General features: G+C 47.7%; 3 protein-coding genes across 3 annotated transcripts in view; 1 reads left to right on the plus strand and 2 right to left on the minus strand.

Moving 5' to 3' along the window:
• Positions 1–12,208: 12,208 nt before the first annotated feature.
• On the plus strand, positions 12,209–201,742 carry LOC142245471 (uncharacterized). Its single transcript, XM_075318197.1, has 6 exons — positions 12,209–12,296; positions 47,456–47,560; positions 95,636–97,186; positions 126,663–126,683; positions 189,531–189,553; positions 196,847–201,742. The coding sequence occupies exons 2-6, from the start codon at positions 47,500–47,502 to the stop codon at positions 198,566–198,568; spliced, it is 3,378 nt and encodes a 1,125-aa protein (XP_075174312.1). The 5' UTR covers positions 12,209–12,296; positions 47,456–47,499; the 3' UTR covers positions 198,569–201,742.
• Positions 201,743–241,875: 40,133 nt separating this feature from the next.
• LOC142245448 (uncharacterized) overlaps positions 241,876–288,358 on the minus strand; it is a 138,772-nt gene continuing 92,289 nt past the window's right edge. Inside the window, exon 4 of the mRNA XM_075318163.1 lies at positions 241,876–244,871. Within this exon, the coding sequence (XP_075174278.1) occupies positions 243,733–244,871 (1,139 nt within the window). The 3' untranslated portion in view covers positions 241,876–243,732. The remainder of the gene's footprint in view (positions 244,872–288,358) is intronic.
• On the minus strand, positions 261,976–264,047 carry LOC142245464 (ETS translocation variant 4-like). The gene has a single exon (XM_075318189.1). It carries the CDS (start codon positions 263,890–263,892, stop codon positions 262,483–262,485), a length of 1,410 nt encoding a protein of 469 aa, XP_075174304.1. The 5' UTR covers positions 263,893–264,047; the 3' UTR covers positions 261,976–262,482.

Below are 288,358 nucleotides of genomic sequence, written 5' to 3' on the forward strand. Positions count from 1 at the left end.
AAACCAAAACAACAATATCTTATTTCTAATTAAACCCCTCTCACAAAAGCCCTCATTCACCAAATTATTAGAAACAAAAAAATGTGCTTTCCGGTTCGCTGGATGAATTGATGTTTTTATTGTGACCATTTTCGGACACATACTGTAGCATTTTTGGATCGTTTTTGTTTCTTATTTTTGGGAGGCAGAATCAACATGAAACAGCAAATTCAGGAATTGATTTTTCTGTTTATTTTACCCTGTCCACTGTTTAGTAAAAATAAGGACACAGGTTTATTCTTTGGGTTATTACTATTACAGCGACACTACATTTATATAATTTATGTTTTGCCGCTTTTACGCAATAAAAACAATTTTATAATAAAAATTACCTTATTCTCAGAGCTACAACTTTTTTCGCTGATAGAGTTGTTTGGCGGGACAAGATGATGTTTTCATCAATACCATTTTTATTTATGTTCAACTTTTTGATCTTATTTTATTCCACTTTTTTGACAGATATATAGATATCTTGATTACGCGATGTAGTATAATGATGTATAGTGCCTGCATGTAAAGTTGCCATCTAGTGGCCTGACATTGCAAGAATATAGGTAAAAGGTTCTGAAGGATGTTTTGGTAAGATAGGTTACACTTACACTTAGAAGAAACCAAAATATGGCCAAAAATTGTTAGTAATGTCTAAAGGGTACTTTACACGCTGCGATATCGGTACCGATATCGCTAGCGAGCGTACCCGTCCCCGTCGGTTGTGCATCACAGGCATATCGCTGCCCGTGGCGCACAACATCGCTAACACCCATCACACGGACTTACCTTCCCTGCGACGACGCTCTGGCCGGCGATCCGCCTCCTTTCTAAGGGCGCGGTACGTGCAGCATCACAGCAACGTCACACGGCAGCCGTCCAATAGAAGCGGAGGGGCGGAGATGAGCGGGCGTAACATCCCGCCCACCTCCTTCCTTCCTTATTGTGGGCGGCCGCAGGGACAGTAATGTTCCTCATTCCTGCGGTGTCACACAGCGATGTGTGCTGCCGCAGGTACGACAAACAACCTCGCTACTGAATAGGCAATGATATTTGGTAAGTGAACGACGTCTAACATACCAACGATTTTTGCCTCTTTTGCGATTGTTTAAGGTCGCTCATACGTGTTACACTCTGCGACGTCGCTAACGACGCCGGATGTGCGTCGCAAACACCGTGACCCCGACGATATATCATTAGCGATGTCGCAGCGTGTAAATGGCCCTTAACTCCTTAACAGCAACACCTATAAGATCAAATTGAGTTTGAAGCAAAAAAAATGTTATTTTCTTTTTTAAAAAGATTTTCCTTCATTAGGTATTTAAAATTAATCAAACAAAAATAATTACAATGAAAAAATTGGGGGATATGCATCGAAAATTCCTCTTCATCATACCATCTAGATACATAATCACCAGTTTCTGTAACCCTATTCCAGCATGCACCGCGGCACTGAAAGTTGCACAGGCGCAGTGTGCAAGTGACATACACGCCACCGCAGCTTTAGGGCACAAGCTGCGCGTGCACAAGTAGGGGTAATGTCACTGTTCTTCCCATGCACGCGCAATACCAGCCGCGCCTTGTGGCTGGTACTGCACCTGCATGGGAAGGGCGGTGACATCACCGCTACTTGCGCACGCGCTTCATTTCACCGCACTCCCGATGCTAGAGCATCAGGCCTATTTCTAGTCCTTATAATAATCACGTGTTTATACCAGAAAGACACATTTTGAAATATGCAGATAAGAGATAACGAATATCTATTAAATATTGTTAGAAGAATTGGTTCAAGATATAAATTTCTCAAAATTGATCACTGTTGTGCATCAAATGAAGTTAATCCAAATGATTGGTCCAAGAAAACACATGTAGGCTAGTGCAAATATATCATAATAAATAGAAAATTCAACATATCTATTGCACAGCCCCACCACCTAAAATATATATATATATATACATATATATATATATATATATATATATACATATATATATATATATATATATATATATATATATATATATATATATATATATATATAGTATATTAATGCACCAGCATAGAGGTGCAAAATTGCTGTATGAAAACCAAAAATTAATGAATATATTGCACAGACCCTAAAAAAGTATACAATTGTCCAAGGCATAGATTTCCCAAAATTTGTCACCAGAGGTCACTGTTGTGCAATATATATATATACACAATGCCTTGCGAAAGTATTTGACCCCCTTGAATTTTTTCAACCTTTTCCCACATTTTAGGCTTCAAACATAAAGATAAAAATGTTAATGTTATGGTGAAGAATCAACAACAAAAGGGACACAATAGGAAAGTTGAACAAAATGTATTACTTATTTTAAACTTTTTTTTAAAAAAAATAAAAAAACTGAAAAGTGGGGCGTGCAATATTGTTCGTCCCCTATAAAGGGAACTTGTCACCAGAATTTTCGCTATTAACCTAAAAGAATCCCCTTCTGCAGCTCCTGGGCTGCATTCTATAAAAGTTCACCTTGCTATTGGCCCCCCTTTCAGACCTAAATAACAACTTTATAAAATATTACCTTTTGCTATGGTAATGAGGTTTGCTGGCCACAGGGGGGGCTGTATTTCGTCTGTTATCCCCCTCCTGACGCTGTTTGCCGTCCCCCGATGTTCATTTACATAGATGAGGCCGCCGCCCACATCTTCCACAGTATGCCTGAAGTCTCGCGCATGCGCAGTGGCACTATCACGGGATTGAGCACTGTTTTCAAATTGCGAGCGCCGGTGATGTAATTGCGCAGGCACGAGATTATGGGCGGCGCTGTGAATTCATCATCAGCGTCATCCAAGTACCCGCCCATAATCTCGTGCCCGCGCTTTTACCTCTGCCGCTACCGTTAAGCGCATAACGGTAGAGGCAGAGGTAAAAGCGCGGGCACGAGATTATGGGCGAGTACTTGGATGACGCTTGTGAAGACATTCCCAGCACCGCCCATAATCTCGCGCCTGCGTAATAACATCACCGGCGCTCGCGATTTGAAAACAGCGCTCAGTCCCGCGATCGTGCCACTGCGCATGCACGAGTTTCCAAAGCACTGCGGAAGATGTGGGCGGCGGCCTCATCTATGTAAATGAACACTGGGGGATGGCGAACAGGAGGGGGGATAACGAATAAATACAGCCCGCCCCTGTGGCCAGCAAACCTCATTACCATAGATAATCCACAAAGGAGAATGAAGCGGCAGCTCAACCAGGTAGTAGGCAAACTTTTAATCTGTGTTTTACAGCAGACAACATAAATGGAGAGTTGAGGAAGGGTGCGGGGACGCCAGACGGACGACAGCCGTTTCGCGCTGTGGCTAGCGCTTTGACGAGTCCTGGCTGCATACACAAGTTCTGTAACAGCTGATCGACTGATTCCGTGAGTACGGCATAGCCAAACAGCACAGTGCAGCAGTGCCCAACATTTTCTTTTTTGTCTCCTCATTACCATAGCAAAAGGTAATATTTTATAAAGTTGTTATTTAGGTCTGAAAGGGGGGCCAGTAGCAAGATTAACCTTTCTAGAATGTATCCCAGGAGCTGCAGAAGGGGATTCTTTTAGTTTAATAGCGAAAATTCTGGGGACAGGTTCCCTTTAAGTTAATACTTTGTAGCGCCACCTTTTGCTGCGATTACAGCACAAGTCGCTTGTGGTATGCGTCTATCAGTTTTGCACATTGAGAAACTGAAATTCTCGCCCATTCTTCCTTTGTAAACAGCTGGAGCTGAGTGAAGTTGGATGGAGGCGTTTGTGAACAGCAGTTTTCTGCTCTTTCCATAGATTCTCGATTAGGTTCAGGTCTGGACTGTGACTTGGCCATTCTAACACCTGGATACGGTTATTTGTGAACCATTCCATTGTAGATTTGCTTTATGTTTGGGATCATTGTCTTGTTGGAAGACAAATCTCCGTCCCAGTCTCAGGTCTTTTGCAGACTCCAACAGGTTTTCTTCAAGAATGGTCCTCTATTTGGCTCCATCCATCTACCCATCAATTTTAACCATCTTCCCTGTCCCTGCTGAAGAAAAGCAGGCCCAAACTGTGATGCTGCCACCACCATGTTTGACAGTGGGGATGTGTGTTCAGGATGATGAGCTGTGTTGCTTTTACGCCAAATACATCGTTTGGCATTGTGCCCAAAAATTTTGATTTTGGTTTCATCTGACCGAAGCACCTTCTTCCACATGTTTGGTGTCTCCCAGGTGGTGTGTGGCAAACTTTAAACAAAACTTTTTATGGATATCTTTGAGAAATGGCTTTCTTCTTACCACTCTTCGACAAAGGCCAGATTTGTGCAGTATATCACTGATTGTTGTCCTATGGACAGACTCTTCCACCTCAGCTGTAGATCTCTGCAGTTCATCCAGAGTGCTCATGGGCCTCTTGGCTGCATCCATCTCTGATCAGTCTTCTCCTTGTTTGAGATGAAAGTTTGGATGGACGTCCGGGTCTTGGTAGATTTGCAGTGGTATGATACTCCTTCCATTTCAATATGATCGCTTGCACAGTGCTTCTTGGGATGTTTAAAGCTTTGGAAGTCTTTTTGTAACCAAATCCGGCTTTAAACTTCTCCACAACAGTATCACGGACCTGCCTGTTGTGTTCCTTGGTCTTCATGATGCTCTCTGCGCTTTAAACAGAACACTGAGACTATCACAGAGCAGGGGCATTTATACAGAGACTTGATTACACACAGGGGCTTATATTTATCATCATCAGTCATTTAGGACAACATTGGATCATTCAGAGATCCGCAATGAACTTCTGGAGTGAGTTTGCTGCACTGAAAGTAAAGGGGATGAATAATTTTGCACGCCCCAATTTTCAGCTTTTTATTTTCTAAAAAAGTTTAAAATAAGCAATAAATTTCGTTCACCTTCACAATTGTGTCCCACTTGTTGTTGAGTCTTCACCAGAACATTAACATTTTTATCTTTATGTTTGAAGCCTGAAGTGTAGGAAAAGGTTGGCCAAATACTTTCGCAAGGCACTATATATATAAATAAATATATATATATATATATATATATATATATATATATATATATATATTTATTCATTCTGGCTAGTACACTTATCATAATAAATAGAAAGTTCAACATACTGTATCTATTGCAAAGCTCATAGATAAAAAAATACACACAATATTGTATCAACCCAGATGTGTAAAACTGCTGTGTAGGAACCAAGAATTGGTAATTCGATGTATTGTACAGACCCCAAAGGTATACAAAGGAAACAGAAAATCAAGATAGTAGGACACGCAAAAAATAGATATTGCACAATCTCTGAAAGGTGAATTCAAAATGAGCCATAAAGAACTGCTGCAAACATTATATACCTGTGGTAATACAGGGTCATGTGGTTGGCCCTGCAAGATAGTTGGGCATAAAGTTCCAATAGACAGATCCTAATAACACAAGTGAATGAGATAAACTGAAAGCCCAATGAAATATTCACACAGGGATGCAGCAGAACTGCTATTGATCTTGGATAAACAAAGCAGCCAGATAGAGACAGATTGTCAGGCTGGAAGGTAAATACCGTGCAGGACGTATGAGAAGAGGAGTAAATACCCTAACGCACGTTTCGCCAGGGGCTTCTTCCACAAGCATAGTGGACGGGATTTCTTGAAATATTGAAATCCCATGCCCACTGTGCTTGTTTTTAAAAGACTAAACAAGTTGCTGTCTAATCCTGTTAATCTTATTTCTAAAAGGCACCCTCTTTGGGAGATATGTTATCTCCGAGTTTGTTTCTACGAGATAAGGTTAAAACTGAAAAATGGCTGCATACTAAAGGTTTTTTCCAATGTGGTCATCAGGTTTGCACCTGTTGCAACCATGTAGTTTCTAGCAATACTTTCTGTTCTGTGAAAACTGGTAGGGTTTATAATATTAAGAATTCTATTAATTGTAATTCTACTTTTGTCATTTATTTACTTAGCTGTGTTGACTGAAATTTACAGTATGTCGGCTGTACCTCAGAAGAGCAGGATCTGCCGTCATTTATGCAATGAGACAAAAAAACTTCAAGTGAAATGTTCTTCAGCCTCTCATCACTTTTCTATGGCACACAATGGTAACATTGATTTATGTAAAGTGACGGGGATTGAAAAAGTTGGAATGACCCTTAGGGCTGGAGATCGGAGACGGATCCTGTTGAACAGAAAATATTGGTGGATTTTTTTTGTTGCAAACTAGAATACCTGATGGTCTGAATTGTAGGTATGATTTAATCTTTCACTATGACTAATGGGGTGGACTTTTTCTAATGATTTGTAGGGATTGGCCTGTCGATATAGTGGGAGTAACAGGATGTAAGTGCATGTGCTATTTGGTATGCGATGATTAAGGACACCATTGTCTGAAACATGTTTGCCTTATTTTGAGATATCTCTGCACAATTTTTTTAACATGTCATTTTCCTAAGGTTTTACCATATTTTTCGGATTATAAGATGCACTTTTCTTCCCAAAAATTTGTGAGGAAAATGAAGGGTGTGTCTTAAAATCTGAATATAGCTTACCGAGAGGTGGAGAATTGTGGGGGGCTGTCTGTGCGGCTCTGTGTGCGGTCAGCCGGGTGCCTGTCTGTGTGGGCGGCCAGGTGCCTGTTGGTGTGTTCGGGCGGCTGCCTCTCTGTGCCGGCAATCAGCTGCCAGCTGCCTCTCTGTGCCGACGGCTGGCTGCCTCTCTGTGAGGGTGGGCGGGCGGCCTGCTGGCTGCCACTCTGTGCGAGCGGCCGGCTGGCTGTGCGGATTGTGGTGGCTGTGCTGACAGCAGAAGCTGTGGTGGCTGTGCTACGGGTGTCCCAGATGATCTGCCCGCGGTCCGGGCTTCAAATGATGGTGTCCGGAGTCTGTGCATGCTCCGTTCCGGGCACCATTTCTTTGACTGCCGACAGAGCATCTGGGATACTCTTCGCACTGGGCTGCTCCACCACACAACCACCGGAGCTTCCGCTGCCAGCACTGACCCACCACCACTGCCAGCACTGACCCGCCGCCGCTGCCACACATGACCCGCCACCGCTGCGAGCACTGACCCGCCGCCGCTGCGAGCACTGACTCGCCGCTGCTGCCAACCCTGCCTCTGCCTCCTGTGACCCTGCTCCACCTCCGCTGCTGCCCCCTCCGGTAAGACAACACCGGAGTATAAGATGGTCCCCATTTTTGTTTAAAGTTTTTTAACCTTTTTTATCTCTAAATTTGGGGTGTGTCTCATAATCCGGTGCATCTTATAATACGTACAATATGCGAATCAATATTTTTGGAATAAAATTTGTATGATTTTTACATCGTTGAATGCTGGATTCTTCCTTTCCCTCATATTTAATGGATTTACACAAGTATCTTCTGTGACGTCCTTCACTATGGAGAGTGGTGAGTTGACTTATTTGCCTTTGGCTATACTTTTTCTACCTTCACATCCATATTGTTGCAAAAGATACTGGAATTGGTTATAGAGGAATTTCTAAACTATTGAAGGTTCCAGTGAGTGCTGTTTGGCCATAATCCGGAATTGGAAAGAACATAATTTCAGCATAAACCGGCCACGACCAGCTGCTCCCTTCAAGGTTTCAAACAGAAGAGTGAAAAGAATTATCAGAAGAGTTGTCCAAGAGCCAAGCACCAGCTGTGGAGAGCTACAGAAAGACCTAGAATCAGCAGAAACAATTGTTTCAAAATAAACAATAAGTAATGTACTCCCCCCTCCATGGCCTGTATGCACACTCCTGTATGCACACTCACCAGTGCAAAACTCAATTTTTGAACAAAAAGGATGTTCAAGCGAAGTTAGAATTTCCTCAACAACATTTATACAAGCTTGTCAATTACTGGGAGAAGTAAGTCTGGTCAGATGAAAACAAAATTGAACTCTGGATACCATAATACACACCATGTTTGGAGGCCAAAAGGCAAATCAGCTGAAAAACACCAACAGTAAAGTTTGGAAGTGGGAACATCATGATGTGCAGCTTTTTTTCCGCATACAGTACTGGTAAACTTCATATTATTAAAGGAAGGATGAATGGACAAATGTACCAAGATATTCTCAATAAAAATCTGCTGCAATCTACCAAAATAATGAAGCTGGAATGAGGGAGGACAATTTCAGCAAGACAATGATCCCAAACACACAACGAAGGAAACTCTCAACTGGTTTCAGAGAAGGAAAATAAAGCTGCTAGACTGGCCGAACCGATCACCGGAGCTGAATCCAATAGAAAATGTATGGAAGGAACTAAAGCTCAGAGTTCATAGAAAGAGCCAGGACCTGCAGGATGTGAAGAGTGTTTATGTGGAAGAATGGACGAAAATCACATCTGAGCAAGGAATGCCACTAATTTCTCCATGCAGAAGGTGTCTTGAGTGACGCTTCATCACCAACAAAGGCTTTTGTACAAAGTATTAAATACAGTAAGCGTGTTCAATACTTTTTTACTGTTATTTCTCATTATTACTCATAACTTAATTTATGGACATCTATGGTTTGATTTCTTTGCTTGAGTGGATTGGATGAGTTGTTACCGACATCTGATGAGAAATTAATGTTAATAGCGCCTTAAGAAATATATTTACTTAGAAAATTGGTGACGTGTTCAATATTTATTTCACCCACTGTATGTACCACACCAGGAAGAGGATGTGGTCCATAGATGCGTGTCACTCTAACATGAATATCTCCTTTTCACACAGCCCCAGGAACAAATTTGCATATGAGGGTGCAGAAGACGCCCCCATAGCAGTGCCCCCGAAGTGTAGATAGGAGAACTCATTAAAGAGAAAGAAGTTATAAGTAAGTGTGAAATCAAGAAGCTGAATGACAAAAGCAGATGTCTCATGATGGGTGTTTCTAGATTCCAAAAATAACTTACAAGCCCATTGTCCATCTGCATGATCATTACTTATGTACAATGATTCAATATCGCATGAAACGAGGAATGCATTATTGTCAATGTGGAAAATATCCAGCTTTTGGAGAAAGTCACCCATATCACAGATGTATGACAGTAAGCAACCAATTGCTTCAGTTGAGAATAGTTATGGGTGAACTCACAGATATCCGGGATTGGCTTAACTAGCCGGACTTAAAAAAAAATCAGTTTCAGCACGGAAATGATCCTGGATAAAAGGCCTATTATCCAGGATCAATTCCATGCCGGAACCGAATTTGTATGAGCGGCAGATTGCGACTGATGCCCTTGCGTTGCATTCACTGCCCGACTGATCAGTCGTGGAACGACTGACCGTCGGGCGGCAGGAACGCAGCATGTAACATTTTTTGAGCAGTGGAATCCTTATGTTTTCACTGCGCATGCTCAGATCTTGTGTTTAATCATTCAAATGAATGTCTCTCTCTCGGCGGCCGAACGATCAGCTGATCACCCAGCGGCCGGCTTCTGTGAGCGATCAGCTGATCTCCCGGTGGTCGGCTATTGTGAACGATCAGCTGATCTCCCGGTGGTCGGCTATTGTGAACGATCAGCTGATCTCCCGGCGGTCGGCTATTGTGAACGATCAGCTGATCTCCCGGTGGTCGGCTATTGTGAATGATCAGCTGATCTCCCGGCGGTCGGCTATTGTGAACGATCAGCTGATCTCCCGGCGGTTGGCTTCTGTGAGCGATCAGCTGATCTCCCGGCGGTCGGCTATTGTGAACGATCAGCTGATCTCCCGGCGGTTGGCTATTGTGAACGATCAGCTGATCTCCCGGCGGTCGGCTATTGTGAACGATCAGCTGATCTCCCGGTGGTCGGCTATTGTGAACGATCAGCTGATCTCCCGGCGGTTGGCTATTGTGAACGATCAGCTGATCTCCCGGCGGTCGGCTATTGTGAACGATCAGCTGATCTCCCGGTGGTCGGCTATTGTGAACGATCAGCTGATCTCCCGGCGGTCGGCTATTGTGAGCGATCAGCTGATCTCCCGGCGGTCGGCTATTGTGAGCGATCAGCTGATCTCCCGGTGGTCGGCTATTGTGAGCGATCAGCTGATCTCCCGGCGGTCGGCTATTGTGAACGATCAGCTGATCTCCCGGCGGTCGGCTATTTTGAACGATCAGCTGATCGTTTTCTGTCTCTCGTTTTACAACGGAATCCACTTTATCATTCTAATGAATTCTATTCTTGTCATCCGTTGTACAACGCATCAGTCAAAAGCGTCAAGCAACGCATGTGACTGATGCAAAACAACGGAAATGTGAACCTAGCCTTAGAATAAACATTCTTTTTCTAAGTCCACATCGGCATGGAGTTGTTTATAATAGAAGCTGGGGTCTGGGGGTAAGACCCTTAAATGGGAGTGAGAGTAATGAGCAGATCTCTGCACCCATGATGATGTGTCCTCCTCTACTCATCCTGGGCCTCCTTCTTCATGCAGCAGGAGGCTCAGGATGAGCTGCGCCCGTGATGATGTGTTCTCCTCTGCTCATCCTTAGGCTCCTGCTTCATGCAACAGGAGGTTCAGGATGAGCTCCATGTTTACTCCTCTGCTCATCCTGAGCCTCCTGTTTCATGATTCTGACCTGCAGACAGCGCCTGTCATTGGTTGCAGTCAGAAGCTGTCACACAGGCTGGGGGCACGTCTGACTGCAACCAATCACAGACGCCAAGACGGCTGGTGGACGGGGAAAGCCGTGCATATGTATGAACAATGATGAGCGGCGCAGGAAGGCCAAAGGAGCAGTGTACAGCGGCGTCGGAGCCGCGGTAAGTATGAAGCGCGAGTTTCATTCTTATCTTGTTTATTGTTTCTTTATTTTTTTTAATTTCTCGAGTGCCGTATCCGAATCAAACACCCGGAATCCCGGACTAGTCATGAGTTTTCTGTCCATGTAATTATTTTGTTGTATTTACTTGCACAAGGCACTTTACTGTATATACCAATATATGGTTCTTTATGGCTACATGGTGGGGGACGTTTGACTTTCAAATAAGTTATATCGGGAGTGTCTGTATTCCATATGATGTTATAACTGATGACATATTCCTAGATTTATATGGTTAGACTATAAGGCTATGTGCGCACGTAGCGTTCTGTCCCTGCAGAAATTTCTGCAGCGATCTGAACAGCACACGTGCGCTTCAAATCGCTGCAGAAACAGTCCGTAATGAAAAAAAAAAGCCGATTTCATGCCTGCTCCCATAGACAGAGCGGGACCTGCAGGCAGATCGCACGAAAGAAGTGACATGTCACTTCTTAGAACGCGCACTTCGGACAGCAGCCGAAGCGCTGCGCTCTAATACGCCACGTGCGCACGTCTCCTGCATAATCTTCATAGATTATGCAGGGGACGCAGGATGCATGCAGTTACGCTGCGGTGCAGATCGCAGCCTAACTACATGTAAATACGCAATGTGCGCACATAGTCTAAGGCTATGTGCGCACGTTGCGTACAAGCCCTGCAGAAATTTCTGCAGCGATCTGAAGAGCACATGTGCGCTTTAGATCGCTGCAGAAATGTCCGTAGTGAGCGCCGATTCCATGCGCTCTGCCTGCAGCTCCTGCCATAGACAGAGCAGGAGCTGCCGGCAAAGCGCAGGAAAGAAGTGACATGTCACTTCTTTTTGCGCAGCGCTTCGGCAGTAGCCGAAGCGCTGCGCTCTTAAACGCCACGTGCGCACGGCCCCTGCACAGTCTCCATAGACTGTGCAGGGGATGCAGGACGCATGCAGTTACGCTGCGCTACAAAGCGCAGCGTAACTGCATGTTTTTACGCGACGTGCGCACATAGCCTAACAGTTCTATATACCTGAGCATACGTGTCCTTATTAACCTGGGTATCACTTGAAACCACTGGGTTTGACCACACTGCTCTGCTTTTTAGTGTTTTTAACATACTCCTTTGCACTTTGTGTTCTTTGTACAAATAAAATTGCATTAGAAAACTATTCCACCTGCGGTATATGATTAGTATTAATTTTCAGTACTCTGGGGTAGTTTTAGTTGTTTTTTTTCTGTGATTATATGCGACCTCATTGTAATTTATGAATTTGCATTACTATTATGTATCATTTTACTCCATTTGTGCTTGTTCTGACACCACAGGGAGAGAGCTAAATGAAGACTCAGGACAGCTGCAGTCAGCAGAGCAGCCCCTCACCCTCCTCCAACAGCTGCACATACTGTACAGCCACATGTCAGAAGAGGAGAAAGAGACAGCAGGAAAAGGAGAGAGAACAGGAAAGACGGTAAGAAGAGACAGCAGACAGAAGAGAGAGCTGACATCAGAGACAGGAGGTAAGAGAGAGTCAGGAGGTAAGAGAGAGACAGGAGGGAAGAAAGAGACAGGAGGGAAGAGAGAGAGACAGGAGGGAAGAGAGAGACAGGAGGGAAGAGAGAGACAGGAGGGAAGAGAGAGACAGGAGGGGAGAGAGAGACAGGAGGGAAGAGAGAGACAGGAGGGAAGAGAGAGACACGAGGGAAGAGAGACAGGAGGGGAGAGAGAGACAGGAGGGAAGAGAGAGACAGGAGGGAAGAGAGAGACAGGAGGCAAGAGAGAGAGACAGGAGGCAAGAGAGAGACAGGAGGGAAGAGAGAGAGACAGGAGGGAAGAGAGACAGGAGGGAAGAGAGAGACAGGAGGGAAGAGAGAGAGACTGGAGGGAAGAGAGAGACAGGAGGGAAGAGAGAGACAGGAGGGAAGAGAGAGAGACAGGAGGGAAGAGAGAGACAGGAGGGAAGAGAGAGAGACAGGAGGGAAGAGAGAGACAGGAGGGAAGAGAGAGAGACAGGAGGGAAGAGAGAGACAGGAGGGAAGAGAGAGAGACAGGAGGGAAGAGAGAGACAGGAGGGAAGAGAGAGAGACAGGAGGGAAGAGAGAGACAGGAGGGAAGAGAGAGACTGGAGGGAAGAGAGAGACAGGAGAGAAGAGAGAGACTGGAGGTAAGAGAGAGACAGGAGGGAAGAGAGAGACAGGAGGGAAGAGAGAGACAGGAGGGAAGAGAGAGAGACAGGAGGGAAGAGAGAGACAGGAGGGAAGAGAGAGAGACAGGAGGGAAGAGAGAGAGACAGGAGGGAAGAGAGGGAGACAGGAGGTAATAGAGAGAGACAGGAGGGAAGAGAGACAGGAGGGAAGAGAGAGACAGGAGGGAAGAGAGAGAGACAGGAGGGAAGAGAGAGACAGGAGGGAAGAGAGAGACAGGAGGGAAGAGAGAGAGACAGGAGGGAAGAGAGAGACAGGAGGGAAGAGAGAGACAGGAGGGAAGAGAGAGACAGGAGGGAAGAGAGAGAGACAGGAGGGAAGAGAGAGACAGGAGGGAAGAGAGAGACAGGAGGGAAGAGAGAGAGACAGGAGGTAAGAGAGAGACAGGAGGGAAGAGAGAGACAGGAGGGAAGAGAGAGACAGGAGGGAAGAGAGAGAGACAGGAGGGAAGAGAGACAGGAGGGAAGAGAGAGAGACAGGAGGGAAGAGAGAGACAGGAGGGAAGAGAGAGACAGGAGGGAAGAGAGAGAGACAGGAGGGAAGAGAGAGACAGGAGGGAAGAGAGAGACAGGAGGGAAGAGAGAGAGACAGGAGGGAAGAGAGAGACAGGAGGGAAGAGAGAGAGACAGGAGGGAAGAGAGAGACAGGAGGGAAGAGAGAGAGACAGGAGGGAAGAGAGAGACTGGAGGGAAGAGAGAGAGAGAGACAGAAGGGAAGAGAGACAGGAGGGAAGAGAGAGAGACAGGAGGGAAGAGAGAGACAGGAGGGAAGAGAGAGACTGGAGGGAAGAGAGACAGGAGGGAAGAGAGTGACAGGACACACACACACACACACACACACACACACACACACACACACACACACACACACACACTGTACTTTATATACAGAGCTCTTGTGTATAATGTAAATGGTGATCACTATATTACCTGTACACAATATACAGAATTCCTGTGTATAATGTCACCAGTGATCACTTTATTACCTGTACACTGACACTATATACAGAGCTCCAGGAGGAAGAGAGAGATACAGGAGGGAAGAGAGAGACTGGAGGGAAGAGAGAGACAGGAGGGAAGAGAGAGACAGGAGGGAAGAGAGAGAGACAGGAGGAAAGAGAGAGAGACAAGAGGCAAGAGAGAGAGACAGGAGGGAAGAGAGAGACAGGAGGGAAGAGAGAGAGACAGGAGGGAAGAGAGAGACAGGAGGGAAGAGAGAGACAGGAGGGAAGAGAGAGACAGGAGGCAAGAGAGAGACAGGAGGCAAGAGAAAGACAGGAGGCAAGAGAGAGACAGGAGGCAAGAGAGAGACAGGAGGGAAGAGAGAGACAGGAAGGAAGAGAGAGACAGGAGGGAAAAGAGAGACTGGAAAGAAGAGAGACAGGAGGGAAGAGAGAGAGAGAGACTGGAGGGAAGAGAGAGACTGGAGGGAAGAGAGAGAGAGACTGGAGGGAAGAGAGAGACTGGAGGGAAGAGAGAGACAGGAGGGAAGAGAGAGACAGGAGGGAAGAGAGAGACAGGAGGGAAGAGAGAGAGACATGAGGGAAGAGAGAGACAGGAGGGAAAAGAGAGACTGGAAAGAAGAGAGACAGGAGGGAAGAGAGAGAGAGACAGGAGGCAAGAGAGAGACAGGAGGGAAGAGAGAGAGACAGGAGGGAAGAGAGAGACAGGAGGGAAGAGAGAGACAGGAGGGAAGAGAGAGACAGGAGGGAAGAGAGAGAGACATGAGGGAAGAGAGAGACAGGAGGGAAAAGAGAGACTGGAAAGAAGAGAGACAGGAGGGAAGAGAGAGAGAGACAGGAGGCAAGAGAGAGACAGGAGGCAAGAGAGAGACAGGAGGGAAGAGAGAGACAGGAGGGAAGAGAGAGACAGGAGGTAAGAGAGAGACAGGAGGGAAGAGAGAGACAGGAGGGAAGAGAGAGACAGGAGGGAAGAGAGAGAGAGACAGGAGGGAAGAGAGAGACAGGAGGGAAGAGAGACAGGAGGGAAGAGAGAGACTGGAGGGAAGAGAGAGACAGGAGGGAAGAGAGAGAGACAGGAGGGAAGAGAGAGACAGGAGGGAAGAGAGAGAGACAGGAGGGAAGAGAGAGAGACAGGAGGGAAGAGAGGGAGACAGGAGGTAATAGAGAGAGACAGGAGGGAAGAGAGACAGGAGGGAAGAGAGAGACAGGAGGGAAGAGAGAGAGACAGGAGGGAAGAGAGAGACAGGAGGGAAGAGAGAGACAGGAGGGAAGAGAGAGAGACAGGAGGGAAGAGAGAGACAGGAGGGAAGAGAGAGACAGGAGGGAAGAGAGAGACAGGAGGGAAGAGAGAGAGACAGGAGGGAAGAGAGAGACAGGAGGGAAGAGAGAGACAGGAGGGAAGAGAGAGAGACAGGAGGTAAGAGAGAGACAGGAGGGAAGAGAGAGACAGGAGGGAAGAGAGAGACAGGAGGGAAGAGAGAGAGACAGGAGGGAAGAGAGACAGGAGGGAAGAGAGAGAGACAGGAGGGAAGAGAGAGACAGGAGGGAAGAGAGAGACAGGAGGGAAGAGAGAGAGACAGGAGGGAAGAGAGAGACAGGAGGGAAGAGAGAGACAGGAGGGAAGAGAGAGACAGGAGGGAAGAGAGAGAGACAGGAGGGAAGAGAGAGACAGGAGGGAAGAGAGAGAGACAGGAGGGAAGAGAGAGACAGGAGGGAAGAGAGAGACAGGAGGGAAGAGAGAGACTGGAGGGAAGAGAGAGAGAGAGACAGAAGGGAAGAGAGACAGGAGGGAAGAGAGAGAGACAGGAGGGAAGAGAGAGACAGGAGGGAAGAGAGAGACTGGAGGGAAGAGAGACAGGAGGGAAGAGAGTGACAGGACACACACACACACACACACACACACACACACACACACACACACACACACACACACACACTGTACTTTATATACAGAGCTCTTGTGTATAATGTAAATGGTGATCACTATATTACCTGTACACAATATACAGAATTCCTGTGTATAATGTCACCAGTGATCACTTTATTACCTGTACACTGACACTATATACAGAGCTCCAGGAGGAAGAGAGAGATACAGGAGGGAAGAGAGAGACTGGAGGGAAGAGAGAGACAGGAGGGAAGAGAGAGACAGGAGGGAAGAGAGAGAGACAGGAGGAAAGAGAGAGAGACAAGAGGCAAGAGAGAGAGACAGGAGGGAAGAGAGAGACAGGAGGGAAGAGAGAGAGACAGGAGGGAAGAGAGAGACAGGAGGGAAGAGAGAGACAGGAGGGAAGAGAGAGACAGGAGGCAAGAGAGAGACAGGAGGCAAGAGAAAGACAGGAGGCAAGAGAGAGACAGGAGGCAAGAGAGAGACAGGAGGGAAGAGAGAGACAGGAAGGAAGAGAGAGACAGGAGGGAAAAGAGAGACTGGAAAGAAGAGAGACAGGAGGGAAGAGAGAGAGAGAGACTGGAGGGAAGAGAGAGACTGGAGGGAAGAGAGAGAGAGACTGGAGGGAAGAGAGAGACTGGAGGGAAGAGAGAGACAGGAGGGAAGAGAGAGACAGGAGGGAAGAGAGAGACAGGAGGGAAGAGAGAGAGACATGAGGGAAGAGAGAGACAGGAGGGAAAAGAGAGACTGGAAAGAAGAGAGACAGGAGGGAAGAGAGAGAGAGACAGGAGGCAAGAGAGAGACAGGAGGGAAGAGAGAGAGACAGGAGGGAAGAGAGAGACAGGAGGGAAGAGAGAGACAGGAGGGAAGAGAGAGACAGGAGGGAAGAGAGAGAGACATGAGGGAAGAGAGAGACAGGAGGGAAAAGAGAGACTGGAAAGAAGAGAGACAGGAGGGAAGAGAGAGAGAGACAGGAGGCAAGAGAGAGACAGGAGGCAAGAGAGAGACAGGAGGGAAGAGAGAGACAGGAGGGAAGAGAGAGACAGGAGGTAAGAGAGAGACAGGAGGGAAGAGAGAGACAGGAGGGAAGAGAGAGACAGGAGGGAAGAGAGAGAGAGACAGGAGGGAAGAGAGAGACAGGAGGGAAGAGAGACAGGAGGGAAGAGAGAGACTGGAGGGAAGAGAGAGACAGGAGGGAAGAGAGAGACAGGAGGGAAGAGAGAGACAGGAGGGAAGATAGAGAGACAGGAGGGAAGAGAGAGGCAGGAGGAAGAGAGAGAGAGACTGGAGGGAAGAGAGAAAGAGAGAGAGACTAGAGGGAAGAGAGAGACAGGAGGGAAGAGAGACAGGAGGGAAGAGAGACAGGAGGGAAGAGAGAGACTGGAGGGAAGAGAGAGACTGGAGGGAAGAGAGACAGGAGGGAAGAGAGAGACAGGAGGGAAGAGAGAGACAGGAGGGAAGAGAGAGACAGGAGGGAAGAGAGACAGGAGGGAAGAGAGACAGGAGGGAAGAGAGAGACAGGAGGGAAGAGAGACAGGAGGGAAGAGAGAGACAGGAGGGAAGAGAGACAGGAGGGAAGAGAGACAGGAGGGAAGAGAGAGACTGGAGGGAAGAGACAGACTGGAGGGAAGAGAGAGAGACAGGAGGTAAGAGAGAGACAGGAGGGAAGATAGAGAGAGAGATACTGGAGGGAAGAGAGACAGGAGGGAAGAGAGAGAGAGAGACTGGAGGGAAGAGAGACTGGAGGGAAGAGAGACTGAAGGGAAGAGAGAGACTGGAGGGAAGAGAGAGACTGGAGCGAAGAGAGAGAGAGACAGGAGGGAAGAGAGAGACAGGAGGGAAGAGAGACTAGAGGGACGAGAGAGAGACAGGAGGGAAAAGAGAGACTAGAGGGACGAGAGAGAGACTGGAGGGAAGAGAGACTGGAGGGAAGAGAGACTGGAAGGAAGAGAGAGAGAGACAGGAGGGAAGAGAGAGAGAGACAGGAGGGAAGAGAGAGACTAGAGGGAAGAGAGAGAGAGACATGAGGGAAGAGAGAGACAGGAGGAAGAGAGAGATACAGGAGGGAAGAGAGAGACAGGAGGGAAGAGAGAGACAGGAGGGAAGAGAGAGAGACATGAGGGAAGAAAGACAGAAGGAAAGAGAGAGACAGGAGGGAAGAGAGACAGAAGGGAAGAGAGAGACAGGACACACACACACACACACACACACACACACACACACACACACACACACACACACTGTACTTTATATACAGAGCTCTTGTGTATAATTTAAATGGTGATCACTATATTACCTGTACACAATATACAGAATTCCTGTGTATAATGTCACCAGTGATCACTTTATTACCTGTACACTGACACTATATACAGAGCTCCTGTGTATAATGGCACTGATGGTAATAATTGTGTTACTAGTACTGTGGTTTTTATTCATGATCATTATTGTAGTATTATTCAGTCACTATGTGGTCTGGTCATGGGGTGTATGCATTTTACCCTTGTATGTAGTTGTATTTGGTCACTATGTCGTCGTAATATGTGGTCTGGTCATAGTATGGTGGTATTTCTCTCTTGTATGCGGTATTATTTTGTCACTATGTGGTCTGATCACAGTGTTGCAGTATTTCTCACTTGTTTGTGGTATTATTCGTTCATTATGTGGTCTGGTCATGAAGTTACAGTATTTCTCCATTATATGGGGTTGTATTAGGTCACTATGTGGTGGTAATATGTTTTCTGGTCTTGGTGTGGCAGTTTTTCTCTGTTCTATATGGTATTATTTGGTCATTATGTGGTCTGGTCATAGTGTTGCAGTATTTCTCCCTTATATTTGGTTGTATTCGGTCACTATGTGGTGGTAATATGCTTGGTCAAAGTGTGGCGGTATTTCTCCCTTGTATGTGGTTGTATTCGATCACTCTGTGGTGGTAATATGTGGTCTGGTCACAGTGTTGCGGTATTTCCCCGTTGTATTTGGTATTATTGGTCTTGGTATAGTGGATTGTGTTGTGAGGTCACTTTTTCTCTCTGATAACAATATGGGGAAGATTATTTCCAATAGAGATTAAATACTTGAAAGCTTAATCCCTTCCTGTCCTATGATTATTGCACTGTAGCAAATATGCGCTTATAGAGGTTCTCCGTTGAAAACAAGTGGGGGTGCATAACGCTATGTGGAGGAATATGGGGAGTGTATTATAGTACATGGAGGACTATGGGGTGCATTAGACGATATGGAGGACTATGTGGGATTCGTTCTGTATGGAGGACTAGGGGAGGCCCATTATACTATATGAAGGACTATGTGAGGCCCATTATACTATATGAAGGACTATGTGAGGCCCATTATACTATATGGAGGACTATGTGAGGCCCATTATACTATATGGAGGACTATTTGAGGCCCATTATTATATGAGGCCCATTATACTATATGGAGGACTATTTGAGGCCCATTACTATGTGAGGCCCATTATACTTTATAGAAGGCTTTGTGGGACCATTATAATATTTGGAGGGCTATGAGGGAGCCTTTATACTTTAGAGTTATATGAGGGCCATTATACTGTGTGAAAGCAATTACACAGTATGAGTGGGGTCTGTCATACTGTGCGGAGGGCTGTGTGGGAGCCATTATACTATTTGGAGGATAGTAAGGCCCATTAGGCTATGTGCCCACATGTGTGCGCTCTGCACCGCAGCATTAAATTCACTGCATGTCCGCTTCAGAGCGCAGCTGATAAGCTCCGTTCTGAAACTTTGGTGACTGCAGAATTCGTGCGCTATGGATGCTGCCTCTCCCTATAGACAGAATGGAGACAGCAAATAACATCACTGTGTTGTCTGTTGTGTGACATAGGACTGTAGGTGACATCTACTACGTTATCTTCACTCACAGTTATTACTGTTTTATTTGTTGTTACACAGGACTGCGAGTGACATCTGTAAAAAATAAATGTCCCTTATTTATTTTTTTCAAGTACGTGATGAGGTGCAAGAAAAGATAGACTTCAAAAATGTAAAAATAAATGTATTTTATATAGAGTAAAAAATAGAAGAGTTCATTGTATGTAGATCAGTTACAGAAAAGGAAAAAATAGTATTGTAGATTACGTGATGGTTTGTCTTAAAGGGAAGATGTCGTAAAAAAAATTAAGAAATAATAACTGAAAAAATATAAAGTATTAATGTTTTAATGTTGTGTTTAAATAAAATTATTTGTTTTTAATTGAGAAAATAATAAAAAAAATAAAGTGCGGGGGAAGGGGTCCGCGGCAGAGTGCTGGACGGGAGAGTTGCAGCAGAGTCCGGTGGGGGGGGTGTTCCGCGGCAGAGTGCAGGGGAGGGGGGTCCGTGGAAGAGTGTGGGGGAGGGGGGTCCGCGGCAGAGTCCAAGGAGGGGGTTCCGCGGCAGAGTATGGAACGGGGGGGGCCGCGGCAGAGTGTGGGGGAGGGGGGGCCGCGGCAGAGTGCGGGAGAGGGGGGTCCTTGGCAGAGTGCGGGGGAGGGGGGTCCGTGGAAGAGTGTGGGGGAGGGGGGTCCGTGGCAGAGTGCGGGGGATGGGGGTCTGCAGCAGAGTGCGCGGGGGGTTGTGGCAAAGTGCGAGGGAAGAGGGGGTTGCAGCAGAGTGTGGGGGGGACGGCAGACTGGGGAGCAGCCGATACTAACTCCATCCATCCCGGCGGGTGACAGAGGGAAAGTGCACGTGCTGTGTGCTCCACAAAGATGGTGCTGATCTCCTCCCTCTGCTGTGATCTGGACAGCCCAGGGGGTGCGTCCATTTCACAGCAGACGCCTTCTCTAATGTTACTAAATGGGGTCAGAAACCGACCACTGTCCTCTATGCACAGGGGGCTGCCATAAAGGAGGGGAGTAACTGTCATTACAAATGCCAAATCCAAGATGGATGCCCCCAGTGCTTCAGTAACACTAGAATTAAATAAGAACTAAATAAACAACAGTGAATTTAATTTTGTATTAAAAATACTTAATTTCATAATCACTATTATTAATACAAAAATAAAAAAAACGACACCTTCGCTTTAAGGTTATAATAGTCCATTTCTCTACTAAATTAGTAAAGTAGTTTCTTCATTATCCATGCTTCATCTTGGATGGGTCCGGCCTCAGTCTTTACACTGCAGTTCCAACATGTGTCCTTCTGCAGGGTCGATCCCCCTCCGAGTCAGGTCCCCCCATCTCTTGTGAAGGATATTTATGTGTTGAACTGCACCTGTCAATGTCCATTTTTAGACGTCCTGCTGTACGCATGATGTAATCCTCTAGAACTTTCCACACTTCTCTTATGTCAGCAGTTATCTATATGTCCTCTTATCTATAAGTTCTGTTATTTAGATGTACAGTGTTATGAATTGTTTAATAAATGTGAACTTTTTACAACATCTACTACATTATCTGTACTTGGAGTGGTATCACTGTGTTATCTGTGGTGTCACATTTTTTGTTTAGGTGGGAGGATCATTGGCAAAACTTATGTCTTGGAACTTTGGCCCTTAGGCTATTTGCGCACTAGAAAATGGATTTTTCTTAAGAAAAATCCGCACCCTGTGGCAGAATACCGCACCCGCGGCAAAAACCGTGGTAATAACGCACCCGCGGTATTGCCACAGTTTTGCCGCAGTATTACCGCGGTTTTGCCGCGGGTTGGTACTTGTGTTTTAATGCATTCAATGCAATAAAGCACATTGAGAAAAAGAAAAAAAGGCATTTCCTTCTGAGATATATAACAGACAGACAGACAGACAGACGGATAGATAGAAGAATAGATAGATAGAAGAATGGATGATAGATAGATAGACATATAGAAGAATAGATAGATAGAAGAATGGATGATAGATAGACATATAGAAGAATAGATAGATAGAAGAATGGATGATAGATAGATAGACATATAGAAGAATAGATAGACAATAGAAGAATAGATAGATAGATAGATAGATAGAGGACAGATCAATCAACAATCGACACGCTGCAGTTCTCCCGGGCGGTAGTGTGTTCACATTACCGGCTGTGAGAAATGACCTGTGGTTACCTCTGCAGGCTCGTTGCGAGGCTGCATTCAGTACAGTGTCAGTCGCGGCTGGATGCAAGCGTCGTGGGACCTGTGGATTACGCCGTCTCATAGACTCTGCCATGATTAAGCCTGGACTTAAATGGCAGCGATCCGCTGCCATTTAACTCCTTATATTACCCTGATTGCCACCGCATCACGGCAATCAGGAAGAGCCAGGGACACTCCGGGACTGTCATATAATGGATGCGACAGTCCCGGGGCAGCTGCGGGCTGATATTCTCGGCTGCGGGAGGGAGGGGGGCATTAACCATGGCTCTCGCCCTACCCAGCCTGAAAATACCGGGCCGCCGCTGTGTGTTTACCTCGGCTGGACGGTAAAAATACAGCGGAGCCCACGCTTTTTTTTTTTTTTATATATGTCTGTTTGATTTGTATGTGTATTCTATATGCCTGTGTGTGTGTGTGTGTGTGTTCTATGTCTGTGTCTGTGATGTGTGTGTGTTTACTCTCTGCTCCGCTTCCTCTTCCGCTCATAATGACATCACTCCCCTGCAAACCGCAGGCAGTGATGAACATTACCGCAGGTATACCGCGGCTATACCGCACAACATTTGCTACCTGCGGTATACCCGCGGTATTTCGCAATTACATTACAGTGAATGGAGTGAAATACCACAGGTACCTGCGGAAAATAAGTGGCATGCACATTTTCTCAAGAAATTTTCTCAAGAAATTCCACAGAAAAAAATTTCTTGAGAAAAAAACGCAGTGTGCGCACAGCTATTTGTTTTCCCCTTTTGCTGGGAAATGTCTGCAGAAAGATTTCTTAATAAATTTCCGCAGCAAAACTGCAGGTAAAAACGCAGTGTGCGCACAGGGCCTTAATCTTTTGTATTCTTACCAACGCTCCTGACTAGAGTTGAGCGCGGTTCGTGGTTCGTGGTTCTCCAGTTCGCGGCTCGAGTGATTTTGGGGCATGTTCTAGATCGAACTAGAACTCGAGCTTTTTGCAAAAGCTCGATAGTTCTAGAAACGTTCGAGAACGGTTCTAGCAGCCAAAAAACAGCTAAATCCTAGCTTGGTTTCTGCTGTAATAGTGTAAGTCACTCTGTGAATCAAACTATTATCACATTTCAGTGTATAGTGTGCGTGAACAGCGCCTTCAGATCACTGCTGTTTCTATAATGGCGATCGCCATTTTTTTTTTTTTTTTTCTTGTCTTCCTTCCCTAAGCGCGCGCGTCTTGTGGGGCGGGCCAGCATGTCAGCCAATCACAGACACACACACACCTAAGTGGACTTTGAGCCAGAGAAGCAACGGCATGTGTGATAGGATCTGCATGTCACATGTCCCTGCATTATAAAACCGGACATTTTCTTCACGAACGCCATTATCTGCCTTCTGCGTCTTTGGTGTCAGACATCACTGTCGCAGCTCCGTCCTCCTGAGTCCTATAGCCGATACAGCTGTATGCGCTGCATACACAGCGTTAGACAGCTTAGGGAGAGCACTTTCTAGCAGTCCTTTTAAGGGCTCAAAGCGGCAGGGTCAGAGAGCCATAGGTGACAGGTCCTGCAAACAGCAACAGCGTCTGTGTAGCCCAGGTCAGGGATTTCCTCCCTGCATTTCACCATTAGGAGGGAATAGAAAGGCAGGCTTCCATTCCTCTACCCAGAGCACCACAATCCTGCCACTGTACCCTCTTGTCCTCTGCACACTCCAACTCATTCTAAGTAAGCCATTATACTAGCAAACATTCAGTGTACCTAGTGGCATCCTATACGTGGCTATTGGACTTTGCTATAGTCCCACTAGTGCCAAGACATTTGCAGAGCGCATCTGCCTGCGTTGCACACTCCAACGAATTATAACTAAGCCATTATACTAGCAAACACTCAGTGTACCTAGTGGCATCCTATACGTGGCTATTGGACTTTGCTATAGTCCCACTAGTGCAAAGACATTAGCAGAGCGCATCTGCCTGCGTTGCACACTCCAAGTTTTTTAAACTAAGCAATTTTACTAGCAAACACTCAGTGTACCTAGTGGCATCCTATACGTGGCTATTGGACTTTGCTATAGTCCCACTAGTGCCAAGACATTTGCAGAGCGCATCTGCCTGCGTTGCACACTCCAACTAATTATAACTAAGCCATTATACTTGCACACACTAAGTGTTTTTTAGTGGCATCCTATACGTGGCTATTGGACTTTGCTATAGTCCTACTAGTGCCAAGACATTTGCAGAGCGCATCTGCCTGCGTTGCACACTCCAACTAATTATAACTAAGCCATTATACTAGCACACACTCAGTGAACCTAGTGGCATCCTATACGTGGATATTGGACTTTGCTATAGTCCCACTAGTGCCAAGACATTTGCAGCACGTCTGCCTGCGTTGCACACTCCAACTAATTATAACTAAGCCATTATACTAGCACACACTCAGTGTACCTAGTGGCATCCTATACGTGGCTATTGGACTTTGCTATAGTCCCACTAGTGCCAAGACATTTGCAGCACGTCTGCCTGCGTTGCACACTCCAACTAATTATAACTAAGCCATTATACTAGCACACACTCAGTGTACCTAGTGGCATCCTATACGTGGCTATTGGACTTTGCTATAGTCCCACTAGTGCCAAGACATTTGCAGCACGTCTGCCTGCGTTGCACACTCCAACTAATTATAACTAAGCCATTATACTAGCACACACTCAGTGTACCTAGTGGCATCCTATACGTGGCTATTGGACTTTGCTATAGTCCCACTAGTGCCAAGACATTTGCAGCACGTCTGCCTGCGTTGCACACTCCAACTAATTATAACTAAGCCATTATACTAGCACACACTCAGTGTACCTAGTGGCATCCTATACGTGGCTATTGGACTTTGCTATAGTCCCACTAGTGCCAAGACATTTGCAGCACGTCTGCCTGCGTTGCACACTCCAACTAATTATAACTAAGCCATTATACTAGCACACACTCAGTGTACCTAGTGGCATCCTATACGTGGCTATTGGACTTTGCTATAGTCCCACTAGTGCCAAGACATTTGCAGCACGTCTGCCTGCGTTGCACACTCCAACTAATTATAACTAAGCCATTATACTAGCACACACTCAGTGTACCTAGTGGCATCCTATACGTGGCTATTGGACTTTGCTATAGTCCCACTAGTGCCAAGACATTTGCAGCACGTCTGCCTGCGTTGCACACTCCAACTAATTATAACTAAGCCATTATACTAGCACACACTCAGTGTACCTAGTGGCATCCTATACGTGGCTATTGGACTTTGCTATAGTCCCACTAGTGCCAAGACATTTGCAGCACGTCTGCCTGCGTTGCACACTCCAACTAATTATAACTAAGCCATTATACTAGCACACACTCAGTGTACCTAGTGGCATCCTATACGTGGCTATTGGACTTTGCTATAGTCCCACTAGTGCCAAGACATTTGCAGCACGTCTGCCTGCGTTGCACACTCCAACTAATTATAACTAAGCCATTATACTAGCACACACTCAGTGTACCTAGTGGCATCCTATACGTGGCTATTGGACTTTGCTATAGTCCCACTAGTGCCAAGACATTTGCAGCACGTCTGCCTGCGTTGCACACTCCAACTAATTATAACTAAGCCATTATACTAGCACACACTCAGTGTACCTAGTGGCATCCTATACGTGGCTATTGGACTTTGCTATAGTCCCACTAGTGCCAAGACATTTGCAGCACGTCTGCCTGCGTTGCACACTCCAACTAATTATAACTAAGCCATTATACTAGCACACACTCAGTGTACCTAGTGGCATCCTATACGTGGCTATTGGACTTTGCTATAGTCCCACTAGTGCCAAGACATTTGCAGCACGTCTGCCTGCGTTGCACACTCCAACTAATTATAACTAAGCCATTATACTAGCACACACTCAGTGTACCTAGTGGCATCCTATACGTGGCTATTGGACTTTGCTATAGTCCCACTAGTGCCAAGACATTTGCAGCACGTCTGCCTGCGTTGCACACTCCAACTAATTATAACTAAGCCATTATACTAGCACACACTCAGTGTACCTAGTGGCATCCTATACGTGGCTATTGGACTTTGCTATAGTCCCACTAGTGCCAAGACATTTGCAGCACGTCTGCCTGCGTTGCACACTCCAACTAATTATAACTAAGCCATTATACTAGCACACACTCAGTGTACCTAGTGGCATCCTATACGTGGCTATTGGACTTTGCTATAGTCCCACTAGTGCCAAGACATTTGCAGCACGTCTGCCTGCGTTGCACACTCCAACTAATTATAACTAAGCCATTATACTAGCACACACTCAGTGTACCTAGTGGCATCCTATACGTGGCTATTGGACTTTGCTATAGTCCCACTAGTGCCAAGACATTTGCAGCACGTCTGCCTGCGTTGCACACTCCAACTAATTATAACTAAGCCATTATACTAGCACACACTCAGTGTACCTAGTGGCATCCTATACGTGGCTATTGGACTTTGCTATAGTCCCACTAGTGCCAAGACATTTGCAGCACGTCTGCCTGCGTTGCACACTCCAACTAATTATAACTAAGCCATTATACTAGCACACACTCAGTGTACCTAGTGGCATCCTATACGTGGCTATTGGACTTTGCTATAGTCCCACTAGTGCAAAGACATTTGCAGAGCACGTCTGCCTGCATTGCACACTACAACTTTTTTAAACTAAGCAATTTTACTAGCAAACACTCAGTGTACCTAGTGGCATCCTATACGTGGCTATTGGACTTTGCTATAGTCCCACTAGTGCCAAGACATTTGCAGAGCGCATCTGCCTGCGTTGCACACTCCAACTAATTATAACTAAGCCATTATACTTGCACACACTAAGTGTTTTTTAGTGGCATCCTATACGTGGCTATTGGACTTTGCTATAGTCCTACTAGTGCCAAGACATTTGCAGAGCGCATCTGCCTGCGTTGCACACTCCAACTAATTATAACTAAGCCATTATACTAGCACACACTCAGTGAACCTAGTGGCATCCTATACGTGGATATTGGACTTTGCTATAGTCCCACTAGTGCCAAGACATTTGCAGCACGTCTGCCTGCGTTGCACACTCCAACTAATTATAACTAAGCCATTATACTAGCACACACTCAGTGTACCTAGTGGCATCCTATACGTGGCTATTGGACTTTGCTATAGTCCGACTAGTGCCAAGACATTTGCAGCACGTCTGCCTGCGTTGCACACTCCAACTAATTATAACTAAGCCATTATACTAGCACACACTCAGTGTACCTAGTGGCATCCTATACGTGGCTATTGGACTTTGCTATAGTCCCACTAGTGCCAAGACATTTGCAGCACGTCTGCCTGCGTTGCACACTCCAACTAATTATAACTAAGCCATTATACTAGCACACACTCAGTGTACCTAGTGGCATCCTATACGTGGCTATTGGACTTTGCTATAGTCCCACTAGTGCCAAGACATTTGCAGCACGTCTGCCTGCGTTGCACACTCCAACTAATTATAACTAAGCCATTATACTAGCACACACTCAGTGTACCTAGTGGCATCCTATACGTGGCTATTGGACTTTGCTATAGTCCCACTAGTGCCAAGACATTTGCAGCACGTCTGCCTGCGTTGCACACTCCAACTAATTATAACTAAGCCATTATACTAGCACACACTCAGTGTACCTAGTGGCATCCTATACGTGGCTATTGGACTTTGCTATAGTCCCACTAGTGCCAAGACATTTGCAGCACGTCTGCCTGCGTTGCACACTCCAACTAATTATAACTAAGCCATTATACTAGCACACACTCAGTGTACCTAGTGGCATCCTATACGTGGCTATTGGACTTTGCTATAGTCCCACTAGTGCCAAGACATTTGCAGCACGTCTGCCTGCGTTGCACACTCCAACTAATTATAACTAAGCCATTATACTAGCACACACTCAGTGTACCTAGTGGCATCCTATACGTGGCTATTGGACTTTGCTATAGTCCCACTAGTGCCAAGACATTTGCAGCACGTCTGCCTGCGTTGCACACTCCAACTAATTATAACTAAGCCATTATACTAGCACACACTCAGTGTACCTAGTGGCATCCTATACGTGGCTATTGGACTTTGCTGTAGTCCCACTAGTGCCAAGACATTTGCAGCACGTCTGCCTGCGTTGCACACTCCAACTAATTATAACTAAGCCATTATACTAGCACACACTCAGTGTACCTAGTGGCATCCTATACGTGGCTATTGGACTTTGCTATAGTCCCACTAGTGCCAAGACATTTGCAGCACGTCTGCCTGCGTTGCACACTCCAACTAATTATAACTAAGCCATTATACTAGCACACACTCAGTGTACCTAGTGGCATCCTATACGTGGCTATTGGACTTTGCTATAGTCCCACTAGTGCCAAGACATTTGCAGCACGTCTGCCTGCGTTGCACACTCCAACTAATTATAACTAAGCCATTATACTAGCACACACTCAGTGTACCTAGTGGCATCCTATACGTGGCTATTGGACTTTGCTATAGTCCCACTAGTGCCAAGACATTTGCAGCACGTCTGCCTGCGTTGCACACTCCAACTAATTATAACTAAGCCATTATACTAGCACACACTCAGTGTACCTAGTGGCATCCTATACGTGGCTATTGGACTTTGCTATAGTCCCACTAGTGCCAAGACATTTGCAGCACGTCTGCCTGCGTTGCACACTCCAACTAATTATAACTAAGCCATTATACTAGCACACACTCAGTGTACCTAGTGGCATCCTATACGTGGCTATTGGACTTTGCTATAGTCCCACTAGTGCCAAGACATTTGCAGCACGTCTGCCTGCGTTGCACACTCCAACTAATTATAACTAAGCCATTATACTAGCACACACTCAGTGTACCTAGTGGCATCCTATACGTGGCTATTGGACTTTGCTATAGTCCCACTAGTGCCAAGACATTTGCAGCACGTCTGCCTGCGTTGCACACTCCAACTAATTATAACTAAGCCATTATACTAGCACACACTCAGTGTACCTAGTGGCATCCTATACGTGGCTATTGGACTTTGCTATAGTCCCACTAGTGCCAAGACATTTGCAGCACGTCTGCCTGCGTTGCACACTCCAACTAATTATAACTAAGCCATTATACTAGCACACACTCAGTGTACCTAGTGGCATCCTATACGTGGCTATTGGACTTTGCTATAGTCCTACTAGTGCCAAGACATTTGCAGAGCGCATCTGCCTGCGTTGCACACTCCAACTAATTATAACTAAGCCATTATACTAGCACACACTCAGTGAACCTAGTGGCATCCTATACGTGGCTATTGGACTTTGCTATAGTCCCACTAGTGCCAAGACATTTGCAGCACGTCTGCCTGCGTTGCACACTCCAACGAATTATAACTAAGTTACATTGTCAGGGATATTTATTCTTTATTATTCTGCTGTTAATAAAGCTAGACCACCACTGCAATCTTCACCACCTCTCAATTTTTACTACCACATTTTCAGTCCACAATCTTGTCGCAATCAACATGAGTGGCAAAATGACAGATGCTGGTGGAAAGGGGAAGAGGCGTGGTGGAAAAGGCAAAAAAGGTTTTGTCAGTGGGGAAGGTGCCAAAGCTCCATTATCATCTGCTGAAGATAGACCATCTACTAGCAAAAGTAAGATGTCTACTACTTATTGTGGACAATCCGATGTGCTCCCTTTTTTACGGACACGAACAAGAGGAACAAAGGTAGATGATGGGCAAAAAAGGAAAATGCTTGAATGGATCTCAAGTGGTCCAACAAGTGCCCTCTCAGCCACTTCAAGTACCGCATCCAAAAAACACCATTCCTCTGAGTTGTCATCCCAATCACACTTGATTTCTCCCAGCTCTGAAGTCTCCATCAGCCCTGCACAGTATGGTGGAACTGAGATGGCTGAGTCTGCAGAGCTGTTCAGTCACACTATAGCCTGGGAATCAGAGGTCTGCTCCCAAGCTACAGTGAGTACAGAACAGGAAATGGTCTGCAGTGATGCCCAGAACCTTTGTGACTCAGATTCAGGCCGTGAGGACCAAGTTTCTGAGCATAATGTTGACCCTTTGTCACAAACTGTAACACCTGTGGTTATAGACAATGAGGAACATACTGATGAAGATGAGACGCAGATACCCGATTGGGATGACAACTTAAATATTCGGTCAGGGCAAGAAGAGGCTCGGTCTGAGGGGGAGGGGAGTGCGAACACAACAATTGATGATGACGTTCTAGATCCCACCTACTGTCAACCCCCAGTCAGGCACTCGAGGAGGTCAACAGAGGCGGTGGAGGAGGATGCAACCGACGACGAAGTTACCTTGCGCCTTCCTGGACAGAGTCGGAGCACTGGTAGCACGTCTACAACTGCATCCTCAGCCACCACTCTGCCTATGAGCATTATTCGGGGTGGATCAACAGGTCGCATGGCCTCTAAGCCTTGCCTAGCCTGGGCCTTTTTTCACATCGAAAAAGATCGCCCAACTCATGTGATATGTAACATTTGTCATGATTCTGTTAGTAGAGGTCAAAACCTCAGCAGTTTGACAACTTCTTCCATGAATCGTCACATGAATAAATATCATAAGTCCCGGTGGGAAGCTCACCGTGCTGCAATGCCGGCTAGCGGAGCGAACCATCCACCGCCCGCCCCTTCCAGTGCATCCGCGCGCTCTTCATCTTCTAGGACTGTGGGGACAGCTGTCACACCTGTTTTTCCACGCAAAACTTCCACCACTGTAACCGCAACAGGCAGTTTGCTTGTAAGGTCGTCAGTTGGTTTGGAAGGGGAAACAAGTGAGTGTGTACAGCTCTCTCAGACATCGATAGCACCAACGTTGGATGAAGGCAACATCATGTCTCCGCCTGCACTTTCCTCACAAACCTGCATTTTTCCAGGGACACCCTACTCAACACCGTCTACACACAGCAGCCAGATCTCTGTCCCTCAGATGTGGTCAAATAAAAGGCCACTTCCTCCGACCCATGACAAAGCTAAGAGGTTGACTCTATCCCTCTGTAAGCTGTTGGCTACCGAAATGCTGCCTTTCCGCCTAGTGGACACACAGGATTTTAGAGACCTTATGTCTGTCGCTGTGCCCCAGTACCAGATGCCTAGTCGCCACTACTTCTCTAAGAAAGGTGTGCCCGCGCTACACCAGCATGTCGCACACAACATCACCGCTTCCTTGAGAAACTCTGTGTGTGAACGGGTGCATTTCACCACCGATACTTGGACCAGTAAGCATGGACAGGGACGTTACATGTCGCTGACTGGGCACTGGGTAACTATGGTGATAGATGGTGAAGGGTCTGCTGCACAAGTCTTGCCGTCCCCACGACTTGTGTGTCAATCCTCTGTCTGTCCAAGTTCCGCCACAGCTTCTGCATCCTCCACCTCATCTGGGTCCTCCACCTCCGCCCCAAGCCTGCCTGGTCAGGCCACCAGCGTTCTCACTGCGCAGAAGGAATCACGCACGCCTCATTACTATGCTGGCAGCCGAGCGCAACGGCATCAGGCGGTCTTTAGCTTGACATGTCTTGGTAATAAGAGTCACACAGCTGAGGAGTTGTGGTCAGCTCTGCGGTCCGAGTTTAATAAATGGTTGTCTCCACTCAACCTGCAGCCTGGTAAGGCCGTGTGCGACAATGCTGCAAACCTGGGTGCGGCCCTTCGCCTGGGCAAGGTGACACACGTACCTTGTATGGCTCACGTGTTGAACCTTGTCGTGCAGCAATTTTTAACACACTATCCCGGCCTAGATGGCCTTCTGAACAGGGCACGAAAACTGTCTGCTCACTTCCGGCGTTCAAGCGCCGCAGCTGAGCGACTTGCATCGCTACAGAAGTCTTTCGGCCTGCCGGTTCATCGCCTGAAATGCGATGTGGCGACACGCTGGAATTCAACTCTCCACATGTTACAGCGACTGTGGCAGCACCGCAGAGCCCTGGTGCAATACGTCATGACGTATAGCCTGGGCCAACGAGATGCAGAGGTGGGGCAGATCACCCTGATGGAGTGGTCTCAGATCAAGGACCTATGCACCCTTCTGCACAGTTTCGACATGGCGACGAATATGTTTAGCTCTGACAATGCCATTATCAGCATGACGATTCCAGTCATTTACATGCTGGAGCACACGCTAAACACTATTCGGAGTCAGGGGGTGGGACAACATGAAGGGGAGGAACTACAGGAGGATTCATATGTGCAAGGGACAACAACATCACCAAGGTCCAGACGTTCATCATCACCAACGCAGCAGGCATGGGACCATGGGGAACAGGGATCGACAAGGGCGCATAGTAGCAGGCGAAATGTTGAGCAAGGTGCAGGAGAACATGAAGAAATGGAGGACGAACTGTCCATGGACATGGAAGACTCAGCGGATGAGGGAGACCTTGGTCAAATTTCAGTTGAAAGAGGTTGGGGGGAGATGTCAGAGGAAGAAAGAACGGGTAGCACCTCTATGCCACAAACACAGCGTGGACTTGGTCCGCATGGCTGCGCAAGACACATGAGTGCCTTTTTGTTGCACTACCTCCAACATGACAGTCGTATTGTCAAAATTAGAAGTGATGATGACTACTGGATTGCCACACTATTAGATCCCCGGTACAAGTCCAAATTTTGTGACATAATTCCAGCCATAGAAAGGGACGCACGTATGCAGGAGTATCAGCAGAAGCTGTTACTCGATCTTAGCTCGGCTTTTCCACCAAACAACCGTGCAGGTGCAGGGAGGGAATCTCCCAGTTGTAACTTGACAAACATGGGACGGTCTCATCATCTTCACCAGTCTACCCGTACCAGTAGGACCGTATCTGGTGCCGGTAACAGCAATTTTATGGAATCTTTTCATAATTTTTTTAGACCCTCTTTTGCAAGGCCACCAGAGACAACAAGTCTGACACATACTCAACGGCTGGAGAGGATGATACAGGAGTATCTCCAAATGAACATCGATGCCATGACTGTGCAACTGGAGCCTTGCTCCTTTTGGGCTTCAAACATAGAAAAATGGCCAGAGCTCTCCAGTTACGCCTTGGAGATTTTGTCGTGTCCAGCTGCCAGCGTTGTCTCTGAACGTGTATTCAGTGCTGCTGGGTGTGTGCTGACAGATAAGCGCACGCGTCTGTCCAGTGACAATGTGGACAGACTGACGTTCATCAAAATGAACAAGTCATGGATCCAGAAGGAATTTACTACCCCTGTGTCATCCTGGGGAGAGTAAATGCTTGTGGATTTGGAATGTGCTTGATGCAAATCAAAACATCCTGTTTGCAACTAGGGCCCAAGTGCTGCCACTGATGGGGTGGGTGTCTGTGTGGCCCAATTTTTGGAAAAAAGGGAGACTCCGCTTGGAGTAACCCTTGCTTGATGTGTTTTTAAAAGAAGCCAAGATGAACAGAGCTGGGATCAGCAAAGACTTTGCTACCTACCCCGGTGTCATCCTGGGGACGGATAAGAATGGCGTATTTTTGAATGTGCTTGATGCAAATCAAAACATCCTGTTTGCAACTAGGGCCCAAGTGCTGCCACTGATGGGGTGGGTGTCTGTGTGGCCCAATTTTTGGAAAAAAAGGGAGACTCCGCTTGGAGTAACCCTTGCTTGATGTGTTTTTAAAAGAAGCCAAGATGAACAGAGCTGGGATCAGGAAAGACTTTGCTACCTACCCCGGTGTCATCCTGGGGACGGATAAGAATGGCGTATTTTTGAATGTGCTTGATGCAAATCAAAACATCCTGTTTGCAACTAGGGCCCAAGTGCTGCCACTGATGGGGTGGGTGTCTGTGTGGCCCAATTTTTGGAAAAAAAGGGAGACTCCGCTTGGAGTAACCCTTGCTTGATGTGTTTTTAAAAGAAGCCAAGATGAACAGAGCTGGGATCAGCAAAGACTTTGCTACCTACCCCGGTGTCATCCTGGGGACGGTTAATTATGGGGTATTTTTGAATGTGATTGATGCAAATGTAGCTGTGAAGTGTACAACTAGGGCCCAAGTGCTGCCACTGATGGGGTGGGTGTCTGTGTGGCCCAATTTTTGGAAAAAAAGGGAGACTCCGCTTGGAGTAACCCTTGCTTGATGTGTTTTTAAAAGAAGCCAAGATGAACAGAGCTGGGATCAGGAAAGACTTTGCTACCTACCCCGGTGTCATCCTGGGGACGGATAAGAATGGCGTATTTTTGAATGTGCTTGATGCAAATCAAAACATCCTGTTTGCAACTAGGGCCCAAGTGCTGCCACTGATGGGGTGGGTGTCTGTGTGGCCCAATTTTTGGAAAAAAAGGGAGACTCCGCTTGGAGTAACCCTTGCTTGATGTGTTTTTAAAAGAAGCCAAGATGAACAGAGCTGGGATCAGCAAAGACTTTGCTACCTACCCCGGTGTCATCCTGGGGACGGATAAGAATGGCGTATTTTTGAATGTGCTTGATGCAAATCAAAACATCCTGTTTGCAACTAGGGCCCAAGTGCTGCCACTGATGGGGTGGGTGTCTGTGTGGCCCAATTTTTGGAAAAAAAGGGAGACTCCGCTTGGAGTAACCCTTGCTTGATGTGTTTTTAAAAGAAGCCAAGATGAACAGAGCTGGGATCAGGAAAGACTTTGCTACCTACCCCGGTGTCATCCTGGGGACGGATAAGAATGGCGTATTTTTGAATGTGCTTGATGCAAATCAAAACATCCTGTTTGCAACTAGGGCCCAAGTGCTGCCACTGATGGGGTGGGTGTCTGTGTGGCCCAATTTTTGGAAAAAAAGGGAGACTCCGCTTGGAGTAACCCTTGCTTGATGTGTTTTTAAAAGAAGCCAAGATGAACAGAGCTGGGATCAGCAAAGACTTTGCTACCTACCCCGGTGTCATCCTGGGGACGGATAAGAATGGCGTATTTTTGAATGTGCTTGATGCAAATCAAAACATCCTGTTTGCAACTAGGGCCCAAGTGCTGCCACTGATGGAGTGGGTGTCTGTGTGGCCCAATTTTTGGAAAAAAGGGAGACTCCGCTTGGAGTAACCCTTGCTTGATGTGTTTTTAAAAGAAGCCAAGATGAACAGAGCTGGGATCAGGAAATACTTTGCTACCTACCCCGGTGTCATCCTGGGGACGGATAAGAATGGCGTATTTTTGAATGTGCTTGATGCAAATCAAAACATCCTGTTTGCAACTAGGGCCCAAGTGCTGCCACTGATGGGGTGGGTGTCTGTGTGGCCCAATTTTTGGAAAAAAGGGAGACTCCGCTTGGAGTAACCCTTGCTTGATGTGTTTTTAAAAGAAGCCAAGATGAACAGAGCTGGGATCAGCAAAGACTTTGCTACCTACCCCGGTGTCATCCTGGGGACGGATAAGAATGGCGTATTTTTGAATGTGCTTGATGCAAATCAAAACATCCTGTTTGCAACTAGGGCCCAAGTGCTGCCACTGATGGGGTGGGTGTCTGTGTGGCCCAATTTTTGGAAAAAAAGGGAGACTCCGCTTGGAGTAACCCTTGCTTGATGTGTTTTTAAAAGAAGCCAAGATGAACAGAGCTGGGATCAGCAAAGACTTTGCTACCTACCCCGGTGTCATCCTGGGGACGGATAAGAATGGCGTATTTTTGAATGTGCTTGATGCAAATCAAAACATCCTGTTTGCAACTAGGGCCCAAGTGCTGCCACTGATGGGGTGGGTGTCTGTGTGGCCCAATTTTTGGAAAAAAGGGAGACTCCGCTTGGAGTAACCCTTGCTTGATGTGTTTTTAAAAGAAGCCAAGATGAACAGAGCTGGGATCAGGAAAGACTTTGCTACCTACCCCGGTGTCATCCTGGGGACGGATAAGAATGGCGTATTTTTGAATGTGCTTGATGCAAATCAAAACATCCTGTTTGCAACTAGGGCCCAAGTGCTGCCACTGATGGGGTGGGTGTCTGTGTGGCCCAATTTTTGGAAAAAAAGGGAGACTCCGCTTGGAGTAACCCTTGCTTGATGTGTTTTTAAAAGAAGCCAAGATGAACAGAGCTGGGATCAGCAAAGACTTTGCTACCTACCCCGGTGTCATCCTGGGGACGGATAAGAATGGCGTATTTTTGAATGTGCTTGATGCAAATCAAAACATCCTGTTTGCAACTAGGGCCCAAGTGCTGCCACTGATGGGGTGGGTGTCTGTGTGGCCCAATTTTTGGAAAAAAGGGAGACTCCGCTTGGAGTAACCCTTGCTTGATGTGTTTTTAAAAGAAGCCAAGATGAACAGAGCTGGGATCAGCAAAGACTTTGCTACCTACCCCGGTGTCATCCTGGGGACGGATAAGAATGGCGTATTTTTGAATGTGCTTGATGCAAATCAAAACATCCTGTTTGCAACTAGGGCCCAAGTGCTGCCACTGATGGGGTGGGTGTCTGTGTGGCCCAATTTTTGGAAAAAAAGGGAGACTCCGCTTGGAGTAACCCTTGCTTGATGTGTTTTTAAAAGAAGCCAAGATGAACAGAGCTGGGATCAGCAAATACTTTGCTACCTACCCCGGTGTCATCCTGGGGACGGATAAGAATGGCGTATTTTTGAATGTGCTTGATGCAAATCAAAACATCCTGTTTGCAACTAGGGCCCAAGTGCTGCCACTGATGGGGTGGGTGTCTGTGTGGCCCAATTTTTGGAAAAAAAGGGAGACTCCGCTTGGAGTAACCCTTGCTTGATGTGTTTTTAAAAGAAGCCAAGATGAACAGAGCTGGGATCAGCAAAGACTTTGCTACCTACCCCGGTGTCATCCTGGGGACGGATAAGAATGGCGTATTTTTGAATGTGCTTGATGCAAATCAAAACATCCTGTTTGCAACTAGGGCCCAAGTGCTGCCACTGATGGGGTGGGTGTCTGTGTGGCCCAATTTTTGGAAAAAAGGGAGACTCCGCTTGGAGTAACCCTTGCTTGATGTGTTTTTAAAAGAAGCCAAGATGAACAGAGCTGGGATCAGGAAATACTTTGCTACCTACCCCGGTGTCATCCTGGGGACGGATAAGAATGGCGTATTTTTGAATGTGCTTGATGCAAATCAAAACATCCTGTTTGCAACTAGGGCCCAAGTGCTGCCACTGATGGGGTGGGTGTCTGTGTGGCCCAATTTTTGGAAAAAAAAGGGAGACTCCGCTTGGAGTAACCCTTGCTTGATGTGTTTTTAAAAGAAGCCAAGATGAACAGAGCTGGGATCAGCAAAGATTTTGCTACCTACCCCGGTGTCATCCTGGGGACGGATAAGAATGGCGTATTTTTGAATGTGCTTGATGCAAATCAAAACATCCTGTTTGCAACTAGGGCCCAAGTGCTGCCACTGATGGGGTGGGTGTCTGTGTGGCCCAATTTTTGGAAAAAAGGGAGACTCCGCTTGGAGTAACCCTTGCTTGATGTGTTTTTAAAAGAAGCCAAGATGAACAGAGCTGGGATCAGGAAATACTTTGCTACCTACCCCGGTGTCATCCTGGGGACGGATAAGAATGGCGTATTTTTGAATGTGCTTGATGCAAATCAAAACATCCTGTTTGCAACTAGGGCCCAAGTGCTGCCACTGATGGGGTGGGTGTCTGTGTGGCCCAATTTTTGGAAAAAAAGGGAGACTCCGCTTGGAGTAACCCTTGCTTGATGTGTTTTTAAAAGAAGCCAAGATGAACAGAGCTGGGATCAGCAAAGATTTTGCTACCTACCCCGGTGTCATCCTGGGGACGGATAAGAATGGCGTATTTTTGAATGTGCTTGATGCAAATCAAAACATCCTGTTTGCAACTAGGGCCCAAGTGCTGCCACTGATGGGGTGGGTGTCTGTGTGGCCCAATTTTTGGAAAAAAGGGAGACTCCGCTTGGAGTAACCCTTGCTTGATGTGTTTTTAAAAGAAGCCAAGATGAACAGAGCTGGGATCAGGAAATACTTTGCTACCTACCCCGGTGTCATCCTGGGGACGGATAAGAATGGCGTATTTTTGAATGTGCTTGATGCAAATCAAAACATCCTGTTTGCAACTAGGGCCCAAGTGCTGCCACTGATGGGGTGGGTGTCTGTGTGGCCCAATTTTTGGAAAAAAAGGGAGACTCCGCTTGGAGTAACCCTTGCTTGATGTGTTTTTAAAAGAAGCCAAGATGAACAGAGCTGGGATCAGGAAAGACTTTGCTACCTACCCCGGTGTCATCCTGGGGACGGATAAGAATGGCGTATTTTTGAATGTGCTTGATGCAAATCAAAACATCCTGTTTGCAACTAGGGCCCAAGTGCTGCCACTGATGGGGTGGGTGTCTGTGTGGCCCAATTTTTGGAAAAAAAGGGAGACTCCGCTTGGAGTAACCCTTGCTTGATGTGTTTTTAAAAGAAGCCAAGATGAACAGAGCTGGGATCAGCAAAGACTTTGCTACCTACCCCGGTGTCATCCTGGGGATGGATAAGAATGGCGTATTTTTGAATGTGCTTGATGCAAATCAAAACATCCTGTTTGCAACTAGGGCCCAAGTGCTGCCACTGATGGGGTGGGTGTCTGTGTGGCCCAATTTTTGGAAAAAAGGGAGACTCCGCTTGGAGTAACCCTTGCTTGATGTGTTTTTAAAAGAAGCCAAGATGAACAGAGCTGGGATCAGGAAATACTTTGCTACCTACCCCGGTGTCATCCTGGGGACGGATAAGAATGGCGTATTTTTGAATGTGCTTGATGCAAATCAAAACATCCTGTTTGCAACTAGGGCCCAAGTGCTGCCACTGATGGGGTGGGTGTCTGTGTGGCCCAATTTTTGGAAAAAAAGGGAGACTCCGCTTGGAGTAACCCTTGCTTGATGTGTTTTTAAAAGAAGCCAAGATGAACAGAGCTGGGATCAGGAAAGACTTTGCTACCTACCCCGGTGTCATCCTGGGGACGGATAAGAATGGCGTATTTTTGAATGTGCTTGATGCAAATCAAAACATCCTGTTTGCAACTAGGGCCCAAGTGCTGCCACTGATGGGGTGGGTGTCTGTGTGGCCCAATTTTTGGAAAAAAAAAGGGAGACTCCGCTTGGAGTAACCCTTGCTTGATGTGTTTTTAAAAGAAGCCAAGATGAACAGAGCTGGGATCAGCAAAGACTTTGCTACCTACCCCGGTGTCATCCTGGGGACGGATAAGAATGGCGTATTTTTGAATGTGCTTGATGCAAATCAAAACATCCTGTTTGCAACTAGGGCCCAAGTGCTGCCACTGATGGGGTGGGTGTCTGTGTGGCCCAATTTTTGGAAAAAAGGGAGACTCCGCTTGGAGTAACCCTTGCTTGATGTGTTTTTAAAAGAAGCCAAGATGAACAGAGCTGGGATCAGGAAATACTTTGCTACCTACCCCGGTGTCATCCTGGGGACGGATAAGAATGGCGTATTTTTGAATGTGCTTGATGCAAATCAAAACATCCTGTTTGCAACTAGGGCCCAAGTGCTGCCACTGATGGGGTGGGTGTCTGTGTGGCCCAATTTTTGGAAAAAAAGGGAGACTCCGCTTGGAGTAACCCTTGCTTGATGTGTTTTTAAAAGAAGCCAAGATGAACAGAGCTGGGATCAGCAAAAACTTTGCTACCTACCCCGGTGTCATCCTGGGGACGGATAAGAATGGCGTATTTTTGAATGTGCTTGATGCAAATCAAAACATCCTGTTTGCAACTAGGGCCCAAGTGCTGCCACTGATGGGGTGGGTGTCTGTGTGGCCCAATTTTTGGAAAAAAAGGGAGACTCCGCTTGGAGTAACCCTTGCTTGATGTGTTTTTAAAAGAAGCCAAGATGAACAGAGCTGGGATCAGCAAAGACTTTGCTACCTACCCCGGTGTCATCCTGGGGACGGATAAGAATGGCGTATTTTTGAATGTGCTTGATGCAAATCAAAACATCCTGTTTGCAACTAGGGCCCAAGTGCTGCCACTGATGGGGTGGGTGTCTGTGTGGCCCAATTTTTGGAAAAAAGGGAGACTCCGCTTGGAGTAACCCTTGCTTGATGTGTTTTTAAAAGAAGCCAAGATGAACAGAGCTGGGATCAGGAAATACTTTGCTACCTACCCCGGTGTCATCCTGGGGACGGATAAGAATGGCGTATTTTTGAATGTGCTTGATGCAAATCAAAACATCCTGTTTGCAACTAGGGCCCAAGTGCTGCCACTGATGGGGTGGGTGTCTGTGTGGCCCAATTTTTGGAAAAAAAGGGAGACTCCGCTTGGAGTAACCCTTGCTTGATGTGTTTTTAAAAGAAGCCAAGATGAACAGAGCTGGGATCAGCAAAGACTTTGCTACCTACCCCGGTGTCATCCTGGGGACGGATAAGAATGGCGTATTTTTGAATGTGCTTGATGCAAATCAAAACATCCTGTTTGCAACTAGGGCCCAAGTGCTGCCACTGATGGGGTGGGTGTCTGTGTGGCCCAATTTTTGGAAAAAAAGGGAGACTCCGCTTGGAGTAACCCTTGCTTGATGTGTTTTTAAAAGAAGCCAAGATGAACAGAGCTGGGATCAGGAAAGACTTTGCTACCTACCCCGGTGTCATCCTGGGGACGGATAAGAATGGCGTATTTTTGAATGTGCTTGATGCAAATGTAGCTGTGAAGTGTACAACTGGGGCACAACTGCTGCCACTGAAGGGGTGGGTGTGTGTGTGGCCCAATTTTTGGAAAAAATGGAGACTCCGCTTGGAGTCACCTTGCGGTGTTTTACATGATTTTAGAAGGGCGTGCCATGCCTATATCTGTGTGTCCTCCTCTTTTTCCTTGTCCAGCTGTTTTGTTTTCGCATGAGTATATGTCCTTGTCACTTTCCAATGTGTTTGAGTTGTTTGTCACCTTTAGGACACCTTTGAGGGTGTTTTCTAGGTGTTTTTCTGTGTTTGTGATTGCCTGCCATTGTTTCCTATGCAGTTCGAGTTCGGTTCGTCGAACGTTCGACGAACCGAACTCGAACGGGAGGTCCGTTCGGCGAACCAACCTCGAGCCGAACCGCGACCGGTTCGCTCATCTCTACTCCTGACAGCCCCTATGGTAAATGTAAGTGTTATATACGGTACTGGATCTCGGCTCTGTTATCTCTTATTGGTCTGTGAACATTTAATATGTCATGTGTGCGCAATTTTCAATTTACACAATAAAAAAACTGGACGGGAGTCGTGGGAAATGTCATTGAATTGTAATATGGTTTATTATATAGGATTCCGGTGTCCACCGTTGTTTTTCTCATTATGTCTGGGAATTAGATTTCCTTACACATCACAATCCAGAGGTGCAGTTGGAACAACAACAGAAAAAGCAAGTTAAGCATTAAAACAGGGGTGGGGAACCTCTGGCCCGCAGGCCGTATGCGGCCCGCGATGACTTTTTATGCAGCCCCTGGGCACATTCCTGGGGATCGCAGTACTCGGGTGGCAGCCGTGGTCTTGTCGGCTGCCGACCCTTTTAATTACAATGAGTGGGGCACATACAATTAGGTTCTCCATATGCTGGCCTGTGCCAGCATACTGAGAACGTACTTTGTAGAGAGAGATGCCCGGCACTCCAGTCATGGAGAAGAAGAGGAGCAGTAGGTTCACCGGCCTCCCTGCAGTACATGCGTCCCGGCGCTGTGTGAGCCATGCTGCATCCCGCCCATTCCCTTCATTAGCTGCGTGGAGCTGACAGGAGCGGCGGTGTCTTCTGCAACTCCGGTCACCTTCATGCAGCAGAGCGGGAAGCGACGCTGGACCATCCTTGATTACGCCGGACATGGAGGGCTTTTTCGGGCTTATAAAATTGGTGAACAAGGCAATTTGTTAGTGTTTTTTTTTCTAATAAAGGATTGTTCGGGTGTGTGTGTTTATTTACTGTAATTTACAGATCAATCATGGAAGGTATCTCGGGGAGACGCCTGACATGATTAATCTCGGACTTATTGGCAGCTATGGGCTGCCAATAACTCCTTATTACCCCGATTTGCCAACGCACCAGGGCAAATCGGGAAGAGACGGGTACAGTCCCAGAACTGTCGCATATAATGTATGCGGCAATTCTGGGCGGCTGCTGACTGATATTGTTAGGCTGGGGGGCTCCCTATAACGTGGGGCTCCCCATCCTGAGAATACCAGCCTTCAGCCGTATGGCTTTATCTGGCTGGTATTAAAATTGGGGGGGACCGCACGCCGTTTTTTTTAATTATTTATTTATTTATTTTACTGCACAGTATAGACACGCCCACCGGCTGCTGTGATTGGGTGCAGTGAGACAGCTGTCACTCAGCGTGGGGGCGTGTCTGACTGCAACCACTCACAGGTGTCTGTGGGTGGGGAAAGCAGGGAATACGAGATTGATTAATGAGCGGCCGGCATATTCAAAGTAATTGTTGCCGCGTATTCTCTGCACAGCTGTTCCTCGCCACGCTGGTGATCGGTGAGCGGTATGAGCCGGGGGAAGAAAAAAACCGAGCGCCAATGTAAGTATGACTGAGAACAGCAGAAAAAAAGGTAAATATACTGAATTTAATTTAAAAAAAATAATAAAATAATAAGATCGCTAGTGTAAAAACGCACACGCACGAAACGTGCTGGACACGGAGATACTCCGCGTGCGGTCCGTGCAGGCACGGACCCATAGACTAAAGCGGGTCCGTGCCTGCGTGCTGCCGGCCAAAAACGGACATGTCGTCCGGGTAGAAAAGGGCACACACGTACTTACCACACGGACACACGTTCCGTGTGATTTTACGTGTGTGTGCCATCTACCATTGAATAACATGGGTCTCCGTGTGTACGTGTCTCCGGTACGTGCAAATACGTACCGCACACGTACAAATTAAACGGATGTGTGTTGCGGGTCTAAAAGGTATCAACCACAGAGGACTCTCTGTTCTTTTAAAGGGAATCTGTCACCAGATTTGGGGCCTATAAGCTGCAGCCACCACCAGTTAGCTCTTATATACAGCATTCTAACATGCTGTATATAAAAGAGCCCAGGCCGCTGTGTAGAATGTAAAAATCACTTTATAATACTCACCTAAACGGGCGGTGCAGACTGGTCAAATGGGTGTCTCCGTTCTCCAGTACTGGCGCATCCTCTTTTGGCCATCTATGTCCTCTTTCTTCTGAAGCCGGGGTGCATGACACGTCCTACATCATCCACACTAGCCGGCATTGAGCTCCTGCGCAGGTGCACTATATTAATTTGATCTGCCTTGCTCATGACAAATCAAAGTGCACCTGCGCAGGACCTCAATGCCGACCTCTGTGCATGACATAGGACACGTCATGCACCCAGGCTTCAGAAGAAGGAGGACAAAGATGGCCGAAAGAGGAGGCGCCGCACCCAGGGAACAGAGCCACCCAATCGACAAGTCTGCACCGCACCGCCCATTTAGGTGAGTATTATAAAGTGGTTTTTATGTTCTACACAGCGGACTGGGCTCTTATATACAGCATGTTAGAATGCTGCATATAAGAGCCCAGTGGTGGTGACCGCAGCTTATAGGCCCCAAATCACTTGACAGATTCCCTTTAAAAGAACAGAGAGTCCTCTGTGGTTGATACCTTTTAATTCAGGGGTGGGGAACCTTTTTTCTGCCAGGTTCCCTTTAATCAATTTTTTTCAGAAAAATAATAAAATGCAGTTATCCTGATCTCTCCCTTGGAGGGGACATTACAGGATGGGGGATGAGCAACAAATGACCAGGTCTTAAGAATGAGTGTAAAGGGGGCTTTAGACGCTGCGATATCGGTAACGATATATCGTCGGGGTCACGTCGTTAGTGACGCACATCCGGCGCCATTACCGACATCGCAGCGTGTGACACAAATGAGCGACAATCAACAAGCACAAAAACGTGAAAAATCATTGCTCGTTGACACGTCGCTCATTTCCTTAATATCGCTGCTGCAACAGGTACGATGTTGTTTGTCATTCCTGCGGCAGCATACATCGCTATGTGTGACACCACAGGAGCAACAAACATCTCCTTACCTGCCTCCACCGGCAATGCGGAAGTAAGAAGGTGGGCGGGATGTTACGTCCCGCTCATCTCCGTCCCTCCTCTTCTATTGGCCGGCCGCTCAGTCACACTACAGTGATGTCGCTATGACGCCGAACGCACCTCCCTTTTGAAGGAGGGATTGTTTGGCGGTCACAGTGACGTCGCTGCACAGGTATGTGCGTGTGACTCTGCCGTAGCGATAATGTTCGCTACGGCAGCGATCACCACATATCGTGCAACCGACGGGGGCGGGTGCTATCGGTCGCGACATCGCTAGCAAACGCTAGCGATGTCGCAATGTGTAAAGCACCCTTTAGACTTTGGTCATTTCTTGAGCTCAGCGTATTGAAGACTTGTCCTGGTTTCTCCCTCACCCGGGCGCTGGATACTATATACAAAAGTGAGTATTAGGTTCCTGGTTTGTTTCCTTTTATTTTATGAAACTTATTTGCAATGTTTTACTGCCTGACATTTGTTATCTACTTTTGAATTCATTCAGCATTGTGTCTGTTTTCATTATATTAGACTCCATGTAATAAGTTCTGTCTTCTGTTCTTAAAGAGAACCTGTTGAGCTGACAGGCAATCCTATTAATCCGAATCCAGGTCTGGCAGTGCTAAACGTGGGTATAGAGGAGTTTTCTTGGGAATCCAGGGGTTTATTAGTTCACATTCTAGTAGCTGCCAGATATTGCATAAGTTTGCACTGGAAATCCCCAAAGACGCCTACATTAGTTGAACTATATAACCGAATTAATCTCCAATGCCAATACGAGTTCTGTCTGGCTCACTCCATCCGCGCCAAAAACAAAATACTTCAGATTTGGGACACGTGGCTAAACTCTGTATATGCATCCCCTGTCAGGGATCTGTCTCCAGGGCAAACTGTTGATAATTAAAAATGGGTCAAATAGGGTCAAAGAGAGAGTTACGCAGGGAGTTCACCCATACCACATGTCAATATTCAAGGTGTTTAAATCTCTGTTGTTGTTACTGCTCGGGCGACCCCGAAACGCCATCCAATTCCCTCCCTCCCCCCTCCCCCTCCCTGGTTGCTTCCTTGCAACCATCCATGGTTCTCCCCCTCTCCCCACCTCTCTCTCCCCTCCCCTTTCTTATCTTCCTTTCTAAGGGGTGCTTCACACACAGCGAGCTCGCTGCCGAGATCGCTGCTGAGTCACGCTTTTTGTGACACAGCAGTGACCTCATTAGCGATCTCGCTGTGTGTGACACTGAGCAGCGATCTGGCCCCTGCTGCGAGATCGCTGCTCGTTACACACAGCCCTGGTTCGTTTTCTTCAAAGCCGCTCTCCCACTGTGACACACAGATCACTGTGTGTGACAGCGAGAGAGTGACAAATGAAGCGAGCAGGGAGCAGGAGCCGGCATCTGGCAGCTGCGGTAAGCTGTAACCAAGATAAACATCGGGTAACCAAGGTGGTTACCCGATATTTACCTTAGTTACCAGCCTCTGCAGCTCTCACACTGCCTGTGCTGCTGGCTCCGGCTCTCTGCACATGTAGCTGCATTACACATCGGGTTAATTAACCCGATGTGTACTGTAGCTAGGAGAGCAAGGAGCCAGCGCTAAACAGTGTGCGCGGCTCCCTGCTCTCTGCACACATGTAGCTGCATTACACATCGGGTTAATTAACCCGATGTGTACTGTAGCTAGGAGAGCAAAGCTAAGCGGTGTGCGCTGGTAACTAATGTAAACATCGGGTAACCATACCTGATGTTTACCTTAGTTACCAGTGTCCGCAGCTTCCAGACGCCGGCTCCGTGCAAGCGCAGCGTCGCTTGCACGTCGCTGCTGGCTGGGGGCTGGTCACTGGTCGCTGGTGAGATCTGCCTGTTTGACAGCTCACCAGCGACCATGTAGCGATGCAGCAGCGATCCTGACCAGGTCAGATCGCTGGTTGGATCGCTGCTGCATCGCTAAAGTGTGAAGGTACCCTTACTCTCTGGTTCTGGTTGTTTGGATCCCTCGTTTTGAGGATTAAAGAGTAAATTGGTAGGTTGACTCTATACGTATTGGGTATTGATTAACCTAAAAAAAGTTGCAACTTGCATCAGACATGATTGGTGGTGGTGTGACAGGAAATGTGAATCATAATCAAAGGTGATACTACCACATGTTACAGCGTTGTCCTCTTTGTGTATTATTGCCAATGATACCTGAATTTCTCCTTTTTGTAATGTAACTTCCTACAATAAAAATTGATTGGAGAGAGAGAACCTGTCAGGTCCAATATGCACCCAAAACCACGAGCAGTTCTGGGTGCATATATGGATACTATACACAAAAGTGAGTATTAGGTTCCTGGTTTGTTTCCTTTTATTTTATGAAACTTATTTGCAATGTTTTACTGCCTGACATTTGTTATCTACTTTTGAATTCATTCAGCATTGTGGCTGTTTTCATTATATTAGACTCCATGTAATTAGTTCTGTCTTCTGTTCTTAAAGAGAACCTGTCAGGTCCAATATGCACCCAAAACCACGAGCAGTTCTGGGTGCATATTGCTAATCCCTGCCTAAGGCGGGCTTTGCACGCTGCGACATAGGTAACAATGTGTTACCGATGCTGCAGCGATAGTCCCGCCCCCGTCGCACGTGCAATATCTAGTGAAAGCTGCCGTAGCGATTATTATCGCTACGGCAGTTTCACATGCACATACCTGCCGTGCGATGTCCCTCTGGCCGGCGACCCGCCTCCTTCCTAAGGGGGCGGGTCGTGCGGCGTCACAGCCAATTGAAGTGGAGGAGCGGAGATGAGCAGGATGTAAACATCCCGCCCACCTCCGTCCTTCTCATTGCAGCCGGGAGGCAGGTAAGGTGATGTTCCTCACTCCTGCGGCTTTACACACAGCGATGTGTGCTGCCGCAGGAGCGAGGAACAACATCGCACCTGTCGCTGCACCGGCATTATGGAAATGTCGGAGGCTGCAGCGATGATACGATAACGACGCTTTTGCGCTCGTTCATCGTATCAAAAAGGATTTACACGTTGCGATATCGACTGCGACGCCGGATGTGCGTCACTTTCGATTTGACCCTATCGACATCGCACGTGCAATGTCGCAACGTGCAAAGCCGCCCTAACTGTCCCTGTATACATTAGCATAGATAAAGAGAGCTTTACAAAAAGTATTTCTAAAGATCTCTTATTATATGCTAATGAGGCCATGACTAGTCCCCTGGGCATTAGTACCCTTGCTAGTCGGCCCCCTTAGAATTTTAGCACGCCCTTGTTGTCGCTCTCACCTCTCTGCTGCCATCCCCTCCGATACTGGATTTCGGCTCAGTACGGATGATCCTGAGATTTCAGTCATGTGCACTGCATCAGTTTGAAGCCGGGACACGTACACCCGGCTTCATAGTGAGCAGAAGTCCAGGATCATGCGCACTGAGCAGAAATCCTGCGTCGGATGCAATGGCAGAGGAAAGGTGAGTGCGACCATCCTCTGACACTGCGCACTCATTAGCACCCCCACAAGTGCATCCATCTAGAACTTTCCACGTGAGTTTTCCTTCTGTCTGTGACTTTTACATTTATTATTTTCACAGTTTTGAAATCCAGGAAAAATCTGAAGATTAATTCTGAAGCCATAATGGAGAAAGGAGAAAGCGATGTGTGGGGAGATGAGCGGTGCAAAGAGGAGGATCCTACAGGTAATCGCCCCCACAATATAAATAAGAGCAGAGTCACATTCTCTTCATTCTACAGGGTTTTATAATCTTTACAAATACAGTAATTTACATTGTTTACATGAGGTATGCGGTGTACACTGGTACATCAAGGGTTAAAATCCCCACAGGGCTTGTTACTGGGCAGAATAGCTGGTGGGCGGAGTCTTGGTACATAACTGCGGTTACCTCAGGTGTTAGTCAGAGTACAGTTGGAGCTCAGCCAGTGCACAGGCCAGACACGAGGGGAATTTACTCCCCGCTCCAGAGGGCTGTATGGGAACGGACTGACCCGAAACTACAAGTAGGATCTCTTAGGACTTTTACACCTTTAGGCAGATGGAATGCCCTGGTCTGCACAGCGCCCTATCCTACCCAAAATGTAATCCCTTCATTCCCAAGCCGGTTTTCACCTTCATGACCCGGGCATTTTTTTTCAATTCTGACCAGTCTCACTTTAAAAGGTTGCAACTAGTGATTGGCAGGCTCGCAGATAACCGGGACTGGCGGGTTCGTGTTATCTGGTTTTTTTAAATCCGGTTCCAGTCCCCATATAAGTCAATAGGGACCAGAATCCAGTGATTAAAAATGTTGGTACAAAGGATAGCTTATAGGAGCAGGCGTGCTGTACTTACTGATGCTCTGTCGCAGCTATCCACTGCTTCGAGGCCACGCATTCACTTCTGGAGCCAATAATTTACCTTCATTGAAATGTACTGCTTTCCTCGCCCACCAGTGCCTGTGATTGGTTGCAGTCAGACGCACTCCCACTCTGAGTGTCAGCTGAGTGCTTCTAATCACAGAGGCTTTGTGGGTCTATAGCGTATAGTAAAAATTATGATATCCAGCACAGATAAAGCATACGGCTAAAGGCTGCAGCCCCCAGCCGTGCGCTCATCTTGGCTGTGTATCAAAATAAGAGGAACCGCATTCACTTTTTATTTTTAATTATTTAATAAATAATTAAAATAAAATGACGTGCGGTTCCCCCAAATTTTAATACCCAGCCATGATAAAGCCTGACAGCTGGGGGCTGGTAATCTCAGGCTGGGGAGACCACTGGTTAGTAGAACGCCCCCCAGCCTAAAAATAGCTGCCCAGGCTTGTTGCATCAATTAAACGCGACAAATCCAGTGCTTTACCGGGCTCTTCACTAAGCCCTACATTAGTGATGGGGAGTGTCTATGAGACCCCCCATCACTAATCTGTAAGTGAAAGTAAATAAACACAAACAATGAAAAAATAATTTATTTGGAATAAAATACAAAAAAAACCTACATCTGAGTCACAGCGAGTGGCCATAGAGCATGACTGTGCACTGTGAGCTCTCGGCAGAGAATTAATGAGCCACTCAATCAGCAGTGACGTAACTCAAGTTATTTGCAGTCACAGCTGGAGGTTCCCACGGTCCTCCCCCTGTAACCGCAGGTAACCTGACCTCAGGTGACCTCAGTAAAGTCAGTGACCTCACCTCAGGTGAAAACAGCATCTCCTGGCAGACAATGGTGGGTTTTTTTTGCCAAGAGATGTAGATTTGGTGATGAAATGTCCACACCATTTGCCAAGAGATGTAGATTTGGTGATGAAATGTTCACACCATAATCATGCACCCAATCTACACCTCCTGACAAAAAAACGCAGCACCACCATATCATACCGCATGCGATTTTGATGCCCGGGCGGCTGCAGGCTGCTATTTTTAGGCTGGGGGGCAGCCTAATAACCATAGGCCTCCCCAATCTAAGAATACCAGCCCCCAGCTGTCAGGCTTTATAATGGATATTAAAATTTTGGGGTGATCGTACGTCGTTTTTTAAAATTATTTATTTAAATAATTAAAAAGAAGTCGCTTGCGGTTCCTATTATTTTGATATACAGCCAAGATAAGCATACGGCTGGGGCCTGCAGCCTGTTGCCATAAACGTTATCTGTGCTGGGTATCATAATATGTGGGGACCCTACGCCAATTGTTTTATGTATTTATATTTATACCACGGTAGACCCACAGACAGCGCTTGTGATTGGTTGCAGTCAGACGATGTCACACAGGCTGGGGCCGCTTCTGACTGCAACTAATCACAGACGCCAGGCCGGCCGGTGGGTGGGGAAAGCCGTGCATATGGATGAGCAATAATGAGCGGCCCAGTAAGTGAAGGAGAGGCCACGGGAGCAGTGTACAGCCGCAACAAAGCCTCAGTAAGTATGAAGCGCTCACTTCATTCTTATTTTCTTTATTTTTCCTTTATTTTATTTTTGTAATTATTCAAGACCCGGAATCCCGGGCCCGGCACTTGGGCACCTTTGAAGCCACAATTGTCACTGCGTATCTAGTGACTAGGGACATGCTCAGGGCTAGCTTAATTTTACCATCTGAGACCATGCAAATTAAATGTGTTTTTTCCTTTGGGCTCACTAGGGGGACCATTTTATAAACTGCAACCATCAATTAATTCATCCAGGGATTGCAGTGAGCATATTGACCCTACAGGTGTGTCATAAAATTGTATACTATTGGGCTGTGAAGAAAATAATGATTACATTTTTACCACTAAATATTGTTTTAACCCCAGATTTCCAATTTTTACGAGAGGAATAAATAAAAAAAGGCCCTGTTATGTGTTACACAATTTCTTCTGAATGTGGCAATACCCCACATGTGACTGTACAGTACTTTTTGACTTCTCCATAGGGCTCAGGAGTGAAAAAGAACCATTGGATTTTTGTAGCACAGATTTTCCTAGAATAGTTTTGTCGAAATGATGATGACGGGACTCAAACGGTCCCTCGGGATCTGTCTGCTGTTCCAAATTATATTGTTGTGTGTGCACAGCGAGAAAGAATAACAATTAGTTGAATCAATTATGACTCTCTCTCTCTCACAACTGACGAGCCGACTGAAACTTTAATCTTAGACAAAGCCTTTATAGTAAGGGTGTATACAAAAGTATGGTCCAATCAAGTATCGCAGACCAAGGCTTCAAGACGTATAGAAATTAGCATAATCTCTTCTGGATTGGTCAGTCCAAGTTTTAGGAATTTCTCCTTTGTTCATCATCTTGGGTGTAGACAGGATGTGGCAGCCATCTTCAATTTACATATACTGGTATATACTGTGTTAAGGAAAATCACTAAATATACAATATACATAAATACGTGTTAGTAAGAAAACAAAAGCATGCATAAATATGTGTGTTAGTTTACATCTACTAAACTATGTACCTGAGTCTATGAAATGGCTGAATTAAGTATTTTTGGTTACTCAATTCTTATCCCCAACAGTCCCCCCTAAAAGCTTATTTCTGCCATTTCTGAATCCCAAGGGTACTGTGTTTCCTTAGGAAGAGAGGTAGAGATATCTATGCGGAAGACCTGCTTAACTGAACGTTGAGGCATGGGTGGAGAGGGGAAAGGGTTTTCTTCACCGGTTTGAGACCAAGGATTCCTAGGCAAGTCCTCACCCTTTGTAGTGGGGCTTTCCCATGTCCCAAGGTTCTCTAAGTCCTCTCTTCTTCCAATTCTAGCAGAATCGTTATATAACTGGGAGAAAGGGTCGTGTTGGTCTTTATGGGCATGTCGTCTATCATACCTAGGTCTTCTGTTTTGAGTAAAGGAAAGGTCCCTCCTAATGTGACTTCAGCTGTTTTGGAAAATATTTTCTTTAAACGCGGAATTACACAAACCAGAATGGCTAGTAATATAACTAATACTATAATTAAGGCGGTCCCTATCTGGATCAACCAGCCTTTAAAAGAACTCGTCCACCCAAAATAGTCTCCCCAGGGGTCGGTTACTCCTGAATTCTTCTTCAATTTTTCAGACAGTGTAGTGAGTTTTTTTTACAGCTAAGGTGACCTTCCTATCCACTCCAGTGTTATGTGGTATATATGTGCAACAAACATCTCCCACCATTTTACAGACGCCACCTTTCTCTGCGAGGATCATATCTAAGGCCATTCTATTTTGATAAGCCATGATGGAGGTCAAATCTAGTTGTTCTGCTAGTCCCTGTAAGGCATCACGTGTATAGTTAACGAAATGTTGCTGATTATAGTAAATATAATTGATCCAGTCTACATTTTTATTTACAGTAATTATGGGGATAATAGATTCGAATGCCGCCCTGACTTGGTCTCTAGCTTTATATTCGTCAGGGACCCCCCTGGGCACTCCAATGGCGTCAATGTAAACATGTGGGTCAAAAGAGCCTTTAGGTGTATTTCTACCGGTACGGTCATCGTCTGTACTCCGTCGATTCCTTAAGTTGACTTTGATGTGTGCTAAAAAGTCATTTTCTTTGACAGTGTGGTCAGCGGGGGCTATGTGTATAGGCATAAGTGCCTTAGCTAAAGTACATTTTCCCGTCCAATTTCCTTCTGCTCGTGATCGAATTCTCATATCCACACAAATCCAAAACACATCTGCCACAGACTGTACCTGGTTAATTAAGTGATCACGGGTGAGATTGCTGTAGGATCCACAGAATCCATCTCGAAATCTACCCATATCTCTCCCTTGACCACTCACATTATAACAGGTATAGTTGCCAGGGTATATAGTGATGCCTTTCTTTCCCAAGGGAGGGGGCCTTGGATATTATAGGGTATCTCTTTTTCCATTCTTCACATGCATTTCCCTCTGTCATATTTGTAAACAGACTAACAAGACATAATTCAGCTTCGTAATCTAAATTAAGTAGGACAGTTACTAAATGAGGTCTGTCTCCTGCACATACATAACAGTCTGACCAGTTGACTTGGTGTACTGTATATTTCATCCATTCTAACCACAGGTTGGTGTCTGTATAACCCTGTTCAACCGCATATACATCTTCCATGGTGGGATTAGCTATGGCTACCATACTATGTAAGGTCTGAATATGTGAGACCATTTGAAATACTGGTAGAACTTTTGTCATCTGTAATAACCTGAATTTTCCCAACTGTGTACAACCATTGTGTCCACCCTTTATATGTGTACCCAGAAGGTATATACCTTCATCCTGTGGTTGGGGGTGTTCTATGTTGAGAACTAAAGGGTTACACTGGTTAATCGTAGTACATGTTCTAGTGACTGGTGCACGGGAGAGTGTCATCCTGATAAGTAAAGATCTGCCCTTCTCATCCCGTTTATTTAAGGCTACACTTGGTTTGTATCCCCAATTTTCACCAGTATTCCACCCAACAGCCTTCCATGACCTACATGTGTCTCCATATTCACCTCCTGTAACACATATGTACTGTTGTCCCTGTCTCAAGTGTGCTTGACTTCCCATTTGGGGGACCCATCCTGTTTCACATTTCACAATATCATAGTAGTCAAATGTGAAAGTGACAACTTGTGTCGTACTATTGTACCAAAACGTAACCACCTCATTTGTTTTGGTAACAGTGGCCTGAGACCATACAGATTTTTTGAAAAGGATAAGTATAAGCAGGACACTCATCGACCCTTCTGCAATGCGAGGCGTGGATCCATGTTGCCCTGCCTTCGAGTTTCACGTAGGTGAGAGTCACCAGGATTATCTGGAACGGGCCTTCGTATCAGGGCTCCAGACAATTCTTCCTGACGTGTTTCTTAACCACCACTCACTCTCCTGGTTTCAATGTGTGGGTGGCTAGATCTGTCTCAGAATCTGGAAGAGAAGAGAAAACTGATGCATGTGTTTTAGTTAACTCTCGACTTAGTTCAATAACAAACTGCACCACCGAGTCGTGGTGGTCAGACAAATTTTGAGGGAAATAACATCCTAATCTGGGGACGGAACCGAAAAGTATTTCAAAGGGGGTCAGGCCATATTTTGCAACAGGGGTGTTTCTGAAATGGTACAGGACTATAGGGAGAAGTTCTGTCCAGGTGTCACGTCCCCACCAGAGTCCGCTCCTGCGACTTCTGCTCCGATCGCCAGACGACGCCATGTTCCCACCATGGATAGTGCTGGTGATGGGAGAGGAGTCGGTGCCCATGGCTCTGCGGAGCACAGGCTCTGCTCATCCACTAGGCTGGGTTTCCCTGGAGCCTGCAGTACCACTGGCTGACTGTAGGTGGCGTGTGTCTTCCAGCTGAAGTTGCCAACATTCACCTGCAGCCAATGGGAAGACACCACACCCTTCTTATTCCCCCTCCTGTCACATGAACACTGTCAGAGATAGTTATGTACTACTGGCTCATGTGCTGTTTGTATTTTGATTCCTGTGCGCTGACCTTTGCTTGTTGTTTGACTACCCTCCTGCCTGTCGTTTTTGTACCTTACTGCCAGTTCCGGATTTGACCTCTGCTTTGTCTCCTCATTATGCCTTTGCCTGCCGATTCTGTTCCTGTTTAGCATCTCCTGGTTTTTGACCCTGCCTGACGACCACGGACTACAGCCTACCACAGGTGGGGATCTCTGGAGCTCTGTGTAATTCCAAATCCCTGTATAGGGGTTAAAGGGTTGCAGAGTTCTTGGGGTCCTGCTTTGTGAGCGACTTTTCTCTAGATTCCCCTTACAGCCAGTCTGAGTATGTGGCTACACTCAGGCATTACATTATCTCTGGCCCACTAACACAAAAAAAAAAAATGGATCCTCTCCAAACTGTGATGGACCAGGTGCTGACCCTGTCTGGCTTGGTTCGAGGACTTGCACAGCAGGTGCAAGAGCTCCAGTCTGCTCAAGTTCAAGCTCCTGCAGCACCTCCCTCATCATGTCCAGAGTCCCATCAACGTCAAGGGAGCAGATCACGTTGGGGAGACCATCATGGAGAGCCTAGATCTCAGAGACAATCACTTCTAGAGCAGCAACCGCACCTGAGTGAGTGCCAGGATACTCACTCAGGTGCCCAGGTACTTCCTGCAGACCCTATAAAGTTAATGTTACCAGTCTCATTGTCTCACCAGGGAAAAGCTGTGTGGCTGCAGGCCTTTATTGATTGTGGCTCTGCCGCTAATTTCATAAACTCTGATGTAGCAAAAGAGCTGGGTTTGCCTTTGCTGAGACTGAACTCTCCCATTAAAATCTCTGCAATTGATAATACCCCTCTCACTCAGGGTGTGGTTAACCTTGTAATCCCAGAGATCTGCATGCTTGTTGGAGCTTTTCATGTTGAATCAGTGTCATTTTTTGTTTTTGAGAACCTGACAGCAGCAGTAGTATTGGGTATGCCATAGCTACGCAAACATAACCCGGTGATAGACTGGCACCAGGGTGAGATTGTGCGCTGGAGCCGTGAGTGTCAGGAGACATGTATGTCTTTATCTATGAACCTGACTAGAGCTGAACCTTTCTTCATACCTTATGCATTCAGGGATTTTGCTAACGTGTTTTCTGTTTCTGACTCTGAAAAATGATTATTATTATTATTTATTATTATAGCGCCATTTATTCCATGGCGCTTTACAAGTGAAAGAGGGTATACATACAACAATCATTAACAGTACAAGACAGACTGGAATAGGAGGAGAGAGGACCCTGCCCGCGAGGGCTCACAGTCTACAGGGAATGGGTGATGGTACAATAGGTGAGGACAGAGCTGGTTGCGCAGTGGTCTACTGGACTGAGGACTATTGTAGGTTGTAGGCTGCTTGGAAGAGGTGGGTCTTGAGGTTCCTCTTGAAGCTTTCCACGGTAGTGGAGAGTCTGATGTGCTGAGGTAGAGCATTCCAGAGTATGGGGGATGCACGGGAGAAATCTTGTACGCGATTGTGTGAAGAGGAGATAAGAGAGGAGCAGAGAAGGAGATCTTGTGAGGATCTGAGGTTGCGTGCAGGTAGGTACCGGGAGACTAGGTCACAGATGTAGGGAGGAGACAGGTTGTGCATGGCTTTGTATGTCATGGTTAATGTTTTGAACTGGAGTCGTTGGGCGATGGGAAGCCAGTGAAGGGATTGGCAGAGTGGCGAGGCTGGGGAGTAGCGAGGGGAGAGGTGGATTAAGCGGGCCGCAGAGTTTAGGATAGATTGGAGGGGTGCAAGAGTGTTGGAAGAGAGGCCAGAGAGCAGGAGGTTGCAGTAGTCGAGGCGGGAGATGATCAGGGCATGCACTAATGTACCTCCACACAGAGATTATGACTGCCCCATAGATTTGGTCCCCAATTCCCGACTCCCCAAGGGTAGGATTTATAATCTTTCTGGTCCAGAACGTCAGGCCATGAAAGATTATATAGAAGACAGTCTGCAGAGAGGGTTTATCAGACCATCCAGGTCACCAGTCGACGTTGGATTCTTTTTTGTGGAGAAAAAAAGATGGTGGCCTCAGACCTTGTATTGACTGCCGTGAACTTAATGCTATCACTGTAAAGAATCAGTACCCTCTTCCACTAATCCCCGATCTCTTTAACCAGCTCACAGGAGCCCGGTACTTCACGAAGCTGGATCTCAGGGGTGCATATAACCTAATCCGCATCAGAGAAGGAGATGAGTGGAAAACGACATTTAACACTCCAGAGGGACACTATGAGTACTTAGTAATGCCTTTTGGGTTAAGTAATGCGCAGGCTGTTTTTCAGAACTTTGTTAATGACATTTTTAGAGATATCTGTGGTCAGTATGTGGTGGTCTATCTGGATGACATCCTGATTTATTCTCCTGATGCTAAGTCACATGTCAAACATGTCCGCACTGTACTCCAGAGACTCAGGGAGAACTCCCTATTTGCTAAGTATGAAAAATGTGGTTTTTTTTGTTGATGAGGTTAATTTCCTGGGTTATATATTAGATAAAAGGGCTGTGAAAGAGAAAGCGCAATAGGGTCTTACCCAGGTGATGGGAGGGTGAAAGAAAGTGTTACACTCACCTATAATGGTTGTGCCAGTCACAACCACTATGCACGCATGTAAGAATCCAAGTCCGGCAGCAGTCCCAAAATTGGCTGATAACAGAAAGTGGACGAGGAAAACGGGTTGTAAATCCGAGCCAAGGACTCAGAGGATTCAATGGAGATTTATGCTTCTTTTATTGGCATGCACTTGTCTACGCGTTTCAGGAGTCACAGCTCCCTTCGTGAGGACAGCAAGCAAGGATCATCAAATCTGTTACAAACAGAAACTGAGCAGTATAAAAAACCTTTGTGATGACATCATCGGACCACCCACTGTTCAAAAAAACATCAAAGGCACACCCATCCCGAGTGAACCTGACAAACTGGTAACAAATGTTACAATGCAGAGCCAAGAGCAATCATATAATTACATATCAAAACATAAATAAAAATGTTCCTTAATCAATCGTGATCAAACATAAAAAACACTTTACAGAGTCATAAACCACACAAAAAAGGATCAAAAACTAATAATGATAATAAACCCAAAAAAGATTTTTTTGTTAATATCTTTTAGACCAGAATAAATATAACAAAGGTGTAAAATCGGGTTTACCGGGGGTAGGGTATATTATAACTAAAACATTTGTCTGTGCATAAAGTATTGTATTGAAAAACCTAGGGCTTAGAAGTTTAGAAGTACAGAAAGTATATATTGTAGATTTAATAAAGATCTGTCAGAAACAGGGAGGCTGAGCAATAGATTAGATGACAAGCGGCAGAAAACTCTCACTACTGTATCATCGGACAACTAAATTGAAAAGGCGAGTGACAGAAGGAGCCGTACTGCGCATGACTCCAAGAAGTTCATACAAGTTCATTTCAAGAAACCTTGCTGAAGGGGTGAAGTGAGTTCAGAGGCGTGGGAAAAAGCTTACCACGCACGCGCCGCACCGCAGCTAAAGGATATATCAGAGATATTCTCAGTGCCCTGTATAGCAATGCCTCCATATCAAGCCGGCATCGCGTGTATGAAATTCCAAACGAAAAGCTCATTTATAGGTTATACCTGAAACATGTGAAGCTCAACCATGGTTTGGAGGTGTACCAAATCATTTTATCGAGTGTAGAATGAACGCCCCCATATGGGGCACGTTTCATAGAGGGGAAACGGAAAAAAGGAAAAATAACCGGGGCCTGGGAAAGGAAATAATTTAATGTTAAAATCATCAGTTTATTAATACAGTTTTAAAACTACATATCAATATAAGACGGGAAAAGGTAAAATTAAAAAACAAGGGGGGGGGGGTTTAAGTGTATAACTCAATCAGAAGGATGAAGTGCATGTCTCATTTAAACATTATATCTTTAAAGGACAAAAATATAACCCCTGAACCAAATATTAATAAAAATATTTTAGAATTATATGAGGGAAAAATATATATACATTATATAAAAAGGAGATTAAATTTTTTATCAAAAAATGTATATATAAATATATTATATTCATCCAATTAAAAGTATAAGTTAAAAAAAAAATATATATATATGTCATAAAAAAATATTATAATAAAAATCTTATAGAAAAAATTGTATTATAAGGCAAAAAAATCACGGAATTATTGGACTAATAAAATAAATCAGTGACTTTGTTTAAGCCCAATGGTTTGAGTGTGTTGAGTTTGTATATCCAAAAAGTCTCTTTCTTATTAAGCATTTCACTCCGATTGGGAATCTGTGATGGAATTTGTTCAATCGGGGTGACTCTCAAAGAGGCTTTTTATTATGTACAATAGTGACATGTCTTGATAATCCATGCAAAAGAAAACCAATTTTGACATTATGGCGATGTGAATTTAACCTGTTGTGTAAGGGTTGTGTCGTCCTCCCTATATATTGTTTTTCACATTCGCATTCGATCAAGTATATAACAAAGTCAGATTGACATGTGAGGTGGGTTTTAATCTGAAAAACATCACCCCCTATGGAGGAACAAAATTGTATCCTATGTTGTATAGAAGCACAACAGAGACAGTTCTTTGTATGACATCTGTATGCTCCTGCAGGTTTGATGGTTGATTGTAGCTGGTGGGCATTCTTCAGTCTACTAGGGGCCACAAGATTTTTTAAATTGGAGGCCCTCCTAAAAGTGACTCCAGGTCTCTCAGGTAGGCAATCTCTTAAAAACGGATCATTGCGAAGAACTCTCCAATGACGGGCTAAAATATTCCTAATTTGTTCACCATCACTGCTAAAGGTGGTCAAAAAGTTGGCTGAAAAATCGTGTAGAGGAGCGATACGGTTGCCTGACCTATTTGTTTTTATAAGATCTAGCTGTGACAAATTCTTAGTGTCATTAAAGGCCTTTTTGAGTAGATACATAGGGTAATCTTTTTCAAGAAACCTCCCTTTTAAAATATCCACTTGTTCTTTGAAAACAGCATCATCTGAACAATTTTTCCTAATCCTCTTGTATTGGTTATGGGGGATATTCTTAAGCCATTTGTTATAGTGGCTACTGAAATAATGTATGTAGCCATTGCTATCAACTTCCTTGAAATAAGTTTTAGTGGAAATTTGACTTCCATTGTGCATTATAGTCAAATCAAGGAAGTTGATCGCATCCTTCTGTATATTAGGTGTGAGGGTAAGCCCCCAATCATTGTTCATCAAATGACTAAGAAAGCAATTGACATTGTTCCCTGTATTGTCCCATATAATGAACAGATCGTCAATGTACCTTTTGTACATGACGATATGTTTTAAGAACATGGAATTATAAATATACACAATCTCAAAAGCACCCATAAATAAATTAGCGAACGTCGGTGCGACCCTCGATCCCATCACAGTCCCGCAGTGCTGATGGTATATTTTCTCTTGAAAGGTGAAAAAATTGTTAGTAAGAATAAACTCCATACCTTTCAAAAGGAAGTTTTTTTGGTCCATCGGTAGGCGATCATCACTCATTAAAAATAATTTGAAGCATTCTAGTCCAAGAGTATGACTAATGTTAGTGTATAGGGCCGCTATATCCAAAGAAATGAAAAGAAAGGTATCATTCCATTTGACATTCTTAGTAAGGTCAATCAGTTGAGTGGAATCCCGTAAAAAACTCTTTAAGTTACATACATGACACTGCATTATATAGTCTATATATGCAGCTAAATTAGCTGTGAGTGAATCTATCCCTGAAATGATCGGTCTCCCAGGAGGATCCGACAAACTCTTGTGTATTTTAGGTAGATGGTAATAGAAAGCCATCTTGGGGTTTCTGATCTCCAAGTAGGCTTTCTCATTTTTATTCAGGATTCCTATATTGTAGGCTTCTTGTATTAGGGACTGATATCCCGTAATTGCCCTATTATATGTATCAATTTCCACTATTTTATAATGTGTGGGGTTAGACAAGTTCCTATAGGCCTCTTTGAGGTAGGTCTCTTTGTCTTGTATTACTATCCCCCCTCCTTTGTCAGCATTCCTGATGACAATATCTGGATTATTCTTAAGAGAACAAATCGCTTTTTTCTCTTGTAGACTAAGATTCGCTTTTATATGGGTTCTGGAGGAGGACAATTTTTTGAAATCCTCAAGCACTAGGTCACTAAAAGTTTTTATATGGTGACCCTTGCTTTGTAAGGGATAGAATTTTGACTTCTGTCTGAAATCAGTATGAAAAAAACCTTTTTCATTTTCCATGTTGCTGGCAGTTTTGGACTTATTAATGAGAAAGTGTCTAGTTAGAGTAAGTTACCTGATATATTTTTGAAAGTCAACAAAAACTTCAAAATCATTGGCAACGGAGGAGGGACAAAAAGAGAGGCCTTTATTCAGGACCTGGGTTTCTTCCTTGGTGAGGATATAGCTGGACAAATTAAAAATGCCAGTGTTTTTATTAGTTAGACAAGACTTTTTTTCTCTTTCTTGTTGTACTCTGAGGCCAGCTCTTCTTCCTCTCCGTAATTTTTTCTTTTCCCCGATCTGGGCGTTAGGAAGTTTGTGATAGATGCCTGTGTCACTCTTGTAGTGGGAGTTTTGGCCATGGATAAAAAAGGAACGCACATGTTGTTCTTTGCAGAGTTGTCTATAGTGATGGTATATCCTGCTTGAGTGGAGGGGACCAATTCCTGGGGTAAAAGGATAGTGGTCTCCTCAACCCTATCAAGTGTTAAAGGGAGTGGGATATAATCCTCATGGGTAGAGAGATCCATGAGATCAATGAAGTCCCTATCCAGGGGAATCCCCTCTGGAGGTATCAAATCGGTAGTATCTAGGACCTCAGTGCGATCCCTTTCTTTGCGAATTTTTTCTATCTGATGTCTGATTTGTGCCAGCTGTTCCCTGGTCTTTTCAAAATCTATAGGGAGAGGATTAAGCTGGTGTCACACATAACGACAATGACGTCGCTGCTACGTCACCATATTCTGTGACGTAGCAGCGACCTCAACAGCGACGTCGCTGTGTGTGACACATAACAACGATCAGACCCCTGCTGCAAAATCGTTGCTCGCTCCTGAGTCATTTTTTGATCGCTGCTATCCCGCTGCGCCATGCTGATAAGCTGATAATCCTTGTGTTTGACACCGCAGCAGCGACGATCGCTACGCTACGTCTGAAACCACACAACGACCGTCGACGTCGCTATGATCGCTGCTCCGTCGCTGCTTTATATAACATGTTTGACAGCTTACTAACGATCATCTATGGTCGCTGCTACGTCACAGAATATGTTGACGTAGCAGCGACGTCGTTGTCGTTATGTGTGACACCAGCTTTAGACTTCTCAGTATTGCCCGGGGCACTAGTTTCAGTACTGGGAGTGAACGTGATCTTGGTGATTGGAGGCTCACTGCCAGTTACTGAAACAGGAATAGAATTAGACCGTGTGGGTCTCGGGGCAGACGGTCCCACAGTAGTGGGGTGAGGACTGTTAGGTTTATTAGGGGTTTTTTTGTGGAATTTACTATTAAAAAAATTCCTATTAAAACTCGTCGATCTTGATCTATTGCGGGTCATAGTGGTGGTCCCACCGATCTGAGGGGCACGTTTTTTTTTCCCCAATTTTGTCTTGTCTATCCCTCTGTATCTTTCTAGATTTTCTAAAAATGGAGTCTTGCTCCAATTGGATGAGTTTGGTATTAATGTCTGAGTTCAAAAATTTGAACTCAGCATGCAAATCATAACGACTAAGTTCTTTATAGACCTCCGCAATATACTTGATCGAATGCGAATGTGAAAAACAATATATAGGGAGGACGACACAACCCTTACACAACAGGTTAAATTCACATCGCCATAATGTCAAAATTGGTTTTCTTTTGCATGGATTATCAAGACATGTCACTATTGTACATAATAAAAAAGCCTCTTTGAGAGTCACCCCGATTGAACAAATTCCATCACAGATTCCCAATCGGAGTGAAATGCTTAATAAGAAAGAGACTTTTTGGATATACAAACTCAACACACTCAAACCATTGGGCTTAAACGAAGTCACTGATTTATTTTATTAGTCCAATAATTCCGTGATTTTTTTGCCTTATAATACAATTTTTTCTATAAGATTTTTATTATAATAATTTTTTATGACATATATATATATATATATTTTAACTTATACTTTTAATTGGATGAATATAATATATTTATATATAAATTTTTTGATAAAAAATTTAATCTCCTTTTTATATAATGTATATATATTTTTCCCTCATATAATTCTAAAATATTTTTATTAATATTTGGTTCAGGGGTTATATTTTTGTCCTTTAAAGATATAATGTTTAAATGAGACATGCACTTCATCCTTCTGATTGAGTTATACACTTAAACCCCCCCCCCTTGTTTTTTAATTTTACCTTTTCCCGTCTTATATTGATATGTAGTTTTAAAACTGTATTAATAAACTGATGATTTTAACATTAAATTATTTCCTTTCCCCGGCCCCGGTTATTTTTCCTTTTTTCCGTTTCCCCTCTATGAAACGTGCCCCATATGGGGGCGTTCATTCTACACTCGATCAAATGATTTGGTACACCTCCAAACCATGGTTGAGCTTCACATGTTTCAGGTATAACCTATAAATGAGCTTTTCGTTTGGAATTTCATACACGCGATGCAGCCTTGATATGGAGGCATTGCTATACAGGGCACTGAGAATATCTCTGATATATCCTTTAGCTGCGGTGCGGCGCGTGCGTGGTAAGCTTTTTCCCACGCCTCTGAACTCACTTCACCCCTTCAGCAAGGTTTCTTGAAATGAACTTGTATGAACTTCTTGGAGTCATGCGCAGTACGGCTCCTTCTGTCACTCGCCTTTTCAATTTAGTTGTCCGATGATACAGTAGTGAGAGTTTTCTGCCGCTTGTCATCTAATCTATTGCTCAGCCTCCCTGTTTCTGACAGATCTCTATTAAATCTACAATATATACTTTCTGTACTTCTAAACTTCTAAGCCCTAGGTTTTTCAATACAATACTTTATGCACGGACAAATGTTTTAGTTATAATATACCCTACACCCGGTAAACCCGATTTTACACCTTTGTTATATTTATTCTGGTCTAAAAGATATTAACAAAAAAATCTTTTTTTGGGTTTATTATCATTATTATTTTTTGATCCTTTTTTGTGTGGTTTATGACTCTGTAAAGTGTTTTTTATGTTTGATCACGATTGATTAAGGAACATTTTTATTTATGTTTTGATATGTAATTATATGATTGCTCTTGGCTCTGCATTGTAAGATTTGTTACCAGTTTGTCAGGTTCACTCGGGATGGGTGTGCCTTTGACGTTTTTTTGAACAGTGGGTGGTCCGATGATGTCATCACAAAGGTTTTTTATACTGCTCAGTTTCTGTTTCTAACAGATTTGATGTTCCTTGCTTGCTGTCCTGACGAAGGGAGCTGTGACTCCTGAAACGCGTAGACAAGTGCATGCCAATAAAAGAAGCATAAATCTCCATTGAATCCTCTGAGTCCTTGGCGCGGATTTACAACCCGTTTTCCTCGTCCACTTACTGGGTTATATATTGTCTGCAGAAGGCTTCCGCATGGATCCCTCTAAGCTACAGCCGATTAAGGAGTGGGTGCAACCCCTGTCCCTGAAAGCCTTTCAGCGTTTCCTTGGGTTTGCAAATTATTATCGCAAATTTATTAGGGATTTTTCCAAGATTGCCAAACCCCTCACTGATTTGACTAAAAAGGGGGCTGATGTGATTAATTCGAAGCCAGAGGCGATCCATGCCTTCTCTAAATTAAAACACTGTTTTTTCTCAGATCTATTCTGGTTCAGCCTGACCTGATGCGTCCATTTATTGTAGAAGTCGATGCATCCGAAGTTGGAGTGGGGGCGGTGCTATCACAAGGTACTCCGTCTCTCACTCAACTTCGTCCTTGTGCCTTCTTTTTCCGCAAATTTTCTCCCACCGAGAGGAACTATGATATTGGTAATCGTGAGCTGTTGGCCATTAAGTGGGCCTACGAGGAATGGCGCCACTTCCTCGAGGGTGCCAAACATAAGGTCACAGTCATCACAGACCATAAGAACCTCACTTATCTGGAATCTGCTAAGAGACTCAATCCTAGGCAAGCTAGGTGGGCATTGTTCTTCTCCAGATTTGATTTCGTGGTAACGCTTTGGCCCGGTACCAAGAACACAAGAGCTGATGCACTTTCCCGTAGCTTCTGTCCCTCTCAGTCAGAAAACATCGAACCAGTCCCTATTTTAGCTAAGGGCATTGTTGTATCATTGGTATCCATAGATTTGATAGAACAAATCCGTGATGCCCAAGACCAGGCCCCTGAAACCACTCCAGACCGTAAACTGTTTGTCGCTCCCCCACTTCGTCTACAGGTACTTCAGGAGTCCCATAATTCTGTCCTTGCAGTTCACCCTGGTATAGGAAATACCCTCCGACTTGTAACTAGGAACATTTGGTGGCCAACCATAGCAAAGGACTGTAAGGAATATGTACTGGCCTGTGAAACTTGTGCTCGAGCCAAGACACCCCATACCCGTCCCGCTGGATTTCTCCAGTCCCTACCTATTCCAGAAAGTCCTTGGACCCACCTCTCCATGGACTTCATCACTGACCTTCCACCCTCAGAAGGGAAGACTTGTATCTGGGTTGTAGTGGATAGATTCAGTAAACAGTGTCATTTTGTTCAATTGTCCGGTTTACCTTATTCTGAAACCCTTAGCAGGTTGTTCATTAGGCATATTGTGCAGTTACACGGGGTTCCTGAAAATATTGTTTCTGACAGAGGAACGCAGTTCGTCTTGAAATTCTGGAGGGCTTTTTGTAAAAAGATTAATATAGAGTTATTTTTTTCTTCCGCCTACCACCCAGAGACCAATGGTCAGACTGAACGTTCTAATCAAATCTTAGAACAATATCTCCGGTGTTATGTGACTGAGCATCAGTTTGACTGGGTGGAATATCTACCACTATCTGAGTTTGCCATTAATAACCAGTATCAGGAGTCTATCCAGACTACCCATTTTTTCTGCAATTTCGGGTTGCATCGACGTTTTGGGTCCTTTTCTTCTGCTATGGTGGATACTCCTGAGGCTGAAAGCACTGTGAACAAACTAAAGGCTATCTGGACTGAGGTGAAAGAAAACTTGACAGGGTGGTCAAGCCTCAGCTGCTAATAAGAGGCATTCCAAGGCCCAAGCCTTGGAGTTGGGGATAAGGTATGGTTGTCCACCTGTCATATTAAACTCAAGGTCCCTACTGCTAAGCTGGGTCCCAGATTTATTGGACCTTACGAGATAGTCCCACAGCTTTCCGCCTGAACCTCCCTCAGTCTTTCAAAATATCGAACGTGTTCCACAAATCCCTCCACAAGTTGTATCGTGTTCCCATTCACCCAGTCAGGCCCCCTCCTCCTGTTTTGGTCAAGGGTAACCTGGAGTATGAAGTACAAAGGTTCCTTGACTCCCGTATCGTTAGAGGGGCGGTGCATCTTCTTGTACATTGGAAGGGTTATGGCCCTGAGGAGCGATTATGGGTCCCAGCAAGTGAGGTCCACACTAAAGGTCTTGTCAGGAAATTTCACCTCCAGTTCCCTGACAAGCCGGGTTTTGAGGGTCCGGTGGCCCCTCATGGAGGGGGGGGTACTGTCACGTCCCCACTAGAGTCTGCTCCTGTGACTTCTGCTGTGATCGCCAGACAACGCCATGTTCCCACCATGGATAGTGCTGGTGATGGGAGAGGAGTCGGTGCCCGTGGCTCTGCGGAGCACAGGCTCCGCTCATCCACTAGGCTGGGTTTCCCTGGAACCTGCAGTACCACTGGCTGACTGTAGGTGGTGTGTGTCTTCCAGCTGAAGTTGCCAAAATTCACCTGCAGCCAATGGGAAGACACCACACCCTTCTTATTCCCCCTCCTGTCACATGAACACTGCCAGAGATAGTTCTGTACTACTGGCTCATGTGCTGTTTGTATTTTGATTCCTGTGTGCTGACCTTTACTTGTTGTTTGACTACCCTCCTGCCTGTCGTTTTTGTACCTTATTGCCAGTTCCGGATTTGACCTCTGCTTTGTGTCCTCATTACGCCCTTGCCTGCCGATTCTGTTCCTGTTTAGCATCTCCTGGTTTTTGACCCTGCCTGATGACCACGGACTACAGCCTACCACAGGTGGGGATCTCTAGGGCTCTGTGTAATGCCAAATCCCTGTATAGGAGTTAAAGGGTTGCAGAGTTCTTGGGGTCCTGCTTTGTGAGCGGCTTTTCTCTAGACTCCCCTTACAGCCAGTCTGAGTCTGTGGCTACACTCAGGCATTACACCAGGGCAGTGCACTGTCTTGTGAGGCCTTGAGCAGTTTGGTCTTCAGAGTTGAGTTCATCCTTTCCACTTTTCCACTGCTCTGAAGATGATAAGGAGTATGCAGTCCTAGACTTGCTCCAAGCATATTCCACAGTTCTTGGTAAATGTTAGCTGTGAAAGCTGGTCCTTGATCGCTTTCGATGACTTCTGGCATTCCGAACCTGCACACGGTTTCTGTGATGAGTCGTTTAGCTGTTACTCTAGCAGTCACGTTGACTACCGGGTAGGCCTCGGGCCAACTGGAAAAGATATCAACAACTACCAAAACATACTCGTACTTCCCCACTTTAGGTAGTTGGATGTGGTCCACTTGTATCCTTTTGGAATGGCTAAAGAGGCTTCGCCAGATGTTTCTGTGGTGTCTTCTCTGTTCGTGCAGGATTACATGTTATGCAAGTCTGACAGCTTCTAGTGTATGCGGATATTGCTGAGGAAATTCCTGGTGCGTAGTAGAACTTCTGGATGAGTGCCAGAATTTGATTCTTACCTCTGTGCGTATAACCATGGGCCCATGCTACTACTGCAGGAGCCATTCTTCTTTTCTTAGACAGACTTGACCCTCGAGCTTCCAAAGTTTCCAATCCACCTTAGCTCCCATCGTCTTCCATTCTTGTCTTTCATCATATGGAGCATGGATCTGCTCCGATATGAGTTTATCATATGGAGTCCTTCCCACCTTGTTGCCTGAGTTTCCTGGTTGTGTAGTTTTCCCCGTCCTGGTTGGTACCATGAGTGGAATACCCGCCAATTCTTCCGGTTTCTCTCGTGCTGCCATCTTCGCTAGTTCATCAGCATAATGATTAATAAGTGCTTCTGGGCTGTCTAGCTGTCCGTAGAATAATCAATAGTCTGATTGGTGATAATGTCATCATCCTCTTACCATCAAATATATAGTGTGTGCAATTCACGAATGTGCCACTAGGTGGCAGCAGACACATTGCAATAAATAGATTTATTCTCCTATGTATCTGCTGGATTTAATGGCAAATGCATTAAGTACACATCGGAGTAAAGTACAGTCATGGCCAAAAGTTTTGAGAATGACACCAAAATGATATTTTCACATGATCTGTTGCCCTCTGGTTTTTAATTGTGTTTGTCTGATGTTTACATCACATACAAAAATATAATTGCAATCATATTATGAGTACCAAATGGTTATATTGACAGTTAGAATGAGTTAATGCAGCAAGTCAATATTTGCAGTGTTGACCCTTCTTCTTCAGGACCTCTGCAATTCTCCCTGGCATGCTCTCAATCAACTTCTGGACCAAATCCTGACTGATAGCTGTCCATTCTTGCATAAGCAATGCTTGCATTTTGCCAGAATTTGTTGTTTTTTGTTTGTCCACCCGTCTCTTGATGATTGCCCACAAGTTCTCAATGGGATTAAGATCTGGGGATTTTCCAGGCCATGGACCCAAAATCTCTATGTTTTGTTCCATGAGCCATTTAGTGATCACCTTTGCTTTATGGCAAGGTGCTCCATCATGCTGGAAAAGGCATTGTTGGGCGCCAAACTGCTCTTGGACAGTTGGGAGAAGTTGCTCTTGGAGGACATTCTGGTACCATTCTTTATTCATGGCTGTGTTTTTAGGCAAGACTGTGAGTGAGTCGATTCCCTTGGCTGAGAAGCAACCCCACACATGAATCGTTTCAGGATGCTTAACAGTTGGCATGAGACAAGACTGGTGGTATTGCTCACCTCTTCTTCTCCTAATAAGCTGTTTTCCAGATGTCCCAACCAATCGAAAAGGGGATTCATCTGAGAAAATGACTTTACCCCAGTCCTCAGCAGTCCACTCCCTGTACCATTTGCAGAATATCAGTTGGTCCCTAATGTTTTTTCTGGATAGAAGTGGCTTCTTTGTTGCCCTCCTTGAAACCAGGCCTTGCTCAAAGAGTCTCCGCCTCACAGTGCGTGCAGAAGCACTCACACCAGCCTGCTGCCATTGCTGAGCTAGCTCGGCACTGCTGGTAGTCCGATCCCGCAGCTGAAACAGTTTTAAGATACGGTCCTGGCATTTGCTGGTCCTTCTTGGGCGCCCTGGAGCCTTTTTTGGCAACAATTGAAGCTCTCTCCTTGAAGTTCTTGATGATGCGATAGATTGTTGACTGAGGTGCAATCTTTGTAGCTGCGATACTCTTCCCTGTTAGGCCATTTTTGTGCAGAGCAATGATGGCTGCACGTGTTTCTTTAGAGATAACCATGGTTAACTGAAGAGAAACAATGATACCAAGCACCAGCCTCCTTTTAAAGTGTCCAGTGGTGTCATTCTTACTTAATCATGACTGATTGATCGCCAGCCCTGTCCTCATCAACACCCACACCTGTGTTAATGGAATAATCACTAAAACAATGTTAGCTGCTCCTTTTAAGGCAGGAATGCAATGATGTTGAAATGTGCTTTGGGGGTTAAAGTTCATTTTCTTAGCCAATATTGACTTTGCAAGTAATTGCTGTTAAGCTGATCACTCTTTATGACATTCTGGAGTATATGCAAATTGCCATTAGAAAAACTTAAGCAGTAGACTTTGTAAAAATTAATATTTGTAGCATTCTCAAAACTTTTGGTCATGACTGTAGAAGAGCCACTTCCGGATGCTCTTGTTGCCATGGTGAGAGAATGCTAGACATTTCTTGAGTGAACTGATTAGGACTGTTTTGTGCTCCTTGTGGCATGACTGTCCATGTATATTGACCCCCTTGGAAGGTGAAGGCGAACAAATATTGACAGTCCGGATGTAGAGGTACACTGAAGAAAGCGTTGGCGAGATCAATGACGGTGAAACTGGTCGCTGAGGGTGGGATCTGTCCCAGAAGAGTATGTGGATTGGGTACCACTGGCGTCTCCAACAGAGTGGCAGCATTGACGGCCCTCAAATCTTGCACTAACCGGAACTTAGGAGCTTCTCCTTTAGACGTCTTCTTTTTAACAGGAAACAACGGCGTATTGCATGGCGAAACACAGCGAATGAGGGCCCCGTTGGCGATGAGGGCAGATATCTGCAGTTTGAGTGATTCTTCCTGGATGGATTTCAAAGGATACTGCGGCACTCGAGGTAGCTGGGCCCCAGTTTTAAGATGCACCACGACAGGGGGTACTTGCAGAAGACCAAAATCATCGGGTCCTGTTGACCATAGAGACTGTGGTATAAGGGCTATAACACTGTCAGGTATTCCATACAAGGGATCGTCTCGATATAGGAGCATTATAGGCAATGCTGAGACAATACACACGTCTTCAATTCCCTCCGGTGTATTGGGATTGTGAAAAGTTACCGTCATGCCATCGGAGTCGAAACTGATGTTGGCTCGGAAGCGGTGTAGATTAATGGGACAGGTAGGCAACACCAGGAGTCTGGTCAAAACTTCAGGTAAAGGGCCGATTGGGACCGGCACTGTGAGTTGGTTTATAGTTTGTTGTGCCATCTACACCAACACAAGTAAAAGTGTCTGAAGTAAGAGGAACTGACAATGGTAAGTCTTGTTGTCTCATAACCGTTTTGGCCGCACCTGTGTCCACCATGAATTTGATTGGGTTCTCATCTACCAGTAGAGTGACTGCAGAGCAAGGAGAAAAGGCACTTGTGGTAGAAGCCATGGCAGGTTCAAGCATGCCGAACCATCATTGTGGCCGTTGTTGGGCCTGATCTCAGTCACCTTGTTCAAGTGCTGAGTATTGTCTTCTTGGTTGCTGATTATTGACATTCCGAGGATAACACTTATTAGACGGTGTTCGACAATCACGTTGGATATGTCCATTCCTTCCGCATCGGAAACAAGGGCCTCTGAATCCTTTCTGGTCAGGGTAGTTTTGAAATTGTGGTGAAGGTTCGGCTGTAGCCTGATGGATGGCGGGAGGGTACACTTGCGTAGGAAATGGTAATACATTAGACATGACATATTGAGGGTCCTCATTGTCCTCTTCTGTCAGGACAACGATCGCCTTCTTGGAGGGCTTCATATTCTTCTGGAAGCTCTTTGCTATAATAATAGCATCTTTCATGGTGGTATTTTCAATTTCAGGGTGAGTCTTCATTATATTATTCCTAAGCTCCTCCCTCAGACCAGCGACAAAGGCTTGCGACAGTAGCTGAGCCTGAGGCTTAATTTGTTGTGAGAATCCGAGGTCTGTGAACATCTGTGTGAGTCTGGAAGCATACTTTTCAACAGACTCTGCTTGTTCTTGAATCACATCCTTAATGCTAGTAGCTTGATCAGATAAATGGTCTTGTGCCCAGGATTTCAACTGTTCGCAAAAAGTGACACCGTATTGCCAGGTTTCTTCAGAAGACAGGCGAGAATCATTCAGGGCCCCTTCCATGACTGGCCAATAGGAGTCTCCTGCTTTTACTTGGGCCAGTGACATTAAATCTTGCCATGTAGCTGCATACATCTTCTGGATTTGTACGATATGGCAGTAGAATGGCATAGGTTGGGCCTCTGGGTCTGGCAGTGTGGAGACTAAGGTGGCTGCCTGTCCAGGAGTAAACTTTATGTACATCAAGGGTTCTGGGTCGTCCTTGTCGAGTATGGCTTTCTGTGTCCGGACTGGTACTTGATCATCACTTGCATCTTCAACCATAACAGGTAGTCTCCTGGAGGTGGTAGTGGGTTTGGATGGGCAAACATATCCTTGAAGGGCATCCTGGAGGACCTTAACAGTCGCTTCCAAACCTCCGACTAGACGAATTTCTTGCAAATTCAACGTCTGGCTATGGATTAGGGGCATTATAGTTTGAACAATCTCATTTGCACAAGCTCAGATAGGAAATCCGAAAACTCCAGCTGAAATGAGCGGCAAGGCTATTGACCGTAAAGGCATCTGGGTCTGAGAGGTCTGGGAAGCGTGTTGGATGGCTGCTTCGACTGCCTCTCGGAGGATCCAGCAACTGGTGTCATGTTGATTGGAATCATAAAGTGGGCCAATTGCATGGATGACTAGATTGCAGGGCAGGTTGCCAGGGCCTGTAATAGCAATGTGTCCTGGTTGGACAGGGCCTTGTGAACGTACCAGGGCTTCTGAGTCACGTTGAATAGATTCACCCCCAGCCTTGGCTATGCGAGCAGCTAAGCCACCTTTGTGGCGCAGGTAGCCGTTGGCAGGATTAACCACGGCTCCTACAGACATGGTGGTGATGTCTCCTTTTCCAACTGAGAGGAGGAGGGTGCCATTGGCACAGGCATAATAGCACTCAAAAACAGGGTCCCACTCCTCGGATTCCGTAGAAAATGAATCCTGTGATCCTCCATCCGTATGGGGGTTATCATAAGCCACACTGTACTGTGCATAAGTTACACCCTCCTGTCCGGGTGGATCGAGATCAATAAGCTCATGTGACAGTACAGAACGGGTAGTATGTGGTGGGGGCCTATGAGGTTTCAGAACTGGAGGTGCCACTGAGGGTACTGGAAGATTGGGACAAAGTAAACCAGGTTCAGGCACTGGGCTATAATAGGTGCTGGCTGGGGTGATAACTGGACAAAGTAGTTGTGGTTTATGAGGTTTTATGCCATCAGTGGGTGTAGCAAGATGGCCGCCACAGGAAGTTCCAGGCACCTGACTTCCGGGAGTACTGCCATATTGGGACACTATGGGTGTAATGGGAGGGGCAGAAGCTACGGACGAGCCAGGGGTGTTACTTTTAATGACTGTAAACCAGTTTGCATTCCAGAATACGAAGGAGGGGTTTGATTAGTACCAGATGTAATGGCTCCTAAAGGAGAACAATAAGCCACTATTGGAGAAAGACATTTAGTGATTTCAGAAACAGCAACAGGCAAAGGGGGGTAATGAGGGGGGCTGGGGGATGTGACAGGCAGTGAATGAGGTCTTTGTCCTCCACAATTATAACAAACATCACAATAATCAGGATTTTGGCAATCACAAACAAGACATATCCACCCGCTTGGACCTACTATTGTAGGACGGCAGCAATAAGGTTTGTGAATCTGTCACTTGAACCTTTGATTTTTCACTTAAAACAAAACCATACAGCTTAACATTTCCTTGGTCCACTTCAATCTCCTGCCAGCCTTCTTTCTGCAAAACTGCAGCTATCCGAAACCAAGCTTTTGCTGTATCTAACAGATTATTGTCTTCAAGTATACCCTTACTGGAGGTCACTATAGACTTCCATACACTGGGTTGCAGCCTGCCACCTGGTGGTAGTCCAACTACTTTACACCATTTTTTAAAATCTTTTGTATATTTTTTTCCTTCACGTCTATTGACTAGGGCGATAGCGCTTTCAGCATTTTTCGGAAAAACAGATTTCTTCTTGAACAGAGTATGCATAGTGCTCTAATTGGATTGGCCAAATCCAACTGGAATTCTTTCCGACTTCGTTGTGAACACTTACCCAATCACAACAGTGGCACGAGTCTAATACACAGGGGAATACACTAATTCCAACACTTTAAGTTACCTGAACCCTTCCCCCACCTCGTTTGCGTATGGAAGTCTTCCCACACAAGCAGTGGCGCATGTTTATTACTAAAACACAGGGGGGATACGCTGGATCTAACACTCCTAAAAAGCCTTTCCCTTCTCGCACGTGTGATTTACATGAGCAGTGAATGTGTCATTTAAGACACAGGGGAATCGCTGGTTCCCATACTTCTGTTCAAAAACAAACAATTGCAAAATACCGAAAACATATAAGACAACTATTTTGTATTCCAAATTCCAAACAAAATATCGGTCTGGTAGGCTAGCTGGACTCCTTCTCTCCCCCTCGGCTGCTATAAATTCCTCCGTCACCCACACACTAGCCCCCTCCTTCTTGCGTTCAATGTAAAGACTACGGCAGTGGGTGATTGACCCCCCTTCCTCTTTGCTCTCAGCAAAAGACTTTAGCGATGTCCCTGTGTTCTGTTCTGGCCCCCTGTCTCTGCCCCTGTCTCAACAGCGGTGGGTGAATGACCCCCTTTCTTGTTGCTGCTGCCTTTGTGAACAGCTACAGACAATTAACTCTTTGGGAACTAAGTCAGAGCGAAGAATTTACAACCCCCTCCCTCCTTCTGATCCTTCTAGCAGCCGCGTAACAACCTCCAGCAGTACAAGCAGACAGATCCTTACCTACACCCAGCACCTATGGGTCTGGGTCCTTCTCTAAGTCATCGGCAGGTGATTGCCACACCGTTAGGCCTCTGGTGCACTACTACCTCTCCAGACTAGAGACTGGCCAACTTTCTCCAAAAGTTTCTCGAGCCAACAAGAAAACAGCACATACAATGTATATGATGCTTACCGTGGTCAAAATGAGGGCGATCAAATCCTCGATATCGAGCAACCCCTGGTTACTTCGAGAGCAGCCTCCTTTGTCCGAAAAGGAATCGACTTGGCACACCCTTTTGATGCCCCACGTAACAGGCGCCAGCTGTCGAAATGATGATGATGGGACTCAAACGGTCCCTCGGGATCTGTCTGCTGTTCCAAATTATATTGTCGTGTGTGCACAGCGAGAAAGAATAACAATTAGTTGAATCAATTATGACTCTCTCTCTCACGACTGACGAGCCGACTGAAACTTTAATCTTAGACAAAGCCTTTATAGTAAGGGTGTATACAAAAGTATGGTCCAATCAAGCATCACAGACTAGGTCTTCAAGACGTATAGAAATTAGCATAATCTCTTCTGGATTGGTCAGTCCAAGCTTTAGGAATTTCTCCTTTGTTCATCATCTTGGGTATAGACAGGATGTGGCAGCCATCTTCAATTTACATATACTGGTATATACTGTGTTAAGGAAAATCACTAAATATGCAATATACATATATACGTGTTAGTAAGAAAACAAAAGCATGCATAAATATGTGTGTTAGTTTACATCTACTAAACTACCGTGTTTTTCCAAAAATAAGCCCTCCCCAAAAATAAGCCCTAGCAGGGATTTTCAGCATTTTCGGAGAAAGGCTTAAAAATAAGCCCTCCCCGAAAATAAGCCCTAGTCCCGGATCAATAATGAAGTGTCCGTGCAGCTAAAAAAGATACAGATACTGCAGGACACTTCATTATAGACAGCGGCACCCGGCAATTACACGCACCCGACACTGAGCGGCAGGACCTGCAGTGATCGCACACCCGCACTCATCAGCTCTCTCACACACACACACACACAGACACACACACAATCAGATCTCACACACACACACACACACACCAGATCTCACAAACAAACATCGGATCGCACACACAGTCAGATCGCACACATAATCAGATCGCACACACAAACATCGGATCACACGCAAACATCAAATCACACACAGACACAAACATCGGATCACACACACATCGGATCGCATACACACTCACCTCATCCAGCGACACTGATCTCTTCTCGCCAGGAGAATCTTGAGAGGCAGTGCGGTACAGCGCGACGAACAGGACCTGCGGCAGGACACGTGACTTGCTTCATTCCCTGCTGCCGTAAAGTGCTGGATGTGATGTGATGTGTGTGTGTGTGTGTCTGCAATCGGCTGTGTGTGTGTGTGATCTGCTGTGTGTGTCTGCAATCGGCTGTGTGTGTGTCTGCGATCGGCTGTGTGTGTCTGCGTTCAGCTGTGTGTATCTGTGATCGGCTGTGTGTGCCTGTGATCGGATGTGTGTATCTGTGATCAGCTGTGTGTATCTGTGATCAGCTGTGTGTGCCTGCGATCTGCTGTGTGTATCTGTGATCGGCTGTGTGTGCCTGTGATCGGATGTGTGTATCTGTGATCGGCTGTGTGTATCTGTGATCGGCTGTGTGTGCCTGTGATCGGATGTGTGTATCTGTGATCGGCTGTGTGTGCTTGCGATCTGCTGCGTGTATCTGTGATCGGCTGTGTGTGCCTGCGATCAGATGTGTGTATATGTGATCGGCTGTGTGTGCCTGCGATTGGATGTGTGTATCTGTGATGGCTGTGAGTGCCAGCGATCTGCTGTGTGTGATCTGCTGTGTATAGCTGCGATCTGCTGTGTGTGTGTGCCTGCGATCAGATGTGTGTATCTGTGATCGGATGTATGTATCTGTGATCTTCTGTATGTGCCTGCGATCTGCTGTGTGTATCTGTGATCGGCTGTGTGTGCCTGCGATCTGCTGTGTGTATTTGTGATCGGCTGTGTGTGCCTGCGATCGGATGTGTGTATCTGTGATGGCTGTGTGTGCCTGCGATAGGCTGTGTGTATCTGCGATCTGCTGTGTGTGTGTGTGCCTGCGATTGGCTGTGTGTATCTGTGATTGGCTGTGTGTATCTGTGATCGGCTGTGTGTGCCTGTGATCGGCTGTGTGTATCTGTGATCGACTGTGTGTATCTGCGATCTGCTGTGTGTGTGTGCCTGCGATCGGCTGTGTGTATCTATGATCGGCTGTGTGTATCTGTGATCGGCTGTGTGTATCTGTGATCTGCTGCGTGTGTGTGCCTGCGATCGGATGTGTGTATCTGTGATCGGCTGTGTGTGCCTGCGATCTGCTGTGTGTATCTGTGATCGGCTGTGTATATCTGCGATCTGCTGTGTGTGTGTGCCTGCGATCGGATGTGTGTATCAGTGATCGGATGTGTGTATCTGTGATCTGCTGTGTGTGCCTGCGATCTGCTGTGTGTGATCTGCAGTGTATATCTGCGATCTGCTGTGTGTGTGATCTGCTGTGTGTGTGTGATCTGCTGTGTGTGTGTGTGTGTGTCAGCCTGTCAGCTAGCAGCAGGGTAGACGGCGTGCAGCACTGACTGGAGATCACAGGAGGACCTTGGAACCACGCAGACGTCCTGGTCTGGTGAGTATGAGTCTCCTGGGAAGTGGGGGGTCTGCTTTTTTGGGGGGTAAACTTACCCCCAACCATGTTTCTCCAAGAATAAGACCTCATCCAAAAATAAACCCCAGTGCTTTTTTGGGGGGCAAAAAAAATATAAGACAGTGTCTTATTTTTGGTAAAAAACACAGTATATACCTGAGTCTATGAAATGGCTGAGTCAAGTATTTTTGGTTACTCAATTCTTATCCCCAACAGTTTGCGGACTTCATTTGCAGAGCCCCTAAGTGTCAGAACATAAGAAACCCCCTCAAGTGAATAATTTTTGGATATTACACCTCTCTGGGACGATTTAGTCTCTGGAAAAACAACCATGTTTATCAAACACAGTGAATGTTGCAGAATTGAAAATTTCAAATAAGTCCTTGTAGTGCCCCATACATTGTAGTGCCCGTACATTGTGCCCAGCTTGTGCTTCTGGAGGCTTTATTTATTTTTTTACGCCGTTCACCCAGCGGTATAAGTGATTAGGCGGCTTTATTCCTCCAGTCAATACAATTACAGCGATATCAGGTTTATATTGTTTTTTTTTTTCAGGTTTGGCTGCTATCACGAAAAAATGCTTTTTTTTACAAAATAATTTTGAAGGCTGTAGATTTTTACATTTTTTGCAGACAGAGTCATGTGAGGGCTTGTTTTTGCAGGATGAGTTGGAGTATTTATTTGTACCATTCTGGGACACATAATAAATTTTGGTAATTTTCTGTGCCACTTTTTTGTGAGGCAGAATTAAGAAGAAACAGAAATTTAGGAATTATTCAGGTCAATGTGATTACAACAATATGACATTGTGAGGAACAGCTGGGGAGGGTGGTGGGGGTGTGACACAGACATACCACTGCTGTCGCCAACATGTGATGAACCACACCTCCCTCCCCGCACTGACATCTCTAATATGTCTGGGTCACGCGATACCGTCTCATCACTTCTGCCAACATGCGACATTCCGCACCCCCTGGGGATACGTAGGTTAGCTTGGCAAAGTTTTCCACAGACACCCCCTATCCACACCGGCACAGGGAGGCACTGGGAGGGAGAGAGAGTGAGCTATGCAATCTCCGGTTTGGCACCATGCTTGCTCACAATCCTGACAGGCTGGGAGACCCTTTCCACTAGCCCCAGTAAAACAGAGCCTCGCCAGCTCGGTAGAACTGCCACCAGTTGCTCATTAAATATAACCCTGATCCGCTAAAAGGATTATATCGGACCTTAAGCCTGCCCCCTGGGAGGGTGAGAGCTGATCAATCTTAATATGCAGTAGTAGGGTGTGCTCCAAATGTCCTAAATAGGGTGCAGGTGTAATATATAATTTAATAATCCGTGGGTGTATTGATTATTCAACCTTTTGGGCATACTGTTAGCCATAGGCATATCTAATTGTTAGCACCCCTGCTACTTGTGGCTTTAATATGGGTCACTTGGTTCTTGTTATTAATACAGTCAGGGCCAGAAATATTTGGACAGTGACACAAGTTTTGTTATTTTAGCTGTTTACAAAAACATGTTCAGAAATACAATTATATATATAATATGGGCTGAAAGTGCACACTCCCAGCTGCAATATGAGGGTTTTCACATCCAAATCGGAGAAAGGGTTTAGGAATCATAGCTCTGTAATGCATAGCCTCCTCTTTTTCAAGGGACCAAAAGTAATTGGACAAGGGACTCTAAGGGCTGCAATTAACTCTGAAGGCATCTCCCTCGTTAACCTGTAATCAATGAAGTAGTTAAAAGGTCTGGGGTTGATTACAGGTGTGTGGTTTTGCATTTGGAAGCTGTTGCTGTGACCAGACAACATGCGGTCTAAGGAACTCTCAATTGAGGTGAAGCAGAACATCCTGAGGCTGAAAAAAAAGAAAAAATCCATCAGAGAGATAGCAGACATGCTTGGAGTAGCAAAATCAACAGTCGGGTACATTCTGAGAAAAAAGGAATTGACTGGTGAGCTTGGGAACTCAAAAAGGCCTGGGCGTCCACGGATGACAACAGTGGTGGATGATCGCCGCATACTTTCTTTGGTGAAGAAGAACCCGTTCACAACATCAACTGAAGTCCAGAACACTCTCAGTGAAGTAGGTGTATCTGTCTCTAAGTCAACAGTAAAGAGAAGACTCCATGAAAGTAAATACAAAGGGTTCACATCTAGAGGATGCAAACCATTCATCAATTCCATAAATAGACAGGCCAGAATTAAATTTGCTGAAAAACACCTCATGAAGCCAGCTCAGTTCTGGAAAAGTATTCTATGGACAGATGAGACAAAGATCAACCTGTACCAGAATGATGGGAAGAAAAAAGTTTGCAGAAGAAAGGGAACAGCACATGATCCAAGGCACACCACATCCTCTGTAAAACATGGTGGAGGCAACGTGATGGCATGGGCATGCATGGCTTTCAATGGCACTGGGTCACTTATGTTTATTGATGACATAACAGCAGACAAGAGTAGCCGGATGAATTTTGAAGTGTACCGGGATATACTTTCAGCCCAGATTCAGCCAAATGCCGCAAAGTTGATCGGACGGCGCTTCATAGTACAGATGGACAATGACCCCAAGCATACAGCCAAAGCTACCCAGGAGTTCATGAGTGCAAAAAAGTGGAACATTCTGCAATGGCCAAGTCAATCACCAGATCTTAACCCAATTGAGCATGCATTTCACTTGCTCAAATCCAGACTTAAGACGAAAAGACCCACAAACAAGCAAGACCTGAAGGCTGCGACTGTAAAGGCCTGGCAAAGCATTAAGAAGGAGGAAACCCAGCGTTTGGTGATGTCCATGGGTTCCAGACTTAAGGCAGTGATTGCCTCCAAAGGATTCGCAACAAAATATTGAAAATAAAAATATTTTGTTTGGGTTTGGTTTATTTGTCCAATTACTTTTGACCTCCTAAAATGTGGAGTGTTTATAAAGAAATATGTACAATTCCTACAATTTCTATCAGATATTTTTGTTCAAACCTTCAAATTAAACGTTACAATCTGCACTTGAATTCTGTTGTAGAGGTTTCATTTCAAATCCAATGTGGTGGCATGCAGAGCCCAACTCGCGAAAATTGTGTCACTGTCCAAATATTTCTGGACCTAACTGTATATTACTATTATTAATAGGAAATATGTTATTAATATTACCTATTTGATATACTGAACTAGGTAAAGCTTGAAAAACAAATATTGCATCATAGTCACAGCCAGGAGTTTGACCCAATACCATGACATCTCGTATACAACTTTATGGCTCCTGCACTCTGCGCTGTGCATATACAGTGCTGGCCAAAAGTATTGGCACCCCTGCAATTCTGTCAGATAATACTCAGTTTCTTCTTGAAAATGATTGCAATCACAAATTCTTTGGTATTATTATCTTCATTTATTTTGCTTGCAATTAAAAAACACAAAAGAGAATGAAACAAAAATCAAATAATTGATCATTTCACACAAAACTCCAAAAATGGGCCAGACAAAAGTATTAGCACCCTTAACCTAATACTTGGTTGCACAACCTTTAGCCAAAATATCTGCGAACAACCGCTTCCGGTAACCATCAATGAGTTTCTTACAATGCTCTGCAGGAATTTTAGACCATTCTTCTTTGGCAAACTGCTCCAGGTCCCTGAGATTTGAAGGGTGCCTTCTCCAAACTGCCATTTTGAGATCTCTCCACAGGTATTCTATGGGAGTCAGGTCTGGACTCATTGCTGGCCACTTTAGTAGTCTCCAGTGCTTTCTCTCAAACCATTTTCTAGTGCTTTTTGAATCGTGTTTTGGGTCATTGTCCTGCTGGAAGACCCATGACCTCTGAGGGAGACCCAGCTTTCTCACACTGGGCCCTACATTATGCTGCAAAATTTGTTGGTAGTCTTCAGACTTCATAATGCCATGCACACGGTCAAGCAGTCCAGTGCCAGAGGCAGCAAAGCAACCCCAAAACATCAGGGAACCTCCGCCATGTTTGACTGTAGGGACCGTGTTCTTTTCTTTGAATGCCTCTTTTTTTTCCTGTAAACTCTATGTTGATAGCTTTTCTCATAAAGCTCTACTTTTGTCTCATCTGACCAGAGAACATTCTTCCAAAACATTTTAGGCTTTCTCAGGTAGGTTTTGGCAAACTCCAGCCTGGCTTTTTTATGTCTCGGGGTAAGAAGTGGGGTCTTCCTGGGTATCCTACCATATAGTCCCTTTTCATTCAGATGCCGACGGATAGTACGGGTTGACACTGTTGTACCCCCGGACTGCAGGACAGCTTGAACTTGTTTGGATGTTAGTCGAGGTTCTTTATCCACCATCCGCACAATCTTGCGTTGAAATCTCTCGTCAATTTTTCTTTTCCTTCCACTTCTAGGGAAGTTAGCCACTGTGCCATGGGCTTTAAACTTCTTGATGACACTGCGCACCGTAGACACAGGAACTTTCAGGTCTTTGGAGATGGACTTGTAGCCTTGAGATTGTTCATGCTTCCTCACAATTTGGATTCTCAAGTCCTCAGACAGTTCTTTGGTCTTCTTTCTTTTTTCCATGCTCAATGTGGTACACACAAGGACACAGGACAGAGGCTGTGTCAACTTTAATCCATGTCAGTTATTGCCAACATCTGTTAGGTGCCACAGGTAAGTTACAGGTGCTGTTAATTACACAAATTAGAGAAGCATCACATGATTTTTCAAACAGTGCCAATACTTTTGTCCACCCCCTTTTTTATGTTTGGTGTGGAATTATATTCAATTTGGATTTATGACAAATATTTTTATTTTTTTTCATTGAAGACAAATTAAATGAAGATAATAATACCAAAGAATGTGTGATTGCAATCATTTTCAAGAAAAAACTGAGTATTATCTGACAGAATTGCAGTGGTGACAATACTTTTGGCCAGCACTGTAGCTGTCAGGGAGTGTGTGAGACAAAAACCACATAATAGCACTGACTCCTGAGCATTTACATAGGTATGAGTGTGACGCCCTGGAGAATCCAGGTAGTCACAAATAGGCCCCTGCATAACATCTTCCCACACTTAAGAAACATTCAGCCAACCATTAAACCCTAGTCACTCCCTTAGGGATAGATAGACACACCAGTGGGCGTGGCCAGGCGGTTGGTGCACACCCATCCAAAGGTTTAGACAGCCCAGGGCGGGAAAGTAGACAGTAAAGTGTTGAAGTTCAAGTTGAGAGGAGCTGGGGCTAGGTGTAGTCCCAGCAGGAGTGAGAGTTCAAGTTGAACGGTACCAGGGTTGGAGCCCTGGTGCCACTGGCTAGGAGGCAGACGGTGGTCTCTGTCAGCAGGAGACGGGAAGATGGCTCGGTGGAACCGAGCTGGACCGGGCCAATGTTGTAGCCCGCTGGTACCAACACGGGGAACCGACCCGGAAACCGTAGCACATAGGGGGGTACTCGGACCCTGAAGCCAGAAACCAGAATCGACTGGAGCTGGTTAATTAACTGATTGAGGCCAGGACTAGAGGTTCTGTCCCACCCAAAGTCCTTCATAGAAGACAACAGCCCACCGATTCAGGAGAAGAGGTCACCGCCAGGGCCCATGGATCCTACGGGCCAGCGTCTGCAGGTATGGCTCCTTAGGCCACATCCAGCCGGGAGCGGACTCCTACGTTTTATACTGGGAAGTCTTTTCTAAGTAAACAGTGCAGGAAAATGATAGAGACCACCAGCCAGGTGGGGGACCCTGAATACAGCCGGCCGTGGCACCGGCCACCATCACCTTGGTTTACCAGAGACTTGTGTCTTTGTTTCCAACAGTGAGTACACCAACACCCCCTGCGGTCGTCATTTCCCCCTGCATTGGAGCCACCGGGTCCCGGGGCCACCACCCCTGCCCACGGAGGGGTTAACAGCTTGCTGCATAACATCTCCCCCGGGTGCCCTGCAACAGCAGCGGTGGTGTCCCACCTCACCACACACCGTGGGTGGTGTCACAAACTCAATACGTCCTCACCTCCTTTTCATTCGGCGTGTCCGCGAGACCCCTGGGTCCGGAGACCCTCGAGCCAAAACCCCTATAGGTCCGGACCCGAGCAGCACCAGCTGTTGGTACGGGGCGGCACACCCCGAAAACTTGGCATCACGAACAGGATTCTTACCCATCCACTTACCTTGTGGAAGTGCGCCTTGTACTGGACAGTCAGCGATGATCCGTGGCAAATTTTTCAAAAGTCACCATTTTGGTCGCCATTTTGGCACGAAAAACTTCAGCCCAGCGTCTTCTTCCTCACGAAAAGAGCGTGAAAGACGAAGCCCCGCCCCCTGGGAACACGGCCGCAAAGCAAGGCCGGAAGTGGCAAAACGAAACTAACCAGCCCGAAAAGGGAGTGCCAGTAAAAGAACAAGGGGGGGGGGGGGAGCAGGTGAAGAATCTGCAGCATGTGACCGAGCTGATAAGGGGCAAGGATTCCAGGACCCTGCCACCCTTCTTGTTCCTGGACACCATCAGAACAACATGGCCGACTCGTCTGGCAAGCCTGGAGTGCAGGAGCCCGTGCCCGGGATAGCGGCCTGGATAGAAGCCCGGACGGAACGCATGTGTCGCCGGATCCAGGCGCAGGCGCACTTTCTTTTGGAGCGATGGATGGCCGAGATGGCGGAGCTAGCCGCAGCCGTGCGGGCTCGTGAAGTGGAGGCAGCCTTTTAGGAGCGGGCATGCGACCCACACCCCTATGTCCCTCAGGGACTGGCCGACCAGGCTGAGGGGCCCGGCCCGCCCCTGCCCACCATGCTGCCTCCCTTGCCACCCGCACCTGCCGGTCACCCCGCTCGGTCCGCTGCCACCAGCACCGGCAGCGGTGATCGTCCCACCGGCCCGCGAGGACCAGCCCGAAGAAGCCGCCCGCATCCAGCCAGTCACCGCCCCTGCACCTGTACTGGCCCCACGCCAAACCAGCGCCCGCAAAGTGGCCCGTCCAGCCGAAGACCCAACAGCGATCCCAATCCCGAAAAAAGCCACCCCCAAGACGACAACGGCCCCGGCAGTCAGCCCGGCCACGGCGGAGGCAGACCGGAAGCCAGTCCCACAGGTCACGCTGACCACTCCCAGGTACCCGGCCTCGGCTGAGGCACGGCGGGGATGTAGCTGCCAAGCGACAGAGCAGGCCACATCACAGCGGGGTCCCCCATTGCAGAAGGTGTCGGTCGTGGCCAGCACGGAGGGACTCTGGCTGGGCCCATCCCCCGCACAAGTTGACTCGGAGCAGCCAATACAAGCTCCGTACTGAGAGCGGCAGCGGCGGCAGCTGGGAAAGGAAATCGCCGCCAGGGAGAAGCGGAAGGCAGAAGTCTTGTCCCGGACCTATAACGAAAAGGACAACCTGCGCAACGCAACCTTACGGGTGCGGGGACAGGTTTATCAGGGCTAGGTCCATCATTTTAACCCCCAAAAGGGATGAGTGTTTATCTATGAGCCGGGCATGGAGGTGGAAATATTTGTCTCCCGGAGGATGTCTACCCGCACCTGCCCATCGGCCATCCCGACCGAGACCTGGAGCCCGCGGAGTTGGTGGTTTACACCCGGCACTGTGGGGAGAGAGGGTGGTTTGCTCTGGATGTGAAGAGGTGGGCCGGAAGCGGCGCCCAGCACCACGTCCACCCCTCTCCAACCCTGATGAAGAAGACGAGTATTAGGTAGCGGTTCCAGCTACCCACAGTTCAATTTCCCCCGTTGGGACAGTGTGCTTTGATGTTTGCATTTGAAAGTTAAAACAAAAGACAATGGCTGAGAACTTGCAGGCCAACCCATAAACTATTGGGCCTTGTAAATAATCCTGGACCCACCTTCTACACCTTTACGGCAATCTCCAGAAAGGCTGATTGGAGGATGGGCCTGCGGTCGAGTAGGCCGATGCCCAGTCACTAGTGGGACCGGTGATTATCATCCGGGGCAGGGGTCCCCTGGACGTGGGATCCCTGTAAAAGGACTGCCGGGTAAGGAACTTTTTACCCGGCCCGTTTGGGCAACACCCGGATATAACCTGGACTTGGGCAAGGGGTGCCAACCTGTGTTTTAGTGGTGGCATCAGGGTTAGGTTTGTTTGGGTGGTAAAGGCGAGAAGGACCCGGTCCCGTCCCGGTTATGTTATGCAACGTTTAAGTAACCTGCCTCCCATAAGGAAAGAAACCAAAATATTCTTGCAATGTAAATATGGTATTATTGTTGTAAAATGTTTTACTTCCTTTTATCTTTCTGCAGTAAAAATAAACCGGTGGTGGTCGGACAGCCTGCGGACGGTCTGTATTCAACCAAGGGGGAGTGTGACGCCCTGGAGAATCCAGATAGTCACAAATAGGCCCCTGCATAACATCTTCCCACACTTGGGAAACATTCAGCCAACCATTAAACCCTAGTCACTCCCTTAGGGACAGGTAAACACACCAGTGGGCGTGGCCAGATGGTTGGTGCACACCCACACAGGAGTTTAGACAGCCCAGGGTGGGAAAGTAGACAGTAAAGTGTTGAAGTTCAAGTTGAGAGGAGCTGAGGCTAGGTGTATTCCCAGCAGGAGTGAGAGTTCAAGTTGAACGGTACCAGGGTTGGAGCCCTGGTGCCACTGGCTAGGAGGGAGACGGTGGTCTCCGTCTGCAGGAGACGGGAAGACGGCTCGGTGGAACCGAGCTGGACCGGGACAATGTTGTAGCCCGCCGGTCCCAACACGGGGAACCGACCTGGAAACCGTAGCACAAAGGGGGGTACTCCGACCCTGAAGCCAGAAACCAGAATCGACTGGAGCTGGTTAATTAACCGATTGAGGCCAGGACTAGAGGTTCTGTCCCACCCAAAGTCCCTCATAGAAGACAACAACCCACCGATTTGGGATAAGAGGTAACCGCCAGGGACCATGGATCCCACGGGCCAGCGTCTGCGGGCATGGCTCCTTAGGTCACATCCAGCTGGGAGCGGACTCCTACATTTTATACTGGGAAGTCTTTTCTAAGTAAACAGTGCAGGAAAAGGATAGAGACCACCAGCCAGGTGGGGGACCCTGAATACAGCCGGCCGTGGCACCGGCCACCATCACCTTGGTTTACCAGAGACTTGTGTCTTTGTTTCCAACAGTGAGTACACCAACACCCCCTGCGGTCAAGATTTCCCCCTGCATTGGAGCCACCGTGTCCCGGGGCCGCCACCACTGCACACGGAGGGGTTAACAGCTTGCTGCACAACATCTCCCCCGGGTGCCCCACAACAGCAGCGGTGGTGTCCCACCTTACCACACACCGTGGGTGGCGTCACAAATACAATACGTACATATACAGTTAGGTCCAGAAATATTTGGACAGTGACACAAGTTTTGTTATTTTAGCTGTTTACAAAAACATGTTCAGAAATACAATTATATATATAATATGGGCTGAAAGTGCACACTCCCAGCTGCAATATGAGAGTTTTCACATCCAAATCGGAGAAAGGGTTTAGGAATCATAGCTCTGTAATGCATAGCCTCCTCTTTTTCAAGGGACCAAAAGTAATTGGACAAGGGACTCTAAGGGCTGCAATTAACTCTGAAGGCGTCTCCCTCATTAACCTGTAATCAATGAAGTAGTTAAAAGGTCTGGGGTTGATTACAGGTGTGTGGTTTTGCATTTGGAAGCTGTTGCTGTGACCAGACAACATGCGGTCTAAGGAACTCTCAATTGAGGTGAAGCAGAACATCCTGAGGCTGAAAAAAAAGAAAAAATCCATCAGAGAGATAGCAGACATGCTTGGAGTAGCAAAATCAACAGTCGGGTACATTCTGAGAAAAAAGGAATTGACTGGTGAGCTTGGGAACTCAAAAAGGCCTGGGCGTCCACGGATGACAACAGTGGTGGATGATCGCCGCATACTTTCTTTGGTGAAGAAGAACCCGTTCACAACATCAACTGAAGTCCAGAACACTCTCAGTGAAGTAGGTGTATCTGTCTCTAAGTCAACAGTAAAGAGAAGACTCCATGAAAGTAAATACAAAGGTTTCACATCTAGATGCAAACCATTCATCAATTCCAAAAATAGACAGGCCAGAGTTAAATTTGCTGAAAAACCCCTCATGAAGCCAGCTCAGTTCTGGAAAAGTATTCTATGGACAGATGAGACAAAGATCAACCTGTACCAGAATGATGGGAAGAAAAAAGTTTGCAGAAGAAAGGGAACGGCACATGATCCAAGGCACACCACATCCTCTGTAAAACATGGTGGAGGCAACGTGAAGGCATGGCCATGCATGGCTTTCAATGGCACTGGGTCACTTGTGTTTATTGATGACATAACAGCAGACAAGAGTAGCCGGATGAATTCTGAAGTGTACCGGGATATACTTTCAACCCAGATTCAGCCAAATGCCGCAAAGTTGATCGGACGGCGCTTCATAGTACAGATGGAGAATAACCCCAAGCATACAGCCAAAGCTACCCAGGAGTTCATGAGTGCAAAAAAGTGGAACATTCTGCAATGGCCAAGTCAATCACCAGATCTTAACCCAATTGAGCATGCATTTCACTTGCTCAAATCCAGACTTAAGACGGAAAGACCCACAAACGAGCAAGACCTGAAGGCTGCGGCTGTAAAGGCCTGGCAAAGCATTAAGAAGGAGGAAACCCAGCGTTTGGTGATGTCCATGGGTTCCAGACTTAAGGCAGTGATTGCCTCCAAAGGATTCGCAACAAAATATTGAAAATAAAAATATTTTGTTTGGGTTTGGTTTATTTGTCCAATTACTTTTGACCTCCTAAAATGTGGAGTGTTTGTAAAGAAATGTGACAATTCCTACAATTTCTATCAGATATTTTTGTTCAAACCTTCAAATTAAACGTTACAATCTGCACTTGAATTCTGTTGTAGAGGTTTCATTTCAAATCCAATGTGGTGGCATGCAGAGCCCAACTCGCGAAAATTGTGTCACTGTCCAAATATTTCTGGACCTAACTGTACGTCCTCACCCCCTTTTCATTCAGCGTGTTCGCGAGACCCCCAGGTCCGGAGACCCTCGAGGCACCACTCCTGAAGGTCCGGACTCGAGCAGCGCTGGCTGCTGGCACGAGGCGGCACATGAGTACAATGTGAGCGTGTCCAGCACTGTCAGGTACAAAAACTCTATTCCTGCAGATATAGTGGTAATCTGAAGATAACATTTAACTTACGCTAGTCTCTTTTACTGGACGAGCTGCTAAAGGGAGAAAATTAAGTTATATTTTCCCTGTAGCTACTCACTTCTTGTCATAGCGGCGGTGCAGTTAGCTGTAACAGTCATTGAGGCAGTGCAGGGAGCTGTAACAGTCATTGAAGCAGTGTAGGGAGCTGTAACAGTCACTGCTCAGAGAGAGATGACTGCTACAACCTTCTACTTTTCCTAAAGATTGAAAGCGAGCGACATAGGAAGAATATAACTGATTTATTTTAATGCTCGCTGGTGGGAACGTGGAGTGAACCCACTGTGCCACAGCACACAGGAAACCTAGAGGGGCTTGACTATGGTTTCTCACCATGTTTTCACCAGACCCTCTAAAGCTGAGGGTGTTGCACTGCAGTTGGTAACCAGGTCCCACTCGGGAAGAATGGTATTGTGGTAGCTGGCATCATTGGTGTAGACACGGATAGTCACTGATATGGTACGAGCAGCCAGATGGCTGATGCGGCAGGCATGGCCGATAAGATACGATGCAGCGTCTGATATAGCAGACATGGCTGATGGGGTACGATGCAGTAGCGCCCTATATAGCAGACTTTGCCGACATGGTACGATGCAGAAGTAGAAATGTCAGGTACTGAGAACTAGCAACGTATAAACCTCACTGCCCAGTCACCTCCCTTAAGGCGCCCTAAGAGCACTCACAGGAGGCCTGTATGGCATGCGCAGAGCTCAGGTCACGGTGGCAGGGACTGGGGATGTAGCATCCACTGCTGAGCGACCAGGAAGGTGAGAGCGTCGGCATCCCTGACAAAGGAGGGTGACAGGACAGTGCGGGGACGCTGGTAAGGGCATAACATTGATGATATAGGAACTTGATCCGGGCTTGTTAGTAGAGATAAGCGATGTTCGAGGTTCGCCAATTTCATGTTCGAGTGATTTTGGGGGGTGTTCAAGATCGAACTCGAGCTTTTTGCTAAAAGCTCGACAGTTCGAGTTAGGCTCGAGAGCGGTTTGCTCTGCAAAAGTGTGGCATTTACAGCTACAGTGTGCAGGGAGCCATCGCTGGCAGCCTGCGGTAAGCTGGTAACCAATGTAAATATCGGGTATCCAAGCAAAGAGCTTTGCTTAGCAACCCGATATTTACCCTGGTTACGTGAGCAGGGAGCCGACACTTCCCCGCTCGGCTCTGCCCCCTCCTGCACTCGCCATCAACACACACACTCACACTGACCTGTCCCCAGCCATGCAGTCCCCGGCACTGAAGTCCTCAGCGCCACATGGCCCCACTCGGCTCCACCCACCTCGCACCAGAACACATGGCCCCGCTCAGCTCCACCCACTTCACACCCGCACACAGGGCCCCGCTCTGCTCCACCCACCTCGCACCCGCACACATTGTCCCGCTCAGCTCCACCCACCTCGCACCCGCACTCATGGCCCCGCTCAGCTCCACCCACCTCGCACCTGCACACATGGCCCCGCTAGGCTCCACCCACCTCGCACCTGCACACATGGCCCCGCTCAGCTCCACCCACCTCGCACCTGCACACATTACCCCGCTAGCCTCCACCCACCTCGCACCCGCACACATGGCCCCCTCAGCTCCACCCACCTCGCACCCGCACACATGGCCCCGCTCAGCTCCACCCACCTCGCACCTGCACACATGGCCCCGCTCAGCTCCACCCACCTCGCACCCGCACACATTACCCCGCTAGGCTCCACCCACCTCACACCCGCACACATGGCCCCGCTCAGCTCTACCCACCTCGCTCCCACACACATTACTCCGCTAGGCTCCACCCACCTCGCACCCGCACACATGGCCCCGCTCAGCTCCACCCACCTCGCACCTGCACACATTACCCCGCTAGGCTCCACCCACCTCGCACCCGCACACTTTGCTCCGCTCAGCTCCACCCACCTTGCACCCGCACACATGGCCCCGCTCAGCTCCACCCACCTCGCACCCGCACATATGGCCCTGCTCAGCTCCACCCACCTCGCACCCGCACACATTACCCCGCTTAGCTCCACCCACCTCGCACTCCGCACACATTACCACGCTTAGCTCCACCCACCTCGTACTCCGCACACATTACCCTGCTTGGCTCCACCCACCTCGCACTCCGCACACATTACCTCGCTTAGCTCCACCCACCTCGCACTCCACACAAATTACCTCGCTTAGCGCCACCCACCTCGCACTCCGCACACATGGCCCCGCTTGGCTCCACCCACCTCGTACTCCGCACACATTACCCCGCTTAGCTCCACCCACCTCGCACTCCGCACACATTTCCCACTTGGCTCCACCCACCTCGCACTCCGCATACATTATCCCGCTCGGCTTACCTGCGGTGATGAAGTCCTGCCCTCCCGACCTCAGCGCTGTCACTGTTCTCCATGGCCGCCGCTTCATGTTTCCTCTAGCTGCGGAGCCGAGACTGTGACTAGTGGTGACGTCACAGGCTCCCGCGATACTTGGCTGTGAAGTCGGCGGTCATTGACGTCAGTGACAGCTCTGCTGTCAGCAGTGCAGGAGATCGTCACCGCAGGTAATGTACCTTGCTGACAGCAGCACTTGTCATGCCCTGCAGTGACCTGGGCTGACCTATTGATGTTAGCTCAGGTCACTTCATTGCTCTCCCAGCCAATGGGGAACATTCTGTTCTTCATTGACTGGGACAGTGACTATGGTATGGATCGTCATGGGAACGCCTTATTGGATTACAGCAGACCTGGATTTGTTTTTCTTTCTAATAAATTGGTGAAAGAGGGAATGTTTTGGGGAGTGTTTTTTCAAATAAAAATGTGTTTGTCGTCTATTTTTTTTTATAACTGACTTGGTTGGTGATGTCGGGTATCTGATAGACGCCTGACCTCATGAACCCCAGGGCTTGATGCCAGGTGACATTACACATCTGGTATTAACCCCATATATTACCCCGTTTGCCACTGCACCAGATGCGCCACTTCTGGGGTGGCTGCGGCCTGCTATTTTTAGGCTGGGGAGAGTCCTATAACCATAGACCTCCCTAGTCTGAGAATATCAGACCCCAGCTGTCTGCTTTACCTTGGCTGGTGATCCAATTTTGGGGGGACCCCATGTGTTTTTTTTTCAATTATTTATTTAATTTAAAATAACAGCGTGGGGTGCCCTCAGTTTTGGATTACCAGCCAAGGTGAAGCTGCCAGCTGTGGTCTGCAGGCTGCAGCCGTCTGCTTTACCCTAGCTGGCTATCAAAAATAGGGGGAACCCCACGTCATTTTTTCTTTAAATTTTTTTTTTTTTTGATAAATACAAGGCCACATAAAAGGAACCAAAGGGTGCAAAATTACAAAATGCAGGAGAGTGAGACATTATGTGTCTTTCTGCCATTATAATGACAGAAAAGACTGATAGGAAGAGTACAAGCACAAGAAAATCACCAGAGCGCTCTACGCTGTGAAAGACAGTAGAAAATGGCACTGCAGTGAACATGTGACCGCCTCATGTAGGTTGAAGCTATGGATGCTGGGTAAATTTATGTATTTTCCCTCCTTCAGTTTTTTTGCAGTATGCAAAAAAAATGGAAGGCACACGGATGACAATCGGATGACATACGGACCATATACGGAACGGAAACGGATGCCACACGGATGCACCCGTGAAAAAAACGGACCGTTTTTTGCGGACCGCAAAAACAAATCGGTCGTGTGAATGTAGCCTTATTCTAATCTGCCGTTTATAAATAGCAGGCAGAAATAAATGAATAGCGCCCCCCAGCGTCAGAAAATCTGAGGGGTTTCAGGGGTAGCTGAGACCCTGGAGATCATGATTCAGGCCGGTTTTTCCGATCCCCGCTCATGTGATCACCGGTATACACCGTATACCAATGATCACGTTACAGTAAATGACAGCGCCGGTAAAAAATTATTTATCTCCCATCTGGCATGAACAAACATGTCAGATTGGAGATAAATCTCCTCCCCAGTCCACTCCGGTCCCCCGGTGTCGCCAAAGTGCCCCCCCCCCGGAAATCCAAGATGGACGTGCGCACAGCAGCACTCCGGCTGCATTCACCCTACTCCTCTGATTTCTGTCGCATGTGCCATGACAAATGCGACAGAAAACTCCTCCCCAGGCCCTGCCAGTTCACCCCCTATAACTCCACCGGTGTTCCCCGGTGTCCCACGGTACCTCTGTAGCGTTGATCCCCCGCGGCCCCCTCCTTCACAATAGACGCTGCCGCATGCACAGAGCGGCTGTCAGCTCAGCTTCCTGTGTTCAGACACAGTGAGTGGTGGTAACCATGCATCTGTAAGCTACTGCAATGCCTTGCTCATGAGGTAAGGAACATAGTTGATCAAGAGAGCTATACTACATTTCCAAATGGAGGTATTTGATTTTATAGTTGCCCTGCTGAACGACTACCAAACATGAGACTCCGTTATACGCCACAAGAAAACATGTCTAAATAGCGAGCTCTGTTGTTTAGTATTCATTCAGCTGGATAACTGGACTTAAAGGGGTATTCCATCTCCAAGATCCTATCCCCAATATAAAGTAAGTGGAATAGCAATATTATCAGCAAATACCAATATTTGGAAATGTAGAATAGTTCTCCTGATTAGGCTTGCCCTTACCTCATGAGCAGGGCATTTCAGCTTTGATAGCAACAGTTACGACATGGACCCGGGGAGAGTGGGTGCAGATTCATTGCACGCACACTCCTCACATGGAGGGTCTGCACTCCTAAAAAATGGGGGATACGTTCCCTGAGCGTGTCCCCCCATATTCTAGACGGTCCAGAGTCATTGTGGGACCCCCTTATTTTTTTTCCTTACAATAAATTGGTGAAAGAGGGAATGTTTTGGGGAGTGTTTTTTCAAATAAAATTTTTTTTGTCTATTTTTTTGTTAGTACTGACAGTTTGTGTTGTCGGGTATCTGATAGACGCCATGACATCACCAACTGCTGGGCTTGATGTCAGGTGACCTTACAGCTAGTATCAACCCCATTTATTACCCCGTTTGCCACTGCACCAGGGCACGGGATGAGCTGTGGTGAAGCACCAGGATTGGCGCATCTAGTGGATGCGCCACTTCTGGGGCGCCTGCGGCCTGCTATTTTTAGGCTGTGAAGGGCCAATAACTATGGACCTTCCCACCCTGAGAATACCAGACCACAGATGTCCGCTTTACCTTGGCTGGTGATCCAATTTGGGGGAGACCCTACTTTATTTTTGTAATTATTAATATTTATATAATAATTATAAAAAAAGAGCCTGGGGTGACCTCCACATTAGATCCCCAACCACGGTAAAGCTGCCGACTGTGGTTTTCAGGCTACAGCCTTCTGCTTTACCCTAGCTGGCTATAAAAAATGGGGGGACCCAACGTCATTTTTTTTTACCTATTTTTTTAAATAAAAAAAATGAATGGGCTTCCCTGTATTTTGATTGCCAGCCAAGGTAACGCCAGGCAGATGGGGGTGGCAACCCATAGCTGTCTGCTTTATCTGCGCTGAGAATCAAAAATACCGCGGAGTGGTACGTCATTTTTTTTAAAGATTTATTTTTACAGCACTGTCATGTCAGGCAATCAAAATACAGGGAAGCCCTTTTTGGTTTTAGTTATTTAAATAAAGAATTAAAAAAAATATATATGGGCTCCCACTGCATTTTTTGCATTGCTAGCTAAGGGTAATCCAAGCAGCTACTGGCTGCTAACCCCCACTGCTTGGTGTTACCTTCACTGGTAATGGAAAATCCAGGGAAGCATTTTTTATTTTTTTTGCCAAAAAACTACAAAAAAAATGACGTGAGCTTCGCCATATTTTTGTATGCTAGCCAGGTACAGCAGGCAGGTACGGGCTGCCCCCAACCCCCAGTTGCCTATTTGTACCTGGCTGGGAACTAAAAATATAGGGAAGCCCTTTTTTTAAATATTTCATGAATTTCATGAAATAATTAAAAAAAAAAACCGACGTAGGCTTCGGCCCATTTTTGTGTCCAGCCGGGTACAACTAGGCAGCTGGGGATTGGATCCACAGCACAGGTTAGCCCGAGCTTTCTGGGCCCCTCTGCTGCGAATTGCAGTCCGCAGCCGCCCCAGAAAATGGCGCTCTCATAGAAGCGCCATCATCTGGCGCTGTATCCAACTCTTCCAGCTGCCCTGATGCCGGTGGCTCGCTGGTTAATAATGATTTCAGTTGATAATATACAGCTAGCCCTAACCTCATTATTACCCAGCGAACCACCCGTCACCAGGGCAGCTGGAAGAGTTGGATACAGCGCCAGAGGATGTCGCTTCTATGAAAGCGCCATTTTCTGGGGCAGCTGCGCACTGCAATTCGCAGAAGAGGGGCCCAGAAAGCTCAGGCCAACCTTTGCTGCGGATTCCAATCCCCAGCTGCCTAGTTGTACCTGGCTGGACACAAAAATATGGCAAAGTCCACGTCATTTGTTTTTTAATTATTTCATGAAATTCATGAATAATAAAAAAAGGGCTTCCCTATATTTTTGGTTCCCAGCTGGGTACAAATAGGCAGCTGGGGGTTGGGGGAAGCCCGTAGCTGCCTGCTGTACCTGGCTAGCATACAAAAATATGGCGAAGCCCACATAATGTTTTTGGGGGGCAAAAAACTCCTGCATACAGTCCTGGATGGAGTATGCTGAGCCTTGTAGTTCTGCAGCTGCTGTCTGTCTGTATGGAGGAGAGCAGACAGCAGCTGCAGAACGACAAGGCTCAGCATGCTCCATTCACTAGTGTATGCAGGAGAGCAGACAGCAGCTGCAGGCTCAGTATATTCGATCCAGGACTGTATGGAGGAGTTTTTTGCCCACCAAAAAAATGACGTGGGCTTCGCCATATTTTTGTATGCTAGCTGGGTACAGCAGGCACCTACGGGCTGCCCCCAACCCCCAGCTGCCTATTTGTACCCGGCTGGGAACCAAAAATATAGGGAAGCCCGTTTTTTTTAATTATTTAACTTATTTCATGAAATAATTAAAAAACAAATGACGTGGGCTTCGCCCCATTTTTGTGTCCAGCCAGGTACAACTAGGCAGCTGGGGATTGGAATCCGCAACACAGGTTAGTCCGAGGTTTCTGGGCACCTCTGCTGCGAATTGCAATCCGCAGTCACCCCAGAAAATGGCGGTTTCATAGAAGCGCCATCATCTGGCGCTGTATCCAACTCTTCCAACAGCCCTGGAGCCGGGTGGCTTGCTGGGTAATCATGAGTTAATACTAGCTTTGTTTTACTAGCTAGTATTAAGTCAGAGATTCTTAATGTCAGGCAAGTTTGACCCAGCCATTAAGAATCTCTAATAAAGGGTTAAAAAAAGACACCACACAGAGAAAAAATACTTTAATAGAAATAAATACACAGACACACTTAGAGACTCCATGTTTATTAATCCCTCTTATCCCTCCACTATCCATGGTCTTCTGTCTTCTTTCTCCTTCAGCCCATGCAGCTTTGCTCCATCAGCAGCACAGCATGGGAGAAAGACGCTGCTGCTCCCCGTGCAGTCTTCACTCCGTGAGTGATCAGTGCTGCTGGCTGTTAGCGGTAACGTTACCGCTGACAGACGGGTTACCATAGCAACAGTGCTCCGATCACGTTGATTCCCGGTGCCGCTGTTAGCGGTGACGTCACTGCTAACAGGCGCGTTGTTATGGCAACGGTGATCTCCGTTATTGACCGGCTGTGTCAGCCGGTCACTAACAGAATGGGGAAGCAGAACGGGGAGTCGACCGTGTGCCAGAGCATGTCGCCGGTACACGGCGATACACAAACGTGCACCGTGTACCGGAGGGATGCAATGACAGGACCTAGCATGACGTCAAAGCCATGTGACCAGTCTGTAGCCAATGAGATAATAGACACGTGACTGGTCACATGGCTATTTTGTTGTCACGATAGGTCCTGTCATCACTGCTCGTTACCGGGAGGATGCAGCAATTCCCGATGGAAAAGCTGCGGGAGACAGCGTGCAGGACGGATCGCGGGGAGAGGTAAGTGTTATTGCAATGTTTATTAACTGTATGTGTACATTTATAATGTGTTTTTATGTGTTTGTGATTGCCTCCCATTGTTTTCAATGGGGTTTGAGAGGTTCGTCGAACGGTTCTCCGAACCGAACTCGAACGCGGCCTCCGTTCGACGAACCAACTCGAACTCGAGCCTCTAGAGGTTCGCTCATCTCTACTTGTTAGCTTTCATTTTGATATAGCAATGATGGTTTGTTTTCATTCTCTCATGCATTTTTATTATTGCAGAACATTTTCTATTTAAAGATCAAATGCGCTGCCTCAATGATAATTTTTTTGCTAGCATAAAATATGCGATCAGTCACAAATGTTTTATTCTATGATGTTTGTACTGGGTAATGATCGTGAATGAACATTGGTAAAATTGATTTTTTGTGCTATCATCACATCATATAAAACAGTTATTCATAGAACATTGCTACATACCTTACAATTTGTATGGAGATTTTTACTTTTACTTTTTCTTACATTTTGAATCTTCATATTTAGATTAATATAATTTTTAAGTTTATTTTGTTAAAAAATAAATCAGTTTTCTTCTTGGCAGATGACTGTACCAGCAGCTCTGAAGGACAACCGATAGCTCCAGATTTTAAAGCAGAAGATTGTAGCATCACACAAGATACATATGAAGATCATGGCAACATCACAGATGTACACTCATCACAGACTGTTAAACACAATAAAAGTCACAGAAGAAGTGTGGAAAATCAAAGCACGCCCACTAAGAAAAAAACATTTTCTTGCTCAGAATATAGGAAATGCTTTGCTCAGAAATCAAATTTTGTTGTAGAGGAGAGATCCCATACTGAAAAGAATACATTTTCATGTTTAGAATGTGGGAAATGTTTTGCTTATAAATCACTACTTGTTAGACATGAGAGATCCCACACTGGAGAGAAACCATTTTCATGTTCAGAATGTGAGAAAGGTTTTACTAGAAAATCTAATCTTGTTTTACATGAGAGAATTCACACAGGAGAGAAGACATTTTCATGTTCAGAATGCGGGAAATGTTTTACTACAAAATCTTATCTTGTTTTACATGAGAAATTTCACACAGGAGAGAAGACATTTTCATGCTCAGAATGTGGGAAACGTTTTACTATGAAATGTGATCTTATTAGACATGAGAGAATTCACACAGGAGAGAAACCATTTTCATGTTCAAAATGTGGGAAACCATTTACTATGAAATGTCATCTTATTAGACATGAGCGAATTCACACAGGAGAGAAACCATTTTCATGTTCAGAATGTGGGAAATGTTTTACTACAAAATCTTATCTTGTTTTACATGAGAGAATTCACACAGGAGAGAAGACATTTTCATGCTCAGAATGTGGGAAACGTTTTACCATGAAATGTGATCTTATTATACATGAGAGAATTCACACAGGAGAGAAACCATTTTCATGTTCAGAATGTGGGAAATGTTTTACTACAAAATCTTATCTTGTTTTACATGAGAGAATTCACACTGGAGAGAAACCATTTTCATGTTCAGAATGTGGGAAATGTTTTATTAAAAAATCTTATCTTGTTTTACATGAGAGAATTCACACAGGAGAGAAGACATTTTCATGCTCAGAATGTGGGAAACGTTTTACTATGAAATGGGATCTTATTAGACATGAGAGAATTCACACAGGAGAGAAACCATTTTCATGTTCAGAATGTGGGAAATGTTTTATTCACAAATCTAATCTTCTTTCACATGAGAGACTTCACACTGGAGAGAAGCCATTTTCATGTTCAGAATGTGGGAAATGTTTTACTACAAAATCTTATCTTGTTTTACATGAGAGAATTCACACAGGAGAGAAACCATTTTCATGTTCAGAATGTGGGAAATGTTTTATTAACAAATCTAATCTTCTTTCACATGAGAGACTTCACACTGGAGAGAAGCCATTTTCATGTTCAGAATGTGGGAAATGTTTTACTACAAAATCTTATCTTGTTTTACATGAGAGATTGCACACTGGAGAGAAACCATTTTCATGTTCAGAATGTGGGAAATGTTTTACTAAAAAATCTTATCTTGTTTTACATGAGAGAATTCACACAGGAGAGAAACCATTTTCATGTTCAGATTGTGGGAAATGTTTTATTAACAAATCTAATCTTCTTTCACATGAGAGACTTCACACTGGAGAGAAGCCATTTTCATGTTCAGAATGTGGGAAACCATTTACTATGAAATGTAATCTTATTAGACATGAGCGAATTCACACAGGAGAGAAACCATTTTCATGTTCAGAATGTGGGAAATGTTTTACTACAAAATCTGATCTTGTTTTACATGAGAGAATTCACACAGGAGAGAAACCATTTTCATGTTCAGAATGTGGGAAATGTTTTATTAACAAATCTAATCTTCTTTCACATGAGAGAATTCACACTGGAGAGAAACCATTTTCATGTTCACTATGTGGAAAATGTTTTACATATAAAACAATGCTAGTTACACATGAGCTTATTCACACAGAAAATATGCCATTTTCATGCTCAGAATGAAATAAAAAAAAAATAAAAAGGACATTCAGAAGTTAGTCAGTTCAAAGGTGGGCAACTAGACTACTACAAGGAATGGAAGGCCTCCCATATGATGAGAGGTTGAAAAAGTTAGAATTGTGTAGCTTAGAAAAAAACGTCTCACAGGAGATCTCATTTATATGTGTAAATACATGCGTGGTCAATATAAAGGACTGAAACATAACTTATTCCTTAGAAAGACAAGACTAAGGACCAGGCGGCATACACTGCGAGTAGAAGAAAAGTTATTCCGGCAGCTAAATAGGAAAGGGTTCTTTACAGTTAGAGCTGTCAGACTCTGGATTGCCCTACCACAAGAGTTAGTAATAGTAGATACTATAACGGCTTTTAAAAAAGGGCTGGATTATTTCCTCAGTACAAATAACATTGTTGGTTATAAATGACAGGGACAAAATGTAGAACTGGTGGAGGAAGGTTGAACTAGATGGACCTAGGTCTTTTTTCAAACTATGTAATATGGGAAATGTTTTACGGCGAAATCATTTCTTGTTAGACATCAGAGAAATCACACAGGGGAGAAACCATTTTTATGTTCTGAGTGTGGGAAATGTTTTAATACGAACACTCATTTACTGTACATGAGAAAATTCACACAGGAGAGAAGCCATTTTCTTGCTCAGAATGTGGGAAATTGTTTGTTAAGAAATTTGATATTGTTAATCATGAGATACTTCACACAGCAGAGAAGCCATTTTCATGTTTAAAATGTGGGAAAGGGTTTATTAGGAAATCATAGCTTGTTAGACCTCAGAGAACTCACACTGGGAAGAAGCCACTTTAACCCCTTAATGACCAAGCAAAATTCTTCAAATCTGAATTGTCACTTTTTTTGTGGTAGTAACAATGGAATTTTTCAACATATCCCAGTCAACTGAGAATGGTTTTGTTACGGTTCAGGGTTCCCCTGGGCCTCAAGTCAATACGGCCCCATCTTTGTCTCCTGCATTGGGGTCGGCCATCTCCGCAGCGCCACCTGTCCGTCGCTTGAGGCGTCTCGCTGAGAGGTGTCAGGTAGCTAGGGTCGTACATCATTCTGAGCCTAAGTGCCCAGTTCGACTTACCGCGCATGCACGGATTTTCGCAGCCTCTACAGGCACTAGGTGCGTCATTCCTGCTACTGCGCTTGCGTGTGACGTCATCAATGACGTGGCGGCCGCTGATTGGCGGTCATGGACATCACTGGTGATGTGGCGGCCACTGATTTGCCATCAGTGACGTCAGCAGTGACGTGGCAGAGGCCATTGCACCAAACCGTTCTATAGTCTGCAGTGCCTGTGGCAGACTAGTGTGGGTGTTTATGTGCCTGGTGTACTGTGCCCAGTTAACGCTAGTGTCAGGGCTTAGGCGCAGAGGTTCTGCTGCATCTGTCTGGGTGGGTGACAAGCAGTAAGCTGTCGGTACCTAGGGGCATGGCAGATAGATCGGTGCAGTGCCAGCAGTAGGCTGGTGCGGTTAGTGGGCCGCCTAGGTAGACACAGCTTAGGGCTGGTAGTGCACCTGGCGGCAACCGGGTTCAGCAAGGCGGTTGCTCCGCAGTGGGAACCGGTTGCTCAGTCAGGTTAGCTGTGCTATAACAGGGCACATCTCGTGTGCTGTGGTGTGAAGCAACACCACCGATTCCTTTTATATATCGCTCCCTGTGCTGTAACAGGGCATATCACGTGTGCGGTGGTGTGAAGCTAATGCCATCGGTTCCTCATATATATATATATATATATATATATATATGTATATATATATATATATATATCTGTAGTTGTTGCGTCCGTTTTATGTTTGTAATAAATTTAAATCAATATGTTTTGCTTTTATCCATAGAAATTTGACAAAAAAAATTTGAAATATTCAAACTTTGGTTATACTCGTAAACCAAGGAGCTATACTGTACAAAAAAAAAAAATTAGCAACATTTACCTTATGTTAACTATGTCAGCATAATGCTTTACTTTATCACAAAGGTTAACATTTTAGCACAAAGTTTTCATTATTTTAGGGCAATTTACAAAACTTATTCTTTTAGGGACCCGTTCAGTTTTGAAGTGACTTTGAGGGGCCTTTATATTGGAAATTCTCCTGAAGGGATATCATTTTAAAAATAGCACCCCACTAAAGTATACCAAACCAGTTAAAGGATGTTTGTTAACCCTTTAGATACTTCATAAGAAATAATGTAAAATTGAAAGGAATGGAAAATTGTGGGACTATCGTTCTGTGTGTATTTAGGGAGGCTGCGACCCTCTATACATATCACATAGGTAACTTTTTTTGTGGATAACAATAACTTGTCCTCCACGCAAAAACCTGATCCATCACTACGTCTTTTGTTAGCCAAGGGTGACTATCTACCCTGCGCCTTTCTCAGGTTCTCTCCGATCTCAGACCAGATAATCTTTAACCCTTTCACACCAGAGCCTGTTTTTGCCTTCACGAGCCTGCCATTTTTTTTTCCAATTCTAGCAATAACTTTGGAACACTTCAATGGATCCCAGTGATTCTGAGACTGTTTTTAGTAACATAGATATAATACTTCATGTTAATGGTCAATTTTCTGTTGATAGTATTTGTAATATTATGAAAAAAAAATAGAAATTGCAATTTTTGGACTTTGAATTTTAATGACCTTAAAGCAGATAGATATATCACACAAAAACATTAATAAATAACATTTACCACATGTCTACTTTACATCGGCACCAATTTTGAAACATATATTTTTTTAATATACAGTGCCTTGCGAAAGTATTCGGCCCCCTTGAATTTTTCAACCTTTTTCCACATTTCAGGCTTCAAACATAAAGATAAAAAAAAATTACATTTTATGGGGAAGAATCAACAACAAGTGGGCACAATTGCGAAGTTGAAAGAAATTTATTGCTTAATTTAAACTCTTGTAAAAAATAAAAAACTGAAAATTGGGGCGTGCAATATTATTCATCCCCTTTAAGTTAATACTTTGTAGCGCCCCCTTTTGCTGTGATTACAGCACAAGTCGCTTGGGGTATGTCTCTATCAGTTTTGCACATTGAGAGACTGAAATTCTTGCCCATTCTTCCTTTGTAAACAGCTGGAGCTTGGCCATTCTAACACCTGGATACGTTTATTTGTGAACCATTCCATTGTAGATTTTGCTTTATGTTTTGGATCATTGTCTTGTTGGAAGACAAATCTCCGTCCCAGTCTCAGGTTTTTTGCAGACTCCGAAAGGTTTTCTTCAAGAATGGTTCTGTATTTGGCTCCATCCATCTTCCCATCAATTTTAACCATCTTCCCTGACCATGCTGAAGAAAAACAGGCCCAAACCATGATGCTGCCACCACCATGTTTGACAGTGGGGATGGTGTGTTCAGGGTGATGAGCTGTGTTGCTTTTACACCAAACATATCGTTTGGCATTGTGCCCAAAAAGTTTGATTTTGGTTTCATCTGACCAGAGCACCTTCTTCCACATGTTTGGTATGTCTCCCAAGTGGTTTGGGGCAAACTTTAAACAACACGTTTTATGGATATCTTTGAGAAATGGCTTACTTCTTGCCACTCTTCCATAAAGACCAGATTTGTGCAGTGTACGACTGATTGTTGTCCTATGGACAGACTCTCCCACCTCAGCTGTAGATCTCTGCAGTTCATCCAGAGTGATCATGGGCTCCTTGGCTGCATCTCTGATCAGTCTCCTTGTTTGAGATGAAGGTTTTGAGGGACGGCCGGGTCTTGGTAGATTTGCAGTGGTATGATACTCCTTCCATTTCAATATGATCATTTGCACAGTGTTCCTTGGGATGTTTAAAGTTTTGGAAATCTTTTTGTAACCAAATCCGGCTTTAAACTTCTCCACAACAGTATCACGGACCGGCCTGTTGTGTTCCTTGGTCTTCATGATGCGACCTGCGCTTTAAACAGAACACTGAGACTATCACAGAGCAGGTGCATTTATACAGAGACTTGATTACACACAGGTGGCTTATATTTATCATCATCAATCATTTAGTACAACATTGTGTCCCACTTGTTGATTCTTCACCATAAAATTTTAATTTTTTATCTTTATGTTTGAAGCCTGAAATGTGGGAAAAGGTTGAAAAATTCAAGGGGACCGAATACTTTCGTAAGGCAGTGTATGTTTCAAAAGGGGTTAATAAAAGTTTATCAGCAATTTGTCTTTTTCCAACAAAATGTACAGAACCAATTTTGTTAGGGACCACATCACATTTGAAGAGACTTTGAGGGGCCAGAAAATACCCCAAAGTCATGTAATTTTAAAAACTGCACCCTTCAAAGTGCTCAAAAGCACATCCAAGAAGTTTATTAACCCATTAGGTGCTTCACAGGAACTACGGCAATGTGGAAATAAAAAAAAAGAAAATTTTACTTTTTGCCAAAAAATATTGCTTTAGCCCCAAACTTTCATTTTCACAAGAATAACAGAAGAAAATGCACCATGAAATGTGTTGTCCTATTACTCCTGAGTATGTCTATACCCCATATGTGGTGAAAAAATACCGTTTGTGCTCGGAAGGGAAGGAGCGCTATTTGACTTTTGAAACGCAAATTTGCCTGGAAAGGATAGCGGACACCATGTTGCATTTGCAGAGCCCCTGATGTACCTAAAGAATGGAAACTCCACACAAGTGACCCCATTTCAGAAACTACACCCCTCAAGGAATTTATATAAATGTATAGTGAGCACTTTAAACCCATATGTGATTCTCAGAATTTTATAATATTGATCCATGAAAATAAAAAAATCCCACAGAAGTACCTTTAGCTCCAAATTTTTCATTTCTACAAGGGTAGCTGGTGAGAATGAAACATACATTTTGTTGTGCAATTTTTCTTGATTACGTCACTACCTCATATATTTTTGCAAACTACTTTTGAGGCACAAAGCTCCTAAGGGAAGGGGCACTATATTGAGGTTCAGATTTTGTTGGAATGGTTTGGAGGTGTCATGTCACATTGGCAGAGCCCCTGAGGTGACAGAACAGTAGGACCCCCAGAAGTGACCTGATTTTACAAACTACACCTCTCAATGAATTAATCTAGGGGTGCAGTGATCATATTGACCAATGTGTCAGAGAATTTTATACAATTGGGCGTTGAAGAAAAAATAATTACATTTTTACTACAAACATTTTGTTTTAGCCTTATATTTTACATGGTGAAAAGTGGCACCAAAACTTGTCACGCAATTTCTGCTAAACATGGCAATACTCCATATGTGGCAGTACAGTACTGCTTAACCACATGGTGTGACTCAGGAGGAAAGGTATTTGACTTTTGGAGCACAGAATTTTCTAAAATAGCTTTCAGATTCCACATACAGAGACCCTAAAGGGTGTTTTACACACTGCGACATCGCTAGCGATCTCATTAGCGATGTAACACGCCAGATCGCACATGCGATCTCGTTTTAAAGCATGACCTATGTGCGATCTCGGCAGATCGCATGTGCGATCTGGTGTGTTACATCGCTAACGAGATCGCTAGCGATGTCGCAGTGTGCAAAGCACCCTTAGGTGCTAGAGGAGCACAATCTGTCCTCAAGGGACCCCATTTTAGAAACTACACCCCTCTAGGAAATTATATACAGGTGTAACGATTTTGACTCCATGGCTGTTTTCCAGAAATAAACACACAGTGGAAGTTACTGAGTGAAAATTGTAAATCTGCCATTGTACTGCCCGTACATTGTAATACCAATACATTGTTGTGCTCAGAGTTGAATCTTTAATTGGAAACATTTTAATTAACATTTTGGATCACATTTATCCTGTGCTCTACGCTGAGCATTTACATCAAGGTTTCCATCTAAATCTCCAAAAGATGTTGATCAGATGACACCCCGATGGATCCATTCACTATAATGAGACAGCAGCATTTCTCTAGACTCCGTCTGGCCTCTATTCAGTGGTATCCTTTTTCAAAGTGCATCGCTGAAAACATGGACCCCGTCGGATCATAGGCAGACACAGTCCAAAATGACTCTCTTTGTCTCGTTATAGGGAATCTTCTGTCAGGTTTTGTCTGAATAATGTATTCAGAGATTTACACGCAAACCTCGGTGTAAGAGCTCAGCTCAGAGAGCAGGATAGATATAAGCCGAGTATTACTGAGATCTTTGGGAGGAAGACTTAATAAATCAACAGCAGGTCAAGGATCACTTTTATTTTTTTTACACCATTCATTGTAGAGTATAAGTGATTAGACAGTTCTATTCTTTGTGTCAGTGCGATTGCAGCGATACCAGATTTATATAGTTTTTTTTTTAATGTTTGGCAACTATCAAACACTAAAATACTTTTTATCGCTGTGCTAACATGCTATTCAATGCAGTATCACTACTAGCGGTGATGCGTGTACCTGTGTCCGCTGTCACCGCTGATGAATGCCCGTCACTTCCGCTCATGCGCAGTATGAAGCCGGGTGTATGCGTACTGGCTTCAGAGAAGTCTAATGCGCATTACTGAAATTGCTGGTGACTTCCCATCATGTGCACTGTCCAGCGTCTCGAGCAATTAGAGCGGACACAGGTACGGACATCACTGCTGGTGATGCTAGGCAGTGGGCATTGAATAGCATGTTAGCATGCCCCTGTGGGTGTGCTAACATGCTAAGATGACGGAATGAGCACAGGAACTAAAGCCCTTGCAACTAGTCCCTGCGCTCATTAGCATATTAGAGAGGATCTATAGAAATGCTTTTTCTAAAGATCCATTTATCTATGCTACTAGATATTATTATTATTATTATTATTATTTATTTATAGAGCACCATTAATTCCATGGTGCTGTACATGAGAAGGGGGTTACATACAAAATACATATACAAGTTACAGTAGACAGACTAGTACAGAGGGAAGAGGGCCCTACCCTTGGGGGCTTACATTCTATAGGATTATGGGGAGGAGACAGTAGGTGGGGTGTAGATTGGGCGGCAGCTCCGCACGGTGGTCGGGCGGCAGCTCCGCACGGTGGTCGGGCGGCAGTGAGTTCATTGTAGATTGTAGGCATTTCTGAACAGGTTGGTTTTCAGGTTCCGTTTGAAGTTTGCAAGGGTAGGGGATAGTCTGACGTGTTGATACAGGGACGGTTAGGCAGGGATTAGCAATATGCACCCAGAACTGCTCATGATTCTGGGTGCATATTGCACCTGACAGGTTCCCTTTAAATATATATGTGTGATAAAAAATGTTACATAGGAAAGTAATGTAAGGTATAGGAATGCATAAGATGTAGTATAATGTATAGATGTAGCAGTGTTGGTTAAGCTTTGTCCGGCTGAATAGGTACAATTGTAACTATTCCGTTTTAAAATTGCAATAACTTTTTTTTTTAGAAAAGCCGTAGAGGGCTGAAATTTCGTGACATCTCTGCAGTTTTGGTCCAGAATAAATTGGCCAAATTTCAATAATATATCTCCCCCCCCTTCCGAGATAAGGGGTCGAGATATTTTTGCATCCATTATGCAGCCTGACGAAGGTTAAGCAATATAGTATAATGATGTATAGTGTCTGCAAGTAAAGTTGCCATCTAGTGGCCGGACATTATAAGAATATAGGTAAAAGGTTATGTAGGATGTTTTGGCAAGCTAAGTTGCCCGGTAACTGACTTCAGGGCAAGAAATGGTTAAGCTGTGGGATTAGCCACAGGGATAGGAGCCAGTCCCTAGGGAAAGGACAGACTCCATTTTAGAATTAAGATAGGGAACGACCAGTGAGTAGGACAGACTTACAGTCTGTCGAGTCATGTCTTGGTCGCATTCTGCAGGTGACTTTTGAAGGCTGCAACGTTCAGATCAAACAAGAGTAGCGTAAGAGAATGAACAGGAACAAGGAGGGTGGTTGTAACCCAGAACAAAGATCAGCCATTAAACCTGAGACTGCTAAAGAAGCTGAATACGACCCTTGTGGGTAGGAACTAGAGTCAGACACTTAGGGGTACTTTACAACATTGCATCCGAAATATCGTCGGGGTCTCGTCGTTAGTGACGCACATCCGACGCCGGTAGCGACATCGCAACGTGTAAATCCTTGGTGCGCCGATAAACGATGGCAAATGCGTCGAAAATCGGTGATCTGTGTAGTGTTGGTCATTTTTATAATGTCGGTGCGTCCGCAGGTACAATGTTGTTTGTCGTTCCTGCAGCTCCACACATCACTGTGTGTGAAGCTGAAGGACCGACAAACATCTCCTTACCTGCGCCCGCCGTGCACCGGCAATGCGGAAGGAGAAGGTGGGCGGGATGTTTACATCCTGCTCATCTCCGCCTCTCCGCTTCTATTGGCCGGCCACTTAGTGACGTCGCGGTGACGCCGAATGCACCGCCCCCTTGAAGGAGGGATTCTTCGGCAGTCACAGTGACGTCGCCGACCAGGTATGTGCGTGTGAAGCTGCCGTAGCGAAAATGTTCGCTACGGCAGCTCGCACTACATATCGCATGTGCGACGGGGGCGGGGGCTATCGCGCTCGGCATCACTAGCAATTGCTAGCGATGTCGCAACGTGTAAAGTACCCCTTAGTAGCAGGTCCCAAGTAGCTTACAGACGAGAGGTAACAAGCCGGAACGGTGTTGAACGTGAAATGAGTATGTAGTCCTGTGTGGTAGACCCGAGAGAGTTATTACTTCCTGTCACTGGGAGGACATGGAATGGACAAGAATGACTTTCACGTCCCATTCGGTTATGCTAACCAAGTGGTAGCAGAAGGTCTGGGAACAACCAAGAGAGTAACAAGTGAGGTGAATTTTGAGGAAGTATGTTTAATGGTGCTTTGTGCTAAATGAACATTCGATAAGAAATTTATCCGCTACATCTTGTGTATAATTCTCCTCCAGAAACTGTTAAGTAAAAGACTGTTGTTTAATACGAACTATCAGCCTCCATCTTCGTTGACTCCATGATCTGGTCCTCGCCTGCCCCTAACAGCGGAATCATGTGGAATCCTGCAAGGTATGAACAGCAATCCCCTATCCACACACCCAGCCAGGAACATGTTTTCTGTAGAGGGTCCAGGCACTTACAGGAAGGAATCCCTTGCCCGCAGCTATCACCTCGCGCCCCTTTCTACGGTCATGACACCAACTGAAATCTATCAGTAATTAGAAAACAATCCTGCCACTTACAGAAAAAAATATTATCAGCTGGTTCAACAAATGATCTATAAAAAGATGTCATTACCAAGGTGCCACACAAGAAACATCTTATGTGTAAAACCAGTAAAGCTGGGGTCACACATAGCGACAGCGACAACGACATCGCTGTTACGTCACCATTTTCTGTGACGTAACAGCGACCTTGTAAGTCGCTGTTATGATCGCTGCTTAGCTGTCAAACACAGCGACGCAGCAGCGATCATAACGTCGCTACATGTGCAGAGAGCCAGGGAGCCGCGCACACTGCTTAGCGCTGGCTCCTTGCTCTCCTAGCTACAGTACACATCGGGTTAATTAACCCGATGTGTACTGCAGCTACATGTCACAGTGCAGAGAGCAGTTAGCCGCGCACACTGCTTAGCGCTGGCTCCTTGCTCTCCTAGCTACAGTACACATAGGGTTAATTACCCGATGCGTACTGCAGCTACATGTGCACAGTGCAGGAGCTGGCACTAGCAGCAAGAGCGGCGGAGGCTGGTAACGAAGGTAAATATCGGGTAACCAGGGAAAGGTCTTCCCTTGGTTACCCGATGTTTACAGTGGTTAGAGCTTTCCGCAGCTGCCAGACGCCGGCTCCTGCTCCCTGCTCGCTTCATTTCGTCGCTCTCTCGCTGTCACACACAGCGATGTGCGCTTCACAGCGGGAGAGCGACGACGAAAAAATGAAGCAGGACATTCAGCAACGAGCAACGACCTCACAGCAGGGGCCAGCTCGTTGCTGGATGTCACACACAGCGACAGCGACGGGACATCGCTGCAACGTCACAGAAAATGGTGACGTAGCAGCGACGTCGTTGTCGTCATAGCTGTGTGTGACACCACCTTAAGTTTTATCAAGGTCTCCACATTTTTACAAAACACATTTTTCTAAACTACTGAAGGTCCTAGTGAGCACTGTTGGGGCCATAATCCAGAAATGGAAAGAACACAATTTCACCATAAACCAGCCACAACCAGCTGCTCCCCACAAGGTGTCAAACAGAAGAGTGAAAATAATTATCAGAAGAGTTGTCAAGAGCCAAAGACCACCTGTGGAGAGCTTCAGAAAGATCTGGACTCAGCATGTACTATTGTTTCAAAGAAAACAATAAGTAATACACTCACCTTCCATGACCTGTATGCACGGTCACTACGCGAGACTCCATTGTTGAACAAAAAGGATGATCAAGCGCGTAGAAAATTTGCTCAACAACATTTAGACAAGCCTATGAAATCCTGGGAGAATACAGTCTAGTCAGATGAGAACAAAATTGATCTCTTTGGATGCCATAATACACGCCATGTTTGGAGGCCAAAAGGCAAATCAGCCCCAAAACACCAGACCAACGGAGAAGTTTGGAGGTGGGAATATATTGGTATGGAGCTGTTTTACAGGATACAGTACTAGTAAACTTCATGTTATTGAAGGAAAGATAAATGGACAAATGTACCAAGGCATTCTTGATAATAATCTGCTGCCATCTACCAGGATGATGAAGATAATTCGAGGATGCACATTTCAGGAAGACAATGATCCCCAACACACAGCCAAGGAACTATCAATTGGTTTCAGCAAAAGAAAATAAAGCTGTTAGAATGATCACAGGAGCTGAATCCAATAGAAAATTTATGGATGAACTACACCATGTTCCAAATTATTATGCAAATGATAATTTTTCTCTGATTTTCCTAAATGGTCGGTGCAAATGACAGTCAGTCTAATAAAACACAAATGTTTTTTCTTTTTTTTGAGTTCTCCAAACACATATTGTGTGTAATTTGTTCACACCCTGGTGATAAACTTTAGGGCAGTCGGTTAATTAACTTGAGGTGGGGTGATGCTTTGTATGATGAAGTGTATAAAATGTTTGATCAGTTCATATATGTCATGCTATGAATAAGAGCTCAGATGGAGCTTGAAACGCGTAAGACGCAATGATTTTAAAATATGGAATTTTTTATATACACTAATAAATGATTTACGTTTTTATCAAGACTCTGAAAATTTTGGAACTGAAATATTGAGCTTCCAGGTGCTGGACCAAACCCCTTTCTCTGCTGTTCAAGCCTCCGGGAACTGACTCGCTGACTGTCCGTGCACTGGTTATCCAAATCGGCCTTAGTTGCCTAAGAGGTGAGCTGAACCTACATATATAAATTTTCCATAGTCCTGCACTCGCCTGGCATGGTACAGAAAAGGGGGCTACAAAGTATGGTGAGGTCGGTGCTGTGGTGGCTCAGGCACTTCTCGTCTGTCAGGCCGCTGCTTCTGGTCCGTGGAACATGCTGCAGATATGTCTCCATAGGGAATAAGCATGTGACACCTTGGAGCCCAGGGGTCACAGGTCATTACACACACCACACACACCCTCCCCACACTAGGAAGGTAACACCCGTCAATCAAGACCTGATTGCCTCCCTCAGTGTTAGACAGGCACACCAGGTGGACGGAGTCAGGCGGAAAGACACGCCCACTGAGGAGTCTGCTGGCCTGAGGCAGGAGAACAGCAGTTAGTTAGTTGAGCCGAGGAGTAGGAAGTGGTAGTTGAGGAGTAGAGGAGTGTGACACAGCGCTGTGCGGGGCCTAGGTTGGAGCCTAGGACCCCCATACAGTCAGGCAGGCAGACGGCAGGGGCCACCTGCAGAAGACCGGGAACACGACCGGTGGAACCGTAGGGACCGGGACTGGGTTGGAGGCCGCCGGACCCGAACCGGGGAGCCAACAGTTTACCGGAGCACCAGGAAGGGTACTCAGACCCAGACTAGGCCGTAGGCCACCGTATAGTCAAATTAACTGATTGAGGTCTGGACCTCCCGGGGTCCTTTCCCACCCAGAGTCCCGATTGACAGCAACAGCCCGGCCTGACCGGATACCAGCCAGCACCAGAGGCCATAGATCCGAGGGCCAGCGCCTTTGGGCAAAGGAGCTCCCACGACATACCCGCCGGGGAGCGGACCACCCATACTCAAGCACCGTGGTCCACACAAGTTGAGGTGCAGGAGAAAGGGGGACCCTGTCACACCGTCCAGTGCTGCAGCCGGCTGTGGGCCGCTCGTCTTACATCTCGTTTGGTTTACCAGAGACTCTGAGTGACTTAATTGTGAGTACGACATCATCTCACCGCACTGCAGCACTGCACCCCGCACCGCAGCTCCCCGCTACCAGGCCCCGGGACACACCGCCCCTACCCTCGGAGGGGTTAACAACCAAGCTGCGCCCTGCCATCTCTCCCAGGAGCCCCTCCATCTTTACCGAAGCGATGGTGTCCCACATCACCACAACCCGTGGGTGGCGTCACGAAAACCACCCCAACACAAACATACCCGCATCCCCCGCGTGCAGCGCCAGCCCCCCCTTTCAGAGCGACGTGACCCCCGGGTCCGTCAGAGGCTCGAGTTATCGCCAGCAGTACGAGCACGGATCTGAGCGGCTCGGCGGTCGCAGCTGAGGACGCGGGGCGGTACAAGCACACACTCACTTACTCATAGCTTCTATAAAACACTTGAACTTTACTGAACAGAGTTTCGTCAGACCTACTTTCGTCTCCAAAAGAGAGGCACAATAACTTCACAGGCATTGTTACGCTACTTGACACGACTCTTCTCAACATGGCTGCACACAGAGTTCCACCAGCTTTGAGAGTTCCTTTACTTCACTACTCTTTTTAGGCTATCTTACACTGGGTTTCATCAGGAATATCCCAATCCCATAGTGACGGTGGCTGTCCGAATACTAAGGCCCTTTACAACACCACACTTCCCACTTTAGCCTGCTTGCCCCGGGGACGCTGTTCCATTCTGCTCTCTCTACTTCCAGGGTCCTAACTGTGAGTTTAATTTCCACTTTCCAAGTTTTGCGCCCGCCCCCCTGCTGGATTTGAGGAAACTGCAAGCCCCTTGGGGCTGGAGAAATACTTTGCCCTTGGCCTGGGACTTGCCCCTGCAGCTCTCATAGACTTGGATTCTTTTGCCCCTGTGGACTAAGTCCTATCCTGTTTATGGACGTCTTCTCCCGGACTTAGTCCTGTCCTGTTTATGGACTTTTCCCACCATGGTCTCTGTCCTGAGCAGCCCCTGAGAGACTGAACCCTATCCTATGGAAACGGGACTGTGTTTTTAAGTGTGTGCCTCCAGAACTTTGTGGATGAGTTGCTGTTAAAAGGATGTGTCCCCTCCTTTGCAGTTAGTGGGAGACTAGGACAAAACCACTTTGTGGTTCATCAGGGTCCCAACCTTAAGGACTGTGCCCTTGGACTCAAGGAGGGCCCTACTATTGGCCACAGGCTTGATATTTTAAGTATGGACTCTTGCTTGCTTCCGGCATGAAAGAAGGCGGTTGTCGGGGTGCCGGAGAAGCCAAGAAAATGTTTTGATAGTGTTTGTTTGAGAATCTCTGCATGCTTTTATGTCTTTCAGGTGTCCGCTTGGTCAGGGATGACCAAGGTCAAAGAGGGGAGGGATGTAAGAGGGTGAGTACTCCCCTGAAGACATCGGGTGTCGCATTGCACATGTATATTTATTGTATAGTATTGTTGTGAGAATTTATGTGGGATGTGCCACAGTCCTGCCAGTTGCCACAAGGTGGCATAGGTCTCCCTGTCGGGCAGGGGCAGGACTGGGTAAATTAGTGTTAGAAGCCTGGCCCATGGGATAGAGGTTGGAAGGGCTCCTGTAGAGTTAGTTAGTGTAAGAGATGGAGTAAAGCAAGAAGCAGCTGAGTGGTGTAGTAGTAGAGAGAAACAGGCAGAAGCATGGGGCAGGAGGACATCAGAAGAGGGTGACCTGAAGCAGATTTAACAGCGTGGTACCTTGGAACGAACAGCGACTACCTAACACTTCAAGACAAAACAATCACTGATCTCGGGGAGACCAGCCATAGAAAACACTTCCGGCAGCCAACGAGGGCGCTCAATGCAGGGAAATCCTAGGTGCATTGTCCCCTGGGAAATATGCAAATCAAAAATGTCCGTGGAGCCTCTGTTAGGAGTCTCGACACAGAAACTAGCCAGATATTCCTCCGAGAAATACCTAGCCAAGGAGTGGCTTTTTTTAGGAGACCACCATAACCACCACATTAAGTGGCCCTTTTAGTCAATATCCAACTGACAAGTTTAAAGACATGACAAGGGAAATACCAAGGCCAGGTATCCATTCACAGACAGCTGTTTCGGGGTATTGCCCCTCATCAGTGTGGAGTAGGATTCTGGCTAGGTGGGAGCAATGCCTAGTAGACCTACAAGACAAAACAATCCCTGATCTCGGAGAGACCAGCCAGAGAAAACACTGCCGGCAGCCAACGAGGGCGCTCAATCCAGTGGAATCCTAGGTGCATTGCCCCCTGGGAAATATGCAAATCAAAAAATGTCCGTGGAGCCTCTGTTAGGAGTTTCGACACAGAATCTAGCCAGATATCCCTCCGGGAAATACCTAGCCAAGGAGTGGCTCTTTTTAGGAGACCACCATAACCACCACATTACGTGGTCCTTTTAGTCAATATCCAACTCTTTGACAAGTTTAAAGATATGACAAGGGAAATACCAAGGCCAGGTATCCATCCACAGACAGCTGTTTTGGGGTATTGCCCCTCATCAGTGTGGAGTAGCATTCTGCTGCCGGCAGTGTTTTCTCTGGCTGGTGTCCCCGAGATCAGTGATTGTTTTGTCTTGTTGGTCTACTAGGCATTGCTCCCACCTGGCCAGAATCCTACTCCACACTGATGAGGGGCAATACCCCGAAACAGCTGTCTATGAATGGATACCTGGCCTTGGTATTTCCGATGTCATATCTTTAAACTTGTCAAAGAGTTGGATATTGTCTAAAAGGGCCACTTAATGTGATGGTTATGGTGGTCTCCTAAAAAGAGCCACTCCTTGGCTAGGTATTTCCCGGAGGGATATCTGGCTAGTTTCTGTGTCGAGACTCCTAACAGAGGCTCCACGGACATTTTTTGATTTACCTAACACTTCAGCAGACAGGGTATAAATTCAATGGGTGTAAATTAGCGAGGGTCTCTGGAATGAACACACCGGCTTACAACTTTTACCAGTACTAAATGTCACAAATTCAAGCGCAACCCATGAATGCTTCAACTGCTTGGATACCCAGGTCACTGTTTGTTCCACATGTAATCCTTAGGTAAATTTGTTTCTGCAGTTTGTGATACACATTGGAAGGATCTCTGGAGTTAACATTCTGACCACGGCATATAGCCTGTATATACATAATAAGGATAGTAGTGACTGGGGAGTAATTGTAAACATCTTTCTCCTTTGAGCTTCTACCCTATTCCTTCCAGTAAATACTGTGTTGTGACATTTCTTCCTAGACCTCAGTCTGTGACTCTCATTCAAACCTCTGGTCATTACATGAGTAAAGACTAAAGGGTGCTTTACACGCTGCGACATTGCTAATGATATATCGTCGGGGTCACGTCGTTAGTGACGCACATCCGGCGCCGGTAGCAACATCGCAGCGTGTGAAATCTTTCAAAAACGGTGATCGCTGACATTTCGCTCCTTTTCATAATGTCGTTGTTGGTGCATGCCGCTGGTTGTTCGTCGTTCCTGCGGCGTCACACATCGGTATGTGTGACACCACAGGAACGACGAACATCTCCTTACCTGAGTCCACCGGCAATGAGGAAGGAAGCAGGTGGGCAGCATGTTCCGGCTGCTCATCTCCGCCCCTCCTCTGTTATTGGGCGGCCGCTTAGTGATGCCGCTGTGACGCCGCAAGAACCTCCCCCTTAAAAAGGAGGCAGTTCGCCGGTCACAGCGACGTCGCTAAGCAGGTAAGTACGTGTGAAGGGTGTTAGGCGGGCTTTGCACACTACGACATCGCAGGTGCGATGTCGGTGGGGTCAAATTGAAAGTGACGCACATCTGGCATCGCATGCGACATCGTAGTGTGTAAAGCCTAGATGATACGATTAACGAGCGCAAAATCGTCGTAATCGTATCATCGGTGCAGCGTCGGCGTAATCCATAATTACGCTGACGCGACGGTCCGATGTTGTTCCTCGCTGTGTGTGAAGTCGCAGGAGCGAGGAACATCTCCTACCGGCGTCACCGCGGCTTCCGTAGGATATGCGGAAGGAAGGAGGTGGGCGGGATGTTTACATCCTGCTCATCTCCGCCCCTCCGCCGCTATTGGCCGCCTGCAGTGTGACGTCGCTATGACGCCGCACGACCCGCCCCCTTAGGAAGCAGGCGGGTCGCCGGCCAGAGCGACGGTCGCAGGGCAGGTGAGTGCATGTGAAGCTGGCGTAGTGATAATGTTCGCTACGCCAGCTATCACACGATATCGTACCTGCAACGGGGGCGGGGACTATCGCGTGCGACATCACAGCAACGGCTTGCGATGTCGCAACGTGCAAATGACTCGCCCACCCCAGGGCTAGGGGACACCCGGTGCCGGGCCGGACTAGTCCGGTGGTAGTCAGTGGTGGCTGGGCCCGGCTCCGTGGCCCTGGTGGGTGTCAGTTGAATATGTGGCTGATGAGTTGAAGTTAATGTTCGTGACGCCACCTGTGGTATGCGGCTATTAAGCCGCCGCTGCTATGGGAGAACTCCGGGGTGATGTTATGGCAGCTATGATGTTACTGCTCCCCACAGGTGGAGCGATGCCCCGGGATACAGTTGGTGCCCGTGAAAGTCTATGGTGTTGTGTGGCTAACACGGTGCAGGGCCGACAGGCGAGGAAAGAACCAGGCACAAACAACAGTCTCTTTACCTTCTCCTCTTTTACTCTGGGAACAGTCCAGTCCTGGGAGACCGTTACAGGTGGTGATGGGGATCCGGTCGGCCTGGAAGTACTTGGGATGATCTTTCTGGCCAGCTGAGTATGAGGCCTACTCCTGTACTTTGCTTTGTGATGATAGGACCCTGCTTCTCTGAATCCAGCAATGGCCCTCTTTGCTGCTGGGACCGATGGCACGTCCCTTCTTTCTGTAGGTGGCTGCGCAGACCCTCTCTCTGGTGCTTCTCCGCTGGAGTCCACACCGGGCCCTGAGGCTGCAGCTGTACCTTGGATGTTTCTGGGCCAGGGGCTTGCAGCTCTCCTGCCCTTCGGACTCGGCTACCAGGGGCGGATTTTATACCCTGGCAACCACAGACTCCGATGTCTGAGTCTCTCTGCTGCCTCTCAGCTATTCCTGCTTCTCTGGGCCAAGCTGCTCCAGCTCTAGGCCCCAGATGCACAGGACAGCTCACTCTGCGTCTGTTCACTTCCACTACTCCCTACAGACTGGCTGCACTTCCTCCCTCTGGTCAGGTAGAGGAAGGCTCCCTGGAATTCCAGGTTCAGAGCTCCCCCTGCTGGCCGGAGGGAGAACTGTGTTGGGTGTTAAACCTGCTGGCCAATGGATCTCCCAATTACCTCCAGGCTCAGCATTAACCCTTTGGGAGGGCAATGCTGCTGTGGCGACCAGGTCCTAGGGCGCCACACTCCCCCTTAGTTAAATTCAGTACTCCCGGACTGTGGAAACAAAACATAACATGTCATACATTTCATCCCAATATGGGAGGCACATTATTTTTAACGTTACAACTTCAGACAGTACTATAAGAGTCCAGTGTGGCTCCCTGCCGGGTGTCCATTACACTGCTCCATGGGGGACCCGCCGCGATCAAACCCCCAACGTAGGCTCTGGGCGTGCGTCAGAGCATTGATGACCCCACTCTATGCACGCCGGACGGGTTTTTCTTCAGGGGTGTTGAGCACACTGGTGCTAACTATAAACAATTTAGGTGTTGGCCACCCATAGTCCAGTGGCCCAATTGTCCATTTTCGCAATCACAAAAAAAAACATTTTGTACACGACATTACAGACTTTTCACATAACTATTTACATTCTAATAAATACTCTTTCTTTATATAGTTGATTCCCTATACCTTAGAGGGGGTTGTCCCCGAGTGCTGCGTTGAGACCTGCGTAGCTCTGGTGTTTGTCCCTGACTACTTAGTGTGTCTCCTATCTCAGCACTACCGGTAGGCCTAACCCCAATAGGTATGCATGATGATTGCCTATGTGGTCTAGGAGTCGCCAAGGGTATGACAGGTTCACCACTGACAGGGGGTTGATCCTCCTGTTCCACTGCTGGCGTGTCACCGCGTGTCGGGGCGGACGGTTCTTTGGGTGGATCCGGAACCTGTTCTGTTTCTGGCTCGACCGACTGTGGGAACGTCAGGACCGGTACCACTACGGCACCATTTATGCGGGTCCAAGTCTTGGGGAATTTGCCGAGGATCGTTTGTATCATCTCTTCCCCTTCTTCTCGAACTTCCTCCACTTCCCTTTGAACTTTGCACCGCTCAGGGCACGTCTTCAGGCGGTCTCTGGATATTGCTTGACAAGTCTTGCCTTCGTCCTTGCTTATGAGGCACACCTTACTGTTGTCAAAGTTGGAGGGGATAATGGTGTAGGGCTCGTTCTCCCACTGATCATCCAATTTATGCGTCCTCCGCTTCTTCTTGAGGACTTGTTCTCCAGGTGCTAAGGGAGTTGCTGGGGCCGTTTGATTGTACTGCTGCTCTTGTCTTGTTCTGGCTTGAGACAGGCTCCTCTCTACGCATTCCTGGACCTTACGGTACTGCTGCTGCCGTTCTGTATCCCAATCCTCTATTTCTTGAACCGCCTCAGGCGACACAGTCCCCATCTCAAAGTCTACAGGCAACCTGCCAGGTCTGGCTCGCATCAGGTAAGCGGGGCTGCAGTTGGTCGAATTTACTGGGATATGGTTGTACAGGTCGACCAGATCTGGCAGCTTCTCTGGCCATTGGTTCCTTTCTTCCAGAGGTAGAGTCTTCAGCATATCAATAACCACATGGTTCATTTTCTCGCACAGTCCATTGGTTTGGGGGTGGTACGGTGTTGTTCTGATTTTCTTACAACCGTACATGTTACAAAACTCTTGGAACACCTCCGCCTCGAACGCAGGGCCTTGATCGGTCAGTACCCTTTCCGGATAACCGTGAGGCCGGCAAAAGGATGCCTGGAACGCTTTAGCTGCTGTTCTGGCTGTCTGGTCCTTCACAGGCACTACTACCAGGAAACGAGAGTAATGGTCCACAATTGTGAGGGCGTACACATAGCCTGACCGGCTTGGTGTTAACTTCACGTGGTCCAGGGCCACCAACTCCAGGGGCTGCTTCGTAACAATTGGCTGTAGGGGAGACCTTTGGCTGGCATCATCCTTCCGCCTCAGGTTACACGGGCCACAGTCTCGGCACCACTTCTCGATCACCTTTCTCATGTGCACCCAATAGAACCGATCACGGAGTAGGGCCTCCAACTTCTTCCACCCAAAGTGGCCTGCGTTATCATGATAAGCTGCTAGGACCATTGGAGCATCCCTCTGCGGAACCACGATCTGCCAGACAAGTTCATTTGTTCGCCAGTTGACGTGTCTCTTGCAGAGCTTGCCTTGGTAGGTGAACAGTCGTCCCCTCTCTTTCCACAACTGCTGGGCTTCTTCTGGAGCATCTGGACCAAGATGAGTCTCAGCTTGTGCTAGCTTTTCTTTGACCAATCGCACCGCCGGGTCACCGTTCTGTGTCTCTTCCCAATTATGGTGGAGTAATGGGTTAACCGGGACCTCGTGTTGGCTCGAGCGCTTCACTCCCACAGCATGCTCACACTGGGAAACGCCCTGATGATGGAAAGCCGGTAACTCTATCTCTTCGAGTTCATCCAGGTCTTCTCCAGATTCGGGTAAGTGAGGCATTCTGGACAGCGCATCAGCATTGTTATTCTTCTTGCCAGCCCGGTACTTGATGGTAAAGTCAAAGTTAGACAGCCGGGCCATCCATCGCTGTTCCAACGCCCCTAACTTGGCTGTTGCCAGGTGTGTCAACGGATTGTTGTCCGTGAAGATGGTGAACTTGGCCGACGCCAGATAGTGTTTGAAGCGTTCAGTCACTGCCCAAACAATAGCGAGGAACTCCAGCTTGAAGGAACTGTAATTTTCTGGATTCCTTTCTGTGGGCCGAAGCTTCCTACTGGCGTACGCTATCACCTTCTCCCTGCCTCCCTGCACCTGGGACAAAACGGCTCCCAGGCCCACGTTGCTGGCGTCTGTATACAGTACAAACGGCTGGCTGTAGTCAGGGTAGGCCAGAATTTCTTCTCCCGTGAGAGCCCCTTTCAGCTGGACAAAGGAGGTTTCTAGTTGGCTGCTCCATTCAAATGGAGGGCTCTGCTTCTTAGCCTGCTTTGGCTGGCCCACCAGGAGATCTTGAAGGGGCGCTGCTATCTTGGTGAAACCATCAATGAACCTTCGGTAGTAGCCCACCAGCCCAAGGAACTGCCGCACCTCCTTTACCGTGGTGGGTCTTGGCCAGTCCTTGATTACGGTGACTTTCTCCGGATCAGGTGCCACACCTTCTGCGCTGACCACATGACCCAGGTACTGTACCTTTGGCTTCAAGAGGTGACATTTGGACGGCTTGATCTTCAGGCCATATTTTGACAAAGACTCGAACACTTCTGCTAAGTGCTTCAGGTGGTCTTCATAAGTCTTGGAGTAGACTATGACGTCATCCAGGTACAACAGCACGGTTTCGAAGTTGTGGTGGCCCAAGCAGCACTCCATCAACCGTTGGAATGTCCCTGGGGCGTTGCAGAGCCCGAATGGCATGCAGTTGAACTCGCAGAGGCCCATCGGCGTCGTGAATGCAGTCTTCTCCTTGTCCGCCTCTGCCACGGGAACCTGCCAATACCCACTGGTGAGATCCAAGGTGGAGAAATAGTTAGCTGACTTTAAGGCTGTTAGTGACTCCTCTATTCTGGGTAGGGGATAAGCATCTTTATGTGTAATGCGGTTAATTTGCCTGTAATCTACACACATTCTCATTGTACCATCCTTTTTCTTTACGAGCACTAGTGGAGCTGCCCAGGGGCTACAACTATCTCTGATAACCCCAGCCTCCTTCATTTCCCGTAACATTTCTTTGGCACGCTGATACTGTGCGGGGGGTACAGGGCGGTATCTCTCTTTAACGGGAGGATGATCACCCGTGGGGATTTGATGTTTAACCCCTTTCACCTGCCCAAAATCTAGGGGGTGTTTGCTGAAGACCCGCTCGTACTCCTGTACCACCCGGTAAACCCCATTCTTTTGGTGTGAGGGGGTGGAGTCGGTGCCCACATGTAAGTTTTGGCACCAGTCTTCCAGCTGCCCCTTGGAGCCCTTGTCTTCCGCCTGGTCGGACGGGATCAAGGGTTCCACTGCTTTGATGGTGTTGTTGCTGACAGTGTACAGTTTTGCTACAGTGGCGTACCGGGGCAATTTGGCTTCCTCCTCCCCACAATTCAGGACACGGATGGGCACTCTCCCCTTGCGGACGTCTGCTACCCCTCTGGCTATCAGGACTCCAGGCCTACTGTCTGAATACACCGGTTCTACCAAGGCATGGTAATCCTGACCCTTGAGGCCTATTGCTGCCCGACACCATATCAACATTTCACTTCTTGGGGGTATTGCAATGGGTAGGGGGTCACTTACCCTCACACTGCCAATTTCTCCTCCGGCCAGCTCCACCTGCTGCCTCCTCATCAGGGCTCTGATCTCCCTCTGTAGGGCACGCTGCTGCCCGGAGCTGGCAGTTTCAGACGCCTGCTGCAACAAAATTATCACTTCGGCAATACAATTTTCTATCACATTTGTACCAATGGTTACCAGCGGGTCAGATTCTTTGCGATCAATATCTACAATTATCATCCCCTGACATGGCAATTCCACCCGCCCCACTTTAATGGTTACTTCTTTATACCCAATTTGAGGTAAGGGCTGACCATTACTGGCCACAATTGTTAAATCATCATCTGGGCCATGGTCAATGTCTGAATCAGCCCAATATCTTTTGTACAGTTTATAGGGGATGGTCGTTACCTGGGACCCAGTATCCAGGAGGGCATTCAAAGGGATCCCATCCAGCACAATAGGAAGGACCGGTCGTCCTCCCACATACTTGCTGCGGCTGGGGGTTGAGCCGGGCTTCCTTACACCTGGGGGTCGGCTCCTGGCCCCAGGCTCGGCCCATTTAAAGGACAGTATCGTGCAATGTGGCCCACCTGGCTGCAGCGGCGGCAGATCGGTTGTCCCGTTGAATCATACCGGTCTGTGTCTCTGCCTCGGGTCGGCGGAACCCTCCTCTGTCGCATCCATGGGACGTCATCTGGGCTGGAGGCCAACTCGATTTTTGCAGGCGATGGGGTCACTTGTAGGGACTGCACGATCTTGGCAAGGGCAGCTACAGTCTTGGTCAGCTCCTGGAACTGCTGTCTGAGCTCTGCAGTGGGATCCTTATCCAGGGACTGCGCCTCAGCCCCTGCAGTGGCTCGTGTTGCAGGCACCACCCCGGGGTACGTGATAGCAAGAGGCCGGAGGGGCACTGGGTCATTCGGTGTAGATTCTCTCAGTACCCGGATGGCCTGGTCCTTAAACTTTGCAAAGTCCAGAGCAGGGTTCTGCAGGACCATGATACGCAGCTGGGTCCTGTGGGCATCTGACAGGAGCCCCTCTATGAACTGCTCAGTTAGGAGTTTGTGTTCTTCACGTACACTCTCTGGGTCCACTTGTTTAACCGCTTTCAGGGCCTCCTGCAGGTTTAAGGCATAGTCCCTTATGCTGTCTGTGGGCCGCTGCTTGCACCCAAAGAATCTCATCTTTATCTCTGCTGCGGTGCGGGTGTCAAAAGTACTCTTTAGCTTGGCCAGTATCTGGGTTACTGTCCCTTTATCTGTATCAGGCCAGGACTTCACTTCACGCTGGGCTGCGCCGGCTAGCTGTCCCATTAATATGCCCACCTTCTGGCTCTCAGTCAGCGGATACACCCGGAATAAGCTGTGCAGGCTTTCTCTGAAGTCGCTCAAGGTATGGGACTCCCCGGAATACTGCGGCAGCCATTCTGCGCCCGGTATGTACGGCATGGTGATCGGCATTACCGGCGCTACAGCGGGGGATGGGGCGACGGCGACAGGGATCGCTTCGGCGGGCGCTGCGGCGTCTCGGGCTATGGCAGCCACCTGCCCTCCCTCTGCGTCGGACATCTTCCTCCCCCTTAGTGAACCTTACCAGGCTCCGTTCACTTTTCAAATTTCCTTCCGGGTCGCGCGGGGTTAACAGCGCTCTGCTCTGATGGCGCGCTCCCTTCGCGCTCTTTGTCAGGCACGCCCCCCTTCTTCCTGCGCTCAGTGAGGATAATGGCGGCGGCAGTTTTCAAACAGTGAAACACGCAGTAATACAGTCTTTAAAGCGCAATTATTCAGGCGCACAGTACCCGGTGGAACCGGGCACGAAATCCTGTTCGTGACGCCAAATGTTGACTCGCCCACCCCAGGGCTAGGGGACACCCGGTGCCGGGCCGGACTAGTCCGGTGGTAGTCAGTGGTGGCTGGGCCCGGCTCCGTGGCCCTGGTGGGTGTCAGTTGAATATGTGGCTGATGAGTTGAAGTTAATGTTCGTGACGCCACCTGTGGTATGCGGCTATTAAGCCGCCGCTGCTATGGGAGAACTCCGGGGTGATGTTATGGCAGCTATGATGTTACTGCTCCCCACAGGTGGAGCGATGCCCCGGGATACAGTTGGTGCCCGTGAAAGTCTATGGTGTTGTGTGGCTAACACGGTGCAGGGCCGACAGGCGAGGAAAGAACCAGGCACAAACAACAGTCTCTTTACCTTCTCCTCTTTTACTCTGGGAACAGTCCAGTCCTGGGAGACCGTTACAGGTGGTGATGGGGATCCGGTCGGCCTGGAAGTACTTGGGATGATCTTTCTGGCCAGCTGAGTATGAGGCCTACTCCTGTACTTTGCTTTGTGATGATAGGACCCTGCTTCTCTGAATCCAGCAATGGCCCTCTTTGCTGCTGGGACCGATGGCACGTCCCTTCTTTCTGTAGGTGGCTGCGCAGACCCTCTCTCTGGTGCTTCTCCGCTGGAGTCCACACCGGGCCCTGAGGCTGCAGCTGTACCTTGGATGTTTCTGGGCCAGGGGCTTGCAGCTCTCCTGCCCTTCGGACTCGGCTACCAGGGGCGGATTTTATACCCTGGCAACCACAGACTCCGATGTCTGAGTCTCTCTGCTGCCTCTCAGCTATTCCTGCTTCTCTGGGCCAAGCTGCTCCAGCTCTAGGCCCCAGATGCACAGGACAGCTCACTCTGCGTCTGTTCACTTCCACTACTCCCTACAGACTGGCTGCACTTCCTCCCTCTGGTCAGGTAGAGGAAGGCTCCCTGGAATTCCAGGTTCAGAGCTCCCCCTGCTGGCCGGAGGGAGAACTGTGTTGGGTGTTAAACCTGCTGGCCAATGGATCTCCCAATTACCTCCAGGCTCAGCATTAACCCTTTGGGAGGGCAATGCTGCTGTGGCGACCAGGTCCTAGGGCGCCACACAAAGCCACCCTAAGCGATGTTGTGCGCCACGGGCAGCAATTTGCCCGTGACGCACAACCGACGGGGGCGGGTGTGCTCACTGGCAATATCGATAGCGATATCGCAGCGTGTAAAGTACCCTTTAGGGCAGGGGTGGGCAATTAATTTTCTCATGGGGCCGCATGAGAAATTGGGATGGTTTTAGAGGGCCAGACTAATATAATTAATTCAGTTTTACCCAATACTGTATATAGTATATATACTATCCCTTCAGAAACAAACTGTAAGTTAAAGAATACAAAGATTCAATGAAAATATGGAGGACCTAATTACATCATTATTTAATGATGAGATGATGAACTTTAATGAACTTGTGATTGTTCACTTTAGAAAATTGTCAACTTTAGGCCAGTTTCAGACGTCCGTGTTTCAGGTACGTGTGACATCAGTTTTTAACATGGATGCCACACGTGCCTATGTTGTTATTTGCTGTTACTCACATGTCCGTGTTTTCACACGGACCGTGTGACCCCCTCGTGGCCCCGCATGCACACACGCAGACATGTCTTTTTTTTCACCGGTAGCACGGATGTCACACGGATCGCACACTGATATGATCCGTGTGACATCAGTGTGACAAGTACCAGAGAAAACACGGGGCTATTTAATAAAAAGATTTTCTATATTTACCTCTCTCCAGCGATGTTGTCTCCGGCTCTGCTGCCTCCCGCTCCTGACCCCCGCTCATTATACTCACTGAATATTCACTGCCCTGTGGAGCTGGAAACGGGGACCGCATCGCTGGGTGAGTATACAGCAGAGTGTGTGTTCAGTGTATACATGCATATGCGCTATACGTGTACAGTATATGTGCTCGGTGTATCCATGTGTGTCTGCTTTGTGTGTATACATATGTGTATATATGTGCTCGGTGTGTGTGTGTAGTGAGAACCTGTAAGCCGGAGCATCGCGGGGACAGCATTGGGGACTCATCACAGTTCCCAATTAACTCTGATGAACCCGTGAAGCTGTAGCGCGGGCAGAGGTGTATCTAGGCTTTCCAGCACCCGGGGCAAGAATTCAGTTTGGCGCCCCCCCCACCAAGCAATTTGGGTGGTCGTCATGTGACCAGTCACTCATATGTGATTTGCATACACAGTCATGTGGTAACGAGCTTCTCTTAATAATTCTCTCAATGTTCAATGAGAAACGTATGAAGAAAAGCTAATTGTCACATGCAAGTATGAAAATCACATATGAGTGGAGTGGCCATGTGGTGACCAGCGAGCAGAGCTGAATTGTGACAGTGGGTATATTACACGCTGTTAGAACTGAGGATACTACACTTCTTAATTTTGTAATTAAAGGGATTGTCCAGATTAGAGATGAAAGTCTGCAGTGAATCTATTCGTGACTTCAGGCTTCTGAATTCTGCTCTGCACACTTTTAGGATTCTCCGGTGCCAGTGACGAGAATGAACGATCATGTGAGCACAAGTATGAGATTTGTACACTTCTGGCCACATTCTGGGTTAATGTGTCCAGCCTCAGTCAATTCATTTTCATTGAGCATGTCTGTTCAGCACGTGACCACATCTTTGTAAATCGCATACTTGCAGCTTCGTAAGCTCCCACTGTTACTGCCGGCATCAGAGAATCCTGACAGCGTGCAGTGTGCACACTGTGAAAATTCAGAAGTCTGCAGTCACATAGATTGACAAAAGGAGTGACTGCAGGCTCATCGCAAACTTGGACAACCCCTTTAATGCTCCGAACAACATAAATAAAAACATAGTAACCCTTAACTTGTCAGACGGCACAAGACTTTATTAAAGAGATTGTCCACTACTTTATCACTGAAGGCCTTTCCTTAGGATAGATCCCCAATGTCTGATTGTTCAGGATCTGGCACCTGGCACCCCCGCCAATCGCCTGTTCTAGGTGCCGTGCCGGTGGTGGCAGGTGGCCGGAAGTGCTCAGTTCTGGATCTGCTCCGTCTTCTGATAGTGGCAGCAGTCTCCTATTAAAATCAATGAGGTGCAGTACCCAGCCGCGGACACCATCAGAGGACGAAGCAGATCCAGAAATAAGCATTTCCGGCCACCTGCACCAAGAGCAGCTGATCAGTGGGGGTCCTATTGCGCTCTCATAAGAAGCAATGCACAAGTGGGACCCAGGCTTAATGATGACACACAGTCTGTATCACAAATCAATTTTTACATTCAGGTACCTTATAGATGATGTTGCCTCTAGTCATTTCTTTCTATTCTTCATCTTATCCTGACGCAATGATGACTTTTCACATTCACATCTCGTCTCTGCAGATTTCCATCTTCTCCGGTCTTCTGTAACACATCCCGACACGATGCCCCTAAAATAGCAGAATAATTATAATACTTCTTTTTAATCTGCCCTACACTGTGCCCCAGAATAAATAATGTCCCCTCACTGTGTTCTCTCCACAAAATATGACCCACACTGTCCCTCTTATCTTACATGCCCCACACACTCCCTCTCCTTTCCATACTACTCTTCACACTGTGCTCTCATTGTATCACCCTATACTGCCCAGTCTTTATACTGTGCCCTCTCATCCCACCCCCTCCTGGCTATGGCCTCACACTGTCCTCCAATTCTGCCCCCTCTCCATACCACGTGCCTCCACTACCCAGTCTATATTCTGTGCCCCTCACATTTTTCTCATCCCTAATGCAGGCGTTACACGAGGTGATCTATTGTGCGATAGATCGTCGGGGTCACGGTTTTCGTGACGCACATCTGGCTTCGTTGACGACGTCGTTTAGTGTGACACCTCCGAGCGACGCAGAATAGGTCACAAATCATGAGTCGTATACACATCGCTTAGTTTTAAAAAATTGTTTATTTTTCATGGCGCCGGTTGTTCATTGTACACCCTGGGAACGATGAACAGATCTTACCTGCGTCCCGCGGCACCCGCCGGCTATGCGGAAGGAGGTGGGCGGGATGTTTACATCCCATTCATCTCCGCTCCTCAGCTTCTATTGGCCGGCCGCTGTGTGAGATTGCGGTGACGCCGAACGTCCCTCCCCCTTCAGGAAGTGGATGTTCGCCGACCACAGCGAGGTCGCTCAGCGGGTAATTACGTGTGACGGGGGTTTAACGACTTTGTGCGCCACGGGCAACTAATTGCCTGTAACGCACAAACGACGGGGGCGGGTACGATCGCTTGTGCAATCGCACGATAGATCGTACCGTATAAAGCCCGCATTACTGTCTTCCTCACTACCTCCTGCGTGTCCATATACTTTTCCACCTAACTCCCCATCCTGCCCACTTGCTCCTCATACCATGTCACTCTTTATTCTGTGTCCTCAAAATTTCTTTCCCATTTGCTCCACATACCATGTCTGCATATGTCACCCCTTCCTCTCCACATGCATCCCCCCGCATCCTCCCTTTCCCCATACATCCCCCCACATCCTCCCTCTCCCCATACATCCCTCCGCATCCTCCCTCTCCCCATACATCCCCCCGCATCCTCCCTCTCCCCATACATCACCCCGCATCCTCCCTCTCCCCATACATCACCCCTCATCATTTCTCTCACCATACATCACCCCTCATCATTTCTCTCACCATACATCACCCCTCATCATTTCTCTCCCCATACATCACCCCTCATCATTTCTCTCCCCATACATCACCCCTCCTCATTTCTCTCCCCATACATCATCCCTCATCATTTCTCTCCCCATACATCACCCCTCATCATTTTTCTCCCCATACATCACCCCTCATCATTTCTCTCCCCATACATCAACCCTCCTCATTTCTCTCCCCATACATCATCCCTCATCATTTCTCTCCCCATACATCGCCCCTCATCATTTCTCTCCCCATACATCACCCCTCATCATTTCTCTCCCCATACATCACCCCTCATCATTTCTCTCCCCATAATCATCCCTCATTATTTCTCTCCCCATACTGTGCCCAAAGATGCTTCCCCCTCCCCAACCTCTCTTCCCACCATACTGTCAAAAGATTGTTCCCCCTCACCCCTACTGTGTCTATAGCTACTGCTCCCTTCCCATCCTCTCTCCTCCATACTGTCTTTAGATACTGCCCCCTCCCCAACCTCTATCCCATCATAATATGTCTACTGATAGTTCCCTCTCCCCACCCTCTGTCCCCCCGTTCCACGTGCATAGATACCTCTCCCCTCACCCCATAATGTTCTTCCGTCCGTGTCTTCAGCTTCACACTGGAGCACTTATCAGTGCTCTCTGCTGCCTCTGCGCTGCAGCCCTGACTTCCGGGTCAGCAGTGTAATCAGCTGACCTGATCACATGACAGCCGTCACTCTGACCCGGAAGTCAGCGCCGGCGTCACCACTCCAATTGTCCTCGCGTCTGACAGATACAAGGACAATTGAGCAGTGGGAGCCGCGCGCTGCAGCTTCTATGAGAGCGGCAGCTCCCACTGCAGAACGGCAAACGCAGCCTCCGTGGAGACTTTCACAGCGCTGCATCAGGCAGCCCGACAGCGCCCCCCTCACAGTTGCGCCCTTGGTAGATGCCCCGCCAGCCCCCCCGGATATAGTATTGTAGTATTGTGTAACGGGGTGCCAGGGGCGCCTCTGGGCTTGTAGTCGTGGTCCCTTCTGTCAGGCTTACCCCTGGCTCCGCCGTCACTATCGGGATGGGAGATGTCTTGGTGGGGCAGAGTGTGGTGGTGCAGATGTCATCCGACGTATAAACACTCTCCAGGCATGGTTCGATGCAAATAAAAGACATTCTTTATTTCACAACTCTTTCCAAAAACCGGCAGTTACAGAGACTTCACGTTCTTTTCTTAGCTGGGGAAAGCCTGCCCTGACGTCTCCTCCAGTGGGGATGTGCCCGGCTACTCTACTTCACCTGGCTCCCACTTATGGCTACCCACAGCCCGGACCCACACCGGGACTGCTTCGCACTATGAGGTTCCGCCCGCTCCTTTTCTCTCCGGCTTCCCTGTTCTTCCAGCTCCCTTCTTTCTTTCTTTCTGCCCACTCAGCTCCACACTCTGCCCCTGGCTGTTTCTTCTCTCCCGTCCCGGACACAACTGCCTTCAGCACACACTTCCTTTCCCCCTAAGCTGCCGGCTCCTCCTCCCTCCTGTACAGTTTCTATGGGGACAGCATTAACCACTTCAGAGAAAACCTGTGCTTCCTTGTAAGGGGTCTGCCCACCCCTTACATACCTCCCCTCTTTAAGCCTAAGCCTCCCGGCAAGGCACAAATCTAAAATCACATTTTAAAACTAAACAAAGTCATTTTAATGAAACTGCGAACATGTTCACCTGAGGGCACCCGCAAGGGCACACCAGTCCAGCGCCCGGAGTTCCTCCTGGAAGCTCCCGGTCTTAGTCGTGCCCGGAGGCCGTCGGCAGGCACTCCCGGTCTTAGTGGAGTTTCTGCCCGGAGGCTTTTGCAGCACTCCCGGTCTTCGACGTTAGCTGGCAGGAACACAACTCGGCAAAAATCTTCTTAACGACGCGGAGGGAGCCCCTGGCTCAGTCCAGCATCAGGCTCTCTTCCGGGCTCAGCAACTTGAACGGTTACAAACAACACACCTTCTTCCGGCTCAAAACAACGCCGGTGTTGAACAAAAACAGGCCCGCCATCTTCCGGTCTTGAAAAGTCACTCCGGATGATATGCACGTTGCCATTCGGCTCGTTGAGCCTGCACGTACTCCGACAGGGACTGTCCGGGCAACTGGCGCAGCCTCCGGAAGGGCTCGTAGTTGGCGGGTTGCTCCAACGTCTCGGGTGGGAGAGTTCAGCTAGCACCGGTCTTTGCTGCGACCGCCGCCGGTATTGGCATTCCTCCCACTCGATTTCCTGTTGCCACTGTGCGGCCTCTTGTGTAGTGGGCCGCTCCGGTCCTCCTGGCACAGCCGGTAGGTTAAGGGTGGATCCTTCCGCAGCCGCAGTCTGCTTCAGGCGTCCTCTGCCCAGGCTAGTCGCTACTAGTGCGGCTACCGCAGCTTGCTGTCTTCCTGGAGTCTCCATCTTGCTCGGAGTCAGCGTTTCTGGTAATGGCGTCGGGGTCAGTGGAGGTGCTGGAGGAAGTGGAGGCGGGCTTACTTTTCCCGCTCTTGGGTATACTCCACCCCCAGTCTCACACATCAGGTCGACCCCTACGCGGCGGTTCTTCTTTTTCTCTGGAACACCGCCCACTTCACATATCTTCCTTCGTGCCCTGGGACCGGCACCTCCCCTCTTTGGGCGGAGTACTCCGAACTTCTTTTTCGGCACAAGCCAGCCCCAGGCTCTTCTTTTGGCGCCAATTCTGCGCGCGCTTTCTGTGTCTTCACAGACAACGGCCATCTTGCCGCCATCTTGTGCCCGGTCCAACGCCTTAGCCACTTCTTCCTCTTCCCACCATGGGATCGGGACTCTTTTCCAATAATCTGGATCCAGTGTCCTCGGCATCACTTGATCTCCTTCTTCTTGGAGCGGGACCCCTTGCATATGATCCGGATCCTGCCGACTACGCCACATGTAACGGGGTGCCAGGGGCGCCTCTGGGCTTGTAGTCGTGGTCCCTTCTGTCAGGCTTACCCCTGGCTCCGCCGTCACTATCGGGACGGGAGATGTCTTGGTGGGGCAGAGTGTGGTGGTGCAGATGTCGTCCGACGTATAAACACTCTCCAGGCATGGTTCGATGCAAATAAAAGACATTCTTTATTTCACAACTCTTTCCAAAAACCGGCAGTTACAGATGACTTCACGTTCTTTTCCTAGCTGGGGAAAGCCTGCCCTGACGTCTCCTCCAGTGGGGATGTGCCCGGCTACTCTACTTCACCTGGCTCCCACTTATGGCTACCCACAGCCCGGACCCACACCGGGACTGCTTCGCACTATGAGGTTCCGCCCGCTCCTTTTCTCTCCGGCTTCCCTGTTCTTCCAGCTCCCTTCTTTCTTTCTTTCTGCCCACTCAGCTCCACACTCTGCCCCTGGCTGTTTCTTCTCTCCCGTCCCGGACACAACTGCCTTCAGCACACACTTCCTTTCCCCCTAAGCTGCCGGCTCCTCCTCCCTCCTGTACAGTTTCTATGGGGACAGCATTAACCACTTCAGAGAAAACCTGTGCTTCCTTGTAAGGGGTCTGCCCACCCCTTACAATTGTATTACACAGAGATCCTAAACTACATGGATTCTATTCCACGTCTTTTTTTTTTCCAGCTGGAGGGAGATATTCCACCCAGTCAGACAGCATTGCTAACTCTCAAGTTACAGAAGCCTGGAGGGGACATGACATTTTTTGTAGTGTGAATTTTCTTCATATTGTAATTCCTATGGAGAGATTATTATGGGGTTCTCCATATAAAGGACGCTCTGATGTACTTCTCCTAATCCAGCACCAGATGTCCTCATTGTCCTTCTTTTTAATGGATGAAAATTTTACATTGGCAATTTCGATGTAAAATTGAATATATCCAGCGTCAGCACCCAGCACACCTGGGCAAGGGCCGGGGCCCTGGACCGCCGAGGGAGTCCACTCGCAGACGCAGGGTGGTGTACCGCCAATGGCGGCAGGCCACGCGGCCGCTTCGGAGCCGATGAGTCAGAGAGGAGAGACCCAATGCCAGCGCTGCACCGGCCTCCCTCACCTCCCGCTGGCCCTCACTCCCCCGCTGAGGATCGCACTTTGAATTGTATCGGCATCGCAGATGCCGATACAATTGAAAGCAATGATGATAGAGGGAGCAGCGCGCTCTCTCTCATAATTCTCCTGCAGCGTCTGTCTACGCTCTGCCTCTGACAGCTCAGTATAGAGGAGCGCGATGACGTCATTGGTGTGCGCGCCTGTGTCCTGAGCTGTCAGATCGGCAGAACAGTGGATACGCTGAGGAGACCGGAGCAGATGGGGAACGGGGAGAAGTGAGTATGTATTGATCACGGTGGCCAGACGACTATGGGGCTGCATAATGCTGCTACATGGGGCTGCATAATGCTGCTACATAGAGCTGCACAGTGCTGCTAAATTGGGGCTGCTTAGTGCTGCTACATAGGGGGCTGCATAGTGCTGCTACATGGGGCTGCTTAGTGCTGCTACATGGGGGGCTGCACAGTGCTGCTAAATTGGGGCTGCTTAGTGCTGCTACATAGGGGGCTGCATAGTGCTGCTACATGGGGCTGCTTAGTGCTGCTACATGGGGGGCTGCATAATACTGCTACGTGGAGCTGCATAATGCTGCTGCATAGTGCTGCTACATGGGGCTGCACAGTGCTGTTAAATTGGGGCTGCTTAGTGCTGCTACATGGGGGGCTGCATAGTGCTGCTACATGGGGGCTGCATGGTGCTGCTATATGGGGGCTGCATGGTGCTACTACATGGGGACTGCATGGTGCTGCTGCATGGTGCTGCTGCATGGGGCTGCTACATGGGGCTGGTGCATGGTGCTGCTACATGGGGGCTGCTATATTGGTGCTGCTGCATGGGGGCTGCTACATGGGGGTGGCATTATATTATGTGGAGCAATCTGGGGTACATTATATTATATGGATGACTATTTGGTGCATTATATGATATGGATGAATATTTGGTGGATTATATTATATGGATGAATATTTGGTGCATTATTCTATATGAAGGGCTATGGGGGCTGCATAACACTATGGAGGAATATGCGGATACATTATATGGAGTAATATGAGGCTGCATTAAATTATGTGGAGCAATATGGATGCATTATGTTATATGGAGGAATGTGGGGGCTGCATACTTCTATACCCCCCAGAGGTGTATCTCCCCTCCACCCCAGTGCTGTAGACCCCCCAGAGCTCTATTTCCCTTCCACCCGAGTGCTGTATACCCCCCGAGCTGTATGTCCCCCTCCATCCCAGTGCTGTATACCCCCCCCGAGCTGTATGTCCCCCTCCACCCCAGTGCTGTATACCCCCCCGAGCTGTATGTCCCCCTCCACCCCAGTGCTGTATACGCCTCAGAGCTGTATTCCCCCTTTGGAACTGTATGCCTCCCTCTTCAGTAATGTGTATGTACCCTGCCTCTCCTGTGATGTATATACAACAGTGTCTGTGTACGGCCATGTCTGTTAGTGACGGTCACCAATCGGTGCAGCACAGCCACATGTGTGGCACCCCAGGGTTGCCACAGTAACAACACAAAGGGTTAACTCCCCACACACAACACCAAGACCTCCTGGCCAGAAGGGGGAGACCAAGCTGCTTCCCTGTACATTCTGCTGGGGGGGAGGAAATGGTCAGAAGTAGTTTCAGTTTGGAAGTTCAGTGCAGAGCACTGAGGAGAAAGGATCTCTGCAGGTTGGAAGCTGGCTTTAGCTCACCTCAGGATCCACTGACCAATTCCAGGCCTAGCTGAGGGTCTGAGGAAAGGAGAAAGCGTACACAGAGGAACATTCCTGGGAGACAGAGCATTGCTGAGTTCATCCCAGTGGAGCACACAGAACGGATGCTGGATCCGAGACTGCAGGTTACATACTGCACAGTTACCACCAGAGAAGTGAAGATTCCAGATCTTTCACCTGTACCACAGACACAAGCAACAAACGCAGAGTTCAGGAACATACTAGGAAGGACTCGAGTTGCCTGTCAGGTCGGTACCTAGGAGCAGAACAGAGCAGAGCCAGCTGCATAGTTCATACCGCAGCAGGGCCACAGACACACAGTGCAGGCAAGGAAGCCAAAACGGCCCGGCTGGGCGGGAGAAACCCTGAACCCCTCACAGACTCCGTGGACAGTACTTTGCTGAATACCATCACCAGTAAAAGACAAAGAAACTGCAAAACCGTGAGTCTGCCTGTTTATTGTGCTCGTGTCCTTCACTCCCCCCATAGACTAACACACTGCCCCGGGGAAAAGGCTCTACCCGTGGGGAGCCGTCCCATCTCAAGCTGCCTTCCATCACCCCGGAGGTTCTGCAGCAGCGGTGGTCATCTCTGATCACATTCCACGGGTGGCGTCACGAACATAACCCCCCCTTTTTATTGTGGAACCAGGGAGCACGGACCGGGTCACGACACCGTGATCCCCTTTCCAGAAGCGACCCCTTGGCCCGGTTCTGGGTATCCCCTTAACCCCTGGCGACACAACTTTGGCGTCACGAACAGGATACGGACTGGACCCGGCTGCAACCCGGGTGACGTGTGCCTGTAAAGACTTATTGCATCGCATAAAAGACTTGCACTGTGAATTGTTGCAACAAAGAACGGACTTTAAACTTTGCAAAGATACCTGGAAAAATCCAAAAATATCATTGGTAAAATTTTCCAGGCGCCATCTTCAATCACGCCATTACCTGCTATGCGCGGGAAAACATCGCGCCTAAACTAAGACTCCGCCCACCGCTTGCAGAGGAGGTGCGCTCGGTGCTGCGACCTGAACAAAAACGCAGAAAAGTGTCCCAGGCTTGCTGTCAAGAAGACTGGTGAAATTAACTAAGGGGGCGCAAAGATGTCGCAGCAGGGAGACGCTGTTGTACCCGGCGGTGCAGCGGCACCTATCATGCCGTTCCTGATGCCGTACACCCCGGGTGCAGTGTGGCTACCGCAGTACTCAGGTGAGCCCAACACACTTAATGACTTTATCGGAAAGCTAAAAATCTACTACAGCATGTACCCCCTGACAGAAGCTCAGCGTGTTGGTATGCTTATGGGACAGTTAACCGGCAATGCCCAGCGGGAGGCTACATCCTGGCCGGACGATGCAAAGGACACTGTAGAGCATATAATAGCTGGACTAAAAGCAGCTTTTGAATCCACTGCTGGCAGCCGGGCTAAAATGAGGTTCTTTGGATGCAAGCAAAAACCTAGAGAGAGCGCAAGAGACTTTGCCTTAAACTTACAGGAGGCGCTCAGAGCACTTAAATTAGCAGAACCTGCCTTAGCCCCTGGAGCAGATAAGCTGCTGATAGACCAATTCCTGGATGGACTCTCATCCCCTTCCCACAGGGGACAACTGAGCATGATGGTGATCCAGGATCCAGGACTAACATTTGCCCAGCTAAAGGATAGAGCCATCCGCCTCCAGCAGGTGGAGGAGCCGCAGGATATAGACTCTGTTCAACACCTTACAGTGGCACCCCAGCAGCCAGTAGTGCCGGTGACATCGGCCATGTCAGCGGCTGCTGCTAACCACCTGGAGCCGATCACTAATGAGGCTCTACATCAAAGGCTTGATGCCCTGACAGACACTGTTGCTTCCATGGCTAGAATCGTCCAGGAGCTGCGTGGATCCAAGTCTGCACCCAAGATTGAGCTGGCGACCAGCAAGGAGGATGTCCCATGGATGAGGCCTAGGAGATACCAAGCGACGAGAGGACGACCCAGCGACCGCTACCAGCCGGATGGACAGCCCATTTGCCGCCGTTGCAATGAGCCAGGTCACTTTGCCCGTGAATGTGCTTTAAATGGGGATCCCCTGGGGAGGCGGGCCGCTCCTCAGGAATGAACTCTCAAGGTCCTTCACCCTGGCACGACAAGTATGTGGGGGGACGTCCAGTCATCCCCATCGTGCTGGATGGCATTCCGCTCAACGCCTTGCTGGACACTGGTTCCCAAATATCATCAATTCCGCATGTCCTTTATAAGAGGTACTGGGCTGATTCAGACGTTAGCAGTGGTCCATCTAATGTTGCATTGAATATATGGGCTAGCAATGGTGAATTAGTACCACAGGTTGGTTTCAGAGAAATGACCATTAAGATTGGGAGAGTAGAATTGCAGAATCAGGGTATTGTCATTGTTGATGTTGACCGGCGAGAACGTGAACCAACTATGCTGCTAGGAATGAATGTAATTGAAAAGTGTTTTGCAGAGGTAATTACTGTCTTGCAGCAGATCGTCGAGACTGCCAAACCTGGGCAACAGAGACTCCTGCAGAAGGAAATTAAAGCCTTGATGCTGAAGCAGCAGGTAGAAATGTCAGGAGGTGAAATTGGCAGTGCAAGGGTAAGTGACCCAATACCTATTGTAATTCCTCCCAAAACAGAAATGCTGGTCTGGTGTAGAGCCGCAATAGGCATCAGAGGGCGAGACTATCAGGCCCTGGTAGAACCCGTGTACTCAGACAGTAGGCCCACTGTACTGACGGCCAGAGGAATAGTTGAGGTACACAGGGGAAGAGTGCCAATACGCCTTCTAAATTGTGGGGAAGATGAGGTCACCTTACCAAAGTATGCTACCATGGCTAAGCTATATACGGTTGATAACAACGCCATCACCACCGTTGAGCCCTTGAAGCCGTCAAATCAGGCGGAGGACAATGGCTCAGAGGGAAAGCTGGAGGATTGGTGCCAAAAGCTACATGTAGGTACCGATTCTACACCCTCCCATCAAAAGCATGGAGTATACAGGGTAGTGAAAGAATATGAACAAATATTCAGCAAACACCCATTAGACTTTGGGCAGATCAAAGGGGTAGAGCACACTATACCCACAGGTAACCATCCACCAATAAAGGAGAGGTATAGACCAGTACCACCGGCTCACTACCAATGCGCCAAAGACATGCTCAAAGAAATGAAAGAAGCAGGGGTAATAAGAGACAGTTGTAGCCCCTGGGCAGCCCCACTAGTGCTAGTTAGAAAAAAAGATGGGACCATGAGGATGTGTGTAGACTACAGACGGATCAACCGCATTACACACAAGGATGCATACCCATTACCTAGGATAGAAGAGTCATTGGCTGCATTAAAATCCGCTACTTACTTTTCCACCCTAGATCTGACTAGTGGGTATTGGCAAGTTCCTGTGGCAGAGGCTGACAAGGAGAAGACAGCGTTCACCACGCCGATGGGCCTCTGTGAGTTCAATTGTATGCCGTTTGGACTCTGCAACGCGCCTGGTACCTTCCAGCGACTGATGGAGTGCTGCCTAGGACATAAGAACTTTGAAACTGTCCTCCTGTACCTGGATGACGTCATAGTCTACTCCAAGACCTATGAACAGCATCTACAAGACCTGGCAGAAGTGTTTGAAGCCTTATCCGGATACGGCATGAAAATCAAGCCATCCAAGTGTCACCTTCTAAAGCCAAGGGTACAGTACCTGGGACATGTCGTGAGCTCAGAAGGGGTAGCACCAGATCCTGAAAAAGTTACCGTGATCAGAGATTGGCCGAGACCCACCAGCGTGAAAGAGGTGAGGCAATTCCTGGGACTGGTGGGCTACTATAGAAGATTTATAAAAGGGTTCACGAAGCTAGCAGCTCCCCTTCAAGACATCCTGGTAGGACAGTCAAAGAAGTCTGCAGCCCGAAATCCTCCTTTCCAGTGGAGTGATGAGAGAGAAGAGTCCTTTAAGAAGTTGAAGTGGGCACTGACAGGAGAAGAGATCCTGGCATATCCAGATTACCATCAACCCTTCATTTTGTACACGGATGCCAGTAACGTAGGACTAGGAGCAGTATTGTCACAAAAGCAGGAAGGCAAAGAGAAAGTTATTGCCTTTGCAAGCAGGAAGCTCCGGCCTACAGAAAGAAACCCTGAGAATTACAGCTCCTTCAAGTTAGAACTACTGGCAGTAGTTTGGGCTGTAACAGAGCGTTTCAAACACTACCTGGCAGCTGCAGAATTTACCATCTTTACTGACAACAATCCGTTGACCCACCTGGACTCTGCAAAACTAGGTGCGCTGGAACAGCGATGGATAGCCCGACTGTCAAACTACAACTTTGTCATCAAGTACAGGGCAGGCCACAAGAATGGGAATGCAGATGCCTTATCCCGGATGCCACACTCGGGGAACGTGGAAGAGGAACCGGAGGGACTGGAAGAAATTGAGCTGCTGGCCTTTCACCGTCCTAAGGTGGGACAGTATCAACCGAGTGTCTACCAAAAACAACAGCAGGCAACTCTCAACCCATTAGCACACCATGGATGGGCTGACACACAAGACAGTGATCCAGCTGTGAAGCTAGTGAAAGAACTGCTTATACAACAAGGTGCTTACCCTAATCAGAATGCCCCAGCTGAGACGCAACATCTCTGGAAGGAGAGAGGTAAATTGTTCCTGTACCAAGGGAAGCTCTGTAGAAGGCACACCAATCCAAAAACACATGAGTTGGTCTGGCAGATCATCGTGCCCAAGAGAGACGTCAAGATGGTTCTGGAAGCTTACCACGATGGTGCTGGTCATTTTGGTTGGAAAAAGTTGGAAGTGCTCTTAAGAGAAAGATTCTACTGGGTTGGCATGAGAAAATCAATTGAAGATTGGTGTAGAAAATGCGGACCATGCAACCTCAGAAGAAAGGATCAACAGAACCAGAGAGCTCCACTCCAGTCCATAGTAACCAAGCAACCACTCGAGCTAATCGCATTAGACCACGTCAAGTTGTCACCAAGCCGGTCCGGCTATGTCTATGCCTTAACCATCGTAGACCATTACTCACGCTTCTTAGTGGTGGTACCCGTGAAAGACCTTACAGCTAGAACAGCAGCTAAAGCATTCCAGACGTACTTTTGCAGACCCCATGGTTACCCAGAACAAGTCCTTGCAGATCAAGGTCCAGCTTTCGAATCACAGATCTTCCAAGAATTCTGCAACATGTATGGCTGTAAAAAGATCCGCACAACAGCATACCATCCCCAAACAAATGGCTTATGTGAGAAGATGAACCATATTGTGATTGACCTGTTGAAGACCTTACCAGAGTCAGAAAGAAATCAATGGCCAGAGAAATTGCCAGACTTGGTGGACTTGTACAATCATGTCCCGGTGAGTTCTACAAACTGCACCCCCGCTTACCTCATGCGTGCAAGGCCCGGTAAACTGCCAATTGATTTAGATATGGGAATTCTGAAGCCAGATGCGGACGTTCAAGAATCCAATTGGGATACCCTACGTCGGCAACAGTATCGCCAGGTACAAGAGTGTGTAGAGAAAAGTCTCCAACAAGCTAGGGGAAGACAGGAGAGAACCTTCAACCAGCATGCTCTAGCAACCCCATTGCAACCTGGTGACCAAGTTCTCAAGAGGAAACGGCGCACAAACAAATTGGATAATCAGTGGGAAACCACCCCATATACAGTCTTACCATCCAGTATGGATAATCCCAAAGTGTGTCTCATCAGTAAGGATGAAGGAAGGACATCAGCTGTCGTGTCAAGAGATCAACTCAAACCGTGTCCTGAAACCCTGAAGACACCAGAAGTCCCCTTACCCATACAGGTACAACCTGTCAAGAAGGAAGAAGATGTATTCCATACAGTCTTAGGAGATTTCCCAAAAACATGGCCAAATTACTATGGAGCAGTAGTAGTCCCAATGATCGCCTTCCCTCAAGTGGTGGAACCACAATCAGAACCCATACCACAAGAAGTCTCAAGACAAGAAGAACTGGAAGTTGAAACCGTAGAGGAAGAACAGATTCCTGGTCCCAGTGAGCTTGCCAGTCCTACAGTCAGTCCACCATCCTCACAAGTACCAGAAACACCAAATAGGTACACTTCCACTCACACCATTATGCTAAGTACACCCAGTACACCAGCAGTACGCAGGTAACAGCGTAGTACTCAGGGTCAGATACCAGCAAGATATAAAGACTAATGTGGAATTGCATATAAAATGTACATATGTTATAATGTTTATATGAAAAACCGTAACAGTTTAGTGTACAGAAAAGGTGAGAGAAAAGTGGTGTAAGGTGGCAGCCCGGAGAGTTACAACTTGATCACATGTTGGTGGCCCGAGGGCCGTGAGGCCTACTGCACTTATGACCAGGGTAGAGACACCTTTAAGAAGTGTTTGTTGATTGGAATGTTTATTTAATTGCAACGTTAAGACCAAAAGCCCAGTACCTACAGAGACTATACTGTATGAACACTTATATATTTTTGAACATTTTGGACTCTTTTTGAACTTTAAGGTTTTTGTATTTTTTCCTTTTGAGACTCTGTATATATATATAATTGTTGTGATAACTTGTTTGTTTGTTTCACAGTCCCGGAGTACTGTTCTTCACTAAGGGGGAATGTGGCACCCCAGGGTTGCCACAGTAACAACACAAAGGGTTAACTCCCCACACACAACACCAAGACCTCCTGGCCAGAAGGGGGAGACCAAGCTGCTTCCCTGTACATTCTGCTGGGGGGGGAGGAAATGGTCAGAAGTAGTTTCAGTTTGGAAGTTCAGTGCAGAGCACTGAGGAGAAAGGATCTCTGCAGGTTGGAAGCTGGCTTTAGCTCACCTCAGGATCCACTGACCAATTCCAGGCCTAGCTGAGGGTCTGAGGAAAGGAGAAAGCGTACACAGAGGAACATTCCTGGGAGACAGAGCATTGCTGAGTTCATCCCAGTGGAGCACACAGAACGGATGCTGGATCCGAGACTGCAGGTTACATACTGCACAGTTACCACCAGAGAAGTGAAGATTCCAGATCTTTCACCTGTACCACAGACACAAGCAACAAACGCAGAGTTCAGGAACATACTAGGAAGGACTCGAGTTGCCTGTCAGGTCGGTACCTAGGAGCAGAACAGAGCAGAGCCAGCTGCATAGTTCATACCGCAGCAGGGCCACAGACACACAGTGCAGGCAAGGAAGCCAAAACGGCCCGGCTGGGCGGGAGAAACCCTGAACCCCTCACAGACTCCGTGGACAGTACTTTGCTGAATACCATCACCAGTAAAAGACAAAGAAACTGCAAAACCGTGAGTCTGCCTGTTTATTGTGCTCGTGTCCTTCACTCCCCCCATAGACTAACACACTGCCCCGGGGAAAAGGCTCTACCCGTGGGGAGCCGTCCCATCTCAAGCTGCCTTCCATCACCCCGGAGGTTCTGCAGCAGCGGTGGTCATCTCTGATCACATTCCACGGGTGGCGTCACGAACATAACCCCCCCTTTTTATTGTGGAACCAGGGAGCACGGACCGGGTCACGACACCGTGATCCCCTTTCCAGAAGCGACCCCTTGGCCCGGTTCTGGGTATCCCCTTAACCCCTGGCGACACACATGCCCTGGAGTAGCTGGATGGGGGACAAGCGGGGGAGGCGAGTGAGGCTGCTGCCGGCTTCTCCATAATAATATCTATAATGCGCCTGTGTGTATGATGTGTGTCTGTGTGTTAGTGTATATGGCTGTGTAGAGATTTGTCTGTTTATTTGTGTTTTTCTGGATTTCTCTTTAAATATGTATATATGCCTGTATGTGCATGTATCTGTATGTGTTTGTCTGTGTGTGGATGGGGCCCACTGAGACTCTTTTGCCCGGGGCCCACAAATACCTGGAGTCGGCCCTGACAACGGCGTCGGACTCTGTTCACATTGCAAATATTTCAAAAGACTGACCTGCACATCCTACAAGTGTGTATAGGTGCCAGCTGAAAAAACCTAGCAAATACAAAATGGATACAGCCGCACACTAAATGCCATCAATGTATAAGGGAACTCTGGTACTGCATTACTGCTATATGAAAAAATGAGATTTTTAGTTTATGAATTGGCCAATGCATGTAAGCCCGGAAACCAAACGGCAAGGTAAATCTCAATATTCCGGGTCCCTAACTAAAATGCCACTATCTAGGTTAAAAACATCCTTGTCTGGGCAGCTAGACTAAAAATCTAACTTGAAATGCCACTATCTGGACTAACCTCCATGTCTGGGCAGCTAGGACTCCTGGTATAAGGATTGTGAACACAGCCTGGTTTATAGGGCAGAGTGCTCAGTCAGAAAAAAACTCACTGCAAATATTTCAAAAGACTGACCTGCACATCCTACAAGTGTGTATAGGTGCCAGCTGAAAAAACCTAGCAAATACAAAATGGATACAGCCGCACACTAAATGCCATCAATGTATAAGGGAACTCTGGTACTGCATTACTGCTATATGAAAAAATGAGATTTTTAGTTTATGAATTGGCCAACATACATTGATGGCATTTAGTGTGCGGCTGTATCCATTTTGTATTTGCTAGGTTTTTTCAGCTGGCACCTATACACACTTGTAGGATGTGCAGGTCAGTCTTTTGAAATATTTGCAGTGAGTTTTTTTCTGACTGAGCACTCCGCCCTATAAACCAGGCTGTGTTCACAATCGAGTCCTAGCTGCCCAGACATGGAGGTTAGTCCAGATAGTGGCATTTCAAGTTAGATTTTTAGTCTAGCTGCCCAGACAAGGATGTTTTTAACCTAGATAGTGGCATTTTAGTTAGGGACCCGGAATATTGAGATTTACCTTGCCGTTTGGTTTCCGGGCTTACATGCATTGGCCAATTCATAAATTAAAAATCTCGTTTTTTCATATAGCAGTAATGCAGTACCAGAGTTCCCTTATACATTGATGGCATTTAGTGTGCGGCTGTGACGCCCTGGGCAAGCCAGGGGTCACAGGTCATGACACCACCACACCCTACACCCCGGATAGGTACACCTAAGCTAGACCAGAAACCCTTGTTGCCTTCCTCCAGGGGCTGATGTCCACACCAGGAGGTGGGCCAGGCGGTTGGCTCCGCCCACCGAGGAGTTCACAGCCCCTGGAGGCGGGAAAACCAGGCAGTTTAGTGAGAGCTGAAGTTGAAGTTAGAGTGGAGTGGTAGAGGAGCAAGTGAGAGCAGTTGAAGTGAAGGAGAAAGTGGCAGTTTGAAAGCCTGAAGTTGGTCCGGGTGTGTGCCCCGGACTGAGACAGCAAGGTTAGCAGACGGCGGTGACCGTCTGCAGGAGAGGCTGATCGGAGGTTGCCGAAAGGACCGTGGACGGGTGGTTGCCCGGCGGTACCAGACCAGTATACGAAGAGAAGCCAGCACCATTGGCAGGGGCCTTTCGGATCCCTGTAAGGCTAGGAGTCACCGTGAAATTGCCAAATCCGTCAGTGAAGGGGACCTCCGGGTCTCCCAGCAGCTAAGTCCCGATTGAAGGCAACAGTCCAACCGTAGGAGAGAGACACCGCCACCGCCAAGGCACCAGTTTCTCAGGGCCAGCGCCTGCGGGCAAAGAGGGGCTCCTCCGGCCCATATCCAAGCCGGGGAGCGGGTTACCGGTGGGAACCCATCGCTACCAACATTACACTAGGTGCAGGGACAGAGACCGTCACCGTCAACTACCGGGGAAAAGCAACAGCAGCCGTCCGTGGGAACCGTCTTTCCAGCCGTGTGTTTTACCGAGAACTGTGTCAACGTCTCAGGCTGAGTGAGTACCACCGTGCTGTGCAGCACAGCGCTGCCCCCGCGACCCTGCACCTCACCAGGCCCCGCACCTGGCCTGCCATCCATCCATACCCCATCACCGGGCCCCGGGACAACCAACCCCCTACCCACGGAGGGGAGAAATAACAACAAAGCTGCTCCCTGTCACCACTCCCGGGATCCCCATACAGAGCAGCGGTGGTGTCCACACAATCACCACAACCGTGGGTGGCGTCACGGACAATAAATCCCCAAAACCAATCCCCTTTTCACTCACGGGCGAGGAGCGCCGCTCGAGTCCCCGGGATCCGGCCCATCGCTCGAGCCACCGAGCAGCAGAGGCCGCAGCAGCAGCGGCAGCCGGACCCGAGCAGTGGGAGAGCGCGGCGTCCCCTCCTCCGCCCGCGACAACTTGGCGTCACGAACAGGATCTTACCGCTCTGCCGTTGGGTAGAGGTGCGCCTTGTTACCGCCGGAGGTGTCCGGCCGAAAAATTTCGTAAGTCGCCATCTTTGGCGCGAAAAGTTCCCGCTCGAGCGTCTTCTCGAGTAGCGGAGGCGCGAAGGCCAAAACCCCGCCCTGATAGAGGAGGGGCCGGAAAGGGGCTAAGGGGGACGCGGATGGAGGAATGGCGGCGTCCTCGAATTGGAGCGCGGGAACACCCGCTACCGGGACATCCAAGCTCTGGGGAAAAAGTGGAGAAGTAGCCTTTGAAGACTGCGGCCCGGGTGAGCTCCCCGCCGGGACCGCTGAGTGGCTGGAGCGGGAATTGGGTCGGTTCTGCTTGAAGGTGAGGGCGCACAGCCTGCAGCAGTTGATGGATTGGAAGGCGGAGATGCGCAGAATGGTTGCCGTAGTGGGGGCCCGTGAGCAAGAGGCCGCTGCGGCCGTGCCGCGTCGCGATCAGTCCACCCAAACCCCAGAACCAGCCCTGATTGAGTTGGAGACGGACATCAGCGCCGCGGCCGGGGGTCCAGAGAGAATGCCGTTGATGGAAGAAGAGGCCCCAAGTATGCTGCCTCCGCCGCCGTTCCTAACGGCTGTCAGTGGTTCGGGGTTGAACTGCCGATGGAGGGAGAACCCCATGTACCGTTCGGTCCCTGAGTGGGCCGACCCCCTGCGGTGGTAGCCGCCTCAAGGTCAGCGGAGGCCCGCTGCAGTTGTCCCCGTTGGGACCACCTGTGTGTGTTTAAAGTGTGCAAGTTTGAAAATGATCAACCGAAGTCTCATCTGATTGTCTGCAACCGTGATTTGGAACCGGCCGTTGCCGGCATTGTTGTCCCCGTGGGGACCATCCACAGTTTTTGCATAGAAACTTCTATGAACAGGCCCGAGAACTTGCAGGGCAACCACAAACGTTAGTGGGTTGTAAATAAAAATGTTTTGTTGCAGCTAACCGTTACCGCCTCCGGAGAGGCAGGTTGGAGGGAGGGCCCGCAGTGGAGCAGGCTGGGGCCCAGCCACCACCGGAACCGGTGGCTACCCTCTGGAGGGGAAGGACAGATCCCGCTCGGGTGACTTGGTTCAGGACTGGGGTCAAGGGGTGCTGCCTGTTTCTTAGGGGCAGCATCAGGCCAGGTTACTTGGGTGGGAGAGAGCGGCAGCCGCAACCGTTACCGTAACGTTTAAAAAAAGTGCCTCCCGTTGTGGGATGATGTTCTTCTACTTGTATATGTTACCGTTTTTTATCTTTTTCAGAAAAATAAAACCGGTGTTGGACGGGCAGCCCGCGGACGGGCTGCATTTTGCTAAGGGGGAATGTGATGCCCTGGGCAAGCCAGGGGTCACAGGTGATGACACCACCACACCCTACACCCCGGATAGGTACACCTAAGCTAGACCAGAAACCCTTGTTGCCTTCCTCCAGGGGCTGATGTCCACACCAGGGGGTGGGCCAGGCGGTTGGCTTCGCCCACCGAGGAGTTCACAGCCCTGGAGGCGGGAAAACCAGGCAGTTTAGTGAGAGCTGAAGTTGAAGTTAGAGTGGAGTGGTAGAGGAGCAAGTGAGAGGAGTTGAAGTGAAGGAGAAAGTGGCAGTTTGAAAGCCTGAAGTTGGTCCGGGTGTGTGCCCCGGACTGAGACAGCAAGGTTAGCAGACGGCGGTGACCGTCTGCAGGAGAGGCTGATCGGAGGTTGCCGAAAGGACAGTGGATGGGTGGTGGCCCGGCGGTACCGGACCGGTATACGAAGAGAAGCCAGCACCATTGGCAGGGGCCTTTCGGATCCCGGCAAGGCTAGGAGTCGCCGTGAAATTGCCAAATCCGTCAGTGAAGGGGACCTCCGGGTCTCCCAGCAGCTAAGTCCCGATTGAAAGCAACAGTCCAACCGTAGGAGAGAGACACCGCCACCGCCAAGGCACCAGTTTCTCAGGGCCAGCGCCTGCGGGCAAAGAGGGGCTCCTCCGGCCCATATCCAAGCCGGGGAGCGGGTTACCGGTGGGAACCCATCGCTACCAACATTACACTAGGTGCAGGGACAGAGACCGTCACCGTCAACTACCGGGCAAAAGCAACAGCAGCCGTCCGTGGGAACTGTCTTTCCAGGCGTGTGTTTTACCGAGAACTGTGTCAACGTCTCAGGCTGAGTGAGTACCACCGTGCTGTGCAGCACAGCGCTGCCCCCGCGACCCTGCACCTCACCAGGCCCCGCACCTGGCCTGCCATCCATCCCTACCCCATCACCGGGCCCCGGGACAACCAACCCCCTACCCACGGAGGGGAGAAATAACAACAAAGCTGCTCCCTGTCACCGCTCCCGGGATTCCCATACAGAGCAGCGGTGGTGTCCACACAATCACCACAACCGTGGGTGGCGTCACGGACAATAAATCCCCAAAACCAATCCCCTTTTCACTCACGGGCGAGGAGCGCCGCTCGAGTCCCCGGGATCCGGCCCATCGCTCGAGCCACCGAGCAGCAGAGGCCGCAGCAGCAGCGGCAGCCGGACCCGAGCAGTGGGAGAGTGCGGCGTCCCCTCCTCCGCCCGCGACACGGCTGTATCCATTTTGTATCTGTTCACATTGCAGTCTGTCAGGCAACCTAGTGTCTCTTAAGTGCTCAGCTCGGCTGGGCATTGGCTGAGTTATTTCACTGCTGCCAGCTGTGTAGGAGTTAATCCTTTTTGGAGCAGTGTGCTACTTTCCTGAGAGCCAGGTTGCTGATTACCTTCCACAGCTGGGGAGTGTAGTAGCAGACCACTGAAGATAGCTTCTGCTTAGCTGTTACGATATCCTGCCATCTGTGGCGAACTTGTATGAAAATTCCTTGGTGTGACTTTTTCCCTGCCCTTTAATAATAATAATAATAATAATAATAATAATAATAATAATCTTTATTTCTTTGGTTTATCCTCTCTGGTGTCTTTTTGTCTTCCCTCTGTGGATCTTTGCAGTATGTGTGAGTTTCAGCTTTACCCCCATATCTTTGTATTGTGGAAGGTTTACTATGTGTCCTGCCCAGCCATGTGTTGGGGGTGCGGGGGTATTAGGTCATGACCCGGCAGGAGACAGGACCAGGTTGGGGGCCCGGACCTCCCTACCATTAAGGGTACTTCTAGGATGAGGGTGAGCGCAGGGGTACCAGTCTTAGGGCCAGCATAGGTTCCAGGTGTCCCCTAGTCACAAGTGACAATTTCATTGAGACCCATGGAAAAAAATGTTTGGAGACTATATATCCAATATAATTCCCTTTTTTAAAAATATGAAATATACAGTGTTTTTTTTCTTGTAAGACCACGTGAACATGTGGCGCCCCTGCGGCTTTAGGCGCCACAAAGTACTGCGCCTCAACCGAGGTGTACTATTCATCCTGGGTAAGTAGGAGGTCATTCACAGTGTGCATCACAATTCATCTAACATACAACTTAGTTGCCACCACCACTGGGGCTGGGTTACGGTCGGTGCTGGGGTGGCCATCATGAGGTATGAGACCTCCTGCCCACTAGTTTAGCAACCCGGGAGGTGGGGCAACCTTCAGGGGAAGTGAGGAGCAACCTTTGACATAGTCAGTCAAGTCTGGACCACGGTCCAAGCAAGACGAACCAATAGGAGAGCTAAGGCAACAAGGGACCCGCGGTCTGGAACTGAAGGCTCGACCTGGCTTCTTGACCAGAAGGGGGATCCCAGGGTTCATGGAGAGTGCAGACGGCACCTGCGACCCGTTCCAAGTCCCAGGAGCTGGGGTGGAGAGAACACCAACAGAAAGGGCACACAGAAGGAACACTGGCTGTGACCTCCAAACTAACCGGGATCGGCTGGAGCCCATGACAGTGGATCTCCTTACTCCAAAGGCGGTGATAGCTCAGTCAGTAAAGACCTTTGACTGCAGCCTCTGTGTCGTCCCATCTCTACCCGCGCCATCGCCCCCGTGCTCCGGCGCCATCGGCCACTACGTTTCCCATCCTCCTCCCTGGGGCCTAGCTCTACCTGTGGAGAGCTGCAACATCCAAGCTGCGTCGCCATCTGCCCCAGAAGAGAGACTTCCCGCAGCGGTGGCTAATAACTGGCCGCATACCACAGGTGGCGTCATGAATAACTACTCCAATCATTCCCATCCCCACCTTTATTGACACTGCCAGGGTCACGAAACTGGGCCTTAAGAAATCAATTTGAGTATGTGCGCACTGGGAAATGGAATTTTCTCAAGAAAATTCTGCAGGCACTGAATGATTACCGCACCCGCGGTAAAAATCCGCAAAAAAAACGGCACCAAAATCCGCATGCAGTTTTTTGCGTTTTGGTGCGGTTTTGGTGCGGCTTTGGTGCGGATTTGTGCGGATTTTCCGCAGGATGATCCATGCGGTTTGTACTGATGAAATCAATAAAGCTATGTTAAACAAAAAAAAAGATTTATGTTGTCACTTCCTTTGTCACCGATTCTCCATTTTCTAACCTCAGAGTGGATATTCTCCTATTTTGTGATGTCAGGCAATTCAATGACAATGATATTTTTTGTTTTTTTAAACATACAAAAAAAATTTTTTTTTGGCATGTGCTATATTAAATTTTTTTTTTTTTTTTTATTTTTAGGCAGAAAGAATAAAAAAAATGTGGACACATCCCATACTAATGACACGTGACGAAAAAGGTCATTTTGGACTTCTATATAGAGATTTAAGAAGGTAAGTGAACCATGTAATGTATGTAAATAACGTTTTATTGTTTTTATGTCTTAATTTTTATATAACTATCTATCTCTCACTCGCTCTATCCATCTATCTCAATATCTATCTCTCTATCTATCCATTTATCTATATCTCTATCTATCCCTCTATCTATCTATCCCTTATCTATCTATTTCTCTATCTCTCTATCTATCCCTCTATCTATCTATCCATCTATCTATATCTCTATCTATCCCTCTATCTATCTATCCCTTATCTATCTATTTCTCTATCCCTCTATCTATCCCTCTATCTATCTATCCATCTATCTATATCTCTATCTATCCCTCTATCTATCTATCCATCTATCTATATCTCTATCTATCCCTCTATCTATCTATCTATCTATCTATCTATCTATCTATCTATCTATCTATCTATCCCTCTATCTATCTATCTATCTATCTATCTATCCATCTATCTATCTATCTATCTATCCCTCTATCTATCTATCCATCTATCTATATCTCTATCTATCCCTCTATCTATTTATCCCTCTATCTATCTATCTATCTATCCCTCTATCTATCTACCGTATATGCCGGCGTATAAGACGACTGGGCGTATAAGACGACCCCTAACTTCTGCCCTAAAAATATAGAATTTGGGATATACTCACTGTATAAGACTACCCCGCTCCCAAATGAAAAAAAGTCTGCTTTGATTGCAACATGTTAATTTTAATTCAAATGAATATGACATGCAGGTACTGTATATAGCAGCAAAACTGTCACTTATAAACATAAGGTTGTTTCAAACATGTACGGTAAAGCTAAAACTTTGCAAAACAAACAAGAGAGCAAGTGCCTGGTGATCATAACTGTAAGCTGCGATATTGTAACAGGTCTTGCTGGCATGACAGTTTCCCTTTAAAAGCCTTCAAAATCCTCCTGTTCGTCATCTGATATCATAAGTACCGTACATCAATGACATCTTGTGATACATATTCAGTATGCTTCAGTATGCTAAGAGCAGGGGGCCGCACTGTGTGAGGAGGTGTTTTTTTTACTGTCCAGTATAACCAATAGGATTAGTGCAGGGGCGGGGGAGTCACCGGGCCGAGAAAGGGGGCGGGGTCGGCAGCAGCACTTACGGTACTGTAGCAATATGCACACTTACACCAGCATGTAAGCTCTTCATTAATGTCCCTGCATGGATGCGAGGGGAATCTGGCGTTACTGCACTAATCCTATTGGTTATACTGGACAGTGAAAAAAAAAACACCTCCTCACACAGTGCGGCCCCCTGCTATATATCCGCTATATATCCGCTGTATATGCTGTATGATATATATGATATATATGTATATCCGGCGTATAAGACGACCCCCCACTGTAGCCATTATTTTAAGGGGGTAAAAAGGCGTCTTATACGCCAGTATATACGGTATCTATCTATCCCTCTATCTATCTATCTATCTCTCTATCTATCTCTCTATCTATCTATATCTCTATCTATCCCTTATCTATCTATTTCTCTATCTCTCTATCTATCTATCTATATCTCTATCCCTCTATCTATCCATTATCTATCTATTTCTCTATCTATGTATCTCTCTATGTATCTATTATCTATCTATCTCTCTATCTATCCCTCTATCTATCAATCTTTTTTTTATCTCTCCTTCTATCTATCCATCTATCTATGTAACCCTCTATCTATCTATCTATCTATCTATCTATCTATCCTTCTATGTAACCATATATCTATCTATATGTATCTATATAGCAATTTACCTCTCCATCTATATCTATCTATCATTTTATCTTTCTAGCTGTATGAGCTATCTGTGTCTATCTGTATATGTATCCTTTATCTTTCTTTACACCTTTTTTTTTGTTAAATGATAGAAATTGCTTTAATTTTTTTTAACCTTTGTTTTTCAGTTATCCAAGAAAATGTACCTCTTTCTGTCGGCTATCGATTCCGGCCTTTGACCGACTACTATCCTTGGTCCAGTCCGAAATACAATATGCCAACACAAGATTGAGGAAATCGGTGTCTGCTGAGGAGCGGCTGCTCATCACCTTGCGGTAAGTAATTTTCAAAATAGTTTCACTTTTTTTTTTTTTTTTTAAATCTAACATGATGTGAACATTCCATTTTGAAATGAATACAATGTTTGTTATATTTCTGTGTGTGTTTCTAATTTTTAATATTTTTATGTTTCAGATTTTTGGCCACAGGAGAGAGCTACACATCCCTGCACCTTCAATTTCGGGTTGGTAAATCAACCATCTCCGAAATTGTGAGGTGCACATGTGGCGTGATCTGGCAGAAATTGCAGCCCATTGTGATGCCTTCCCCTACCGAGGAGACTTGGCTTCAGGTTGCAGCAGGCTTTCAAACTGTGGCCAACTTCCCCAACTGTATAGGTGCGGTCGATGGCAACCATGTAAGAGTGCAGAAGCCACCGCGATCAGGATCACTCTTCTTTAATTATAAGAAGTATTTTTCGGTGGTCCTCATGGCGGTGGCTGATGCACATTACAAATTTATTGCCATCGATGTCGGTGCTTATGGCAGTACGGGGGATTCTTGGGTGTTGCGAACATCACAGATTGGACTGCAAATTCTTCAGGATTGCGGAACGCTCCCAGCCCCACAACCTTTGCCGGGCTCCACAGATCCAGTCCCCTTTGTGATGGTATCGGATGAGGCATTTCCTTTATTGCCAAACCTGCTGCGCCCATACCCACAAAGGGGACTGGATACCCGGCGGAGGATTTTTAATTATAGGCTGAGTCGTGCACGCAGATATGTGGAGTGCACCTTCGGAATCCTGACTAGTCAGTGGAGGATTCTACACACAACCATCCAGTTAAACACCAAAACCGTTGACACTGTGATAAAGGCCTGTTGTGTTCTCCACAACTATGTTAGAGAGTACAGCTCTCAGCAAGGTGAGGAAACACAACAGGCCGAATTACATCCAGTGAGCAACATGGTTTTTGGACGTCCATCAAACTCGGGTGTGTTGGTGCGAGAATCCTTCACTGACTACTTCATGAGTCCAGAAGGTGCCGTGCACTGGCAATACTCCTGTGTTGGTGATGTGCAGCCGGATCAGCAGAGACCCATGGGACAAGATTGACGACGAATGTGCTGCCCCCGTGCCAGCAGCCAGCGATGCTCGGATCTGGATGGATGGATGTCACGGTACACCTCAGATCACCGGCTGCCGTCTTCCCGTCTCTCAGCCAAAGAACACCATCTGCCACCTAGCCAATGAACCAGGGCTACAACCCCGGCGTCTCTGCCCTTTGCACTTGAGCTTCTCCTCCTCTACACGTAAAGTAAAGGTCAAGTACTATTCTTCCCTCACTGGGCTGTTTACACCCCTAGGTGGCCGTTCTCCATCCACATGGTCCCGTACACTGTTGTGTTTGTCCTACCCTTGGTGGATTGACTGGTTTATGGTCAGCTCTTTGTAACTGTGTGTGGGTTGCTGTTGTGCATGTCCCTTACTGTGTGACAACCTGTCAAAGCCATGGCATCGCACAAAGATTATAATGTAATTGAAATTTTTTAATGTTTTTGTCTTTTTTACAATGTATGGTTTTGTCCTTTGGATACAAAATTTATGCTCTTTTGTTCAAATTAAAATAGTAGTCAAATAAAATGCTTCCCTTGTATTTTTGCAAAAGAAATAAATTTTATTACATGCTTTACAAAAGTAAAAACAAAAAAGTGGCCTACCAGCAACTCAAATAACCCAACAACCCACCCTACACATAACAAACGGTGGTTGTAAATGTAAGTATTTTTAAGAGAATTCTATTAGAAATCTGTAAAGTCGTGTTTTTACTATTTGACCCTTTTTTATTTTTTTTAAACCAAACATAAAACACATATGACAGTGCTGTACAAAAGTTTTGGCACCCCTGCAATCCTGTCACAGAATAATCAGTTTATTCATGAAAATGATTATAATCACAAAGTAGTTAAGATTATTATCTTAAATTCAATCTTCAATTTTCGAGAAGAAATTGAGTATTCTCTGACAGAATTGCAGGGTGTCAATACTTTAGGCCACACTGTATCCATAAGCAAATTTAAATTGGCAACTATAACAATGTAATTAACATAAATTTAAAAACAAAAAAAAAATAAGTACAGTCACTGCAGCAGCTGTGATATGCCCACAAGGCCACAGGAATACATGAAGGACAGACCTTTTTATGAAATTACGACATAGACCCTGGAGTCATAAGCATGTACAAATTAAAATTTGTAAAGAACGGACCCTATTTGTATGGTGATTTATTGTCGGACAGTGAGGCAGGGATTTGAAAAATGCACACAGGACTGCTGAACCAGTCATGAATACAAATTTGACATCCCTGCAACACTCAGGGCCCTGTCACACACACAGATAAATCTGCGGCAGATCTGTGGTTGCAGTGATATTGTGGACAATCAGTGGCAGGTTTGTGGCTGTGTACAAATGTAACAATATGCCCATGATTTCACTGTAACCACAGATCTGCCAAAGATGTATCTCTGTGTGTGACGGGGCCTTCACACTTGCGAGAGACTTGCCCAAGTCTCGTCTCACATCACCAGGCACGGCAACACACTCTCCTGACAGGAACAGATCGGCTGTATGTATTTCTATGCAGCTGAGACACTCGTGTCCGGAGAGTGTGTGGCCATGCCGGGTGATGTGCTGACAGACTGGCGCAATTCTCTCGCCATTGTGACTCTTTGGGCGGCTTTGCACGTTGCGACATTGCACGTGCGATGTCGGTGGGGTCAAATCGAAAGTGACGCACATCCGGCGTCGCAGTCGATATCGCAACGTGCAAATCCTTTTTGATACGATGAACGAGCGCAAAAGCGTCGTTATCGTATCATCGCTGCAGCCTCCGACATTTCCATAATGCCGGTGCAGCGACAGGTACGATGTTGTTCCTCGCTCCTGCGGCAGCGCACATCGCTGTGTATGAAGCCGCAGGAGCGAGGAACTTCACCTTACCTGCCGCCGGCTGCAATGAGAAGGACGGAGGTGGGCGGGATGTTTACATCCTGCTCATCTCCGCCCCTCCACTTCAATTGGCCGCCTGCCGTGTGACGTCGCTGTGACGCCACACGACCCGCCCCCCTAAGGAGGCAGGTCGCCGGCCAGAGGGACGTCACACGGCAGGTATGTGCATGTAAAGCTGCCGTAGCGATAATAATCGCTACGGCAGCTTTCACTAGATATTGCACGTGCGACGGGGGCGGGACTATCGCTGCAGCATCGGTAACACATTGTTACCGATGTCGCAGCGTGCAAAGCCCGCCTTTGTCCTATTTGTACAAATTAGGATAAAAAATTTCGAAGAAAAAAAAAATTTGTACATACTTATGGATAGAGTGTCTATGGCTTTTTCCAAAAAAAAGTGCGGCCTTCATGTTATCATGTGGGATACATATCTGAGGTACATACATAAATATCACAACCTATATAATTCTTGGGTAAAATACCCAGAATTATAGTTGTCAGATTGGTTGGTCATTGAAGCCCTCTGTTGATTTAGAACATTATTTTGGCTTACTTCAGCTGATTGATGTTGGGATTGAAAACTTGGTGTTGTTACACCAACATAACCTTGGGTTTGTTGACCTGGGGGAAAATTGTTTTGTTGGGAATGTTGCTGGATCGTTGTTTGGTCAGTAGTGGTTTGGTTAGCAAATGCATTACAAATGACATTTACAATTTTGGCTAGACTGGGATGGGGGGGGGGGGGGGCTTCAAAACCATCAAACAGACCTTTCTTTATTTGCCACTGCAGTAGATGGCATGCTGGTACATAGATTGGAAGCTGTGGCCGAACAATCGGTGTCCGGCCGTTCTTCAGAGGCTGATGGTTCCGGTGCAGTGGAAGGTAACTCTGAGCTGATGTTGCCAGCAGCTGCGGATCCGATGTCCTCCAAATCGTCGGTTGCCAAAGGTTGCATGTCACAGTCGGATTCTGGTTCCATGGTCACATTTGGCGCTTCAGGCATGATGTTACCTTCAGTGCTAAGATTTCAAAGAGACAAATATTGTATCAGATTTATGGGAAAACAAATTGATTTTACAAAAAATTACAAAGACAAATACTTACGGTCGTAATCTTCGCCCAGTGTTAAGGAACTGTAGTTCATCCTCAAATAATAATTTTTGGAGGGCGCTGCTGATCTACTTAGGTTCGCCTTTGCCTGGTCTTTTTGAAAACGATCTTTGATGGACCGCCAACGATTCCTAACGTCTTTATCTGTACAGACAAAAAAAATTACTCAATTATGTGAATAATAAAAAACAAAAAAAAAAACAAAAAAACATTTATCTCATTACCAATTTGAAACTGTAGATTTTTATCAGCCTCATCGTAGAGGGGAAAGAGCTCTCTACAAATTTGGGTCCACCAGTCATGTCTTTTGTATTTATTATGGTATTCTGCACACGCTGTATCCCACAATCCTGGTCTACATTCCACCTACAATTAATTTAACAAAAAAGGGCATTGAAAACATATAAAATACACTCAAACACATGTGAGACAGTGTAAAATGGATAGATAGATCGGTAATTAATGGCCAACTTAATAAATTGTTGGACAATGTAGATGAAGGGAGATAGATAAGGGATGGATACATAGAAGGATAGATAGATAAAAGATAGATGGATGAATAGATAGATAGAGGATAGATAGATGGATGGATAGATAGATACCGTGTTTCCTCGAAAGTAAGACAGTGTCTTACATTCTTTTTACCCCCAAAAGTGCCACTATGTCTTACTTTCGGGGTATGTCTTATATTGGAAAAAATCCCACAGCAATCGCAGCAAGTCTCCATGCAATGTACCGTATGGGGACTTGCCGCGATTGCGCCCTAAGTGTACCGCAAGTTAAGGAAACGTAACCACCAGTGGCTGCACATGAGGGCACTGAGGCTGCGTGATTTTGTATGTTGTCCATGGTCCTGATGGACCACGGACAACATTACTGCAACATTTCAACATTTCTCGGTAGCCGAGCGTTCAGCTGAGCGCCCGACCGCCGGCATGTGTCAGCTCTCAGCTGAGCGCTCAGCCGCCGGCATGTCAGGGTGTTCAGCTGAGCGCCCGACCACCGGCATGTGTCAGCTCTCAGCTGAGCGCTCAGCCGCCGGCATGTCAGGGTGTTCAGCTGAGCGCCAGACCGCCGGCATGTGACAGCTCTCAGCTGAGCGCTAAGCCGCCGGCATGTCAGGGCGTTCAGCTGAGCGCTCGGCCGCTGTAACTGTACTGTAAAGAAGAAAAAAAATAAATAAACAAATTTTTACTACGTCTTACTTTCGGGGTATGTCTTACATTAGCCGACCCCCCAAAACCCCCACTACGTCTTACTATCGGGGGTGTCTTACTATCGGGGAAGCACGGTAGAAGGATAGATAGAGGGATAGAGGGATAGAGGGATAGAGGGATAGAGGGATAGAGGGATAGAGGGATAGAGGGATAGAGGGATAGAGGGATAGAGGGATAGAGGGATAGAGGGATAGAGGGATAGAGGGATAGAGGGATAGAGGGATAGAGGGATAGAGGGATAGAGGGATAGAGGGATAGAGGGATAGAGGGATAGAGGGATAGAGGGATAGAGGGATAGAGGGATAGAGGGATAATAGATAGATAGATAGATAATAGATAGATAGATAGAAGGATATATAGATAATAGATAGATAGATAGAAGGATAGATAGATAAAAGATAGATAGATAGATAGATAAAAGAGATAGATAGAAGGATAGATAGATGATAGATAGATAGATGATAGATAGAGGGATAGATAGATAGATAGATAGATAGAGGGATAGATAGATAGATAAAAGATAGATAGATGGATAGATAGATGGATAGATAGAAGGATAGATAGATAAAAGATAGAGCGATAGATAGATAGAGGGATAGATAGATAGATAGATAGATAAAAGATAGATAGATGATAGATAGATAGATAGATAGATAGACAGATAGATAGATAAAAGATAGATAGAAGGATAGATAGATAGATAGAGAGATCCCGCCCACCATTCCTAGGAGTAAGCAGCATTGAAGATGAGCTCCTGAGTTTTTCATCATTTATACCTTGTAATGAGCAAACAGTAAGACAAAACCTTGAAATATTGGACTCTGTGGAACAGGAAAGCGAGCTGGACTAAAGATTTTTATGAAAAAAGAGGAAATAGAGGATTTAAAGGACATAAGAAAAAACCTGTTGAAGGACAGATCACATACAACAGGAGGACTCCAAACTGACATCTGACACCCAGAGATCTGCACATCCAAAAGGTAGGACCATCCTCCATCCATACCACAACCTACAGACAGAGCTGTAATTACATCTCTGATAAATAAGGATTATTATAAAAATGGAAAATATAAATGTAGAACAAGTAACTGGGCAGAGAGCAGAGCTGGAGACACGGGAAACCAGGGGGTCACACACTCTGGAAATCACATACTCTGAAGGGCAGAAAAGCATTAATGCGCAAAAAGCCATAAAACATGCAAAGATTAGAGAAGATCCAGAGACCCTCTTTTCTGATTTTACCTCTAAAGAGGAAGATAAAAGGAAAACCAATTATTTATTTTTCACAGACCAGCCCTTAGCCTGGCACACCGCTCTGTGCAATCAATATAAGTATATATCCAAGAACGGCATTAATAAGGGCCGGCAGATCAGAATTAGAAACCAAAAAGAAGACGAGACCAACTCACTGACCATAAACGTGTACAATAACGGCATAATCATGGTACAAGGGGCTGAGGAAAACTTACAGAAATTTGAAGACAGCTTTTCTCAAATTAAACTCCAGGCACAAAACTGCAAAGAACAACAAACCCCAGCAGCCACCATCCCCTCTACAGAGACCTCCAGAGACAGAACTGCAGCCCCCAACACTTCACACCCCTCACCCGAGACCCTCAGAGACTGTTTATCTCAACTAGAAAGAGACTTTGTACAATTTAAAGAAGAACTTCAAAGAAACCTTGGTGACAGAAATGCAAATGACCAAGTAATGAATGAGATAAGCAAACTGAGATGTGAATACAGGGTGGCCATGCAGGAAATAAGAAGCAAAATGAGTGAACTGCAGCAAGAAAATGCCCTACTAAGACAGGAGATAACAGAGCTGAAGACTCCTGGATGCCTGAAACAGGAGGACGCCATAGAAACACAGAGGAGTGAAGACAACATGGCCTCCACTGGCCAGGAGGGAGCTACGGTAACTAACACCAGTACAGACACCATGGCCTCCACTGGCAAGGAGGGAGCTATGGTAACTAACACCAGTACAGACACCATGGCCTCCACTGGCAAGGAGGGAGCTATGGTAACTAACACCAGTACAGACACCATGGCCTCCACTGGCCAGGAGGGAGCTATGGTAACTAACACCAGTACAGACACCATGGCCTCCACTGGCCAGGAGGGAGCTATGGTAACTAACACCAGTACAGACACCATGGCCTCCACTGGCCAGGAGGGAGCTATGGTAACTAACACCAGTACAGACACCATGGCCTTCACTGGCCAGGAGGGAGCTATGGTAACTAACACCAGTACAGACACCATGGCCTCCACTGGCAAGGGGGGAGCTATGGTAACTAACACCAGTACAGACACAATGGCCTCCACTGGCCAGGACACTGAGATACCAAATAACTCCAACAATATGAATGCTCCTGAAAATAACATAAGTGAACCACAAACCAGAAAAACAGAAAAGAGAAGAGAACCAGCCACCAGCAAAATCTCCAGCACAGACCCCCAGCTTCACCCACGTACCCCACCCGTGACCTCACAACGTTTTGATACCATCCTAATAATGGACTCAAATGGGAAATACCTGAAAACATGGCGACTATTTCCAGGAAAAAGGGTCAAAAAAATCCACTGTGCAACTATTGAGCAGGTGACAGCAGTCATCAATAACCCACGGTTCACAAGCCCAAATCATATTTTTATACACACAGGAACAAACAATCTGCCAGCCCAACACCAGCAGATCGCAGGACAACTGACCCAACTAGCAAAGACGGCAAAACTAAAATTCCCGGACAGCAAAATAATTCTATCATCTCTGCTCCCAAGAAATGATGTATCCAGCCAAACTACCCAGAGCATCAACACGGACCTGACCACAAGAATCAAGGCTGTGCCCGACGTGATCCTGGCACAACACCCCTCCATAAAACACCAACACCTCTATGACGACAAGCACCTAAACAAACAAGGGGTCAGCCTACTGGCCAAAGAGCTGAAGGACATTATACTAAACAGAGACCCCATGCCTGGACTCAACAACAACCAAAATCCCATGGAAAGACCCCCAACAATAAAAAGACAGGAAACCCCAATTTCATCACAGGAGGCCAGAAACAAAGCCCTTCACCCAACATCGGGCCATCAGAGGAGGAGACCACCATGGAGGGGACCATCAGCCCCACACAGAGACATGCAGGGCAGAGATATGGAAGAGATTAGAACCCTGCTCAGCACATTGTGCAGGAAACTAACACACCTATAAACCAGTCGTAAATCCAGAGTGTCTTACACAGCCGCACTCATTACAAGGTATATACACATGAGGTATATAGAAAAAAAAAAAAAAAAAAAAATGACCTCATTCACAATCAGCAGCTGGAACATCCAAGGCCTGAGCACCTCGGCCTTTGGATGTAAAACAAATGACCCCGACTTTATTGACAGACTGAAGAATATAGACATTCAGATCCTCCTGGAAACATGGACCAGAGCTGAAAACGAATCTCTGGTGCCAATCGGATACAGGGAAATCTCTGTCCCTGCCCTTAAAAATAAAAACACCAAACAGGGCCGCTGCTCAGGAGGAATATTGATCTGGAATAAAGAAGAGCTCCACCAGTACATCACACCAGTGAAGAGAGGAGGCAGCCACATATGGATCAGAATCAGCAGCTCCATCCTCACCTCTCAGTCCGATGCCTACCTCTGCACCACCTATATACCACCACCAGAGTCCCCCTACTTCAACCCAGACAGCTTTGAGATCTTACAAGAAGAAGCCACCCATTATCAGGTCCTGGGCTAAGTTCTTATCTTTGGAGACCTCAATGCAAGAACAGGGAGAGAAAAAGACTTTCTGACCACAGATGGAAACATCTACATATTTGGGGCAGAGAACGACAGTCACGACTCAGAACACTCAGAGAGAAACAGCTATGACAGTACAGTCAACAAAAGTGGCAAAAAGCTCCTGAACTTATGTAAAAGTTTAGGTCTTCATATTCTTAATGGACGTACAAAGGGAGACTCACTGGGAAGATATACACTAAACTCCCATGTAGGAAGGAGTGTAGTAGACTACGCCATTACAGATATGGACCCGGCAAATATTAGCGCCTTCATAGTCACCCCACAAACGCACCTGTCAGACCACAGCCAACTTCTCCTGTACATAAAATCTACAGCGAAACCATCCACACAAAAGCCACAGCAGAGCAGCCTCTACAACCGACCTCCATCCTATAAATGGTCCAAGACGTCAGAAATCAAATATAAAGAGGCTCCCAACAGACCGGAATTACAGGAGATGCTCCACAACTTCTACAGCTACAAGTACAAGTCAAACCCAGAAGGAGTGAATCAAGCTGCAAAAGACCTCAACAAAATATTCCACACCATGGCCAAATTGTCCGACCTCAAACAAGTCAACTACAAGAGGCCAAAAGAAAAGCAAATCAATGGTTGGTTTGACAAAGAGTGTAAAGCCGTTCGAAAGACCCTGAGAACAGCCTCAAACAATAAACACAGAGACCCCAACAACCCAGACCTGAGGGAAGCCTATGACACCATACAAAGGCAGTACAAAACCATCCTCAGGAGGAAGAAGCAGAGCTACATCTCTACCAAACTTAGCCAACTCCAAGACAACTCCTTCTGGGAAATATGGAGCCACATGGACAAAAAGAGCAAGAAAAAGAATGACACCCATATCCAAAATGGCAACATCTGGCTCCAGTACTTCAGAGACCTCTACAAAGACATCCCAAAAGAAGGACTAAGCCAAGAGCAGGAAAACATAACATCAAAACTAAAGGCAATGGAAGAGAAAATCAAAAACTTCCAAAACCCACTGGACACACCAATTACATTACAGGAAGTTGCAGAGAAAATCACTTCCATAAAGTGTAAAAAATCTAGTGGTCTGGATGGAATCCCCCCAGAGATGTTGAAGTACAGCCCACCAGAAATTCAAGCTGCAATGGTTAAACTGTTCAACATTGTGCTGAGTGGTGGTTACTTCCCTCGTACCTGGAACCAAGGACTCATTACACCGATCCACAAGAGTGGGGACAGGTATGACCCTGCCAACTACAGAGGCATATGTGTCAGCAGTAACTTGGGAAAACTGTTCAACAGCATCCTAAACAAAAGGATCATCAGTTTCCTTACCGAGCACAATGTCCTGAGCAAAAGCCAAGCAGGGTTCGTGCCAAACCACCGCACCACGGACCACATCTACACCCTGCACAGTCTCATTCAGAGCCACGTCCACAATACAAAGCATGGGAAGATATACGCCTGCTTTGTAGACTTTAAAAAGGCCTTTGACTCAGTGTGGCACCCGGGCTTGTTCTTGAAACTGCTGGAAAGCGGAATAGGAGGAAAGACCTACGATGTCATCAACAGCTCCTACACCGAGAACCTCTGCAGCGTGAGTGTGAACGGTAGAAGAACGGCTTATTTCCAGCAGAGCCGAGGAGTCAGACAGGGCTGCAGCCTAAGTCCAACGCTCTTCAATATTTACATCAATGAGCTGGCTGCTGCTCTGGAATCTTCACCTGCTCCAGGTCTCACACTCCATGACACCCAGGTGAAATTCTTGCTCTATGCAGATGACCTACTGCTGGTGTCACCAACCGAGAAAGGTCTCCAAGACAACCTACAGATCTTGGAGAAATTCAGCTCCACATGGGCACTACCGATCAATCTAAAGAAAACCAACATCATGGTGTTCCAGAAGAGAAAAAGAAGATTTGACCAGCATCCTTCATTTGTCGTAAACGGCTGCACTCTGACAGGAACAGACAAATACACCTACTTGGGCCTGGAAATTCACCAGTCAGGGAGCTTCAAACAAGCCATAGAGACCCTGAAAAACAAGGCCTGCAAAACCTTTTATGCCATCCGAAGGAAATTGTATCATCTGAAGCCACCAGTGAGGGTCTGGCTAAAAATCTTCGATTCCATCATTGCCCCAATCCTCCTGTACGGCAGCGAAGTCTGGGGCCCTCACACTTACCCAGATTGGTCAAGGTGGGATTCCAGCCCAACAGAAATATTCCACCTGGAATTCTGTAAGCACCTTCTCCAGGTCCATCGAAGCACCTCCAACAGCGCCTGTCGGGCCGAGCTGGGCAGATTCCCTCTACAACTAGCAGCTCTGAAGAGGTCACTATCATTTCAGGCTCACCTACAGAGTAGCAATCCAAGCTCCCATCACCACAAAGCTCTGATATATATACGTGGGCCAGATGAACCAGGACCCCTGGCACAGCTCTCCCAAACCCAACTGGACAAAATAACCAATCACAGCAGCCTGACAAGAACCAGAATCAGGAAGATGGTAGACGAGGGCCAGGAGAGGTATGTCAGTGACTGGAGGACCGACATCAACACTGTTACGAGGGGGACCCGGGGAAGCGTGCCAAGATGGTAAATGGACAGCTTCCGCCGGTCAAGGTCCACTGTGCGGTGTAGGGAACCGCTGCTATGGTGGGTGAAGAGTGAGCGGGTCGCTGCTAGCGGTCGTCCGGAATGTCACAGACGACCTGCGTACACCTGTTCGCCCTAACCCGTGAGGGTTGTATGACACGGGGCTCACAACACGATGTACCTGTTGCACGGGGACGCACAGAGGTGCCTACGCACGTGTGTTCAGCGGGAGTCACCGGAGTATGGCACGAGGGTAGCACAGAGGTGCCCGCGCACGTGTGCTTCAGAGATCAGGTGAGTCCAACAGAGATTCAAGGAGCTCACCTGGGACAGGAACACAGCCTGTTAAACGTAGTACTGCCGGAGCAGCAAGGCAGGGGCGAGACCTGCACAAAACAATGACGTCTGTCCAGTGGCGTGGCAGCACGCTGCCAGACATCCAAACATAGAAGGACGGTCACACGCCGCCATGATGGCAGGAGGGGTTTTTAAGGAGGTATAGCTCCAGCCAAGGGCGGGCGCGAGACGGGTGTGACCCAATCACGATATGTGACGTCCTGGCCCGGCCAGTCAGGATTCAGCACATCACCAGCCTCGTTATCGGGCCGTGTGATACCAGTGAGCGAATCAGAAGACGTCACGTGGAGCACATGCTCAACTTCCTGCCTCTGAGTCATAAAGGCGGGATCTTCGGTTCCACAATGTGCAGAGATAAAGGAAGTCTTGCTGCTTCCCTGAGTATCTATTCTCTGCACACTGTGCAACCACTCCGACCCTCTGCGATGCTGAGCAGCAGGGTACGTGGCAGGGAAGGGATGGGAGACCACTCCATTCCCTACAAGGAGTAAACCACTAGGTGTCACCCTTCTGCTGCATCTATGAGGAGGAAACTCCTGCAGTCTCCCAGACCTTTGGCGTTGCTGAGCAGGAGGGCTCGCGGCAGGCAAGGAATGGGGGACCACCTCATTCCTTGCAAGAGGAGAGCCACGAGATGTAACACAACACCTCACAGAAACTGACCACGTACCAGAGACTACAGAGAGACTACAGACTGGCCCCATATCTGGAGAAACTCCCGGACCCCAGAGACCGCAGGACCCTGAGCCGATATAGACTCAGTGCCCACAGTCTAGCCATCGAATCCGGCTGACACAAGCAGAGCTACAAGCCCAGGGAGGACAGACTGTGCCAACACTGTGACCTGGAGGATGAAACCCACTTCCTGCTACACTGCACCAAGTACTCAGCAGTGAGGGACACTCACTTCAGGAGACTCTCCCATCTCTTCCCGGATTTCAGCTCCATGAAGGAGGAAGAGAAAATATATATCCTGCTGGGGGAAGAAGAGAGCGCAGTGGAGATAGCAGCGCGGTATGTGAGCGAATGTCATAGACTTCGAGAAAGAGAACTATAATAAGTCATGGACTTCCATAGCCCCCCATCCCAGATATGGCCCCCCAATCCCCACCCTGGATATGCCCCAACCACCGTTACTACAGTCCCCACCCTGGATATGCCCCATCATAAGCCATGGACTTCCATAGCCCCCATCCTAGAAGTGCCCCCACAGTCCCCACCTTGGATGTGCCCCATCCATCCTTCCTACAGTCCCCACCCACCATCCCCACAGCCCCAGTCCCTAATGTACACTTGCTTTGGCAAAACTAATTTGTATTTGGTCCTGCCAATAAAGCTTATTTGATTTGATTTGATTTGATAAAAGATGGATAGATAGATAGATAGATAGATAGATAGAAGGATAGATAGATAGAAGGATAGATAGATAGAAGGATAGATAGATTAAAGATAGATAGATAGATAGATAGATAGATAGATAGAAGGATTGATAGATAAAAGATAGATAGAAGGATAGATAGATAATAGATAGATAAAAGATAGATAGATAAAAGATAGATAGATAGATAAAAGATAGATAGATAGAAGGATAGATAGATAAAAGATGGATAGATGGATAGATAGATAGAAGGATAGATAGATAAAAGATAGAGCGATAGATAGAAGGATAGATAGATAAAAGATAGATAGAAGAATAGATAGATAAAAGATAGAGGGATAGATAGACGGATGGATTGATAGATAAAAGATAGATAGATAGAAGGATAGATAGATAAAAGATAGATGGATGGATAGATAGATAAAAGGATTGATAGATAAAAGATAGAGGGATAGATAGATAAAAGATAGATAGAGGGATAGATAGATAGATAGATAGATAGATAGAAGGATAGATAGATAGATAGAGGGATAGATAGAGGGATTGATAGATAAAAGATAGATAGATAGATGGATATATAGATAGAAGGATAGATAGATAAAAGATAGATAGATAGATAGATAGATAGGATGGATTGATAGATAAATAGAATACATGGATAGATAGGTAAATAGATTTATTTATTTCTGAGGTTTATGTGTCCCCCCCTCTCAGCAGTGGCCTTGCATGACCTGGGAAAGGAGGTCACACAGGGTCACTGCTAGCCATTGACAGCACGTTTTTGGTTTGCAGTTTGTGCTGCTTTCAAGTACACTGAATTTCTTGCGACCGTGGGAAATGACCTGGAATAACCCCTGCAGTATCGTTCATGTATAACGAGGCTGCAGAGGTTTCCACGTCTCACACAGCGCTGGATGTCGTGTGGATTACTTGGTGCAAGGATATTTTTGGACGTTATAATAAAGTGGTCACAGAGGGGTTTTTGGGGAGTTTTATTGCAAATAAATGATTTTCTCGTGTGTTTATTTACTTTCACTTTCAGATTAGTGATGGCGTGTCATGGACGCTGCCATTACTAATCTTGGAGTTAGTGGCAGCGAAGTGCTGCCAATAACTCCATAGATTACCCTTTTTGCCACTGCATCACGGCAAAAGGAAGGGCCAGTGACACGCCGGGACTGTCGCATCCAATGCATGCGACAATCTCGGAGCAGCAGCGGGCTGATATTCACGGCTGCGAGAGGGGGGGGGGGGCGTAACCATGGCCCTCGCCCTCTGCAGCATGAGAATACCGGCCCGCCGCTGTGTGTTCATCTCGGCCGGACGTTAAAATATGGCGGAGCACACGCTATTTTTTTTCTATATGTCCGTTGTGAAATGCATGTGTCTATATCAGTGTGATGTGTGATGTGTGTGTGTGTGTTCTGATGCACTGTACATACCAGTTCTATGAGTTGTTTGACATTAATCGCCATTCTTGTGTACCACGACATTGTACTGGATGTATACACTCAACACAAAATGGATGCACTTCCTCTTCCTCTTGCTGGGACATCACTTCCTTTGAAACCGCAGGTAACTAGGTCCCGAAACCGCGAAATACCGCAGGGAATAACACAGGGAAACGCAGTGAACCGCACAGAATTTGCTACCTGCGTTATTCCCTGCGGGATTTCACGATTACATTGAAGTCAATGGAGTGAAATCCCGCAGCTACCTGCGGAAAAGAAGTGACATGCAATTGTTTTTGCTGTGGGAATCCCACAGCAAAACATGCAGCTGTCAAATTCCGCCCAGTGCGCACAGGATTTTTTTTCCCATAGGATTTGCTGGTGATTCACTGCAGAGATGTTATGAACATTTTCTGCAGCGAAACATGCAGCAAAACCGCAAAAAATCCGCGGCAAAATCCGGTAAGTGCGCACATAGCCTTAAGTCACCGTCACACATCGAGTCCTCGCCACATCTTTGTATCGCAGCTTCTCAAACAGGATCAGCGCACACCGTGACATAAGGACACTATGACCTATTGCACTCCGGTGCAGAATCCTCCCACGCCTCATCAAAGTCTCTGTGTAGTCTGAAAGATCTGAGGACTTCAGCGTGAGCAGCGGTGATTTCAGAAAAATGGCCACCGTTTTGCTAAATCCATGTGGAAGTGAATTACAAAAACATCCGGATTTTGGGGAATGCAGATTTTTGTAAAAATATAGATTTAAATTCCTTCTAAATTTATAAGCTGTTTTTTTTTCACCAAAATATTATGCTACTCATCCTCCATCTGAATAAGATCACATAACATAAATGTGCGCACTGGGAATAAAGGGGTATTCCCATCTCCAAGATCCGCTCCCAATACGTAATAATATAGCAAATACCTCCAATTAGAAATATAGTATAGTTCTCCTGATTAGCCGTGTCTCTTACCTCATGTGCAGGACATTGCAGCTTAGGCATCCATGGTTACGACCACTCTTAGGGTGCGATCAGTGTTTGCAGCGTTTTGGACGCAGTATGCTTCAGCTGCGTCCAAAACACTGTGGTGTACAGCATAAGCATAGTGGGCAGCAAACACCGACCTGCGGAACATTTTTCCAGGCCGCAGCATGTTAATTGTTTGCTGCAGAATCGCATGCGTCCTCTGTAGGGAGAACACAAGCGAGAGACCGCAGCGCACTGAACCCTGATCGTGGGTACGAGCAGCTGCGTTCCCCTGCGGAGGAGACTTGCGGCCCTGCAGATCTGGACCCCGCTGCATCCAGGACCATAGATACCTAAGCTGCAATGCCCTGCACATGAGGTAAGAGATATATCTAATCAGAAGAACTATACTGGATATACTATTGGAGGTATTTGCTATATTATTACATATTGCGAGAGCATCTTGAAGATGGGAATACCCCTTTCAGTAGTGTCCATGTAAACTCCACATATAGAGTCCCCCATAACAATGCGGCAGACATATTTACCTTCATAAATTTGCAGGGGCAGCAGAGCACTTGCACCTCTCACATTTTTACCTGTGCAGATTACACATGAGCAATTCTGCGGCGAATTTTTTTTCTATTATGAAACTATATCCACAGAATATAGAAAAAAAAAGCGAAAATGCAGATCTAAACAAAAGACAAGGCAAAAAGGAAAATGGAGCTGTTGCCAGTGGCAACCAATCAGAATCCAGCTTACATATTACTAGAGTCAGTTATAAAATGAAAGAAGTGAGCTGATTGGTTACTACATGGAATAGCTTCACTTTTATTCAGCACCACGCCCTTTTTATGCTACTTCTGCTTACACGTACCACATCAATATAAAGAAAACTGACTGTAGATAAAGTTGGTACAGACTTATCGCACATCCATTGCCAGTAGTAAATATGGCGGCGTACGGCGTACCGGCTTGACCGAAAATAGTACAGAAAATGTACGCTTTTTATGTTACGCCCGCCCCACTCGTATCTTCGTTTATTCATTGGTGCACCCGGCTGTCAGTCTAATTGTGCAGACTCCCGATTGGCTGCACCCTTGTGCCCGCACACACTCAGTGCTACTGATTAGCTTCCTGCTGGCGCTGTGGCTCGAGGTGAGTGCGGGTCCGGTGTAACCGGCGGCGGCCCCGGGTGTGTCGTTGGTGCACAGCATGATGGGAGTTGTGGTCCACAGCCTCAGTGTAGTCGTTACCGCAGCGGGGACGGGAGCGCGGCTGTCTCTGGCCTCTTCTATGGCTGCGGCTCTGTTTGCAGGACTTTTATGTGTATCTGGGGCTGTAATAACTTTTTATCATGCGGTTTTTCCCCATTCACGGCCATTCCGGAATGCATTAACCCTTTCTCTCCGGAAATTTTGTTTTACTGCTTTTTAGTTGTTATTTTCCAAGAGCCAGAATCCCCCTCCCCCATTTCCCTTCCCCCTTCCTTATCTCTGCATTGGGGGCGCGTGTGGTTTTTTTGCAGGACAGGTTGTAGTTGATTGACGTCTTTCTTTTATTTCACCATCTAATTTGCTGTATAATTGTAAAAAAAATCCAAATAGGAGGAAATTACAAAAAAATAAAATTAAAAAATCCTTTTGTTTTTCAGTGTTCAGTAAGGCTAGTTTCACACTTGCGTTGGACGTGATCCGTTGCATTGTGTTGTGTGACGGATGCAACGGATCGTACAAAACAACGGAATCCGTTTTTTTTTTTTGTTTTTTCTTTATAGTTTTACCGGCGGCAGACTATTGTGAACGATCAGCTGATGGCTCACAGTAGCCGGCCGCCGGGTGATCAGCTGATGGCTCACAGTAGCCGGCCGCCGGGTGATCAGCTGATCGCTCACAGTAGCCGGGTGATCAGCTGATCGCTCACAGTAGCCGGGTGATCAGCTGATCGCTCACAGTAGCCGGGTGATCAGCTGATCGCTCACAGTAGCCGGGTGATCAGCTGATCGCTCACAGTAGCCGGGTGATCAGCTGATCGCTCACAGTAGCCGTCCGCCGGGTGATCAGCTGACGGCTCACAGTAGCCGGCCGCCGGGTGATCAGCTGATGGCTCACAGTAGCCGGCCGCCGGGTGATCAGCTGATGGCTCACAGTAGCCGGCCGCCGGGTGATCAGCTGATGGCTCACAGTAGCCGGCCGCCGGGTGATCAGCTGATCGCTCACAGTAGTCGGCCGCCGGGTGATTAGCTGATCGCTCACAGTAGCCTGGTGATCAGCTGATCGCTCACAGTAGCCGGCCGCCTGCTGATCAGCTGATCGTTCGGCCGCCGAGAATGTGTGCGGGGCGGGTGGAGCCGAGCGGGGCCATGGCGCTGGGGACGTCGGTGCCGGTGTCTGCATCGCTGGGGACATGTGTGTGTGTGTGTTTATGTGTGTGTGTGTACATGCGGAGTGCGGGAGGGGGCAGAGCCGAGCGGGGAAGTCTGGCTCCCTGCACACGTAGCCAGGGTAAATATCGAGTAACTAAAAGCAAAGCACTTTGCCTGTTTACCCGATATTTATCTTGGTTATCAACGTACACCACTTAGCGCTGGCTCCTTGCACACGTAACCAGGGTAAATATCGGGTAACCAAGCAAACCGCTTTGCTTATTTACTCGATGTGTACTCTGGCTACGTGTGCAGGGATCCGGCACTGACAGCGAGAGAGCGGCGGACGCTAGTAACCAAGGTAAATATCGGGTAACCAAGCAAAGTCCTTCGCTTGGTTACCCAATATTTACCTTGGTAACAGCTTACCGCAGGCTGCCAGACGCCGGCTCCCTGCACATTCGGATCGTTGCTCTCTCGCTGTCAAACACAGGGATGTGTGCTTCACAGCAGGAGAGCAACGTCCAAAAAATGAACCAGCACTGTGTGTAACGAGCAGTGATCTCATTCACAGCAGGGGCCAGATCGCTGCTTAGGGGTGCTTCACACACAGCGAGCTCGCTGCCGAGATCGCTGCTGAGTCACGCTTTTTGTGACGCAGCAGTGACCTCATTAGCGATCTCGCTGTGTGTGACACTGAGCAGCGATCTGGCCCCTGCTGCGAGATCGCTGCTCATTACACACAGCCCTGGTTCGTTTTCTTCAAAGGCGCTCTCCCACTGTGACACACAGATCGCTGTGTGTGACAGCGAGAGAGCGACAAATGAAGGGAGCAGGAGCCGGCGTCTGACAGCTGAGGTAAGCTTGTAACCAAGATAAACATCGGGTAACCAAGGTGGTTACCCGATATTTACCTTAGTTACCAGCCTCCGCAGCTCTCACGCTGCCTGTGCTGCCGGCTCCGGCTCTCTGCACATGTAGCTGCTGTACACATCGGGTTAATTAACCCGATGTGTACTGTAGCTAGGAGAGCAAGGAGCCAGCGCTAAGCAGTGTGCGCGGCTCCCTGCTCTCTGCACATGTAGCTGCATTACACATCGGGTTAATTAACCCGATGTGTACTGTAGCTAGGAGAGCAAGGAGCCAGCGCTCAGTGTGCGCGGCTCCCTGCTCCCTGCACACACAGCTAAGCGGTGTGCGCTGGTAACTAATGTAAACATCGGGTAACCATACCCGATGTTTACCTTAGTTACCAGTCTCCGCAGCTTCCAGACGGCGGCTCCGTGCAAGCGCAGCGTCGCTTGCACGTCGCTGCTGGCTGGGGGCTGTTCACTGGTCGCTGGTGAGATCTGCCTGTTTGACAGCTCACCAGCGACCATGTAGCGATGCAGCAGCGATCCTGACCAGGTCAGATCGCTGGTCGGATCGCTGCTGCATCGCTAAGTGTGAAGGTACCCTTAGTGTCACACAGCGAGATCGCTAATGAGGTCACCGGTGCGTCACAAAAACCATGACTCAGCAGCGATCTCGCTATGTGAGAAGTACCCCTAACTTGGTTTAAGAGCACACTCCCGAAACCAATTAAGCTCGTAATCCAAGATTCCACTGTATTATGAATTGTTTAATAAATGTGAACTTTTTACAACATCTACTACATTATCTGTACTTGGAGTGGTATCACTGTGTTATCTGTGGTGTCACATTTTTGTTTGGGTGGGAGGATCATTGGCAAAACGTATGTGTTGGAGCTTTGGCCCTTTAATCTTTTGTATTCTTACCAACGCCCCTCACAGCCCCTATGGTAAATGTAAGTGTTATATACGGTACGGGATCTCGGCTCTGTTATCTCTTATTGGTCTGTGAACATTTAATATGTCATGTGTGCATCATGTTCAATTTACACAATAAAAAAACTGGACGGGAGTCATGGGAAGTGTCATCGCATTGTAATATGCTTTACTATATAGGATTGCGGTGTCCACCGTTGTTTTTCTCAATGTGTCTGGGAATTAGATTTCCTTACACATCACAATCCAGAGGTGCAGGGAGAACATCAACAGAAAAGCGAAAGCTTGCTATTATTACCATCTTTTCAGTCAGCCATTAAAAGGTATCAACCGCAGAGGACTGTCTGTTCTTTTAAAGGGAACCTGTCACCAGATTTGGGGCCTATAAGCTGCGGCCACCACCAGTGGGCTCTTATATACAGTGTTCTAACATACGGTATATAAGAGCCCAGGCCGCGGTGTAGAATGTAAAAATCACTTTATAATACTCACCTAAACGGTCGGTACGGTGCAGACTGGTCGGATGGGTGTCTCCGTTCTCCAGTACTGGCGCCGCCTCTTTCGGCCATCTTTGCCTCCTTCTTCTGAAGCCGGGCTGGATGACGCGTCCTACATCATCGACACTAGCCGGCATTTAGGTCCTGCACAGGCGCAGTACAATACTTTGATCTGCCTTGCTCATGGCAAATCAAAGTGCAACTGCGTAGGACCTCAATGCCGGCCTGTGTGCATGACATAGGACACGTCATGCACCCAGGCTTCAGAAGAAGGAGGACAAAGATGGCCAAAAGAGGAGGCGCCGCACCCAGGGAACAGAGCCACCCAATCGACAAGTCTGCACCCCACCGCCCATTTAGGTGAGTATTATAAAGTGGTTTTTATGTTCTACACAGCGGCCTGGGCTCTTATATACAGTATGTTAGAATGCTGTATATTAGAGCCCACTGGTGGTGGCTGCAGCTTATAGTCACCAAATCTGTTGACAAGTTCCCTTTAAATATTTTTTTTCAGAAAAAGCATAAAATGCAGTTATCCTGATCCCTCCCCTGGAGGCGACATTACAGGATGGGGGATGAGCAACAAATGACCAGGTCTTAAAGGGAACCAAACATCAGGATTTTCGTGTATAAGCTGCAGCCAGTGCAGTACTGGCACTATCAGGCACAGGCTGTACATACCATTAGTGGGCAGCTCGGGTGTTTAGGCTGTGAAATTCAACTTTACAAAGTTTGAAAATTCATGCACTTTTTGATTGACGTGCGCACCTCTGCTGCTAATGTCTGGGCGGGTTATGCACATGATTTCCCCCCCCCCCTGCCGCCTGTTCCTCCCTCTCACTGGCCGTATGTAAATTTGTAATCTTCAGTTACACGGCGTCGGAGTTAGCGCCTGCGCATAGTGCTCATCTCCAGCGCCATGTTTCTGAAGCCCACAGTATTATGGTGCATGAGAGGGCCGTGCATGAGAGGACGGCGCATGCGCTCTCGCTTCTTCAGATCTGTTGTGACCGCGGGAGCGCGCACAGTCACAACAGGACTGGAGAACAGCTGATCTTACCATTTAGGTGCAGCAGACGATATCGTAGGAGACGTCTGCTGCAGCTAATCAGGGTAAGATCAGCTGTTCTCCAGTCCTGTTGTGACTGCGCGCGCTCTCGCGGTCACAACAGATCTGAAGAAGTGAGCGCGCATGCGCCGTCCTCTCATGCACCATAATACTGTGGGCTTCAGAAACACGGCAACAGAGATAAGCGCTATACGCAGGCGCTAACTCCGACGCCGTGTAACTGAAGATTAGAAATTTACATACGGCCAGTGAGAAGGAGGAACAGGCGGCGGGGGGGAATCATGTGCATTACCCGCCCGGACATTAGGAGAGAGGTGCACATGTCAATCAAAAAGTGCATGAATTTTCAAACTTTGTAAAGTTGAATTTCACTGCCTAACACCCGAGCTGCCCACTAATGGTATGTACACACTGTGCATGATAGTGCCAGTACTGCACTGGCTGCACCTTATATACGAAAATGCTGATGTTTGGTTCCCTTTAAGAATGAGTGTAATGCCTGTTTTACACTAGACGACCGATCGTGCGATTTCACGATCGATCGTACCCGCCCCCGTCGTTTGTGCGTCACAGGCAAATCGCTGCCCGTGTCACACAAAGTCGGGAAACCCCCGTCACACGCACTTACCTGCCGGGCGACGACGCTGTGGGCGGCGAACATCCACTTCCTGAAGTGGGAGGGACGTTCGGCGTCACAGCGACGTCACACAGCAGTCGGCCAATAGAAGCGAAGGGGCGGAGATGAGCGGGACCTAAACATCCCGCCCACCTCCTTCCTTACACATAGCTTGCGGAAGCCGCGTGACGCAGGTAAGCTGTGTTCATCGTTCCCGGGGTGTCACACGGAGCGATGTGTGCTGCCCCAGGTACGATGAACAACCGTCGCCATTTTAATTAAACAATTTTTTAAAACTGAGCAACGAGTACACGACTAACGATTTGTGAGCGATACTGCGTCGCTCAGAGGTGTTGCACGAGACGACGTCGTGAACGATGCCGGATGTGCGTCACGAAAACCGTGACCCCGATGATTCATCGCACGATCCGTCATCTCGTGTAAATCAGGCATAAGACTGGTAATTTCTTGGACTCAGCGTATTGAAGACTTGTCCTGGTTTCTCCCTCACCCGGGCGCTGGATACTATACACAAAAGTAAGTATTAGGTTCCTGGTTTGTTTCCTTTTATTTTATGAAACTTATTTGCAATGTTTTACTGACTGACATTTGTCATCTACTTTTTGAATTCATTCAGCATTGTGGCTGTTTCATTATATTAGACTCCATGTAATAAGTTCTGTCTTCTGTTCTTAAAGAGAACCTGTCAGGTCCAATATGCACCCAAAACCACGAGCAGTTCTGGGTGCATACTGCTAATCTGTGCCGCACCAGCAGCAGTCGGACTGCTCAGATCCGGGGGTTGGTGCTGCGTGGCTCGAGGGTCTCTGGACCCGGGAGCTCGGGGCCACTTCAAATTTAAAAAGAGGGTGTATTTACAGGGGGTAAGAGTTTGTGAAGCTACCCGTGGTGTGCGGTAAGGGAGTACCGCCGCTGCCGATGGGGGTACCCAGGGCGGATGGAGCTGGGCAGCCGGATAGTGTTTCCCTCCACAGGTAGGGAAGGCCCCGGGGCTCAGGAGGCACGGGCCAGTGCAGGGACGTGGGCAGGCCAGGACGCAGGGGTTTGCAGTGTACTCACTCCGATTGTGCAGGGGTTACCGCGGCCGATGAACACTTGCTGACACCAGGGTAAACCAAGTCTGTGGGTGCCGCTGCCCTCTGGGGAGAGCTCGTCCGGTTATCCATCCCCTCTGGTACTACTGAATGGTCAGGGGCCTCTGCTTCCATGCACAAGTGTTGTTGGTGTCTTTTGGGTGACCCGTCGGCCTGAAGCTGTCAGGGTCCCACTCCCTTTAATTATATAGTGGAGCTGTGCTCTCGATGGCTGACACTTGGGATTTCAGTGGGCTGCATGGGGTAGAAAGCCCTATCCCCCTCGTTGTGTTGATGCCTTCAGTCTCTGAGCTCTTGGGAAAAATACATAAAGAGACTGTTCTCCACAGGTTAATTATCAGGTTGCTTGAAGCTACTCCCTGATCTAGGGTCCTGTACCCCACCGTGCTCGGTCCTGGACCGGTTACTGGACTTTCTGGTGCCGACCATCCTCCAAGACTAAGGCACCCTGTCTCAATACCCTGCGACTGGGTCTTCGACTCCTGTGGCCCCCAGATCACCATCTGTGACCCAACCAAGATCACTCAGGGAGCTCCAACTCCCTCCCTAAGGCTATGTGCGCACTGGGAAATGAAATTTCCTTGCGTAAATTCCGCATGCTCTCAAAGATTACCGCACCCGCGGTAAAAAAACGCGGGAAACCGCACCCGAAAACCGCATGCGGTTTGCCACGGTTTGCTGCGGTTTTACCGCGGTATTATTCGCGGTATTGCCGCGGTTTTGCCGCGTGCGGGTTGGGATGTGCTTTATTGCATTCAATGCAATAAAGCACATTGAAGAAAAAAAAAATACATTTAATTCTGATAGTAGATAGACAGAAGAATAGATAGAGGACAGATCGCTGCATTTCCCACGGTCGGCAGTGAGTTCACATTACCGGCCGTGGGAAATGACCGGTAATTACCTCTGCTGTCTGCTGCTTTCATTCAGCGCTGTGTCTGTGACAGTCGCGGCTGGATGGAAGCAGCGCAGGACGTCGGACCTGTGGATTACGCCGGAGCTTTGGTGCGGGAGGGGTTAATAAAATGGTGAACGAGGCTTGGTTGTTTTATTTAAAATAAAGGATTTTTCTGTGTGTGTGTTTTATTCACTTTACTTACGGGTTGATCATGTCAGCTGTCACATAGACGCTGCCATGATCAAGCCTGGGGTTAATGGCGGTGGTCCCCCACCACCATTAACCCCTTGTATTACCTTGCCACCACTGCTACACGGTGGCAAGAAGAGCCGAGGACACGCCGGTTCTGCCGCATAATGCATGCGACAGTGCCGGGGCAGCTGCGGCTGATATTCTCGGCTGCGGGAGGGGGAGTGAGGCGGGGGACATTATCTCTGCCCCTCTCCCTCCCCAGCCTGAGAATACCGGGCCGCCGCTGTGTGCTTACCTCGGCTGGAAGGTAAATATGCAGCGGAGCACACGTTCTTTGTTTTCTATATTTCCGTTTTCTTTCTATGTGTCTGTGTCTATGTGTGTTCTATGTCTGTGTGTGTGTGATGTGTTTGTGTTTACTCTCTGCACGGCTTCCTCTTCCTGTAATGACATCACTTCCCTGCAAAACCGCAGACAAGCGATGTACATTACCGGAGGTAAACCGCGAAATACCGCAGGGAATAACGCAGGAAAACGCAGTGAACCGCACAGAATTTGCTGCCTGCGTTATTCCCTGCAGGATTTCATGATTAACATTGGAGTCAATGGAGTGAAATCCCGCAGCGATGTGCGGAAAAGAAGTGACATGCACTTGTTTTTGCTGCGGGATTCCCGCAGCAAAACATGCAGCTGTCAAATTCCGCCTAGTGCGCACAGGATTTTTTTTCTCCATAGGATTTGCTGGTGATTCACTGCAGAGATGTTATGAACATTTTCTGCAGCGAAACATGCAGCAAATCCGCGGAAAATCCGCGGCAAAATCCGGTAAGTGCGCACATAGCCTAACACTTCTCTGACTTTGTCCCTCCCACCAGTCTGCCTGACTCCTAGGTGGGCGGCCCTATTTCAGCTAGACAGCCCACTGGTGTGTCTGACATGGTGTGGTGTGAGGTGTAGTTAGGATTTTGAATGCTGGTGGAGGCAGTACCATAGGTTGGGAACCCAGAACCATGGAGGGTGGGTTCTGCACCAGAAAGAGAGGGTGCAGTTCCACTCTGATAGTCAGGGGCGTCACAAATCCCTGCCTAACTGTCCCTGTATACAGTAGCATAGATAAAGAGATCTTTAGAAAAAGTATTTCTAAAGTTCTTTTATAATATGCTAATGAGGCTAACGACTAGTCCCCTGGGCGTTAGTTGCCTTGCTAGTTGGCACCCTTAGTATTTTAGCACGCCACTGTGGTCACGTTCACCTCTCTGCTGCCGTCGCCTCCGATACTGGATTTCAGCCCAGTACGCATGATCCCGAACGTTCAGTCATGTCCACTACACCAGTTTGAAGCTGGGACGCGTACATCCGGCTTCATAGTGCGCATGAGCGGAAGTCCAGGATCATGCGCACTGAGCAGAAATCCAGTGCCGGAGGTGATGGCAGCGGAAAGGTGAATGCGACCATCCTCTGATGCTGCGCACTCATTAGCATGCAGACAGGGCGTCCATCTAGAACTTTCCATGTGAGTTTTCCTTCTGTCTGACTTATACATTATTATTTTAACAGTTTTGAAATCCATGAAAAATTTGAAGATTCATCCTGAAGCCATAATGGAGAAAGGAGAAAGCGATGTGTGGGGAGATGAGCGGTGCAAAGGGGAGGATCCTACAGGTAATCGCCCCACAATATAAATAAGAGCAGAGTCACATTCTCCTCATTCTCCGGAGCAGATGTAGCGCTGCAGAGATGGGGATTACTACAGGGTTTTATAATATTAAAGGGTACTTTACACGCTGCGATCTCGCTAGTGAGCGTACTCGCCCCCGTCTGTTGTGCGACACGGGACAATCACTGCCCGTGGCGCACAACCTCATTAGTCCCCTTGACACGGACTTACCTGCCCTGCGACGTCGCTCTGGCCGGTGATCCGCCTCCTTTCTAAGGGGGCTGTTCGTGCGGCGTCACAGCGACATCACACGGCAGGCGTCCAATAGAAGCGGAGGCGCGGAGATGAGCGGGACGTAACATCCCACCCACCTCCTTCCTTCCCCATAGCCGGTGGAGGCAGGTAAGGAGATGCTACACACACCACATAAACCCCCACCTCAGTAAGGTACCACCAGTCAACCAAAAGACCTGATTGCCTCCCTCAGAGTCAGACAGGCACACCAGGTGGGCAGAGTCAGGCAGAAAGACACGCCCCCTGAGTTGTCTGCTGGCCTGAGGCAGGAAAACACAAGGAGATTGAGTTTAGAGTTTGGAGAGTGAGGAGCTCAGTTCTGCTTGGGGCCTGGGTTGGAGCCTAGGACCCCAGATCAGTCAGGCAGGCAGACGGTAGTGGCCGCCTGCAGGAGACCGGGAATACGACCAGCGGAACCGTAAGGGACCGGGGCAGGGTAGTGGCCCGCCGGAACCGAACCGGGGAGCTAACTGGATACCAGAGCACCAGGCAGGGTTCTCAGACCCCGAACTAGGCTATAAGCCACCACCATAGTCAAATTAACTGATTGCGGTCTGGACCTCAGGGGTTCATTCCCACCTAAGTCCCGATTGAAGGCAACAGCCCAACCCGTCCGGATAGAAGCCACCGCCAGAGCCAGAAATCCAAGGGCCAGCGTCTGCGGGCAAACGGGCTCCTACGACACATACATGCCGGGGAGCGGGCTACCAGTGCCCAGGCACAGTAGCCAAAATCACACACAGGTGCAGGAGAAAGGCGGACATTACCAACCTATCTGGAGGAACTGCAGCCGGCTGCGGGCCCCGTTCGTCACCCCTCAGGCACTGCGCCGCCACACTGCGCCCTGCACCCCCGGCCCCTCGCTAATTGGGCCCCGGGACCAACATCCCCTACCCACGGAGGGGTCAACACCTAGCTGCGCCCCTACACCGCTCCCGGGAGTACCCGTATCTTCACCGCAGCGGTGGTGTCCACCATCACCACAACCCGTGGGTAGCGTAACGAACTTTCCAAAACAACCACCCTACCACCCCTGCGTGCACCGCCAATACACCCTTCCAGAGCGACGTGATCCCCGGGTCCGGAGGCGCTCGATCCACCGACACGCGAGCCCGGACCTGAACGGCTCGGCGGTCGCAACTGAGGCCGCGGGGCGGTACACTCGTCGCTCCTGCGGTGTCACACACAGCGATGTGTGGTGCCGCAGCAGCGACGAACAACATCGTACCTGTGGCAGCAGCGATATTTAGGAAATGAGCGACGTGTCAATGAGCAACGATTTTTCACGTTTTTGTGCTCGTTGATCGTCGCTCATTGGTGCCACACGCTGCGATGTCGGTAACGGCGATGGATGTGCGTCACTAACACGTGATCCTGACGATATATCGTTACCGATATTGCAGCGTGTAAAGTACCCTTAACAGTAGTTTACATTGTTTACATGAGGTATGCGGTGTACTCTAGTGCATCAAGGGTTAAACTCCCCACAGGGCTTGTTACTGGGCAGAATAGCTGGTGGGCGGAGTCTTACTACATAACTGCCGTTACCTCAGGTGTTAGTCAGAGTACAGTTGGAGCTCAGCCAGTGCACAGGCCAGACACATGAGGGGACTTTACTCCCCGCTCCAGAGGGCTGTAAGGGAACGGACTGACCCGAAACTACGAGTAGGATCTCTTAGGACTTTTACATCTTTAGGTAGATGGAATTCCCTGGTCTGCACAGCGCCCTAATCTACCTAAAACTCAACCCCTTCACTCCCGAGCCAATTTTCACCTCCATGACCCGGGCAATTTTTTTCAATTCTGACCAGTGTCAGTTTAAAAAGTTACAACTAGTGATTGGCAGGCTCGCAGATAACCGGGACTGACGGGTTAGTTTTATCTGGTTTTTAAAATCCGGTTCCAGTCCCCATATAGGTCAATAGGGACCAGAATCCAGTGATTTAAAATGTTGATACAAGGGATAGCTTATAGGAGCAGGCGTGCTGTGCTTGGTGATGCTCTGTCATGGCTATCCACTGCTTCCAGGCCACGCATTCACTTCTGGAGCCGATAATTTACCTTCATTGAATATGCACTGCTTTCCCAGCCCACCAGCACCTGTGATTGGTTGCAGTCAGACACACTCCCATTCTGAGTGTCAGCTGAGTGCTTCTAATCACAGATGCTATGTGGGTCTATAGCGTACAGTAAAAATTATGATACCCAGCACAGATAAAGCATACGGCTACAGGCTGCAGTCCCTAGCCGTGCGCTCATCTTCACTGTGTATCAAAATAAGAGGAACCGCATGCACTTTTTTTTAATTATTAAATAATTAAAATAAAATGATGTGTGGTTCCCCCAAAGTTTAATACCCAGCCAAGATAAAGCCTGACAGCTGGGGGCTGGTAATCTCAGGCTGGGGAGACCCATGGTTAGTAGAATGCCCCCCAACCTAACAATAGGAGACTGCAGCTGCCCAGGATTGTTGCATCTATTAGACACGACAAGCCCAGCGCTTTACTTAGCTCTTCCCAATTGCCCTGGTTCAGTGGCAACCGGGGTAATATCGGTTAATAACAGCCCACAGCTACCACTAAGCCCTAGATTAGTAGTGGAATGCGTCTATGAGACCCCCCCCAATTACTGATATGTAAGTGAAAGTAAATAAACACAAACCGAAAAAATCCTTTATTTGAAATCAAATACAAGAAAAACACCCCCTTTCACCACTTTATTAACCCCCCAAAACACCCCTGCAGGTCCAACATAATCCATACGAGGTCCAATGATGATTCAGCTCTGTTACATCTGAGTCACAGCGAGCGGCCATAGGGCATGACTGTCCACTGTGAGCTTCCGGAAGAGAAAGAATGAGCCGCAGCAATCAGCGATGATGTCAATCAGGTTACTTGCGGTCACAGCTGAACATTCCCACAGGTAACCTGACCTCAGAGGACCTTAGGTGACATAATCAAACTCGGTGAATTCACCGCATTTTTTTGCCAAGTGATGCAGATTGGGTGCTGAAATTTTGACCCCATATTCATGCACCTATTCTACACCTCCTGGCAAAAAAAATCGCATTACTACCGCATCAGACCGCATGCGGTGTTGATGCGGTTTTTTTTTTTGTTTTTCTTTGCCAGGAGGCATAGATTGGATGCATGAATATGGTGTGAAAATTTCATCACCAAATTTGCCTCTTTTGGCCCTAAAATACAAAAAAAGGGTTTTCTGTCAGGAGGTGCAAATTTGGTGCTGAAATCAGGTGTAGACATTTTAGCCCCAAATTTGTACCTCCTGGCAGAAAACTGCACCAAAAATGTAAATTTGGTGATGAAATTTTCACACCATATTCAAGTACTTAATCTACAGCTCCTGGCAAAAAATGCATCAAAATCGCATGCGGTATGATACGGTAGTGATGCGGTTTTTTTTTTTGTCAGGAGGTATAGATTGGGTGCATGAATATGGTGTGAACATTTCATCACCAAATCTACATCTTTTGGCAAAAAAACTCGCCATTTTCTGCCAAGAGATGCTGTTCTCACCTGAGGTGAGGTCACTGACTTTACTGAGGTCACCTGAGTTCAGGTTACCTGTGGTTACAGGTGGAGGACCTTACAGGTGGAGGACCGTGGGAACCTCCAGCTGTGACTGAAAATAACCTGAGTGATGTCACTGCTGATCGAGTGGCTCATTCCGTCTCTGCCGGGAGCTCACAGTGGACAGTCATGCTCTATGGCCGCTCGCTGTGACTCAGATGTAGGTGTTTGTATTTTATTCCAAATAAATTATTTTTTCATTGTGTTTATTTACTTTCACTTACAGATTAGTGATGGGGGGTCTCATAGACACTCCCCATCACTAATCTAGGGCTTAGTGAAGAGTCAGGTAAAGCTCTGGGCTTATCGCATCTAATGGATGAGACAATCCCGGGCGGTTGCAGGCTGCTATTTTTAGGCTGTGGGCGGCCTAATACCCATAAAAAAACAAAAAATAACTCCGGCACACTGTATATTTCTTTTAATGTATAAATGGACACCAGATAGTCAATTCTTGATTCTTTTCTTTTATTGAAGTGAAAAAAGTGCTGTACAAGACAGAAAGTCTGCCGGGTGATAACGTTTCGGCCTTGAGGCCTTCCTCTGGTCAGACAGACTGGATGGTGTGTTATATATATATACAACAAAACAAAAGCACATCAATCAATATGAGAATACATACAATTATGACATATCAGAGTAGTACAGTACTACTATTATCAACAAATAATGAGGAGGATACAGCAGAGAATCGTCAAATCACAACATCAAGAGTATATAAGATGTACTCAATTGAAGAGGGAGAAAGTCCCGTGCATTCCAGACATACATGAGACATATAGTGGCACGTGGGTATCAGGCTATAATATGTGCTAGTGAAATGCAGGAAATAAGGAGGCTCACCTACCATGAAGCAATATGAAGCAATAGGAAATGAGAAATATATATATATATATATATATATATATATATATATATATATATAATGTATATATATACAGTACAGACCAAAGGTTTGGACACACCTTCTCATTCAAAGAGTTTTCTTTATTTTCATGACTCTAAAAATTGTAGATTCACATTGAAGGCATCAAAACCATGAATTAAAACATGTGGAATGAAATACTTAACAAGAAAGTGTGGAACAACTGAAAATATGTCTTATATTGTAGGTTCTTCACAGTAGCCACCTTTTGCTTTGATTACTACTTTGCACACTCTTGGCATTCTCTTGATGAGCTTCAAGAGGTAGTCACCGGAAATGGTTTTCCAACAGTCTTAAAGGAGTTCCCAGAGATGCTTAGCACTTATTGGCCCTTTTGCCTTCACTCTGCGGTCCAGCTCACCCCAAACCATCTCAATTGGGTTTAGGTCTGGTGACTGTGGAGACCAGGTCATCTGGCGTAGCACCCCATCACTCTCCTTCTTAGTCAAATAGCCCTTACACAGCCTGGAGGTGTGTTTGGTGTCATTGTCCTGTTGAAAAATAAATGACGGTCCAACTAAACGCAAACCGGATGGAGTAGCACACCGCTGCAAGATGCTGTGGTAGCCATGCTGGTTCTGTATGCCTTCAATTTTGAATAAATCGCCAACAGTGTCATCAGCAAAGCACCCCCACACCATCACACCTCCTCCTCCATGCTTCACGGTGGGAACCTGGCATGTAGAGTCCATCCGTTCACCTTTTCTACAAAGACATGGTGGTTGGATCCAAAGATCTCAAATTTGGACTCATCAGACCAAAGCACAGATTTCCACTGGTCTAATGTCCATTCCTTGTGTTCTTTAGCCCAAACAAGTCTCTTCTGCTTGTTGCCTGTCCTTAGCAGTGGTTTCCTAACAGCTATTTTACCATGAAGGCCGGCTGCACAAAGTCTCCTCTTAATAGTTGTTCTAGAGATGAGGTGTGTCCAAACTTTTGGTCTATACTGTGTGTGTGTATATATATATATATATATATATATTCTACCTAATGTAAGAAAGAAGGTAATTAGGTTATGGTAGCTCATATTGAGTATAAGATAGAAAGAGGTAGTGTCACAAAAACGTACAGAAGGAGTAGGAGTAGTCATGGAATCGAAATATGTTCTAAATGTGGGGTACAGCTCCTGTTCATATGTGGTAGAAACGTCATATGATTCTCTATGGCTTGTAATTAGAGGATAATATAGGAAGGAATGTCCTACAAATGAGGGAAACAGTGATATGCTACATAATGATATATAGTAAATACCTACTAGTAAGGGAAAATTGAAATGATATCCACCCTCTGAGCGAGTTGCTGGTCTCCGTATGGTGTTTAGGAGAACAGCTCTCAAAAAAGCCAATAGTCTTCCATGTACAGAAAAAGACATACGTGATGTTATCAAATGGTTCGGATTTATGGGACATAAAATGTGAGCTGTTTTTCAAATATCACATAAGATCATCATCGCGCTAGGATTGTATATGTGATATTTGAATAACAGCTCACATTCTATGTCCCATAAATCCGAACCATTTGATAACATCACGTATGTCTTTTTCTGTATATGGAAAACCTAATTCTCAACAGAAAATTAACTGTAATGAGGCAGAGAAAGTCACTTTGACCTCCCGTCTGGCCTGTGATATGGCGGTGTCCATCTTTTTACGCCTCTTAAGACGTGTACAAAAGTCTGGTAATTAACACTTTGTTAACCACTTAAAAGATGGACACCGCTTAACAAAACGTTCTGTACCCCAAATTGCCACCAAATAGCATTCAAGTCAGCATCTGTTAACGTAAATGAAAGGGGCTTCTACATTACTGGTAGCACAAAGGCTCTGGAAAAATATTATGGATCCCCCCCCTCATAAAAGAAATCCAACAAAATCTGCTCTTCCAAATCCAAATGCTCCCTCTCCCTTCTGAGCTCCACTATGTGCCTAAACCACAGTGACCGTCCACATGTTTGGCATTGTTGTAGTGAGGAGTGCCCGCTTAATTTACAGGGTGCGCGCCTCCAGAAGAACAAGCTGGGTACAATGTACGGGCACTACAATGTACTGGGCACTACAAGGACTTATTTGAAATTTTTAATTCTGCAACATTCACTGTGTTTGACAAACATGGTTGTTTTTTTAAGAGACTAAATCGTCCCAGAGAGGTGTCATATCCAAAAACTATTCACTTGAGGGGATTTCTTATGTTCTGACACTTAGGGGCTCTGCAAATGAAGTCCGCAAACTATTCTAGGAAAATCTGTGCTTCAAAAATCCAATGGTTCTCCTTCCCTCATAAACCCTATGGTGCAGCCAAAAAGTACTGTACAGTCACATGTGGGGTATTGCCACATTCAGGAGAAATTGTGTAACACATAACGGGGCCTTTTTATTTATTCCTCTCGTGAAAATTGGAAATCTGGAGTTAAAACAATATTTTAGTGGTAAAAATGTAATCATTATGTTCTTCACAGCCCAATAGTATACAATTTTGTGACACACCTGTAGGGTCAATATGCTCACTGCAATCCCTGGATGAATTAATTGAGGGGTGCAGTTTATAAAATAGGGTCCCCCTAGTGAGCCCAAAGGAAAAAACACATTTAATTTGCATGGTCCCAGATAGTAAAATTAAGCTAGCCCTGAGCATGTACCTAGTCACAAGATAAGCAGTGACAATTGTGACACATATGTGGCTTCAAAGGTGCCCAAGTGCCGGGCCCGGGATTCCGGGTGTTGATCCAGATCTGGCACTTGAGAAATTTAACAAAAAAAAATAAACGACAAATAAAGAAAATAAAAATGAAGCGAGGGCTTCATACTTACCGAGGCTTTGTTGCGGCTGTTCACTGCTCCCGCGGCCTCTCGTTCACTTACTGGGCCGCTCATTATTGCTCATCCATATGCACGGCTTTCCCCACCCACCGACCGGCCTGGCGTCTGTGATTAGTTGCAATCAGAAGCGGCCCCAGCCTGTGTGACATCGTCTGACTGCAACCAATCCCAAGCGCTGTCTGTGGGTCTACCATGATATACATAAATAAAACAATTGGCGTAGGGTCCCCCCATATTATGATACCCAGCACAGATAACGTCCATGGCAACAGGCTGCAGCCCCCAGCCGTATGCTTTTCTTGGCTGTATATCAAAATAAGAGGAACCGCAAGCGCCTTCTTTTTAATTATTTAACTAAATAATTTAAAAAACGACGTACGGTCCCCCCTCAATTTTGATATCCAGCCATGATAAAGCCTGACAGTTGGGGGCTGGTATTCTTTGATTGAGGAGGCCTATGGTTATTAGGCCACAAAAGAATAGAAGACCCAGCATCACCTAGCACAGGTGCTCAGGAGAAAATGGGAGTACAAAACAAAAAATAAATCCGGCACACTGTATATTTTCCTTAATGTACACGTAATACTTGATGTAAGCACTCAGTGTTGAGCACAGGATAAATGTGAACCGTGCGCAGTACTGCGATCTTTGGGAGGCAGAGTGAACAAATCAACAGCAGTTGAAGAATGGCTTTATTTTTTTACGCCGTTAACCCTGCGGTATAAGTGATTAGGCGGCTTTATTCCTCCAGTCAGCACAATTACAGTGATATCAGGTTTATATTTTTTTTTTTCAGGTTTGGCTACTATCACGAAAAAATGTTGTTTTTTTACAAAATTTTGAAGGCTGTAAATTTTTAAATTTTTTTGCAGAGTTATGTGAGGGCTTGTTTTTGCAGGATGAGTTGGAGTTTCCTTTCTCGCCTTTTCATTGGGGGACACAGACAGTGGGTATTAGGGTATTATGATGTCTCCAGGGAGGCGTGACACTAGATTTGAAAAAGTGTTAGCTCCTCCCCCCACAGCATATACCCTAGCTAGGCAGGAAACTAGCTCAGTTTTTTTCCTAGTGTCAGCAGGGAGGCTGACATGTCTGGTCTGAGCCCTACCAGGGTGCCTTAGGCCAGCTTATTTTTATTTTTATCTTTTATTTTCTATTTTTGATCATGAGGCAATACCAGGGTGCCTTGCCACCCTCGTTCTCCCCCCTTACGGGTAGAGGAAACCTGGCGTGCACAAGCCGTCAGTCTTCCCTCGCGCCCAAGTGGTCAGGTTTGCGTACCCCTCCAGGCTCCCTGGAAGCACCTCACACCAAGGTAGCTCCAGAGGGCTAAGCAGAGCCGAGGACCTGCTTCAGCCTTGAGCCGAAGATGCGTCCCTGAGATCCCCGGACCGACGCGTCTTCAGACGGAGCCAGGAGCAGGTAGGGAGACGACGAGTCCTCTGTCCCCTGCATCCAAACCGCCGCCTGAAAAGGCGCCGGTGGGGCGATGCAGGCCGTGATCCCGAGGAGCCTCATTAATTTGGCCCCCGGCGTCGGCCTGCATTCTTGCAATGCCCCCTCTCACTGCTCTGGAAGCCGCTCCCCCAGTCAGCAGCGGCTCTCCTGATTGGCCGTCACGTTTAGTCCCAGCGCTGGGACCAATCAGCCTCCGGGGGCTGTCTCTCCCCTCCATTCTGCCAGGAACGCTGGACGCCATCTTCCACGTGGGGAGCAGACACGGGTGAGATCGCCTCCTTGGCTCTGCACTTCTACAGCACTATATACCGCTCTGCTCAGCGGTATATTGCTGTCTCTCTAGCGGTGTGTGCCTGCTGGATGGCGGTGTATATCAGCTGTTAGCAGTATATACTGGCTCTGCCTGCAGGTATATGCCGACTGTTTGACAGTATATGCCATTTTGCTATCGGTATATACCAGCTGTGCATAGCAGTCACTTATAATACTGCTAGTGGCTCCTCCTTCATAGTAACAGCGGCATAACCCTATCCGTATAGGGCTGTAGGACTCTGTTGCTGACATGCGTAACCGCAAGGGTGATAAACCTTCCCAGGCGTCCTCTACGGACCTGTATTATGCTTGTACCACCTGTGGACGCTCGTTTTCTAATGGCCGAAGCTATCCACTATGCCGGGGCTGCGATGCCCCTTCTACCGTGTCACAACAGACCCCGTTGCCGGACCAGGAGGCCGTGCAGTCTTTGGATTCTGCTCCGGCCACCGGCCAGGCAGCATCCCCATCTGATGACGTAATTCCTGCATGGGCTCTTCTAATGTCTAAAAGGATAGAGGACCTTGCCGCTCAGATATCCCAGCCTTCCACAGGCTCCCACAGCCTTCCCCCGGCTCAGCTCCCTCAGAGGAGCCCGCCTGCTTCGTCTGGTCCCTCTTCTCCAGAACTTAAAAAGGCTGTTTCCAAAAGGCGCCATTGCGACCTCTACGCCTCATCCGACTCGGACGACGGTCAGTCTGACCGAGGTTCCATGACTTTTAGTAGTCACGATTCTCTTTAGTAGTCACGATTCTCAAGACTTTGACTCTGATTCAGATGTCCTTTCTGAGTCTAGGCATATAGAAGACACACTAATTTCAGCTGTCAATCACTCTCTGTCGATTTCTGATCAGCCTCCGGACCCGACTTCTTAGTCGGCAATCAAGCGGGCCAAGAAGCCTCCTAAGTCCTTTGGCCAGGATTCGGTTTTTCGTCAAATCATATCTAAACGGTGGGATCACCCTGATAGAAGGTTTAATAAAAAACCCTTCACTTCATTCGCTTATCCCTTTCCATCTGAAATGGTTAAGACCTGGTCAGTACCCCCCGTTGTGGATCCGCCAGTATCCAGACTGGCTAAACACACGGTCATGTCTGTTTCAGACAACGCATCTCTCAAGGACTCGTCCGACTGCGCAGTTGATGCTGCGGTCAAATCTATTTTCCTGGCTTCGGGCTCCTCTCTTCGCCCCCTGTTTGCCTTGACATGGGTCGCAAGAGCTATGGGTGTGTGGAGTAAGAACCTGCGCAGGTTGCTTCGCTCTTGTAATATTCCTCCGGAGGCTTTTGAGATCCTTGATTTGTTCTCTCTAGCCTCTAATTATTTGCTTCACGGCTCCCTAGATGCAGCTAGTTTGTCAGCCCTAACGGCAGCCAATGCTGTATTTGCCCGCAGAGTCCTTTTGGCTAAAGATATGGAACGCGGACAGTGCCTCCAAGAAATCCCTGTCCACACTCCCCTTCCATGGCCTTCGCCTCTTTGGAGAATGCTTGGACAAACTCATATCTGAGACGACGGGTGGTATAAGTACCCTTCTACCACAAAAAAGCGGCCTGTATCCATGAATTTTAAAAAAAATCTTCTTGGCGCAGGCAGTCATTTCGGCTCGCTCCCCAAAAGCCGTCAGCCCAAGGATCATCCCAACGCTCAGATCGAGGATCCGGTCCCTCAAGGGGCTCTTCCTGGCGTTCCCACTCCAAGCAACCTAAACCCAAAGGACCTCGCCCTGTACAGGCCCCCTCAGCATGAAGCCAGGAATCCCTCAGATCCGACTCCTGTTGGAGGGCGGCTTCTGCTTTTTCGGGATATCTGGCTAGACCTCACTCACGATGCTTGGGTTCGAGAAATCGTCACCTCAGGTTACAAGGTCGATTTCCATTCCCTGCCGGCCAACAGATTTCTGCGTTCTCGTCTTCCAAAGTCCAAAACGCAAAGCCATGCCTTATTTCAGGCCATAGCCTCTTTACAGAAGGCAAACGTTATCATTCCAGTGCCCCTGGAACAGCGCGGCAAAGGTTTCTATTCAACCCTTTTTGTCGTTCCCAAAAAAGATGTCTCTGTCCGCCCTATCTTGGACCTCAAAAGACTGAACAGATCCGTACGGATTCGGACCTTCTGAATGGAATCATTGAGAGCAGTGCTAGCTGCCATGGAACCGGGAGAATTCCTAGCTTCCATAGACGTTCAAGATGCTTATTTACACATTCCAATATGTGTATCTCATCAACGGTTCCTTTGTTTTGCCGTAGGACACCGTCATTTCCAATTCAGGGCCCTCCCCTTTGGACTGGCCACTGCGCCTCGGGTCTTCACAAAGGTCATGGCGGCCGTCATGTCCATTTTACATCCCAGAGGTGTCCTGGTCGTTCCCTATTTGGACGACCTACTTGTCAAAGGGAGCTCTCTTCAAGTTTGCTCAGAAAGCGTGCAGATTTGCCTAGACACGCTGTCAAGGCTAGGGTGGCTTATCAACTTCAACAAGTCATCCCTCATTCCTCATCAGTGCATCACCTTTTTAGGTATGCTGATAGACACGGCTCAGTCCCGGGTTTTTCTTCCAGACGACAAGAGGTCTTCCCTGATCCGGGCCGCCCAATCTCTCCGCTCCCTTCGGAAAGGGATGAGAGTGTTAGGCAAGATGGTGGCAGTCATGGAAGCTGTGTCTTTTGCCCAATTCCTCCTGCGCCCTCTACAACTGGATCTCCTATCCTCCTGGGACAAGAATCCAGCTTCTCTAGACCGCTCAGTCCGCCTATCTCGGACTGTGCACAGCTCCCTCGTCTGGTGGACTCAAGTCTCATCCCTATCTCAAGGGAAGTCCTTCCGTCTTGTCCACTGGCAAGTAGTCACGACAGATGCCAGCCTGATAGGCTGGGGGGCAGTGTTTCTCCACCACACTGTTCATGGACGCTGGTCTCCTTCCGAGCGCTCCCTGCACATCAACGTTCTAGAGATCAGAGCCATATTTTTGGCCCTTCAGAACTTTCAGCCCTTACTATTGGGCCTCCCTGTTCAGATCCAGTCAGACAATGCCACGGCTGTGGCTTACATCAACCGTCAGGGAGGAACTCGCAGCAGGGCAGCGATGAAAGAAGTATCCAGGATTCTTCTTTGGGCAGAGATGCACATTCCCATTATTTCAGCTGTCCATATTCCGGGGGTAGACAACTGGGCCGCAGACTTTCTCAGCAGGCAAGGTCTAGCGGCAGGGGAATGGTCTCTCCACGACGAAGTGTTCCATCAGATCACTCTTCGTTGGGGACTCCCAGATGTGGACCTCATGGCTTCTCGGATGAACGCCAAAATACATCCCTTCATGTCCCGGTCAAGAGACCCGCTAGCGCTCGGCTCCGACGCTCTAGTCTTTCCGTGGTTGCAGTTTCGCCTAGCCTACATCTTCCCTCCGTTTCCTCTCATTCCGAGAGTAATCAAGAAAATCAAAGCGGAGGGAATGCCGGTGATCCTCGTAGCCCCGGACTGGCCCAGGAGAGCCTGGTACCTAGAGCTTCTCCAACTTCTCAGCGACACTCCCTGGCGTCTCCCCTGTCGCAAGGTCCAATATTCCACTAGAATACAGCACAGCTGCATTTGACGGCGTGGCACTTGAATCGTTGATTCTAGCCAAGTCGGGTCTTTCTTCTAAGGTAGTTCATACCATGCTTAATGCTCGGAAGCCCTCCTCCGCCAGTATCTATCACAGGACCTGGAAGACCTATATTTCCTGGTGTGACCGTCATAATCGGTCGCCCCTTGCTTTTTCAATCCCTAATGTTCTTGCCTTTCTGCAAGACGGTCTGGACTCGGGACTGGCTCTCAGTACCCTTAAGGGACAAGTTTCTGCCTTGTCTATATTTTTCCAGAAGGAGCTGGCTTCTCGTCCTCAGGTCCGTACCTTTCTTCAAGGAGTAGCGCATTTGGTTCCTCCTTATCGCCACCCCTTAGATCCCTGGGATCTGAATCTGGTTCTCGGAGCTCTTCAGCTTCCTCCCTTCGAACCTCTGAGAGAAATCTCTCTTCAACAACTGTCTTGGAAGGTTGCCTTTTTAGTCGCCATTACCTCTATCAGGCGAGTGTCCGAACTGGCGGCCCTTTCCTGTCGCTCACCTTACCTGATATTCCATCACGATAAGGTGGTCCTTCGGCCTTCCCCCACCTTTCTTCCGAAGGTTGTATCTTCTTTCCACTTAAACGAGGACATTGTGTTGCCGTCATTCTGCCCGGCTCCGGTCCACTCCTTTGAAAAAGCCCTTCACACTCTAGATCTCGTCAGGGCTCTGCGGATCTACATTTCCAGAACAGCGCCGTTGCGCAAGTCCGATGCTCACTTCTTCCTCTCAGAAGGACACAAAAGGGGCAACCAGGCTTCTAAATCCACACAGACATACCACTTCTGTCGCCAACATGTGATGAACCACACCTCTCACCCCGCACTGACATCTCTAATATGTCTGGGTCACACGATACGGTCTCGTCACTTCTGTCAACACGTGACATTCCGCAATCCCTGGGGATACGTAGGTTAGCTTGGCAAAGTTTTCCACAGACACCCCTATCCACACAGGCATTGGGAGGGAGAGAGGGTGAGCCACGCAATCTCCGGCGTAGCACCATGCTTGCTCACAACCGTGACAGGCTGGGAGACCCTTTTCACTAGCCCCAGTAAAACAGAGCCCTGCCAGCTCGGTAGAACTGCCACCAGTTCCTCATTAAATATAACCCTGATCCGTTAAAAGGATTATATCGGGCCTGAAGCCTGCCCCCTGGGAGGGTGAGAGTTGATCAATCTTAATATGCAGTAGTAGGGTGTGCTACAAATGTTCTAAATAGGGTGCAGGTACAATATATAATTTAATAATCCGTTTGTTTATTCATTATTCAACCTTTTAGGCATACTATTAGCCATAGGCATATCGAATTGTTAGCACCCCTGCTACATGTGGTTTTAATATGGGTCACTTGGTTCTTGTTATTAATATATTACTATTATTAATAGGTAATATGTTATTACTATTACCTATTTGATATACAGAACCAGGTAAAGCTTGAAAAACAAACATTGCATCATAGTCACAGCCAGGAGTTTAACCCAATACCATGACGTCTCGTATACCACTATATGGCTCCTCCACTCTGCGCTGTGCATATAGCTGTCAGGGAGTGTGTGAGACAAAAGCCACATAATAGCACTGACTCCTGAGCATATCCATAGACATGAGCACAATGTGAGCGTGTCCAGCACTGTCAGGTACAAAAACTCTATTTCCTGCAGATATAGTGGTAATCTGAAGATAACATATAACTTACATTAGTCTGTTTTACTGGAAGAGCTGCTAAAGGGAGAAAATGAAGTTATTTTTTCCCTGTAGCTACTCACTTCTAGTCATAGCGGCAGTGTAGGGAGCTGTAACAGTCATTGAGGCAGTGTAGGGAGCTGTAACAGTCACTGCTCAGAGAATGATGACTGCTACAACCTTCTACTTTTCCTAAAGATTGAAAGCGAGCGACATAGGAAGAATATAACTGATTGATTGTAATGCTCGCTGGTGGGAACGTGGAGTGGACCCACTGGGCCACAGCAAACAGGAAACCTAGAGGGGCTTGACTATGGTTTCTCACCATGTTTTCACCAGAGCCTCTAAAGGTGAGGGTGTTGCATTGCAGGTGGTAACCAGGTCCCACTCGGGAAGAATGGTATTGTGTTAGCTGGCATCATTGGTGTAGACACGGATAGTCACTGATATGGTACGAGCAGCCGGGATGGCTTATGCGGCAGGCATGGCCGATAAGATACGATGCAGCAGCGTGTGATATAGCAGACATGGCTGATGGGTACGATGCAGTAGCGCCCGATATAGCAGACTTTGCCGACATGGTACGATGTAGAAGTAGAAATGTTAGGTACTGAGAACTGGCAACGTATAAACCTCACTGCCCAGTCACCTCCCTTAAGGCGCCCTAAGAGCACTCACAGGAGGCCTGTGTGGCGTGTGCAGAGCCAAGGTCACGACGGTAGGGACCGCGGATGGAGCATCCACTGCTGAGCGACCGGGAAGGTGAGAGCGTCGGCATCCCTGACAAAGGAGGGGGACAGGACAGTGCGGGGACGTTGGTAAGCGCATTACATTAATGATATAGGAAGTTGATCGGGGCTTGTTAGCTTTCATTTTGATATAGCAATGATGGTTTGTTTTCATTCTCTCATACATTTTTATTATTGCAGAACAATTTCTGTTTAAAGATCAAATGCGCTGCCGCAATGATAATTTTTATGTTAGCATAAAATATGCGTTCAGTGAGAAATGATTTATTCTTTGATGTTTGTACTGGGTAATGATTGGGAATGAAGATTAGTAAAATTGATTCTTTGTGCTATCATCACATCATATAAACCAGTTATTCATAGAACATTGCTACATACCTTGCAATTTGTATGGAGATTTTTACTTTTACTTTTTCTTATATTTTGAATCTTCATATTTAGATTAATATAATTTCTCTATCGTTTCATTGGGGGACACAGGACCATGGGTTATGCTGCTGTCACTAGGAGGCTGACACTAAGTAAACATAAAAAAGTTAGCTCCTCCCTAGCAGCATACACCCCGAGCCGGAGGCGGGCTCAGATCAGTTTTTAGCTTAGTGTCGTAGGAGGCTGATGTGGGCCGTCTCGGCCCCCCTCAGCCATGTATTTTTTTGCGCTTTTTTCTTTTATTTCGGCGCCGCTCATCACTCTCATACCTGTCGTCTTCTTCTCTGCAGGTATTCGCTTCACTCATTCTCCGCAGCCCCGTGGGTACCGCTCCCCAGGGTCGCAGGGGCTTGAGACTTCGGGGCCCTCTCCCCCGCCCGTCCCCGTGGTACCACTCCCGGGGGTGCGCGTGTGGGCAGGTTGTTTTGTGGGCACCCCTGATTCGCCCTGAGGTATCACCCCAAAGGGCGTACAGGGGAGTACAGCAGGGATGGATCCTCCGCAGCGTGTGTGATAGGGGGCTGTCTACCTCCATCATGATGTCCACTACCCTGCCTTCAGCACGCTCTCCCCCGGAGCCTTCCTGGACGAGCAGCGCTGTTCACAGGCAGGGCAGGGAGCCCTGCCTGCACCGCATCCATCGCTGAGCCGGCGCCACCGATTGCAGGTAGGATCCGACTTCCCTGCTCTTTCCCCCGGCCCTCTCCATAAATTTAGTCCCCGGCTTCGGCCTAGTTGCTCCTGCGTCCTAGCCACGCCCCCCTGCAGCGCTATTGGCCGCCGGTCGTCTCCCTCTGTACCTTCCACTGCTCTGCCTCCTGGCTGATGGTGGGGGCTGTGAATCCTCCTGGGTTTTTTCGCGCCGGAATCCTGCTCCTCCCCCAGCCTCCTCCAGCGTCCCCTCTCCATTTTAGCCTGCCTCTGGTCTCCTGAGGCTGCAGCACGCCGGCGTTCTGAGTTTTCTGGCCAGCTCATTCCTGGACTCCACTTCTGGACTGGTGGGCAGCACGCAGGACCTGGGTAAGCTCTGCTCCTAAGGAGTAGCCCTCACTAGGTAGCATTCTCTGAGTTTAGGGACGAGTTAACCCTCTCCTGTCTCCTTCCTAGCAGCCACCAGGGAGAGTACCTGTTTGCACCATGCCTAAGGCTAAGCCCACCCAATCCAAGCAGGCCCCCTTTGCACTATTTTTTGCATGCTCCTCCTGCAGCTCCAAATTTTCCCAGGGTCAGGACGCCCCACTATGCTCCGTCTGTTCTACAGACGCGCAGCCTCCGCAGAACTCCGCGGCCGACGTTTCTGATACCGCAGACGCCACAGCGCCATATGCTGCAGGGCCCTGCGTTCCGCCCCCCCCCCCGACTGGCTAGCGTCCCTGTCCCAGTCCGTAGATTCCCTCTCTGAGGCTTCTCGGACCATCGCGCAAGCTCTACGCCTGCTGCCGACGCTCGCCCAGATTCCCGCAGACCCGGCGCAATTGCCTCCGGAGCAGGTGAGCCCCGTTGCAGGGTCCTCCTCTGCTGCTCAGAAACGGACCCGCCAGGTCTCGTCCTCAGACTCTTCCCAGGTTTCACCTTCATCCCCAGGTCCAGACCGTCAGTCCTCCAGGGAGGCTTCTGACTGCTCCGAGGAGGATTCCGATGCGGTACCCCTGCAGGACTCAGAGCAGGCGGCCGATATCCGGCACATGGTAAATAGCCTGATAGAAGCAGTAAACCAGACCTTGAAGGTACAGGTGGACCCAGTCTCCTCCCAGAGCACCCAGATCTCCTTTAAGCGGGTGAAGCGGGCCCAGAACACATTCAGCGGACATCCAGAATTCGCTGAGTTACTGCGCAGCCACAGGCAACAGCCGGACAGGGTATTTACCAGCGGTAAGTCCATCGATTTGCATTATCCCTTTCCTGAGGGTCTTAGAAAGGATTGGGCAGGTTCCCCTGTGGTCGACCCCCCAATCTCCCGCCTGTCTTCTCACACAGTCCTTCCACTCACTAACGGTACGTCTCTCAAAGACCCTACGGACCGTACTATTGACAGGTTGGCCCGTTCCGCCTTCGAGGCAGCGGGCTCATCCCTCTCTCCGGCCTTCGCCTCGGTTTGGGTTGCGAAGGCCCTGATGTCCTGGGCGGACACGCTACGCTGCGGTCTCCGCGCCATTCCTGCCAATCCGGACCTGGTTCCCATCGCCTCGCAGATTTCCCGCGCGGGTGAGTACTTGCTCAATGCAGCCCTGGCGTCTGCAAGTTGCGCGACCCAGGCCGCCAGCAACAATGTGGCCATCCGTCGAGCCCTTTGGCTCCGGTCCTGGAACGCGGATGCGGCATCTAAGAAGTCACTAACTTCCCTGCCCTTCCTAGGGGAGCGTCTCTTTGGAGATAGGCTGGACCAGCTGATCTCCGATGCAACGGGAGGAAAGAGTACATCTCTCCCCCAATTGCGTCCCAAGCGCTTCCAGAATCGGCGCTCCACCGCTCGTTTCCGGCCCTTTCGCAGCTTCAGCTCCAATCCCTGGCCGCGGAAAAGCCGCTCTCCTCCGAGAGACAGGAAGACCCCGTCATTCAAGACCAATCCCGCCTGGCGTTCACGCCCCCGCCAGTCCACGAGATCCTCTTCCGGTTACCGCCGTCGTTCATCCAAGTGACTCGCGGTCGGCGCGCAACAGCGCCAGACTTGTGGGAGGGCGTCTGTCTCGTTTTCAGCATGTGTGGATCCCCCTGACCGCCGATGCCTGGGTCAGAGAGATCATCACATCAGGCTACAAAATAGAATTCGAGGCAAAGCCACCGAGACGTTTTTTCCTATCTCGCCCTCCCGAGTCTACCGCGCGGGCTCGCGCGTTCTTTCACTCCATAGACTCCCTCCTCCGAACCGGAGTCGTGGTACCAGTCCCTCCCGCAGAGCGTTTCAAGGGGTTCTATTCCAACCTTTTCGTGGTCCCCAAAAAGGACGGCTCTGTCCGTCCCGTCCTCGACCTAAAGCTTCTGAACAGGTCGGTGAGACCTCGGCCGTTTCGAATGGAGTCACTCCGGTCCGTCATCGCGTCCATGGAGGTAGGCGAATTCCTGGCATCGCTGGATATTCAAGACGCCTATCTTCACGTCCCGATAGCCACCTCTCACCAACAGTTCCTCCGCTTTGCGATAGCGGAAGATCACTTCCAGTTCACGGCTCTTCCCTTCGGCCTCGCATCCGCACCCAGGGTCTTTACGAAGATCATGGCTGCTGCCATGTCCGTCCTGCATGCCAGGGGTGTCATGGTCATCCCGTACTTGGACGATATGTTGATAAAGGGCTCTTCCTTCGAGGACTGTCGTCTTGGGGTTCAGGTCACGATCGACACCCTTTCACGGTTAGGGTGGCTGATAAATCGGAAGAAGTCCTCTCTGATCCCGGCCCGTCGGATCACCTTTTTAGGCATGGTATTCGATACCATCCAAGGGCGAGTTTTCCTCACACAGGAGAAGATCTCCTCCCTACAACGAGGACTCCGCGCTCTCCGGCGTCAGCGCCAAGTGTCCATCAGGTTCGGCATGCGAGTCCTCGGTCGTATGGTGGCGGCGATGGAAGCGGTACCCTTTGCACAGTTCCATCTCCGACCCCTCCAGCTGGCCTTGCTGAAGAAGTGGGACAGATCTCCCTTTTCTCTGGACCGCAGGTTTCATCTTTCGCCGGAGACCCGCCACTCCCTCCGTTGGTGGCTCAATCAGCGCAACCTCGAATCAGGGAGGTCTTTCCTCCCGCTCCACTGGAAGATAGTGACCACCGACGCCAGTCTTCAGGGCTGGGGAGCAGTGTTTCGACATCACACAGCGCAGGGCCGTTGGTCACCGAGAGAGAGTTGCCTCCAGATCAACATTTTGGAGATAAGAGCCATCCGGCTAGCCTTGCAGCAGTTTCGGCACCTCGTACAGGGTTGCCCGGTCAGGATCCAGTCGGACAATGCGACGGCGGTGGCGTACATCAACCACCAAGGCGGCACAAGAAGTGCCGGGGCGATGCGAGAAGTCAAGAAGATCTTGCACTGGGCCGAATGTCATCACTCCCTGATCTCAGCGGTACACATCCCAGGCGTGGACAATTGGGCGGCGGACTTCCTCAGCAGGGAAGGCCTCGCCTCCGGAGAATGGTCCCTCAACCGGGAAGTCTTCAACCAGATCTGCGACAGATGGGGAGTTCCGGACGTGGACCTAATGGCCTCCCGGTTCAACCGTCAGGTTCCGCAATTTGTAGCACGGTGCCGCGACCGCTTGGCTTTAGGAGTCGACGCCCTCACCCTGTCATGGAGCCAGTTCAGTCTCCCGTACATCTTCCCTCCGCTCCCTCTAATTCCGAGGGTCCTCAAGAAGATCAAGGCGGAAGGGATACCGGTCATCCTAGTGGCTCCGGACTGGCCCAGACGAGCATGGTTCGCGGAACTAACTCAGCTCCTCGCAGACGCTCCGTGGCGCCTTCCAGACCGTCCAGATCTCCTGCAGCAGGGGCCTCTCTTCCATCAGAACTCACAGGTCCTAAATTTGACGGCCTGGCCATTGAATCCTGGGTTCTAGCTAAGGCTGGTTTTTCCTCAAGAGTGATTCAGACAATGATTAGGGCCAGGAAGCCATCTTCATCAAAGATTTACCACCGCACGTGGAAGGTTTTCTTCAGGTGGTGTGAAGAGCAGAATATTTCTTCTCCTCTCGCCTTCTCCCTTCCTTCCCTATTGGCATTCTTGCAGTCAGGCCTAGATGCGGGTCTCTCGCTCGCAACACTAAAGGGCCAGATATCGGCGTTATCAATCCTGTTTCAGAAGCCACTGGCCGCTCGTTCACAGGTTAAGACCTTCATCCAGGGAGTTGCCCACCTGGCACCGCCGTACCGGCGGCCTCTAGAACCGTGGGACCTTAATCTAGTCCTAGGGTCACTTCAGGGCTCCCCATTCGAGCCCTTGCGAGAATCTTCCCTTTCTCACCTGTCATGGAAGGTGGTGTTTCTTGTTGCCATCACTTCTATTCGCAGGACGTCAGAGCTGGCAGCTCTCTCTTGTCGTTCCCCCTTTTTGATTTTTCACCAGGACAAAGCGGTGCTCCGGCCAGATCCCGCTTTTCTCCCAAAGGTGGTCTCCCCGTTCCATCTTAACGAGGAAATCGTCCTTCCGTCCTTCTGTCCTGGCCCCTCTCACAGCTTGGAGAGGTCCTTGCACACCCTGGACCTAGTGCGTGCACTTAGAATTTATGTCTCCAGAACCGCGCCGTTCCGTAAGTCAGATGGTCTGTTTGTTCTCCCTTCTGGTCCCAAGAAGGGTGAATCGGCATCCAAGGCCACAATTGCCAGATGGATCCGTTCCGCCATATCAGAGGCCTATCGGATTCGGGACAAGTCTCCGCCGCGGGGGGTAAAGGCGCACTCTACCCGCGCAGTGGGAGCCTCTTGGGCGATTAGGCATCAGGCGTCGGCCGACCAGGTCTGCAAGGCCGCCACCTGGTCTAGCCTGCACACCTTTACTAGGTTCTACCAGGTTCACACCCAAGCATCGGCAGATGCTATTTTTGGGAGAAAGGTCTTGCAGGCAGCAGTTGCACACCTGTAATAGGGTGGCAGCATTCAATTATAGTGCAAGCCCGCCGAGGGAGGTTGTTGTTTTTCTTCCTCTGCGGGTTTTTCGGTATTCCCACCCAGGGACTGCTTTTGGACGTCCCATGGTCCTGTGTCCCCCAATGAAACGATAGAGAAAGTAGGATTTTTGTGTACTCACCGTAAAATCTCTTTCTCTGAGTCTTCATTGGGGGACACAGCACCCACCCTGCTTGGTTTTTTGGTTGATTCAATTGCATTTGCCGGCTATTTTGTCAGTGGTCTTATGTTCATAGACTTCTTGTTTGCACGGCTGCATTGTTTTAGTTACAACTTGTGTTTATGTATGGTGATTCTGGTACTCCTCCTACTGCTTGTGCACCAACTGATCTGAGCCCGCCTCCGGCTCGGGGTGTATGCTGCTAGGGAGGAGCTAACTTTTTTATGTTTACTTAGTGTCAGCCTCCTAGTGACAGCAGCATAACCCATGGTCCTGTGTCCCCCAATGAAGACTCAGAGAAAGAGATTTTACGGTGAGTACACAAAAATCCTACTTTTTAAGTTTATTTTGTTAAAAAATAAATCAGTTTTCTTCTTGGCAGATGACTGTACCAGCAGCCCTGAAGGACAACCGATAGCTCCAGATTTTAAAGCAGAAGATTGTAGCATCACACAAGATACAAATGAAGATCATGGCAACATCACAGATGTACACTTATCACAGACTGTTAAACAAAATAAGAGTCACAGAAGAAGTGTGAAAAATAAAAGCACGCCCACTAAGAAAAAAACATTTTCTTGCTCAGAATATAGGAAATGCTTTGCTCAGAAATCAAATTTTGTTGTAAACGAGAGATTCCACACTGAAAGGAATCCATTTTCATGTTCAGAATGTGGGAAATGTTTTACTTATAAATCACTACTTGTTAAACATGAGAGATCCCACACTGGAGAGAAACCATTTTCATGTTCAGAATGTGGGAAATGTTTTACTACAAAGTCTTATCTTGTTTCACATGAAAGAATTCACACAGGAGAGAAGACATTTTCATGTTCAGAATGTGAGAAAAGTTTTACTATGAAGTGTTATCTTGTTATACATGAGAGAATTCACACAGGAGAGAAGCCATTTTCATGTTCAGAATGTGGGAAATGTTTTATTAACAAAGCTAATCTTCTTTCCCATGAGAGAATTCACACAGGGGAGAAGACATTTTCATGTTCAGAATGTGAGAAAAGTTTTACTATGAAAAGTAATCTTGTTATACATGAGAGAATTCACACAGGAGAGAAACCATTTTCATGTTCAGAATGTGGGAAATGTTTTACTACAAAATTTTATCTTGTTTCCCATGAGAGAATTCACACAGGGGAGAAGCCATTTTCTTGCTCAGAATGTGGGAAATGTTTTAAACAGAAATCTCATCTTCTCACACATGAGAAAATTCACATAGGGGAGAAGCTATTTTCATGTTCAGAATGTGGGAAATGTTTTACTACAAAATCTTATCTTGTTTTACATGAAAGAAGTCACACAGGAGAGAAGACATTTTCATGTTCAGAATGTGAGAAAAGTTTTACTATGAAAAGTAATCTTGTTATACATGAGAGAATTCACACAGGAGAGAAGACATTTTCATGTTCAGAATGTGAGAAAAGTTTTACTATGAAAAGTAATCTTGTTACACATGAGAAAATTCACACAGGAGAGAAACCATTTTCATGTTCAGAATGTGGGAAATGTTTTCCTTATAAATCACTACTTGTTATACATGAGACATCCCACACTGGAGAGAAACCATTTTCATGTTCAGAATGTGGGAAATGTTTTACTTATAAATCACTACTTGTTAAACATGAGAGATCCCACACTGGAGAGAAACCATTTTCATGTTCAGAATGTGGGAAATGTTTTACTACAAAATCTTATCTTGTTTTACATGAAAGAAGTCACACAGGAGAGAAGACATTTTCATGTTCAGAATGTGAGAAAAGTTTTACTATGAAAAGTAATCTTGTTATACATGAGAGAATTCACACAGGAGAGAAACCATTTTCATGTTCAGAATGTGGGAAATGTTTTATTAACAAAGCTAATCTTCTTTCACATGAGAGAATTCACACAGGAGAGAAGCCATTTTCATGTTCAGAATGTGGGAAATGTTTTATTAACAAAGCTAATCTTCTTTCCCATGAGAGAATTCACACAGGGGAGAAGCCATTTTCTTGCTCAGAATGTGGGAAATGTTTTAAACAGAAATCTCATCTTCTCACACATGAGAAAATTCACATAGGGGAGAAGCTATTTTCATGTTCAGAATGTGGGAAATGTTTTACTACAAAATCTTATCTTGTTTTACATGAAAGAAGTCACACAGGAGAGAAGACATTTTCATGTTCAGAATGTGAGAAACGTTTTACTATGAAAAGTAATCTTGTTATACATGAGAGAATTCACACAGGAGAGAAGCCATTTTCATGTTCAGAATGTGGGAAATTTTTTACTAGTAAATCTGAACTTGGTATACATGAAAGAATTCACACAGGAGAGAAGCCATTTTCATGTTCACTATGTGGAAAATGTTTTACATATAAAAGAATGCTAGTTAAACATGAGCTTATTCACACAGAAAAGAAGCCATTTTCATGCTCCGAATGAAATAAAAAATAAATAGGACATTCAGAAGTTCGTCAGTTCAAAGACGGGCAACTAGACTTCTACAAGGAATGGAAGGCCTCCCATATGATGAGAGGTTGAAAAAGTTAGATATGTTTAGCTTAGAAAAAAACGTATCAGAGGAGATCTCATTTATGTGTGTAAATACATGTGTGGTCAATATAAAGGACTGACACATAACTTATTACTTCCAAAGACAATACTAATGACCAGGGGGCATACACTGCAAGTGGAAGAAAAGTGTTTCCGGCAGCTAAATAGGAAAGGGTTCTTTACAGTTAGAGCAGTCAGACTGTGGAATGCCCTACCACAAGAGGTAATAATGGTAGATAATATAAAGGCTTTTAAAAAAAAGGCTGGATAATGTCCTCAGTACACATGACATTGTTTGTTATAAATGACTTAGGGACAAAATGTAGAACTGGTGGAGGAAGGTTAAACTAGATGGACTTAGGTCTTTTTTCAATTTATGTAATATGGGAAATGTTTTACGGCGAAATCATCTCTTGTTAGACATCAGAGAAATTACACAGGGGAGAAGCAATTTTCATGTTCTGAATGTGAAATGTTTTAATACGAACACTCAACTTACTGTACATGAGAATATTCACACAGGAGATTAGCCATTTTCTTGCTCAGAATGTGGGAAATTATTTGTTAGGAAATTTTATATTGTTAATCATGAGATACTTCACAGAGCAGAGAAGCCATTTTCATGTTTAAAATGTGGGAAAGGTTTTATTAGGAAATCACAGCTTGTTAGACATCAGAGAACTCACACTGGGAAGAAGCCAATTTAATCCCAAGTGACCAAGCAAAATTTTTCAAATCTGAAGTGTTACTTTTTTTGTGGTAGTAACAATGGAATTTTTCAACATATCCCAGTCAACTGAGAATGGTTTTGTTACGGTTCAGGGTTCCCCTGGGCCTCGAGCTGATACGGCCCCGTCTTTGTCTCCTGCATTGGGGTCGGCCATCTCCGCAGCGCAACCTGTCCGTCGCTTGAGGCATCTGGCTGAGAGGCGTCAGGTAGCTAGGACCATACGTCATTCTGAGCCTAAGTGCCCGGTTAGCCCTACCGCGCATGCGTGAGTTCCCGCAACTTCTCCAGGCACTAGGTGCGGCATTCCCGCTACCGCGCTTGCGCGTGACGTCATCAATGACAAGGTGGCTGCTGATTGGTGGTCATGGGCGTCTCTGGTGATGTGGCGGCCACTGATTGGCCATCAGTGACGTGGCGGTCGCTGATTGGTCCCCATGATGTCAGCAGTGACGTGGCGGCCATTGTATGGCTGCAACCGGTGCCATTGCTACATGGCATTTGGCTTGGGGCAGGGCTTAGGCCATAAAAGACGTTAGGCCATGCCCATTGGCGTGCGAGCGTCATTTGCATTGTGTGTGTGGCTCAGTCAGCAGGCTGAGTTGTGAGAGGCCATTGCACCAAACTATTCTATAGTCTGCAGTGCCTGTGGTAAACTAGTGTGGGTGTTTTTGTGCCTGGTGTACCGTGCACAGTTAACGCTAGTGTCAGCGCTTAGGCGCAGAGGTCCCGCTGCATCTGTCTGTGTGGGTGACCAGCAGTAAGCTGTCGGTACCTAGGGGCACGGCAGATAGGTTGGGGCAGTGCCAGCAGTAGGCTGGTGCTGTTAGTGAGCTGCCTAGGTAGAAACAGCGTAGGGCTGGTAGTGCACCGGCGGCAACCGGGTTCAGCAAGGCGGTTGCTCCGCAGTGGGAACCGGTTGCTCAGTCAGGATAGCTGTGCTGTAACAGGGCACATCTCGTGTGCTGTGGTGTGAAGCAACACCACTGATTCCTTTTATATATACAGTAGCTGCCTGTGCTGTAACAGAGCATATCTCGTGTGCAGTGGTGTGAAGCTAATACCACCGGTTCCTCATATATATATCTCTGTAGTTGTTGTGTCTGTATACCTGTCTCCTAGTGGCTTTGTCATCTGCCCAGAGGATCTCGGGTGGCGATTGGGCTGTCATTAGTTTCGCCCCTATCGTCCCCAACCGTAACAGGTTTTTTGTACTTTATGTTTGTAATAAATTTAAATTAATATGTTTTGCTTTTATTTAAAAAATTTGACAAAAAAACTTTGAAATATTCAAACTTTGGGTATACCCGTCCCGTACACCAAGGAGCTATACTGTACAACAAAAATTAAGTAACATTTCCCTTATGTCAACTATGTCAGCATAATGCTTTACTTTATCACAAAGGTTAACATTTTAGCAGAAAGTTTTCATTATTTTAGGATAATTTACAAAACTTATTCTTTTAGGGACCTGTTCAGTTTTGAAGTGACTTTGAGGGGCCTTTATATTGGAAATTCTCCTGAAGGGATATCATTTTAAAAATAGCACCCCACAAAAGTATACAAAACTGGTTAAATAATGTTTGTTATACCTTTAGATGCTTCATAAGAAATAATGTAGAATGGAATGAAAAATTGTAGCACTATCATACTGTGTGTATTTAGGGAGGCCACGACCCTCTATACATATCACATAGGTCCAAGGTCGGTCTGGCCCACCCGGGTAGCGGAGGATACCCCGGTAGGCCCCGGGCCCTCAGTGTCCCCCTCCCCCCACGTGTGTTATATAGTGCGAGGCGTCTGTACAGGGCCGTGGGGCCGCCTGTTTCTCAGGGCTGGCCTTTATTGGTGGGCAGACTGGGCAGCTCATCCAGGGCCCCCACGCTCTTAGGGGCCCCCAGCCTTTCAATCATAAACTTCAGTGATCGTACCAGTTCTGTACGATCACTGAAGCTTCTGCAGTTGCAGGACCTTTAGTGACATCACGTGTGTCATGTGACTCACCAAAGGTCCTAGCGGTGCACTGCAGGAGTCCCCAGGCCTGCACCGATGAGGTGTGCAGGACTTGGAGACCGCGCCGGTATTCAAATGTATGCGCGTCTTTCAGGCGTGCATACATTTGTACAGTGCGGCCGGTGACAGGAGGCAGAGCAGCGCTGCTCAGCCACTCACCGCGATGGGACGTCATCACCGGGGCTACAGAGGAGGAGGACGCCACAGGACTGAGGCAGAGGAGTGCGCCTCAATCCTGCACCGACATCATCACTAGGGCCACAGCTGCAAGGAGGAAGAGGAGGACGCGCAGGCACAGGTAAGCGTTCCAAATAAAAAAAACCAAAGATGTACAATAATTTTACATGAGGGGCTGTGGTGGGGGAGGGGCAGTGTTATTTTACAAGGGGCATTAAGAAGCGGTGGGGGACTTTATGGAGCATATGATGGGTAAGTGCCGGACATTATAGGGCAGTGGGAGACATTATAGGACAGTGGGGGACATTTTAGGGCAGTGGGGGACATTATAGGTCAGTGAGTGACATTATAAGGCAGTGGGGGACATACTAAGGAATTGGGGGACATTATAGGGCAGTGGGGGACATTATAAGGCAGTGGGGGACATACTAAGGCAGTGGGGGACATTATAGGGCAGTTGGGAACATTATAAGGTAGTGGTGGACATTATAGGTCAGTGGGGGACATACTAAGGCAGTGGGGGACATACTAAGGCAGTGGGGGACATTATAGGGCAGTGGGGGACACTATAGGGCAGTGGGGGATACTATAGTGCAGTGGGGGACATTATAGGGCAGTGGGTGACTTTATAAGGCAGTAGGGGACATAAGAGAACAGTGGGGGACATTATGAGGCATTAAGGATTGTGGAAGTCAGCATAGTATAATGAGGAGTGGGGGGATGGGGGAATTTATACAGGGATTTAGTATGGGGGAGATATTATAGAAAGGGCAAATTTTTGGGGGACATTATGGAAAGGGGCACATTGTGGGGCTATTTTGGAGAGGAGCAGTGTGTGGGGGGATATTTTGTGCAGGAAGCAATTAACAACCCCTTCTCATTCCACTTGTTTCCCCAGACATTATTAAATAAAAGGGGCCAGGATGAGGGACATACATTATTGGTTTATGGTGGCACGTGGGGCATAATTACTGTAGGGGCAAATTAGGGGACATTGTTACTTATAAAATATAAGTTAATTTTGAGGATACTGTCTAAGGCCTCTGCCACATTCACGTGAAAATCACGCACGTGCCGAGAGACACGTATTTCCCCTGCGTGTTGCGTGCAGGTAAGTACGTGTCTCTGGTACGTGCGGGACACGTGTGTTCTACGTGTGCTATCCGCGATAGCACACGTAGAACCGGTAATTAACATACTCACCTGGTCCTTCCTGATGTCCGCGGTGCTGTCCATGGTGCTGATCCTCAGTCTCCAGCCCTCCTGTCTTCCCGCTGCTGCTGTGCAGGCAGTGAAGTGAATATTCAATGAGAATAATGAGTGGCGGTCAGCAGCAAGAGGCAGCAGCAGCAGAGACAGGAGGGCTGGAGAAGGTGAGTTTATTTATTTATTTTTTTTTTCACTGACACGTGTGTTTTCGCCGGCGCGTGTGGCACGGGACCGCATCCACACTACACCCGTGTGGTACGGGTGCGGGCCGTGTGACACCCGTGCTGCGGGAGAAAACACTGACATGTCAGCGCTTTGAAAAACGCACACACGTACAAACGCACACGGACACACGTTCCGTGTGGTTTTACGTGTGTGTGCATGCTACAATAGGGTAGCATTGGTTAACGTGTCTCCGTGCCGCTGGTACGTCTAAAAAATGACAAACACGTGCCGGCGGCACAGATGTGTGTCACAGGCCTAAAATGGGGGAACAAGAGTCTGACATAGTGTAGAAATTGGGGAAATAGTGAGGAATGTGCTCTGGGAGTGATCGGCTATAGGTGACTGCTATTTTCAGTAGTGTCGCGTCATGGCAGGAAGAAGTTATGGCGGTCAGCGCCGGATGAAGATGAATAACTGCAACTAGAGACGTCACTGGTAAGTCAGTGTATTCCATGTACACACACATACTATACACAGGAGCTCTGTATACAGTGTATAATGTCACTGGTGATCACTGTATTACCTGTTCACTATATACAGAGCTCCTGTGTATAATGGCACTGATGGTAATATTAGTGTTCTAGTTTTCATGATCATTATTGTAGTATTATATGTCCTTGTGTGGTAGTAATATGTTCTCTAGTCATGTTGTGCTGATATTTGTCTCATGTGTGGTGTTATTTGGTCATTATGTGGTGTGGTTATAGTGTCACGGTATTTCTCCCTTGTATGTGGTTGTATTTGGTCACTATGGGGTCTGATTATGATCCGGCTGTATTACTCTCTTGTATGTAGTATTATATGGTCATTATGTGGTCTGGTCATAGTGTTGCTGTATTTCTCCCTTGTATGTGTTAATATTCGGTTACTATGTGGTCTAATTATGGTATGGTGGTATTACTCTCTTGTATGTGGTTGCATTTGATCTCTATGTGTTGGCAGTATGTTATCTGGTCATAGTGTCGCGGTATTTCTCCCTTATATGTGGTAATATTCGGTCACTTTGTGGTCTGGTCACGGTGTGGCGGTATTTCTAACTTATATGTGGTTGTGTTTGGTCACTATGTGGTGGTAATATGTGGTCTGGTCATGGTGTGGTGGTATTTCTCCCTTGTATGTTGCTGTATTTGGTCACTGGTGGTAATATGTTGTCTTGTCACAGTGTGGCAGTATTTGGTCACTGTTTGGTGGTAATATGTGATCTGGTCACGGTGTGGCGGTATTTCTGTCTTGTATGTGGTATTATTGGTTTTAGTATAGTGGATTGTGCTGTGTATGGAGGTCACATTTTCTCTCTATATCGGGGAAATTATTTTCAATAGAAATTAAATACTTGAATGTTTAAGCCCTCTCTGTCCTGTGATTATTACACTGTAGCAAATACAGAGGTTCTCCGGTCAAAACAAGTAATCACCTTTTCTAAGACCACGTGCACACACTGAGTATTCAATGAGTTTTTTACCTCAGTATTTGTAGCCAAAACCAGAAGCCATAAAATCAGAGGAAAAGTATCATAGAAACACGGGCACCACTTCTGTATTTTCACCCACTCCTGATTTTGGCTACAAATACTGATGTAAGATACTGACCAAATACTGAACGTGTGAACGAGGCCTAAGGATGAGTGATAACTTATTCATCAGTGGGGTGTGATTACTGGGATCTGCACTGATCGGCAAAATGTGCAGCTTTTATCTCCATTACACTGGAGCTCATGTCTGACTCGACCCCTGATCCATTCATTCCCTCAGCGGCTGCGAGCGTTGCGCTTGCTTTTATCTGATCGCGCCAAAGAGGATGAATGTTGCTGCGGTCACACACCCCACCTGCCGCTGCAAAAAGTTCCCCAATCTTCCGATCGGTGCGGTTTCCACTGATCAGGTTCCACCAATCAATAAGTTATCACCAACCTACCCTGTGGATCAGTGATAACTTGTTTTCACCAAAGACCCCATTACTGCAAACTACTGTAATTGTACATCCCAGTAATGGTGCACAATATAGACGTTCAGGAGCCGCCTGTGTATAGAGACAAAGCAACACAATAACGGGGATAACACTAATGGGTGTTTATATTTAGCTGTAGGGTGGGCCCCTAGAGTCAATTCCCCTGGTGGGCCCCAAACAGCCCAGTCCGACCCTGCATAGGTAACCTTTTTTTGTGGATAACCATACCTTGTCCTCTACCCTAAATCCTGATCCATCAATACGTCTTTTGTTAGCCAAGGGTGACTGTCTACCCTGCGCCTTTTTCAGGTTCTCTCTGATCTCAGACCAGATACTCTTTAACCCTTTCGCACCAGAGCCTGTTTTTTCCTTCATGACCCTGCCATTTTTTTTCCCAATTCTGACCACTGTCACTTTATGTGGTCATAACTTTGGAACGCTTCAATGGATGGAAAGCTTGCTATTATTACCATCTTTTCAGTTAGCCATTAAAAGGTATCAACCACTGAGGACTTCAGTTCTTTTAAACAATTTTTTTTATCAATGGATCCCAGTGATTCTGAGACTGTTTTTAGTAACATAGATATAATATTTCGTGTTAGTGGTCAATTTTCTGTTGATAGTATTTGTATTGTTAGGAAAAAAAAATATAAAAAAATGCAATTTTTGAACTTTGAATTTTTATGACCTTAAAGCAGATAGATATATCACACAAAATCATTAATAAATAACATTTACCACATGTCTACTTTACATCGGCACCAATTTTGAAACATATTTTTTAATATACAGTGCCTTGCGAAAGTATTCGGCCCCCTTGAATTTTTCAACCTTTTCCCACATTTCAGGCTTCAAACATAAAGATAAAAATGTAAATTTTATGGTGAAGAATCAACAACAAGTGGGACACAATTGTGAAGTTGAACGAAATGTATTGCTTATTTTAAACTTTTGTAAAAAATAAAAAAACTGAAAATTGGGGTGTGCAATATTATTCATCCCCTTTAAATTAATACTTTGTAGTGCCACCTTTTTCTGCGATTACAGCTGCAGTCGCTTGAGGTATGTGTCTATCAGTTTTGCACATCAAGAGACTGAAATTCTTGCCCATTCTTCCTTTGTAAACAGCTGGAGCTGAGTGAGGTTGGATGGAGAGCGTTTGTGAACAACAGTTTTAAGCTCTTTCCACAGATTCTCGATTGGATTAAGGTCTGGACTGTGACTTGGTCATTCTAAAGTGGGCTTTACATGCTGCGACATCGCTAGCGATGTCGCGAGCGATAGCACCCGCTCACATCGGTGGTGCATCACGGGGTGATTGCTGCCATAGCGAACAATATCGCTACGGCAGCGTCACATGCAATTACCTCTTCACCGACGTCGTGGCCGCTGAACAATCTCTCCTTTAAGGGGGAGGTTCGTTCGGCATCACAGCGGCGTCACTAAGCGGCCGCCCAATAGAAGCGGAGGGGCAGAGATGACCGGGCGGAACATTCTTCCTTCCACATATCGGGCAGACGCAGGTATGGTGATGTTGCTCGTTCCTGCGGTGTCACACGTAGCGATGTGTGCTGCTGCAGGAACGACAAACAACCTGCGACCTACAACAGCAACGATAATTGGGATTAAAATGACGCGTCAATGATTAGGTGAGTAATTTTGTTCGATAACGGTCGTTTGTGCGTTTCACACGCAACGACGTCACTAACGATGCCGGATGTGCGTCATCAATTCCGTGAACCCAACGACATCTCGTTAGCGATGTCGTTGCATGTAAAGCCCGCTTAACACCTGGATATGTTTATTTGTGAACCATTCCATTGTAGATTTTACTTTATGCTTTGGATCATTGTCATTGTTGGAAGACAAATCTCCGTCCCAGTCTCAGGTCTTTTGCAGAGACTCTGACAAGTTTTCTTGAAGTATGGTCCTGCATTTGGCTCCATCTATCTTCCCATCAATTTTAACCATCTTCCCTGTCCATGCTGAAGAAAAGCAGGCCCAAACCATAATGCTGCCACCACCATGTTTGACAGTGGGGATGGTGTGTTCAGAGTGATGAGCTGTGTTGCTTTTACACCAAACATATCGTTTGGCATTGTGCCCAAAAAGTTCGATTTTGATTTCATCTGACCAGAGCACCTTCTTCCACATGTTTGGTGTCTCCCAGGTGGCTTGTATCAAACTTTAAATTACACTTTTTATGGATATTTTTGAGAAATGGCTTTCTTCTTGCCACTTTTCCATAAAGGCCAGATTTGTGCAGTGTATGACTGATTGCTGTCCTATGGACAGACTCTCCCACCTCAGCTGTAGATCTCTGCAGTTTATCCAGAGTGATCATGGGCCTCTTGGCTGCATCTCTGATCAGTCTTCTCCTTGTCTGAGATGAGAGTTTGGATGGACGGCCGGGTCTTGGTAGATTTGCAGTGGTATGATACTCCTTCCATTTCAATATGATCGCTTGCACCGTGCTCCTTGGGATGTTTAAAGTTTTGGAAATCTTTTTGTAACGAAATCCGGCTTTAAACTTCTCCACAACAGTATCACGGACCTGTCTGTTGTGTTCCTTGTTCTTCATGATGCTCTCTGTGCTTTACACAGAACACAGAACACTGAGACTATCACAGAGCAGGTGCATTTATACAGAGACTTGATTACACACAGGGGATTATATTTATCATCATCATCAGTCATTTAGGACAACATTGGATCATTCAGAGATTCTCAATGAACTTCTGGAGTGAGTTTGCTGCACTGAAAGTAAAGGGGATGAATAATATTGTACGCCCCGATTTTCAGTTATTTATTTTTTACAAAAGTTTAAAATAAGCAATACATTTCGTTCAGCTTCACAATTGTGTCCCACTTGTTGATTCTTCACCATAAAATTTTAAATTTTTATCTTTATGTTTGAACCTGAAATGTGGGAAAAGGTTGAAAAGTTAAAGGGGGCCGAATACTTTTGCAAGACGCTGTATGTTTCAAATGGGTTAATAAAAGTTATCAGCAATTTGTCTTTTTCCAACGCAATGTATAGAACCAATTTTGTTAGGGACCACATCACATTTGAAGAGACTTTGAGGGGCCAGAAAATACCCAAACGTCATGACATTTTAACAACTGCACCCTTCAAAGTGCTCAAAAGCACAGCCAAGAAGTTTATTAACCCAATAGGTGCTTCACAGCAATGTTGAAATAAAAAAAGTGAAAATTTTACTTTTTTGCCAAAAAATATTGCTTTAGCCCCAAATCTTTCATTTTCACAAGAATAACAGAAGAAAATGCACTATGACATTTGTTGTCCTATTACTCCTGAGTATGTCTATATCCCATATGTGGTGAAAAAATACTGTTTGTGCTCGGGAGGGAAGGAGCGCTATTTGACCTTTTGGAATGCAAATTTGCCTGGATTAGATTGCGGACACCATGTTGCATTTTCAGAGCCCCAGATGTACCTAAAGAATGGAAACTCCGCACAAGTGACCCCATTTCGGAAACTACACCTCTCAAGGAATTTATATAAATGTATAGTGAGCACTTTAAACCCATAGGTGCTTCTCAGAATTTTATAATATTGATCCATGAAAATAAAAACAAAATTCCCATATAAGAACTACCTTTAGCTCCAAATTTTTCATTTCCACAATAGTAGCTGGTGAGAATGAAACATACATTTTGCTGTGCAATTTTTCTTGATTACGTCAATACCTCATATGTTTTTGCAAACTACTTTTGAGGAACAAAGCTCATAAGGGAAGGAGCACTATTATGAAGTTCAGATTTTGTTGGAATGGTTTGGAGGTGTCATGTCACATTGGCAGAGCCCCTGAGGTGACAAAACAACAGGACCCCCAGAAGTGACCTGATTTTACAAACTTCACCTCTCAATGAATTCATCCAGGGGTGCAGTGATCATATTGACAGATGTGTCAAAGAATTGTATACAATTGGGCGTTGAAGAAAAAAATAATTACATTTTTACTACAGACATTTTGTTTTAGCCTTATATTTTACATGGTGAAAAGTGGCACCAAAATTTGTCACGCAATTTCTGCTAAACATGGCAATACCCCACATGTTGAAGTACAGTACTGCTTAACCACATGGTGTAACTCGGGAGCAGGGCGGTATTTACCATTAGGCACCCGTGGTCCCGTGCCTAGGGCGGCAGGATGCAGGGGGCGGGACCTTCTAGCAGTATAAAAAAAAAATAATTTTTTTTTTCTTTACACATTCATTAAATCCGCTGTATTTTCGGAGGGGGGAGGGGGGGAGAGGCGCACCTTTATTTTTTTGTATCCACGTCAATTAAGACGCGAATGCAGACAAACTGCAGCGGCCGGGCACAGAGAGCTGATTGACCCCGGAACTGCCGGCGCCTGCACTTCCGGGGTCACAGGCGCGCCAATCAGCTCCTTCCTGAGGCTGATGCTGGGGAGGCTGATGCTGGGGGAGGCTGGGAGGAGGGACGCTGATGCTGGGGGAGGCTGATGCTGGGGGAGGCTGGGAGGAAAGAGGCTGATGCTGAGGGAGGCTGATGCTGGGGGAGGCTGGGAGGAGAGAAGCTGATGCTGAGGGAGGCTGATGCTGGGGGAGGCTGGGAGGAGAGAGGCTGATGCTGGGGGAGGCTGGTGCTGGGGGAGGATGATGCTGGGGGAGGCTGGGAGGAGGGAGGCTGATGCTGGGGGAGGCTGGGAGGAGGGAGGCTGATGCTGAGGGAGGCTGGGAGGGGGGAGGCTGGGAGGAGAGAGGCTGATGCTGGGGGAGGCTGGGAGGAGGGAGGCTGATGCTGAGGGAGGCTGATGCTGGGAGAGGCTGATGCTTCGGGAGGCTCGGAGGAGAGAGGCTGATGCTGAGGGAGGCTGATGCTGGGGGAGACTGGGAGGAGAGAGGCTGATGCTGGGGGAGGCTAGGAGGGGGGAGGCTGATGCTGGCAGAAGCTGATACTGGGGGAGGCTGGGAGGAGGGAGGCTTATGCTGAGGGAGGCTGATGCTGGGGGAGGCTGGGAGGAGGGAGGCTGATGCTGAGGGAGGCTGATGCTGGGGAGGCTGGGAGGGGGGAGGCTGGGAGGAGGGAGGCTGATGCTGAGGGAGGCTGATGCTGGGGGAGGCTGGGAGGAGAGAGGCTGATGCTGAGGGAGGGGGAGGCTGGGAGGAGAGAGGGGGAGGCTGGGAGGAGAGAGGCTGATACTGGGGGAGGCTGATGCTGGGAGAGTTTGGGAGGAGAGAGGCTGATGCTGGGGGAGGCTGGGAGGAGAGAGGCTGGTGCTGGGGGAGGCTGATGCTGGGGGAGGCTGGGAGGAGGGAGGCTGATGCTGGGGGAGGCTGGGAGGAGGGAGGCTGATGCTGAGGGAGGCTGGGAGGGGGAAGGCTGGGAGGAGAGAGGCTGATGCTGAGAGAGGCTGATGCTGGGGGAGGCTGGGAGGAAAGAGGCTGATGCTGAGGGAGGCTGATGCTGGGAGAGGCTGATGCTGCAGGAGGCTCGGAGGAGAGAGGCTGATGCTGAGGGAGGCTGATGCTGGGGGAGGCTGGGAGGAGAGAGGCTGATGCTGGGGGAGGCTGGGAGGAGGGAGGCTGATGCTGAGGGAGGCTGATGCTGGGGGAAGCTGGGAGGAGAGAGGCTGATGCTGGGGGAAGCTGGGAGGAAAGAGGCTGATGTTGAGGAAGGCTGATGCTGGGAGAGGCTGATGCTGCGGGAGGCTCAGAGGAGAGAGGCTGATGCTGAGGGAGGCTGATGCTGGGGGAGGCTGGGAGGAGAGAGGCTGATGCTGGGGGAGGCTAGGAGGGGGGAGGCTTTTGCTGGGGGAGGCTGGGAGGGGGGAGGCTGATGCTGGGGGAGGCTTGGAGGAGGGAGGCTGATGCTGGGGGAGGCTGGGAGGAAAGAGGCTGATGCTGAGGGAGGCTGGGAGGGGGGAGGCTGGGAGGAGAGAGGCTGATGCTGGGGGAGGCTGGGAGGAGGGAGGCTGATGCTGAGGGAGGCTGATGCTGGGAGAGGCTGATGCTTCGGGAGGCTCGGAGGAGAGAGGCTGATGCTGAGGGAGGCTGATGCTGGGGGAGACTGGGAGGAGAGAGGCTGATGCTGGGGGAGGCTAGGAGGGGGGAGGCTGATGCTGGCGGAGGCTGATACTGGGGGAGGCTGGGAGGAGGGAGACTGATGCTGAGGGAGGCTGATGCTGGGGGAGGCTGGGAGGAGGGAGGCTGATGCTGGGGGAGGCTGGGAGGGGGGAGGCTGGGAGGAGGGAGGCTGATGCTGAGGGAGGCTGATGCTGGGAGAGGCTGATGCTGCGGGAGGCTCAGAGGAGAGAGGCTGATGCTGAGGGAGGCTGATGCTGGGGGAGGCTGGGAGGAGAGAGGCTGATGCTGGGGGAGGCTAGGAGGGGGGAGGCTTTTGCTGGGGGAGGCTGGGAGGGGGGAAGCTGATGCTGGGGGAGGCTTGGAGGAGGGAGGCTGATGCTGTGGGAGGCTGATGCTGGGGGAGGCTGGGAGGAGAGAGGCTGATGCTGGGGGAGGTTGATGCTGGGGGGAGGCTGGGGGGAGAGAGGTTGATGCTGGGGGAGAGGCTGCTGGTGAAGGCGGGGGAGAGCGACTGCTGCTGGGGGAATGGGAGAGAGGGGCCAATCCTAGAGACAGAGGACAAGGGTTGAGGGATAGTGCAATGACAAAATCGATGGCGGGGGAGTGTAAGGACTCAGAATGAGAGGGGGGCAGCATTGGGAGCTCATTATGGAAAAGGGGCAGCATGTGTGGGCTCAGTATGGAGTGGAGCAATGTAGGGGAGTCAATATCAAGAGTGGGGTAGTGTGTGTGTATGTGTGTGTGTGTGTGTGTGTGGGAGGGGTGTCTCAGCATAAGCGTTAGTGTGGTGGTCTTAGGATGAGTGGGGCAGCATGGAGGTGTCATTATGAAAAAGAGGAAGGCAGCATTAGGAGCTCATGGAGAGGGGCAGCATGCATGGGACATTGTGAGGAGGGAACAGCATGCATGGGAAACTGTGAGGAGGGAACAGCATGCATGGGACACTGTGAGGAGGGGGCAGCATGCATGGGACATTGTGAGGAGGGGGCAGCATGCATGAGACATTGTGAGGACGGGGAAGCATGCATGGGACATTGTGAGGAGGGGGAAGCATGCATGGGACATTGTGAGGAGGGGGCAGCATGCATGGGACATTGTGAGGAGGGGGCAGCACGCATGGGACATTGTGAGGAGGGGGCAGCATGCATGGGACATTGTGAGGAGGGGGCAGCATGCATGGGAAACTGTGAGGAGGGAGCAGCATGCATGGGACATTGGGAGGAGGGGCAACATGCATGGGACATTGTGAGGGGGACAGGATGCATGGGACATTGTGAGGAGGGAGCAGCATGCATGGGACACTGTGAGGAGGGGGCAGCATGCATGGGACATTGTGAGGAGGGGGCAGCATGCATGGGACATTGTGAGGAGGGAGCAGCATGCATGGGACACTGTGAGGAGGGGGCAGCATGCATAGGACATTGTGAGGAGGGGGCAGCATGCATGGGACATTGTGAGGAGGGGGCAGCATGCATGGGACATTGTGAGGAGGGAACAGCATGCATGGGAAACTGTGAGGAGGGAGCAGCATGCATGGGACATTGTGAGGAGGGGGCAGCATGCATGGGACATTGTGAGGACGGGGAAGCATGCATGGGACATTGTGAAGAGGGAGCGGCATGCATGGGACATTGTGAGGAGGGAGCAGCATGCATGGGACATTGTGATGAGGGAGCAGCATGCATGGGACACTGTGAGGAGGGGGCAGCATGCATGGGACATTGTGAGGAGGGGGCAGCATGCATGGGACATTGTGAGGAGGGGGCAGCATGCATGGGACATTGTGAGGAGGGAACAGCATGCATGGGAAACTGTGAGGAGGGAGCAGCATGCATGGGACATTGTGAGGAGGGGGCAGCATGCATGGGACATTGTGAGGACGGGGAAGCATGCATGGGACATTGTGAGGAGGGGGAAGCATGCATGGGAAACTGTGAGTAGGGAGCAGCATGCATGGGACATTGTGAGGAGGGGGCAGCATGCATGGGACATTGTGAGGACGGGGAAGCATGCATGGGACATTGTGAGGAGGGGGAAGCATGCATGGGACATTGTGAGGAGGGGCAGCATGCATGGGACATTGTGAGGAGGGGGAAGCACGCATGGGACATTGTGAGGAGGGGGCAGCACACATGGGACATTGTGAGGAGGGGGCAGCATGCATGGGAAACTGTGAGGAGGGAGCAGTATGCATGGGACATTGGGAGGAGGGGAAACATGCATGGGACATTGTGAGGGGGGACAGCATGCATGGGACATTGTGAGGAGGGAGCAGCATGCATGGGACATTGTGAGGAGGGGGCAGCATGCATGGGACATTGTGAGGAGGGGGCAGCATGCATGGGACATTGTGAGGAGGAGGCAGCATGCATGGGACATTGTGAGGAGGAAGCAGCATGCATGGGACATTGTGAGGAGGGGGCAGCATGCATGGGACATTGTGAGGAGGGGGCAGCATGCATGGGACATTGTGAGGAGGGGGCAGCATGCATGGGACATTGTGAGGAGGGGGCAGCATGCATGGGACATTGTGAGGAGGAAGCAGCATGCATGGGACATTGAGAGGAGGGGGCAGCATGCATGGGACATTGTGAGGAGGGGGCAGCATGCATGGGACATTGTGAGGAGGGGGCAGCATGCATGGGACACTGTGAGGAGGGGGCAGCATGCATGGGACATTGTGAGGAGGGAGCAGCATGCATGGGACACTGTGAGGAGGGGGCAGCATGCATGGTACATTGGGAGGAGGGGGCAGAATGCATGGGACATTGTGAGGAGGGGGCAGCATGCATGAGACATTGTGAGGAGGGGGCAGCATGCATGGGACACTGTGAGGAGGGGGCAGCATGCATGGGACATTGTGAGGAGGGGGCAGCATGCATGGTACACTGTGAGGAAGGGGCAGCATGCATGGGACATTGGGAGGAGGGGGCAGCATGCATGGGACATTGTGAGGAGGGGGCAGCATGCATGGGACATTGTGAGGAAGGGGCAGCATGCATGGGACATTGGGAGGAGGGGGAAGCATGCATGGGACATTGTGAGGAGGGGGCAGCATGCATGGGACATTGTGAGGAGGGGGCAGCATGCATGGGACATTGGGAGGAGGAGGCAGCATGCATGGGACATTGTGAGGAGGGGGCAGCATGCATGGGACATTGGGAGGAAGGGGCAGCATGCATGGGACATTGTGAGGAAGGGGCAGCATGCATGGGACATTGTGAGTAGGGGGCAGCATGATGTGAGGTCAATGTGCAGATCATATTTCATAATTGAGGAAGGTGTGGTGGGTATATTTTATAAGGGAAGGCAGTGTGTAGTTTATTAGGGGCAGTGTGACAGTCACAGTATATAAGTGGGGATGGTGGGAATATTTTATACTCATGCTATGTTTTGATGTGCCTGTGGTGATCCCCATTGGGGGGGTTAGTGCCCTTTGTTTCTCATTGATACTTTTTCAAGTGTTTTACAGAGTAGATCTGCCTTAAACAGATGTCGTGTGCGAAAACTCAGTGTTACGTTGTCACTAAGGGGCGCGACCACTTAAAGTGCCTAGGGCAGCACGAAGGCAAAATACAGCCCTGCTCGGGAGGAAAGGTATTTGACTCTTGGAACACAGATTTTTCTAGGATTGCTTTCAGATTCCACATACAGAGACGCTAAGTGCTAGAAGAGCAAATTCTCCCCTCAAGGGACCCCATTTTGGAAACTACACTCCTCTAGAAAATTATATACAGCGGTAACAATTTTGACTCCATGGCTGTTTTCTAGAAACAAAACACACAGTGGAAGTTACTGAGTGAAAATTGCAAATCTGCCATTGTAGTGCCCGTACATTGTAATGCCAATACATTGTTGTCCCCAGAGTTGAAGCTTTTATTGGGAACATTTTACATAACATTTTGGATCACATTTATCCTGTGCTCTATGCTGAGCATTTACAACAAGGTTTCCATCTAAATCTCCAAAAGACGTTGATCAGATGACACCCCGATGGATCCATTCACTATAATGAGACAGCAGCATTTCTCTAGACTCCGTCTGGCCTCTATTCAACGGTATCCTTTTTCAAAGTGCACAAAACTGGTAGACTGCACCTTTATGCATCACTAAAAAGATGGACCCCGTCGGATCATAGGCAGACACAGTCCAAAATGACTCTCTCTGTCTCATTATAGGGAATCTTCTGTCAGGGGTTTTGTCTGAATCATGTTTTTCAGAGATTTACACGCAAACCTTGGTGTAAGTGTAACGCCCCTGTTGCTTTGTCGTTACATGGTATTGTATAGTATTAGAAAAGGAAGCCAGCAAAGAAGCCTGTGGACAGGACTGATGGCTGAGTGTGAACAGTCACCACTTGCCAAAATCAGACAGATAGAACGACCAAGATAGGGTGCACGGCTTGGTGGAGGCTAACCAACTGCCAAAAAAATTAGAAAAGAAGCCAGCACAATTCCTAAACTGTACTTATTAATAAATGGAGATTTTTGGCAAAAAATTGCAATCTTTTGAGCTACCCCGCCACGTCATGGCAATTCTCATGGGGCAGTCCTACTCTGAAATATTTAATTTTATTTAAAGGGTGCAATGCGGCCTCACACATTTAAAAGCAGAACTATTTATCTATTAGAAACAGCACTTATTTTAAATGTGTGAGGCCGCATAGCACCCATTAAATAAAATAAAATATTTCAGAGTAGGATTGCCCCATGAGATTTGCCGTGACGTGGCGAGGTAGCTCAAAAGATTGCAATTTTTTGCCAAAAATCTCCATTTATTAATAAGTACAGTTTAGAAATTGTGCTGGCTTCCTTTTCTAATTGTATTGTATAATATCCCTTTCCCGGGCAGGAGGAGGTAAGTCCACACACACGCATCACACCGCCAGGAAGGAGTTAATAGATTTTCAGCACTTAGTTTGTGTTTGCATGACTCATCCTGTCTCCTAAATGAGCAGGAAGCAGGTGGCTTCACACAGACAGGTCACCATGACGACGTACTGGCTTCCTGGTAGGCTGGGGGCCTGAGCTGGGAGTGAGCTGCAGGGGAGACAGGAAGTCTAATTTAGAACCGTCTGGGATGTGAAAGAGCACAGACCTCTGCAGGGACAGCTCCTGCAGAGGGGAACCAGCCAGACCAGGGCTATTAACACCTGGAGGAAGGGACTGGGGACAGATACTGGGGATCGTGGAGCATGTACCTGGTGGTGCCTGAGAGAACCCTGATTCTATCAGGGGGCGCTACTGTACCGCCCCCCGTGCTCGGCGGTAGCCAAGCCGCTCGGATCTGGACCTTCTGTGGGTGGCTCGAGGGTCTCCGGACCAGGGGGTCTCGCGGTCACTTCAACTAAAAGGGGGTTTGTGGTTTGGGGACGTAATGATACGGCCGGAGCCGTGTTAAGTTTGTGACGCCACCCACGGGATGTGGTGAAGGTGGACACCACCGCTGCAGTTACGAGGCACCCAGGGAGATGGTATGCAGCAAGTTATTAACTCCTCTGTGGGCAGGGATGGTGGCCCCAGGACCCGTTGGGGGGTGTTTGGCGGTGCAGGGAAATGGGCGGACGGAGGGCACTGATGGACTCACTATTAGTAAACACGCAAGTCTCTGGTAAACCAAAGTGATGGTGATCGGTGCCCGCAGACGGCTGCAGTCTGGTCCCCCACCCGGCTGGTGGTCTCTGTCTTTCTCCCGCACCTGAGTTGTGTGTTGGACTACGTGCACTTGGAACTTCAGGAGTCCGCTCCCCGGCTGGATGTGGCCGAAGGAGCCCTTTGCCCGCAGACGCTGGCCCATGGGATCTCTGAGCCGTGGCGGTGACTACTTATCCCCCTCATTGGGCTGTTGTCTTCAGTCGGGACTTTGAGTGGGACAGGACCTCTAGTCCTGGCTTCAATCAGTTAATTAGCTAGCCCTCAGTAGCTTCTGGACCTAGCTTCAGGGTCTGAGTACCCCTCTTTGTGCTCCGGTTTCCGATTCGGTTCCCCAGGTCAGTACCGGCGGGCCACTACCCTGTCCCGGTCCACCACGGTTCCACCGAGCCGTCTTCCCGGCTCCTGCAGACAGAGGCCTCCGTATGCCTCCTAGCCAGAGGTACCAGGGCTCCTACCCTAGCACCTGTTAGTTTGCCTCAGGCCCAGACACAGGCCTGACCTCACTCACAGACTGTCAAAACTGAACTCTCTTCTTTTCTGACTGAACTGACTTTTCCTGCCCCAGGCTCTCTGAGCTCCTCGGTGGGTGTCTACCAACCGCTTGGGTCTGCCCCCTGGTGTGTCCATCAAGCCCTGGGGGTGGTGACTAGCGTTTAATGTGGTTGGCTGGTGTTACCTAGTGAGGGACTGGTGTTATGCGGGGCCCTATTTGTGACTACCTGGCTGGCCAGGGCATCACACTCCCCCTTGGTTAACCACAGACCGTCCGTGGGCTGTCCGAGCACCACTGGTTTATTTTTCCTTTAAAACTGTAAAATAAAAAAAGGGTAAAACATTTACAATTATAATAATTTTGTACAATTAAGCATACTTATGAATTTCTTCCCTTGCGGGAGGCTGGTTACTTTAACGTTGCATAATAAAAAAAAATTTTATTAACCGGGAACGGAACGGGACGGGACCGGCTCCTTTTCATTTTGCCCACCCAAGTAAACCTATACCTTGATGCTGCCTCTAAAAACAGGTCAGCACCCCTTTTCCCCAGTCCAGGAAACGGGTTCGGGTCCGGGTTTTGCTCACACGGGCCGGATAATAAGTTCCTTACCCGGCAGTCTCTCTGAGGCCCAACGTCCAGGGGACCCCTGACCCGGACGGTCGTCACTGGTCTCCTTAGTGACAGGACCTCGGCCTACAATTTCCCGCAGGCCCATCCTCCAACCAGCCTCTCCGGAGACTGCAGGACAATGAAAAGGGTGGTCCATTTAAAACACTTTAACTCCGCTGCCGACGCAGCCTCCTCCAGCAACTTTCCCTCAGTCCACCACAGGGCAGCACGGGTCCCCAATGCCACCTTCACTCACGGGTGACACTGTCCATAAAGACCCCATCTTCCACTGCCTGCAGTGCGGGTACGGTAAACCGGGCTCTGTAAACAAAAACTGTCCTCGCTCCAACTTAACTCTCTTGCCGTCCTCCACCGGGGGCTCCGACTCCTGATGGCGCCCTCTGAGGCTCCGACCGCAGTGGCGTTCAACAAGTAGGGCAAGGTCCTCCTTTCCTTCCACCCGTGTGCTGGATGGCGTCTCCCGGGGAACGTGGAGACGCTCAACAAAGGTCGGGAGTGTATTTTAATAGGAGCGGGTCCTTATCTTTAAAACTTTTCAAACATGAAACAGTTAACTTTTTGGGGTAGACTTACGGGTTCCGCTACCACTGCAGCGGGTCGTGCGACTCCGTCAGCCGTCTGGACACCGGGCTTCCCATCCACGTGCAATACATCCTGGGACTCTGGACCTCCAACGGGAACAGTGGTGGGATCGTGGACGGCACCGCCTCATCCAGGAGCTGTGTTACACTGGGCACACTGGTTGCATGCATAGCGGGTCCCGACTCCCAGCTGGCTAGGGATGACGAAGGGGTCTGCGTCACTTTATCTTGGCATGACACGGCTCGGGCGGCCCGCTGTTCACGGGCCCCTACCACGGCAACCATCCTCCGGACCTCTGCGCGCCAGTCGAGCACCTGCTGCAGCGTTTGGGCTCTTACCCGAACACAGAATCTTTGCAGCTCTTGCTCCCACCAGGCAGCGGTCCCTGCAGGCAGGCGGACAGAGCTCCTCTCCTCTGCATCAAAAGCCACTCCGGCTCTGCCGCTTCTGAGCCCCGCCACTCCTGTGGCGGGTGCCACACCACCAACCTCATCCGGCGCGGACATCTTCCCGCTTTTCCCCTTGGTCTTTTAGTGGCACTCCTCTCTCCGGCCGGTAAGTTTCATTTTGCGACTTCCGGCTTTTCTTTACTGCCGCGTTCCCAGGGGGCGGGGCTCGGCAAGATGGCGGATCACGAAAATTTCACAAAGGATCACCGCTGACTTCGATTCAAGGTGCACTTCCACAAGGTAAGTGGATGGGTAAGTATCCTGTTCGTGACGCCAGAAATTGAGTTGTACCGCCCCGTGCTCGGCGGCAGCCAAGCTGCTCGGATCCGGACCTTCTGTGGGTGGCTTGAGGGTCTCAGGACCCGGGGGTCTCGCGGTCACTTCAACTAAAAGGGGGACGTAGTGGTACGGCCGGAGCCGTGTTAAGTTCGTGACGCCACCCACGGGATGTGGTAAAGGTGGACACCACCGCTGCAGTTATGGGGCACCTGGGGGAGATGGTATGCAGCAAGTTGTTAACCCCTCCGTGGGCAGGGATGGCGGCCCCGGGACCTGCTGGGGAGTGTTTGGCGGTGCAGGGAGATGGGCGGCCTGAGGGCACTGATGTACTCACTATTAGTAAACATGCAAGTCTCTGGTAAACCAAGGTGATGGTGATCGGTGCCCGCAGACGGCTGCAGTCTGGTCCCCCACCCGGCTGGCGGTCTCTGTCTTTCTACCGCATCTGAGTTGTGTGTTGGACTACGTGCACTTGGAACTTCAGGAGTCCACTCCCCGGCTGGCCACTACCCTGTCCCAGTCCACCACGGTTCCACCGAGCCGTCTTCCCGGCTCCTGCAGACAGAGGCCTCCGTATGCCTCCTAGCTAGAGGTACCAGGGCTCCTACCCTGGCACCTGTCAGTTTGCCTCAGGCCCAGACACAGGCCTGACCTCACTCACAGACTGTCAAAACTCAACTCTCTTTTTTTCTGACTGAACTGACTTTTCCCACCCCAGGCTCTCTGAACTCCTCGGTGGGCATCTACCAACCGCCTGGTTCTGCCCCCTGGTGTGTCCATCAAGCCCTGGGGTTGGTGACTAGGGTTTAATGTGGTTGGCTGGTGTTACCTAGTGAGGGACTGGTGTTATGCGGGGCCCTATTTGTGACTACCTGGCTGGCCAGGGCGTCACACTACTGGAGTAAGAGAGAGAGACAGAAAGGCGGCGAGTCCCTCAGAAGCTCCATGCCATGGGGACAGTAATCAAACGCACACGAAAGAGAGACCCTCAGATTACCTTACCGGATCCTGCCTCCGACCTGCCCGAGACCGACCGGAGGTTACAACGGCGAGTACCAGCACCCGTGTGCGATGTTGGAACAGACCGGTGAATATAAAGGAACTGGAACCTACAGTTAGTGACTCTTGTGAGTAAATGCCGCCGCCCTGTGCCCTGATGCTCCTGAGGACTGCCGCCCCCTGTTCTCACTAACCTCCGTGGATCCACCCGTGGAGAGCGATTCCATCTTAGCTGCCCGTAACACCTGCCCCGGAGAGAGACTGTGCAGCGGTGGCTAATCACTTGGCCGCATACCACGGGTGGCACTGCTTGCAACCCCCGTTCCCATCCCATAACGTTCCTGGGGGAAAGAAGAGTTGCAGGGGGAGGGGGTCCACGGCAGAGGAGGCCGAGACCCCAGTCATCGCTGCAACCGGTGACGTGCTCCCCAGGAACCCGGTCACCCTCCTTCCATAACCCCCTTGTCACACCGAACTGTCGAAACTTTCTTTTATTGAAACCCGCCGGGGTCACGGAAGCCGGGTCGGGCCACTCACAGCTTGACCCCGACCACCACCGGCCCGGTGACTGTGCGAGCCCTGCAAGCCCCGGCGTGGGCGTTTCATAAGCGCTCAGCTCAGAGAGCAGGATAGATGTAAGCCGAGTATTACTGAGATCTTTGGGAGGAAGACTTCATAATTCAACAGCAGGTCAAGAATCGCTTTTATTTTTTTTACACCATTCAATGTAGAGTATAAGTAGATTAGACAGTTCTATTCTTTGTGTCAGTGCGATTGCAGCGATACCAGATTTATATAGTTTTTTTAATGTTTGGCATTTATCAAACACTAAAATACTTTTTATCGCTGTGCTAACATGCTATTCAATGCAGCATCACTAGCGGTGATGCACGTACCTGTGTCCGCTGTCACCGCTGATGAATGCCCGTCACTTCCGCTCATGCGCAGTATGAAGCCGGGTGTATGCGTACTGGCTTCAGAGAAGTCTAATGCGCATTACGAAAATTGCCGGGGACTTCTCATCATGTGCACTGTCCAGCGTCTCAAGCAATTAGAGCGGACACAGGTACGCACATCACTGCTGGTGACGCTAGGCAGTGGGCATTGAATAGCATGTTAGCATGCCCCTGTGGGTGTGCTAACATGCTAAGATGGCGAAATGAGCACAGGAACTAAAGCCCTTGCAACTAGTCCCTGTGCTCATTAGCATATTAGAGAGGATCTATAGAAATGCTTATTCTAAAGATCCATTTATCTATGCTACTAGATACAGGGACGGTTAGGCAGGGATAAGCAATATGCGCCCAGAACTGCTCGTGGTTCTGGGTGCATATTGCACCTGACAGGTTCCCTTTAAATATATATGTGTGATGGTGGGCAGTGTAGTGCATAATGAAACTGCCCCAGACTGTGCAGCAAGGTGTTAACCCCAATGCTGTTTTTGTCCAGCCCCCTCTCCCGTCCAGGCCCTGCTCTTCCTGTGTTTGGGAGGGGACTCCGTCCTGGCCCCTCCCGAATTCCCAATCCCACCTATAGGGTGTAATTTCTACCTATATATTGGGGTCTGGGCCGGTGTCCGGCCTCTTCCCCTGGTATCCCAGGATCCGGAGCAGCTCTGCCTGGTGGAAGCAGGAGAAACCCGATGGACCTTCACATCCTTGAGACGCTGCAGGCCCATGCGCGGCATGAAGGTTAGGGATGACTGGCTCATTTATTTGCAGAGCTCAGCTCTCCTCAGTTACAGCTAGGGGCTATGTTGCAGACAGCTGCAGCACCTGCCGGGGAAGTGTTTCTTCTCCTAGGTGCTTCCCTCGGGCCCCTGCCCCACGTGCATCCCTGTTTTTCCTGCCCCTGCCTTTAGCACGGCATGCAGGCTTTAATAAACACCTCACAACTGTTGCTCCCTCAGCCCCCTCCCTGTTGTTTTCACAGCACAGTTTGCTCCACGCCCCCTTCTTCCCCCCTGCAGCTCAGCACGTCTAGTGCATTAGCATCACAGCAGTATTACTTTAACCCCTCATATACTGCCATGGACAATGACACCACTTCCTCTTCTGCAGGTTTTGGGCAGTGTGTCTGCTCACCAGCCTGTATCCCTGGCTCAGAGCCTCCAAATAGTGAACACCCCCCCCACCCCACCCCTAAATCCCCTCCTGTGCTGCATACCTGTGATGGTCTGCCACGTTCTCAATTAACCCTTGATGCCCAAGCTGTCCCCTTCTTCACATCCACAGCTACTTTCACAATGTCTAAATCCTTGCAGACCACAGGGGTCCTGCTTATGTCCTACCAGTGATCGGTCCCGCTTCCCCTCTGCGTTGGGCTATGTGCCCACGTGGCGTGTTTTCATGCAGTTACGCTGCGTTCTGCACCGCAGCGTGGCTGCATGTGTCCTGCGCCCCAGCACAATCTATGAAGATTGTGCATAATTCATGCCCACATGGCGTATTGGAGCGCAGCGCTTCGGCTACTGCCGGGGCGCTGCGTTCTAAGAAGTGATATGTCGCTTCTTTGGTGTGCTCTGCATGCAGCCCCTGCTCTGTCTATGGGGGGGGCTGCGTGCGGAGCGCATGAAATCGGCTTTTCAGTACGGACTGTTTCTGCGGCGGTTTGGGGCGCACGTGTGCTGTTCAGATCGCTGCGGAAATTTCTGTAGGGATGGAACGCAGCGTGGGCACATGGCCTTGCATCGGTCGGATCTGCACGATCAGCGTCGCTCGCCGGATCGGTGCAGGAGGCGCTTGAGGCATTCTTCACGTAACTTCTCCCATACACACAGAAGCCGGCGTTCACACTCATCTGGTAGAAGTCGCCTTTTGAATTCCTTTTGAGGGCTCAAGCGTCTCGAGGGTGACTGATGAGTGTGCACGAACATCTATGGTGCAGCCTACGAGGACACAGAGGAATTGGTCTGCTACTGAACAGCCCGGGGATGTGAGGTATGCCCCTTCCCACGTCAGCGGTGGTGTATCTACGGCGAATTCCACAGAGATGGCATCCACATCAACATCCGGTGTGTTCACGGAGGCTTGGGGGATTAAGGCATTACAGCTCCTTAAGGTGGCATTCTCCATCTTCATTGTTTGAGAGATCGGGCGCTTCGAGGATGCCTGGCGGTCTTGTGCTGTCACGTCAGCGGTGGTGTTTTGATGGATACTCCCCCTGTGATAGCATCATGTCGACTAAGTCACGTTTATATTTGTCCCAGTACTTATGATAAGAAACCCAGGGTCACGAGAACGATTAGTAATTGGCTGCAGGTTTTTCAGTCCTGGGTCAGAAATATCCCGACCGTGGTCCTGAAATGTTCATTTATCAATACCTAATTTATAGTTCCTATAAACTCACGGTGGTTATGGGTGTAGTTGGTATTATGAGGATTTTCAGCGTCGGCTTGCCCCTACACCCTGGCATTGGTTTGAGTGTCCAAGCCATGGATTTCTGGCTTAGGTTAATGACCGTACAGAAGCCAGTATACCACTTTTCAATCCACGGCCACTGTGCCGGGAGCTTCACAAGGTCCAGCCATGGTGGCCGTGCGCCGCCCAGGAGCGTGTTGGTTGTTTAATGATTGACACTTCCGGTTCTTTGGGTTATGCAATCCTAGCACGAGTGTTCTGCTTGCTGCGGAGCCATTTGGCTGTTAGATGCACTCACTCTCCTTCCAAGGTCCTCGGTAAAATGGTACAAATGTCTCAGACGACCCCGGTAAAGGTATCAGAGATGCCCCTTGTGGCTTGACAAATATCCCAATAAGGATGTGGCTGGTCATATCAGTTTTGTATTTTTCTTTCACTTTATTTATTCCATTTAATTTTCCTAATTGCTCCCTTATTGTCGCTAAAAGGAACAGAACCGGGTAGATTTCAATTGATACACCACCTACTGTATTTCACCCACACGGTGGGTCTGTTAATCATGGTATCCCTCCTGAGTAAGCTTTGATTTCTGTGTCTTTTTACAGTGTAATTTCTCTTATACGGGAGTTCGGACGCAGTGCACTTTTGCTTAATCTGATATCGAATCTGTGTTTTGTCCGTTACCTGTTCATCCGTACTGTTCCATAGTTTGGGTTGTTGCATGTAGGGCAATTTTTATTACAATTCTTTACTTCCCATGGGATGCTTTATGTCATTCCATTATTTTTAACTCTTCAGTTCATTTCTTCAATGGGTGCGGTGGTGTGAGACGGTCTAAAAATTTGTCACTCACTACTTGATGATTTTCTTTAATTGCTCTAGTGACTTCGATGAATGCAAACAATTTTTGACATTTTTTCAGTTGATATTGAGTTTGTTGTCCCTTTGCCCCCAAACAAACGTAGGGCACGAAAGATTCAGACCCTGTTTCAATTGAGTGAGTTTTGTTTTTGTACGGTGCAGTCTTAAAGGGATTTTCTACATACCATGAAAATACATTCACTTTGTCTAATTGGTAATTCTGTTGGACAATTTTGTTGCTTATGTGATGTTATATTACTGAACCGCAGCATTAGAGAGGTCAGAATTACAGCCCGAGCTAATTAGAATTACAGGCATAGTATAGTTATAAGTATTTGTGTATTTACAGGAAAGTTACATTGCGCCAAATGTAGTTCACCGCCTCTCATTGTCCACTAGGGGCGCTTCACCCTGATCACAGGATTCATAAGTCCACCAGAGGGGCGCTTCACCCTGACCACAGGATTACGTATTACTTCTGACTTACTGATTTGGTCTCAATTCCTTTTCACCTTTAATGAGTGCATGTTCAACATGTGTTCTGTGGTGTCTAACCAGGTTTTATTTTTGCTCACCAATGCGTCTTTTTTCTGATGGTTTAGCGCTGTTTATTGGCAATCAGTGGTGCCGGGGCACCTGGCCCTCACCTTGTTAACTTTTTGTTTTACTGCTAATTTTTCCCTTTCAGAATCGTTCCCTATTGTCATTGCTGTGGAGTTATGGCACACGTCACTAGCCAACTGTAATATTTTGTTTGCTGTTACTCTGCATACAATACACATTTGGATCTGAGCATGGGCTATGGTTTCTCAGAGTAATGCTCCATATTGATTGTCTCGTTTCTGTTTGCAGGATTTTTCAGCTGGTACCCAATGCCAGCCCGGTGGGTTGCCATTGCCACACCGCTGCGAGATCTTGTCGGGACCAACTCCTGACAGAGATTAGGACTTCAGATCCCCCTTCAAAGTGGCAACTTTATGGATAGGCGTGAAACAGTGGTTAGGTATAGGTATGCTGGTAGCTGGTCCCTCGGTTCTGATAACTTTACCTGTTCGGAGGTTACCCTCTAATATTTGATGCACCTTTATAACTTTGGTTCTTCCGCCTCTGTAGCCCAGAAGCATTTATTTGTATTTTGTTCCATTTTTTGATGGGATGTTCTACGTTATTAAATCTTCTTATTTTCAAATCCCTTTAATGGCTGGTTTAAGTCCCACCAATCCATAGATAAGAGGCATCCCAATTTTTTACCTGATGCTTCTTCAGTTAATCGACTATGCAGGCTGTTTGTTCAATCCCAAGGGAGATATCCCTGTTGTCCACAACCTTTAACTTGGCCTTTCTGGGCCCTCAGAGTCAGCGAACTCGCCACACCGTCCAAGAATAGTTTTGTTGCCTTCAATTGTGTGCCATACTACTTATTGACCCTTCATGCGTATCCGCGTTCAGGAGCCCAAACTGACCAAGTGGCCAGAGATTCTGGGATTAGACTGTTCCTTCCCCTGGCCCTACCTGCCCTTTGCGTTTGATGGAATTTTTGTTTGTCGGTCTACTGGTACCTCACTGTTAGTTTATTAGGATGGTTCCCCCCTTACTAGGTACCAGTTTACCGCTCCTTTTTCGGTGCTGCCTCGCCGCTTGCCGTTTTTTCACCCCCTGATCACTTTGGGCCTCATTCCTTTTCATTGTGGCAGCCACTAAGGCTGCCAGGGCGGGCTTTATCAGACTCTGATATACAGTGCATATTGGTAAATTGCGCTCTGCTTTTTTGTCAGATATGCATCGCACGATTTATTGCAGGAAGTAACCAATTTTATAGCACATTTACTTTAATTTCTTTAAAGGTTCGGCATTGCTATTAAAAAAAAAAAAAAAAATTTTGGGATTGTTGGCAATTTCTACGTGTTTTGGGCTGTTCAGAAAGCTGGTAACAGTCGCAATCTTGGATTCTACTCTGTCGAACTGCTTAGTGGTTGGGTTCGAGGCCTGAGATGGCTCAGGTCTTGTTGGAGGTGGTTGCCATCAGCAGGCAGTTGTCTGCTCCGCGGATTTTAGTTGGAAGGTGACAACCGAAGGTTAATGCTTCAAGATGGTGTGCTCTTGGCAGATATCGGTCTGGACATATTTTTATCTATGATCCAGGACGGCCTGGAGCAAGCCTTTTTTCCAAATGGTGGGGGTCGGAGTTCAGTTTGAGACTGGTCTCCTCCTTGGCATGTGTCAACAGCATTCTGGTGAGAGAGCGGAAGTCCTTGGTCCTGTGGTAGAGTGTCCCTTCTCACCTGGAGTCAAGTTATGTTTTACAAGTTCTAAAGAGTTTGGAAAAAGTTTATAAAATATGTTTTACAAGTTTTATTGAGTTTGGAAAAGTTTGTAAAATAATAATATATCAGTAAAGCTGTGACCGATATCTGCCAACAAAATGGTGTCTGTCTTTATTTCATTAGGACGGGCCTTTATTTGGATGCAATGGTTCTTTGTTTTTGTCTGTGCAGTCTGGTGGGCAGTGCAGTGCATAATGAAACTGCCCCAGACTGTGCAGCAAGGGGTTAACCCCAATGCTGTGTTTGTCCAGCCCCCTCTCCCGTCCAGGCCCTGCTCTTCCTGTGTTTGGGAGGGGACACCGTCCTGGCCCCTCCCGATTTCCCAATCCCACCTATAGGGTGTAATTTCTACCTATATATTGGGGTCTGGGCCGGTGTCCGGCCTCTTCCCCTGGTATCCCAGGATCTGGAGCAGCTCTCCCTCCCTCCCTCCCTCCCTATTGTTAATGCTTGTTTTTTTACTTGTTTTTCTTTTTTGGTAACAGTTTCTAAATGTTTGTACAGTGAAGTCACAGCAGCATGTGTCAACAGCATTCTGGTGAGAGAGTGGAAGTCCTTGGTCCTGTGGTAGAGTGTCCCTTCTCACCTGGAGTCAAGTTATGTTTTACAAGTTCTAAAGAGTTTGGAAAAAGTTTATAAAATATGTTTTACAAGTTTTATTGAGTTTGGAAAAGTTTGTAAAATAATAATATATCAGTAAAGCTGTGACCGATATCTCCCAACAAAATGGTGTCTGTCTTTATTTCATTAGGACGGGCCTTTATTTGGATGCAATGGTTCTTTGTTTTTGTCTGTGCAGTCTTCCTCCCAAAGATCTCAGTAATACTCGGCTTACATCTATCCTGCTCTCTGAGCAGAGCACTTATGAAACGCCCACGCCGGGGCTTGCAGGGCTCGCACAATCACCGGGCCGGTGGTGGTCGGGGTCAAGCTGTGAGTGGCCCGACCCGGCTTCCGTGACCCCGGCGGGTTTCAATAAAAGAAGGTTTCGACAGTTCGGTGTGACAAGGGGGTTATGGAAGGAGGGTGACGGAGTTCCTGGGGAGCACGTCACCGGTTGCAGCGATGACTGGGGTCTCGGCTTCCTCTGCCGTGGACCCCATCCCCCTGCAACTCTTCTTTCCCCCAGGAACGCTATGGGATGGGAACGGGGGTTGCAAGCAGTGCCACCCGTGGTATGCGGCCAAGTGATTAGCCGCCGCTGCACAGTCTCTCTCCGGGGCAGGTGTTACGGGCAGCTAAGATGGAATCGCTCTCCACGGGTGGATCCCCGGAGGTTTGTGAGAACAGGGGGCGGCAGTCTTCAGGAGCACCAGGGCACAGGGCGGCGGCATTTACTCACAAGAGTCACTAACTGTAGGTTCCAGTTCCTTTATATTCACCGGTCTGTTCCAACATCGCACACGGGTGCTGGTCCTCGCCGTTGTAACCTCCGGTCTGTCTCGGGCAGGTCGGAGGCAGGATCCGGTAAGGTAATCTGAGGGTCTCTCTTTCGTGTGCGTTTGACTACTGTCCCCATGGCATGGAGCTTCTTAGGGACTCGCCGCCTTTCTGTCTCTCTCTCTTACTCCAGTAGTGTGACGCCCAGGCCAGCCAGTTAGTCACAAATAGGGCCCCGCATAACACCAGTCCCTCACTAGGTAACACCAGCCAACCACATTAAACCCTAGTCACCAACCCCAGGGCTTGATGGACACACCAGGGGGCAGAACCAGGCGGTTGGTAGATGCCCACCGAGGAGTTCAGAGAGCCTGGGGAGGGAAAAGTCAGTTCAGTCAGAAAAAAAGAGAGTTGAGTTTTGACAGTCTGTGAGTGAGGTCAGGCCTGTGTCTGGGCCTGAGGCAAACTGACAGGTGCCAGGGTAGGAGCCCTGGTACCTCTAGCTAGGAGGCATACGGAGGCCTCTGTCTGCAGGAGCCGGGAAGACGGCTCGGTGGAACCGTGGTGGACTGGGACAGGGTAGTGGCCAGCCGGGGAGCGGACTCCTGAAGTTCCAAGCGCAGGTAGTCCAACACACAACTCAGATGCGGTAGAAAGACAGAGACCACCAGCCGGGTGGGGGACCAGACTGCAGCCGTCTGCGGGCACCGATCACCATCACCTTGGTTTACCAGAGACTTGCATGTTTACTAATAGTGAGTACATCAGTGCCCTCCGGCCGCCCATCTCCCTGCACCGCCAAACACTCCCCAGCAGGTCCCGGGGCCACCATCCCTGCCCACGGAGTGGTTAACAACTTGCTGCATACCATCTCCCCCAGGTGCCCCGTAACTGCAGCGGTGGTGTCCACCTTCACCATATCCCGTGGGTGGTGTCACGAACTTAACACGGCTCCGGCCGTACCACTACGTCCCCCTTTTAGTTGAAGTGACCGCGAGACCCCCGGGTCCGGAGACCCTCAAGCCACCCACAGAAGGTCTGGATCCGAGCGGCTCGGCTGCCGCCGAGCACGGGGCGGTACAACTCAATTTCTGGCGTCACGAACAGGATACTTACCCATCCACTTACCTTGTGGAAGTGCACTTTGAATCGAAGTCAGCGGTGATCCGTTGTGAAATTTTCTAGATCCGCCATCTTACCGAGCCCCGCCCCCTGGGAACGCGGCAGTAAAGAAAAGCCGGAAGTCGCAAAATGAAACTTACCGGCTGGAGAGAGGAGTGCCACTAAAAGACCAAGGGGAAAAGCGGGAAGATGTCCGCGCCGGATGAGGTTGGCGGTGCGGCACCCGCCACAGGAGTGACGGGGCTCAGAAGCGGCAGAGCTGGAGTGGCTTTTGATGCAGAGGAGAGGAGCTCTGTCCGCCTGCCTGCAGGGACCGCTGCCTGGTGGGAGCAAGAGCTGCAAAGATTCTGCGTTCGGGTAAGAGCCCAAACGTTGCAGCAGGTGCTTGACTGGTGGACGGAGGTCCGGAGGATGGTTGCCGTGGTAGGGGCCCGTGAACAGCGGGCCACCCGAGCCGTGTCATGCCAAGATAAAGTGACGCAGACCCCTTCGTCATCCCTAGCCAGCTGGGAGTCGGGACCCGCTATGCATGCAACCAGTGTGCCCAGTGTAACACAGCTCCTGGATGAGGCGGTGCCGTCCACGATCCCACCACCGTTCACGTTGGAGGTCCAGAGTCCCGGGATGTATTGCACATGGATGGGAAGCCCGGTGTCCAGACGGCTGACGGAGTCGCACGGCCAGCTGCAGTGGTAGCGGAACCCGTAAGTCTACCCCAAAAAGTTAACTGTTTCATGTTTGAAAAGTTTTAAAGATAAGGACCCGCTCCTATTAAAATAGACTCCTGACCTTTGTTGAGCGTCTCCACGTTCCCCGGGAGATGCCATCCAGCACACGGATGGAAGGAAAGGAGGACCTTGCCCTACTTGTTGAACGCCACTGCGGTCGGAGCCTCAGAGGGCGCCATCAGGAGTCGGAGCCCCCGGTGGAAGACGGCAAGAGAGTTAAGTTGGAGCGAGGACACTTTTTGTTTACAGAGCCCGGTTTACTGTACCCGCACTGCAGGCAGTGGAAGACGGGGTCTTTATGGACAGTGTCACCCGTGAGTGAAGGTGGCATTGGGGACCCGTGCTGCCCTGTGGTGGACTGAGGGAAAGTTGCTGAAGGAGGCTGCGTCGGCAGCGGAGTTAAAGTGTTTTAAATGGACCACCCTTTTCATTGTCCTGCAGTCTCCGGAGAGGCTGGTTGGAGGATGGGCCTGCGGGAAATTGTAGGCCGAGGTCCTGTCACTAAGGAGACCGGTGACGACCGTCCGGGTCAGGAGTCCCCTGGACGTGGGGCCTCTGAGAGAGACTGCCGGGTAAGGAACTTATTATCCGGCCCGTGTGAGCAAAACCCGGACCCGAACCCGTTTCCTGGACTGGGGAAAAGGGGTGCTGACCTGTTTTTAGAGGCAGCATCAAGGTATAGGTTTACTTGGGTGGGCAAAATGAAAAGGAGCCGGTTCCTGCCCCGTTCCATTCCCGGTTAATAAAAATGTTTTTTATTATGCAACGTTAAAGTAACCAGCCTCCCGCAAGGGAAGAAATTCATAAGTATGCTTAATTGTACAAAATTAGTATAATTGTAAATGTTTTACCCTTTTTCTATTTTACAGTTTTAAAGGAAAAATAAACCGGTGGTGCTCGGACAGCCCGCGGACGGTCTGTGGTTAACCAAGGGGGAGTGTGATGCCCTGGCCAGCCAGGTAGTCACAAATAGGGCCCCGCATAACACCAGTCACTCACTAGGTAACACCAGCCAACCACATTAAACGCTAGTCCCCACCCCCAGGGCTTGATGGACACACCAGGGGGCAGACCCAAGCGGTTGGTAGACACCCACCGAGGAGCTCAGAGAGCCTGGGGCAGGAAAAGTCAGTTCAGTCAGAAAAGAAGAGAGTTCAGTTTTGACAGTCTGTGAGTGAGGTCAGGCCTGTGTCTGGGCCTGAGGCAAACTAACAGGTGCTAGGGTAGGAGCCCTGGTACCTCTGGCTAGGAGGCATACGGAGGCCTCTGTCTGCAGGAGCCGGGAAGACCACCGGTACTGACCTGGGGAACCGAATCGGAAACCGGAGCACAAAGGGGGGTACTCAGACCCTGAAGCTAGGTCCAGAAGCTACTGGGGGCTAGCTAATTAACTGATTGAAGCCAGGACTAGAGGTCTTGTCCCACTCAAAGTCCCGACTGAAGACAACAGCCCAATGAGGGGGATAAGTAGTCACCGCCACGGCTCAGAGATCCCACGGGCCAGCGTCTGCGGGGAAAGGACTCCTTCGGCCACATCCAGCCGGGGAGCGGACTCCTGAAGTTCCAAGTGCAGGTAGTCCAACACACAACTCAGGTGCGGGAGAAAGACAGAGACCACCAGCCGGGTGGGGGACCAGACTGCAGCCGTCTGCGGGCACCGATCACCATCACTTTGGTTTACCAGAGACTTGCGTGTTTACTAATAGTGAGTCCATCAGTGCCCTCCGTCCGCCCATTTCCCTGCACCGCCAAACACCCCCTAGCGGGTCCCGGGGCCACCATCCCTGCCCACGGAGGGGTTAACAACTTGCTGCATACCATCTCCCTGGGTGCCCCGTAACTGCAGTGGTGGTGTCCACCTTCACCACATCCCGTGGGTTTCGTCACAAACTTAACACGGCTCCGGCCGTATCATTATGTCCCCAAACCCCCTTTTAGTTGAAGTGACCGCGAGACCCCCTGGTCCGGAGACCCTCGAGCCACCCACAGAAGGTTCAGATCCGAGCGGCTCAGCTACCGCAGAGAACAGGGGGCGGTACAGTAGCGCCCCCTGATAGAATCAGGGTTCTCTCAGGCACCCCAGGTACATGCTCCACGATCCCCAGTATCTGTCCCCAGTCCCTTCCTCCAGGTGTTACTAGCCCTGGTCTGGCTGGTTCCCCTCTGCAGGAGCTGTCCCTCCAGAGGTCTGTGCTCTTTCACATCCCAGACGGTTCTAAATTAGACTTCCTGTCTCCCCTCCAGCTCACTCCCAGCTCAGGCCCCCAGCCTACCAGGAAGCCAGTACGTCGTCATGGTGACCTGTCTGTGTGAAGCCACCTGCTTCCTGCTCATTTAGGAGACAGGATGAGTAATGCAAACACACACTAAGTGCTGAAAATCTATTAACTCCTTCCTGGCGGTGTGATGCGTGTGTGTGGACTTACCTCCTCCTGCCCGGGAAAGGGATATTATACAATACAATTAGAAAAGGAAGCCAGCACAATTTCTAAACTGTACTTATTAATAAATGGAGATTTTTGGCAAAAAATTGAAATCTTTTGCGCTACCCCGCCACGTCATGGCAAATCTCATGGGGCAATCCTACTCTGAAATATTTTATTTTATTTAATGGGTGCTATGCGGCCTCACACATTTAAAATAAGTGCTGTTTCTAATAGATAAATAGTTCTGCTTTTAAATGTGTGAGGCCGCATGGCACCCTTTAAATAAAATTAAATATTTCAGAGTAGGACTGCCCCATGAGAATTGCCATGACGTGGCGGGGTAGCTCAAAAGATTGCAATTTTTTGCCAAAAATCTCCATTTATTAATAAGTACAGTTTAGGAATTGTGCTGGCTTCCTTTTCTAAGTTTTTTGATAACAGAGAGTGATAGAAGAAGGGTCTTAATTCCGCGCCAAGGACTCAATGGATCCAGGAAGAGATTAATGCTTCTTTAATAACATGCACAAGTCTACACGTTTCTGGAGACACAGCTCCCTTCATCAGATGTTCTCTTGCCAATGTCCTGATGAAGGGAGCTGTGTCTCCAGAAACGCGTAGACTTGTGCATGTTATTAAAGAAGCATTAATCTCTTCCTGGATCCATTGAGTCCTTGGCGCGGAATTAAGACCCTTCTTCTATCACTCTCTGTTATCAGCCAACTTTGGGACTGCTGCCTGGACCTGGATCTTATATATGCCTGTATAGTGGTTGTGACTGGCACAACCATTATAGGTGAGTGTGTTTTTATTACATATCTTCCTCCCTTTTTGGGGTAAGACCCTATTGCGCTTTTCTTTCCACAGTTTCTCATCTATTTTCTAAGTTTTTGGCAGTTGGTTAGCCTCCACCAAGCCGTGCACCCTATCTTGGTCGTTCTATCTGTCTGATTTTGGCAAGTGGTGACTGTTCACACTCAGCCATCAGTCCTGTCCACAGGCTTCTTTGCTGGCTTCCTTTTCTAATACTATACAATACCATGTAACGACCAAGCAACAGGGGCGTTACACTTACACCAAGGTTTGCGTGTAAATCTCTGAAAAACATGATTCAGACAAAACCCCTGACAGAAGATTCCCTATAATGAGACAGAGAGAGTCATTTTGGACTGTGTCTGCCTATGATCCGACGGGGTCCATCTTTTTAGTGATGCATAAAGGTGCAGTCTACCAGTTTTGTGCACTTTGAAAAAGGATACCGTTGAATAGAGGTCAGACGGAGTCTAGAGAAATGCTGCTGTCTCATTATAGTGAATGGATCCATCGGGGTGTCAACTGATCAACGTCTTTTGGAGATTTAGATGGAAACCTTGTTGTAAATGCTCAGCATAGAGCACAGGATAAATGTGATCCAAAATGTTATGTAAAATGTTCCCAATAAAAGCTTCAACTCTGGGCACAACAATGTATTGGCATTACAATGTACGGGCACTACAATGGCAGATTTGCAATTTTCACTCAGTAACTTCCACTGTGTGTTTGTTTCTAGAAAACAGCCATGGAGTCAAAATTATTACCGCTGTATATAATTTTCTAGAGGAGTGTAGTTTCCAAAATGGGGTCCCTTGAGGGGAGAATTTGCTCTTCTAGCACTTAGCGTCTCTGTATGTGGAATCTGAAAGCTATTCTACAAAAATCTGTGTTCCAAGAGTCAAATACCTTTCCTCCCGAGTCACACCATATGGTTAAGCAGTACAGTACTGCCACATGTGGGCTATTGCCATGTTTAGCAGAAATTGCGTGACAAATTTTGGTGCCACTTTTCACCATGTAAAATATAAGGCTAAAACAAAATGTTTGTAGTAAAAATGTAATTATTTTTTTCTTCAATGCCCAATTGTATAAAATTCTCTGACACATCTGTCAATATGATCACTGCACCCCTAGATGAATTCATTGAGAGGTGAAGTTTGTAAAATCAGGTCACTTCTGGGGGTCCTGTTGCTTTGTCACCTCAGGGGCTCTGCCAATGGGACATGACACCTCCAAACCATTCCAACAAAATCTGAACCTCATAATAGTGCTCCTTCCCTTATGAGCTTTGTTCCTCAAAAGTAGTTTGCAAAAACATATGAGGTATTGACGTAATCAAGAAAAATTGCACAACAAAATGTATGTTTCATTCTCACCAGCTACTATTGTGGAAATTAAAAATTTGGAGCTAAAGGTACTTCTTTTATGGGAATTTTTTTATTTTCATGGATCAATATTATAAAATTCTGAGAAGCACCTATGGGTTTAAAGTGCTCACTATACCTATATATAAATTCCTTGAGGGGTGTAGTTTCCGAAATGGGGTCACTTGTGCGGAGTTTCCATTCTTTAGGTACATCTGGGGCTCTGCAAATGCAACATGGTGTCCGCAATCTATTCCAGGCAAATTTGCGTTCCAAAGGTCAAATAGCGCTCCTTCCCTTCCGAGAACAAACAGTATTTTTTCACCACATATGGGGTATAGACATACTCAGGAGTAATAGGACAACACATTTCATGGTGCATTTTCTTCTGTTATTATTGTGAAAATCAAAAATTTGGGACTAAAGCAATATTTTTTGGCAAAAAAGTAAAATGTTCACTTTTTTTATTTCAACACTGCTGTGAAGCACCTATTGGGTTAATAAACTTTTTGGCTGTGCTTTTGAGCACTTTGAAGGGTGCAGTTGTTAAAATGTCATGACGTTTGGGTATTTTCTGGCATCTCAAAGTCTCTTCAAATGTGATGTGGTCCCTAACAAAATTGGTTCTGTACATTGCGTTGGAAAAAGACTGATAAACATTTATTAATCCATTTGAAACATACAGTGCCTTGCGAAAGTATTCGGCCCCCTTTAACTTTTCAACCTTTTCCCACATTTCAGGCTTCAAACATAAAGATAAAAAAATAAAATTTTATGGTGAAGAATCAACAAGTGGGACACAATTGTGAAGCTGAATGAAATGTATTGCTTACTTTAAACTTTTGTAAAAAATAACTGAAAATTGGGGCGTGCGATATTATTCATCCCCTTTACTTTCAGTGCAGCAAACTCACTCCAGAAGTTCATTGAGGATCTCTGAATGATCCAATGTTGTCCTAAATGACTGATGATGATAAATATAAGCCCCTGTGTGTAATCAAGTCTCCGTATAAATGCACCTGCTCTGTGATAATCTCAGTGTTCTGTTTAAAGCACAGACAGCATCATGAAGACCAAGGAACACAACAGGCAGGTCTGTGATACTGTTGTGGAGAAGTTTAAAGCCGGATTTGGTTACAAAAAGATTTCCAAAACTTTAAACATCCCAAGGAGCACGGTGCAAGCGATCATATTGAAATGCAAGGAGTATCATACCATTGCAAATCTACCAAAACCCGTTCGTCCATCCAAACTTTCATCTCACACAAGGAGAAGACTGATCAGAGATGCAGCCAAGGGGCGCATGATCACTCTGGATGAACTGCAGAGATCTACAGCTGAGGTGGGAGAGTCTGTCCATAGGACAGCAATCAGTCATACACTGCACAAATCTGGCCTTTATGGAAAAGTGGTAAGAAGAAAGCCATTTCTCAACGATTTCTATAAAAAGTGTCATTTAAAGTTTGATACAAGCCACCTGGAGACACCAAACATGTGGAAGAAGGTGCTCTGGTCAGATGAAAACAAAATCGAACTTTTTGGGCACAATGCCAAACGATATGTTTGGTGTAAATGCAACACAGCTCATCACTCTGAACACATCAGCCCCACTGTCAAACAAGACCTGAGACTGGGACGGAGATTTGTCTTCCAACAATGACAATGATCCCAAACATAAAGCAAAATCTACAATGGAATGGTTCACAAATAAACATATCCATGTGTTAGAATGGCCAAGTCACAGTCCAGACCTGAATCCAATTGAGAATCTGTGTAAAGAGCTGAAAACTGCTGTTCACAAACGCCTCCATCCAACCTCACTCAGCTCCAGCTGTTTGCAAAGGAAGAATGGGCAAGAATTTCAGTCTTTCGATGTGCAAAACTGATAAGACACATACCCCAAGAGACTGCAGCTGCAATTGCAGCAAAATGTGGCGCTACAAAGTATTAACTTAAAGGGGATGAATAATATTGCACGGCCCAATTTTCAGTTTTTTATTTTTTACAAAAGTTTAAAATAAGCAATACATTTTGTTTAACTTCACAATTGTGTCCCACTTGTTGTTGATTCTTCACCATAAAATTGACATTTTTTAACTTTATGTTTGAAGCCTGAAATATGGGAAAAGGTTGAAAAATTCAAGGGGGCCAAATACCTTCGCAAGGCACTGTGTATTAAAAAATAATGTTTCAAAATTGGTGCCGATGTAAAGTAGACATGTGGTGAATGTTATTTATTAATGATTTTGTGTGATATATCTATCTGCTTTATATTCATAAAAATTCAAAGTTCAAAAATTGCATTTTTTAAATTTTTTTTTCATAATAATACAAATATTATCAACAGAAAATCGACCACTAACATGAAGTATTATATCTATGTTACTAAAAACAGTCTCAGAATCACTGGGATCCATTGATAAAAAATTGTTTAAAAGAACTGAAGTCCTCAGTGGTTGATACCTTTTAATGGCTAACTGAAAAGATGGTAATAATAGCAAGCTTTCCATCCATTGAAGCGTTCAAAAGTTATGACCACATAAAGTGACAGTGGTTAGAATTGGAAAAAAAAATGGCAGGGTCATGAAGACAAAAACAGGCTCTGGTGCGAAAGGGTTAAAGAGTATCGGGTCTGAGATCAGAGAGAACCTGAGAAAGGCGCAGGGTAGACAGTCACCTTTGGCTAACAAAAGACGTATTGATGGATCAGGATTTAGGGTAGAGGACAAGGTATGGTTATCCACAAAAAAGGTTACCTATGCAGGGTCGGACTGGGCTGTTTGGGGCCCACCAGGGGAATTGACTCTAGGGGCCCACCCTACAGCTAAATATAAACACCCATTAGCGTTATCCCCGTTATTGTGTTGCTTTGTCTCTATACACAGGCGGCTCCTGCACATCTATATTGTGCACCATTACTGGGATGTACAATTACAGTAGTTTGCAGTAATGGGGTCTTTGGTGAAAACAAGTTATCACTGATCCACAGGGTAGGTTGGTGATAACTTATTGATTGGTGGAACCTGATCAGTGGAAACCGCACCGATCGGAAGATTGGGGAACTTTTTGCAGTGGCAGGTGGGGTGTGTGACTGCAGCAACATTCATCCTCTTTGGGGCGGTCAAATAAAAGCAAGCGCAACGCTCGCAGCCGCTGAGGGAATGAATGGATCAGGGGTCGAGTCAGACATGAGCTCCAGTGTAATGGAGATAAAAGCTGCACATTTTGCCGATCAGTGCAGGTCCCAGCAGTCACTCCCCACTGATGAATAAGTTATCACTCATCCTTAGGCCTCGTTCACACGTTCAGTATTTGGTCAGTATCTTACATCAGTATTTGTAGCCAAAATCAGGAGTGGGTGAAAATACAGAAGTGGTGCCCATGTTTCTATGATACTTTTCCTCTGATTTTATGGCTCCTGGTATTGGCTACAAATACTGAGGTAAAAAACTTATTGAATACTCAGTGTGTGCACGTGGTCTTAGAAAAGGTGATTACTTGTTTTGACCGGAGAACCTCTGTATTTGCTATAGTGTAATAATCACAGGACAGAGAGGGCTTAAACATTCAAGTATTTAATTTCTATTGGAAATAATTTCCCCCATATAGAGAGAAAAAGTGACCTCCATACACAGCACAATCCACTATACTAAAACCAATAATACCACATACAAGGGAGAAATACCACCACACCGTGACCAGACCACATATTACCACCAAACAGTGACCAAATACTGCCACACTGTGACCGGACAACATATTACCACCAGTGACCAAATATAGCCACATAAAAGGGAGAAATACCACCACACCGTGAACAGACCACATATTACCACCACATAGTGACCAAACACAACCACATACAAGGGAGAAATACCGCCACACCGTGACCAGACTACAAAGTGACCGAATATTACCACATATAAGGGAGAAATACCACGACACTATGACCAGATAACATACTGCCAACACATAGAGATCAAATGCAACCACATACAAGAGAGTAATACCACCATACCATAATTAGACCACATAGTAACCGAATATTAACACATACAAGGGAGAAATACCGCAACACTATGACCAGACCACATAATGACCATATAATACTACATACAAGAGAGTAATACCGCCGGATCATAATCAGACCCCATAGTGACCAAATACAACCCCATACAAGGGAGAAATACCATGACACTATAACCACACCACATAATGACCAAATAATACCACACACGAGACAAATATCAGCACAACATGACTAGAGAACATATTACTACCACACAAGGACATATACTACAATAATGGTCATGAAAACTAGAACACTAATATTACCATCAGTGCCATTATACACAGGAGCTCTGTATGGTGACATTATACACTGTATACAGAGCTCCTGTGTATAGTATGTGTGTGTCCATGGAATACACTGACTTACCAGTGACGTCTCTAGTTGAAGTTATTCATCTTCACTTTTCTTCTTCATCCGGCACTGACTGCTATCACTTCTTAGTGCCATGACGCAACGCTACTGAAAATAACAGTCACCTATAGCCGATCACTCCCAGAGCACATTCCTCACTATTTCCCCAATTTCTACACTATGTCAGACTCTTGTTCCCCCATTGGAGAGAATATCCTCAAAATTAACTTATATTTCATCAGTAACAATGTCCCCTAATTTGCCCCTACAGTAGTTATGCCCCACGTGCCACCATAAACTAATAATCTATGTCCCTCATCCTGGCCCCTTTTATTTAATAATGTCTGGGGAAACAAGTGGAATGAGAAGGGGTTGTTAATTGCTTCCTGCACAAAATATCCCCCCACACACTGCTCCTCTCCAAAATAGCCACACAATGTGCCCCTTTCCATAATGTCCCCCAAAAATTGGCCCTTTCTATAATATCTCCCCCATACTAAATCCATGTATAAATCCCCCCCCACTCCTCATTATACTATGCTGACTTCCACAATCCTCGATGCCTCATAATGTCCCCCACTGTTCTATTATGTCCCCTACTGCCTTATAATGTCACCCACTGCCCTATAATGTCCCCCACTGCCCTATAATGTCCCCCACTGCCTTAGTATGTCCCCCACTGCCTTAGTATGTCCCCCACTGCCTTATAATGTTCCCCACTGCCCTATAATGCCCCCTACTTCCCTATAATGTCCCACACTGCCCTATAATGTCCCCCACTGCCTTAGTATGTTCCCCACTGCCCTATAATGTCCCCTACTGCCCTAAAATGTCGCCCACTGCCCTATAATATCCCCCACTGCCTTATAATGTCCCCCACTGCCTTATAATGTCCCCCACTTACCCATCATATGCTCCTTAAAGTCCCCCACCGCTTCTTAATGCCCCTTGTAAAATAACACTGCCCCTCCCCCACCGCAGCCCCTCATGTAAAATTATTGTACATCTTTGGTTCCTTTGGAGCGCTTACCTGTGCCTGCACGTCCTCCTCTTCCTCCTTGCAGCTGTGGCCCTAGTGATGATGTCGGTGCAGGATTGAGGCGCACTCCTCTGCCTCAGTCCTGTGGCGTCCTCCTCTTCTGTAGCCCCGGTGATGACGTCCCATCGCGGTGACTGGCTGAGCAGCGCTGCTCTGCCTCCTGTCACTGGCCGCACTGTAGAAATGTATGCGCGCCTAAAAGACGCGCATACATTTGAATACCGACGTGGTCTCCAAGTCCTGCACACCTCATCGGTGCAGGCCTGGAGACTCCCGCAGTGCACCGCTAGGACCTTTGGTGAGTCACATGACACACGTGATGTCACTAAAGGTCCTGCAACTGCGGAAACTTCAGTGATCGTAGAGAACTTGTACGATCACTGAAAATTATGATTGAAAGGCTAGGGACATCAGAGCGTGGGGGCCCTGGATGAGCTGCCAAGTCTGCCCACCAATAAAGGCCGGCCCTGAGAAACAGGCGGCCCCGCACAGATGCCCCGCACTATATAACGCACGTGGGGGGAGGGGGGGCACTGAGGACCCAGGGCCTACCGGGGGATTCTCCGCTACCCCGGTGGGCCAGACCGACCTTGTGATATGTGATATGTATAGAGGGTCGTGGCCTCCTTATATACACACAGTATGATAGTCCCACAATTTTCCATTTTAATTATTTCTTATGAAGCATCTAAAGGGTTAACAAACATCCTTTAGCCAGTTTTGTATACTTTTGTGGGGTGCTATTTTTAAAATTATATCCCTTCAGGAGAATTTCCAATATTAAGGCCCCTCAAAGTGACTTCAAAACTGAACGGGTCCCTAAAAGAATAAGTTTTGTAAATTGTCCTAAAATAATGTTTGTTTAAAAGAACTGAGAGTTCTTGATTTTCTTGAGTAGTTGATACCTTTTAATGGCTAACTGAAAAGATGGTAATAATAGCAAGCTTTCAAGACTACTCATGGTTATACCATGCCTGATGAAGAGACCTGAGTAGTCTCGAAAGCTTGCTATTATTACCATCTTTTCAGTTAGCCATTAAAAAGGTATCAACTACTGAGGACTCTCAGTTCTTGTAAACAAACTTTTTTTATCTCTGCTGGCTAACACGGTACAAAGATATATTTTACCTGTACCTAAAATAAAGAAAACTTTCTGCTAAAATGTTAACCTTTGTGATAAAGTAAAGCATTATGCTGACATAGTTGACATAAGGGAAATGTTACTTAATTTTTGTTGTACAATATATCTCCTTGGTTTACGGGTATAACCAAAGTTTGAATATTTCAAAGGTTTTTTTTGTCAAATTTCTAGGAATAAAAGCAAAACATATTGATTTAAATTTATTACAAACATAAAATACAAAAAACCTGTTACGGTTGGGGAAGATAGGGGCGAAACTAATGACAGCCCAATCGCCACCCAAGATCCTCCGGGCAGATGACAAAGCCACTAGGAGACAGGTGGATGGACACAACTTCAGAGATATACGAGTATATATGAGGAACCGGTGGTATTAGCTTCACACCACTGCACACGAGATATGCCCTGTTACAGCACAGGCAGCTACTGTATATATAAAAGGAATCAGTGGTGTTGCTGCACAGCACACAAGATGTGCCCTGTTACTGCACAGCTATCCTGACTGAGCAACTGGTTCCCACTGCGGAGCAACCGCCTTGCTGAACCCGGTTGCCTCCGATGCACTACCAGCCCTACGCGGTTTCTACCTAGGCAGCTCACTAACAGCACCAGCCTACTGCTGGCACTGCACCGACCTATCTGCCATGCCCCTAGGTACCGACAGCTTACTGCTGGTCACCCACACAGACAGATGCAGCGGGACCTCTGCGCCTAAGCCCTGACACTAGCATTAACTGGGCACAGTACACCAGGCACAAAAACACCCACACTAGTTTGCCACAGGCACTGCAGACTATAGAACGGTTTGGTGCAATGGTCTCTCACAACTCAGCCTGCTGACTGAGCCACACACACAATGCAAATGACGCTTGCGCGCCAATGGGCATGGCCTAAGGTCTTTTATGGCCTAAACCCTGCCCCAAGCCAAATGCCATGTGGCAATGGCGCCGGTTGCAGCCATACAATGGCCGCCACGTCACTGCTGACATCATGGGGACCAATCAGCGACCACCACTGATGGCCAATCAGTGGCCGCCACATCACCAGTGACGCCTGTGACCGCTAATCAGCGGCCACCATGTCATTGATGATGTCACACGCAAGCGCGGTAGCGAGAATGCCGCACCAAGTGCCTGGAGAGGTTGCGGGAACCCACGCATGTGCGGTAGGGCGAACTGGGCACTTAGACTCAGAATGATGTACGATCCTAGCTACCTGACGCCTCTCAGCCAGACGCCTCAAGCGACGGACAGGTGGTGCTGCGGAGACGGCCGATCCCAATGCAGGAGACAAAGACGGGACCGTATCGGCTCGAGGCCCAGGGGAACCCCGAACCATAACAAAACCATTCTCAGTTGACTGAGATATGTTGAAAAATTCCATTGTTACTACAACAAAAAAATTTTAAAATGTGCAATTTTTATTAATATTCATTAAAATGTACCCACAAACAGACACACAAACATAAATGAGAATGGATCACGTTATCCTTGTAAATAACCAAGGAGTTTTATATACACTTACTTTAGGAAAGGGAAGGGAAACTAATATAACCCTATAAGGGTAGTGTATCCCTACCTAACAACGGAGGGTATGACACCATAAGTTACCAGGTGTTTGTGGGTACATTTTAATGAATATTAATAAAAATTGCACATTTTAAAATAGGGTTGAGATTACATGTTAGTCCCTTTTTGAGCACTCTACCCATAAATTTAACTCTGTTAGTTCTACCACAAAAAAAAGTAACAATTCAGATTTGAACAATTTTGCTTGGTCACTTAGGGTTAAACTGGCTTCTTCCCAGTGTGAGTTCTCTGATGTCTAACAAGCTGTGATTTCCTAATAAATCCTTTCCCACATTTTAAACATGAAAATGGCTTCTCTGCTGTGTGAAGTATCTCATGATTAACAATATCAAATTTCCTAACAAACAATTTCCCACATTCTGAGCAAGAAAATGGCTTCTCTCCTGTGTGAATTTTCTCATGTACAGTAAGTTGAGTGTTCGTATTAAAACATTTCACACATTCAGAACCTGAAAATGGCTTCTCCCCTGTGTGATTTCTCTGATGTCTAACAAGAGATGATTTCGCTGTAAAACATTTCCCATATTACATAGTTTGAAAAAAGACCTAAGTCCATCTAGTTCAACCTTCCTCCACCAGTTCTACATTTTGTCCCCAAGTCAATTATAACCAACAATGTTATGTGTACTGAGGAAATCATTCAGCCCTTTTTTAAAAGCCGTTATAGTATCTACCATTACTACCTCTTGTGGTAGGGCATTCCACAGTCTGACTGCTCTAACTGTAAAGAACCCTTTCCTATTTAGCTGCCGGAATCACTTTTCTTCCACTCGCAGTGTATGCCCCCTGGTCATTAGTATTGTCTTTGGTAGTAATAAGTTATGTCAGTCCTTTATATTGACCACACATGCATTTACACATATAAATGAGATATCCTCTGAGACGTTTTTTCTAAGCTAAACATATCTAACTTTTTCAACCTCTCATCATATGGGAAGCCTTCCATTCCTTGTAGTAGTCTAGTTGCCCGCCTTTGAACTGACTCAATCTTCTGAATTTCCTTTTTATTTATTTTTTTTATTTCATTCGGAGCATGAAAATGGCTTCTTTTCTGTGTGAATAAGCTCATGTTTAACTAGCATTCTTTTATATGTAAAACATTTTCCACATAGTGAACATGAAAATGGCTTCTCTCCTGTGTGAATTCTTTCATGTATAACAAGTTCAGATTTACTAGTAAAACATTTCCCACATTCTGAACATGAAAATGGCTTCTCTCCTGTGTGAATTTTCTGATGTGCAGCAAGATTTGGTTTATGTGTAAAACATTTCCCACATTCTGAACATGAAAATGGCTTCTCCCCTGTGTGAATTCTCTCATGTGTAAGAAGAGAAGATCTTTCTGTAAAACATTTCCCACATTCTGAACATGAAAATAGCTTCTCCCCTATGTGAATTTTCTCATGCGTGAGAAGATAAGATTTATGTTTAAAATATTTCCCACATTCTGAGCAAGAAAATGGCTTCTCTCCTGTGTGAATTCTCTCATGGGAAAGAAGATTAGCTTTGTTAATAAAACATTTCCCACATTCTAAACATGAAAATGGCTTCTCTCCAGTGTGAATTCTCTCATGTGAAAGAAGATTAGCTTTGTTAGCAAAACATTTCCCACATTCAGAACATGAGAATGGTTTCTCTCCTGTGTGCATTCTCTCATGTTTAACAAGATAACACTTCATAGTAAAACTTTTCTCACATTCTGAACATGAAAATATCTTCTCTCCTGTGTGAATTCTTTCATGTAAAACAAGATAAGACTTTGTAGTAAAACATTTCCCACATTCTGAACATGAAAATGGTTTCTCTCCTGTGTGAATTCTCTCATGTATAACAAGATTACTTTTCATAGTAAAACTTTTCTCACATTCTGAACATGAAAATGTCATCTCTCCTGTGTGAATTCTTTCATGTAAAACAAGATAAGATTTTGTAGTAAAACATTTCCCACATTCTGAACATGAAAATGGTTTCTCTCCAGTGTGGGATCTCTCATGTTTAACAAGTAGTGATTTATAAGTAAAACATTTCCCACATTCTGAACATGAAAATGGTTTCTCTCCAGTGTGGGATCTCTCATGTATAACAAGTAGTGATTTATAAGTAAAACATTTCCCACATTCTGAACATGAAAATGGTTTCTCTCCTGTGTGAATTGTCTCATGTGTAACAAGATTACTTTTCATAGTAAAACTTTTCTCACATTCTGAACATGAAAATGTCTTCTCTCCTGTGTGACTTCTTTCATGGACAACAAGATAAGATTTTGTAGTAAAACATTTCCCACATTCTGAACATGAAAATGGTTTCTCTCCTGTGTGAATTCTCTCATGTATAACAAGATTACTTTTCTTAGTAAAACTTTTCTCACATTCTGAACATGAAAATGTCTTCTCTCCTGTGTGACTTCTTTCATGTAAAACAAGATAAGATTTTGTAGTAAAACATTTCCCACATTCTGAACATGAAAATGGTTTCTCTCCAGTGTGGGATCTCTCATGTTTAACAAGATTACTTTTCATAGTAAAACTTTTCTCACATTCTGAACATGAAAATGTCTTCTCTCCTGTGTGACTTCTTTCATGTACAACAAGATAAGATTTTGTAGTAAAACATTTCCCACATTCTGAACATGAGAATGGTTTCTCTCCTGTGTGAATTCTCTCATGTTTAACAAGATTACTTTTCATAGTAAAACTTTTCTCACATTCTGAACATGAAAATGTCTTCTCTCCTGTGTGACTTCTTTCATGTAAAACAAGATAAGATTTTGTAGTAAAACATTTCCCACATTCTGAACATGAAAATGGTTTCTCTCCAGTGTGGGATCTCTCATGTATAACAAGTAGTGATTTATAAGCAAAACATTTCCCACATTCTGAACATGAAAATGGATTCCTTTCAGTGTGGAATCTCTCGTTTACAACCAAATTTGATTTCTGAGCAAAGCATTTCCTATATTCTGAGCAAGAAAATGTTTTTTTCTTAGTGGGCGTGCTTTTATTTTCCACACTTCTTCTGTGATTTTTATTGTGTTTAACAGTCTGTAATGAGAGTACATCTGTGGTGTTGCCATGATCTTCATATGTATCTTGTGTGATGCTACAATCTTCTGCTTTAAAATCTGGAGCTATCGGTTGTCCTTCAGGGCTGCTGGTACAGTCATCTGCCAAGAAGAAAACTGATTTATTTTTTAACAAAATAAACTTAAAAATTATATTAATCTAAATATGAAAATTCAAAATATAAGAAAAAGTAAAAGTAAAAATCTCCATACAAATTGCAAGGTATGTAGCAGTGTTCTATGAATAACTGTTTTATATGATGTGATGATAGCACAAAGAATCAATTTTACTAATCTTCATTCCCAATCATTACCCAGTACAAACATCAAAGAATAAATCATTTGTCACTGAATGCATATTTTATGCTAACATAAAAATTATCATTGCGGCAGCGCATTTGATCTTTAAACAGAAAATGTTCTGCAATAATAAAAATGTATGAATGAAAACAAACCATCATTACTATATCAAAATGAAAGCTAACAAGCCCCGATCAACTTCCTATATCATTAATGTAATGCCCTTACCAACGTCCCCGCACTGTCCTGTCCCCCTCCTTTGTCAGGGATGCCGACGCTCTCACCTTCCCGGTCGCTCAGCAGTGGATGCTCCATCTGCGGTCCCTACCGTCGTGACCTGGGCTCTGCACACGCCACACAGGCCTCCTGTGAGTGCTCTTAGGGCGCCTTAAGGGAGGTGACTGGGCAGTGAGGTTTATACGTTGCCAGTTCTCAGTACCTAACATTTCTACTTCTACATCGTACCATGTCGGCAAAGTAGAAAAAGAGGTTTCCAGCGCCAGGAATAGATTAAAAATCCTTTTTTATTGAAAATAAGGTAATAAAAATCCAGCAGGTACTGTAATACATGTCAGAAGGATGGCAGAACATGTCGGCAAAGTCTGCTATATCGGGCGCTACTGCATCGTACCCATCAGCCATGTCTGCTATATCAGACGCTACTGCATTGTATCTTATCGGCCGTGCCTGCCGCATCAGCCATCCCGGCTGCTCGTACCATATCAGTGACTATCCGTGTCTACACCAATGATGCCAGCTAACACAATACCATTCTTCCCGAGTGGGACCTGGTTACCACCTGCAATGCAACACCCTCACCTTTAGAGGCTCTGGTGAAAACATGGTGAGAAACCATAGTCAAGCCCCTCTAGGTTTCCTGTTTGCTGTGGCCCTGTGGGTCCACTCCACGTTCCCACCAGCGAGCATTACAATCAATCAGTTATATTCTTCCTATGTCGCTCGCTTTCAATCTTTAGGAAAAGTAGAAGGTTGTAACAGTCATCATTCTCTGAGCAGTGACTGTTTCAGCTCCCTACACTGCCTCAATGACTGTTACAGCTCCCTACACTGCCGCATGACTAGAAGTGAGTAGCTACAGGGAAAAAATAACTTCATTTTCTCCCTTTAGCAGCTCTTCCAGTAAAACAGACTAACGCAAGTTATATGTTATCTTCAGATTACCACTATATCTGCAGGAAATAGAGTTTTTGTACCTGACAGTGCTGGACACGCTCACATTGTGCTCATGTCTATGGATATGCTCAGGAGTCAGTGCTATTATGTGGCTTTTGTCTCACACACTCCCTGACAGCTATATGCACAGCGCAGAGTGGAGGAGCCATATAGTGGTATATGAGACGTCATGGTATTGGGTCAAACTCCTGGCTGTGACTATGATGCAATGTTTGTTTTTCAAGCTTTACCTGGTTCTGTATATCAAATAGGTAATATTAATAACATATTACCTATTAATAATAGTAATATATTAATAACAAGAACCAAGTGACCCATATTAAAACCACAAGTAGCAGGGGTGCTAACAATTCGATATGCCTATGGCTAATAGTATGCCTAAAAGGTTGAATAATGAATAAACAAACGGATTATTAAATTATATATTGTACCTGCACCCTATTTAGAACATTTGTAGCACACCCTACTACTGCATATTAAGATTGATCAACTCTCACCCTCCCAGGGGGCAGGCTTCAGGCCCGATATAATCCTTTTAACGGATCAGGGTTATATTTAATGAGGAACTGGTGGCAGTTGTACCGAGCTGGCAGGGCTCTGTTTTACTGGGGCTAGTGAAAAGGGTCTCCCAGCCTGTCAGGGCTGTGAGCAAGCATGGTGCTACGCCGTAGATTGCGTGGCTCACCCTCTCTCCCTCCCAATGCCTGTGTGGATAGGGGTGTCTGTGGAAAACTTTGCCAAGCTAACCTACGTATCCCCAGGGATTGCGGAATGTCACGTGTTGACAGAAGTGACGAGACCGTATCGTGTGACCCAGACATATTAGAGATGTCAGTGCGGGGTGGGAGGTGTGGTTCATCACATGTTGGTGACAGAAGTGGTATGTCTGTGTGGATTTAGAAGCCTGGTTGCCCTTTTTGTGTCCTCCTGAGAGGAAGAAGAGAGCATCGGACTTGCGCAACGGCGCTCTTCTCGAAATGTAGATCCGCAGAGCCCTGACAAGATCTAGAGTGTGAAGGGCTTTTTCAAAGGAGTGGACCAGAGCCGGGCAGAATGACGGCAACACAATGTCCTCGTTTAAGTGGAAAGAAGATACAACCTTCGGAAGAAAGGCGGGGGAAGGCTGAAGGACCACCTTATCATGATGGAATATCAGGTAAGGTGAGCGACAGGAAAGGGCCGCCAGTTCGGACACTCGCCTGATAGAGGTAATGGCGACTAAAAAGGCAACCTTCCAAGACAGTCGTTGAAGAGAGATTTCTCTCAGAGGTTCGAAGGGAGGAAGCTGAAGAGCTCCAAGAACCAGATTCAGATCCCAGGGATCTAAGGGATGGCGATAAGGAGGAACCAAATGCGGTACTCCTTGAAGAAAGGTACGGACCTGAGGACGATAAGCCAGCTCCTTCTGGAAAAATATAGACAAGGCAGAAACTTGTCCCTTAAGGGTACTGAGAGCCAGTCCCGAGTCCAGACCGTCTTGCAGAAAGGCAAGAACATTAGGGATTGAAAAAGCAAGGGGCGACCGATTATGACGGTCACACCAGGAAAGATAGGTCTTCCAGATCTTGTGATAGATACTGGCGGAGGAGGGCTTCTGAGCATTAAGCATGGTATGAACTACCTTAGAAAAAAGACCCGACTTGGCTAGAATCAACGATTCAAGCGCTACGCCGTCAAATGCAGCTGTGCTGTATTCTGGTGGAATATTGGACCTTGCGACAGAAGATTCGGGCGGTCGGGGAGACGCCAGGGAGTGTCGCTGAGAAGTTGGAAAAGCTCTGGGTACCAGGCTCTCCTGGGCCAGTCCGGGGCTACGAGGATTACCGGGATTCCCTCCGCTTTGATTTTCTTGATTACTCTCGGAATGAGAGGAAACGGAGGGAAGATGTAGGCTAGGCAAAACTGCGACCACGGAAAAACTAGCGCGTCGGAGCCGAGCGCTAGCGAGTCTCTTGACCGGGACATGAAGGGATGTATTTTGGCGTTCATCCGAGAAGCCATGAGGTCCACATCTGGGAGTCCCCAACGACGAGTGATCTGATGGAACACTTCGTCGTGGAGAGACCATTCCCCTGCCGCTAGACCTTGCCTGCTGAGAAAGTCTGCGGCCCAGTTGTCTACCCCCGGAATATGGACAGCTGAAATAATGGGAATGTGCATCTCTGCTCAAAGAAGAATCCTGGATACTTCTTTCATCGTTGCCCTACTGCGAGTTCCTCCCTAACGGTTGATGTAAGCCACAGCCGTGGCATGTCTGACTGGATCCGAACAGGGAGGCCCAATAGTAAGGGCTGAAAGTTCTGAAGGGCCAAAAATATGGCTCTGATCTCTAGAACGTTGATGTGCAGGGAGCACTTGGAAGGAGACCAGCGTCCGTGAACAGTGTGGTGGAGAAACACTGCCCCCCAGCCTATCAGGCTGGCATCTGTCGTGACTACTTGCCAGTGGACAAGACGGAAGGACTTCCCTTGAGATAGGGATGAGACTTGAGTCCACCAGATGAGGGAGCTGCGCACAGTCCGAGATAGGCATACTGATCGGTCTAGAGAAGCTGGATTCTTGTCCCAGGAGGATAGAAGATCCAGTTGTAGAGGGCGCAGGTGGAATTGGGCAAATGACACAACTTCCATGACTGCCACCATCTTGCCTAACACTCTCATCCCTTTCCGAAGGGATGTGTAACGGCTGGAGCGGAGAGATTGGGTGGCCCGGATCAGGGAAGACCTCTTGTCTTCTGGAAGAAAAACCCGGGACTGAGCCGTGTCTATCAGCATACCTAAAAAGGTGATGTGCTGATGAGGAATGAGGGATGACTTGTTGAAGTTGATAAGCCACCCTAGCCTTGACAGCGTGTCTAGGCAAATCTGCACGCTTTCTGAGCAAACTTGAAGAGAGCTCCCTTTGACAAGTAGGTCGTCCAAATAGGGAACGACCAGGACGCCTCTGGGATGTAAAATGGACATGACGGCCGCCATGACCTTTGTGAAGATCCGAGGCGCAGTGGCCAGTCCAAAGGGGAGGGCCCTGAATTGGAAATGACGGTGTCCTACGGCAAAACGAAGGAACCGTTGATGAGATACACATATAGGAATGTGTAAATAAGCATCTTGAACGTCTATGGAAGCTAGGAATTCTCCTGGTTCCCTGGCAGCTAGCACTGCTCTCAATGATTCCATTCGGAAGGTCCGAATCCGTACGGATCTGTTCAGTCTTTTGTGGTCCAAGATAGGGCGGACAGAGCCATCTTTTTTGGGAACGACAAAAAGGTTTGAATAGAAACCTTTGCCGCGCTGTTCCAGGGGCACTGGAATGATAACGTTTGCCTTCTGTAAAGAGGCTATGGCCTGAAATAAAGCCTGGCTTTGCATTGGTATTGGCTGCCGTTAGGGCTGACAAACTAGCTGCATCTAGGGAGCCGTGAAGCAAATAATTAGAGGCTAGAGAGAACAAATCAAGGATCTCAAAAGCCTCCGGAGGAATATTACAAGAGCGAAGCAACCTGCGCAGGTTTTTACTCCACACACCCATAGCTGTCGCGACCCATGTCAAGGCAAACAGGGGGCGAAGAGAGGAGCCCGAAGCCTGGAAAATAGATTTGACCGCAGCATCAACTGCGCGGTCGGACGAGTCCTTGAGAGATGCGTTGTCTGAAACAGACATGACCGTGTGTTTAGCCAGTCTGGATACTGGCGGATCCACAACGGGGGGTACTGATCAGGTCTTAACCATTTCAGATGGAAAGGGATAAGCGAATGAAGTGAAGGGTTTTTTATTAAACCTTCTATCAGGGTGATCCCACCGTTTAGATATGATCTGACGAAAAACCAAATCCTGGCCAAAGGACTTAGGAGGCTTCTTGGCCCGCTTGATTGCCGACTGAGAAGTTGGGTCCGGAGGCTGATCAGAAATCGACAGAGTGATTGATAGCTGAAATTAGTGTGTCTTCTATATGCCTAGACTCAGAAAGGACATCTGAATCAGAGCCAAAGTCTTGAGAATCGTGACTACTAAAGAGAATCGTGACTACTAAAAGTTACGGAACCTCGGTCAGACTGACCGTCATCTGAGTCGGATGAGGCGTAGAGGTCGCAATGGCGCCTTTTGGAAACAGCCTTTTTACGTTCTGGAGAAGAGGGACCAGGCAAAGCAGGCGGGCTCCTCTGAGGGAGCTGAGCCGGGGGAAGGCTGTGGGAGCCTGTGGAAGGCTGGGATATCTGAGCGGCAAGGTCCTCTATCCTTTTAGACATTAGAAGAGCCCATGCAGGAATTACGTCATCAGACGGGGGTTCTGCCTGGCCGGAGCAGAATCCAAAGACTGCACGGCCTCCTGGTCTGGCAACGGGGTCTGTTGTGACACGGTAGAAGGGGCATCGCAGCCCCGGCATAGTGGATAGCTTCGGCCATTAGAAAACGAGCGTCCACAGGTGGTACAATTAGCAAGAAAAGAGGAAAAAGAGGCGATCAAACAGTCCATTAATGTGCAATATTTATTTTATTATCAGGTGCAGGTAAAAAACACCATAAAAACATAAAAACAAAATTCAAACTGGGCAAATCCACCTATAATTATTACTGAACAATCATCGGCTTTCCAAAATATTGTAACATATAAAGTATGACAAAGACCAGTTGTCCAAATAGTATTATGCAGCCTCCAACCTTTATAACAGATACCTAATGATATACTTTAATCAAATATACTATGCCATGATATTAATACATCCTGCAATATTGTATGAGTATAAAATCGTATCTGTACATAAGTTGTATCATAGTAGGCTGCAGACGTTGCTGAAATCAGCAGCACAGTCAGCAGACATAGGAGAACCGCACATTTGTTAGAATTAGGTACAGCGCTAAAATAGAGATACTGCTGCCGGACATATCCAGGGAATCAAAACAGGTGGTTGCATCAATCCAACATCCACTATAGTCATAACGGTTTGCAATTACCAGCATAACCCACTATTTAATATTTTGACATTATAAAAATCAAGGATTGAATACAACCACCTTATAAATCCAGTGTGTTATATTAGGACATAAGGAAACCCAATAATATATACATCTCTGCAATATAATTGACACAGCACCACGGGCTAAATTTTCCAGTTATAGCTGCATAGAATTGTGGGTTAAAAGTTGTAGTTTTCCTCCAGCTGTCATTGATCACTCTGCTAGTAGGGAAACTATTTTGTTCCTACTTAATATACAATATGAAGAAGGTGCCGATATTGTTAGAGAATCAGTGTTAACCCACAATTATAGCAGATGTTTAAGATTACTAAAATGTAAATTTATCTCCTGGATATGTATAAAGGGTTTAAATCAGGTGGCTACACCAACCCGACAATTGTATTTAACCCCACAGGAGGGTTAGCTAGGGACATGCATCTATTATTATGTGCAGAGATTATGTGATTCAAGGGGTAATGAGAGTCCTATAAATCTGATGTTATCATGTTGTAAATCAGGTTTCTAATTGTATGGAGTGACGCAATTATCCAGTCCAGTAAAGGGGCATTGTTTAGCAGTCACAGCAGAGGAATTAAGCTGACCCGTAAAACATTGCAGGTCCCTGCATATATCCAGCAACAACACTATCGCAGCCCAGCACTCCACGGCATCATTAAGCAGTCACAGCAGAGAAAGAATCACGCTGACTCAAACATTGCAGATAACAATCTGGTCAGGCTAACAGTGATCGCATTAACATTATAGAGAAATCAATGATATTATTACCTGATATATTAAAGATATAATAGTGGATAATACCCAGCAAAAAACAAGACGCCCTACACGTGTTTCGGCAACACACCTTCGTCCAGGGGCTGTGACTGCTTAATGATGCCGTGGAGTGCTGGGCTGCGATAGTGTTGTTGCTGGATATATGCAGGGACCTGCAATGTTTTACGGGTCAGCTTAATTCCTCTGCTGTGACTGCTAAACAATGCCCCTTTACTGGACTGGATAATTGCGTCACTCCATACAATTAGAAACCTGATTTACAACATGATAACATCAGATTTATAGGACTCTCATTAACCCTTGAATCACATAATCTCTGCACATAATAATAGATGCATGTCCCTAGCTAAAGCTGGTGTCACACTAAGCGACAGCGACAACGACGTCGCTGTTACGTCACCATTTTCGGTGACGTAACAGCGACCTTGTAAGTCGCTGTTATGATCGCTGCTTAGCTGTCAAACACAGCAGAAGCAGCGATCATAACGTCGCTACATGTGCAGAGAGCAGGGAGCCGCGCTTAGCGCTGGCTCCTTGCTCTCCTAGGTACAGTACACATCGGGTTAATTAACCCGATGTGTGCTGCAGCTACATGTCACAGTGCAGAGAGCAAGGAGCCGCGCGCACTGCTTAGCGCTGGCTCCTTGCTCTCCTTGCTACAGTATACATCGGGTTAATTACCCGATGCATACTGCAGCCACATGTCACAGTGCAGGAGCCGGCACTGGCAGCAAGAGCGGAGGCTGGTAACCAGCGTAAACATCGGGTAACCAGGGAAAGGTCTTCCCTTGGTTACCCGATGTTTACGCTGGTTACAGCTTACCGCAGCTGCCAGTGCCGGCTCCTGATCGCTTCATTTCGTCGCTCTCTCGCTGTCACACACAGCGATGTGTGTGTCACAGCGGGAGAGTGACGACCAAAAAATGAAGCTGGACATTCAGCAACGACCGGCGACCTCACAGCAGGGGCCAGGTCGTTGCTGGATGTCACACACAGCGACAGCGACGGGACGTCGCTGCAACGTCACAGAAAATGGTGACGTAGCAGCGACGTCGTTGTCGTCGTCGTTATGTGTGACACCAGCTTAACCCTCCTGTGGGGTTAAATACAATTGTCGGGTTGGTGTAGCCACCTGATTTAAACCCTTTATACATATCCAGGAGATAAATTTACATTTTAGTAATCTTAAACATCTGCTATAATTGTGGGTTAACACTGATTCTCTAACAATATCGGCACCTTCTTCATATTGTATATTAAGTAGGAACAAAATAGTTTCCCTACTAGCAGAGTGATCAATGACAGCTGGAGGAAAACTACAACTTTTAACCCACAATTCTATGCAGCTATAACTGGAAAATTTAGCCCGTGGTGCTGTGTCAATTATATTGCAGAGATGTATATATTATTGGGTTTCCTTATGTCCTAATATAACACACTGGATTTATAAGGTGGTTGTATTCAATCCTTGATTTTTATAATGTCAAAATATTAAATAGTGGGTTATGCTGGTAATTGCAAACCGTTATGACTATAGTGGATGTTGGATTGATGCAACCACCTGTTTTGATTCCCTGGATATGTCCGGCAGCAGTATCTCTATTTTAGCGCTGTACCTAATTCTAACAAATGTGCGGTTCTCCTATGTCTGCTGACTGTGCTGCTGATTTCAGCAACGTCTGCAGCCTACTATGATACAACTTATGTACAGATACGATTTTATACTCATACAATATTGCAGGATGTATTAATATCATGGCATAGTATATTTGATTAAAGTATATCATTAGGTATCTGTTATAAAGGTTGGAGGCTGCATAATACTATTTGGACAACTGGTCTTTGTCATACTTTATATGTTACAATATTTTGGAAAGCCGATGATTGTTCAGTAATAATTATAGGTGGATTTGCCCAGTTTGAATTTTGTTTTTATGTTTTTATGGTGTTTTTTACCTGCACCTGATAATAAAATAAATATTGCACATTAATGGACTGTTTGATCGCCTCTTTTTCCTCTTTTCTTGCTAATTGTTAATTGCGATTGTCCTGATAGTCCTGATAATCCATATATTTAAAATAACTCATGAATATGTAAAATTATGATAAAAATTGGATCTATGTGGATATTCGGTATGGTCTTAATGTTTGTACAGGTGGTACAAGCATAGTACAGGTCCGTAGAGGACGCCAGAGAAGGTTTATCACCCTTGCGGTTACGCATGTCAGCAACAGATTCCTACAGCCCTATAGGGATAGGGTTATGCCGCTGTTACTATGAGTGAGGAGCCACTAGCAGTATTATAAGTGACTGCTATGCACAGCTGGTATATACCGATAGCAAAATGGCATATACTGTCAAACAGTCGGCATACACCTGCAGACAGAGCCAGTATATACTGCTAACAGCTGACATACACCGCCAGCCAGCAGGCACACACCGCTAGAGAGACAGCAATATACCGTTGAGCAGAGCGGTATATAGTGCTGTAGAAGTGCAGAGCCAAGGAGGCGATCTCACCCGTGTCTGCTCCCCACGTGGAAGATGGCGTCCAGCGTTTCTGGCAGAATGGAGGGGAGAGACGGCCCCCGGAGGCTGATTGGTCCCAGCGCTGGGACTAAACGTGACGGCCAATCAGGAAAGCCGCTGCTGACTGGGGGAGCGGCTTCCAGAGCAGTGAGAGGGAGCTAAATTAATGAGGCTCCCCGGGATCACGGCCTGCATCGCCCCACCGGCGCCTTTTCAGGCGGCGGTTTGGATGCAGGGGACAGAGGACTCGTCGTCTCCCTACCTGCTCCTGGCTCCGTCTGAAGACGCGTCGGTCCGGGGATGCGGGGATCTCAGGGATGCATCTTCGGCTCAAGGCTGAAGCAGGTCCTCGGCTCTGCTTAGCCCTCTGGAGCTACCTTGGTGTGAGGTGCTTCCAGGGAGCCTGGAGGGGTATGCAGACCTGACCACTTGGGCGAGAGGGAAGACTGACGGCTTGTGCACGCCAGGTGTCCTCTACCCGTAAGCGGGGAGAACGAGGGTGGCAAGGCACCCTGGTATTGCCTCATGATCAAAAATAGAAAATAAAAGATAAAAATAAAAAATAAAAATAAGCTGGCCTAAGGCACCCTGGTAGGGCTCAGACCAGACATGTCAGCCTCCCTGCTGACACTAGAAAAAAACTGAGCTAGTTTCCTGCCTAGCTAGGGTATATGCTGTGGGGGGAGGAGCTAACACTTTTTCAAATCTAGTGTCACGCCTCCCTGGAGACATCATAATACCCACTGTCTGTGTCCCCCAATGAAAAGGCGAGAACGGAAACTCCAACTCATCCTGCAAAAACAAGCCCTCACATAACTCTGCAAAAAAATTTAAAAATTTACAGCCTTCAAAATTTTGTAAAAAAACAACAACATTTTTTCATGATAGTAGCCAAACCTGAAAAAACAACAACAATATAAACCTGATATCACTGTAATTGTACTGACTGGAGGAATAAAGCCGCCTAATCACTTATACCGCAGGGTTAACGGCGTAAAAAAATAAAGCCATTCTTCAACTGCTGTTGATTTGTTCACTCTGCCTCCCAAAGATCGCAGTACTGCGCACGGTTCACATTTATCCTGTGCTCTAAACTGAGTGCTTACATCAAGTATTACGTGTACATTAAGGAAAATATACAGTGTGCCGGAGTTATTTTTTGTTTTGTACTCCCATTTTCTCCTGAGCACCTGTGCTAGGTGATGCTGGGTCTTCTATTCTTTTGTGGCCTAATAACCATAGGCTTCCTCAATCTAAAAATACCAGCCCCCAACTGTCAGGCTTTATCATGGCTGGATATCAAAATTGAGGGGGGACCGTACGTCGTTTTTTAAAATTATTTAGTTAATTAAAAAGAAGGCGCTTGCGGTTCCTCTTATTTTGATATACAGCCAAGAAAAGCACACACGTCTAGGGGCTGCAGCCTGTTGCCATGGACGTTATCTGTGCTGGGTATCATAATATGGGGGGAACCTACGCCAATTATTTTATTTATGTATATCACGGTAGACCGAAAGACAGCGCTTGTAATTGGTTGCAGTCAGACGATGTCACACAGGCTGGGGCTGCTTCTGATTGCAACTAATCACAGACGCCAGGCCGGCCGGTGGGGAAAGCCGTGCATATGGATGAGCAATAATGAGCGGCCCAGTAAGTGAAGGAGAGGCCGCGGGAGCATTGAACAGCCGCAACGAAGCCTCGGTAAGTATGAAGCCCTCGCTTCATTTTTATTTTCTTTATTTGTCGTTTATTTTTTTTTGTTAAATTTCTCAAGTGCCAGATCTGGATCAACACCCGGAATCCCGGGCCCGGCACTTGGGCACCTTTGAAGCCACATATGTGTCACAATTGTCACTGCGTATCTTGTGACTAGGTACATGCTCAGGGCTAGGTTAATTTTACTATCTGGGACCATGCAAATTAAATGTGTTTTTTCCTTTGGGCACACTAGGGGGACCCTATTTTATAAACTACACCCCTCAATTAATTCATCCAGGGATTGCAGTGAGCATATTGACCCTACAGGTGTGTCACAAAATTGTATACTATTGGGCTGTGAAGAACATAATGATTACATTTTTACCACTAAAATATTGTTTTAACTCCAGATTTCCAATTTTCACGAAAGGAATAAATAAAAAGGCCCAGTTATGTGTTACACAATTTCTCCTGAATGTGGCAATACCCCACATGTGACTGTACAGTACTTTTTGAGCGAAGGAGAACCATTGGATTTTTGGAGCACAGATTTTCTTAGAATAGTTTGCGGACTTCATTTGCAGAGCCCCTAAGTGTCAGAACATAAGAAACCCCCTCAAGTGAATAGTTTTTGGATATTACACCTCTCTGGGATGATTTAGTCTCTTAAAAAAACAACCATGTTTGTCAAACACAGTGAATGTTGCAGAATTAAAAATTTCAAATAAGTCCTTGTAGTGCCCAGTACATTTTAGTGCCCGTACATTGTACCCAGCTTGTGCTTCTGGAGGCGCGCACCCTGTAAATTAAGTGGGCACTCCTCACTACAACAATGCCAAACATGTGGACGGTCACTGTGGTTTAGGCACATAGTGGAGCTCAGAAGGGAGAGGGAGCATTTAGATTTGGAAGAGCAGATTTTGTTGGATTTCTTTTATGAGGGGGGGATCCATAATATTTTTCCAGAGCCTTTGTGCTACCAGTAATGTAGAAGCCCCTTTCATTTACATTAACAGATGCTGACTTTAATGCTATTTGGTGGCAATTTGGGGTACAGAACGTTTTGTTAAGCGGTGTCCATCTTTTAAGTGGTTAACAAAGTGATAATTACCAGACTTTTGTACACGTCTTAAGAGGCGTAAAAAGATGGACACCGCCATATCACAGGCCAGACGGGAGGTCAAAGTGACTTTCTCTGCCTCATTACAGTGAATTTTCTGTTGAGAATTAGGTTTTCCATATACAGAAAAAGACATACGTGATGTTATCAAATGGTTCGGATTTATGGCACATAGAATGTGAGCTGTTATTCAAATATCACATATAGATCAATATATCCGAACCATTTGATAACATCACGTATGTCTTTTTCTGTATATAGAAGACTATTGGCTTTTTTGAGAGCTGTTCTCCTAAACACCATACAGAGACCAGCAACTCGCTCAGAGGGTGGATATCATTTGAATTTTCCCTTACTAGTACAAGTAAAATATATCTTTGTACCGTGTTAGCCAGTAGAGATAAAAAATTGTTTAAAAGAACAGAGAGTCCTCAGTGGTTGATACCTTTTAATGGCTAACTGAAAAGATGGTAATAATTGCAAGCTTTCGAGACTACTCAGGTCTCTTCATCAGGCATGGTATAACACAAATTTGTGTTATACCATGCCTGATGAAGAGACCTGAGTAGTCTCGAAAGCTTGCAATTATTACCATCTTTTCAGTTAGCCCTTACTAGTAGGTATTTACTATATATCATTATGTAGCATATCACTGTTTCCCTCATTTGTAGGACATTCCTTCTTATATTATCCTCTAATTACAAGCCATAGAGAATCAAATGACGTTTCTACCACACATGAACAGGAGCCCACATTTAGAACATATTTCGATTCCATGACTACTCCTACTCCTTCTGTACGTTTTTGTGACACTACCTCTTTCTATCTTACACTCAATATGAGCTACCATATCCTAATTACCTTCTTTCTCACATTAGGTAGAAATATATATATATATATATATATATATATATATATATATATATATATATATATATATATATATATATACATACAGTACAGACCAAAAGTTTGGACACACCTTCTCATCTCTAGAACAACTATTAGGCTGGGGCCACACGGGGATTACTGCGATCCCCTTGCATGAGACTCGGCTCGTGCTGGCAGTACAGCAGAGCCGAGTCTCATGCTTGTGTCCTTGCAACTGAGGTCCGTTCGTGCGAGCAGACCTCAGCTGCGGGGGGCGGGCCGGCACTCAGGAGGGGAGGGAGGGATTTCTCTCCCTCTCTCCTGCGTAGTCAGCTATAGCCATTCTCGCATTGCACTGGCAGTACACCGGTGTACCGCGAGTGCAGTGCGATTTTTCTCTCGCCCCATTCACTTGAATGGGTGCGAGAGAAAGAGTCTCGGATTACAATCGCAGCATGCTGCGATTGTTTTCTCAGTCCGATTAGGGCTGAGAAAATAATCGCCCATGTGTGCTGACACACAGGCTAGAATTGGTCCGAGTGGAATGCTATGTTTTATCGCACTCCACTCGCACCGATTTTCTCGCCGTGTGGCTTAGCCCTTAAGAGGAGCCTTTGTGCAGCAGGCCTTCATGGTAAAATAGCTGCTTGGAAACCACTAATAAGGACAGGCAACAAGCAGAAGAGACTTGTTTGGGCTAAAGAACACAAGGAATGGACATTAGACCAGTGGAAATCTATGCTTTGGTCAGATGAGTCCAAATTTGAGATCTTTGGATCCAACCACCGTGTCTTCGTAGAAAAGGTGAACGGATGGACTCTACATGCCAGGTTCCCACCGTGAAGCATGGAGGAGGAGGGGTGATGGTGTGGGGGTGCTTTGCTGATGACACTGTTGGCGATTTATTCAAAATTAAAGGCATACAGAACCAGCATGGCTACCACAGCATCTTGCAGCGGTGTGCTATTCCATCCGGTTTGCGTTTAGTTGGACCATCATTTATTTTTCAACAGGACAATGACCCCAAACACACCTCCAGGTTGTGTAAGGGCTATCTGACTAAGAAGGAGAGTGATGGGGTGCTACGCCAGATGACCTGGTCTCCACAGTCACCAGACCTAAACCCAATTGAGATGGTTTGGGGTGAGCTGGACCACACAGTGAAGGGAAAAGGGCCAACAAGTGCTGAGCATCTCTGGGAACTCCTTCAAGACTGTTGGAAAACCATTTCCGGTGACTACCTCTTGAAGCTCATCAAGAGAATGCCAAGAGTGTGCAAAGCAGTAATCAAAGCAAAAGGTGGCTACTTTGAAGAACCTAGAATATAAGACATATTTTCAGTTGTTTCACACTTTAAGTATTTCATTCCACATGTTTTAATTCATAGTTTTGATGCCTGCAATGTGAATCTACAATTTTTAGAGTCATGAAAATAAAGAAAACTCTTTGAATGAGAAGGTGTGTCCAAACGTTTGGTCTGTACTGTATATATATATATATATATATATATATATATATATATATATTTCTCATTTCCTATTGCTTCATATTGCTTCATGGTGATTCCTGCTCATTTTAGGTGAGCCTCCTTATTTCCTGCATTTCACTAGCACATATTATAGCCTGATACCCACGTGCCACTATATTGTCTCATGTATGTCTGGAATGCACGGGACTTTCTCCCTCTTCAATTGAGTACATCTTATATACTCTTGATGTTGTGATTTGACGATTCTCTGCTGTATCCTCCTCATTATTTGTTGATACATTTCGTACTGTACTACTCTGATATGTCATAATTGTATGTATTCTCATATTGATTGATGTGCATTTGTTTTGTTGTATATATATATAACACTCCATCCAGTCTGTCTGACCAGAGGAAGGCCTCAAGGCCGAAACGTTGTCACCCGGCGGACTTTCTGTCTTGTACAGCACTTTTGTACTTTTTTCACTTCAATAAAAGAAAAGAATCAAGAATTGACTATCTGGTGTCCATTTATACATTAAAAGAAATATGCAGTGTGCCGGAGTTATTTTTTGTTTTTTTATGGGTATTAGGCCGCCCCCAGCCTAAAAATAGCAGCCTGCAACCGCTCGGGATTGTCTCATCCATTAGATGCGATAAGCCTAGAGCTTTACCCGGCTCTTCACTAAGCCCTAGATTAGTGATGGGGAGTGTCTATGAGACCCACCATCACTAATCTGTAAGTGAAAGTAAATAAACACAAACAATGAAAAAATAATTTATTTGGAATAAAATACAAACACCTACATCTGAGTCACAGCGAGCGGCCATAGAGCATGACAGTCCACTGTGAGCTCCCGGCAGAGACGGAATGAGCCACTCGATCAGCAGTGACATCACTCAGGTTATTTGCAGTCACAGCTGGAGGTTCCCACGATCCTCCACCTGTAAGGTCCTCCACCTATAACCACAGGTAACCTGAACTCAGGTGACCTCAGTAAAGTCAGTGACCTCACCTCAGGTGAGAACAGCATCTCTTGGCAGAAAATGGCGTTTTTTTTGCCAAAAGATGTAGATTTGGTGATGAAATGTTCACACCATATTCATGCACCCAATCTACACCTCCTGACAAAAAAAACAAAACGCATCACTACCGTATCATACCGCATGCGATTTTGATGCATTTTTTGCCAGGAGCCGTAGATTAAGTGCTTGAATATGGTGTGAAAATTTCATCACCAAATTTACATTTTTTTTTTTTTTTTTTTTTTTTCTTCAAACAGTTTAATTTCAAAAGGCAGAAAACAAAAGCATTGGTAGATCCCTGGATTATTGCACTGGTTTGATGCGGTCTTTGCTGAAATCCACTCAACAAAATCCTTTCCAAGGAAAAATAACCCCCCCCCAAAAAACTAAATGCCACTTTAACAAAAAAATAAAAAAAAGACTGAAGGAAAGGATTTTGTCTTCAATGCTCGATGCTGGAGAACATGCATTTCCTGAAATCAATCATTAACAAGCTTAGCCGTATTAAGAGAAATCTAAAACTTGGTGCTCAAATACACCACAGCCAAGGAGTGTATCTTGAAAGGCCATGTTACAAACGCCCAAATATAACCTGGGTTTTAATAACTAACAGCGGTATCTTCAGCACCTACCCGCTAGAGTCCATGTTGCTTAAAAACACCAGGTTCTGGCAATAAAAACAAACAAAAAAGCATCTACATTCATATGATTCCTAACAAAATGTATCCATATGTACAAGATTACACGGCAGCCACGTCTAGTAATTGTAGCTGCCTTTATAGTTTTGGGAAGGGACCGTTCCCACGTCTTGAAGGTACATGCCGCCTTCATCCAGGTGTGACAAAGGGACAGTGTCTTCTTCGCTGATTTGTCGGTCAAACTCGGATTTCAAGGCAGGACGTTGATTGTCAGGAAAAGCCAAGGAAAATAGAGCTTCAGGTTCACACACAAACTTGTAGACGTAACGCTCACCAGCCACTTTTTGCATAATTCCCTTCTCATAATAATAACGCAGAGACCGACTGAGCTTGTCATAGTTCATGGCGGGCCGGTTTTTCTGCATGCCCCAAAGTCTGGCAACCTCTTCTGGTTCTATCAACTTGAACTCCATGCCCCGACCTGTCCAAGCGATGAAGTGAGAGTTCGAGGGATCATCTAGCAGAGCCACAAGGAACTGCCATAGCTGCAAGGATCCTCGTCTTTGATATGGAGGTCCATCTCTATAGGTTCCAACTTCTTGTTTGATATCTCCTGCTTCAAATTTTTCTGGCACAACACAAGCATCATCAGTAAAACTTCTCATGGGCTTTTCATAACCATAACCATCCAAGTTTGGGTAGCCTTCCACATTCCTGTACATGGACTGACAGCCAGGAACATCTGAATCATATGCATAGTCTGTTTGCTCCTGCTTGATTATCACATTGGATTGGTACCGGTGAGGCCTGCTGGTTCCAATATTGCTTGCCTGGTCATACATGGGATCATGGTACTCCTGTTTGAAGCTTTGCTGTGGATACTGAAGGCATGGCTCAGACATCTGGCGTTGGTAGTTAGCTGAAGACTCCCTATTCATGTTCTGTGTGGATGGAAAGGAGTGGCACATCTCGGGCAGCTGCTGTTGGTACCGGGATCCATGTTCCATGAGATATCCTCCAGACTGAACAGACTGTGATGAGCTCTGTGGATTGACATATCCTCGGTCCTGTCTGGAAAAGTGAGGGATTGGGGACACTTGAGGACCCTGATTTGGGGACTTGATGTTGACTTGTCTTGATGTTTGGTCATAGGCACTGGCATAAAGGCACTGTTCCCCATTACGATACTGAAACTGTTTTTGGCTGCATGAAAGACTGGGGTCTGAACAAGAGCTTGGCTGTTCCTTTTTGATTTTCACCGGAGGGCTGTGAAAAGCAAGATTCTCCGACTGCAGGTCCTGTAAGAACTGTTCATCACTGTCTGGTACTTGAGCTTCTGTTAACCAGGTTTCTTGGAATTGGCTTAAATCCTGGAAGAGATCTTCAGATTCTTGGGGCGGGAGGTCTGCATCCATGAATTTTTTCCGGCTGGCCATACAGTATCGGTCTACGTCTCCATGCCCTTGAGGGTTATTTGTCAGGGTATAAGGCACTTGCTGATCCAGGTAACCTCTCATCCTATGGTCCATTTGTTAACTGTGTGTTGTCATGGAGGATCAGCAGTCTCAAGGCTCTAGGAGCTGCAGGAAGGTCTCAGTGGCCGGGGTTGGCTTTGCAGGAGAGGATCGGCAGAGCGGGGAGGGAATGGAGCCCTGCAGCCCCAGATTTAAAGTGCTGATTTGAAAGGACTTGTTTTTCTCCCCAAATTTACATTTTTGGTGCAGTTTTCTGCCAGGAGGTACAAATTTGGGGCTAAAATGTCTACACCTGATTTCAGCACCAAACTTGCACTTAAAACCCTTTTTTTGCATTTTAGGGCCAAAAGAGGCAAATTTGGTGATGAAATTTTCACACCATATTCATGCATCCAATCTATGCCTCCTGGCAAAGAAAAACAAAAAAAAACCCGCATCAACACTGCATGCGGTCTGATGCGGTAGTAATGCGATTTTTTTTGCCAGGAGGTGTAGAATAGGTGCATGAATATGGGGTCAAAATTTCAGCACCCAATCTGCATCACTTGGCAAAAAAATGCGGTGAATTCACCGAGTTTGATTATGTCACCTAAGGTCCTCTGAGGTCAGGTTACCTGTGGGAATGTTCAGCTGTGACCGTAAGTAACCTGATTGACATCATCGCTGATTGCCGCGGCTCATTCTTTCTCTGCTGGGAGCTCACAGTGGACAGTCATGCCCTATGGCCGCTCGCTGTGACTCAGATGTAACAGAGCTGAATCATCATTGGACCTCGTATGGATTATGTTGGACCTGCAGGGGGTGTTTTGGGGGGGTTAATAAAGTGGTGAAAGGGGGTGTTTTTCTTGTATTTGATTTCAAATAAAGGATTTTTTCGGTGTTTGTGTTTATTTACTTTTACTTACAGATCAGTAATTGGGGGGGGTCTCATAGACGCATTCCACTACTAATCTAGGGCTTAGTGGTATCTGTGGGCTGTTATTAACCGATATTACCCCGGTTGCCACTGAACCAGGGCAATTGGGAAGAGCCAAGTAAAGCGCTGGGCTTGTCGCATCTAATAGATGCAACAATCCTGGGCAGCTGCAGTCTCCTATTGTTAGGTTGGGGGGCATTCTACTAACCACGGGTCTCCCCAGCCTGAGATTACCAGCCCCCAGCTGTCAGGCTTTATCTTGGCTGGGTATTAAACTTTGGGGGAACCACACATCATCTTATTTTAATTATTTAATAATTAAAAAAAAAGTGCATGCGGTTCCTCTTATTTTGATACACAGTGAAGATGAGCGCACGGGGGCTGCAGCCTGTAGCCGTATGCTTTATCTCTGCTGGGTATCATAATTTTTACTGTACGCTATAGACCCACATAGCATCTGTGATTAGAAGCAGTCAGCTGACACTCAGAGTGGGAGTGCGTCTGACTGCAACCAATCACAGGCGCTGGTGGGCTGGGAAAGCAGTGCATATTCAATGAAGGTAAATTATTGGCTCCAGAAGTGAATGTGTGGCCTGGAAGCAGTGGATAGCCACGACAGAGCATCACCAAGTACAGCACACCTGCTCCTATAAGCTATCCCTTGTACCAACATTTTAAATCACTGGATTCTGGTCCCTATTGACCTATATGGGGACTGGAACCGGATTTTAAAAACCAGATATAACGAACCCGCCAGTCCCGGTTATCTGCGAGTCTGCCAATCACTAGTTGTAACTTTTTAAAGTGACACTGCTCAGAATTGAAAAAAAATTGCCCGGGTCATGGAGGTGAAAACCGGCTCGGGAGTGAAGGGGGTTGAGTTTTAGGTAGATTAGGGCGCTGTGCAGACCAGGGAATTCCATCTGCCTAAAGGTGTAAAAGTCCTAAAAGATCCTACTCGTAGTTTCGGGTCAGTCCGTTCCCATACAGCCCTCTGGAGCGGGGAGTAAATTACCCTCATGTGTCTGGCCTGTGCACTGGCTGCGCTCCAACTGTACTCTGACTAAGGGTACTTTCACACTTGCGTTGTTTTCCTTCCGTTACAATCCGCCCTTTTGGAAAACAGCGGAATCCGTTAACGGATTCCGCTGTTTCCCATAGACTTGTATGGTTGACGGATTGTACCAAAAGGACCTGCGTTGCTTCCGCTGGGCGACGCTCCGTTGCTTCCGCCCAGCGGGAGGAACGAAGCATGTAACGTTGTTTTGAGCAGCGGAATCCTCTGGATTTCACTGCGCATGTTTTTTTTTTTTGTTTTTTTTTAAAATCACACTAAAACTTTATTTTGGCTCACTGTGGCCGAACGTTCAGCTGAGCGCCCGGCCGTCGGCAAGTGACAGCGCTCAGCTGAGCGACCAGCCGCCGGCATGCCCGGGCGCCGGCAAGTGACAGCGCTCAGCTGAGCGCCCGCCCGCTGGCATGCCCGGGCCCCGGCAAGTGACAGCGCTCAGCTGATCACCCGGCGGTCGGCTGCAGGGAGCGATCAGCTGATCACCCGGCGGCCGGCAAGTGACAGCGCACAGCTGAGCGCTCGCCCACTGGCATGCCCGGGCGCCGGCAAGTGACAGCGCTCAGCTGATCACCCGGCGGCCGGCTGCGATCAGCTGATCACCCGGCAAGTGACAGCGCTCACCTGATCACCCGGCGGCCGGCTGCAGGGAGCGATCAGCTGATCACCCGGCGGCCGGCAAGTGACAGCGCTCAGCTGATCACCCGGCGGCCGGCTGCAGGGAGCGATCAGCTGATCGTTCACAATAGTCTGCCGCTGGTAAAACTGTAAAAAAAAAAAATCAAAACGGATTCCGTTGTTTTGCAGCATCCGTTGCATCCGTCACACAACGCAATGCAACGGATACCATTCAACGCAAGTGTGAAAGTAGCCTAACACCTGAGGTAACAGCAGTTATGTACTAAGACTCCGCCCACCAGCTATTCTGCCCAGTAACAAGCCATGTGGGGAGTTTAACCCTTGATGCACTAGAGTACACCGCATACCTAATGTAAACAATGTAAACTACTGTTAAGGGTACTTTACACGCTGCGATATCGGTAACGATATATCGTCGGGGTCACGTGTTAGTGACGCACATCCATCGCAGTTACCGACATCGCAGCGTGTGACACTAATGAGCGACGATCAACGAGCACAAAAACATGAAAAATCGTTGCTCATTGACACGTCGCTCATTTCCTTAATATTGCTGCTGCCACAGGTACGATGTTGTTCGTCGCTCCTGCGGCACCACACATCGCTGTGTGTGACACCGCAGGAGCGACGAGTGTACCGCCCCGCGGCCTCGGTTGCGACCGCCGAGCCGCTCGGGTCCGGGCTCGCGTGTCGGTGGCACGAGTGCCTCCGGACCCGGGGATCACGTCGCTCTGGAAGGGTGTATTGGCGGTGCACGCAGGGGTGGTAGGGTGGTTGTTTTGGAAAGTTCGTTACGCCACCAACGGGTTGTGGTGATGGTGGACACCACCGCTGCGGTGAAGGTACGGGGACTCCCGGGAGCGGTGTAGGGGCGCAGCTAGGTGTTGACCCCTCCGTGGGTAGGGGATGTTGGTCTCGGGCCCGATTAGCGAGGGGCCGGGGGTGCAGGGCGCAGTGTGGCGGCGCAGTGCCTGAGGGGTGACGAACGGGGCCCGCAGCCGGCTGCAGTTCCTCCAGATAGGTTGGTAATGTCTGCCTTTCTCCTGCACCTGTGTGTGATTTTGGCTACTTTGCTTGGGCACTGGTAGCCCGCTCCCCGGCGTGTATGTGTCGTAGGAGCCCGTTTGCCCGCAGACGCTGGCCCTTGGATTTCTGGCCTCTGGCGGTGGCTTCTATCCGGACGGGTTGGGCTGTTGCCTTCAATCGGGACTTAGGTGGGAATGAACCCCTGTGGTCCAGACCGCAATCAGTTCATTTGACTATGGTGGTGGCTTATAGCCTAGTTCGGGGTCTGAGAACCCTGCCTGGTGCTCCGGTATCCAGTTAGCTCCCCGGTTTGGTTCCGGCGGGCCACTACCCTGCCCCGGTCCCTTACGGTTCCGCTGGTCGTATTCCCGGTCTTCTTCAGGCAGCCACTACCGTCTGCCTGCCTGACTGATCTAGGGTCCTAGGCTCCAACCCAGGCCCCAAGCAGAACTGAGCTCCTCACTCTCCAAACTCTAAACTCAATCTCCTTGTGTTTTCCTGCCTCAGGCCAGCAGACTCCTCAGGGGGCGTGTCTTTCCGCCTGACTCCGCCCACCTGGTGTGCCTGTCTGACTCTGAGGGAGGCAATCAGGTCTTTTGGTTGACTGGTGGTACCTTACTGAGGTGGGGGTTTATGTGGTGTGTGTAGTGACCTGTGACCCCTGGGGTGTTCAGGGCGTCACACGAGCATCTCCTTACCTGCCTCCACCGGCTATGGGGAAGGAAGGAGGTAGGTGGGATGTTACGTGCCGCTCATCTCCGCCCCTCCGCTTCTATTGGACGCCTGCCGTGTGACGCCGCACGAACAGCCCCCTTAGAAAGGAGGCGGATCACCGGCCAGAGCGACGTCGCAGGGCAGGTAAGTCCGAGTCACGGGGACTAATGAGGTTGTGCGCCACGGGCAGCGATTTGCCCGTGTCGCACAACAGACGGGGGCGAGTACGCTCGCTAGCGAGATCGCAGCGTGTAAAGTACCCTTTAATATTATAAAACCCTGTAGTAATCCCCGTCTCTGCGGCGCTACATCTGCTCCGGAGAATGAGGAGAGTGTGGCTCTGCTCTTATTTATATTGTGGGGCGATTACCTGTAGGATCCTCCTCTTTGCACCGCTCATCTCCCCACACATCGCTTTCTCCTTTCTCCATTATGGCTTCAGGATGAATCTTCTTCAGATTTTTCATGGATTTCAAAACTGTTAAAATAATAAAATGTAAAAGTCACAGACAGAATGAAAACTCACATGGAAAGTTCTAGATGGACGCCCTGTCTGCATGCTAATGGTGCGCAGTGTCAGAGGATGGTCCCACTCACCTTTCCGCTGCCATCGCCTCCGACACTGGATTTCTGCTCAGTGCGCATGATCCTGGACTTCCGGTCATACGCACTATGAAGCCGGATGTACATGTCCCAGCTTCAAACTGGTGTAGTGGACATGACTGAACGTTCGGGATCATGCGTACTGAGCCGAAATCCAGTATCGGAGGCGACGGCAGCAGAGAGGTGAACGTGACCACAGGGGCGTGCTAAAATGCTAAGGGTGCCAACTAGCAAGGGAACTAACGCCCAGGGGACTAGTCGTTAGCCTCATTAGCATATTATAAAAGATCTTTAGAAATACTTTTTCTAAAGATCTCTTTATCTATGCTACTGTATACAGAGACAGTTAGGCAGGGATTTGTGACGCCCCTGACTATCATAGTGTCACATGGCACTGCACCCTCTCTTTCTGGTGCAGAACCCACCCTCCATGGTTCTGGGTTCCCAACCTATGGTACTGCCTCCACCAGCATTCAAAATCCTAACCACACCTCACACCACACCCTGTCAGACACACCAGTGGGCTGTCTAGCTGGAATAGGGCCGCCCACCTAGGAGTCAGGCAGACTGGTGGGAGGGACAAAGTCAGAGAAGTGTTGGCGAGGGAGTTGGAGCTCCCTGAGTGATCTTGGTTGGGTCACAGATGGTGATCTGGTGGCCACAGGAGTCGAAGACCCGGTCGCAGGGTATTGAGACAGGGTGCCTTAGTCTTGGAGGATGGTCGGCACCAGAAAGTCCAGTAACCGGTCCAGGACCGAGCACGGTGGGGTACAGGACCCTAGATCAGGGAGTAGCTTCAAGCAACCTGATAATTAACCTGTGGAGAACAGTCTCTTTATGGATTTTTCCCAAGAGCTCAGAGATTGAAGGCATCAACACAACGAGGGGGATAGGGCTTTCTACCCCATGCAGCCCACTGATATCGCAAGTGTCAGCCATCGAGAGCACAGCTCCACTATATAATTATAGGGAGTGGGACCCTGACAGCTTCAGGCCGACGGGTCACCCAAAAGACACCAACAACACTTGTGCATGGAAGCAGAGGCCCCTGACCATTCGGCAGTACCAGAGGGGATGGATAACCGGACGAGCTCTCCCCAGAGGGCAGCGGCACCCAGAGACTTGGTTTACCCTGGTGTCAGCAAGTGTTCATCGGCCGCGGAAACCCCTGCACAATTGGAGTGAGTACACTGCAAACCCCCTGCATCCTGGCCTGCCCACGTCCATGCACTGGCCCGTACACCGTGCCTCCTGAGCCCCGGTGCCTTCCCTACCTGTGGAGGGAAACACTATCCGGCTGCCCAGCTCCATCCGCCCTGGGTACCCCCCATCGGAAGCGGCGGTACTCCCTTCCTACACACCACGGGTAGCGTCACAAACTCTTACCCCCTGTAAATACACCCTCTTTTTAAATTTGAAGTGGCCCCGAGCTCCCGGGTCCAGAGACCCTCGAGCCACGCAGCACCAACCCCCGGATCTGAGCAGTCCGACTGCTGCTGGGGCGGCACAGATTAGCAGTATGCACCCAGAACTGCTCGTGGTTTTGGGTGCATATTGGACCTGACAGGTTCTCTTGAAGAACAGAAGACAGAACTTATTACATGGAGTCTAATATAATGAAAACAGCCACAATGCTGAATGAATTCAAAAAGTACATAACAAATGTCAGTCAGTAAAACATTGCAAATAAGTTTCATAAAATAAAAGGAAACAAACCAGGAACCTAATACTTACTTTTGTGTATAGTATCCAGCGCCCGGGTGAGGGAGAAACCAGGACAAGTCTTCAATACGCTGAGTCCAAGAAATTACCAGTCTTATGCCTGATTTACACGAGATGACGGATCGTGCACATCCGGCATCGTTCACGACGTCATCTCGTGTAACACCTCTGAGCGACGCAGTATCGCTCACAAATCGTTAGTCGTGTATTCGTTGCTCAGTTTTAAAAAATTGTTTAATTAAAATGTTGACGGTTGTTCATCGTACCGGGGCAGCACACATCGCTCCGTGTGACACCCCGGGAACGATGAACACAGCTTACCTGCGTCCCGCCAGCAATGCGGAAGGAAGGAGGTGGGCGAGATGTTTACGTCCCGCTCATCTCCGCCCCTTCGCTTCTTTTCGCCGGCCGCTGTGTGACGTCGAACGTCCCTCCCCCTTCAGGAAGTGGATGTTCGCCGCCCACAGCGACGTCGCCCGGCAGGTAACTGCGTGTGACGGGGGTTTCACGACTTTGTGCGACACGGGCAGCGATTTGCCCATGACGCACAAACGACGGGGGCGGGTACGATCGATCGTGAAATCGCACAATCGGTTGTCTCGTGTAAAGCAGGCATTACACTCATTCTTAAAGGGAACCAAACATCAGGATTTTCGTATATAGGGTGCAGCCAGTGCAGTACTGGCATTATCAGGCACATTGTGTACATACCATTAGTGGGCAGCTCGGGTGTTTAGGCTGTGAAATTCAACTTTACAAAGTTTGAAAATTCATGCACTTTTTGATTGACGTGTGCACCTCGCTGCTAATGTCCGGGCGGGTTGTGCACGTGTATCCCCCCCCCCCCCGCCGCCTGTTCCTCCCTCTCACTGGCCATATGTAAATTTCTAATCTTCAGTTACACGGCGTCGGAGTTAGCGCCTGCGCATAGCGCTTATCTCCGTTGCCGTGTTTCTGAAGCCCACAGTATTATGGTGCATGAGAGGACGGCGCATGCTCGCTCACTTCTTCAGATCTGTTGTGACCGCGAGAGCGCGCGCGGTCACAACAGGACTGGAGAACAGCTGATCTTACCCTGATTAGCTGCAGCAGACGTCTCCTACGATATCGTCTGCTGCACCTAAATGGTAAGATCAGCTGTTCTCCAGTCCTGTTGTGACTGTGCGCGCTCCCGCGGTCACAACAGATCTGAAGAAGCGAGAGCGCATGCGCCGTCCTCTCATGCACGTAGAAAAAAGATTCCGGTCTTTGTGAGCGCTAGTAATAGATCTTTGGTCTTTGATCTTTTAAGAAATTTGGCTTTATTATTAATAACATAAAGCTCTTGTATTAACACAACGCGTTTCAGCAAGATACACTTGCCATCCTCAGGCCTGAGGATGGCAAGTGTATCAAAGACCAAAGATCAAAGACCAAAGATCTATTACTAGCGCTCACAAAGACCGGAATCTTTTTTCTACATGCCTACTCCCATAAGGGAATCCGGGTAGAGCTGCTGTGAGTAATAGAATCCATCAGATCATTTGAACTAACAGCGGGAGGACACAGGTCCGCACAGAGCTCCAGGATTCAAAAAGTCGGTGAATCTGAAGCCAGCAGCGGCAACAAACCTGGATCCACCCAGCAAAACAACGGATAACGCCAGCTGAGACAGTCCCTCATCCCCCAGAGGAATTATACATCTAACACCGGGGTTGTGCGAGGGCGCACAACCTAACCAGGTGAGCAATTCTATAATATATATATACAGAAATCACTCCACGGGTGCTTCTCATATGCGCTATATTTTTATCTCTACAGTGGTCCTCCCATGCACCATAATACTGTGGGCTTCAGAAACATGGCGCTGGAGAGGAGCGCTATGCGCAGGCGCTAACTCCGACGCCGTGTAACTGAAGATTACAAATTTACATACGGCCAGTGAGAGGGAGGAACAGGCGGCAGGGGGGGCGGGAAATCATGTGCATAACCCGCCCAGACATTAGCAGCAGAGGTGCGCACGTCAATCAAAAAGTGCATGAATTTTCAAACTTTGTAAAGTTGAATTTCACAGCCTAAACACCCGAGCTGCCCACTAATGGTATGTACACAATGTGCCTGATAATGCCAGTACTGCACTGGCTGCACCGTATACACGAAAATCCTGATGTGTGGTTCCCTTTAAGACCTGGTCATTTGTTGCTCATCCCCCATCCTGTAATGTCGCCTCCAGGGGAGGGATCAGGATAACTGCATTTTATGCTTTTTCTGAAAAAAAAATATTTAAAGGGAACTTGTCACCAGATTTGGGGCCTATAAGCTGCAGCCACCACCACTGGGCTCTTATATACAGCATTCTAACATACTGTATATAAGAGCCCAGGCCGCTGTGTAGAACATAAAAAGCACTTTATAATACTTACCTAAGGGGCGGTGCGGTGCAGACTTGTCGATTGAATGGCTCTGTTCCCTGGGTGCGGCGCCTCCTCTTTTGGCCATCTTTGTCCTCCTTCTTCTGAAGCCTGGGTGCATGACGTGTCCTATGTCATGCACACAGGCCGGCATTGAGGTCCTGCGCAGTCGCACTTTGATTTGCCATGAGCAGGGCAGATCAAAGTATTGTACTGCGCCTGTGCAGGACCTAAATGCCGGCTAGTGCCGATGATGTAAGACGCGTCATCCACCCCGGCTTCAGAAGAAGGAGGCAAAGATGGCCGAAAGAGGCGGCGACAGTACTGGAGAACGGAGACACCCATTTGACCAGTCTGCACCGTACCGACCGTTTAGGTGAGTATTATAAAGTGATTTTTACATTCTACACAGCGGCCTGGGCTCTTATATACAGCATGTTAGAACACTGTATATAAGAGCCCACTGGTGGTGGCCGCAGCTTATAGGCCCCAAATCTGGTGACAGGTTCCCTTTAAAAGAACAGACAGTCCTCTGTGGCTGATACCTTTTAATGGCTAACTGAAAAGATGGTAATAATAGCAAGCTTTCGCTTTTCTGTTGATGTTCTTCCTGCACCTCTGGATTGTGATGTGTAATTGCAAGAAAATCTAATTCCCAGACACAATGAGAAAAACAACGGTGGACACCGCAATCCTATATAGTAAACCATATTACAATGCGATGACACTTCCCATGACTCCCGTCCAGTTTTTTTATTGTGTAAATTGAACATGATGCACACATGACATATTAAATGTTCACAGACCAATAAGAGATAACAGAGCCGAGATCCCGTACCGTATTTACCACTTACATTTACCATAGGGGCTGTGAGGGGCGTTGGTAAGAATACAAAAGATTAAGGGCCAAAAGCTCCAACACATAAGTTTTGCCAATGATCCTCCCACCCAAACAAAAATGTGACACCACAGATAACACAGTGATACCACTCCAAGTACAGATAATGTAGTAGATGTTGTAAAAAGTTCACATTTATTAAACAATTCATAATATAGTGGAATCTTGGATTACGAGCTTAATTGGTTTCGGGAGTGTGCTCTTAAACCAAGTTAGGGGTACTTCTCACATAGCGAGATCGCTGCTGAGTCACGGTTTTTGTGACGCAGCAGTGACCTCATCAGCGATCTCGCTGTGTGTGACACTGAGCAGTGATCTGGCCCCTGCTGTGAGATCGCTGCTCGTTACACACAGTGCTGGTTCATTTTTTGGACGTTGCTCTCCCGCTGTGAAGCACACATTGCTGTGTTTGACAGCGAGAGAGCAACGGTCTGAATGTGCAGGGAGCCAACGTCTGGCAGCCTGCGGTAAGCTGTTACCAAGGTAAATATTGGGTAACCAAGAGAAGGACTTTGCTTGGTTACCCGATATTTACCTTGGTTACTAGCGTTCGCCGCTCTCACGCTGTCAGTGCCGGCTCCCTGCACACATAGCCAGAGTACACATCAGGTAAATAAGCAAAGCGGTTTGCTTGGTTACCCGATATTTACACTGGTTACGTGTGCAAGGAGCCAGCGCTAAGCGGTGTATGCTGGTAACCAAGGTAAATATCGGGTAACCAGGCAAAGTGCTTTGCTTTTAGTTACCCGATATTTACCCTGGCTACGTGTGCAGGGAGCCTGACTCTTCCCGGCTCGGCTCCACCCCCTCCTGCACTCCGCATGTACACACACGCGCGCACACACCTGTCCCCAGCGATGCAGACACCGATACTGACGTCCTCAGCGCCATGTCCCCGCTTGGCTCCACCCACCCCGCCCCCCGCACACATTCTCGGCGGCCGAACGATCAGCTGATCACCCAACGGCCGGCTACTGTGAGCAATCAGCTGATCACCCAACGGCCGGCTACTGTGAGCAATCAGCTGATCGTTTACAATAGTCTGCTGCCGGTAAAAGTGTAACAAAAAAACCAAAACGGATTCCGTTGTTTTGTACGATCTGTTGCATCCGTCACACAACACAATGCAACGGATCCCGTCCAACGCAAGTGTGAAACTAGCCTTACTGAACAAAAAAGGATTTTTTTATTTTATTTTTTGTAATTTCCTCCTATTTGGATTTTCCCCCCCAATTATACAGCAAATTAGATGGTGAAATAAAAGAAAGACGTCAAAGCTACAACTTCTTGTCCTGCAAAGAAAAAAAAAAACACGCGCCCCCAATGCAGAGATAAGGAGGGGGAAGGGAAATGGGGGAGGGGGATTCTGGCTCTTGAAAAATAACAACTAAAAAGCAGAAAAACAAAATTTCCGCAGAGAGAAAGGGTTAATGCATTCCGCAGGGCCGTGAATGGGGCAAAACCGCATGAAAAAAGTTATTAAAGCCCCAGATACACAGAAAAGTCCTGCAAACAGAGCCGCAGCCATAGAAGAGGCCAGAGACAGCCGCCCTCCCGTCCCGCTGCGGTAACGACTACACTGAGACTGTGGACCACAACTCCCATCATGCTGTGCAGCAACGAGGCCCCCGGGGCCGCCGCCGGTTACACCGGACCCGCACTCACCTCGAGCTCAGCACCAGCAGGAAGCTAAAGAGTAGCACTGACTGTGTGCGGGCACAAGGGTGCAGCCAATCGGGAGTCTGCACAATTAGACTGACAGCCTGGTGCACCAATGAATAAACGAAGATACGAGTGGGGCGGGCGTAACATAAAAAGCGAACATTTTCTGTACTATTTTGGTCAAGCCGGTACGCCGTACGCCGCCATATTTACTACTGGCAATGGATGTGCGATGAGTCTGTATCAACTTTATCTGCAGGGTTTTTTTATATTGAAGTGTGGTCGTGTAAGCAGAAGTAGCATAAAAAGAGCGTGGTGCTGAATAAAAGTGAAGCTATTCCATGTAGTAACCAATCAGCTGACTTCTTTCATTTTATAACTGACTCTAGTAATATGTAAGCTGGATTCTGATTGGTTGCCACGGGCAACAGCTCCATTTTACTTTATGCCTTGTCTTTTATTTAGATCTGCATTTTCGCTTTTTTTTTTTTCTTGATTTACACTGCTGACCTGGAAGTCAGGGCCGCAGCGCAGAGGCAGCAGAGAGCGCTGATAAGTGCTCCAGTGTGGAGCTGAAGACACGGATGGAGGAACATTATGGGGTGAGGGGGGAGGTATCTATGCACATGGAATGGGGGGGGGGGGGAGGGACAGAGGATGGAGAGAGGGAACTATCAATAGACATATTATGAGGGGATAGAGGTTGGGGAGGGGGCAGTATCTAAAGACAGTATGGAGGAGAGAGGATGGGAAGGGAGCAGTGGCTATAGACACAGTAGGGGTGAGGGGGAACGATCTTTTGACAGTATGGTGGGAAGAGAGGTTGGGGAGGGGGAAACAACTTTGGGCACAGTATGGGGAGAGAAATGATGAGGGATTATGTATGGGGAGAGAAACGATGATGGGTGATGTATGGGGAGAGAAACGAGGAGGGGTGATGTATGGGGAGAGAAACGAGGAGGGGTGATGTATGGGGAGAGAAACGATGATGGGTGATGTATGGGGAGAGATGATGAGGGGTGATGTATTTGGAGAGAGATGAGGAGGGGTGATGTATTTGGAGAGAGATGAGGAGGGGTGATGTATGGGGAGAGAGATGAGGAGGGGTGATGTATGGGGAGAGAAATGAGGAGGGGTGATGTATGGGGAGAGAAATGAGGAGGGGTGATGTATGGGGAGAGGGAGGAGGGGGGATGTATGGGGAGAGGGAAGAGGAGGGGGGATGTATGGGGAGAGGGAAGAGGAGGGGGGATGTATGGGGAGAGGGAGGAGGAGGGGGGATGTATGGGAAGAGGGAGGATGGAGGGGGGATGTATGGGGAGAGGGAGGAGGAGGGGGGAGGTATGGGGAGAGGGAGGATGGAGGGGGAGGTATGGGGAGAGGGAGGATGGAGGGGGGAGGTATGGGGAGAGGGAGGATGGAGGGGGGAGGTATGGGGAGAGGGAGGATGGAGGGGGGATGTATGGGGAGAGGGAGGATGGAGGGGGGATGTATGGGGAGAGGGAGGATGCGGGGGGGATGTATGGGGAGAGGAAGGATGCGGGGGGATGTATGGGGAGAGGGAGGATGCGGGGGGATGTATGGGGAGAGGGAGGATGCGGGGGGGATGTATGGGGAGAGGAAGGATGCGGGGGGATGTATGGGGAGAGGGAGGATGCGGGGGGGATGTATGGGGAGAGGAAGGATGCGGGGGGATGTATGGGGAGAGGGAGGAGGAGGGGGGATGTATGGGGAGAGGGAGGAGGAGGGGGGATGTATGGGGAGAGGGAGGAGGAGGGGGGATGTATGGGGAGAGGGAGGAGGAGGAGGGGGGATGTATGGGGAGAGGGAGGAGGAGGGGGGATGTATGGGAGGAGGGAGGATGGAGGGGGGATGTATGGGGAGAGGGAGGATGGAGGGGGGATGTATGGGGAGAGGGAGGATGCAGGGGGGGATGTATGGGGAGTCGGAGGATGCAGGGGGGGATGTATGGGGAGAGGGAGGATGGAGGGGGGATGTATGGGGAGAGGGAGGATGCGGGGGGGATGTATGGGGAGAGGAAGGATGCGGGGGGATGTATGGGGAGAGGGAGGATGCGGGGGGATGTATGGGGAGAGGGAGGATGCGGGGGGATGTATGGGGAGAGGGAGGGGTGACGTATACAGACATGGTATGGGGAGCAAATGGGAAAGAAATTTTAAGGACACAGAATAAAGAGTGACATGGTATGAGGAGCAAGTGGGCAGGATGGGGAGTGAGGGGGAAAAGTATATGGACACGCAGGAGGTAGTGAGGAAGACAGTAATGCGGGCTTTACACGGTACACTCTATCGTGCGATTGCACGAGCGATCGTACCCGCCCCCGTCGTTTGTGCGTCACGGGCAATTAGTTGCCCGTGGCGCACAAAGTCGTTAAACCCCCATCACACGTACTTACCTGCTGAGCGACCTCGCTGTGGTCGGCGAACATCCACTTCCTGAAAGGGGAGGGACGTTCGGCGTCACCGCAATCTCACACAGCGGCCGGCCAATAGAAGCGGAGGGGCAGAGATGAACGGGACGTAAACGGCCCACCCACCTCCTTCCACATAGCCGGCGGGTGTCGTGGGACGCAGGTAAGATCTGTTCATCGTTCCCGGGGTGTCACACGGAGCGATGTGTGCTACCCCGGATACGATGAACAACCGGCGCCATGAAAAATAAACAATTTTTTAAAACTAAGCGATGTGTACACGACTCATGATGTGACCGATTCTGCGTCGCTCGGAGGTGTCACACTAAACGACGTCGCCAACGAAGCCGGATGTGCGTCACGAAAACCGTGACCCCGACAATCTATCGCACAATAGATCGTCTCGTGTAACGCCTGCATTAGGGATGAGAAAAATGTGAGGGGGCACAGAATATAGACTGGGTAGTGGAGGGACGTGGTATGGAGAGGGGGCAGAATTGGAGGACAGTGTGAGGCCATAGCGAGGAGGGGGTGGAATGAGCGGGCACAGTATAAAGACTGGGCAGTATAGGGTGACACAGTGAGAGCCCGGTGTGAAGAGTAGTATGGAAAGGAGAGGCAGTGTGGGGGGCATGTACCATAAGAGGGACAGTGTGGGTCATATTTTGTGCAGAGAACACAGTGAGGGGCCATTATTTATTCTGGGGCACAGTGTAGGGCAGATATTTTTAAATAGAAGTATTATAATTATTCTGCTATTTTAGGGGCATCGTGTCGGGATATATTACAGAAGACCGGAGAAGATGGAAATCTGCAGAGACGAGATGTGAATGTGAAAAGTCATCATGGCGTCAGGACAAGGTGAAGAATAGAAAGAAATGACTCAGAGACAACATCATCTATAAGGTACCTGAATGTAAATATTTATTTGTGATACAGACTGTGTGTCATCATTAGGCCTGGGTCCCACTTGTGCATTGCTTCTTATGAGAGCGCAATAGGACCCCCACTGATCAGCTGCTCTTGGTGCAGGTGGCCGGAAATGCTTATTTCTGGATCTGCTCCGTCCTCTGATGGTGTCCGCGGCCGGGTACTGCACATCCATCTCATTGATTTTAATCGGAACCTGTGCTGCCACTATCAGAAGACGGAGCAGATCCAGAACTGAGCACTTCCGGACACCTGCCACCACCGCTACGGCACCTAGAACAGGCGATTGGCGGGGGTGCCAGGTGCCAGATCCTGAACAATCAGACATTGGGGATCTATCCTAAGGAAAGGCCTTCAGTGATAAAGTAGTGGACAATCTCTTTAATAAAGTCTTGTGCTGTCTGACAAGTTAAGGGTTACTATGTTTTTATTTATGTTGTTAGGAGCATTAAAGGGGTTGTCCAAGTTTGTGATGAGTCTGCAGTCACTCCTTTTGTCAATCTATGTGACTGCAGACTTCTGAATTCTTACAGTGTGCACACTGCACGCTGTCAGGATTCTCTGATGCCGGCGGTGACAAGTGGAGGTTACGAAGCTGCAAGTATCCGATTTACATAGATGTGGTCACGTGCTGAACAGACATGCTCAATGAAAATGAATTGACTGAGGCTGGACACATTAAACCAGAATGTGCCCAGAAGCATACAAATCTCATACTTGTGCTCACATGATCGTTCATTCTCATCACTGGCACCGGAGAATCCTAAAAGTGTGCAGAGCAGAATTCAGAAGCGTGAAGTCACGAATAGATTCACTGCAGACTTTCATCTCTAATCTGGACAATCCCTTTAATTACAAAATTAAGAAGTGTAGTATCCTCAGTTCTAACAGTGTGTAATATACCCACTGTCACAATTCAGCTCTGCTCGCTGGTCAACACATCGCCACTCCACTCATATGTGATTTTCATACTTGCATGTGACAATTAGCTTTTCTTCATGCGTTTCTCATTGAACATTGAGAGAATTATTAAGAGAAGCTCGTTACCACATGACTGTGTATGCAAATCACATATGAGTGACTGGTCACATGATGACCGCCCAAATTGCTTGGTGGGGGTTGCGCCAAACTGAATTCTTGCCCCGGGTACTGGAAAGCCTAGATACACCTCTGCACGCGCTACAGCTTCACGGGTTCATCAGAGTTAATTGGGAACTGTGATGAGTCCCCAATGCTGTCCCCGCGATGCTCCGGCTTACAGGTTCTCACTACACACACACGCCGAGCACATATATACACATATGTATACACACAAAGCAGACACACATGGACACACCGAGCACATATACTGTACACGTATAGCGCACATGCATGTATACACTGAACACACACTCTGCTGTATACTCACCCAGCGATGCGGTCCCCGCTTCCAGCTCCACAGGGCAGTGAATATTCAGTGAGTATAATGAGCGGGGTCAGGAGCGGGAGGCAGCAGAGCCGGAGACAACATCGCTGGAGAGAGGTAAATATAGAAAATCTTTTTATTAAATAGCCCCGTGTTTTCTCTGGTACTTGTCACACTGATGTCACACGGATCATATCAGTGTGCGATCCGTGTGACACCGTGCTACCGGTGAAAAAAAAGACATGTCTGCGTGTGTGCATGCGGGGCCACGAGGGGGTCACACGGTCCGTGTGAAAACACGGACATGTGAGTAACAGCAAATAACAACATAGGCACGTGTGGCATCCATGTTAAAAACTGATGTCACACGTACCTGAAACACGGACGTCTGAAAACTGGCCTAAAGTTGACAATTTTCTAAAGTGAACAATCACAAGTTCATTAAAGTTCATCATCTCATCATTAAATAATGATGTAATTAGGTCCTCCATATTTTCATTGAATCTTTGTATCGTTTAACTTACAGTTTGTTTCTGAAGGGATAGTATATATACTATATACAGTATTGGGTAAAACTGAATTAATTATATTAGTCCGGCCCTCTAAAACCATCCCAATTTCTCATGCGGCCCCATGAGAAAATTAATTGCCCACCCCTGCTCTAAAGGGTACTTTACACGCTGCGATATCGCTATCGATATCGCCAGTGAGCACACCCGCCCCCGTCGGTTGTGCGTCACGGGCAAATTGCTGCCCGTGGCGCACAACATCGCTAAGGGTGGCTTTGCACGTTGCGACATCGCAAGCCGATGCTGTGATGTCGCACGCGATAGTCCCCACCCCCGTTGCAGGTACGATATCGTGTGATAGCTGGCGTAGCGAACATTATCGCTACGCCAGCTTCACATGCACTCACCTGCCCTGCGACCGTCGCTCTGGCCGGCGACCCGCCTCCTTCCTAAGGGGGCGGGTCGTGCGGCGTCATAGCGACGTCACACCGCAGGCAGCCAATAGCGGCGGAGGGGCGGAGATGAGCAGGATGTAAACATCCCGCCCACCTCCTTCCTTCTGCATATCCTACGGAAGCCGCGGTGACGCCGGTAGGAGATGTTCCTCGCTCCTGCGACTTCACACACAGCGAGGAACAACATCGGACCGTCGCGTCAGCATAATTATGGATTACGCCGACGCTGCACCGATGATACGATTACGACGATTTTGCGCTCGTTAATCGTATCATCTAGGCTTTACACACTAAGATGTCGCATGCGATGCCGGATGTGCGTCACTTTCAATTTGACCCCACCGACATCGCACCTGCGATGTCGTAGTGTGCAAAGCCCACCTAACACCCTTCACACGTACTTACCTGCCTAGCGACGTCGCTGTGACCGGCGAACTGCCTCCTTTTTAAGGGGGAGGTTCTTGCGGCGTCACAGCGGCATCACTAAGCAGCCGCCCAATAACAGAGGAGGGGCGGAGATGAGCAGCCGGAACATGGTGCCCACCTGCTTCCTTCCTCATTGCCGGTGGACGCAGGTAAGGAGATGTTCGTCGTTCCTGCGGTGTCACACATACCGATGTGTGACGCCGCAGGAACGACGAACAACCAGCGGCATGCACCAACAACGACATTATGAAAAGGAGCGAAATGTCAGCGATCACAGTTTTTGAACGATTTCACACGCTGCGATGTTGCTACCGGCGCCGGATGTGCGTCACTAACGACGTGACCCCGACGATATATCATTAGCAATGTCGCAGCGTGTAAAGCACCCTTTAGTCTTTACTCATGTAATGACCAGAGGTTTGAATGAGAGTCACAGACTGAGGTCCAGGAAGAAATGTCACAACACAGTATTTACTGGAAGGAATAGGGTAGAAGCTCAAAGGAGAAAGATGTTTACAATTACTCCCCAGTCACTACTATCCTTATTATGTATATACAGGCTATATGCCGTGGTCAGAATGTTAACTCCAGAGATCCTTCCAATGTGTATCACAAACTGCAGAAACAAATTTACCTAAGGATTACATGTGGAACAAACAGTGACCTGGGTATCCAAGCAGTTGAAGCACTCATAGGTTGCGCTTGAATTTGTGACATTTAGTACTGGTAAAAGTTGTAAGCCGGTGTGTTCATTCCAGAGACCCTCGCTAATTTGCACCCATTGAATTTACACCCTGTCTGCTGAAGTGTTAGGTAAATCAAAAAATGTCCGTGGAGCCTCTTTTAGGAGTCTCGACACAGAAACTAGCCAGATATCCCTCCGGGAAATACCTAGCCAAGGAGTGGCTCTTTTTAGGAGACCACCATAACCATCACATTAAGTGGCCCTTTTAGACAATATCCAACTCTTTGACAAGTTTAAAGATATGACAAGGGAAATACCAAGGCCAGGTATCCATTCACAGACAGCTGTTTCGGGGTATTGCCCCTCATCAGTGTGGAGTAGGATTCTGGCCAGGTGGGAGCAATGCCTAGTAGACCAACAAGACAAAACAATCCCTGATCTCGGAGAGGCCAGCCAGAGAAAACACTACCGGCAGCAGAATGCTACTCCACACTGATGAGTGGCAATACCCCAAAACAGCTGTCTGTGGATGGATACCTGGCCTTGGTATTTCCCTTGTCATATCTTTAAACTTGTCAAAGAGTTGGATATTGGCTAAAAGGACCACGTAATGTGGTGGTTATGGTGGTCTCCTAAAAAGAGCCACTCCTTGGCTAGGTATTTCCCGGAGGGATATCTGGCTAGATTCTATGTCGAGACTCCTAACAGAGGCTCCACGGACATTTTTTGATTTGCATATTTCCCAGGAGGCAATGTGTTACGAGGGGGACCCGGGGAAGCGTGCCAAGATGGGAAATGGACAGCTTCCGCCGGTCAAGGTCCACTGTGCGGTGTAAGGGACCGCTGCTATGGTCAGGAAAGAGTGAGCGGGTTGCTACTAGTGATCGTCTGGAATGTCACAGACGATCTATGTACACCGGTCCGCCCTAACCCGTGAGGGTTGTAAGGCTCGGGGCTTCTCGATCGGTGTACCTGTTGCACGGGGACGCACAGAGGTGCCTACGCACGTGTGCCAGCGGGAGTCACAGGATATGGCACGAGGGTAGCACAGAGGTGCCCACGCACGTGTGCTTTCAATAACCAGGTGAGTCCAGTGGAGACTCGAGGAGCTCACCTGGGACAGGAACACGGCCTGTTAAAGGAGATACTGCCGGAGCAGCAAGGCAGGAACACGGCCTGCAAACCAGGTGCTGCCTGAGCAGCAAGGGCAAAGCCCACAAAAGACAATAATGCCTGAGCAGTGGCGTGGCAGCACGCTGCCAGACATCCAAACATAGAAGGACAGTCGCACGCCGCCATGATGGCAGGGGGAGCTTTTAAGGAGGTGTAGCTCCACCCAAGGGCGGGCGCGAGATGGACGTGACCCAATCAGGATTCGTGACGTCTTGGCCCGGCCAGTCAAGATTCAGCACACCACCAGCCTCTTTATCGGGCCGTGTGATATCAGTGAGCGAATCAGAAGACGTCACGTGCGGCACATACTCATCTTCCTTCTTCTGGGTCATAAAGGCGGGATCCTCGGTTTCACAATGTGCAGAGATAAGGGAAGTCTTGCTGCTTCCCTGAGTATCCATCCTTTGCACACTGCGCAACCTCCCTGACCCTCTGTGATGCTGAGCAGGAGGGCTCGTGGCAGACAAGGGATGGGAGACCACTCCATTCCTTGCAAGGGGAGAACCACTAGGTGTCACCCTTCTGCTGCGTCTCCAAGGAGGCAGCTCCTGCAGACTGCGCAGTCTCCCAGACCTTTGGTGCTGCTGAGCAGGAGGGCTCGCGGCAGACAAGGAATGGGGGACCACCTCATTCCTTGCAACAGGCGAGCCACGAGGTGTAACAGCAATGCACCTAGGATTCCACTGCATTGAGCGCCCTCGTTGGCTGCCGGCAGTGTTTTCTCTGGCTGGTCTCTCCGAGATCAGGGATTGTTTTGTCTTGTTGGTCTACTAGGCATTGCTCCCACCTAGCCAGAATCCTACTCCACACTGATGAGGGGCAATACTCCAAAACAGCTGTCTGTGAATGGATACCTGGCCTTGGTATTTCCCTTGTCATGTCTTTAAACTTGTCAAAGAGTTGGATATTGACTGAAAGGGCCACTTAATGTGGTGGTTATGGTGGTCTCCTAAAAAGAGCCACTCCTTGGCTAGGTATTTCTCGGAGGAATATCTGGCTAGTTTCTGTGTCGAGACTCCTAACAGAGGCTCCACGGACATTTTTTAATTTGGATATTTCCCAGGGGACAATGCACCTAGGATTTCACTGCATTGAGCGCCCTCGTTGGCTGCCGGCAATGTTTTCTATGGCTGGTCTCCCCGAGATCAGTGACTGTTACGAGGGGGACCCGGGGAAGCGTGCCAAGATGGTATATGGACAGCTTCCGCCGGTCAAGGTCCACTGTGCGGTGTAAGGGACCGCTGCTATGGTGGGAGAAGAGTGAGCGGGTTGCTGCTAGCGATCGTCTGGAATGTCACAGACGATCTGCGTACACCTCTCCGCCCTAACCCGTGAGGGTTGTATGGCACGGGGCTCACAACTCGGTGTACCTGTTGCACGGGGACGCACAGAGGTGCCTACGCACGTGTGCCAGCGGGAGTCACAGGAATATGGCACGAGGGTAGCACAGAGGTGCCCACGCACGTGTGCTTCAGAAACCAGGTGAGTCCGACAGAGATTCAAGGAGCTCACCTGGGACAGGAACACAGCCTGTTAAACGGAATACTGCCGGAGCAGCAAGGCAGGGGCGAGACCTGCAAAATACAATGACGTCTGTACAGTGGCGTGGCAGCACGCTGCCAGACATCCAAACATAGAAGGACGGTCGCGCGCCGCCATGATGGCAGGAGGGGTTTTTAAGGAGCTGTAGCTCCAGCCAAGGGCGGGCGCGAGACGGATGTGACCCAATCATGATCTGTGACGTCCTGGCCCGGCCAGTCAGGATTCAGCACATCACCAGCCTCGTTATCTGGCCGTGTGATACCAGTGAGCGAATCAGAAGACGTCACGTGGGGCACATGCTCAACCTCCTGCCTCTGGGTCATAAAGGCGGGATCTTCGGTTTCACAATGTGCAGAGCTAAGGGAAGTTTTGCTGCCTCCCTGAGCATCTATCCTTTGCACACTGTGCAACCACTCTGACCCTCTGCGATGCTGAGCAGGAGGGCACGTGGCAGGCAAGGGATGGGAGACCACTCCATTCCTTACAAGGAGTAAACCACTAAGTGTCACCCTTCTGCTGCATCTAGGAGGAGGAAACTCCTGCAGTCTCCCAGGCCTTTGGCGCTGCTGAGCAGGAGGGCTCGCGGCATACAAGGAATGGGGGACCACCTCATTCCTTGCAAGAGGAGAGCCGCGAGATGTAACAAGTGACTGTTTTGTCTTGAAGTGTTAGGTAGTCGCTGTTTTTTCCAAGGTACCACGCTGTTAAATCTGCTTCAGGTCACCCTCTTCTGATGTCCTCCTGCCCCATGCTTCTGCCTGTTTCTCTCTACTACTACACCACTCAGCTGCTTCTTGCTTTACTCCATCTCTTACACTAACTAACTACAGGAGCCCTTCCAACCTCTATCCCATGGGCCAGGCTTCTAACACTAATATACCCAGTCCTGCCCCTGCCCGACAGGGAGACCTATGCCACCTTGTGACAACTGGCAGGACTGTGGCACATCCCACATAAATTCTCACAACAATACTAAACAGAATAAATATACATGTGCAATGCGACACCCGATGTCTTCAGAGGAGTACTCACCCTCTTACATCCCTCCCCTCTTTGACCTTGGTCATCCTTGACCAAGCGGACACCTGAAAGACATAAAAGCATGCAGAGATTCTCAAACAAACACTATCAAAAACATTTTCTTGGCTTCTCTGGCACCCCGACAACCGCCTTCTTTCATGCCGGAAGCAAGCAAGAGTCCATACTTAAAATATCAAGCCTGTGGCCAATAGTAGGGCCCTCCTTGAGTCCAAGGGCACAGTCCTTAAGGTTGGGACCCTGAGGAACCACAAAGTGGTTTTGTCCTAGTCTCCCACTAGCTGCAAAGGAGGGGACACATCCTTTTAACAGCAACTCATCCAGAAAGTTCTGGAGGCACACACTTAAAAACACAGTCCCGTTTCCATAGGATAGCGTTCAGTCTATCAGGGGCTGCTCAGGACAGAGTCCATGGTGGGAAAAGTCCATAAACAGGACAGGACTAAGTCCGGGAGAAGACGTCCATAAACAGGATAGGACTTAGTCCACAGGGGCAAAAGAATCCAAGTCTATGAGAGCTGCAGGGGCAAGTCCCAGGTCAAGGGCAAAGTATTTCTCCTGCCCCAAGGGGCTTGCAGTTTCCTCAAATCCAGCAGGGAGGCGGGCGCAAAACTTGGAAAGTGGAAATTAAACTCACAGTTAGGGCCCTGGAAGTAGAGAGAGCAGAATGGAACAGCGTCCCCGGGGCAAGCAGGCTAAAGCGGGAAGTGTGGTGTTGTAAAGGGCCTTAGTATTCGGACAGCCACCGTCACTATGGGATTGGCATATTCCTGATGAAACCCAGTGTAAGATAGCCTAAAAGAGTAGTGAAGTAAAGGAACTCTCAAAGTCCATGCTAGCTGGTGGAACTCTGTGTGCAGCCGTGTTGAGAAAAGTCGTGTCAAGTAGTGTAACAATGCCTGTGAAGTTATTGTGCCTCTCTTTTGGAGACGAAAGTAGGTCTGACGAAACTCTGTTCAGTAAAGTTCAAGTGTTTTACAGAAGCTATGAGTAAGTGAGTGTGTGCTTGTACCGCCCCACGGCCTCGGCTGCGACCGCCAAGCCGCTCGAATCCATGCTCGTACTGCTGGCGATAACTCGAGCCTCTCACGGACCCGGGGTTCACGTCGCTCTGAAAGGGGGGGCTGGCGCTGTACGCGGGGGATGCGGGTATGTTTGTGTTGGGGTGGTTTTCGTGACGCCACCCACGGGTTGTAGTGATATGGGACACCACCGCTGCGGTAAAGATGGAGGGGCTCCTGGGAGAGATGGCAGGGCGCAGCTTGGTTGTTAACCCCTCCGAGTGTAGGGGCGGTGTGTCCCGGGACCCGGTAGCGGGGAGCTGCGGTGCGGGGCGCAGTGCTGCGGTGCGGTGCGATGATGTCGTACTCACAATTAAGTCACTCAGAGTCTCTGGTAAACAAAACGAGATGTAAGACGAGCGGCCCACAGCCGGCTGCAGCACTGGACGGTGTGACAGGGTCCCCCTTTCTCCTGCACCTCAACTTGTGTGGACCACGGTGCCTGAGCACGGGTGGTCTGCTTCCCGGCGGGTATGTCGTGGGAGCTCCTTTGCCCACAGGCGCTGGCCCTCGGATCTATGGCCTCTGGTGCTGGCTGGTATTCGGTCAGGTCGGGCTGTTGCTGTCAATCGGGACTTTGGGTGGTAAAGGACCCCGTGAGGTTCAGACCTCAATCAGTTAATTTGACTATACGGTGGCCTACGGCCTAGTCTGGGTCTGAGTACCCTTCCTGGTGCTCCGGTAAATTGTTGGCTAAAAGGTTCGGGTCCGACGGCCTCCAACCCAGTCCCGGTACCTACGGTTCCTCCGGTCGTGTTCCCGGTCTCCTGCAGGTGGCCCCTGCCGTCTGCCTGCCTGACTGTATGGGGGTCCTAGGCTCCAACCTAGGCCCCGCGCAGCACTGTGTCACACTCCTCTACTCCTCAACTAACACTTCCTACTCCTCGGCTCAACTAACTAACTGCTGTTCTCCTGCCTCAGGCCAGCAGACTCCTCGGTGGGCGTGTCTTTCCGCCTGACTCCGTCCACCTGGTGTGCCTGTCTAACACTGAGGGAGGCAATCAGGTCTTGATTGACGGGTGTTACCTTCCTAGTGTGGGGAGGGGGTGTGTGGTGTGTGTAATGACCTGTGACCCCTGGGCTCCAGGGTGTCACATGCTTATTCCCTATGGAGACATATCTGCAGCATGTTCCCCAGACCAGCAGCAGCGGCCTGACAGACGAGAAGTGCCTGAGCTACCACAGCACCGACCTCACCATACTTTGTAGCCCCCTTTTCTGTAGCA

This window comes from Anomaloglossus baeobatrachus, chromosome 7 (assembly GCF_048569485.1).
Source record: "Anomaloglossus baeobatrachus isolate aAnoBae1 chromosome 7, aAnoBae1.hap1, whole genome shotgun sequence".
NCBI lineage: Eukaryota > Metazoa > Chordata > Amphibia > Anura > Aromobatidae > Anomaloglossus > Anomaloglossus baeobatrachus.

Coding starts and splice junctions, on each gene's coding strand:
- LOC142245471 (XM_075318197.1), top strand. CDS start 47,500: ATGGAGAAAGGAGAAAGCGATGTGTGGGGAGATGAGCGGTGCAAAGAG. Junction 97,187..126,662: donor ACCATTTTCATGTTCAGATT/GTGGGAAATGTT, acceptor TGCATCAGGCAG/CCCGACAGCGCCCCCCTCAC. Junction 189,554..196,846: donor AGGGTGTTGCATTGCAGGTG/GTAACCAGGTCC, acceptor GTTAAACATGAG/AGATCCCACACTGGAGAGAA.
- LOC142245464 (XM_075318189.1), bottom strand. CDS start 263,892: ATGGACCATAGGATGAGAGGTTACCTGGATCAGCAAGTGCCTTATACC.